At 47.0% G+C, this 220512-nt stretch overlaps 1 protein-coding gene across 1 annotated transcript; it reads right to left on the minus strand.

Annotated features, from left to right (window-relative positions):
• Positions 1–9698: 9698 nt before the first annotated feature.
• On the minus strand, positions 9699–195457 carry TTLL11 (tubulin tyrosine ligase like 11). The gene is made up of 9 exons (XM_070430842.1): positions 194902–195457; positions 160356–160452; positions 153259–153392; positions 124715–125290; positions 115247–115342; positions 114380–114495; positions 47016–47267; positions 37278–37384; positions 9699–14527 (listed from the first exon to the last, which is right to left on the minus strand). The coding sequence occupies exons 1-9, from the start codon at positions 195325–195327 to the stop codon at positions 14244–14246; spliced, it is 2088 nt and encodes a 695-aa protein (XP_070286943.1). The 5' UTR covers positions 195328–195457; the 3' UTR covers positions 9699–14243.
• Positions 195458–220512: the final 25055 nt, after the last annotated feature.

The raw sequence follows: 220512 nt of genomic DNA on the forward strand, positions 1-220512 counted from the left end.
AGGGCGCTGAGCGGCTCTTAAAGTTGCAAAACCAGCGCGGTGGCCGCATCCTCTTCCAGGACGTGCTGAAGCCCCAGATGAGCGGGCAAAACTCAGGGCCATGGAGGCCGCCTGGCCTTGGAGAGGAGCCTGAGCCAGGCCCTTTCGGAGCTGCCGGCCCTGGTTGTACCCCATCCCTGTGACTTCCCGGAGAACCGCTTCCGGGTGAGGAGGTGAAACTCATCAAGAAGATGGGTGACACCTGGCACCTCGGCAGGCTGCCGGCCCCCAGGCTGGGCTGGGCGAGTGTCTCTTCCAAGGCTCCCCCTCCAGCATGACGACGAGGAGCCTCTGGAGCCCGAGGCCTTTGAGGGGCCCTCTGCACCCACTGGTGCCTGGCTGTTACCTGAGCCTCTCCCCAAACTGCTAGCCGTTCTTTAACCACCCTGAAGCCCTCTCCCATGCATGGCACCAAATGAAACACTAAAGCTTTTTGCAGAAAAAAAAAGTCAGTTGTGATACATTCTGGAACATCAACTCAAAGAATTATCTTAGAATATCACAAAAGACAAATGATTGGAAATTTGAAGAATTAAACAATTATCCTAGCAGTGAAACAGGCAAAGATATGAAATAAGTTGCAAAGAAGGAATAGAAATGGACAATAAGTAAATGAGAATACACTCATCTAAACTAATAATTCAAGAAAAGCAAATGAATATAACAATGAAATAGCCATTTTCTGGGCCGGCAGTGTTGGAGGCACAGAAACAGAAAGGAATCAGCCTAAGAGAAAAATAGATGCGATATGCTAAAGAACGTAGCACTGGTCTCCCCTCGGCAGCAGGGGTCGTGTCAGGTTGTCGATGTGGATGTGGGTCCAAGTTTATGCAACTTTGTATGCTCGCCACATAGTAGGTTCAAAAAAGGAAAGGCGATATATATATATATTTACCACCGGTCAATAAAAGTAGCAATTAATAACAAAGTTCATCTGCTGCTTGGAAATTCACAATGTAGAAGTGAACATGGGTGTATATGAGAATGTGTGTGTGTGTGTGAGAATGTGTGTGTGTGTGTGTGTGTGTGTGCATGTGCGTGTGCGTGTGCGTATGTACCAGGTATACTAGCTGTGATGGGTGTGGTGTGTGTCAGCGTCTGCAGGTATAGCCTGCACGCTGGAACAGGTGGGTATCCCTGGGTGCATTTCTGCACGTGGCCTGTCAGGTGTGGCTCGTACAGCTTTGTGGGGTACAGCTGTGGGGTACAGCTGTGGCTGGTGTGCCTGGCCCACCCGTGCTAAAGGCTCCCCAGCGGTGATTGGAGAGACCCAGGGCAGAGAGCAGGGGGCAGAGGGCCGGGCAGGAAGGTAGTGCGATGCCTTGAGTCCGACTCTGCAAACAGCATCCAGGTTCACCCCCAGCCCAGAACCTGCCCCCGACAACTTCCCTTCCTTGTGGTCCCTCTTCCCTTCCAGCCGTAGGCAGGGAGTGAGTGCAAGACCCTTCCACTCCTGTTTCCCGGGCGGAGGTTTGGGAACAGGGTCCTGGCAGGAGGAGGGGCGACGTGTTCATTATGGGAAATAAGCAGCAGGATCGCATTCTAATAAATCAGCACAGACTTCCGAGCCGCATGGGGTCTCGCGGGCTCCGCCGGCCGTGGAATTTAATATGATATGCTTCAGCCTGCCGGCTAATGGGCTGCTGCTGGCTGCCACGTGATCCTACCTTCCTGGGACGTTAAACGATGCTGAAAAGTGGCCCAGATTTATTTATTGGGACAGTGTGTGTTCCTGCCTGTGGGTGTGTGGGGAAATGACAAGTTATGAAAACGGGTATTTGTGAGAGAGGCGGGAGTGGACGGGGTCTGGGCAAGCAGCCTGCGGCCTCCCTCCTGGGTCTGCCCCATCCCAGGGTCGTCACCGGCTCCCCCAGCTGACACCCCACCCCACAACACAGAGCATCAATTTCCCCATCTGTTAAATTCATTAACTCCACACGATTCCCTCTCACCTGTCACTCACTCACTCACTCACTCATCCATTCATTCACTCCCAGAACACTCCACTTATGATGGACTGAGCCTGTGCTGGGCTCTGTGAGTGCTGCCCACAGGACGGACAAGACCCCGCCCTCACACAGGGAGGTAGATGGCATCCAATCACTGTGACGTGAGGGGCCATCAGTTTTCTTCCTGTAAGCCACCCGGTTCCAGCTGCATCCCCTCCCGCCTGGACCCCCACGCCCTGCAGCAGCCTCTCCACACCCATGCGTGCGCCACCAACTCCACGGCCCACCCTCCAAATCCTAAACTCCATTATCTTCCGAAACACAACCTGAGCATATTGTCCTCTAAACTCCCTCCAGCGGAAGGAGGAGGACACCTTCCACTGCCCGCGCTGCCTGCCGGGCCAGCCCCTCAGAGCTGAGCACACACAGGCCCTGCAAAGCCCTCCTCTCTGCTCTCGGCTCTGCCTCTGCACCTGTTCACTGCTGTCTGACCTTCAGCTCCAGGCGGGCAGGGCCAGGTCCGCTCACATTGTCCCCTCGCCAGGGCCTGGCTGGTGCTTGGGAGGTTTTCAGTAGTTCCTGAGTGGGGGTGGAGAGTGGGGGAGGGGTGGTGACACGGAGCCCTGCCGGCTTCGCAGGCTTCGCCAGGTGACACGGTGCCTGGAGGGGCTGGAAAGGCACAGACCCCGTGGGGTGCAGGGCACGGGGAGGCTGTAAGGGCCACAGGGGCCAGGCAGGGACTCACCTTGATCCTCAGAGTGAGGGGAAATCAGGGGGGAAAGAGCAGCTGGGAGAACCATTACCCAACTCACATTTAAATATATATATATATTTTATTGATTTTTTACAGAGAGGAAGGGAAGGGATAGAGAGTTAGAAACATCGATGAGAGAGAAACATCGATCAGCTGCCTCCTGCACACTCCCTACTGGGTATGTGCCCACAACCAAGGTACATGCCCTTGACCGGAATCGAACCTGGGACCCTTGAGTCCGCAGGCCGATGTTCTATCCACTGAGCCAAACCAGTTAGGGCCCAACTCACATTTTTAAGGGTCCCCAGGCTGCAGGGGAAAGGCTGATGGTCAACAGAGGGCTGGAGGTGAGCCACGTAGCAGGAGTTCCCGCAGGTGCCCAGTGGGCGATGACAGCAGAGCAGGAGAGCTATGGGCACATTTCCCATCTGAGGAGGGATGGGCGGTGAGGGCTGACCCAACAGGGGTGGGAGGAGGGCGTTTGGGGAGAAGGAGCTGCATTAGTGCCTGCATCCCATCAACCTTTACAGACCAGGCAGGGCCCTGGGCCCGGGCCCCTGGGCAACCCCCAGGGCAGGTGTCCGTGTAGATGACGATGCGCCTCCAGGGAATTAGGGGAGAGCGGCAACCTGCTCCCTGGAAGGGCTTTGCTTTATCGTCTGAAAAGAGCAACACCTACTAAATACAAAGGCCTTCACTGCAGACTGGAATTCCCCGGAAGAACCAGTCTGCTGCCTCTTTAAGAACTTGCATTCTGCAAGGTTTAATGGACATTTATGCAGAAGAACAGCCTGTTGGGTAAATGCAGCACTTTAGGCTGAGAAGGCGGAGAGGCTGGGCTTCACCCCTCACACCTCATGTGAAGGCAACCGCCAGTCATTCATTCATTCCACACATTCCCTGAGACCTCCTCTGTGCTGGGCTCTGGCTGGGGGTGGGATCCAGACATGAATGAGCACAGTCCTTCCTTAGGGTGAGAATCACCTTGAAGTGGGTTAAAGGAACACACGAGGCCTGTGGGGCCCGAGGCAGGGATGAGCCAGCGCTGGAGGAGGATCAGCTTTGCAGAGGTAGTGACTGTCAGCTGCTGGGCGAGTAGGAAGCTCACCAGCGCACAGGGAAGGCAGGGTGTTAGGGACAGAGGAAGAGCCTGGGTGTGGCCCTGGGGGACTGGAAGAGCATGATGCACGTGGGGAATGGCCAAAAGTGTGGTGAGACCTGAGGTAAGGTTCTGGGAGAGAGGCTTTGGCTGAGTAGCCTGTCCCGTTGTTCACCTCCAGGGGGCGCATCTGAGGTTCTCCGTATGTCATGCCCCCCCTTCCCCACCCTCCACCCCCAGTGCGGTGCACAACCTTCAGGCTGCACATGGTGGCCCTGTTGGCCTGGCTGGGGAAAGACTGGGCCCCAAAAGGAGGACCCCCAAAGCCAAGGGAGGAGTTTCAGCTGGACCCAGGTGGTAGGAAGCTGTTTTATATCTTTAGGTAGGACGGTGACACGATCAGACTGGCATTTTATTTTATTTTCTTAATCCTCATCTGAGGATATGTTTTTATTGATTTTAGAAGAGACAGGGAGCGAGAGAGAAACATTGATATGAGAGAGAAACATCAATCGGTTGCCTCCTGCACGCACCCCAACCAGGGATCGAACCCCCAACCTGGGCATGTGCCCTGACCCAGAATCAAACTAACAACCTTTCAATGTACGGGACAAAGCTCAACCAACTGAGCCATACCGGCCAGGGCCAGGTTGGCATTAGAGAAAGGCCACTCTGGCAGCCTTTGGAGAATGTGTTGGTGGCAGAGAGACAGTTGGCTGCTGAAAAACGGCCCATATAGAACACATATTTTGCAAAAATATGACAAAAGGTGAATTCTTTTCATCTGCAAAGAGATGCTACAAATCCACATGAAAAAGACAAGTAGAAACATAGGCAAAGAACCTGGGCAGCCAGTTCATAGAAAAGGAAATACAAATGGCTTTTCAACACATAAAGGTCTCAACTTCATCATATGAGAGAAACAAACGTTACATTTGTCATCAGGATGTGACATGTTTTTCACCCATCAGTTGGCAAAGGTCACCGTTTTGACAATAGCTATGTTGGGAGGAGGGGGAACTGACCCTCTCACCTTGTTGGCGGGACTAAAAATTGGTCCAGTCTCTTTGGAGGGCAATTTGACATAGTGATTGCAGTTTAATATGCATGTACCCTTTGACCTAGCAATTCGACTTTAGGACACACTCATTCCTGTACACAAAGATGCACGTGCAAGAACATTCCTGAAGGACTGTATGTAGCAACAGAAAACTGGAAACAACCTAAAAGCATCAACTGGGACCAGTTCCGTAAACGAAAGTAAGTAATTGCCGTGATGCCATTAAAACACTGAGCCAGCCTGCACATACACATCATGCAACAATGTCCAAGAAACAGTGTTAAGGGAAAAAAGCAGCCTGCAGCTCAGTGTACAAGAGGAGGAAAAGGGGTATCACTCATGTGTGAGGATTTTTGCACATGTGGTGCTGCTTGGAAAGGACACGCAAAACCCAGAAACTGTATTTGCCTCTGGGAACAGACTGAGGATTGAGGGACAGGTGTGGATGGGAAATGGCTTGTCAATGTATGTCGTTCTGTGCTGTTTTTGTTTTGGTCATATCTATATATCTATATCTATATCTGTGTGTGTGTGTGTGTGTGTGTGTGTGTATTTATTTATTTATAAAAGCCTAAGGGACCATTACGACTGAACATCCAGAACGACCAGTCGACCAGTCACTATGACGTGCACTGACCACCAGGGGGCAGATGCTCAATGCAGGAGCTGCCCCCTGGTGGTCAGTGCATTTCCACAGCCAACCTCTTGTGGACCCTCCCCCTGGCTGGCCAACCTCCTGCAGCCCCTCTTCCCCCACCACCAGCTGGCCAACCTCTCGTGATCCCTCCCCCCGGCTGGCCGGCCTCCTGATAGGCCTCAATCACCAGCCAGGCCGAGGGACCCCACCAGTGCAGGAATTCATGCACTGGGCCTCTAGTATATATATATATATGCATTACCCTCATGTGTGCACTGTGTGTGTGTGTGTGTGTGTGTGTTTGTGTGTGTAGCTATTGCATATTTTAAAAAATGATGAAAGCAACAAGATGCCAAGTGGCTGAGTGTCCTTCCCAGGTGGTGGTTCTCATTTTTACCCAGGATCCTTGAAGAATGAATTTCCATGAAGGTGAATTTTCCAGATATATTACCAGACTCAAAACTCTTTAAAAGCTTTTTTAAAAAAGGAAAGCTATGTAAACTGTATAACAGTCTTCCAGATTTTAGTAAGTGGAGACTGCGGAATGTGCGGGAACACTCCCGGCTGCCCTGAAGCAAGGGGCTCCGAGCCCTGCGCCAAGGCCCCTCTCTGCCGGGACGAGGCTCTTGTCCTTCCCCTCCTAGCAGGTGCCACCAGGTCCCTCGCACAGAGAGAGTGTGGTCCCTGGACCTTGCGTGGGCAGCTCTTTGCAGGCTGCGGAGCCAGGAGCCCTGGCATTGGGGCAGGACGCTCTGGGGGTCGTGGCTCTCTGGGGGCCCTGCGACATTCTGACCTGCAATAATAATGTGGACGGCTGCTTCCCTCTCCATGCTGTCCCACCAGGGCCCCTACGGTGGCCTCGGCTGTAGAAGGGGAGCTAGCCACCCGCCTCACCGCCATTGCCACAGAGCCTCTGACAGGCGTCTAAACTCCAGGGACATGGCACTCCCTCCCTAAGGGTGACTGTCCCCTGCAGATGAAGGGGTGGGGTCTTTCCAAACACCTCCCTCCAGCTGCCCCGGAGTCTCACAGGTTCCTTGAGGCACCCTTTAGCTTCCCAGGCCAACATTAGCCATCAGAGAAGGAAAAACTAAAAGGAGCCCTTTTCTCACCAATTGACCCAAAATGAATAAGCTTTGTCCATCTCGGTGGACTTGCTGTCAAACATTATCACACAGAAAAAAATCATCAATACTTTGCGGCCGTTTATATACAATGAGACTGTTAGCAACACTCAGCTTCATTTTATTATTGCATTTTACAAAGTTACCAAGACAACTGAGGCTGAGTGATGGAACCTCGACTTTATGCGCCATGAAAATTTAATAAAGAATTTTCAAAAGCCGTTAAGAGGCAGGAGCAGCCCAGCAAGCAGCACAGGCCCCCACGGAGGGAGGAGGCTCGAGCACCGGGCCCTCTGGCCAGACCTCAGGGGCCACAAGGTGGGCAGAGGACTCCCTGGCTCCCTTCCTTTCCTCAGCGGACATTTATTAAGATGCTTCCCCGGTGCCAGGTCCCAACCAGGCTCCTCACACTCAGGATGGCACGGTCTCCACCGTAGAGGCCAGGACGAGGGCAAAGAGGTGAAGTCCCTGGTCACTTAGTGAGAGTGTCAGACAGCAACACCCAGTCCCTCGCCCTTCCCACCATCACCCAGGGCCCCTCTGGGATTCTCAGCCCTCGTCTTCCCCACTCAGAAGGGAGAACATCCTGCTGATTTCTTTCACTGTCCAGCTGCTTGCCTGGCCTCTGCAGCCGGGAGGGACCTGGGGAAGCTGGCAGGTCCCGATGGCCTGAGACGAGGGCACTGGTTGAACTTTAGCAAACGCCTCTGCGTGGGAGGAAACATTTCCGCGAGCTCTCGGTGGGCTCATATGTTACCCCCAGGTGCACCGAGCCCCTTGTTCTCTGCTCCCGACATGAGACTCAGAGGCCAATTGTCAGAAACGAGAAAAACATCGGTCATTTTGCCATTTTATACCAAAGCTCAGTGGTGCTCAGCACGTGTGTGCATGCATGTGTGTGCATGTGCATGTGTGTGTGTGTGTGTGTGTACCGTATGCACAAGCATGGGCCTTTCTAGTTACATACAAATCAAGATTTTTGGTCACTAGAGATGGAGGTAATTGAATATGTTGACTGTTCTGCAAAGCTCCTTTGTCCCCGGGAACAGAAAAAAATGTGAACTTATCCCAAGAGGGAGAAATCCATATGCCACACGGGGAACTGTCCCTCACATCCATCAAACCAAGCAGGAGACTGGCAGAAGGCTCCATCAAGGCGGGGCAGGTCTGCGGTGAGTTCGCACCCCGCGGAGAGGACCGGGCTCCCAGAGGGGACAGGGCGTCCTTTCTCAGCTTTCAGGGAAGGCGCTCAGATGCCCAGCATTTCAAGTCCAATTCTCAACTGCAGGGCCGTTAATCAAGACATTAAAACAATTAAGCGATTCTGCTGTGATACTCCGCCAATCACAAGGCAAATGCCAGGTGCCAGGGGAGCAGCAGGGGCCATTTCTCAGCTCGTGGATGTCTTCGTGTGGGAGGATGACGGAAGGCACCGAGGGAGCGGGTGGCTGCCGAGTCTGTCTTGATGGATTACAAAGTTCAAGAAGGAACCTTTCCCTCCCCCTCCTCACGCCTGGCTTACACGAGAGCCTGTCTGAAGACAAGACGGCATTGGGCAGCACTCTGTTTTACAAAACACTTCCACCTGTACCATCCTTTCCATTCTTCATTCCCAGAGATCAAGTGAGAGAGGCCCGTGCCCTCTCATGAGGCTCAGGGACCCGGAGCCCGTAGGATGCACGTGGACCACTGAGCCCTTCTGGGGGCTCAGCAAGAGGAGGTCAGATCAGACAGCCCTGAGCTGAACCCCCAGACTCTCGCAGCCTCTCTGAGACCTGGGTTTCCACATCTGTGAAATGGGCCCAAGCCCTCTCCCCGCTGGGTTGCACAGCTATGGTGCCGAGAAAGGAGCACGGGGTTTGGGGCAGGGAACCTCCCTAGGAGTCCAGGTTCAGGCACGAGGCCTTGCACACTAGTCCCCAAATGTGAAGAGACGGTGATGAGAATCCCCTAACCATTGCTGGGCTGTGGGGGACTGGATGAGAAGGGGCTGTGAAAGTGCTTTGTAAACTGTGCTGTATTGAACTGATATCAAATTCGGTGGGAAGGGAGCTGGTTCTAGAAAAGGCACAGAGCGCCATTCCGAGTGTCTGGGCTCCTCCCCAGCGGGTCCCACCACCCCACTGGCAGCACTCACATGGGAATCATCTGATCTGACCCACCCCACCCCGTGCAATCGCAAGCTGCGGAGCAGGAGAGACAGCTGACACGGACTACCCAGGGACCGGCATGAGCCCTGCACCTGCCTGGCTCTGAAAGAACTTACTGCTTGGTGGGAGCAATGCTGGGATGCCACAGGGCAGGTGTGATAAGAATGAAGGAACTTCCCAGGTTCCCACAGGTACAGGAGGGTGTGGTTCATTCTGTTTAGGGGATTTGCACAGGGGACATTTGAGCTTGACCTTGAAAGAGAAATGTTTCCATGGACAGTGGGAGAGGGGACAGCAAATGCAAGGACAGGAGAGCACAGAGTGGGCCTGCACCCTGTGGCCTTCCCATCGTGGTAAGAACCAGAATGTTCCCTTCCCACATGGTGAAAATAGACACAAAGACAAAAAACAGTAAGATACTTAGGAATAAACCTAACCAAGGAGGTAAAAGACCTGTACTCGGAAAACTACAGGATGTTGAAAAAAGAGATAAAGGAAGATATAAACAAGTGGAAAAATATACCATGTTCATGGATTGGTAGAATTGACATCATTAAAATGTCCATACTACCCAAAGCAATCTATAGATTCAATGCAATCCCCATTAAAATACCAACGGCAAATTCCACAGACATAGAACAAACTACCCAAAAATTTATATGGAATCAAAAAGACCCCGAATAGCTGCAGCAATCTTGAGAAAGAAGAACAAAGTTGGAGGGATCACAATACCAGATATCAAGTTATACTACAAAGCCACTGTACTAAAAACCTGATACTGGCACAAGAACAGGCATATAGATTAATGGAACAGAACAGAGAACCCAGAAATTCACCCAAGCCTTATGCTCAATTAATATTTGACAAAGGAGGCAAGAGCATACAGTGGAGTCAAGACAGTCTCTTTAATAAATGGTGTTGGGAAAATTGGACAGATACATGCAAAAAAATAAAACTAGACCACCAACTTACACCGTACACAAAAATAAAATAAAAATGGATAACAGACTTAAATGTAAGACATGAAACCATAAAAATATTAGAAGAAACCATAGGCAGCAAAATCTCAGGCAGCTATCGCAGCAATATGTTTACGGATACATCTTCTAGGGCAGCGGTTCTCAACCTGTGGGTCGTGACCCCTTTGGCGGTCGAACGACCTTTTCACAGGGATCGCCTAAGACCATCCTGAATATCAGATATTTATATTACGATTCATAACAGTAGCAATATTACAGTTATGAAGTAGCAACGAAAATAATTTTATGGTTAGGTCGCAACATGAGGAACTGTATTTAAAGGGCCAGAAGGTTGAGAACCACTGCTCTAGGGCAAAGGAAACCAAGGAGTAAATAAACGGGACTACATGAAAATAAAAAGCTTCTGCACAGCAAAAAAACCATCAACAAAATAACAAGAGAGCCCAATATTTGCCAATGATACACCCAGTAAGGGGTTAATCTCCAAAATATATAGGGAACTCGTACAACTTAACAAAAGGAAGACAAACAATCCAATTAAAAAATGGGCAAAGGACCTAAATAGACACTTTTTGAAAGAGGACATACAGAAGGTCAAGAGGCATATGAAAACATGTTCAAAGTCACTAATCATCGGAGAGATGCAGACCACAACGACAATATCACCCCACACCTGTCAGAATGGCTATCAACAAATCAACAAACTGCAAGTGTTGGCGAGGTTGTGGAAAAAGGGAACCCCTGCCCTAACTGGTTTGGCTCAGTGCATAGAGCGTCAGCCTGTGGACTGAAAGGTCCCAGGTTCAATTCCGGTCAAGGGCATGCACCTTGGTTGCGGGCAACATCCCCAGTACGGGGTGTGCAGGAGGCAGCTGATCAATGTTTCTCTCTCATCGATGTTTCTAACTCTCTATCCCTCTCCCTTCCTCTCTGTAAAAATCAATAAAATATATTTTTTTTAAAAAAGAAAAGAAAAAGGGAACCCTAGTTCACTGCTGGTGGGAACGCAGACTGTATGGAAAACGGTATGGACTTTCTTCAAAAAATTAAAATTGGAACTGCCATTTGACCCAGTGATCCCACTTCTAGGAATATATCCTAAGAAACCCAAAACACTCATCAGAAAGAATATATGCACTCCTATGTTCACAGCAGCGCTATTTACAATTGCCAAGATTTGGAAACAGCCTAAGTGCCCATCAGCAGATGAGTGAATAAAAAAAACTGGGGTACCTTTACACAATGGATACGCGGCAATAAAAAAAGAAAAAACCTCTTACCATTTGCAACAGCATGGATGAACTTGGAGTATTATGCTGAACAAAGTAAGCCAGTCAGAGAAAGATAAGTATCACATGATCTCACTCATATGTGGAATCTAATAAACCAAATAAAGTGAGGACCAAAAATAGACCCAGAGACATAGAAGCATGAACAGACTGTTGAACCTCAGAGGGAAGGCAGGTGGGTGAGAAGAGATCAACCGATAAACTTATATGCCTATATGCATAACCCGTGGACACAGACAATGGGGTGATGAGGACCTGGGGGGAGGGGAGCGGGGGGCGGGGGGCAGAAGGGAGAGGGCTAGAAGAGATTAATGGGGAAAAAGAAGTACCTATGTAATACTTCCAACAATAAAGATTAAAATAAAAAAACAGATACAAAGAGCAGTGGGAGCACGGGGTCATGGGCGGGGCGCCTGAGGTGTGGATCTAGGGTGTTTCAGGAAGAAAGGGACTAGATTATGAGGGGCCTTGAGTGCTGGTGTCAAGGTCTGGGGCTTCATGGGGAAGGGATGAGGGTTGGTTGGAGTAGGGGTTCCTGTGGTCAGCCTGTGGTTCTCTGAGTTCCTTCCATCTGAGAGGAATGGAGGATGGATTGAGAGGCAGGAGAGAGATGAGAAGGTCTGAGCTAGGGAGAGTGGACAGAGCCTCAGGGAGACACAGGGGAAGGAGGCATGTTTAGAAGATGGAGGTGCTGTCTCCAGAGGCCCTGGTAACAGCTGCACTGGACCCAACTCGCCTTTACAAGCACCTTCTGCTGTCCTGTTCTGGCCAGGCCGAGGTGCCGCGGTGACATCTCCCATGCCCAGTGATGCACGCACCCCAAACAAGGCAGGTGAGCCCCTGCTGGAGGCTGCCCTCCAGGGACTCAGCCAGGGGAACAGTGAGGGCCGGTGGCTGGACAGCCTGGGGGAATCAGCCGGAGGGAGTGGGGAGAGGAGGCCGGTGGAGGCGAGGGCCTTCTTGGGACGGGCTTATCCCACAGGCAAGCACAGGGCTGGGCTCTGGCCTGGGCTCCGGGTCCAGCCTCTCTGCTAGGAGGAAGGAAACGTCTGCTTTGGCTATCGCTTCAGTCACACCCTGCAAAACTGGCGGCCAGTTACCAGAAGGGTGAACACGGTGGGGTTTCCATTAGACACCAAAGAGGTGGAACAGTCTCCCTTCACTCTGGTGATGGAGCGGCCTCTGATCAACAGCTTCGGGAAAACAGGGCCCGTCTGTCAGGCCTCCTGTAAACCAGCAGCCTCATTTCCCTAACACCCTGCGGGGTGTGGGGGGCAGGGCTTACTCTGCTGTGTCTGCAGGGATGGGACTCCTTCCAGCCGTGGGCAAACTACAGCCCGCGGGCCGGATCCGGCCCGTTTGAAATGAATAAAACTAAAAAAAAAAAAAAGACCGTACCCTTTTATGTAATGATGTTTACTTTGAATTTATATTAGTTCACACAAACACTCCATCCATGCTTTTGTTCCGGCCCTCCGGTCCAGTTTAAGAACCCATTGTGGCCCTCGAGTCAAAAAGTTTGCCCACCCCTGTGCTAGACCCTGGCCCTGGCGAAGCAGCCTGCCTCCAGGTGGGAAGGGAGTGGCCTTGGCTCAGCCCTGTGCTCTGAGGAGCAGGAGGGAGGAGGCTGCAGGACAGGGCGTTGCAGGGGAATCAGGTTTTATTGAGAGAATGGGCTGGCTGGAAGGAGGGTCCAGCAAGGATTCAGGTGGGCCCCTGCTGTAAAGTAACTGGCTAAGAGTGGGCAGGATCTTGATTAACAACCTTCTCTTTGGGTTTGGAAACATTCCTGGGAGACTGAGTGCAAGTTGCCCGTGACTGTGCACGGCTCTGTGTGTGCTGCCTCAACTGCTCCAGTGGGCCTGAGTGAAGGGGGCTCAGGAGACAGGAAGGGTGGTGGGAGGGAGAAGGCAGGACGGCAGGGGAGGAGGACAGATGTGCTGGTCCGGGGCACACTCCTGCCCACAGGACCCTCCTTGCCCTTCCTTTGTGAGCATTTCATGAGCCTCCTGTGTGCCAGGCACTGTGCCGATGTCCTCAGACCTGGCATCCTCCTGACTTGGAGTGTGATATCAACTTCCCAGGGCTGCCAGGACGCATTAAAGGGCCACGCTAACCCAAATCCAACATCGTTGTGGGGAGCGTGACTCTGCAAGGGCAGCCTCCGTCCACCTGTTGGTTGGCCCTGGGCCTGCACTTGCCCGCGGCCATACCCATAATGCCCCTGTGGCTGCCTGTGAGGCTTCCCCGCTGAGAGGAGGGGACACAGGTGGAGACAAGAGGGGAGCCTACTCTTATGCAAGGAGCTCCCCTTTTCCTCCCACCACCTCTGGCAGCTGGGTCTGGCCTCATGTTCCTCCTCATCCTAACCCTCACCAGGTCTTGTCTCCACCCCTCAGGAGCCTCCTCCTCACCCAGGATGCCCAGCACACAGGAGCCCTGGGCAGTGCTGGCCACACAGAGAGCACCCCAAATGGGGAGGGCTTCAGTCAGAGGCCATACAACCATGGGACTCCTACCTTGGGGTCAAGGTCAAACAAAATCAGGCAAAATGACCCCGGTGGCTCCTGCCAGCTTCAAGACTTGAGAAGCCGTAGTTAGTGACTTCTTAGTTAATTATTTCTTAATAACAGACCGAACACTGCAGCAGTAGGCAAGCTAATGAAATAAACGAGGCTAATCTGTTAACTACACCCAAGTAGCACATGATCGGAGGGGAGTCGCGGGCATTTCCACTCCATCCCAGAGCGGAGGCAGGAAGTAGGCATGATGCTCCCGGGCTTCAGCCAGCGCTCCCGCTGGGCCCCGCAGACCCAGGACTCGGCTGCGGCACGTCCTTTCCTCACCACAGCGCAGCCTGGGCTGTTGGTTCCCCAAACACAACGGTTTCACCCCCACTGTCGCTTCCCATGAGCTCAGAATAGGAGATGCCATCTGTCACCTTTGGGATGTCATATGTCCACTGTGACTTGCAAACAGGTTTACCACCACGAGGCGCTGGGAGGAAGGCGGGCGCGAGTCAGTTGGCCTCCCGAAGCGCAGGACCCACAGCTCGCAGAGTCCCGGCAGGAATCCCAGCAGCCGGCGTTTCTCCACGTGGGAAGCCCAGGGCCCCTCTCCAGCCCTGAAGGGCTTGCTTGTTCCGGGAGGACAGAGTGGCCCTCAGGACAGAGCGCGTGTGGAATGGGAGAGCTTGCCTGTGCCGGTTGGGAGGTGGCCCTCCACCAGCGGGGCAGCAGGGGTGGCTTCCTGGGGCATGCCGCCGTGAGGGGGCCGGCTCCCAAACCTGCCACTCCGGCCACACACCAGCCGCTTTTCATCCAGCAGGGACAGGTGGTATTCACACAGGTCGATCAGCGAGGCCACCTGCTGGTGCAGGGGCAGCATCTTGAACTTCCTCTGAGCCAGGTAAAAGAAAGCCTCTACGAAGGCCTGCAGGCACATCCCTGTGGGGAAGAGACCAGTGTCAGCAGGTGTACGACAGCTGCCCCGACTCCAGTCACTAGCACTTCCCACCAGAGTTCCCATTCTGGAAACGAAACAGGGCTCAATCACAGGCTCCCACCCACCACACGCCCAGCTGGGAATATACAACCATTGGCAGATTTGATCCTTTAAGCAACCCTATGCATAGGCTTAATTAGCCCCATTTTACAGATGAGAAAACGGAGTCTCAGAGAGGTGGGGAGACCTGGGCCAAGTCCTCTGGGTAGGAAGTGGTGGAGTTGGGATTTAAGCCTAGTCCAAAGCTGTAGCCCTCTGCAGCACCAAAAAATGTTCCTGTTAAAAGCCAGGCCCTGACTTTGATTCCACCGGACGGGAGACAGTTACTCAGGTCAGCCCAATCAGATGGCAATGTATCACATCTGGATAGAGGTGCTGGCTTTGTGGGTGTGTGTATTTGTCGAAAGTCATCAACTTACACATTAAGATGTGTGCACTTGGCTGTATGTAAATTTTACCTCAAAAAGTAAAAATACAACTGACCCCTTCTCTCTACCCAAAACTATATTCTGCATCATATTAATAGTAGTCCCCACTGTGCTCCTGGAATGTCCTTTCTTACTTCTTGGGATCTGAGCTCAAAATCACTTGCTCAGAGACCTTCCCTGGCTCCCAGCTTAGACCCGGCCCACACAGCTGCCTGCACTTCCTTTGGAGCACACACCACGGCTTGGTCAGTGCTCGTCTGTGTGGCTCTTTGACACTCTGTCTTCCTTGCTGGCTGTGAGCCCCAGCTCACCACTGCACCTCCAGTCCCAGGCACCCAAAGGTGCTCCATATCGTCATGCTGAATGAATGAGCGAGTTGGTTCTAGGCACTTTACAGACATTATCACTAATCCTTACAATGCCTTTTCAAGGTCAGTATTATGCTCCCCTTTACAGACGAGGAAACTGACTCAGAAAGGTTGAGCAACTTCTTTAAGGTCACACAGCACAGAACAGTGGCCTGGAAATTCAAACTCTGACTCCCAATTCGTTTAACTAAGTTGTGCTGCATGAAGGGTTCTGAGTCTTCCCAATGTCCAAGTGAAAATGAACCCCATGACCCAAATTCATGGGATTCCCTGGGCTCCTTGGGGAAGGTGAGACGAGGCTGGACCGAATCTGATCTGAGGTGGTGCCCAAGACCCTGCAGTGTTTGAGATGAGGCTGGCGCTGCCTCTGCTGGCCCACACCTTCCCAGTGGCCTTGCTTCTGGCTCAGAGGCATTATTCACCTGCTTCCGCCACCACAGGTGGAGCCAGGTCACAGATGGAGTTTGTAAATACTGGGTTCCATGTGGACCCTGGGATCTGAGAGCTCTTTTCGCTTTGGGAACCTGCGCTGAGCAGTTGTTCTGTCTCTTTCCAAGTCCACAAGGCTCCTTTGCTCGGCTTCTTTCGACTCCCGATGCGCTGCACGCCCCCTGCTCTGCTTGGCCCTGACAGGAGGAGTTGACAATGAGAACAATAACCCGGTGTAAAAGCCTGTAATGTACACAGAGGGCTGGTGGACAGAGGCAGGGAATCAAGAGGCAGACGCTTCCTAATTACCGAGTCTGGGGCCAGGGCTCTCCTAGGAAGTGTGTGCCTGCCTGCGCGCGTGTGTGCCTGCCTGCGCGCGCGTGTGCCTGCCTGCGCGCGTGTCACTGCAGGCAGGAGAGTCAGGCGCATGCAGAGTGGAAGAGGTCGGGTCCAGAGCCAGAGAAGCCCAGTGCCGCCCAGCCCCCAAGTTTCCTGCTTGTGGTCTAAACAGCACTCCCCAAAGTGTGGTCTGCAGCCTGGTGCCACGTCCAGGAACTGCGCGTCCCGGCCCTGACAAGATAAGGAGCGCGGGCCAGAATGTAAACCCCCTTCTCATCCATCACCTTGTTAAGTTCAGCTGGCAGCATCTTGAGGCAAGTTTCCCAACAAAGGCAGCAGCACGTGTTGGCGTGCTGGCTCAGCCTCTTGTTCGGGGCTGTGAGGAGCAGTTCGTGGACGGCGCCTGTGAGCAGCTCGGGTCCACACAGCCCTCCCCAGCTTCAACATGCATGCCGGGCGCCAAAATCCTGTCAAACGCAGATCTGAGGTGGCGCCCGAGACCCTGCATTCCTGACAAGCTCCCATGATGCCCGGCTGCTGGCCCTCGGAGCACGCTCTGAGCAGCAAGGGCTGAGCGCCTGCTACTCAGCAAATATTTGTTTCCTCCCCTTAATTGAAGGCAGACAGTGATTAGAGCTATAATGCACAGAAAAAATACACCGAGGACCTTTCCCAGGGAAAAATGCATGGCTAAATGATTTGGAAGAAATTCTTAAACGAGAAGTAGGATTTAATGTTATACTAGGTTTGCTTGTCTATATTTTCTGATTTGCTGTAGTAAACACATATGCAATTGTAAAATGTGCCATGGAAAACTCTAGAGTTTGTAAAGAGGGGGTGCAAGGGCCGCTGCTTTTAATTATGAGCCCTTTGCTACTATTTAAATTAGAAGTTATGTACTTGTATTACTTTGAAAAAAATACAATGTAAGCTTTCTGCATGTATGTCCTACTTTGACATCTATTAACTAATATATATGTGGAAAACAGACGAGGAAGTAAAGGGGAATGGGACATTACTGAAGTCGGAGGTCAGGTGCCGGCAGAGTTCGGTTCTGGTGGGATCTCTTCCTGGCCTGCAGTCGGCTGCCTCTCACTGTGTCCTCAATGGCAGAGAGTGAGCCAGCTCTCTGGTCTCTCTTCTTATATGGACACAGTCCCCTCAGATCAGAGCCCCGGCCTTATGACCTCATTTCACCTTCATTACTTCCTTAGAGACCGGTCTCCAAATACAGTCACACTGGGGTTAGGGTTTCAACATATGGACTTGGCAGGGACACAGTCAAGCCCACAGCACCCCAGCATGCTCAGCTCTGTTGAGGTGCAACCCAGCTGGGGACACTCTCCTACCACTAGCCAAGTCTCTAAAATGACCTGAGCCATTCAGCAGAAATATAAGTAATCCTACCCTCTTCCCTGCTCCCCTTTCCCCCTGAAGACCCCTCGCAGCTCTGATCAGAGTTGGAAGCATGTCTTTGGTAACATTGCTTTAGTGACCCGTTACAGTAAAAGTAATGAAAGGAGACAATAACAGTGAATATTTATTGAGCCCTCATTAAGTGCACGGCCCTGGGCTAAGTGTGGTTATTTAACGTAATTCCACAGAAACCTTATGAAGCAGGTAGGTGGAAGCATCAAACTCAAACCCGTTTCACATTAGAGGTTCGTCAAAGTCACACATAGCTGATAGGCGGCAGACCCAAGGACCACTATCTTGCCCTCTTTACTCCACGGCTGCGAGGAGTGTTAATTCCAGTTGCGGAGAAGAAAGAGACACCCTCCTTGCAGCGCGTGAGGGATGGCCTCCTCCTCTGTGGGCTGCCAGCAGCAAGGCGCAGTCAGGTCTGCCCGGCTCTGCACAAGGCTGTCCCCACCTGCCTCCCACGCCCCAAGATAAGCTGCTGAGTATTTTTTTGAAACTCCATTTGGGCTGACGGATATCGCTGGAGCAAGCGGCCTTTGAAACGTTCCAGTTGTAGCCGTACGCACGTCTCTCACCCGAGACGGCCACTTGGATATTGGGATGCGGCCCCTGACAGAAGATGGCCTCATTCTGTCAATCCGGCAGGGGAGGGCGGGGGAGGGCGGGCCCACAGGCTCCTCTGGCTCCAGTCCTCCCCTCTCCACTCCCAGGGAGGGGTCCCGCACCTGGCTTAGTGACAGCCCTGGTGGCTGCTCTCTGATAATCCCATCGTCTATTTTGGGGCTTAAGGATGGAAACAAGAATAATACCTACAAGTGCATAGCACTTGCCAATTTATAAAGAATATCCGTTTCCTTATCTGGCCCTCAGAGCAATGCTTGGAAGACGATGTTACTGCAAGTGCTCCCCATTTACAGTTGAGGAACACAGACCCAGACAGGCAAGCGGCTTGTCACGGCCCCCTAAGTGGGCGAGGCAGCACTTACACCCACATCCATCTGACTCCCAGGCCCAGCCATTTGCCTACATCTGACATCCACGAATTATCATATAGTTCACAGGGCACATTTGCATATGTGAGATAATTAAATCATTGTCGGCTGCCGGAGATACTACCCCAGACTGACTAGGAGAGGTTTCTTTTCCTTTCGAACACACTGAGCTCCTTGCTAGGGCTTCTGTTTCACGGCGCTGGTGTGCTGGGCTAGGGCAGCTCTTTCCAGTCCCTTCTCTCTCCCAGCCTTAAATCTCTTTCCCATTCCTCACCCAGAATAGACGTTTCTGTCTCACAGTGTGAGCCTAAACGTGTAAATACACAGCCTTCCATTTGGAAGCGTCGGTAGGAAATAAAGCTGAGCGATCTTGACTAGAATTAGCTCAGTGATTCCTCTCCGTGCGGTGGAATGTTCCCCACAAGAGCGATCTGCGAAGGCGGTGTGACTCCGGGTGGTTAATCACCAGCCTCCCAGTCCGCTCGCCACTCCTGGGCACCCCCAGCCTGGCTCCTGGGCGGCTGCGGGGGGTGTCTCGAGGAACTGCATGGGGACAGCAAACCTGGGCATGCCCTGTGAGGTGGCATTCAGGTCTGTGGAACAGTGACTGGCAGTCTGACGGGCTGGGCTGGATCCCAACTCTGCTACTTACTAGCTGTCTAGTCTCTAGCGAGTCCTTTCACCTCTCAAGGTCTGTTTCTTTGTCTGTAAAGTGGGGACTGTACTGCCTGCCCCTTTTACAAGGCACTTCCCAGAATAGCCCAACACATGCTTCAAAATAGCAGTGGCACCACCGCCCGTCGTCCCCACTCTGACGCTGCACCCTCCCCTCACAGCGACTGCCCGCAGTGCTCTCAGGACACCAGTGTACCCTTCGATGCAGGGAGCTGGCTGCTTGTCTCCACACGTGACGGTGGCGAAGCCAGGGGGCCTTTGCCTCCCTCTCCAGCTCTCACAGAGCGGGCTCTCAGCAAGTGTCCACAGGATGAATGAGCCCACGGACTGGGCCACAGGAGGAAACCCTGCAGGGAGGTCAGATCTTTGCGCCTGTGCACTGCGTGGCTGTGAGCAGTTCCCTCCAGCTCCTGGCCTCACTTCTCCCCTCTAAAATGAGCGGCAGCCTGGGCGATTTCTCTGGATTCCAGAAGCACTGGGAGTGATGGCAGCTACTGAATGTTTTAAAAATGGTAACTAAAATCACACATCACATTTACTGAGGACGCTCTGCCCGCCAGGACTCTCACGGTGCATTTTCTCTGTGCGTGCTCATTTAATCTCACGGCAACCTGAGCAGCCCAGCCACTCGCCCAGGGTCACACTTCCCTCGCCCAAGGTCACACTGTTGGAGAGTGGTGGGGCTGGGACGCCATCACTGCTCCACATGGCCTCTCCCCACACCAGGCGGGAAACCTCCTAACAGCCCATCTTCCAAGAGAAGAAAGGGAGAGCTCGGCACAGAAGTCCCATTCTCACAGTCACAGTGTTTGAGCGTCACCTTTGTCCTTGGCTAGATGGAAAAATTAATAAGGGTCAGGAAGGAATCATAAGCAGACTTTTCAGAAAACCATTACCCCCCAGAGGCCTGCAGCACCAATAACAAACATAATCAAAGACAAAGGCAGCTGCTCCATCATTTCATTGACCACAGGTCACACCATTGCACCAGACTGCCCCAGAGGTCCAGTCCCATCCAGCGTCACCCCTGATTCCACACGGTGTGGACACAAGTCCCTAAGTCGTGATCTGGGAAGACAGTCTAAGGACTGGTCACCACTTCCTGCAACTTCTTCGTGCTATTCCAGATGCTTCTTGTGGGTGGGATTAATGGCTCCAACGGGACCTTCTGAGGCTCAACACTCACTCCTCAGCAAGTGGTCAAAACCTCTGGCTCGAAAAGGACTTTGAAGATCACGCAATCCAGGCCTTACATGATAATAATAACACCAAAAACGACAAGAATGAATAAGAGCAGCTGGCATACAGTGCATGCTTGGTACATACCAGGCACTGCGGCAAGCTCTTTGGTACCCTCTCAGGTAATCCTCTAAATGAAATCTGGGTGGTAGGTGCATTTATGATCCCCACCCCATTTCACCCTTTGGTTGTTCACCTGTGTTTAATGACACATGGAAGCATTGCTTTTGTCTTGGCTGGCCCTGCAGGCTTCGGGGGTGCAGGGAGGTAGAGACATTCTCCCCGAATCCCAGACTGGAGGGATTTGAACCCAGGCTCTGTGAGTCTGCCCTCACAGTGTCAGGTTTACTCAGAGAGGCAGGGAAGAAGCCGTAAATCGTGAGTTGGCAAAACTGACTCTAGCACTTTGTCTAGCTTCCCGTAGTTCCCTGTGAGATTCGCAGCCACAGTTGCCCTCCCTGACACTGCAAACAACGGTCATCTAGCCCACACGTGGCCATCTCCAGTGTGGGGTGCCCAGCATGTCCCCAGGAGGCCCCTTCTCGCTGTGTGCACTCTACCTCGGAGGTGACATGTGCAAAGTCTCCCCACTGGGCTGCTTTCCCATAGAGCAAATCTCACCTTCCCCACAATGGCCTGGCTCTGGAGGATTTGACCTCCCGTCAGGTGGATGTGGGGGTGGGGGTAGGGGGATGCAAGCCCTTGTGTGGAAGGGAAGGGGACACAGGGAGGGGAGAGAGGGCTGTGGAACTGGGGAGCAGAGTGTTAGAATGCAAAGGAGAAGCGTGGAATTTCCTGGGAGAGGCAGGCAAGCATAGAGAGCCCTAAGGAAGGAGAGGTAGGCAATCTGGAGTCAGCGCGTGCTGCCCCATCTCCTCAGTCTCTTCCCTGCTCCTGGATCGTGCCCATCAGCCATCAGATACACCCTGGGTCCTGCATTGTTGAAGCAGCAGCCTTGACAGGGAATCTCACTGGGCATTCAATCACTGCTCCCTGATCAGCCAAATTTCCCAGAAAGATGCTGGCACACAGCTGTCTCCACAGCCTTCCTCCTCTCATGGGGGGTGGGGGGGGGGGGGTGGGGTGGGGGGGCATTCAAGATCCCTCCACCAACTGCTTTTGCCAAAAGACTGGGAACTGTCCCTTCCCTCCCTCTTAGCTCACTCTCTCCGCAGCATTTATTTATTTATTTATTTTTTAAAAAATATATTTTATTGATTTTCCACAGAGAGGAAGGGAGAGAGATAGAGAGTCAGAAACATCGATGAGAGAGAAACATCGATCAGCTGCTTCCTGCACATCCCCCACTGGGGACGTGCCTGCAACCCAGGTACATGCCCTTGACCGGAATCGAACCCAGGACCCCTCAGTCCGCAGGCCGACGCTCTATCCACTGAGCCAAACCGGTTTCGGCACCGCAGCATTTATTAATGTCAGTGGACACCTCCCTTCTTGAAAAATTCTCTCCTCGCTCTCTGACACCCCACTGGCCTGCTCACCTGTCCTCTGCGGGCTTCTCTCTGCTTCACCTGGCCCAGGCCCAGCTTCTCTTCTCTCTTCCTGTCCTTCATTCCCTAGGCTTTAAATAGCCATGCCTCCAGTCCTTATTTCCAGGCCAGACTGATCCTCCTCCCACCCCCCAACTGGGATATCTCATTAGCATCTCAAAAAGCCGCTTAGAAATAAATTTCATGGTCTTCTCTTCCCAACCCTACTTTTTCTTAAATCATACCCATTTCAATAAATAAAATCCTTGCTTAAGCCAGAAATCCAAGAACCATTGTTGAAACTCCTCCCCCAACATCCAGAGTACTTCACACCCTTGCTCTTCATCGACACCATCACCATCACCACCACACCCACCCACAGTGGGAGAGGCCATCCCTCCCCTCAGCTTCCTCCTTCCTCGCAGCTTCCTTGCTGGTGTCCCCGCTCCCACCCTGCCCCATTCCTACCAGCATCCAGAGCACCTTTTAGAAGCAGGAACCAAGCCAGGGATTTTCCTGCTTTAAGCTGCCCCACAACATTCGGAACACAACCCATATTCCTTAGCCTGCTCTGAGCCTGCTTCTGCAGCACCCCAAACCCAGTGCACCCCCTTGTCCTGGGTGCCCCCCTATGTTTAATGTCTGTGCCCCCTCCAGCTGCTGTCTTTCATTTCCTACCTAGAAGCTGCCGCACACTTTCCCAGCGGGGGCTCTGGTCAGGGGCCGTCCCTCTGCCAGACACCCTTTCCCTGGTCTCCACCTGGTTTGCACGTAGATCTCAGCTCCCTGACCCACCTCCTAATATAAATCAGGCCTTCTCTGCTATTCTCCTTAAAAACAGAGTTATTTTATTTCATAGAATTCATTACATGTGCTTCTGTGTTTAATGCCTGTCCATCTCTGCTCCTAGATGTCAGGGGCCTGGGGCCTGGGTACTGGTCACTGCACATCCCATCACTACTAGTGCCTGCCATGTGGTCAGCGCTTGTGAATGTCAGCTGACTAACTGAATGTCAGCTGACTGAATGAAATTGATCTGTGTAGCGCATGGCACGAGGTAGGTGTTTGACGAATGTCAATTCTCTCCTCCCTTCCCTACTTGGGTCACTGACAGATTTTGTGAGCAAGCCTTCAGCATCCATTTAGGATAGGACCCAGGCTTTGTATCACAGAGGCCTAAGGTCAAACCCAGATCTGCTAGGGGACCTTGGCTCATTTTGGGAGCCTCAGCTCTTACCTACCCTGCCTGGCTCTTGCTAAGAGGGGGAAGGTGAGGGAGGTTTCAGTGAGAAAACATAGAGGGAAGGGGCCCCACCTGGTGTCCAGCCCATGGAAGATGCCCTGTAAATGTGACCTTTCTTCACTGTCTAAGCCATCAGAGGGGCTAGGCCTGGCAGAGAAACGTCTGCTGCTGGGGACGGAGGCTCAGAATCTCCATCCACTGCAGCTGTTCTTCGTTTCCCAAATAGTCCAGCTGGGGGCAGTTAGACCACCTTCTCACCCAGCAAAGGCAGCGCTGCCTTCCTCCCTCTGCCTGCCCCAGTGAACTGGCTGGGCCTTCTGGGATTCACAGGAGACCAGCCAGGAGCTCTGGAGGTGGACTGAGCCCTGTCCTCAGGAGAGACCCCTTTGAGGAGCTCTGAGGAACCGGCCTGTCACTTGGAGAGGTGAGGGGAGGCAGATCAGTGTCAAAAATAAGACAGAGAGGTGGGTTTCAACTTGACTCACATTAAGAATGTCACTTTAGAGTACAAATGAGAGAAGAGAAATGCTCTTTTATGCGGGAGTTTATTTTTGTCACTTTGTCAGCGAGAAATTGCAGCCCTGAGGGCATTGGAGCTGCACAGAATTACCCAAAACATTAACATGCAAATTGCCTTCTTTAGAGAAGGTAATTTTATTAGTGCAGGAAAACGTTTCTCTCCCTGTACTCACTTCAGGAGCAGGGCTGTCTGGGACAAGGGGACCGCTGCAAATGGAGAGTTAGGGAGAGTCCTGAGCTTGGTTAGGATTCTATTACCTCCTCTACTTGGGACCATGCGAGAAACACACTACAGTGCCACCGCTGGTTACCAGGGGTGCACCGAGTGTAGTGGGCAAGTGACTTGTTCAAGATCATACAGCATCAATGGCCGAAGAAGCGGTAGAGTTGAGGTTGTGTGCCTGTGTCTCAGTTAACCAGGTGAGCAACAGGGAACCCTTAGGATCCAGGAAATAGCTACTCTGAGAATAAAGGACCCAAAGAGATGCCATCCATCTACTCATTCACTTATTCACTCACTCACTCACTCACTCACTCACTCACCCACTCATGCATTCCTTCAATAAAGCTTTCATGGTGCTAGGTAGGCCCTGGACCCAGACATGAATCAGGCACGAGCATCACCAGCTCAGCAGACCTTGAGGGCAGGTGCAGAGGGGATTCGGACTTCTGCAAACACCTGTGACCCAGCAAGGTAAGATCTATTCTGGGGGCCAGGAACCCACAGAGCACAGAAGAGGGCATGACTGACCGGAAGGAGGGAGAGGGGCCTGGAAGCTTCACAAAGGTCTCACATGTGGACACTGTCCAGGCCATCAAGATAGAGGATGGCATTGCAGGCAGGGCGATGTGCCTGACCAGAGGCACAGACGGAAGCGTGTTGGCCAGGCCAGAGCGGCCTGTGGCTGCTGCACAGGGTGTGTGGGAGGTGAGTGGGGCGAGGCTGGGGGCTGGGGTGGCAGAAGGTGAACAGGAGGCTGGCCAGGCCAGTCTCAAGGCTGAAGAACTCTGATTTTATTCTGTACGGCCTGTTCAGAACAGAACCACGTTCCCTTGAGACTTCAGGAGGGAGGGGGTGTCCCAGGCCCCGGAGTGCCAAAGCGACAGAAGGTTGTATGAGGCTGCGCTTATATAAGCTTGCTCCTCCCTTCACAGAACCAATCTGTGGGGAAGTGTGGGCAGAGATACCCACCTGGTATCGAGAAAAAAGCACCGCAGTCATGTAAGGTCTCATGAACAGTCCAGGTGTGCTCCCTTCCCCAGCAGGCTGCCATCCTGTGCCCTGAGCCGGACGGCAGCTGCATCTTATGACTGTGGTGGGGCACAGGGAACCGCTCCCACAGCTCTGGGGGCTGCCTTTTAGGGAAGCAAAGGGAAACTGAGGCCATTTCAAGTACACATGGAGCTGTTGTGGTATACTCAAGGGGTGTACTCTATCTCAGGGTTTCTCGACCTCAACCCCTTTCAGATTTGAGGCCAGAGGACTCTTTATTGTGGGGTTTGCCCTGTATATTACATAATGTTTTGCAGCATCCCTGGCCTCTACTCACTAGATCCCAGTAGCAACCTCCTTCCCCAGTTGTGACAAACAAAAATGTCTCTAGACATGGCCAAATGTCCCATAGGGAAGGGGCAAAATTGCCCCCAGTTGAGAACCACTGGTTTATCTAGACCCCAGGGAATACATGGAGGTCAAGGACACCCAGTCATGGAAGTCTCCCAAGTCCTCCAGTGGGATGCTGGGCACCCCAAGGGCACGACCTACTTTCTCTCCTCTCCATGGGATGAAGGATGAGCAAAGTGTAGTTTTCATCACAAACTTGTATACTGATTATCTAAAAAAGAAATGTGTGATTTACTTCTTAGAAAGATCTAGGAAACAGAGCAGGGAGGGAAGGTAGAAGGCCAATGAACAGCAGGTGGTTCTCCCATTAACTCGCCAGGGTCTCAGAGTCCCTCATCTGTGAAGTATGGGCATTGTAATAAATGATTTCTAAGGCCTTTCTGGTTTTAAATACTACAATTCTATGGCAGTAAGATGAACACACATTGGAGAATGCTACCAGTGAGTATTGGAGTTGGCCCCATGAGAGAGATGGTGAACTATGGGCCGGGTAAGGCTCTGTCTTGGCTAAATTGACCATCTACTTGACTAGAGACAGCGACCTGATCAGATAGCTCATGAGGTTCTCTCTTCATTCTCAGGTTTAATGACTAAACCCAGATTTCACCAGAAATTCCATGGAAAATCTCTGAAAGGGTTTGTATGTTGAACACTTCTGGAATGCTTGTGGTTTGTGCAGCTTTTCACAGGCCATTAGAATTTAAAGACAAAGAATTGTGGTTCAGAAACATTTCTGAAAGTCACAGTCCAGGAAGAATCTGTGATTTAATTACAAGGTTATAAAGTGTTTTCTCTCCGCAGTACTCTACCACCACATCACCAGGGCTCCAATATAACAACAGTGGATTACAACTGAGTGGGCTGCATGACAAAGACTCTATTTAAAAAGGAGTTTTTGGGAAACCCAAAGGCAAGAGGGAGAGAAAATAAACCAAGGAAACAAAAGCCTCTGGCATCCACAGCTGCAGCAAACATTGAGTTCAGCCCAGCTTCCAGCCAGGTTAACATAAAGCCTCACATTAAAAGCCTGATTGCCTTAGTTTCTAGTTAGTACCAGATATATCAAGTCCAGCTCTCAACAAAAAGTTACAAGGCCTGCTAAAAGGCAAGAATAAGCATGGTCTGAAGAGACACAGTGAGCATCAGAACTGGACTCACATATGATATAGATGTTGGAATATTATCTGATGGGAAATTAAAAATAAAGATAATTAATATGTTAAGGACTCTAATGGAGAAAATAGGCAATGTTCAAGAACAGATGGGGAATGTAGGTAAGAGATGGAAACACTAAGGAAGAATCAAAAGCAAATGCTAGAAATAAAAACACCATAAAAGAAATGAAGAACACCCACAATGGACTTCCAGTAGACTGGACATGGCCAGAGAAAGAATCAGTCAGGCTGGAGATATGTCAATGGAAACATCACACACTGAACTGCAAAGAGAAAAAAGAATGCAAAAAAGGAGAATGTCCAGGAACAGTGGGACAATGACAAAAGGTGTAATATACGTGTAATGGGAATACCAGAAGGAGAAGAAAGGAGAAAGATTATATAAAGGAATAATGGCTGAGAAGTTTCCAAAATGAATGACAGACCCCAGAAAAGGAATAAGTGAAGGCAAGATAAAATCTTTTCATTTTTCTTATTCTTCATTGATCTAATAGGTTACTGTTCAAAGTAATAATAGAAACAATGTATTGGGTGATAATATTTTAGGAATAAATGAAATGAATACTATCAACATTGTGAGGGCAGGAGGGAACAAATGGGAATAGTCTATCATAAGGCACCTGCACTGTCTGTGAAATGGCATAGTGTTATTTGAAAATGGACTTATTAGTTGAAAAAATGCATTGTAAACGCTAGGACAACAAGTGAATTAAAAAAAAAGAAATATAATTGATATGTTAAAAAAGAAAAAAAATGGAATAATATAAAATGCTCAATTAAAACTAGAGATGACAGAAAAGAAGGGAAGATGGAAAAAAAAAGCAATGAACAAATGCAACAAGTAGAGAGCAGTTGTAAACATGGTAGCTGTTAACCCAACTATATCAATAATTACTTTAAATCGAATGCTTTAAATATATCAATTAAAAGACAAAAATTATTTTTTAATTGGGGTGGGTAAAAAACAAAACAAAACTCAACTACAAGTGGCTTATAAAAAACCTACCTTAAACATAGACATAGATTAAAAAGTAAAGAGATGGAGAAAGACAGATCATGCTAACATCAGCCAAAAAGAAAGTTGGAGTCGCTTTATTCATTTCAAAGCGGACTGCAGAACAAGGAAAATTATCTGGGATAAAGGTGGGCATTACATAATAATCAAGGGTCAAAATACATATAAAATTGATAGAACTGCACGGAAAATAGACAAATCCACTATCATAGCTGGAGATTTCAACACTCCTCCATCAGTAATTGACAGATCCAGCAGGCAGAAAATCGGTAAGGAGAGAGTTGAACTGAATGGCACCATCAATCAACTGGATCTAATTGACATTTCTAAAACACTTCATCCAACTAGAGCAGAATGCACATGGAACATTCACAAGACACTACATTCTGGGCCATAAAACACACCTTAACAAATTTAATAGAATAAAAATCTCAAACTTTGTTCTCCTACCACAATGGAATTAAACTAGAGCTCAACAACAGAAAGTGAACGGGACAGTCCCAAAGTATTTGGAGATTAAACAGTACATGTCTAAACGACATATGGGTCAAAAATAAGTCTCAAGAGAAATCTTAAAATATTTTGAACTAAATAAATATAAAAATAGAACTTACTGAATTTTGTGGGATGCAGTGAAAGCAGTGCTTAGAGGGAAATTTATAGCATTGAATGCATATATTTTAGATATTTAAATCAATCATCTGAGCTTCCACCTTAGGAAACTAGAAAAAGAAGAGCAAATTAAATCCAAAGTAGGCAGAAGAAAAGAAATAATAAAAATTAAAGTATAAATCAATGACATTAAAAACAGGAACTCAATAGAGAAAATGAATTAACATAAAAGGTGCGTCTCTGAAAAGATCAATAAAATTGATAACCTGTAGTCAGGCAACCCAAGAAATAAAAAAAAGATGATTTACTAGACTATTAATTAGTAATTTAAAATTACTAACATCAGAAATGAAAGAGAGCATCACTCCTGATTCTGTGAACACTAAAAATAAAAGAATATTATGAATAACTCTATGCCCACAAATTTAGTAACTTAAGATGAAATGGTCCAATTTTTTGAGAGATGCAATTTACTAAAACTCACACAAGGAGAAACAGATAATCTGAATAGGCTTATGTATCCATTAAAGAGATTTAATGAACAATTAATTACTTTCCAAAAAAGAAAGCACTAGGCCCTGATGGCTTCACCGATAAATTCTACCCAATATTTAAGAAAGAAACAGTACAAATTCTCTGCAAACTCTTCCAGAGTACAGAAGCAGAGGGGAACACATCCCAATTCATTTCATGAGGCCAGCATACGCTAATATCAGAACCAGATAATGGCATTTCCAGAAAGGAAAACTACAGATCAATATCTCTTATAAACACAAAGCAAAAACCCTCAACAAAATGTTAGCAAATTGAACCCAACAATGTATAAAAAGAATTCTATACCATGACCAGTGGGGTTTGTTCTAGGCATGCAAGGCTGCCTGAACATTCAAAAGTCAAATGATGTAATCTTTTACAACAGGCTGAAGAAGAAAAGTCATAGGCCCACAATGATGGATGCAGGAAAAGCATTTGACAAAATCCAACACCCAACCATGATTTTAAAGCAGCAACCAGCCAAACAAACAAACAACAAAAATACCTCTCAGCAAACTAGGAATGGGGGGAACTCCTCCAGTTGATAAAGAATATCTACAACATACTACACACTTGTTAGATTGGCCAAATCAAAAAACCTGACAATACTACGCACTGACAGGATGTGGCGCAACAGGAACTCCCAATGATTCCTGGTGGGAATGTGAAATGGTAAGACCACTTTGAAGATGGGCAATTTCTTAAAAAGCTAAACATGGTTTTAACATACAGTCCAGCAATCAATCATGTTTCTAGGTATTTGCCCACAGTTGTTTAAATTTATGTTCACTCAAATCCTGCAAACGAATGTTTATAGTAGCTTTTTTCATAATCACCAAAAATCAGAAGCAACCAGATGTCCTTCAGTAGGTGAATGGATTAAAAAACTGTAGTGCATCCATCCCAGGGACTATGGTTCAGAAATACCACACACAGCTCTGCCCAACACTTAGGGATGCCCCAATCACCGATTGGGCTCTTGGGCCTGGGGACATTTTTTGGATTGACATGGTCCTTCCACGTCAGGAGCTTGTGACTATTGTCACTTCCCCAGGCAGCATAGGATGGAGGTTCCAGACCCAGTGGCTGCTCTGCCCCCAAGCACCTCTTTACCCCCCTGACCCTTGGTTTCCTCCTCCCTAAATGGAGTCCTGTGGATAAGACTGAGCCCACGGGAGTATGAACAAATGGACTGGAAAACTGTTTTGTAATCTGTAAACCATATGCACATGCCAGGACAACAATGGTGGTTCAAACAAAGAGAAAAAGAGCTCCAGCTTCCTTCCTTCCTTACTAAATCCTTACAAGGCAAAGAGGATGTCACCTGTTCTGTTTTAAGAGAAACTGCAGCTCCCAGAGCTGAAGTGCCCCCCCCCCCCCCTGCCCCTTGGGGCTCCCAGAGAGAGATGCGGGGTATTGAACAGCCCGTCTGCCTCTGTTGCTCATGCTTTCCCCACAACACTCCATATTGCTGCCGCTATTCCTGCAAGATCTGGAAAGGGTAAGCAGCAAGTCTGAGAAAAGGGGACTGCTGCATAAAAAGCCATTCCTGTTTTCTTTCTCTCTTTTTCAGCCCTGAGGCCAGACAGTGGGCGGGGCTCCTGGTCCCTGCATCCTGGAGGTGAGGAGAGGATGATGAAGAGCAGGCGCTGGCCTGCCAAAGGGGCTGTGGTGTGAACACAGGGCTCCCGGCGGTCCTCACCAAGGGAAGCGGAATTACAGAAAGCGCAGCCTGCCGCTGACGGCTGAAGAGAAGGGTCTGTGCAAGGGAGAGGGAGCTGGCGTTTCTCTTGGATCACTTGCTTTTATTAAAATAGTTCTGACACCGACTATTTGGTAAGCGTGCAGGGCGCATATCCAGAGAGGCCCATCTGACTCCGAGATGATCTCAAGGCTGAAGAATGTCACTTGTGCCAGACACGTCGTGTGAGGTGCTGCGTGCAACCTGCCTACTTATCCTTGGCCCCCGAATTTCAGAGGGAGGGGGGCATCCGTGTGTGCATAAGCAACGCTGTGCTAAACATTCCAAGTAAAAATAGTTTCAAATATTTCAGTACCTCGTTAACCAAATACATTTCAGTGGGGCTCATTCCAGCTAATGAAAATATAGGAGGCAGGCGATCTGAAGTCCACTGAGGAAATTTGTGGAGAAATAATAACACGACTCAGACACCCACAAGATCAGCTCATTGTCGGGGTCTAACGCCTCCTCCACTGGACTTGGGTTTGCTGCGCACCTACTGTGTGCCAGGCACAGCGTCAGGCTTAAGGCGGGAATAGTTTTTCTTCATGGAGGTTAGTCCAGCTTAAGGGGCAGATACCACACTCTCATTCCAGTGTTGAATTAGTGCCGTGATCTGTGTGGTCAAGGAGCAGGGCTGGATGCTGTTGGAGCCATGGGAAGGGTGACCAGACCAGCTGGAGGGCTGAGGAAGGCTCCTTGAGGCGACAGTGTGCAAGGGGAGGGGTTTCCTGCACAGCCAAGGGCCTGCAGTGGAGGACCTCCAAGGTGGCCGGCCACCTGGCGGGAGAGAGTGTGTGGGGGGCTACCGATGGCCTGTGAGTGGGAAGGGGTCCAGTCTGCCAGGCCCCCACTCACTCAGGTGCTCTCCCTGAGCTGGAGTCATGAGACCAGTGACTGCAGGCAGCTGGTGGTCAGCTCTGAATTGAGAGGTGATGTAGAAGAGGGCTGGTGGCCGACATGGTCATCCCAGGGCAGCCAGCAAGTGCCCACCAGTGTGAGAGCAGACATACTGAGGAATGGTAAAGACTGGTCTTCAGGGACCACGGCAGGGCCAACGAGAGAGAGACTGGTCCTGGCTGTTCAGGCCTGCAGCCCTGAGGCCTCCTCGCTGCATGTCCTGCTGCATCCCAGCCTTCCCGGGCCTCTCAGTCCCCACCGCCCCCACTTGCCTGAGCTGCACCCAGGGGTTCCCGTCCTCAGCCACACAGTGCAGGTCAAAGGGGCAGGCAGGCACTAGGCTGTTACAGCAACAGTCCAGCCACGGCGGGAGGGCAGTCTTGGAGAGAGGCGAGGAGAGCCCAGCACTATGTCGGGCACCAAGGGATGTCTGTTGTCACCTGCCCCCTCCCTCTCCCAGGCTGTAGCATCTCAAGGCAGGCACTTACTCCTGTTTGCTCCCAGCACCTGCAGGCGCCTGGCTTGAGTGGTGTCCAGGATGCACTTCCTGAGAGGGGAGCAGTGAGAGTGACAGGATAGCAACAGCAGCAGCCTCGCTTACTGAACGTTCCCTGCGGCAGACCCTGCTCTGAGTGCTTCCCGTGCCTGTCTCGCTTCATCCATGGCAATGATTTCATGATCAGCTCCACCTCACAGAGGGCGAGCACAAGGCCCAGAGGAAGGCACACAACTTGTAGAGGTTACACAGGGAGCAAGTCATGGGGCCCAGGGTCAAAGGCAGGTATGGCAGCTCCCAGAGCCCTGGGCTTTGGTTATATTGCCAGTCAAACAAGGCAGCCCCAGGAGGGAGGGCATGTAGCTCAGGCGTTCTTCAAGCAGTAGAAGACATGTTTCTTATTTGGTCAGCCTATCAGACATTAAACCATGTCACTCCTAAATTTCTCTCTGTGAACAAGGGATGTGAGTATGTGCTCATGTGTGCTGTGCACGCATACAGGTGTCCCGCACTCATGCTCGCATGGGTGGGGGGCGGGGGGACTCTCCAGTCTACTTTTTCTTGCTTTGTAATCTTGTTCCCTTGGTTACTTGGAGGGACCTTTAGCTTCTATCTTAAAACAGCAAAACATCTGGCTGCAAAGTGGACACAGTTGTTAGGGGTCAGAAGCCCCGAGACACTGGTCCTGTGTTAGATGCCCAGGTGCTGGGCTCACCCGTCCCCTTCGCAAGTGAGATATTTGTTTCTCAACGAGGACACCGCCGACCCCTCCTTTCATTGCCCAATCTGGATGCTGTCCTCGTCTCTCCACAGAGAAGTGAGAGGCCACTCGGAAGATTTGAGAGCAGAGTCTCAATGATGAGGAGCAGCTCGTGAGCACAATTTACATGAAGTAACTTCATCTTCACTAACAGACTCATTTCTTCATTTGATGCTGTGCAACCAGAGGCCACCACACCCCAGGTGTGCTGATAATGCCCTCAGTTGGATTCCTGTGTTCTGCTAGAAATTTTAAAATTGGAAATTGAAATCTTTAATTTTTTTAAATGACAATTACACTGGCCTGTTGGGGAGTGTGAGGTTGCGTATTACTGAATTCCATCAGCTCCTGAACAGTCACTGACAGTCTAACAGGGAGGAAGGCAGCCTGCTGAGGGACCATGAGCACCGGATGCAGGGGAGGGTCCCTTGGGTGGGAGCGGCGGGGAATGGGCTGGTGTCGTGAAGAGCCACCTGTTATATGTGGGTTACTGTCAAGTCTTAGCTCTTGTCTTGGGTGGTGAGTTAGTGAATGCTTATGCCATTATTACAAGTAAGTTAACGAAATAAAAGTAGGCTATGCATGGACCAGGGTGGAAGTATCTCATGAACAAGGATTAGGATTAATCCAATCCTGTGCACCTGGCCCAATGAAACAAAGTCAATAGAAAACAAGCCTATTCAAAGGACGGTCTGAGCTTTAGATTTTATAACATGCATGCTTTTTCTTACTAGTTCTTTCCCCCGCACTACTCTTTTTACACACCCTTTTTCTTCTTCATTTCAAGGGTAGGTTCATAAAGGTTCAGGAATCGGGTTAACCCCCTGAGTGGGCACTGAAATCTCATCAGGGCAGAAGGAAGGTCTGGGCTGCCTTGTAGAAAGGGGACAGGGCATGAGCACTTGGACACAGCTGATGTGGACACTGGGTGATGATCTTGTCCAAACTGGCTGGCGTTTTAGACTGGACAAGAAAGGGAGACCCTGTCAAGCAGATCACTGCTACTCTAAACCATGGTCCTCACACTCACATCTCCCTGCTTCGGGGATACGGGCATTTTTTATTTTGACATTCATCTGCTCATCAGACATTCACTGCGCACCGAGCGAGATCCTCTTGTGTGCTCTGGGCCATGTGCTAGGCCCTCAGGGATACAGGACACATAGTGAGTGCCTTTTCTGGGTCACACATCATGCTAAGTGCTTGATACATGTTCTCTCTCTTAACCCTCACAGCATCTTTCCTCTGCTGCTTTCCTTTGTTTGTGGCTCTGGCCCTGCCTGATCATATGTGTCAACTGTGCGTCCTCTGCACGTGTGAGGCTACAGAACTGGGAATAATGCAAAGGCAATGGGCAGGCTGCTCTTGGTTGAAATCCTAGCCTCCCCTCATTAAGTCTCAGGTTTCTCATTTGCCAAATGGGAATAAGAGCCCTATCTCATAATAAGCATTTATAACAAGTATTTTTTATTTCTGCCACATAGTAAATGTTCAGCAAATGGTCTCTATTATTATTCTTTTTCTTGACAGTGGGATCTGTAAATACAATTTCTCTTGATATATTTCCATAGGGCCCAATACCCGCTAACATGTTCAGTCCCTGCTTGTGAATGAAGGAATGTGTGCCCTTTGAGAATGAGAAACCCCGTTCTACCACTCTTCTGACTTCTTTCTTGTCAGCCCCACAGTGGCTCTGGAACACAGCACCCACCCCTCTGGCCAGCACTTAACAGAAGCCTGGGCCCAGCACCATGGGGGGAAGGAAGGACCCTCTGGTCTCCTTGCTGACTCGCCCAAAGGAGAACCACCACTCAACCACAATGCCTTCCTTTGCCACCCAGTACCTTCCTGGATGGTCCTAAGAACGTGGAGGCATCAGAAGCTCCTTCTCTTTGGGAATCAGGGCGTTGGACCAGCCTTCTCAGGAGGCAAGGACTGGGCACCAGCCAGAGACAGCAGTGACCCTGAGGTCACCACACAGACGGGCTCTCATTCCTGGCTTTCATGCCCAGCCCACACTACCTCTCCCCCAGACCCTGTCATTTCCTTTCAGGAGCGATGGAAACAGGCACAAGCTCCAGCGTGAAGGAAGGGGAGACAGGCACCTGGACTCCACATCACCTCCCATTCCAGTTCCTTCCTGCACAGGTCTTGTGGGCTGGGAGTCGACCTTTCACCTCCCTGCCTCCCAAGCCCCACCCCTCCTCAGTCAATCACAGGATGAAGCACTGCTTGGCATGGCCCTTGGGTGGGCAGCCAAGGGCCATGGGGACTGGGGATGGTGTCCTGGGCCCGAGGCCATGCACTGGCTATGGGTCTTAGACAAGTCGCTTTTGCTCGTGGAGCCTCAGGACCCTCATCTGTAAAATGGGATACGCTCACCCCCTCAAAGGCCTGGTGTGAGGGTTAGCAATGATGTGAGCACCTACGAGATGATCTCAAAACTGCAGCTATTACCATCACTACTCCACACTCTCGGCTGAGGCAGGCGCCAGGCCTGGAGGGTCCCAGCCCGGGATTCTCTTGTCAGAATGCGCTAAAAATAAGTCTTTTCTCATCTCCTTAGCTTGGTCAGCAGACCCCAGAAAGGTGGCAGACCCCAGAAAATCTCTCCATGCCTGTACTGTGGGCACCCCCCATGGATTCCATGTCCAGGGAGCAATTTAAGAGGCAAACAAAACAGGAAAAGCTGCTCAGAATTAACAACGGGCCAGATGGTAATGCTAGTTTGAAGCAATAAAACATGATAAATAGCTTCCTGCGGCAACTCCTGATCAATTTCAATATTTAATAATTCCATTGCCACCCCACCCCCTCAGCTGGCCCCCTCCCCAGGATCCTGCCACCACTCCCCGCATTCAACTCACAGAGCAAACACTTTACTTTCTGAAGGCGTCAGCAAAAGCTGTCTGCTCAACTGTCACACGAGCGCCCTGGCCCCCCGAGATGATAATTAATCTGCCTACCCTCCTGTTGCCAGGGAAGCTGTGAGGGACGCCCACCGCACAGGAGCGCTCACCTTGTGGGTTCAAGGAGTGTTGCTATTCCCCAAGGTCTGCTTCTGAATTAGAGCTAGGCTGGGAGCTGGTGGTCATCTTACTCTAGGACCCAGTAGTAGGACAAAGCAACCGAGAAGGGGACAGTGGCAGTGTGGAGTGAGGGCCTGACCCACCAGTCGTGCCTCTGAGCCTCAGTTTCCCTCTCTGTACAATGGAGATAACCACACCCGTCTCCAGGAGGATTCTAGCCAGTGCTGCACATGTAAAGGGCCCGGCAGAGGGCGTGGCACGTAGGAAACACCCGACAATGGATGGGCAGCTGGGAGCATCATTATCCACTGTGAGGCCAATCAGCAAACGCAGCCTGAGCACCGACTTGCAGGAAGGGCCTGCTGGTCCCTGAGTCAGGAGGCTGCGGCCCAGGGCAGACCACAGGTGTGCGCTGGATCTGGCAGGGAGCACCTGCTGTCAGGCAGCGCACCCCAGATTCTCCCCAAGGGGTGCCTACTAACAAGATTAACTGCCAACAAGGGCTCCAAAGGCTTTCACACCCCTGACACAGGAGGCCTCAGGCACCCGGAGAGCAGGCGTCGGCACCATTTACAGGAGAAGAAACGGGGATTAGGAGGTGAAATGGCTTTTCAAGTTTACATCCTAGAACAGGCAGAGTCAGTTCCAACCTGGATCTCCCAACCCCATTGCATGTCTTCGCCACCAAATCACAGGAGAAAGTTGCTCCCAGGTACCCCCTCCGCTGGGAGTCCCTTTCGGAGGGAAGCCGGTGCCAAGGGACCGGAGCTGCCAGGTGAGCTGAGCTGAGTTTACTCATCTGTGAAATGAGCCTGGTGATCCCTTCTGCACGGGGACACTTACTGAGGGGTCTGCATGAAAGCACTTTGTAACTTTGTGATGAGGGGTACCAATGTCAGGTATGGTTATTATGACTTTGTAGAGAAACACCCTTTATAAGGAAAAAGATCAGAAACTCATCCACCTAAAGGTGGATCCTTCTAACTGAAGCCTCGACGTCATGTAACCTGGAGGCTCAAGTGGAAACATCTGTGTGGCCTTCAAGGCCTCAGCAGCCCCTGCAACCCCACATCCTCCGCTTCCCCCCTCCCTTCTCGCTCCAGCCCACCTAAGCCACTTGGGGTTCCCAGAGCCTTTCACAGGCAGCACCCCTGCTGGAGGGGTTCTGTCCCACCCTGTGCATCGGCTGATGGCATTCATGGCTCTCCCAGACGTCTCCTGTGGGTGTCCCTTACTAGGAGCGCCCCCTGGGTGCCCGAGAGCCTCTCTGTGCTTCCCGCCCACAGCACACATCCCACGGCACTAGTGTTGTGTTCTCATCTGCCTCCCACTCGACAGCAAATTTTTTCAGGGTGAGAACCAAGTGCTCTTCACTCTGGTCCATCCAGGGCCTGGCCCAGCATGTGCTTGGCGAGTGAGTGCAGAGGAAAGAATGAAAAAACAGGCGACAGAGTATTCCCACTATGAATGGAACCAAAGCCTTAAGCAAAAACAAGGGATTCTACTGGGGAATTAGAATTTGGGTGGGCACAGCCTTGTAGCAGACAGTGCCCCTGAACTCAAATTCAGCTCAATCCCTCACACTGATGGAATAACCTTGACCCTGAAAGGAATCAAAATGTACTGAACTCCCACGGGACATGGTGGAGGCCAGTCACCAGGTACCTGAATCCCGCTGGTCCAGGGTCATGGAGTTCCATCTCCTTGTGATGTCGATGTAGAGGATGTCCACGGCGGCCATAGACAAGCTGCTGCTGCTCAGCTTGCAATTCCTGCAAAAGACGAGAAGGGACATGTCACTGCTGGGCCAAACCCGTCTTGTTCTGTCTGGCGTCCAGGCCTCTGCCTGGGCTGTGTCCCTACATGGTTTTCTCTAATGATCATATCAGGTGCCTGGATGAGACTGGTGCTCCTTATATGACAAACCTTCCCTTCCCAGGGCTGGAGCTAAGGAAGGGTGCATGGCAGGGAATGGTGGGAGAGAAGGCTGGACATGTAAGTTGAGGTTAGATCATGTGGGCTCCTGTACTGGCTAATTAGGGTTTTAATGGGCTGCAAAGAGCAGTCATCTGTAATGAAGTGTGCCCACCTGTCCCTACACATCCATGTAGGTTTCTGTCTGCTCTGCAGAGGAAATGGGGACTCCACATTCCAAAACACACCCTACACGTGTCTTCCCCTTCCCCTCCGCTGGTCTCTGCAGAGGGAAGGAAAGCCGGGCCTGCAGTGCCGTGTTCTCCGGCCAGTGCCCCATAGCTGACAGAGGCACGCTCAGTGGCAGTGATAACAGCGCGTCACCAGCACCCGTGCAGGTGTCACTGCTATGCAGAGTGACCCCCCTCCCCCAGGAAACACTCACCAGGAAAGTCCTGGGGCCAAATCTGCAGACAGGGGCTCAAAGCCTCTGCACTTGACCATCTCAGTCTGTCCCCTGGAGATTCTACATGGCCCGAGTCAGCACTGCGAGCCCAGGACTCCCAGAGCAGAATGGCAAGGCTCCCCACACCCCGTGTGTGGGCTGAGGCAGCATCGCTGGGGACCCCTGATGCTCATTTCTGACTTTAGGGGAGTCACCTGAAAACCCAGGAGGAGGGAGAGGGCAGGGCTCTGAGGTCCCCTAGTTTAGGAGCAGAGAGGCCAAGAGAGCCAGGTTTTCAGTCTGATGTCAGCAATGGTGCGCCCTGCTGACAAGTCACAGGGTGTTTGGAATCCTCCTCCTCCCCAATTGTGTCTTATTTGTTGTTGTTTTTTTGGTCTGGAAACGTGGGGAGGCAGTCTGGCACACAAAAAAGAGCACGATTTGGGCATTCGACAGACCAGGATTGAAATCCTGCGACTTACTTAAACCTCCAAGCCTTTATTTGTTGGTCTCTAAATGAAGATAATAATACCCGCCCCATGGCTGATGTGAAGATGAGATGAGGAGCCGGCATGGTGCCTGGCACCGGTTGGTCCATGACAACTCTTGGCTCCCTCTCCATCTCTTTCCCCTTTCTCCTCTCTTCCTCCAGAACTTGAGCCATCTCAGCCCGTGAGAGGTTGCCTGCGGCTGACCTTGTGGTGAGCGGCCCTGTCCAGTCTGGAGAAATGCTGCTGGCCAGTCAATGTGTGGGTGCAGGGCTCGGCTCCCCTGGCCTGGCCTGTGCTGTGAGGAGATCCCAACACTGGCTGGATTTGCCTGACAACCCTGAAAGTGAGACCTCTGGGATAGCTGTCCATTGGCTGAACTACATTCAATGCTGCTTTCAACTTTCCAAACATGTCCACATCCATCGCCCCCCAGCTAATGATAAAATGGTTCTTTGCGTTTCCATTTGTCATCATCCCTTGTGTGAATATCTTCCTTAGGAACCTGACAGGCCAGGGGTTGACTGGCAAGCAGGATTTGGGCATTTCAGAGGCCCCTCTCCAAACCCACGCACATCCCTAACAAGGGTGCCGGAAGTGTGCCGGCAGGAGCATGGACGAGGCTGATGCTCCTTATATGCTAGCACACTCTCTGGCTTCACCCCCCTACCTTCCTTTCTTCCCCGCCAGCCCTGTGCATATTTCTTAAGCCATCAATTCACATCCTGCTTCCTCCTGGGCTGGCTCCATATTTCAATCACCAGTCACGGTGGCAGACTTCAAAGCACATCAGTGCACAGTTATTGAGCCCCAGTAACAACATGTCAGCGGACGCTGAGCTTGTCACATCCCCGGTCACCATGATGACTATCTCTATGGGGCTCCCTGGGGCGGGGCTCGTCTCTCCCCAGGTATTCCAACGCCCTGCACCGCTCCCTCCCAAAGCTTCATCAGGGAGGGAGTGGCCATGGTTTTCTCTAATTATCATATCAGTGTCCTCTGGGCTCCCTGCTCCCCCCAGGACAGGAGCGCTGCTGCTTGCTCTGTGGGTTAATAGAGTATAAAGAGTGAAACCGAACTGACCGCTGGTATGTAGTTATTTTTTTCCCTGACAGGTGGAAAATAGAAGTGTCGAACCTTTAGCAGGAGCCGTAATTTACCAAAAAGAATTCTCCACTTATCCCTTTTCCAAGGAAACTCATTCTCCCGGGTGATGCCGGCAAGTACAGTTGATCGCAACATCTGCTGCGGGGACGGGAGGAATCCATGCTGGCTGCAGCGGGCAGGAAGTGCTTTAAAAGGATTTGGATTCTGTAGGCAGTTTTGGGGGCACCATCTGCATGCGAGGCCTTTTCCTGCCCATTAGCTCTCTGGATCTTTACAACTGCTCTACGAGGGAAGTATTCTTAGTCCCATTTCAGTGATGGGTAAGCTGAGACTCAGCCCGAAATTACACAGCTGGAATTCACATCAAGTCGTCCTCTGGAGAATAGGGTGGCCGACTTGGGAGCTTTGGGGAGATGTGGGGAGGTGGCCCAGACCTGGGCCCCAGGAAGAACCCAGAATGCAAGACACAAAGTCTCCGGAGGCCCCAGGAAATCAGGAGATGGTAGAGAGCCCCTGCTGGGAATCTTTGGGATATAAGGCTGGGACAATGACAGGGTCACTGGAATACAGGCTCTCCCAGATTTGTCTCTGTGGTTATAACATTCTCAATAGACATTCCAAAAGGGAAGGACTCTGGGGCTCAAGACTTTAGAATTAATTTTCATCCATCCATCCACTCAATGCAGAATTTATTTTGTGTCCACTACATCAGGCAGTATTCTGGGCCCAATAAGTGATGCAAAGCAGAATCAGTCTCAGGTACCACTCTCGGAAGTGACAGTGACCTCGGAGCCTGGGGTAAAAATGTGAAGCCTTGGTAGCCCTGAATCTTAAGACAGTTTCCCTTAATGTCCTGGGATGCAGTTGTTCAAATGTCTAAAGGATAAATTCTTCAGTAGAAGAAGAGTCCAAGCAATATGGTACCATGAGAAGCCAGAAAAATTCCTAAGAAAAGATGGGCTAGCAATGTACATGGGAAAAGTGACCTGTGAAGTCAAACGCACAGGATCCTGAACCTTGAACTTGCTGTGTGACCTTGAGCAAGTCACTGACACTCTCTGCATCTAAATTTCCTTATTTGTATAAGAATTAGGCTACTCACCACACGAAACTGTTTTGAGGACTAGCTCAGTGCCTGGAACATGTCGGGAAGTGACAAATACTCCCAGCCTTCCTCCATGATGCAGAACCAGCTTGAAGAAATGTTTTGTTTTTAGAATCAAAGGAATTTGGGCACAGATGATGGGAGAGAATCACAAATCATTCAAGTTCATTAGGATCCCAAATATAGAAGGATTTGAAATGATCATCCCCATTTCCTTTCAACAACTACCGACATCTCATGGGAAATTTAGACGCCAACTTTTTCCACTCCATAAAATCCTATTTATAGAATTTCTTTTGTGTTCATCCTTCTCTGTGCAGAGAGGGAGCTTATTTTTATCTGGAGACGTGCCTATAAGGTGAAAACTAACAAATGATCAATATTGGTTTTAAAAAACACAAGCCACTATCTAAACACCTAGGGGGCGAGGGGAAGCAACTCCGGTTAATAATGCATATAGCATATTAAAGGCTATTGCAACCCCAGGTGTGGACTCTCACAATATTGCCAGAAAGAGGTCATCAGGGAAGGGGGGATTTTCAAAGTCACGGAGGAGTTAATGCCAGAGGAGAGGCAAGACCCCTTACACTTCCCTTCTAGAACATTCTAACACACCATGTTGCCTCTCAAAAAATAACACCCCCCCCCCCCACAGCTACCCATTATGAAGCCTATTAATATCTCCTTTTGAGAGAAGGGGGCAGAATGGGGAAAAAGAGAAAATCATTTTCTAATTTAAAAGGAGACCAGGATCAGAGACCACGGAGGGATGAGCGGGGATCTCCAAGGAGGAGAGTCTGCACGAAGCAAAAATGCTCAGGGTGTGGGGCAGCCGCTTCCATTGTCTAGAAACCAACCCAGTTGCGGCAAACTGTTTAGTTCTCAGGCTCCGGAGATGGCAATGCAGTGTGTGGGAACTGATGTCAAATCCTGATGGAGGACACGCTCGGAAACCGTGTTCTTAGTGAATTACACAGGACGCCCCCAAATTAGCAATCCAGGCGCAGGAAAACAACACAAATGCATTTCTCTCAGAGGAAGCTGTCACACTGAGGAGCCAGATCATTTCTGTTTCTCAGAGAAAGAGAAGTCTCCACACCCCAGCAATTATTATGAAATAATAATAAAGAGGAGACAGAGAAAGAGGCACTTAATTCATGGTAATTTGTGCTACTCTTATGTGCCTCCCAAGGAGATGACAGGAAAAGCTGGTTAGACAGTTAAGTCTAGACAAGAGAACGACAGTTCCTTATTCCTCATTTCCTGGTGGAAGAGAAAAATAGGACATGGCCGGACCGGCATTAGCATAACTCACTCCTGAAACTGCTGATCTGTGCAGCACACTGTGAGCGATGGTCACTGGAAATAAATTCAGCTGGAATGTTGGCTATTTTGTTCCCTCCAGTTCTCTTCAAGGAACGTGGAGAGAGAGAGTGGTGGTAGCGATGAAAGCCAAGGACAGCCTCTGCCCTGTGTGGGCTCTGAACGGAGGCTCCGTCTGTCCGGCCAACGTGTGTGTTTCCCGAGCAGTGCTCCAGAGAAGTCACTTGGTTCAATTTGACATAAGGCATAAATACTATTAATTTATAACGAAGCGAATTTTAAACAAAATGCAAAGGAGAGAGGGAGACTAGTTGTTAGCAAGAGAAAATGCTTGTTGTTAAATTTAGCTGGCAAGGCCGAACATACTCAGATAAACCTGAAAGCAGAGGGTATTGTCTTTTATGATTAAACTGCTGTTGGGATCTCTTGGTACATTTTAAAAAGGAAAAATCTATTAACAGCCATGCAACGTTTTCTCTATTTCTTCCTGTATCTTAATTACTCTGGACATTTGCTGCTGGGTGTGTATGTGTGTGTGTGTGTGTGTGTGTGTTTCTCAGGGGTTTGGGGGGGCTCACTATCTGAGCCCGTCTGCTCTGCTGCCGCCATCCCCCTGCAGACATCGCCATCCCTGCAGACATCGCCATCCCACTGCAGACATCACCACCCCACTGCAGACATCGCCACCCCACCTCAGACAGCGCCATCCCACTGCAGACATCACCACCCCACTGCAGACATCGCCACCCCACTGCAGACATCGCCACCCCACCTCAGACAGCGCCATCCCACTGCAGACATCGCCATCCCACCGCAGACAGCGCCATCCCACCTCAGACATCGCCATCCCACTGCAGACATCGCCATCCCCACCGCAGACATCGCCATCCCCACTGCAGACATCGCCATCCCACCGCAGACATCGCCATCCCACCGCAGACATCGCCACCCCACTGCAGACATCACCATCCCACCGCAGACATCGCCATCCCCACTGCAGACATCGCCACCCCACTGCAGACATCGCCACCCCACTGCAGACATCGCCACCCCACCTCAGACAGCGCCATCCCACCTCAGACATCGCCATCCCACTGCAGACATCGCCACCCCACCGCAGACATCGCCACCCCACCGCAGACATCGCCACCCCACCTCAGACAGCGCCATCCCACCTCAGACATCGCCATCCCACTGCAGACATCGCCACCCCACCTCAGACAGCGCCATCCCACCGCAGACATCGCCATCCCACCTCAGACATCGCCATCCCACTGCAGACATCGCCACCCCACCTCAGACAGCGCCATCCCACCGCAGACATCGCCATCCCACCGCAGACATCGCCGTCCCACCTCAGACAGCGCCATCCCACCGCAGACATCGCCATCCCACTGCAGACATCGCCATCCCACTGCAGACATCGCCATCCCCACCTCAGACAGCGCCATCCCACCTCAGACAGCGCCATCCCACTGCAGACATCGCCATCCCACTGCAGACATCGCCATCCCTGCAGACATCGCCATCCCTGCAGACATCGTGCTCCCTTCTCAAGGTCGCTGTCCTCCCTCTAACACACACTAACACAGATGGGGAATGATGGCTGCGGGACCTAACAGTCTCTAACATCACAAAATCATTTTTTCATGCAAATGCCCTTAATTATAGAGAACAAAGGGATGGAAAAGCAGAAAGCTGATCACGCAGAGACAGATTTGTAGCGATATTTCTGACATCACCCAGTTCCAGTCTGAGCGCATTGTAGGAATCTTCTCGGTGAGAACCATTCCCCATTGCTTTCTTTTCAGGGCGGTGTGTGGACACAGCAGTCCTCTTACTGTGCTCCTGGCTTCTCACACAGAAGCTCACACGCCCGTGCTCTCGATGGCAGCCACGCTTTCACTGAACCCCCATAGGGTTTAAAAGTTATTTTCTGAATGGCCAACACTGATACACGTATATTGGGATTCTACACAGAAACCAGCAGTTCTAGTTTCTCCTGAAAAATCACAAGCTGGGGCTGCTAGCCCAGCTATCCTCCCCGCGGTGCTCTCCAGGCTCCAGGCTGTCCGCCTTCCTTCTCCAGATCAGTCACTGCGTCTGGGTGGCTTCCCGCCTGCTCCTGGGGGCACCGGAGAGTGTGATTCCTATGGTTCACTAGCTTTTCTAACCCCCCTCGCTCTTCTCTTTTAGAATTTTATTAGGAATAAAAAGGAAGCATTCAGTTTCCACCATCAATTTAGCCTGATGATCAACCTTTCCTCGTTTCTGAACATGAGCCACTCACGAACGCCATTCTCAGGCTCTCCCCGCTGCCTGGACGGGGTAGCCCTCCTTCACTCGCAGGCAAACTTGGGCTTATAACAGTCCAAACCTGCCTCCTCTGGGCCTGTCTTGATTCCACCAGGCAGAGGAAGGGTCCCCTCTTCTGTCCCTTCTTCTGTCTGCTATCCCATGGCTCTGCCAAGGATTGCATTTAAATGACTTGTTCCCTGTGTGCTGTCTGTTAGACTGAGAATCCCCTGAGGGTAGGTGGGGCTCCATTATTTATCTCTGATTGCCCTATGGCTACTGGGTGCTCGGGAGAAGTTGTTAGGTCAAACCACACACTGTCCTTTCCCACACGAGGCTGAGATAGAGCAGAGCAGGCCTCCCAGGGCCAGGTCCCCTCAGTACCCAGGCTGTTGTCCACATAAAGCCGAGCCATTCCTCACACTTTTTTTAAAAAAAATATATTTTATTGATTTTTTACAGAGAAGAAGGGAGAGGGATAGAGAGTTAGAAACATTGATGAGAGAGAAACATCGATCAGCTTCCTCCTACACACCTCCTACTGGGGATGTGCCTGCAACCAAGGTACATGCCCTTGACCGGAATCGAACCTGGGACCTTTCAGTCCGCAGGCCGACGCTCTATCCACTGAGCCAAACCAGTTAGGGCCCTCCCTCACTCTTGTGGGTCTTCTGTGCAATGGCACAGGGGCTGGGAAGGGCCCAGGAAGCTCCTGCCTTTGCTCTGGAAGGTCTGAGACCCCGGACGTGTCATGCTGAGAGAAGACTGCGCACCCTCATCACTCCCCTCTGTCCCTGCACATGTCCACGGCACCTCAAGAGCCCTCATGACTCGGGGCCCCTGTCACTGAGCTGTTTCCCTATGTCCCAGGCCACAGCAATCACAAAGGGGCAGAGAATGTTTACCTATTTTTCTCCTCTTCCTCGTTGTCGTCACTGTATTAGGACAGCAATATATACAGAACAATTCTATTTCCCAGCTTCCCATACAGATGGCAGTGGCCAAGAAGATAGATGAAATGGGAGTCATTGAATACAGCTTCTGGAAAGCTTTGGAAAGGGGTCTAATTCATTTGGCAGAGGCCTTCTGCACATCCTCCTTTCTTCCTCCTTCCTGCCTGGAACTTGGCCATGATGGCTGGATTTTGAGCAGCCACCTTATGAACACAAGGCAACTCTGAAGCTAGAAGCTCATGCTGAGGATGGATGAGCCGAAAGACAGAAAGTGGGGTGCTGACCACTTTGTGGAGTCATTAACCAGCCCTAGAACCCCCACTGCCAAACTTCCTGTTATACGACAGAAACGAATCGCACTATCTAAACCATTTAAAGGTGGGTATCCATTACTGCACATCAAATGAAATTCCTAAGTGAGTCAGAGGGTGTTGTTATTTTCTCAGGGAAATAACAACATGTGTCTGTTGACTTTCTTGAAATTTCAACTGCCTACTAGAAATAATAACCAGACTCCCATTTAACAAACAGATCCCCTGAACTAGGCACTGGGCCAGGAGTTTTATGATATATTATATCCCAACCTCATGATAACCTTGCAAGGCAGGAGAGATTGTTCCCATTTTACCGATGAGACTCAGAGGAGACAGCGACTTGCCCAAAGCCACACAGTAATGCACTTGGCTTTGAAGCCAGACCCCAAAGCCTGTGCTCTTCCACTAGCTTTCTTTTTGCCCCTGAAACTAACACAAAGCCCTTCTCAAAATCACCGAGCAAATACTACTTCAGGGTTACTGAAATGGCAAAAATTCCGCTGATACTGCCATTTACCATTCTATCAGAAACATCAGAGTTAGAGTTAGAGTTTGTAAAATTCCGTTAGCGAAAACTGGGACAAAAAATGGTTCCTCAGTCAAAACTTCTAATTATTTGCTTTAGTGAATAAACCATGAAGTGTGTGACTTTGAGGAGCAAGGTAGAGATAGTAAAACCAACAATGAGAAAAACAATGGTAGCATCAATGCTGACAGTTTGTCTGAGGTGTACAACACACTGTGCTGGGGTACAGGAAGCTTCACCCCATTTGATAGGTCCATCGAGGTTCAGAGATGGTCATTAATTTGCCCAAGGGTTACACAGCTAGTACGTGCTCCCGTATTGCCCCCACATGTCCCAGGTAAGAGGCAAATGACGAATAATCTACAGAGATTAAGTGGCAATGGCTTATTTTGTAGGTGTCAGCAAAAATCTAGTTTTATCTTGAAAATCATGCAAAATTTGTATTATACTCTATAATATAACCTTGTTATCTTTATAGTAGAGCAAACGTGTTAAATTATTTATTGACTGAATTATTTAACTTTTCTCTCCTGAAACTGACACTTTGGAAAGATGCGCCTTGTCTCTTGTCTGTGGCTTCATAAACGCTCCCCATGCAGCCACATGCTGCTGGGAGAACATCAGCCCAGTTCCGGAAGCCCAGGTCTGTCTGAGTCCAGGGGGGAATTACTTATTTGTGGTTTAAAGACCTAGTTCAAGGTAGCACAGAATTGTTTTTTAACCACAACATAAGGTTGTGAATGCTGACACACTCATAATATCCATTCATTCATTCAACAAAGAAGACACTGGTCAGATCCAACTGTAGGGGGACCCTGACCCAGCACCACAGCCCCCTGTCCCCAGCAGCAGTAGGGCAGATGGGATTGGCCAGAAGTGGGGCTGGACCCTACCCTGCCCGCAGCCCAGGTCAGAAGGGCCGGTCTCACTGACCTTATGAAGGTACGGAAGCCTGTTGGTCCTAACTTCATTGTCCCCTTGATTCCCAGGAACCGGATAAACAAGTTTGCCATCCTGTCCACCAGGCGCAGGTAGTTGAACTGCTTGGCATACTTGGGGAACACCTGCTTGAGGCAGATGGAGGGCAGGTGGGCTTCAGGTTTGGGGTTGCCTTCCGAGGCGATGGCCAGATCATTGTCGGAAGGATCTTCCTTTCCGGCTGGTGGGTTCTCCAGCTGCTGAGACCTGAAGCACACAAGGGATTAACAATTGAACCAACTGGAGCAGGCTTTACAGCACAGAGAGACTTTCTCTTGCACAATATCCTTTCCTTTAGAGTTACAGCAACCTCGGGAGGTGGGTATTGTCACCATTTTTACTGTACAGACCAGAGAACTGACCTCAGAGAAGCAACCTGCCCACACTCACAGAGCCAGTCCATGCCAAAGCCAGGATTCAGACTCAGGACAGGGCCTGCCCTGGAAACTTACGCTTCCCCCATCCTACCATCCTGGTTTCCCAATAGGACAACTTCCTTTACTATATATACTCAGGATTCAAGAGAATACTCTTTATTATGGAACCGTCTGGATTTTATTTTTAAACTCCTACTTATGGGTAGTAATTGAATAATTAAGAAATATAAAAATCTCATTGAGGGTTGGCAAGAAGCCATAGGCACGGTTAAATGAACAATTTGCAAAGATACATCAGTTATGTTTCTAGGAATAGGCACAATTATATTTTCGGGCTTAACTATTTTCTTATTTGGAACGCATACAAAAAATGGTTATATTGCTGTGATTCCTTAGTCAGGATGTTTTATGAAATTATTCTGATATTCAAGAAAATTCAACAGTGTTCTGGGGACATAAATGCTCCCTCCTGCAAAGGGGAGCCGCCCGGGTTCCCAGGGGGTGCAACTTTCCGGCAGCCAAACTGGCTTCATCCTCATCTCCTTCAACTGGAGGCAGGAAGTAAAAGTCAGGTGGTTCCTTCTCAGATGAAATGAAATGCTCTCCTATTAAGGTTATCGGAAGAAAGATGAGAAAAAGCAAGCAGCATTGCTGATGGAAGTTAGCGCTTAAGTGACTTATCACTAGATAAGTGGTAAGCACCGACTTTATAAGCACTCATTAAGTTGATGTTAAAGGGAAGATTCGGAAATGTACGGTGTGAATACACTTAGTGACCAGGAAAACAGCTCAGAAAATGTGTCAATCGACACAACTGTCCCACCTGCACGATCTCGTGTGCTCTTCACGCAGCCCTGTGAGGTAGTCTGTGATTATTATACCCCTGTTCCAGATGGAGACACTGAGGCCCAGCAGGGTGGGGCACCTCTGCGCCCTGGCTGGCCCCGAGTCATAAACCCGTGCTTCTCACCAGTGCTCACTCCATTTTGCCATCATTACTCTGCAGCACATCATATACACGTCGGGGCTTACAACACCCTAAGTGCTGCTATTTATTGTTTGCTTTAAATCGTTTTTATGGGCTCTAATAGTAATTCATGCCCTTTGTAGACAACTTGAGAAATGTATTACGGAATCAAAACCATTTGTAACCCCACGAGTCAGGGATGAACTGTGTTAACGTTTTGATTTATCTGTAAAGTTAGGATCACATGACACACAGTTAAAATCCTTCTTCTTGCACACTGTAAGTATCTTCCCGTGGCACTGAACATGTTTTCAGGAGCTCAATTTCTCATGGACACGCAACGCTTCATAGTGTGCCTGAACCATCACTGAATTAAGAAGTGAGTGTCTGCAGGGCCTGTCTTTGACTAAACAGTCAGGTGACCTAAGTGATGTGCTCCCTCAGAAACAACACGTGTGACTAGATGCAGCCTTGGTGTCATTCTGTCCAATGACATCATCGATTTCCTTTTATTATGGTCTAATGTACATAACATGCACTCACCATTTTTAAGTATTTGAAGTGTATGACCCTATGGCATCCAGTACCTTCACAATGTTGCAGAACCCTCTCTAGTTCCATAACAGTCTCACAATGATGTCATTTTAGAGAAGAAACCTTAATCCTAGGGAGACATCAATACCCACAGGCCATTTAATCAGCAGGCCCTCCAGCGTGGTGGCCTTAGCTCGGTTGTCCTGGTGATGGGGACCTCTCAGGTCTTCCCGATGGCATGTCAGAGGATGTCTCCCTCCAGGGTCCACAGCCTGCGTCCCACCTGCCCTCAGAGCCTTTCACGTTTCTCTCAAGGGCCGCAGAGCACTCCGGATGGATGACCACCATTCCCTTCCTTCTGCATCCCAATTAACAACCTCAAGATGAAAAGGGCCTTCCAAGCCACAGATGCCATTTTCCTGGACTCAAAACCACAGATCCAGGGGGAAAGGGTTTTACTCGAGAGGAAGAAGGTAGTAAAGATATAGCTGATATATAAGAGGAAATAAAACAATGAGGAATAGTATCTCTGCTGGAGATAATTTCAGTTATCACATTGAGATCCAGGTTATCACAAATACTATAAAATCTTGTTTTTACTTAACAGCACTTTAATGGAAATGTCGGGCTTATGAAATAGAAGTGACTAGTAAAAAATATAAATCAAGCTTACTAGTCCGTTGGGCAGTTTTTTAAAATTGAATTTGGTGTATCCTTGATTCATTAAAATAGGGGAAAGCATCCCAGAATGGTTTATTATCGTTTTTCAATAAAATGGAATTATTTTTATTAAAACTCTTGTGAAAAAACACCTAATCTCTATTTTGCCTGGCAAGCAACTGTCAAAAATCACCAGTATTTACTGGGAACCTGCTACATATATTTCAAGCATTGTGCCAAGCAACATATTATTTCATTTGCCCCTCATAACAATTCTAAGAGGTAGGTAGAAACTGTTCCCATTTCACAGATTAGGAATCTGACGCCCAGAGAACCTGAATACATGCCCAACATCACAAATCAATAGTGGAATCAGAAGTTATACTCAGGACTGTCTCACTAAACACTCTATGTTTAGTTCACTATATAATTCTTATATTAATAATTTGATTGAAATCAAACCAAAGACTTTTCTTCTTCTGTATAAGCTGTGTATATTCCCAGAAATTGACAACAGAGAAAGGCAGACAAAACAAGGTAAAGTTGCCGATTCAGGAAAGGCGCTCGAATTCTCTCAGAGAAATACTTTCCGTTTTTAGTTAAGCATCCCTTCGACAATTTATTCATTCATGAACCACTTCCTAAGCACTTACCTGTCCCTGGGGCCTGGGACACATAGGGGAGGTGCACACAGTCCAGAAGCACTTGACCCAGTGGGGAAAGACAAGCCCCATCCATTGCAATCACTGAGGAGGTGGAGGTGGCCACGTGAGTGTCCTGAGTTGGGGCCCAGAGCATGTGGAAAGAGCAGGTTTGCTGGGTCTCGGCAGGAGGCGGTATGCCTGAAGAGAAACAGGTGGGCATATGACCTGAAAGCCCATGTGGGCCTGGGTCTTATGGGATCTGGAATGTCAGACAAGGGGGCTTGGATTTGGTGGGTTTTAGGGAGAGAAGTGCAGTGAAGACGAAGGAGTCTATCAGCGGGATGGTCCCTGACTGGGGATGGATGATGCCAGGAAGCTATTGGACCATCCAAGCCAATGATTCTGAAAGCATGGTCAGTCCCTGGACCAGCAGCATCAGCACCACCCGAGGGCTTGTTGGAAATGCACATTCTTGGCTCCACCCCAGACCTGTGGACTCAGAACCTGTGAGCGAGCGGGCAATCTGTTTTAGGAAGCCCTGACCTGATGCTGATGCCGGCTGAAGTCTAGCTGAAAGATGACTATAACTGCTTGACCATGGGGGACAGAATGCCCTGACTCCTGTTCCCGGCGATCCTGTGATTCAGCAGGAGAGCCTGGTGGGCAGTGGCGCTGCACTGGCCAAGGGAGGTAAGCGGGCTTCCTCCCCTATAATTTGGCTGAGACCTGTCCCCCCAGTCACTTGGAATTTCAAATGCATGTTGGCATTCTTGAGGAAACTGCTAGCTCTGTGCGGCAGAAGTCCCTTAAATTAGCCCAGCAGCTAATTTAAAGAGTTGGAGGATGAAGGCACTAAAAATAAACATAACTACCATGTCGCCCAGCTCTGTCACTTGATAAATGTCTGCCATCACAGAGGCCCCATTTGCTTGATGGTGATGCTATGCTATTTGAAGAGAAGGCGACAGACTACAGAATGGGTGAAGCATGTGTTTCCAAACTGATGAGGAAAAAGTCTGAATGAGAGCTCTTTGTCTGATGTTCAAGTCCCTAGAAGACCTAGACCAGTGATGGAGAACCTTTTGAGCTTGGCGTGTCAGCATTTTGAAAAACCCTAACTTAACTCTGGTGCCGTGTCACATATAGAAATTTTTTGATATGTGCAACCATAGTAAAACAAAGACTTATATTTTTGATATTTATTTTATATATTTAAATGCCATTTAACAAAGAAAAATCAACCAAAAAAAATGAGTTTGCGTGTCACCTCTGACACGCATGTCATAGGTTCGCCATCACTGACCTAGACTCACACTGGGTCTGTTCCCACCTGATCCCCTTCATCCGCTGGCCTCTGAACACTTGCCTGGCCACTTCCACCTCACTTGTCCACTTTCTTCCATAGCATCGTGTAACACCAACAGCGACACACAGTGTTGACGGTACTGGCAGCACCTACTATGTGCCAGGAACTGTCATTAATCTTACAAAATCCTATGAAGTGGAGTTATCACTCCCATTTTACAGATGAGGAAACCAAGGCACAAAGATACTAAACTAAACAAATTGTGGATCAGGGACAGAAACCCAGGATGCAGACTTTCTTATTTCTAACTACTGCACGATGCTGCTTCCATGCATGGGAGTAACCAGGCACTGAGCACCCGAGCGCCAGGTGGGTTACTTGTCACATCTCCTCTGACCCTGGCAATGAGCTATAGATTAGGTACTATAAATGGCCCCATTGGCCCTATTTCTCCTGATGAGAAAAAAATCAGCTTCAGAGAGGTTAAACCACTTTCTAAAGGCTACTCTGCTATTAAATGGCTGAGAATGAGGATTTGAGCCTGGATCTATTTGAGTTCAAAGCCCAGATGCTTTCCACGCTATCACGCTGCAACTCATCCTGGTTACACAACTTCTCTGAACTCCCCTTCTCCTCCCCTACAGAAGTCTCTGATTTACGGGGTGGTGTGAGGCTTACCAGGGAGAGTGGCTGGGAGGGTGCTGAGCCTAAGCCTGGCACACAACTGTTTAGGATAAAGCACAGCCTTTCTGGAAAGCATCCAGAGGAGTCTGCTCAGAGGCTTGTAACTGACCTCAGTGTGATGACCTGGGAGGGACCCGCACTTGTCTGGGCGGGGCTGTTCCACTGCGATTGCCAAACAAATCAGCTCTGGGCTCACACGAATCACTGACACACAGTGTTTGTTGCGTGTGTGAATTAACGAAGGCCCAGCAGCAGCAGCAGACCAGGTCTCTCTCTGTCCCTGCTCGGGATGAACTCCAGAGCTGCCCGACACGGGTTCTGCAGGAGCATCTTCCTGCCAGGCCAGGCAACGCATGAACACAAGGACACTCACGAGGACGTACTCTCTGGCCCCCAATCCCGTTGACCAGAACTCACTACTGTGGAGCGGGGAGGGCCTTCAGGGCTCATGGGGCCCAGTCCTCTCATTTTCTGGATGAAGGAACTGACAACTCATTTTACAAAGACCTCCCATATGCTGCTTTTCTAACAGGGCTCTGCTTTGCCCCTCTGCCCAGAGCGGTATCTCCACCTTGTCCCTCTTGCTCTTTGTCTCAGAGCTCGGGCAGTTAGTGAACTGTACCGTCTCACAGGCCAGGGAGAGGTGCTGCCAGGTGGTCCGAGTGAGAGGCAGGGGGTGCTCAGGCTCCGTGCAGATCCCAGCTCTGCACTCTCCACCTGGGTGTCCTTGGGCCAGTCAGATAACCTCACAGCTTCAGTTTCCTCTGAATAGACTGGGAATAATAATGGTACTAACCTTTAGAACTGATGTAATTACAGAGCAAAGGAATGCATGGTGCTTAGCACAGCCTCAATACCTGTGAGACATCTTGGTTAGATTCACCACATCTTTATCTCCTGTGTGCCATCATCGAGAGAGGCCCCCGGTCCAGTCACCAGCCTCAAGGGGAGAGGTGGGCATACAGCTCTGGGAACTCAGGAAAGTATGGAGTTTCCTTAACCAATTTCTGACATTACACCTCCCCCCCCCCCCCCCCCCCCCCGCCTGCCGCCCCCCGCCCCCGCCCCAGCTCCTGTAACTGGACACCAGACAGTGGCCCTGTTCCTCTAAGCCAGGTCACCTGGGGAATCTCACTGCAGACTGCCTAAGCTCGGACTGCACCTGCCTCTTGTCCCAAGCTAACTAAAGCCCCACATGAGTCCCATTTTCTCGGGCCTCACTGGACATCTGCCCCTTATCTGATACCATGGCTCTCTACTAAGGATTATTGATGTCACAGAACAATGCCACAAAGTAATTGCCTCTCTCCACATACAGAGCAAGTTGAACTGCGGGCTTAGAGGGGGCACTAGCAGTGACCTCATTTCCTTTATGGGGAAGTCGAAGCAATGCCACTTGCTTGAGGTGGTGGCAAAGGCAGGCCCACTTCTCCTGACTCCCTGTCCAGAGCCTTAAAAAAAGAAAAAGAAAAAAGCAGAAAACGACATCACTATTGGGCTGAAATGCCAGAGAGGCCAGAACTCTGACACTGAGGGAGAAGCTCCAGGCTCTCCCAGCCACTCCGGCAGGCAGGGCCCAGAATTCTTTTGCCCAAAAGGGTTGCCAAGTGCCTCCTCAGCCCTTTGAGTACACCACCCGTCTCTCTGTGGACGATTAGGCTCGTGCTAGCTTCTTACAGAAGCCCGGAGAAAGATGTTTCAAACTGTGAGCCTTGTCTGTGCTGGCTGCCCAGGGCCCCACTGGGCAGGCACGTCTGGTCACTGCCTGCTTACTGCTCTGTCTTTCACATTGCACACCCCTCCCTCCTCTCTTAAATGCTCTTTCCCAATTTCCCCTTGAAAAACACTCATCCTTCCCATCTTAGATTCCATGCCACCTTTTCCAAAAAGCTTCCCAAGGCTATTGGAGATAGAATCAACCATCCCTTTCTAGACAACCTTCCAGACTTTGTACACCATCATTATCATCATCATCATCATCATCATCATCTTTTCTTCGCAGCATTATCACGACTGAAAGGGTGATCTATGCAACTGTTTGATGCCTGTTTCTTTTACTAGATTGAAAGCTGGGAGGGCAGGCAGTGCTCTCATTTATTATGATGGTGTTTATAGCCTCAATACATTTCTGGCACATAGTAGGTGCTCAGAATATCTGGCCGTAATATAGTAACTGTTTCAATGAGTTCTCATGACAATTCAATTAATTAGACACAATAATTGGCTCAGGTTTACGTTGGAGGACACTGAAGCTGGGAGAGGTAAGTGGGCTGCCTAAGTGATAAGCTGGGACTGAAATGGGTGGCTGTCTCCAGAGGCCACATTTTAACCCCGACACCACCACAGCCCTCTGCTTCCGGCTGCCGATTACTGGGAAGACCTGTCTATCTCTGGAGAACAGCAGGGCACTATGTGACAACCATAATCAGCGGTTGTATTAGCCTCTCTTTTACAACCTCCAAAATTAGCAGAGAAGGCCAACTTGGGCTTTCATTGTCTAGTTTTGCTAATGAAGGGATCCTTTTAATTACATATTCAGTGTCTATCTGCAAAACAAAGCGTTTTAGTGTTTAAACACAGTTCTGCACCAAAGTCTAGAGCTGTGTGAATACAGACAATAGGGAGAAAACCATGTGTAGAAGTTATTTTTTGTTGAGACTGTAATTCTTTTTGGCATTCAATTTCTTCTAAACCTAGTTCATTTTCTACAGGGCTCCTAATTCTCCTTTGTATACTGTGTGCCCAGTGAGGAGGATCCAGGCATTCAGTAGGCGTGTCCCACGTCAAATATCCTTCCCCCTCAGATTTCCGATGAAATGGAGGCTTTGTGAATTTCACTTGCCACTGATTTGGCTTGAGGGTGCTCCCCACCAAGGGGGGCCAGTGCATCCTGCCAGTCAACCCTGCGTTCCGAGTGTTGAATGCAAAACCGAAGGTGGACTGTGTCCCAGGGGCTCGTGGCGTTTGCATCCCTGTATGGGATTTGCACTAGTGAGTGAGGTCCATGTCTGAGGCAATGCAGCCCTGACTTTGCATTTGCACTTGGTCAGGGGGAAAGGAGAGTAACTCTTACTGAGCCCCCTCTATGGGCCAGGAACTCTCCAACACATTAATTATCCTGGTTAGGCCACACTGAGACCCTAAGAGGGTAATATTAACCTGCGCTCTGGAGCTAGAATGGCTGGGTTGGAATCCTGTCCCTAACAAGCTGGGGACCTTGGAAAGGGTCTTAACCTACTAGTGTCTTAGTGTCTTTATCTGTGTCATGGGGATAATAATTCTACCCCTGTCACAGCAGTGCTGTGAGAATTAAATGGGTGAATACATGCAGAGCATTTAGATCCATACCTGGCATGCAGTAAGCACTCAATAGGGGGTAGATGTTGTTATAAAAGCTAAAGTCAGGTTAAACAAAGTACTCAAGGTCACACACCTAATGGTATCATGTGATAACCTGGGTCTGTCTGACTTGTGTGACCCTGTTCTTTCTAGGCTTCAATCGAGGTTAGGGGAATCCCAGGGGTTTCTCTGCTGGCCCCCCAATAGGGGACTACAATCACAGCCTACACCCTGGTAGCGTGACACACCCCATTCCCACCTGACCTCAGTGTGAGCACACTGGTTTCTGTCTCTACTGCTCCAAACATACTGCTCTCTCAGAGTTGACCATGGACCTCCTGATTGCCATCGACCTTGATCTTTCTCCAGCTCAGCTCTTCATAGCATCTGATGCAGTTGGCCACTCTTTCTGAATGCATCTGTGCCCATGCATTCTCCTAGAGTTTTCCTGTTCTCTGTTCTTCCTCTGAGAGCCCTTAGTGGGAGGTGGTACCTAAGCCTGTCCTTGACCTGCTTCCTGCCCTGCATAGCTTCCTGGGGCCACCTCATTTACACACAGAGATGACCCCAAGATTCCCTCGTGGCCTGGCTGCCTATGTCCTGCTCGCCCTTTTGCCCACAGCCAGGTCCAAATCCTGCTCGTCCTTGCATGCTCACTTCAAATGCCAGGACAGGCCTCCCCTGGTCCCTCCCACCCAGGAATACTCTCTTCCAATTTCCCACAGAACTTCCTTTCTTGTGGAATCTGTCATTTTCTAAACTTCCATTATGGCCATTGAAGCCCGTGGCTTCTTTCTCCCATAGACTGTGTGTTTGAAGAAAATAAATCCATTTTTGCTCCCCTCACAGTATTCTCCACTTAATAGGTGATGCAAAAGCAGATGTGCTGAGAAACGACTGTGTAAGATACATATTCTTTAGGACAAATAAATGAGGAATTTGGTGTCCTTTTGCCCAAAGGCAAGAAAACAGACAGGGTAATCTCTGGGTGTCATTTTCAGCTTAAGGTTCTATAAAGACATTGCTCAGCGTAATAATACAACAAAAGTAATTTATGGTAATAAGAATAATAGTCATCCTGGGTCCACTCTGTACTAACTGAATGGCCTTGGGGAAGTCGCACTATTGCTCAGCCTGCTTCTCTTCTGTAAAACTGGACGCAATGGGATGACATAAAACAAGAGGCAGGGGTTTGGCTGGAGTGCTAGAGAAATGGTAGTTATCACTCACTTGACACATTTATAGCACACCCCCCTCAAAAATCAGGGACATTGAGCAGCACAAGCCCAACCTCCTCCAGGAAGATTTAACTGCCTCCTCCAGTCCACAACGTTCTTTTCCTTCGAGAACTTTGATCCTAACAAAATTAGGTTTAAAAAAAATGCAGCTAATAAATTAGGCATGCATATTAGCAATCAGGTCCAGAGAGCAAGTCGAACTTTTTTTTTCATGCAATTTGAATTCCCCTAACATAGAGTTGTTGTCAAAATCCATTAAAGTATTTAATTTCACTTGTCATTGCACAATTCCCCAAGCAGACATCCAGACAGTTCACAGAGCTGTTTCTCACATAAGTACTAAATGTTTAGTTATCATGGTACATCTTTTCAGCAATGTCTCCCTGATGGCTCGAGAGACTCTCAGAGATTGCTTAAGTTCAAGAATAAGGTTAGAGAGGGAGGCAGAGTTGTAGGGATTACACATCAAGCAGGCCTGGGTTTTAGCTCCAGTGCTGCCAATTACTAGCTGAGTGTCCTTGGGGAAGGTACTCAACCTCTCTGAGCATCAGTTTCCTCATTTGGAAATTGGTGCACAGGGTTTTGGTGAGCACTAAATAGAACACCACATGTAAAGAAATGTGAAGAATGCTAGACATATCATTGGTCCTCAATACGAGACAATTTAAACATTCCCGAAATCAGGGTCTAGAGACTGCTGCACACTCGCCACCCCCTCAAGGGTAGCCTTAATGAGCAGTGTATTTATTGAGACAACAGTGGCCAGAATCACTCAGTCCTGACTTTCTTCTTTCACAGCAGCTTCTCCAAGCACCATTCAAACACATGAATATCCCACTTGACCAATTCACCTGGGGGGATACAAGGTCTCCATGCCAACGGGCATGTGGTGGGGACTCCCTCTCCCAGAAAGAAAACAAAAGTAAGTCTGTCATCTGGTTTCCCTACTAATGAACAGTGAGCTGAAGTCAGAGCTGGCCTCTTCTTGGTGGTCATGGCAACGCTGACTGACCTACCCTGTCCTGCCAGGGAGCAAGGGGGACATTGGGGAGGTGGTGGTGGGGGGATGAAGGACCAGGTTCATGAGAGAAGTACTCTCATCTGTTAAAAAAAACAAACTACTGGTAAAAGTACACCCCTCGCCAGGGAATGGCGGAATTCCAGTTTTTATCATGTAGTCCTTTGGTGATAACTGGATATAGAGGCTCCCAGAAAGGCCAGTTCAAACCCCGTGAGCAAGCAGATGTTGACTCCTCAGCAGAGAGAGGGAAAGCACCTTTTGTGCCTTGTGTCATGCTCGGCATTTGGAGAACGGCGGCCTTGTGCCTGCATGGGTGTCTCTTGCTACAGTGCAGTGTCCAGTCTATGTTTCCCATCTGTGGTCTAATGCAGCTGGGGAGGAATAAAGCAGTGCGCCCATTTTACAGGCAAGAAAACTGAGTGCTATGACCACAAACTGGTGAGAACTGACCCTTTCCTTTTCTCTTTCCTGATTAGCATCTGCTTCCCCAAAGGCTCCATCCATGACAGTGCTTCAGTTCTTCCCTTCGCTCTTCACTCTGTTTGGCTTTTAAAAGTCACCTTTTAAGTCCATCCAGTCAAATCCACTCAGACATCCCATTTGCATCCAAGTTGAACATGATTTGCTCCCCACCCCCTCTACCCCCCACAAACTGCCTCTTGCCTTTTCCGTGTTGTTATTGGCAAATTCACCCTCCCAGGGAGCCAAGCTCAAAACCCTCAAGTCAGCTTTGGTTCCTCTCTCTTCCTCACCCCAGTTTCTGGGGACCTGTACAGAAGGCTCCCACTGTCCCCTCTACATTCAGAGGCTCTGATTCAAATATTTTGGGGAATCAGAGCAGCGGAAGCAGTAAGTGCTGCGGTTCCACAGTGGCTGTGGGGTCAAGGTGCCTGGGCTCTTGCTGATTTCATGCCTGTGTGCTAAGCACCTGCTCGCCTCTGATCCTCACTACAGCCTTTGAGGTTACCATGATCCTCATCAGGACTCCCATTTTTGTGTGAGACACAAGAGTGGTGACCTAATTTGCCCAAGGTCGTCTGGGTTGGCTCCTGGGAGAGTCCCTCAGGGAGGGCTTACACACCTTGATTTCAGACTTCTGACTTTCAGAACTGTGAGGGATTGCATTTCTGTTTATGGTAACATCTGACGGTAGCCCTAGGAAGTCAATACATACGAGGTTTCAGTTTCCTCATCTCTGAAATGGGTAACCTCAGAGAGCTACTATGAGATCATGCAACTGAAAAGCAACTAGAATGCTATCTGGTGCACTGTAGGTCCTCCATACGAGTTACTTGAACCAAACTAAGAAATTCTGAGTCATTATCTTGGAAACTTCTCCCCAGGGCACCCCTGGCGAACTGCCTCCGTCTACAATATCAGGTTTGTAAAATGTTTAACTTCAGAACCCAAGAGCCAGAAGGAGGAGCCACAGGGAGGATCTGCTCTGAGCCCAGGTGTGGAGGATGAACGGAAGTCGGCTGAGAGGTCTGTGTCCTTGTGAGGCTGGTAACTAAGTGCTGGCCCGGCTCCAGCTCTGATGAGCCTGTCACAGTGGGTTTCACAAAACATCTGTTTCAGGAACAAGCCTGTTGTTTCAGGCAAGCTCTAGAGAAAATGGTATGTTTTTCCTATACTCAGCCATGACATGTTCACTGGAGCTGAATATTTCTAAATGTGACCAATATCTTAAGTGGCAGAAGCCCATCAAACTCCTTGAGAACACAGATTGCTTGTGGGCAGCCCAAGCGGCTTGGCTGCCTTGGTGCCTGCAGACCCACGGCAGCTAGCAGTTGGGGGAGGTGGGGGTGGGGAGTAGCGAGCTCTCTGAAATTGGTCCCGCTAAAGGTGATGCTTAATTCTGCAAGGGAGTCAGGTCCCCGGGCTTCATGCATATGGATGCCCGCAGCGGTCCAGTGATAACCTGCAATTTCTCTCCCCACGTTAATCGGCTGCAGTTGGCCGCTGAGAACTCGAGTGGGAAACGCACTGCCTGTGCACATATCAATGATCCCTGGGACTGAACTTCGCTGGATTTAACTTAATTCCAACTCAGATAAGAAAGCACCTGAGCAGCATCCCATGTGAAGTGAGCGGACCGTGCCTCGGCATGAGATGGAGAGAGGGCCAGAAGGCAGACCAGCAATTAGAATGTGACAGACACTTTCCCTGCAGTCCCGCAGGTGAAGGGGGGGTGTGGGCCAAAGAAGCAAACTCCTCCAGATCCTCCGGGCAGAGGCTCCTTGGGAGCAGACACAGAAAGCTGTCCTCTCCTTTGTCCCTGGGGTAGGGATGTGATCCGAGTACAGTGCTTCCGCCCCTACAGGCAGATCAAGCCCAGAATACGCCTGCCTTCACAGACAGTCTCCTCCGCCCCGGCAGCTGGCAGGTGTGCTCCTAGCGAGTCCAGCCTGAATGGCTCTGGGGTGGGGCGGCAGCGGCCTGGGGTGAGCCATGCCCACTTCCCAGTGAGCCCGGAGCTTCCCCGCTGCAGAGTCTCCACTCTTATCTTTGCAGCCTTGGCCTCCAGTCCCTACCCCACGTCTCTGGGTTCCAGGCTCCTCTTGGTCTCATCATTGACCCCTTCCTCACCAGTCTGCTGCGGGGGTCTCAGCATGCCATGGGGGCAAGGCCATCCTGTGACCTCCACTATTCTGCTTACAGATGCCCCCAGCCCTCCAGAGCCCCTTCCTTGCTCCACTCTTCTCTATAGCACTTGCCACAATTAATCAGAGTATAGGTTTTACTCATTTATATTTTGTTTATTGTCCATCTCCTGCCCTATCACCCTGCAGCCTCAATAAAGAGGGTCAGTTTCACAAAGGCAGCGGGTTTGATGGCTTTGTTTACACTGACTCCTCAGTGCTGGCACACAGTAGGTGCCCATGAGTGTTGGCTGAGTGAGTGAATGCATGAATGGCTGGCTCTTCTCTGTCTGCAGAATGGAGTCTAAACTCTCTGGCCTGGTCAAGTCCTCTCGTGCTCTGGCTGTGCCCCTCAGCCCCGTGCCATACCACATTCCCGTGTAAACTCCGGCCAGACTGCACTGCTCACCAAGTCCTTCTGTGATGTCCCAGCCTCGGCCTTTGCACGTGCTGTTGCCTCTGCCCAGAATGTCATATGTCACCTCGCCCCACCCTTCTGCTGGCATGGATGCCCTCCCCCACTACCCTCCATGGCACCCTATTTTTACTTCTTTTGAAGTCTTACACGCTATCCTGTAATTGCTCATTCACTCAGCAGCTGTTTCTAAACGCCCAGCTCCACGAGGGCAGGATAATCTCACTCACTCTCGACTCTCAAGGCATGCACCAAGCACACTGTAGCTGCACAGCTAATGTCTAGGGGGAAATGAGCCAGCTCTTGAGTCGCCACTGCTTCATGTGTGAGAAAGGGGCCATGCCGCTCCTGTGGGAACCCGAGGATTAGAAACAACGTACAGAATGGGCGGCACCGACCACCGCTCCTGGCACAGGGTGGCCACTTTACACCTAGCAGCTCAGTATCGGCACTCCGATGCAACAGAGGGATCTGCTGTTAGAGCTGCTGTTTCCACTGTTCTAGAAGCCACCAGCTGAAGTCCTGGCATCATTCTCACCTCTGGGGGCCACCCTGAGAAGTGTCGGCTCCAGGGAGAATACCTGTCCTTTGCTGTCTTAGCCGTCACATTCTGGCAGCTTGCCCACTGAGCAGAGAAGACCTCTAAGTGCTCTCCTCAGAACTGACTGTATTTATAAGCAGCATGCCATGGAACTGAAAACTTCCAGTGCCTCAGGGACCAACTGTGCGGATCTGTCGTTTTCCATCTGAGGACACAGGTTCAGAGAGGTTGACCGACCTGCTCACAGGCTCACAGCTGAGTAGGGATTTCACTTTCTCCTTCCTTAATGCAGAATTTTAATTCTTTCTGGTTGAACCTAATGGACCTTAAGGAATTTGATAGATTAGTCTAAAACTCTCCCAGGATATGGCTAAATCCTGACCATATCATCACTATAGTAATCACTTGAGACAGAAGGAAACCTTTTGTATTTCCATAATCTTCCCACAAGCAGCATCAAGTTCACTGTAGATGCTGGGAAACTTTTCCCAGGGACCGTCTCTGCTATGCAAACAGAAGAAATAGATGTGCCTCTCAATCCTCTCAGTCCTACTGGCCCCCTGGGCAAATGGCCTGCCATCGACGGAGAGATGGCAGTGTCCACCAGAGCCACAGCCACAGCCATGGCCACTCTCCCCTTTGTCGTGGGCACAGGGGCGCTGTTCATGGTTGCACTGTGTGGAGGGGGGCAGCGGCGGGAGCCATGCGGGGTCTGGAGCTCAGGATGTTGGTGGAAGGATCAGGAAGGTGAGTGAGGGGTGGCCCCAGTTGGAAGTGAACCCAGAACCCCCTTTCAGTGGGAAGGGAGCTGTGAGTCATCTGCCACCACCACATTAGACTAATGTATAACCTCTGGCCCCGGAGGAAAGCATTACTCCTAATGATTATTATTAGGTGTAATGACTAATTAGTAAAAATAGCTACCATTTACCAAGTGCCAACTGATGCTTGGTACTTAAGGCATATTATTTCTTTTTTCCTATTTTATGCTTCTTATTTATTTTCTATTTTTCTCATTATAAAGTCAATAGATGCTCATGGCAAAAATATTTAAAGATACCGAAAAGCAGAAGAAGGAAACAGAAAGTCAAGCCAGCCTTTGTCTTGCCACCCACACATTGCCACTGCTCCCAGGTTGGTGTCTTCCCCCCAGGATGGCTCTCCGTGCCCCTGCCTTCCCCGAGTGTGTGTCAGTGTGCGCAGCATGTGAGATTTCACATGGTTGTGATCTCCCTTCTACAAAAAACTATTTTTAACTTGGGTAGGGTATTATTATCTCCTTATTACAGATGAGGATCCTAAGGCTCAGAAAGTGCAAGTAATTTGTCCAAAGTCACACAGCAGATAAATGGCTGAACAGGCTGCTTCCCACTCATTAAGGGAGAGCTGGGAATAGGACCATCCCCTACTGAGAGGTGAGAGGTGCACCTACAGGTGTGGGAGATGCAGAGTGTCCCAGTTACGTGACGCGGCTGTGCAGCACCTGACTATGGAAAGCTTCGACAGGTGAAGCTTTGCTGAAGGCATTTTGTCAAAAACTGGAGAGATCTGTGTTTTCTGTCCAGATAGATACATGGGAAGCTGAAATCAGAAAGCATAGAACTATTTTTTACAAGCTGTTTCTCACAAGACAAATACAAGTAACTTCTACAGAGCGGCTGCAGGACGGCTGGCCTGGGGGCTTCCTCCAGCCCCGCCAGCCAAGCTGTGAAAGGGGACACTACACACCCATGGGGAGGGCACGGTGATGGCCTGGGTCCCAAGCTTTCTCAAATGGCCTGACAAAGCTGTAGGTACCAAACGTCTTTAAGTGGGCACCAAGCAGATAAACGGGGCACAGGGCTGACACTTGGCAAGAAGCTTACAGCTGATGCAGGAGCCATCTGAGAGCAGAGAGCTCCAAAGGTGCAGACACAGATCAGATTCCTTTCAGATGAAAGAATTCATGGTTGAGAAGAAAAGTTGGGGGGGGGGGGGGCCTAGGGCAGAAGCAAATGGATGACAGCCCTATGTGCATGGAAATAAAACAGTAAAGACAGAGGACGAAATAGTGTATCTTATTTTTAACCTTACACAGCTCCCATTTAGGAACAGTAAGTTGCCACGCTTTACTCCCCAGACATACTCAGGAGCTTCTCCCTCAGTTTGAATGAGACGACTGGGACAAGTCCTGCTTTGCTGCAGAAAAGGCTCAGGACGAGCCTTGTTCCTATGTGTCTGTGTCTGTGTGTGCTTCTGTGGGTGTGAGTGAGTGTGTGTGTTCCACTTCTACACACTCAGTTACTCTAACTGAACAACCAGCTGTTGAACCCCATCTTCTGGATCCTACCAGAGCCACATGATTGCTGTGAGTGTGAAATGCTTGGTGCTCCCACCTCAGGGCAGTGCTCAGATACCCACCCCTTAGCTCCAGGGGGCTTCAAGCCCCACTTCCTAACTCCAGGCCAAGGAACCGCCCCATGGGCCCACTTCACCCAGGTAACTCCTCTCCTCTTGACCCAAAGCCCAACCACATCTCTTAGCTCCCTTGGCTCACTCCCAGCTTTAGTGGTCAGCCTGCTCTGTGCTGCCTTTCTCTCTCCCTCTTCCCTCCCCAACTCCCAGGTCATCTTTTTCTAATTATTCCCAACAGGAGTGACTCACACTTCTCATTGGTGGGAACAGACATGTTCGTGGTTGCACAGAAAGGTATGTGGAAGGAAAAGTGCAGGTGCCTGGACTTCAGGGAGGAGCCTGGAGGACCTGCAAGGAGTACAGCACAGACCCTAGTGCCGAGGAAGCCCCTCCTGTGCCGTTGGGAGACATCAAGGTGGGGTTCAAGTCCCAACTCTGTCACTTAGATGCTGTGTGACTTTGGGCAAGTCATTTAACTCTTCTGATCCTTTTTCTCATCCTTAAAATGGGGATAGCTCCCTTGCAAGGTTGTTATAAAGACTAAGTTATATATTATATAAATCAGCGGTTCTCAACCTGTGGGTCGCGACCCCTTTGGCGGTCGAACGACCCTTTCACAGGGGTCGCCTAAGACCATCCTGCATATCAGATATTTACATTATGATTCATAACAGTAGCAAGATTACAGTTATGAAGTAGCAACAAAAATAATTTTATGGTTGGGTCAACATGAGGAACTGTATTTAAAGGGCCAGAAGGTTGAGAACCACTGATATAAATACATATAAGATATAAAATACGAGGTTATATATTATTTTGTTAAAATGTTTTAGAACACTCATTTTACACACACACACACACACACACACACACACACACACGTAGGTATAAACAGTGGCTGGCATAGAGCAGTCACCAAGCTCTCTGGGCTGGCCATGTCCACACTTCACAGACCCGTCGAGGAGCAGATGCAGTGATGTGGTTAAAAGGGTTAGGGGGTAGGCAAATGTAAAATATTTAAAGAAGACACTGAGGTGTGTGCTCTTCTGTGCTTGAACGGAACAATATCTAGCCTGTCATTTACAGCTAGGGATCCGCAGGCTTCCCCAGCACGACTCAGGGATACTAAATTCAGCTTGGGTTAAATAAACAGGCCGACTTCGCTTCACACTCCAAGTCTGAAAAGGAAACCTAAACTGCTTGAATTCCCACATTCATGACAAAGCTCTCTGGAAACAGCATTGGAGAAAGTCTAACAACTAAAAATATCTCCATCTTGAATAATGGTCACCAAAGGGACAGTGACAACTGCTTGGTTTTTATGTATGACTAGGGGCCCAGTGCATGAATTCGTGCACCTTGAAAAGAACTGTGGGCCGTGAGACTGTGGTGGGCACAGGGGTGAGTCTTGGCCCATCCTCCATGCCCCCACCCGGCCCCTCCAGCCACAGCCCTTGGTCCTGTCTCCTGACAGCGCTGCTCCCGCCACCGGACGCAGAGCGATTGGAGCCGGTGCCAGCAGTGGATGTGAGCGGGGTTGGCACCTGTGTATGCGTGGCGGCTGCTGCCTGATCACTCCTCAGGAGCAGGGGAAGGTGGAGAAGCCCTGAGGGGCGATCAGGACCGGCAGCCGCTCCCACCTGCTGATGGCGCTGAGCAATCGGGGCCAGCAGCACTGGGCACCAGCAGCAGGTGTGAGCAGCGCCTCCAGCACTGGCAGCAGGTGAAAGTGCCAGGCAGGACTGTGGCACGCAGGAGCAAAGAATTTTCAGTAACCACCAGAGGCTCGTGCGATGACAACAACCTTGGTCTGGCGTTCCCACTCACCTGCTCCACCGTTCCACTGTGGCCAATGCCCACCATGTTCCGCGTGCGCCCCCTGGTGGTCAGCACACGTTGTAGTGACCAGTTTTTTGGTTGTTTCCCCTTTTGGTCTATTTGCATATTAGCCTTTTATTATATAAGACTGAGCCTTTAATATACGCTCACCTAGAGCTCACCAGCCAGCCCTCGCAGCTGGAGTCCCACAGAGTCAGTCCTGGGACCTTGGGCAGCGGCTCAGCCCTGTCCAAACCCTGAGCCAGGCCTTGCCCAGCAGGCGGAACTGCAATTGGCTGAGCCCAGGGTGTTCTTTTAGCTTCAGCTGGGAATCATCCAGCCTGGAGCAAATCTGACTTAGTGGCTACCAACCCCATTCTCATGGAGGTGGTCAACTCCACCCAACGGGGCTTCTGCCTCGGTGCCTGGTTGGCACTCCCTCCAGGAGCTGCCCATTAGGAGGAGGCCCTGACCAAGGTCCCTGCACATTTGACTGGGCTCCTTGCCTGCTTCGTCCACCAAGGAAGCAGGTCCAATTCTCTGTACTCCTGCATGTTAAGGCCTAGGGATAAGGATTCCCTAAGAAAAAGTGTGGAATGGTGGGAAGTTTGGGAGAATGAAGCGAGCTCACGAAACCACGAGGCCACCAGTGCTTGGTTACCAGTGTGGACTAGTGCCTGGCCTTCCACGCTCCTCCTGACGTCACGTGTCCTCAGCTATGGACCCAAACGACCCAAGTTTGGTTGGTCATGCTCTTCCACTTTGAAAAGTTCCCATCTCCTGGTCTCACATTGGCTAGGACCTCAAATACACAGCTGGCCAATGCTGTATATTTCTACCCAAGTCCAAGTTGTGGGGGTTCTCTCTAATATCACTGGTTTTCATATTGTAATATCATGTCTCTTTGTAGAAGACACAGCAAATAAAGAACAATGTAGGTAAGAGAAGAAAACTCTCACTCGTCGGTGTGGCTCAGTTCAATTCTTGGTCAGGGCACATGCCTAGGTTGCGGGCTCCATCCCCAGTAGTGGGTGTGCAGGAGGCAGCCAATCAATGATTCTTTCATCATTGATGTGTCTAGTCCTCTCCTCTCCCTTCCTCTCTCTGAAATAAATAAAAACATATTTTTTAAAAAAAGAGAATAAAACTCTCATACATAATCTCACTATCCAAAAATTATCACTTTTAATATTTGGGCAAATTCCCTTCCAGTCCTCTTCTATGAATATAATTTTTTTCACATAGTTGAAATCATACTATATATACAATTTTGGAGCCAGCTTCTACATTTAACATTTTATTATATGCCTTTTGCCAATCACCACAATTATTTATAAATGTATTTAATGACTGAACAAGTATCTCTCAAACTAGTGGATATTTAGATTGTTCCTGACTTTTCACTATTTGGATGAACATTTTCACACAAGTCTTTCTCAAAAGTTTTTATTATATCTTTTGTATAAAGTCCCAGAAGTGAAATTTCTGAGATAACAGAGATATTAACATTTTTAAGGCCCTTGGTATATAATCTGGCTTTAGTCTGTGACCTTCTAAGTTATCAAGAAATAAATTCATAGTCACCGATTCAAAGTTTTGAAATCTATAATCTTTTGTTTGCCCTGAAGTTAACTACTTACATCACAATAAAATAGGGTGACACGTTTTTCTATTAATTTCAACACAAATATGGGTTTAAAAATATTTCACATAGGAGTGTGTGAAACTAGAGGAACTGAGATTAAGCAATATTTTTCAAGTGACCCACAGTCACTTTCCTAATCATAGGAAACAGTCATTGAGATTTGTATCTCTAATTATTCTTTACTAGAGGCCCAGTGCACAAAAATTTGTGCACTCGGGAGGGTCCCTCAGCCTGGCCTGTGCCCTCTCGCAGTCTGGGACCCCTTGGGGGATGACTACCTGGTGGCTTAGGTCTGCTCCCCGGGGAATTGGGCCTAAGCTGGCAGTCAGACATCCTTCTGGAAGCCTGGAAGCCCTCGGGGGATGTCCACTTGCCAGCGGGGAGCAGGCCTAGCTGCAGTCAGACATCCTTAGCGCTGCTGAGGAAGCGGGAGAGGCTCCCACCACCACCGCTGTACTGGCAGCCATCAGCCTGGCTTGTGGCTGAGCAGAGCTCCCCCTGTGGGAGCACACTGACCACCAGGGGGAAGCTCCTGCATTGAGTGTCTTCGCCCTGGTGGTCAGTGTGTCATAGTGACCAGTGATTCCCAGTCACTCTGCTGTTAGGGTCAATTTGCATATTACCCTTTTATTATATAGGATATCCAGCTCTCAAAGCTATGAATCCAAGTCTGAGTTAGTACCCTAAACAGCCAGCATTGGAAACAGTGAACTCTATTTTTGAGTTTCTTGTGTAGAATGTGAACTTGGGTTGTCAGCTGCTCAGAATGCATTTATATAATAAATTTAAAAACTATATCTGTCTTCTCCATGAACACTCCCCTGATTCCCTCAGGCAGAATTAATCACCCTTCCTCCCACAGCTCGTCGCTGGGCCTCAGTTAATACTTGCTTTGGGTTATTTGAGTTATTTATTCACGTTGCCCACTAGGCTGGGAGCTCCTAGCAGGCACACCTAGTGTGATTCCCAAGTCTGAGCACGAAGATCAACAAATAACAGGCACACCTAAATGGTAGGAGGATTGATTTTCAATTTGCCGGTAAGCACGTGGGTTGTATGCTGCTAGGAATCTGGTGTAATGGATGGGCCCAAAGGGAAAACAGAAGGAGGTGCAATGCCAGCCCTGAGGTTGTCCATACAGCAATGGTCAGAAGACGAGACTTATTCTACTAAAAAGCCTGTGGTTCCAAAACGAAAGAAAAATTCATTCATTTTTTCCCAGATATTTATGGAGCACCTCCCAGGTAGTAGCATTGTGCTAAGTGATGGAACCCAGAGAGGAATACAGCAGTCACCCCTTCTCTGTGGGAAATATGTTCCAAGACCCTCAGGTAGTACCAAACCCTATAGATACTATGTCTTTCCTCTACACACACCTGCAACAAATATTAGAAATTAGACACAGGAGATTAACAACAACTAATAATAAAACAGAACAATAACAATATACGTAATAAAAGCTATGTGAATGTGTTGTGTCTCTCCGATAACTGATCTGATAATGGAGACATCTACCGAGTGAGTAACAGGCAGGGAGCATGCACAGCGTGGATCCGCTGGACAAAGGGGTGATTCATGTCACAGCGGGACAGAGCAGAACAGCATGAGTTACCATCATGCTACTCAGAATGGCACACAATTCAAAAACCTATTAACTGTTTATTTCTGGAATTTTCCATATAATATTTTCAGACCACAGCTGATTGAAGGTAACTGAAATCAGAGAAAGTGAAACCGCAGAGAAGGGGGGTGCCTGTGAGAAATCCTTTCTGCCGTCCCAGACTCGTGAAGAAATGATGACCACACAGAGGGTTCAGTGATCCTACTAAAAGGTTATCCATGGACGAGGGAAAGTACACATGTCAAACAGAGGAGACAGTCTGGTCTCCCGTTAATTGGAGACTACCGCCTTTAGTTGATTATCTACAAATCATTCAAGAGTCTTTGGAGCAGTCACCATGATCCAGCACCTGCCGTGTCTAGGTCACCTGCTCACTCATTTCCATTTGGTAGCCACTTCCCAAAGAAAGGTAAGACCTTCGAAATCTGCTAAATCTTACCACTCGATTCTCCAGGGACTCTCACACATATGTTGGTTTGCCATGAAAAATGTATTACTTTGAATTAAATGGATAGTATTTTAAAATATGTTATACATATCTGGGAAAAAATGTCTGAGGCCTAGGGATAAAGATTTATTAAGAAAAAGCATGGAACGGTGGGAAGTTTGGGAGCAAGACAGCCAGTGATAAAGTCCTTGTTCTGCTGGTTATTAATCCAATGACATTGATCAATATTCTCATCTATAAAAGAGGGATAATGATACATACCTCCTAAAGAAGAAAGGTGGGGGTGGGGGTGGGATAAAGAAGAGGGCTGTCTACAGGTTGGATGTGAATATCTAGTGCCCAAACACAGGGCCTGTGGATGGCTTACGGAAGAAGAAATCTTCTGGTGGGTAGAAGAATGGACAGGAGCCCAGGCATTGGGTGACTCCAATTCATTCCCCTCGAACAGCCTCAGTTCTCCCACCTGTCAAATTCGCAGGCTGGAATAGATGACTCCATGGCCCCTCCCAGTTCTGAAGTTTTATCAGACCCCTTGTTTCTCTCTTCTCAAGTGTGTGGGGCGGGGGACAGTTCTTCAGCCAAGAGCAGTGTCAACACTGCCATCATAACGGCACTCATTCAGGCTTTCACATGTCCAGCAGCCTAGCTCCCTATTATAATTATAAGCAGAATAATTAGCACTTGCCCGAGAAAGTCCTGCCACATGCTGGTGTTTCATGAACTATGCAGAGATCCATCTCCCATTTTGCACTGGGAATCCATAAAATATTGGAGACTAATAAAGTCATCTTTCATTTCAGTGGTGGTTTTCTCCCCTTATCTCTTCACTTGTTTGTCCACACGGTCAGAGATTTCTCCAGCTGGTTGAGCATCTAGTCCGAGGAACACGCATGCAGATGGGGTTTGTCCTCTAGGAGCTGGTGTTCAGGCCTCTCTCCTTGGCTTGTAGAGGGCCGTCTTCTCCCTGGTCCAAATTTCCTCTCCTTATAAGGATGACAGTCATACTGGATTAGGGCCACCCTAACAACCTCGCTTTAACTTGTTACCTTAATAAAGACCCTACTTCCAAATGAGGTCATGCTTTGGTACTGGGGGTTAGGGTTTCAACATACAGATTTTGGGGATGACACAATTCAGCCCATGATAGGTAATCAACTAATTCATTCACTTGTTTGCTTGTTCATTCATTCTTCCAACCCTAGTTGAGTACCTAACACGTGGCAGACACTGCCAGGTACTAGAGATACAAAGTGGAACAGGACCCTCCCCACCATGGGGGACTGCGCTTTTGGCAGAGGCGTCACCCACACAGAGATCACTCTGTGTGGTGTGTCAATCGAGAGGTGGACACAGGGACATGGGGGCTCTGCTCACCGGAGACTTCGGGGCAGGTTTCCTAGGCTTCCACAGGGTAGTGATGCTGGGGCCGCGAGGGTGAAAGACTTGGGTAGAGCCTTCAAGGGGGCAGGTAGGAAGAGAGAAATGCCTGGATTCCATGCAAAGGAAACCACGTGCTTAAACAAACAGGAGCGTGGGCAGAATGGGCCCAGGTCTGGAACTAAGGTAATGGAGGAGGAGCCTCAGGGGTGCGGGTGCAGGAGAGCAATGAGAGAGGAGAGATGAAGGGTAAGGGCTAGTAAAAGCAATCACCACAAGACTCCCGGGTAGCAGGGAAATCTCCCCCCAGAACTCAGGCACCGAACCACTTCCTCTATTTAGAACATGCTGAGTAGTCCTCAGCATCTCAGGAGTGGACGCTGGCTCTTATGACGTTCTGCAGCCTCAGCACTTAGGCTAGAATCTGGCATATAGCAGATGTTCAACAACTATTTCTTAGATGAATAAGTAATAGTAAGCATTCAGTAAGCACCAAGATGGGATGAGTTCCAGGCACTAAGATGATCCCCAGCCCCCACAATGATTCTATGAGGCAGACATGATTTTCCTCGTTACAGATTAGGAAGGCGAGGCTTGGAAAAGTTATGAGAATTGCCCAAGACCAGAGTCAGGAAAAAGAACCAGGATCCGAAGCCAGGTCTGCCTGAGCACCATGGTGACCCTGCTGGAATCCCTCAAGGTCATCTCTCCTGTGACCTTTGATAAGGAATGCAGGGAGCCCTGACCACTGTCTCTGTTCTCCAGTCACCCGCTCCACCCCAGACAAACAGGCCAAACCAAAGCAGTCCATTTAGAGGGCCCCTGGCAAGTCATTATCAACACCTCTTTCTGCTTGTCTTCCCCTAAGAGCACTTTCCACAACACAGATCTCAACAGTGAGCCTTGAAGCCCCTGCTCTTAGTCATCTTGACTCAGAGTTTCATTTTTTTGAATCAGCCTGACGGCCTCTGAAAATGGTCAAAGATGAGACTAATTATTTCTTTAAGACGTACAGATCCATCCGTTGGTGAAAAGAAGTCCAGGAGGCAAAGTTAAATTGCATAGTACATCACTGTCCTCGGCCCGTTCATCTCTGCCACTCAGTTCAGTGTAAAATTTACAGCAGCTATTACCTCTGTGAGGGGGTTCGGGTCCTAGAAAATACAAGCTAAATTTTAAATAGAATATTAATTTTAATGAAAGCTTCGGGGGATGCTGTTTATGTTGCTTATCTTCCGCACCCGGTGATTAAGTTAATTTATGCTTAATGGAAAGGATATTTCTAATCCACAGACAGGCGCAACACCTGTCTTGGACGGTGTTTTTGGAAGCCTTAAGCTGCTTGTGATGGATGTAATAAAACTGAGATGCTACTAAACTGACACCCGAAGGCTGTGTGCACGGAGGACCAAGGACATTATGTCTCTGCCCAGTGCTAATGTTGAAATAGCATCCAAGTCCCAAGCATTTCATTCTGTCAGCCCTTACAAGTCCTGCCTCCTACTCTTTTGTGTTAGTCCCTGGACAGGTCCAGGGAGAGGAAGCTGGGCTGTGGGGCTAGGGGTGAGTTGTTCCCCATCAGTTCTTGAGTTCCCAGCTCCATCCACATGCCAGTGCTCTGCTGGATGCCCAAGAGCCAATTGATGTTTCTTTCTCACATCAATGTTTCTCTCTTTCTCCCTCTTCCTCTCTCTCAAAGCCAATAAAAACATATATTTTTTAAAAGATTCTTATTACAAACCTAGACTAGTTTGACATTTTTAAAATGTCAGTTTCACATGGTTCAAGCTAAAGATAGGTACTTTTTCCCCCATTATCCTTACAGAGAAAAATAAATGTTGGCTACTTTCTTTATGTTATCTCCACAATTTGTTTTTACATTTATTGGTTTATTAAGTCAGAAAGTCTAGAAATTACTTATCTTATACCAGCAGCAGCTGGCCCCAAAACACACTCATAAAATTTGGCAGGAGCTATCAAAATTTTAAATCACCTATTTTTGGACCCTGCAATTTTACTTCTAGGAGTCTATCCTACATAAATATTGGCATATGTAGACAAAGAAACACACACACACACACACACACACACACACACACACACACGCACTGTGGTGGGGGTGGGGGTATTCCTGGTTTGAAATGTGGAAAAGTGGAAATAACAAGTGCCTATCATCTGGGATTATAAGAGGTATGGTAAGGCCCCCAAATGGAATAACACTCAGGCCATAGAAACTATAATCTCTAGAGCTGGCTCTACTGATACGAAAGATGCCCTTACTATCCTGATAAGTAAAAAGAGCAAGTCATAGAATGACACGCGAGCAGTAGAGTGCACAGTGTGATTCCATTTTTCTAAAATTTACAATCGGAAAACAAACTGACATCTCCTTGGAGGTTAAAACACCAGATAAAGCCAATCATTACAGTGGTTATCTCTGGAAAGTGGGCTAGGATTGAGGGAAAGGCTAAATGGGACGATCGGCCTTTCAATTTATATACTTGACACAGTGTCTGAATTATTTACAAGGAAGATATAGTATTACTTCTATAATTTTTATACAAAGAAAAAGGGGGGGGGGGAGGATAAGCCTGGATATACAGTGGTTATGCAAAGGAGAATGAAAGAAAAGACAGAAAAAGGAAAAATTCATTTTGATTCTGGGGTTCAGGGAAGGGTGTCAGAGGAAATTCTTACTGAGTGGGGCTTGAAAAGGTGGCTGGAAGTAAGAACGGAGGAAATGGCACCCCGGCTGAAGGAATCATGAGCTCTGTGAGCCGGAGGATGGCTAACCACATTAGACTTTGATTTGTAGCTGATGACAGTCAGACGGTTAGAAAAATTCTTAGGAAACTTGATCTCTAGTTAAGATTCTTGTGATTTTACTTAGGCAAACCTAATTTCTCACCAGGTAAATGTCTCTTACTCAGAACCCAGGCCGGTTGATTTTAGGGTTGGGAAGCTTTGCAGACATGACTGATGGCCTGTCCAACATCCATTTCCTCCCTTCCCTTTTCCTGGCGGAACTCACAGGCTGTTTAGGAATCCATGCTCCTTCTCAGGCCACGTGCCTCAGGGGAGCCTGACCCCAGCCCAAGATGCAGCCCGGGGTGAGTTCTGATTGGTCTAAATCAATCGTGGGGGGCCCACTCCCACGATGGACAATATTGATGTAGGTTTGGGGCTGTGACCCAATTCTGGCTGTGATGTAACCAGATATCTACAGGGGGCTTTTGAGAATGGTTTCTTGACTCTTTAGAGACATGCGGGGAGGGGTGGTCCCCTTTCCTGTCTGGAGATGCTGCTAATTTGGAATATGATGCCTGAAACTATGCGGCCACCCAGTGACTAGGGGGGAACAAACCTGAGGACAAAGCTCTGGAAGACAAAGGAGGGGAAGCACCTGGATGCTCCCGGATGTCATGGGGCCACCACACTAACCGGCTCCAGAGCTACTCCAGTTTTCGACATCTTTTCATGGAGGCAATTCGCTTCCTCGAACTGAGTTATGCCAAAGTACGTTGGGTTCTCAGTTATCGGTAGCCAAAATATTCCAACAAATTAAAACATATTCTTTCCAGTGACAGGATAAAATCATATATTTTATTCACACATATGCTTTCTGTTTAGTGCCAGAAGTCACTTTAACTTCAATAAATACACTTACCTTTAAAACCCACTGGAATTGATGGCTGCACAACATTGTGAATATACTTAATGATACTGAACAGTACACTTTAAAGTTGCTAAAATGGCCAATTTCAGGTTATGTATATTTTACCACAATAAAAAAAGAAGGGGAAAAGGCAACCCCAGCATCTGGTGAAGTGAGCATGAGTTAGGGACAAGGGGTATAATCTCTAAATCTTAAATTTCTCATTGCTCTATAGGAAATAAATTGCACTTAAAAAAATCCACTAGAATCATGTTCTGCCCATATAATGGAATAATATGGGGCCATTAAAACGACAAGCATACACTTCCTTGGACCGTGACAGAGCGATAGCAAACTTACACTCCTGCCTTAAACAACCATAAAGCTAAGACAGTGTTTGAGGAAAGTGTTTTTATCATTGGACATTAGGCAGTGCAGACCTGTGATCCTTGAACAAAGGGAAGCAGGAGTGAGCCCCATTTACCCAGGCGCCTTGTAGGCCATGGGCCAGAGGGGTGGGGAGCAGCCGATTCTCAGAGCTGCTGAGGCCAAGATCAGCACTGGGAGCTGAGGTGTCTGGACTGAGGTGTCTGGATGTGTGGGGTGGGGAAACTGGGAGCAGCAGTTTGGGTTTGGGGTGGGGGCACTCCTCACATCCTTGATTGAAGGCTGAATGTGCAGGGCCAAGCTCAGTGAGGCCTAACAGGGAAGGGCTGACGCAGGTAAGAGCACTGACCGGAGGTCCCAGAGTGATGGGAAATATTAGAGTGTTGGCGGGGGAACTCCATGCCGTTGGAACTTGTGCTCCCTGAGGATAGCAACTGCCATCTGTTCTCATGCTGGATGTATCCCCAGAGCCCCAAACAATGCATGCACATAGTAGAGGTTTAATATGTATTTGCTGAATGAATGAATAAATGGTGCCACCGAGCTGAGTCTAGGACAGATGGCATTAAGGGCAATACAGGGGCTCTCCGAGAAGTTCCGATGGGGGAGGAACTTGGCCCTAGAGGCTCTATGGCCGAGCCACTGGGAGTGAAGAGGCATTATCTGTGACAATTTAAAAAGTTCCTTCATTCACACATTTAATTTCTTCTCTTACTGATCTTGCTCCCCCAAAGGACATGAAATAATAGCCAAATGATCAATAATTATAGAATGTAGAAAAAATACATTGGGGTACATTTTCAAAATATAATTCCATGCAACAATGAAAATGAATGACTCCCCACTATATGCAACGACGCAGATGACTATCACCAACGTAATGTTGAGTGTGAGAAGCCAGATACAACAAGAACCTATGTAAAAATGCATTTATATGTAAAGTTCAAAAACAGGCAAAGAGAACAGATGGTGTTAGGAATCAGGATGGTGGTTACCTGTGCGGAGGTGGCAGTGGTGGGGGGAGAGGTCTGGAGGGGAGGGCTTTCATCTGGTGATGTTCCATTTTTTTTGTCCCGGATTTCATTACCCCAGTGTGTTCACGTTATAATTCCCTGGGCAGTATGCTATGCACTGAGCAGTATACAATGCAGCATAAATCATGCGCTTTTCTCTGTGAATGGTATTTGTCAATAAAAAAATAAATGTCCATTTAACAGGGATATTTTATAAAGATTAGAAGTTAGACTACATGATGGAGAAAATAGGGACTAATTTAATTGATTATAAATTTAAAGTATCAATTTTTGTGCTTTTTAATAAAATCAATCTTAGGCGACTTTAAAGATGGCAATGTAACTTTAAGAGTTTCATCCCTTTGAAATACTTTAAAATAATGTGTGTTTTTTACTGTGTTAAAATACATATAACATAACATGTACTATCTTAACCATTTTCCCGTGTACAGTTCAGTGGCATGAAATGCATTCACACTGCTCTGCAGCCATCGCCACCATCCATCCCAGAACTCTTTTCCGCTTGTAAATCTAGAACTCCATACCTGTGAAACACTAACTCCCCTACTCTCTCCCCCAGCCCTGGCAACCACCACTATACATTCTGTTTCTATGGGTTTGACTACTCTAAGTAGCTCACATGAGTAGAATCATATAGTATTTGTCCTTTTGTGGTTGACATTTCATTTAGCATAATGTCCTCAAGGTTCATCCATGTTGTAGCATAGGTCAAGATTTCCTTCCTTTTAAGGCTGAGTAATATATGAATATATCACATTTTTGTAATCCATTCATTAGAGATAAACATTTAGGTGGCTTTGGCTTTTGAAATACTTTAAATTTTGATTTTTAAAAAACACATGCATGAAAAAAATAAAATAATAAAAAACACATGCATAAAACAAAATAAAAAGCACATGCATGACCTTTTGGAAAAAAAGGATATGCAATGGCCTGCAGAGATAGATAGATGATAGAAAGATAGATAGATAGATAGATAGATAGATAGATAGATAGATAGGTGGTAGATGGGTAGATAGATAGACAGATGCTTTAAAATGGATCCGCATGTAAATAGGGTTAAAGAAAGAGCATGGGTAGGATAAGAACACAAGGATAAAGGTGAACTAAACACAAAGAAACACATGTTCCAATGGTTGGTACTGTGAATGGTAGGGGCAACGGGTCACAGATTTGGCTCCAAGCTTCCTGATAACCAAGGGAAAGAGGGAAACAACATTTGAAAGATTCACTTTGACAACAAGCTGTTCCAATACAGAAGACATGCCAGTTGCTCAAGGAGAAGCCCAGCTTTTCCTGGAACTGATGCCAGAGAGAAATGTCCCCTGGGGTGAGCCAACGAGTGAGGTAGGCATGACGTCCTCCCTAGCATCCTAACACTAACAGCTAACACTTAATATGGTTTAATTCTGTGCCGCACACTGTTTTTAGTTCTTTACACATACAATGTAAATTTAAAACCAATGCTTCTTATAATGTCTCCCACCGCAAAGCCAGCACCGGAGCAGAGTCAGGAAAGGCAGCGGAACAATGGTCCCCAGAGCAACGCTCTCTGATGGTCTGGCTTGACCCAACGCTGGCTATCCCATGGATCCCATGTCCTTCGGTAAACTCCTGGGTGTCAGTAGGCAGCAAATCACTGGGAAGTAGATAGACTGTCTTCCAAATTTGGAGCCAAGCTATTTTCTTTGGTAGTCAATCAAATCCCTTTTTAAAGTTGATGTGCCTAACGAGACTTATACCTGAGTAGATGACCACCCCATGGTTATAGGAGTGGGCTAAGGGAGGATCTACGGCCAAGGCTAAGATTTCCCTCTCAAAACTGTCTGGTGTCTGCTCTAAACACAAAGACCAGTCACTAAGATTGTAGGCCCGAATTCATGCCACCAAATATGGCCATGGTCATTTCCATCTCAGTGATATAAAGGTAGCAGCCCCATCACAGGAGAGGAGGTGTTCTCTAAGGGGAGGAGCACCTCTACCCACTACCGAGGGCCAAAGACCCCTTTGCCTGGGGAAGGGAAGGAGAAAAAGGATGTGCAATTAATGTGAACAGCGTGGAGGACATCCTTCTGTCTTTTAATTAATTACCTTGACTCCTGCCAACAAATTTCTAATCTTAAAATTAGTTATCACTTTGTTGTTAACAGTAGGGTTTGCATAAAGGATGAATTAAGAGACACTAATTTGTTTTCTGTCGGTTACTCATTCAAATATCTGCTTGAAGAGGGAAATCCTGGTGGAAAACTTGCTGGCGGTGTGCAGAAGAGTTAAATCAGACATACGTCTATTCTTCAGGGAGCAGAGTCTAATTCACTGGTTCCTTCCTTCTTCACTCAGCAAACATTCATTTCACACCTTTTTTGGTGCCAAGATCTATTTATATCACAAGACAGGTTGGATCAGGCTGCTAGGCAGAGGCACCAACCAATGTCCTAAGGGCACTTAGATGAAGGGCTTAATCCAGTCAGGGCAAGGGAGGTGATCAGAGAGAACTTTCCAGAAGAGGTGACTTTAGAGCTGGGCCTCAAAAGATCAGTGAGATTTGTTTTACAAAAGAGCTCACCATAGGATTCCTCTAAGTAACAAATTTTTTTTCTAGTGCCTTCAATTACCCCAGGTCTGATTTACACACCCTTTCAGAAGCACAGCTGTTGTGTAAATTAAACCTCAGTAATCCTTCCCGGGGGCTGAGCCCGTTCAGGAGACATTCTGGCACTGGCTGATTTATTTCTGCGCGCTTTTTCAGCACCTTGAGGATTTCAGCCTAGTGATCGCAGTTAGGAGGCGCTCCAGTTGGAGATGGCTAGACAAAGAGGGAGCACGGGATTGTTGGGGAGAGAGAAAGAAAGCAAAGCAGGCAGCCTCGAAGGGCAGATATAGGGAAGTAATCCTAAATCTTAGAAGAAGGAACGTACAAGGGGCTGTTGGTCTGCCCGGGAGAGCGTCTTCAGCCTGCAGAGGAACCAGGGAAGCATGACAGTCACAGACTAAACCCTTTTCCTCCGAGTTTCCAGGATTAGGAGGTAACATCTCTAAGAAGCTGGGCACGCTACCTGCAAACAGTCAGCACTCCCTCAACATCCGCTGCTGCCACTGCTGTTCTTCACCTTCACCCCCTCCTTCCAGAGGACGTTTCTGAAACCCACCCCACTGGGTTGAGCCATCCAGTCCCTTGAAAACCCACAGAAGTCAAATCGCTTGCAAATTATAACAGAGTATGAAAGGCACACCTGCAGACAGACAGGTCTAGAGAAGCACTCATTTTGTTGGGAGAAGTTGAGGTTGGAGGTTGGGTTTGTTTGTGGGTTTTTATTTCATTTGTTTTTAAAATTTTGTTTTTAGCATTACCATTGGGTTTTTTTTTCTTTTGGTTGTTTGTTTACTAATTTGTTCAAAAACTGCAAAGAGCACCTTTTTGGAACCAGGTGACACCAACACTTATGGAGACACCCTATGGGCCAGGCACTGCCCCAGGTGCTTTAAGAGAGTATTCACATTTGATGCTCCCAAGGACCTGAGATCAGGCACAGAAACGGTCCACTGAGAGCAAGTGGCTTTCCCTGCTCACAGGGCTAACGGGAGCTACTCAGGCTCCACCCCTGAGCTGTTTGGCTCCAGTGTTACCCTGCTTCCCTTTAGCTCTGAGGGAAGGGACACTCTGGTTTTCATCCTCAGGAGAGAGAATGCCTCCCTCCTTGCTGTTTGCTTTCAGATGAGTGTGGTCATGGGTTTTCCACAGTCTTCCCGGACATCACTGCCTGGGTGAGCCACCAGCTCCCTCATGCTCCCAGCACTCAACACAAGGCCTGGCACATAGTAGGTGCTCAGTGCATAGCGGCGCTGTTGAATCGGACTCACAAATGAACGAACATTTCCTTCCCTCCCAGCTCCCTAACGGGGCTGCTGCTTTACAACGAGGGGCAGCAGGAGGGGCTCTGGTTTTCCCAGGTCCCTGAGTTCTCCACACTGCATCGTGCGGTTGGCTGCCTTGTTAGTTTTAACCACAACATAAATTCAGAGTTAGAAGATGCTAAGAAGAAGCCTTTCAGAGGAAAATGGAAAAGGCTTGGCAGAGCGGGGCACGGGGGAAGGGCAGGCGAAGGTTCTGTGGATGAAGACGAGAAGTTTAAGGATGAAACAGAAGACGGCAGGTGGAGAGAAGAGCTTGGCAGAGAGCCCTGATGAAAAGGCAGGGGTCAGCGTGAAATTGGGCTCTTCCAGGAAGAAGAGAGAAAAAACAGACCCAGGCAATTTCCTGCAGAAATACCTGTGGGGATAACAAGCATTTTTTTTATAACCCGAGCAAAATCGTCAAGCCCAGCCACTTTTATCATCTCCAGTGCGTTCCGGAGATTTCCCCCAGCTCCTGAGAGACATTTCTCTCTCCCGGAGACAGTCATTTGTCACGAGGGCTGGAAGCTAACCAACGTGTCTGTAAGCAGGTTTGGGGCTCTAGATCATGAAACAAACGGCAAAATATTGATTTTGTTTCTTTTCAACCTGTTCTAATCCAACGGTATCATCTCATTACAAGAGATTTCTCTCCTCATGGCAAGGAGAACAGGCTCAGCGGACACGGAGGAGAGCGAGTCAGGCACTCGGCGCTCCATTTCTCTCCTGAAAGACGCTTTGTGGATGTCTAACACGCAGATGCTCAGTCCCAATCTTCTACCAGGACATTTCTCAAGGGGAGACAAGGGACCGAAGACCTTGACAAGCAAAGGATGTACAGTTTTGTTCCTAAGGCTGAAGCTAAAACCCACAGAAAGTGACTCCATGTCAGCCCGGTGCTTGTTGGCGGCTCAGAGGCCCAGGCGCCCAGGGTCCCAGGCCTGGTGGGTGAGGCTTCCCACTGCCTGGCCCCCCCACTGCCTGGCCCCCCCACTGCCTGGCCCCCAGCACCTTGCCAGCCTCTGGCCTGCAGCCCACCCCTCCTCTGATGACCTTCCTCCTCTTGTTTTGGACACGCCAGGCCTGTTCATGTCTGGGCCTCTGCTCATGCCCTTCCCTCTGCACAAGACGCCCTCCCTCCTCCTCTCACAAACAGCTAGTCATTCTTCCAATTCATGGGAAGCCCCCAAGACACTCGTAAGCCGAGCGAGCTGCTTCCTCCCTAGGCTCCCATAGCTTCCGATACCAGGACTCTCCTGGCTCCCACGCTGCCTCCTGGGCAGACCACATGCTCCTCCGTGGCCTTTGCAATCTCTCTGTGCACAGAGCCTAGTCCCAAGCCTGGCAAAGCGTCAGCTCAAGGCAGGTCTGTGGGATGAATGAATGGATGGCAGTTCCCGTTCTCCTCCTCCAACACCCTTTGTTGAAGAACATCACCCACTGGGTGAGAGGGGAGCGGCCATCCAGGGCCTCTGATCTCAGGATCAAAGGCACAGGGCGCTCATCCGAAGACAAAGCCTTCATCTTTCCTTCCCACTTTTCTTGTGCCACGGGAGCTCTGGCACATCAATCTCTCCCAGGTTTTGTGTTCCTCAAAGACACCCGTTTACCCACATGAAGGCTCTGAAGCTATTTCGCCTTTTGAGGGGCTTTTCAATCTTTAGAGCTATAAGGGGATCACACACTTTGAAGTCCCCTTCACTGGTGCCTGCCAGGAAGTAGCCACGAGTTTTTAGATGTGCAGAGCCTCTGCTTCACAGAGGGGCCAGGTCTGGGCTCACTGCCAGGATGTGCTGGGCAGGCCAGGCGCTGCCCACGTCCCATTCCTGGCACAAGGCTTTGGGGCCTGGAGCGCCAGGCGCTTCCAAATTCTCCTTGCCACCCACATGCTCTCTCCACCCGGCCTCCGGGCTTCTGCTCACCACGCTTTGTTTAGAATCTAAAAATAACTCCTCTCTTATTCAGTGCCATACAGTTTACTAAGGACTCACTCATATTCGTTCATTCCTTTCATTCTCAGGACAACCCCACGGTGGAACACCGGCCAGCATCTACCATGTGTGGGCCTGGTGCCAGGTGCTGGGCTAAGAATGGCACATACAGGAGGCCCCACCAGCCCTCAGAGGTGGCGCTCTTATCGCGCTGGCGTGGGCCAGGAATCTGAGGCTGGGGAGAAGGTGCAGCTGGTGGCCTGTCTCAGAGCTGGCAGTGGCAGAGTGGGGGGTTCGGGTCCAATCTCCTGTCAGCTAAGAACCTCTCTTCTCTTCCACGTCACCACTGTGTCTCCCTTCAGTCATTCTTTCTCTTCAAGGTTGAAGCAGTGGCTTAGGCATCAGACACACTTGGCTTTGGATCCCACGAATTTAGCTGTATTCCAGCACATCACTGCATGTCTCTGAAACAGTCTCCTCACCCAGCAAATGGAGAGAATAATGCCCCCCGCACCCCAGCACTGCTGTAAAAATTAACTGAAATTGTTTACAAAGCTTGTAGGACAGTGTCTGAAACAGAGCACATGCCTGTAGGTACACCTGTGCACAGAGAGAGATTTTATTATCATCACTGTCTCTGGGTTTTACACTTTCCCCTGGAACTGACCTTCCTGATAACTATTTTTGTCCAACAGATGTCAGCACCATTATCCTCTATAAACTGCCTGTCCTTGAACTCTGATCCAGCTTTTTAGATCAGTAAATCTAAAAAAAAAAAAAAAAAAAAAAAAAAAAGATCCCACAAAAAAACAAAGCACCATGGGTGGAATCTCTACAAAGTGCCAGGCACTGCCAGGTAAAGGAATCTAGAGACTTATGAGGCCCCTTCCTTCCTCCCAGGAAGTTCGCAGTCTAGGGTGAAAAGAAGATGGCTAGTAATTTTGAAATAAAATAGTAAGTCCTACAAGAGCACAGAAAAGGGGCATCTCTTGACGCTCATGAAGCTAAGAGAAGTCAGGGCAGACTTCTGGGGGTTGTGTCCTGAGCAGGGCGTTGGTGGGAGACTGGGAATCAGCCAGTCAAAGAAAGGGTGGAATGAGAGCTCTGCGCAGAAGGACGAGCAGTGAGTGCTGGGCCGTGAGTTATCCTTCATTTGGTCTTACAGTCGGGATCACTGTACTCTTCCCCGATGGTGGAAGATTAGCTTGGCAAGGTGGCAAGACCTGGTCATGGAGGACCTTGTATGTCCCATGGTATTGGGTTGGGATCTTACCACAGAGGCCAATAACCCTTACACGTTGGTGTGCTTACGAAGTCACCCAAGGAGCTTGTTAAAATGTGTGTTTCTCGCCTCAGGCCCAGAGACTTTGATATTATTGAATATGGAGCCAGGAGATTTCAATGGGGGTGCTCCAGGGACCACAATCTTAAAGTGCATGTCAGAGTAGATGATTGAGAACCAGGGAAGAGGGGTGTGGGACACATGGTGTCTGTGATTTAGAAAGATCCAGAATTCTGTTTCAGAACCACCTCTCCATCAGCCCCTCCATGGTAAATTTGATGCTATTTCTTTATAGTCATGGTAGAGTATCTTAAAAACTTTTGTTCAATTTTATGTACATACACAACATACACTTGCCACACTGGTATGAAATGACTTATTTCTTCTTATCTGGACAAAAAAAAATATCTTTCGCCTACTAGAGACAACCCCTGTGATTTTCAGTAGAACAGGCACTTTCCGACAATCTCAGCTATCAAAACATAGCCTCCAACATGAAGTGAGCCCAAAGGCCCAGGACTACAGAGCGTCTCCAGAAAACTCATGCATCTTATTTTAGGAGAGCCAGGGGGCATTCGTAGCTTCTCTCCTGGCGTGGGAGTGTGTCTGAGAAATGTGGGGGGAGGGGTGGACAAAATATCACAATCAGACAACAGTGCTACAAAGCAGAGCCCTGCACAGGGATATGCGCTCGTTCATTTGTTCCTGAAACAGGAATCAGTGCTCGCTCTGTGCTGGCTGAGTGCTGGGAACACAGGCCGGGTCTTCAGGGCAGCAATTCATCAGAGCCCGACAGAAGGAAGCAGAGTGCACAGGCCACTCGGCTCCTTTGAGCATTTGTAGAACAAGGGGTATGTAGGGGGAGGGTGAATCACAGTTCTTTGGAGCAATAAGGTCTTATGGTTTGATATGCAAAATGATGATCCCAAAAAAGTTAATATCAACTGTAGTTAAGAAAATAAATATATGTAAGCTTTTGTAAAGATTTTCAATTTTGAGTGACTAAACTGTTAAATTTTGGTGATAAGTGGAATAAGTGCCTGCCATTTGAAAAGAGTTCACTTACAGGGAACACTTTGTTCCCCAGATGAGAGGCAATGAGAGGTCAATAAACGGAAAACCACAGGATTTGAGCACTAGAAGAGGTCCTTAAAGATGGCCCAGTGTAATTCCATCGTCTAAGAAAACTGAGGTCCAGGGATCTATTCTGACCACGCAGTAAATTCGAGGCAAAAGAGAACTGAGCAGTGATGCTCCTGGCTGGACCAGCTGAAACTCCCAGGGGGACCGTGTGGCTGTGATTTATACGTCATGGGGTAAAGCATGCAATAGCGGTAACTGGGCTCAGGGGGAGAGAGAAAGGCGCTCAGCTCTTCAAGGCACTTGGCCTCCAGGAGCTCTTTTACTCAGTACTTTGAGGGCTAATGAGAGTAACCAGAAGTGATCATTTGGGGAAAATACAGATACAAATTGGTTCATTTTCTCAGTTACACAATTACTAAAACCATGTTCCACATCTTAAGACGCGTCACTCAATAACAAAGCTTAAGGCTGGTGATGAATTAAACTCAACCCCATATCAATCTGCACCAGACAGTGCTAGTCCTGGAGGTCACCTGCTGCAAGAGAGGAAATGGCTCACCCATTTCCTGAGAATCCTGGGCCAAGGGTCAGAAGGACCGGAGCTCCTAACTCCCCGGCTGCTGCTGTCACAAGGGCCTTATGGGCTACAGGGGTGCTGAGATGCTGAAGACTGAGCCATCAGGGCCTCAGGGCGCTTACCCCAGTGTAGACAAGGCCCAGAAGCTTCAGGGAATGGAGAGGACATCTATGTCGGGCAGAAACCGGGCTTTGCCTGCAACTCCCCAAGTGGAGCCAGCAAGCAAGCCACCTCTCTGCCTCAGGTCCCTCTCGGGGAATTCAGAATGCATACTCACTCCCCACCTGGCAGGGTGCAATGGGGATTAAAGGAGACACGTGCATGTGAGCAGCAGCATGGTGTCCGGTGCAGAGTGGGCAGTAGGGAGAGCGCTAGGGCTCGGACTCTGGGGTCGGCAGATATGGGTTTGAATGCCAGTTCTGCCACTCACAGTCAGGCAGTGCTGGCGGTCACGACGCCTCCCTGCACTTTGACCTCTGGGTGTCTGAGATGCAGCTGAGACACCATCCACACCTCAAAGGGCAGTGCTGAGGAAACGTGTTTAAAGGCACATTCCTAGCACAGACTCTGGCCCACAGTAAGCGCTCACTTTATGTTTTCCGTGGACGGCGGCCATCAGCGTTAGAAGCCATATAATCCCACCCTGCCCCTCTTCCCCGTAATTGAATTTGTACTCCTTTACACAGTGCGGAGACGGGAAGCACTCGGGCAGGCAGCACAGCCAGTGGGCTGGAACCCATCTAATTACTCGTTTCACTTTATTCTCCCATTAATTGGTAACATGGCAAGGTTCAAAGACCTAATGATTAGTATTAGCTTTCCCTGCTCGGTGAAGCCAGCTATCTACCCACTCCACCCGGCTCAGCCGTTCACTAGGAAATTGCCTGAGCGGCAGCTGTCACATTTGTCAAGCGCTGAGAGCGCTTGGTAATGATCTAATGCGCTCGGGGCAGAGAGCACGCGCTAATGGTGACGGGCCACCGACATCCTCAGAGCGCCCTGCAGCACGCAGACCTCTCCCAGAGAGAAGCCGGGGAAGCTGAGCGGCTGAGAGGCTGAGAGGCTGAAATCAGCTGCTCTGTTACCAGACTCGGGTGAGGGGAGGAATATGTTCTCCCACACTGCCCCACCCTCGTCTTTCCAGCTTGTTCTATTCAATCTCTCCCCTCCCCCGTGAAAAACTGAAATGCCCACAGACATAAACAATTTGATGAATGTTGGAAATATGCCTCAAGATACTACAGAGGCACTGTCCCACAGGGCACTGTCCCATCAGGCCAGCCACCTCACTCACCCCGTTTTCCTGAGGGTACCACAAGTCCCACTGCATTCTCAGCAAAGAAATGTTGGTGCCAACCCTGGCTCCTCTCTCGCCATCCTCCTTTATGGTTTTTCTCAATGATGTAGCACACTCTGAGGGCCTCTCGGTCTATATTTCTTACAGCATGTGTCCTGCCTGTTGAGCTCTGGGGTCCAGTGGGCTGTACATTCTATTGTCTCCGTTACAAGCCCATGAGTTCTTGAGAGTTGACCTTCATACACTGTGCTCACTTGCCCCCACCGTGCCCAGGATGTAGCAAGGACCCTGGCGCAAGGTGAGCACTATATACACACACACACACACACACACACACACACACACACACATATATACACACACAACACACTCATGCACACACACAGACATACACATGTGTACATATGTATATATTATAAACGAGTATCGGTCTGTATTGCACCTAATTTAGTATCCGATTTCCAAGGACACTGTCCTCTTTGGGAACACAAGCCTGCTTCTCCTACGGTTGCAGCCCAGCTCGGTAGCAAGCGCAGCCTGGGCACATACCAGGCTCTCCGTTTGGATCACAGAGTCTCAGAGCAGGATGAGCTCTGGTGAACGCCCTTCATTTCACAAATGGGGGAAGAGGCCTGTCCGGGTCACTAGCTGCCAGGAGGAGCTCCACTCCCAGACCTCACTGTCGCACAGAGGCCTGAGCTACTACAAAGGCTTTCTCCAACAGTTCAAAAAGAAAATCGCATCAAACCTTTCACAGCAGTATGGCAGACTGATAGATTCTGATAACCTGCCTTTATTTAAAAAAGGAAAATTGAATAATAAGGCTAATTCCCACTGATGCTGAGGATAGGGGAGGTCTGAGTTTATACTTCAAGAGGTTGGGGCTCACAGAAAAGATGCTGTACCATTAAAATGAGCTGTTTGGCAGATACAAAAAATAAGTGCCCACTGCAGGGAATTCTGACTACAAGAGACAGGAAAATCGGCTTCATTAATGACAAAATGCAGATGCTTTTCTTCCTGAGCTGAAAAGAAACCACTGAGTATATTACACTGCAGCCTGTAAAGAGGTATGTGAGGACCCTCTTAAAAATGTATGAAATCTCAAGGAAAAGATTCATCCGCGGCTCCCTTAGCCTTGGAAATGTCGACTAATTATTCCTCTCTCTTGTATGAGACAGGTGGTGATTAATATAATACAACAGACAGCAGAGGAGGTGGTACTTGCAAAAGAGACACAAAGGGGAAATGATAAAGGAGGGACATAACAAGAGTTTAGCCTGGCTGGCATGGCTCAGTGGTTGAGCGTCGACCTATGAACCAGGAGGTCACGGTTCCATCCCCAGTCAGGGCACATGCCCAGGTTGTGGGCTCGATCCAATGTATGGGCTGTGCAGGAGGCAGCCAATCAATGATTCTCTCTCATCATTGATGTTTCTATTTCTCTCTCCTTCTCCTTCCTCTCTGAAATCAATAAAAATATAAAAAAGAGTTTAGATCTGAAGGTAGAGTGGAAGAACACATATATTTAACATGGAGCCTGTGGAAGGGAAGGTTGAGAATGGACATAATGGATACAGGAAGAGAGGCTTTCCTGAGCTGTGATGGGTAAGAGTGAGTAGAGGTAATAAGAGAATCTTGGAGAATGGGGAACAAGTGTGTTTTAGGCAGAAGAAACTGCATGTGCAAAGGCCCAGAAGCGGAAGGGAGACAGAATGGAGGAACATGTCAATGTTAAGAAAAGTCCAAACCTGTAGAAAACTTTTATAAGTTTATTTGAGGCCAAACTGATGACAGCTGCTGGGAAGCAAAACCTCAATGGATTGAGAAAATGCTGCAGAGAATGACCGTTTTGTAGCTTATTTCATGCATTAGAATAAAAGGAGGAGATATAAGGAAGGTTACACAAAATCCATGGGTGGTAGATTAAGGGGGCGGGAGAAAGCAAAGCTGGGGAAGTCTCTGGGATGGGATAAAAAGGCAAAATAGAGCAACACCCACTTGCTTTACATTGGGGGCTGGTACAGGATAGTTAGTAAACACTTGCAGCACATAGAGATGGCATGGGTGGGGGAGACAAGATAACAATGAGGGGTTCTGTGGTCTCGTGCTTTGATGGGAGGTTGTGCCCTGAGAGGTCTGGAAAAGATCACTCTGACATTTCAAAAGTGTGTTATTTTAGATGGAAAATACAATAGACAGGCTCACTTAAGGTAAAGATTGACCTTTGTCAAGGAAACTGTACACCTAGGACATGACTACACACCATGACTCGCTTCTAGTTAGGAATTTTTGTGTTCAGACCATTCTGTGTGGTTACTTTCATTCTGAGTTTGTAAGGCCACTATGCAGGCCTCCTCTGCACTTGTCAGGTTTAGTATGTGGCCTCTTTTTCAGCCACAAACTGATGGAGTGATGGAAAGAAGGCAGTTTGGGGGGAGTCGGGATTATCAGGAGTGATGTAAGGTGAGGCATAGGTCTGCATCTCTAGGTCAAGGGTCTGCATCAGTGCTTCTCAAATGTTTTGGTCTCAAGAGTCCTTTATGCTCTTAGAATCTACCGATTTACCGTAATAGAAATTAAAATGGACAACTTAAAAAAACATTCATTAAAAATAACAATAAAAATGCATTATATGTTAATGTAAATAACATTTTTGTGAGGATATTTTTCCCAAAACAACAACAGATAAAATATTTCTATATTTGTGCAAATTGCTTTAATGTCTGGCTTAATAAAAACCTTGTCAAATGGCGCTTTCTTAAAGGTTAGTCCCAACGTGGAAGCTGAAACCATATTAATAAACTCTCTGCACTCTTTTAGGAAATCTATTGGTCTTTCTTGCACTTTGCATGATTCTTTAACCCCTGAAGAATATTCCAACATCATGCACTGGACATCTGGAAAACACTGGTTTACACAGATCGTCCAAATGTTGTACAATCCATTATACAATACTCAAAGATTACATTCACTAATATTGCCACTGAGCTCATGATAAAAATATTTAAATATTACAAAGCTGTTAAGTTCATGGTGATAGATATAAGATTTCTTAAAATTCAAATTTTTGCTTAAAAGTTCCCATTTTATCATTGGTGGTAAATGCTATTGGTTGTTTTCCTTGAAAAGAAGCTCACTTTTTTTTCAGTTTCAAGGAAATACCTGCCAAATGCCCACATCTGAATAACTGAAAGGGGCTCATGCAGCTTGCAACCCAAACCATCATTCGAGAGCTTTCTGCTAGACAAGCACTGTGTCTCAGGAGGCAGCGGAAGTGCTTCGGCTTATACTTGCCATTTTGTCACGTAGAATATTAAAAAGAAGTGCACTCAAGGGCTGAGATTTAATTAAATTAATAACTTGCACTGTTTCTTCAAGGACTTTCTTATGTGAATCTGGTTTTTTGTTTGTTTTGAACTGGCAGCGAAGAACACAGTGAGTGCTAGTACTGTTTGCATGCAGAGCCGCTCTACACCATCAGTGCAAAAGTCACCACAATGAAGAGGCAAATAACGTCTTAGTATTATTATAACGACAACAGTTTTGACTCTCCAGGGTATCCTGAAAAGAGCTTGGAGAACCTGGGCGTCTGGGGTCGGAGGACCTTGCTTTGAAAACAGCTGGTCGACACTAGGTTGTGCAAACCTCATCAGGCATTTCACATGGTTTTATCTTTAGCCTATCAGGCAGTGAAAAGCCATTGAAGTGTCGTAAGCAGGAACTTACCCCAGTTAGATCTGAGTGAAAAGATCACTCTGGCTGCTGTGAGGAAAAATAAAATGGGTGGAGAAAAGGTAGGTGAGGAGAAAATAAGTTATGAGATTCTTAGAGCCATCCAAACCGGAGAGGATGGTGGCCTAGACAGGGTGGTGACAGTAAAGATGGAGAGAGTGACAGAATCACGAGATCTTATGGAGGTATACACAAGAGGCTCGTCTTCCTTCATAGCTGGAACCTGGCATTGGCTCACTCTCAGGGGTTCCAACAATGGCACAGGTCAAAGTTTATCCAGCCTTTCAAACAACAGTGTACCAGCAAAGGGCTTCAATGGCCACGTTAGATTATTTGAATACGTCTTTGATTGCTGTTCATAAATCCTATTTCTAAATTACATTAAATTGTACACTCATGGTAACCTACAGTCTCTTCTCTTGCCCACCCTTTCGATTTCTCCATCTCTCCCTCCCATGGAGTTCTATGTGAGCTATGACCTCCTCTCTTTTTCTTGATTATCCCTTTCCTTCACGCACCCACACCCCATCACACACCATAGGGAGGTAAAATGTCCCTGGTTTCGGTGCCTGGTTAGATCTCCTCAGACTTCCTGGACCACTGTGACGTTCTCCTATCTGGCCTCCTGTTAGATTGGCATCCTCCCTTGTCTTCCTGGCCTCCCTCAAGGCCCACCTCAAATGTCACCTTCTCTGGAGAGTGCTCCCTGACCACCAGGCCGAGGGAGTCACCTTCTCCCCTGAGCTCTGACAGCACCTGGGCTATCGCCACTTATCATCTGGAGTCTCTCTGGATACCCCACATAACTACAAGGTATAGAGAAGGCTCCATTAAACATTTGCTGATCTCTTCTTTTTCTATTTCATAGACACTGGAAATACAACTTTTTAATTATACTAATGTCTTAAAACATGATTCAACTCTAACTAAACAAAGAGGTCTTTCTTCACCATTGAACCCAGAAATATTGGCTAAAGGTAACAGAAAAAACGGGAAGCTTCTCAGAACTCCAACTGCTCCAGGAGTGGGAGCCAATTAATTTCTCAATGTTGAAAATTAATGCATTTAGATTCTGCCGTTTACATCCATTTTTCCTCATTAAAATATCTTAGCTGTGCTGAGCCTGTCACTATCTTACTCGCGCGTTCAGAAGAGCGCTTGTACAAGGGGGAACCTCAGGGTCACTAGACACATTCAGTGGCTTACTCCGTACCTTCTACAATTACAATTAAGTTTAAGAAACTTTCAAGTCAAGTCACACACATCATGAAAGTGAGCCCTGAACATGAGCACATGCCTTTTGCACTGGCTTCTAAGAGACTCGGAGGTGGAAACCGCGTTCTTCCTCTACCCCTTCTCATGCCCTATCTATACCAATGGCCTCAACTACCACTGATGTATGTACTGGTGGCTATGAAATAAATAATGACAATGACAAAATGATGACACTAGGCAACATTTATTGAGCACTGGCAACATGCCAGGTGTCCTGTGAACTTCTTGTACGTGTATCTCACATATAATTATCTTGACTGGTAGTGTAGGTGCTGCTAATGTCCTCATTTTAAACACAGAGGAAACTGAGGCTACATGAGGGTAAGCACCCTGTCCTGGTCACTTAGCTGACAAGTGGCAGAGCTGGAGTTTGCACCCATGTGGTCTGGCTTCACAGCTCATGTGACAGCCGTTAGACTTCTTCCATCTGGAAGTCCCCCATGTAACTTAACGTCAGCCTGTCCCAAATTGGACGTCATGGCTTCCCCTGAAATCTATTCTTCCTGCTGCATTTCTGACCTGGGTTAACTGTTCCACTCTCAACCTCACCGTAAGTGAGTTCTCCAATTTCTTCCCTCATCAGATCCCAGTGATTCCGGCCCGCTGAGTCAAGCCAAGAATGGTCTCTAGTAGATCCCTCTCTCAGCTCCACCGCCAAATGCCTTGACCCAGAGCATTCATTTTCTATCTGCCAGCTGACCTCTGGTTCTCACTCTTCCAGTCCATCTGTGGGACTGTCCCCCAAGAGACATTTGGGTGGTATAGACACCAACTCTCTCTTCCCAGTTTCTTCCAGTGGCTCAGACCACATTTCCAGGAGTATCCTGATTCCTTTCCCTGCCTTCCTCCAGGGGAGCCACAGGAATCCTGTCAACTCTGCTTCTAAGCACACTCAGGCCTCTCATCGGCTGGATCCAACCTGCCTTTGCCCTACGTGGCCCTCCAAATTTCTGATCTCTTTTTTAACCTGAATATAGCATGTGCTTTCAAAGTTTCATGCCTTGTCCTAGCCAGTTTGGCTCAATGGATAGAGTGCCAGCTCACAGACTGAAGATCCCAGGTTCGATTTCGGTTAAGGGCACGGACCTCGGTTGCAGGCTTGATCCCAGGCCCTGGTTGAGCGTGTGCAGGAGGCAACTAATCGATATGTCTCTCACACTGATGTTTCTCTGTCTCTTCCCCTTTCTTCCATTCTCTAAAAGTCAATGGAAAAAATATCCTCAGGTGAGGATTAACAAAAAAACAAAACAAAGTTTCATGCTTTTGCACATGTGGTTTCCTCTGTCTGATACTGTCCCTTTCTCTGCCTGACGGGCTTCTCTCAGTCTGCAAGACTCCATCTAACAACCCCTCGAAGGTGCATCTTAGTCCCCACAAGCAAGTGGACTGCTCAGTATTATCGTGTCCTTTCACAGCTGTATTACAGAACTTAGGGGTGGTGCCCAGTAAGCCCTTGGCATTGATGATCCTGAAGGTCACGGCTAGCAATAGAGTGAATGAAGATAAAAATCCTCATCACAGATTGCCACCAGGATGAAATGAGATGACATATGTAAAACAACTTGCATGACCTTGATTCACACCTTCCACAAGGCAGGTGTGAATTAGTAAGTCACTTAACTGATGAATGAGTCTAGCTGATCAATAAACAATTGGTTTGTTTCTGCACAACAGTTAGTAGTCAACTTAAAGAGTCACAACAGTCCCTCATGAGTGTCCCTTATGGCTGTCTAGGGCCAACTGTACTCTAATTCTTCGTGCATCTTTTTCTCCCTTCTCCAGCACAGGGATTGGGCAGCCCAGCTTTCCCCTTAGGTATACAGAACATACGGGCACTAAATTAAAGATTTGTTGAAGTAATAAATGAAATAAGACCTATGCAGAATGATTTCTTGGGCACTGGAAAGATTCACCATCCTCCTCCCCCAGACACGTAACTCACCTACTGGTTATATCCAAATTATTTTACCAGGAGGCAAAAATCTTTCCCTTTACAGTGGAAGAAAATGTACAGCTCAGCAAAATGACAAGTTGCTATATTTCGCAGATCTTCATACTGCTCAAGAATAATGAAGACAGTAAGAGTTAAACCGACAAATGCCCAGAAGCCAGCATTTGTATCTATTTGTCGAAGCGTCTGTCTCCCCTGTATATACAGAGAGCAGCTCAGAGGAAGGATCGTGCCTCACTGTCTCCCTCGTTGCCCATCATCATGCTCACAGGCACCAGAGCACCCTTCTCCACGCTTTCTCCTTAATTGTAGTTATTTAACATCCCTCTCTCCTTTGGAATGCAAGCCCCATGAGAGCAGGTGGCACGAGTCTGCTCCACGGCTCTGTCCCCTCTCCTAGAAAAGCAATGACACGCAGCAGGTGCTCAGAAAGTGTCTGCTGAGTCAATGAGTGAGTGATTGGTTCTATAACCTGTCCTCCTCGCTTTTCATGTCTGACCAGAGAATAACAATCTATCCTCATAAAAAGTACACAGCTAACAGTGAGAGAGTTAAAAACAAACAAACAAGGTAAAGTAATGTTTTAAAAATCTCTCAACAGTGATTCTATACAATTATCATTTTCCTGGGAGGAGGAATGAACTATGACCAAATTAACAATGATAAATCCAGCCTAGGAAGGCTGGTTACACCACGAATAATCACCGAAGAACTGAATTCTTGCCCTTGCTGTAATTTTAGAAGTTGGGACTTTACTGCTGTAGTAAGTCAGGGAATATTGAATGTGTTCCTTTCAGTGAACTCAGGTGGGATGACAACAGTCCAAGGGAAGAATTAGTGGTATTTAATCTACATCCCTGCTCTACTCTTTAAGATACATTTAAAAATCACTTTCCAGATGCTATTTAACTAAAACACAAATTTCAAATCATAAAATGTGGCCAATTAACCATAGGCAAGTGGATAAAATGAGCACATTACAGAGAAGAGATTGTAGCACAAAACATGGACTTAAGCCCAGCCTTGGGCTGGGCTTGACCCTTACCGCTGTGTGACCTTGGGTTCTCTGGGATCATATTTCTTCCTCTAAGAGACAGGATTTGCAAAGTTCCTGTGAACATTCAACAAGACAATAATATCTGCAAAGCACCCGCACTGCCCCTAGCACCATACTCAGTAACAATAACATGTAACAGTAACAACAACAATCTCAGAAAAACGTGGCAGGAGTAAAACACCGGATATGCTTGTTTTCAGGGTGAAAAAAAATTACCAGCAGGGATTCTTCATCAAATAAACTAGTAATTTTAGCAACACAATCTGGAGGCCTGTGGTTTAACAAGCAACTAATTAGAAACTGACGCTCCCTGAGCTGTGAGTGACACCAGCTTAAAAATGCACATACATAGAGGGAAGTCAGGCACAAGGACAGTCGTGGGCCATGCTTTCGCCGGAAAATACAGCTGAAAACAAACCCCAGATGATCTCTTTTAATAAAATCTCTGAAAAATACTCAGATTAATAATATGAACAAAGGAGGTCTTCTGAGGTCCCATCAGTTTAATGCCACTTGGCATCAGACCATTCCTGCCAGTTTGGATTGTGAAAATAATGAAGCGATAATTAAAGGTAAATTATGCAAATGGAAGAGCAGGCACACAAGCTGGGGTGGAGGACCGCTCTGGAGGGTGAGTGATCCACTGGTCTGTTCAGTGGACCAGCGGTAGATGATTCTCCCGCCCGACCACAGATCACGTCACTGTTATCCCTCCCCTATAGTGTCTGCCAGGTGCCGCACCCCGCCCACGGGCAAATCTAGAGCTCCTTGGCTTGGCACTTAAGGCCCTTTGTAATCTAACCATGCCTCATCCCTGCTGCTTCCTACATCCATCATCTTCCATCCAAACCAAAGTACTTACAATTCCCCAAACTCACCCTAACCTTAATGTTTCCATTTAGGACAATATTAGAGAGAGAAATTATTTTGAAAGCCAATGTCTAAGTCCTTTAAAGAAAGTAGTCCACAATGAGCCATCACAAACAAATCCTGTGATAAGAACTGCTCTCCCTGAGGAATTTCTGGAAACAACAAAAACATTCCACTTCCTGGGTCCCCCAGACATTCTGGTTTAATTGATCGAGGTGAGGCCCAGGCTTGGGTGAAGTTCCCTGGCCAAGTTCAAGAATCGCTGTTTTAGGTGTTTGCCAAAAGATCCACCCAGCCTGCTGCCTTCGTTATGTCACTTGTTTGGTATCTGTGACACTTGAGTTTGGGACCCCTGACCCATATCACCTTACTGAGTCCTTGCCATCATCCTTGGGGTAGTCATTTTACCTCAGTTTATAGATAAAGAAGTTTGGGTTAATTATCCTGGCCCCGATAACCCAGCTCTCAAGGTGTGTGTGTGGGGTGGGGTGGGGGGGGTGGGGGGGGAAGGGAATGAGGACAAGGCAGGGCTGTCCAAGTCTGATGGCCAGACTGTGTCCTCCCCTCCCTGCTCTGCTGCCCCCTGCAATGGGAGCTCCAGCTGCCCATTGACTCCTTCCAGCTGGTTGTTAAAAATCAATCACAGCTTGAAACTGATCATTGTAGAAATATTTACACCATGGACATAGGCAAACACTACAAATCAGGGCTTTCTGGTTTTGTTTCTAAAAGCCAGTTTACCAGCATACCTCTTAATACCAAGGCACCAAGAAAAGAGAGAAAAAAGGTCAAATTATGTCCCTTCAAATTCAGGAAGCAGGCGTGTAATGCATTTTAGAAGATTTCAACTCCAAACAGTTCAAATTGAAGAAGTTTGGGGGCTTAGAGAAATGCACCTTGAGTCTGTAGAAAATGCACATCTGTAATTTGTATTAAGATGCCCATGGGTACAGTGTGCTTTGTATGCTGCCATTTGCTGGGTGAGCTCGGCTGAGAGACACTTAGCGGCAGTGGAAATGGAAAGTAAGAGTGTGGAACAAGGTGTTTTGAGGTGCTCCCTGTCTCCCACCGGGAGCATAATAGAAAATGTTCACAGAAACCAGCAGCCAGGCAGCCCTGTCGCTGCGTTAGCTGCCCAGATAGGTCGAATTCCAATATTGAACCGCTGGATCGGAGCCTCCTGTTGAGGAAGCATAGGAGAGACTAACAGAAGTGACCCGCCCTCTGTGATCTCGGGTTCCAGCGCTCTGAGCCGCATTCTTCCCTCACAGCATGGCTCCTCACCAGCACGGCTCCATAGCTATAAGCCTAGATATGCTGGCCAGTGCTTTTAGGGGTTGAAGAAAGAAGATTGTAAATGGAAAAGGAATAAAGGAAACCACTGCTTACTGAGTGCCTATTTTTACAACCAGGCATGAGCTAGGCAGATATGAGCTTTCATGTACGGTACCAGCACTGACATTTATTGAACAACTATTACATGTCAAGCCTTATCCCCAGCCCTTAGGTACATTATCTCATTTAATCCTCTAGAGCAGTGGTTATCAACCTTCTGGCCCTTTAAATACAGTTCCTCATGTTGTGACCCAACCATAAAATTATTTTCGTTGCTACTTCATAACTGTAATGTTGCTACTGTTATGAATCGTAATGTAAATATCTGATATGCAGGATGGTCTTAGGTGACCCCTGTGAAAGGGTCGTTCAACCGCCAAAGGGGTCGCGACCCACAGGTTGAGAACCGCTGCTCTAGAGCCTTGTGAAGCAGCTACCATTACCCCCATATTGCAAATGAGAAAATTGAGGCGAGGATATAATAGTTGCCAAGGAAAGGGTTGCTCTGCTGGTTCATGCCGAATGACAGTGACATGGAAGCTGCAATGACACACACGAGCCTCCTCCAGCCTTTGAGAGTTTGTCATCAAGGTTCCTCCCAAGGAAGAGACCAGGGCACTGGAATGATCCAAACCTGCTCCCAAACTGGACTCTGCCCAGGTCAGTGGGCGGACTTTGTAAGAGTGAAATGCAGATAATAAGACCTCCTAGGGCTGTGGTACAAACTAGCCAAGAAAATAGCTGACCGCGGTAACACTGGACAAGGGTGATGTTGCAGATGATGACCGAGGACAAAGAGGAGGCAAAGAGAAAACACAGCCTCACCCCACCCCCATTTCTCTCCCTCTCTCCCTCTCCCTCTCTCATCCTTCATCTCTCCTTCCCTCTCCCTCTCCCTCTCTCTCTTCCTCCCTCTCTCCCCCTTTCAAGGGTGCCTCTGGCAAATGGAGCTGTCCCTTGAAGCCTGACAGCCGAGTATCGGCTTGTGAACATGCCAGGCCTGTGTCAAATTCCCACTAATGATTTTTCAGCATAAATTAAATGGAGTGAATACTTTCTAATGGCCACTACAGAATTACATGACAGCTTTCAGGAGAATCTACAAAAATAGCTGGAATCAGAGGAATGGTCATGCTGATGCATGGAAGTTTCTCATTAATTTAATTTCTTCCTTCCTTCTGGCTTGTGGACCTTCAGTGCAAAAAGCTGATAGAAAAGAGATGCGCACAAGCCACGGGGTACCCCCAGCCTATTTAAATAAGCTACATCGGGGGCACTAACAGTGTTGCATAGCAAGTAGGATGTTACATTATATTACATTAATCCCACCACCAGGCATAGCAATATGTCTTCACAGTTATAGAAATTGTGTAATTTACAAAGGACATTTCTATCGTATCGCATTTGACTTTCTCTGCTTTATTGAGCACTTGTCATGTGCCTGGCATCCTATGGATGATCTTGCTTTGCGTTCCCAACGCCTGATTGTGACCGCTGTTTCACAGGTGAGGCTTAGCCAGTTGGAGGCCTTCATCGGGGATCACTCTCCGTAAGTGGAGACTAGGATTTGAACCCGGGTCTATCAGGCTCCAAAGTTTCTCCTTTTAACCCCTGAGCATCTACTTCCTGCGAGGTGAGTGTGGCTGTTTTGGGGGAAGGCACTGTTTCCTGACCCTTGATTTTTCTTCCAGGGTCAGGACCCACTTAGGAGAATATTTTGGGCTTCTTTTTGCCCCACCCTCGCTCTACCCTTGAGGAAATAAAATGTCTTTTTTTATGAGTTTGGAGGGAGGAAATGGGTGAAAATGCTCAGCCCTTCCTCTCTCCCTCTTCTGCTGTGCACCAGGGCCTGGCTCCCGATCCCACAGTCCTGCTGGAAGTGGGGGCGGCGCTGCTGCCTGCAGGAGTCTCTCTGGATTCAACACCTGGAGACTCATTTGCCCACAGACAGAGGACATTCTCCAGCATCGCCATTTCCACAATGGAGGTATATTTGGGCTCTTCTCCTCTGTAGTCCTGTATCTTATTCCCCAGTTATTCAGAACGTAGGTGGAAGAGAGGGCTGCGGATTGGGCCTCCTTCAGAGAGTCTGTCCATTCCGATCCCCGCTGCACAGATAAACCTCAAGACAGGCGTGGCTCTTTCTTAAAGAAGAGAGAGCTTAAGCATCAGCAAATACGTGATAAATGGCCCCAAACATTCTTACCCTATAGGAACCTAATTCCTTGAGTTCAGATTAGGACACATAGTTTAAGGAAGAGAAAAATGGGAGAGTTCAGGGATAGCGCCAAAACAACTCAAATGTAAAACAAACTAAAAGATAAAGCACAACTTCAAATGACTACATCCTAAATCAAGCCGAGTATAGGGGCATACCCTACTCACCTTGAGATCTTAATCTGAAAGCAATTTTCCCAATTACTAAGCAGGAGCCAAGAACCAGTTTATGCAGATTACTCCCCCTCCTACACCCACACACACAAGCCAACAACAAACCTTATGGGGGTAAAACCAAGCTAAAAGAACTGAGCCATCTATAATTTGGAACTCCTGAGATTTGCCTGCTGCCAGAGTTCTACCAAAATGCCTACTAAATAACAAGCCTGAGATTTATTACTATTCCCACCAATACAGAATGTTAGAACAGAAAGGGCTCTCAGCAGTCAAGACCACGGCCCTCCGTGAAGAGATAGAGCTCAGGTGATGGAGCCGGGCAGAGAAGCCACACGAATTAGCTTCACACCCACAGGTCCCAGCGCAGTGCCTGGCCTATAGCATGTGGGAGTGAAGCAAGTCAGTGACAGAGCCAAGACTAGGACTCAGGTCTACCACACCAGCGTTCCTTCCTTTTTTTATATTGTGTTGCCTGTAATGATACCGATCTGTCTGTTTCTCTGACCTCATGCTTCCAAACTATTACCCTATGACAGGCCAAGCGAACAGGCTTCCAAGACCAGAGGAAAGATTTCCCGCAAATAATTGGTAGAGTAAGTGCTGAGATTCAAACCATGGGAGATGCTGGACCACATGTGCAATAGCTAAGCACAGAGACAAGCACCACTCCACCCCCTGATTACAAGCACCAGTTCACCAATTTCAAAGATGGTAGCAATGAACTTGGGCAGAGAATAAATGCAAAGCCTCATAATGTCACCCTCATGAAGCACTAAGATTATTAAAAAATGGCCTACTGTATCAGAACTATTTTTAGAAGCACAAGCCTGTTTCTCTTCTTCAGACTAATTAACGATCGTGACCAGGACTAGAGTGTTCTGAATGCCGTGGAGAGGCAACTCATTCGGGTGGGAAGCAGGAGGCCGGATGGCGAGAGCTTTCAGAAGCACATCCAGTGTGAACGCGCACACTGCAGATGAAGAACACAACTTCCAATTAAGCCTGCTGCAAATATCTGGCACCTACTACCTGGAGGTTTAAAGCAACTGGCAAAAATGTGCAGAGTCTAAGGGTTTTTAAAGGATAAAATCTTCTTTTAAAAATTTTTCATATCTCTCTTTTTAAAGGGAATAAATCACATGCACTTAGGGGCTCCCAGCATTTCCTGCCATAGCTTACTCTAGAGATGAACAAACCACAGCCTGAAGTGTGGGGGCTTGTCCAAGGTCAAATGCAGAGATGGCTGTGGGGCTGACATTCATCCCAGGACCCTGACTCCCAGCCTAGGGCATCTTCCATGGTCAGAGCTGCCTTTCCATTGGTAGACCATAACCCGTGGTGCAACAGAGGAGTTCTTGAAAATCTACAAAACCCGTTTTTAATTTGAGGCACAAACTGAGCAAATGTTTTGCATGAGGGATTATTTTCATTAAAATATTAATATGAACATCATTCATTTACTTCAACCTTGCTAAACTTTACTAAGCTGTCCATTTACTCATATAAATTCCCATTGGATCAAATATCTTTAAAAATAAAACATATTTTTGCATGGTGGAAACTGCATATCTAATGTGTCCATCAATAAGAATTATGATGATATTGATAATAATAATAATAGTAATTACCACTTATTGAACTCCAGTGTGCTCAGCACTGTGAGAGGCACTTTGTATAATCACAGAAAGAATAATTATAAAGTATCTACTACTTATTAAAAAGTTAGCATGTCTAGTCATTATGCTATGCATTTAAGTACTTTAATTCATGTAATGATCACAACAATCCTAAGTAGTTATTACTATTATCACATTTTATAGATGAAGAAACAGAGACTTAGAGAAGTTAAGTACCTGCCCCGCCCAACACCATGAACAAGAAGAAAAGTCAAGATTCAAACCCATTGAATTCTAGAACCTTTTGTCTTTTCCATTACACAGTGCTCCATGCTCATTTATAAAAAGTACTGGTTCAAGTTTCCATTTCCAGCGAGGGTATTTATAAAGGTGAGGATGAAAGAAAAGGTGCTAAGATGACCTGTTCCTTGAAAATGCCTTGTCTGTGGTTTGGAACAAAGTAACCCCGCTACCAAATTCCCTGAAGAAAAATATTGCTCACAGCATCGGGTAATCAGATGATGCTGAAATGGAAACTGGTTCAGAACTACAGTGAAATTTAGAAGTAAAATACAATTTGCCTGTTGTTCATTTTTAAATATTCATAGCAAGAACGCATTCCCATTTTCAGCAATTAAATGGCTAAAATCTGCAACCTGATGTATTTACTGATCATGAACACTGCATTCCTAGAAGGACCTACGTTCAAATTAGCAACCCCGCAAGCTGTCGTTCCAGCGGAAAACCAAACAAATGAGACAGAAATGTTGCTGTTGCCTAGAGAAAAAATTTTCTCCACCACTTGTTCTGTTGTAGAGAAAGGCTGAGTCAAAATTAAGGATGCGTCAAGGACTTTGCCTGCAAACCAGCTAGAAGAGACGGAAATATCTGCAACATTTCCCCTCATTAGAAGAAGTGTGTTGTAAGGGTTCGGTTGTGCCTTAAAGGTTAGATTTTACAATCACTTAATATTTCACTTGTCTTAAGAAACTCGCACAGAAAGGCAGGAAAAGGAAACAGATTAACAGGAACGTGAGTGTATGAAGCGGCCCTGTGTTTTCAGTTCTGTGGTCATATGCAGCATATGCGACCCCTATGAGTAGAATTATAGAAAACTGGGGCATCTTGTTCTTTGTGTTATTGACAAACCGTCTCCAGTGCCTCCTTCACCAGGGGCATCGGACATCTCTTTCGCATAAGGATGAGTCCTGAGGGGCTGGGTCCTCAAGTGGTTTGGAACAGATAAAGGACCGGGGGCTGCCAGGCAAGTGGTTCTCAGTGTCGTGTTGTGCCTGTACCAGCAGCATCCTTATCATCTGGGACCATGTTAGACATGCAAACAAATTGAAACTGTGGGTGGTACTCAGCAATCTGGGTTTAGCAACGACACCCCCTCCCTCACCCCGGTGATTCTAACCCCCTACTAAAGTTTGGGAGCTGCCCATCTACAGTCTGCACAGCCTCTTCTGTCGGCCCCTCCTTAGCTGCAGGCTCTAAGACCCTGCTAGTATATCCAAGGACTCTGCCTCCATCCAGCCCAGGGCCTGTGCTGGCCTCAGCAGGGGTAAGTTAGCAGATGCCAAAGAACCCGTTGAAGGGGCTCTGCGGTGGTCTTGCTGACTCAGACCCAGAGTGTGATGCCAGCTGTGCCATCCGGCCGCCATGCTGGCTGTGCTTAGAGGACTGCAGTTCCATCTGAAACTCCAGGCTAGACGGCTGAGGCCTGGTCCTTGCCACTTTCTCCCCCACCCCAGCTCCAGCCCCACTCCCAGGGGAGCCACCTGTGCTCTCAGATCTCCCTCCCATTGTCTGGACAGCCCAGAATCAGGAGGCTCCCTGATTCCGCCCACAGACTCTAAAAGCAACACCCTGCCCATGCAGTTCCGCCACTGTCTTGGAAATAAGATCCCTGATCTAGATTACAGTTTGGCTGCTGGCTCTGTCCCGCCCCATCCCAGCTCCCTGCTCTCTCCCCACGTCCTGGCTTTGTCCCTTTCCTCTCAGCCTGCTCATGCCCAGCATACCCAAGATAACTGAGCACCACTTGAGAATCTTGCAGAAAATTCTTGGCTACGTAGACTTGGCTACCAGCCCCTGCCTGGGGCTCTGCACTGAAAGGGTCCTGCTTCAGCCCAAGTCTGGCAGCCCCCTCCCATGGACCAAGCAGTCCTGGAGGCTAAGGAGACATGCCCACACGACGACTGTGTCCCATGCTCTCTGGGCACCCAGCACCCTGTAAGTCCCCTCCTCAATGGCTGGAGTCCATCTTCCTAAGGAGGAATGGTGCTTCAGGTATACCCCCCACCTACCCCCCCTCCGCCCCAATCCCTGAGGAGCAGTGCCCACCGGGCTTAGGTGTGTGAACTGGGGAACCTCCCCACCCTGTGCAGTGGTGGATGGTGTTGGGAGTGGGGAGAGAATGAGTGCTGGCAGGAGGCTGGGACCTCAATGTGTGCTCTTCTCGGGCCCCACAGATGTGAGGGGCAGGCCTGCACATGCAACCTGGTGACAATTAAACCAGATGACAGATGTCATGACACTAAGAGGAACTCAAGAGACACTGTAGAGTTAGTGCACCTGGCGGTCTGCTTTGGTCCCCTGCCGGATGCTCACAGCCCACCCACACCTTTAACCCACTGTGTGGGTGAGGAAACTGGGACTCGGGGAGGTTAGGTGACTGGCCCACCATCTCAGGACCAGGAACTGAACCCGTGTCTGTTTGATCCCAGAGCTGGCGCACCTTCCCTACATGTGGCCATTTAGTTTCGTCTTAAATACTTCCAGCTATGTGAACTCACTACTCCTTTGATCCAATCTGTAATATTTCAGGCAAAGTAACTTGTTTTTTTCTCCTTTCCTTGAGCTTAAATCTCTCTGCAAATTTCAGCCATGTTTCCTTGTTCTGCCCATTGGAGGCTGCAGTTTTATCCCCTCCCCACACAACCACCTTTCAAACTAAAAATGGCAAAAATCCTCTGGGGTCTTTTATTCTCCTCACCTTTTCCTCCTAGTGGAGGATGTCCAGCCCACTTTATAATCGGGCCTCTGAGGACAGATTCCAGTCACTGTCCCTCCCAGCACCTCAGAGAGGTCATGGCAGGCACTAGTACAACCTATCAGAGGCCTCGGCTAGATTTGCACACGTGGGTAAACGTTCCCATCGTTGGCAATGCCCTCTCCTAAAACCCAAGCCTGTGGATGTCACGCGTCCTTGCCTGTAAAATGGGAATAATGACTCGCACCTGCCTCGTGTGCATTGCTGGATGAGTATTATTCTAGGTCACTGGCTTTGAAATGACTCCCTGAGCTGCAGAGCACTGTACAGCTATGGGGTGACCATGGCAATGATGCTAATGCGCAGAAGAGGAGGCTGATCGGGGAAGCCCCCGAAGCAGGTGTGTCAGAGAAACCCTCCCCACCTGCGTCAAGAGCTTAGTTCCTCCATCACTCCTCTTGCCAGGGCACAGGGCCAGGTGCTTGTGAAGGACGCCGAGGCACCCACACAGCTCTGCGAGCCTAAAACTACATTAAAACAGCATGATGACATGCACAAGGTGCCTAGAGGGCGGCATGGTTCTGTGCCCAGCAACGGAGCCAGCAAGCGGGTGAGTCCATGAGCATGCTGCCCAGAGTCAATGCTGAGAAGAGCTGAAGAATCTGCCAGAAAGAGGGGCAGAGTTAGGATCTCCACCTAGACCTCCTCAGCTCACTCCACTTCACCAGTTTCCCCTAGATCCCTGGACGACATAGTGTCTGCTTTGCCCATGTGAATGCCTTGATCTACTTTAGGGAACATTTATTCCCATAATGGGGCCCCCCTCCCCCCTGCCCCCCTGGCTCATATACCCAACTAACTAGTAGACCACGTGGAAGTCTCCAATCCGGCATCGTGCTCTCCCTCCCCCCACAAAGCTGCTCCCTGGCACCAACAGCACCCAGCTGTTAAACCAGTCCCTTTCCTGACTCTTCCTCCACCCTCATCATCAAGTCCTATCACTCATCCTCCTAAATACCTCTTGAAGGTGACGTCTCTCTCCATCCCTGCCATCTAATGCACACAACCACCATCTCTCAAAACTCTTTGCTGCCCCCACACACATCCTCGATTCGCTCCAGGTTGGTTTTCATGCTACAGCCAAAGTGATCTTTTTAAAACACAAATCTCATCATGCCCTGCTATTTAAAATGTGTCCATTGCTTCTAGGATGAAAAAAGCCAAATTCCTGGCCTGACCCTCCCTGCTTACTCTCTATCATCCTACCAGCCTGGACTGCTTTCCTTTACCTGTAAAATTGTGATAGGTCACTCATACCCGAAGTGTAGGAAATAGACTAAGAGTTATGCAGCTGTCCCAGGTAAGCACTAGAGCGGAGCCAGGATCCCAACTGCCCATGTGCTTCTCGCAGGGCACATCTGCCTCTCCCCAGCCCTGCCTAAAAGTCACCGCCGTAAACTCTCTGATCATTCATTGTTCTTGCTTTTCTTGATACTTTCGCCATTACGGTTGCATCTCCATAAAATAAAGTTTAGTGTAGCCTGTTTTGAGTTTTATTTCATTGGCACCATGCTGTAGCTATTCTTCCATGACCTGTCTCTTCTGCTCCACACTAATATCAGCACACGGAGCTACAGTTTGTGCATTTCTATTGACATACAGTATTCCAGTGAGTGAGTACCCTTGATGCATGTATTTTTCTGTGGATGGACAGTTAGACTGTTTCCAGCTCAGAGCTTTTGTGAACCACCCAGCTAGAGTTTTTTCTGTGCCTTGAGGGTCCCATGTCTATCTTGCCTTGTGGCTCTCAGGGGGGACTTGTTTTCCCTGCCTAGCCCCCTCTCACTGTCTCCACCCTGCCCTCGCTGCTGGTGCTGCCACTGCATCCTGACCTCGCCACCAGCACAAGGCCCACAACACTCATTCCTTTGCGCATGCAGGCCGGCACTCAGGCACGTGCTAGCAGCTCCTCCAGGCTGACCCCGGGGCTGCAGAGGCATGGAGTCTGGAGGAAGAAAGCCATCCTCTCTAAGCAAGTGAAGACACCCACCTCGACAGGAAATGCACGCCCTGAAGCCCGTCCCCAGCGGGACAGGGAGTGCTGCTGATTCTCACTGTGATGAGCTCGCAGCTCGGACGAGCTAGGGGTGGACCCTCCCGTGCTGAACTGTGCAGATTGCACCCTCTTCCCCACCCTCACATTAGCCTCTGTGGTGAGAGTTGCCAGCCTCTGTGATGCTGCTTAAAGGGAAGAGGAAAAAAAAAAAAAAAAAAAGGAAACTGTGTAACAAGAAAAGGAAAGAAAGCAGCTGGAGAATAATTTGGTGTGATAACCAAGAGCTTTCAAATGATTACTAAGACTGGCTTTAATTTTTATCTTTCTTTTCTTTTAATCTAGCAGATAATTAGAGGGAAAGCAAACCCGTCCCCACAGCCAAAGATGAACCTGTCACTGTTGGAGCTCCCTTCCCACTGACTTCACTAGCTCTTCCCTCACATTCTTTTTTTCCTTAAAAAAAAAAAAAAAAAGCTGTCAGGTTGTATACATTTTTTCATTTAATTAAATGCATTTAGATGGGACATTTCCCATGGCAAAGGCTCTTAGGAGTAACATTTTCCCCTTCCTCCAATTTAAGAACTCCTCATTGCTCTGCGGGTTTAAAACATCCCACTGCAAACTCCCTTTTATGGATGAAGAAACCAAAGCTCAGAGAAGGGAGCAAACCGTACCATTTACGGCTGTAATGGCAGTGCCAGGATTCACCATGAGGCCTCTGACTCCAGGGCCCTTTCTCTAAGTCACTCTGCTCACCCCTGTGCACTAAAAACCCGGGTGGATCTCCGAGCCTGCTTCCCAGGGGCTCTCTCCATCCTAAGACAACATTCAAATTGCACACAGAGCTTTAAGCACAAGATGCTGGACATAAATGAAGCATCACCAACATGGAGGCAGACTCTGCCCCAGCCACTGATGAAAATGATGTTTAGAGTTGTTAATCAAAAGGGGAAATTACTGTCACACACACACACACACACAAAAATGGAAAGAAACTAAAACAGCATAAAAAATTATATAGCATGGCCCCAACTCTAAAACAATATAGAGAGAAGAAAAATTTACTGTTTTTATGAACTAAAGCATTAATCAAGTTTAAGTCTGGAGGTTGAATTTGCTGGAGACTGTTACTTCATGCTATATACTTTTTAACATTTCTAATTTTCTACAATAAGCACATATGATTTTTCTATGAGAAAAAAAATGTAGTAGGAAGTGTGTAACAGAGAAGCATCTGTCCTCTCTACCCCAAAGCACCCGAAAGGAAGCATGGTTGGTGGTCCCGGCCGGCCATGGACCTCCCCAACCCTGCTAACCCCTTGGCCCAGCTTCCTGCCTCCATCCTTCCTCCCTCACTCAAACTTACACTTTCTCGCCAAACCAAGCTCAAGCGAATGCAACCTCTTACCACCTCCAAGAAGCCTGCCATGATTACTCCAAGCCAGCTATTAGGTTGAACATATGAAAACTGCCATTCTTGTAGATCCAAGGAAAGGTCTAATATTGGTGACATCATATGGTTGGACCTACTTCTTGGCTCACCCTGCCCTCTTCTGAACTTCGGAATGTTGCCAGCCTGGGAGGCACACTGCACACAAAAATAATTTTCTGTCTGGTACTGTTCTCTTTTGTCTCATGCATAGATCCTGCTCAAAGTTGGTGTTCTCTGCACACTAGCTTATGTTTTATTCATTCTGGTTTTGAAGGTTATTGAAAATGAAATGGCCACAGAGCTTCCTCTCACAAGAGATAATCAATCAGGCACAGGCACTTACTCATGTTCAGTGCTTGCAGATAAAGAGATGAGTCCGTGCCCCAAAGTTTACAGGGAAGGCGGGAACCCGACCAGGTAATGATAACACCTCATGGACACACATCTCTCTGATGGGCTAAATACCTTCACAAACATTCTCTCTCAAGGCAAGAGTCAGACAGACCCGGCTGTATATCTCCATCTGTTGCTCGTAAGTGGTGAGGTCTTGGGTGTGTCACTCAGCCTCTCCAAGTCTCAGCGTCCTCACTTCCTAGTATAAACTGAGCAGTGATGGCACCGGCTGCATGCAGCTGTCGTGAGGCCGAACTGGGGGTGAGTGGACACATTATTGTGCTGCGCACGGTAAGCACTCCAGAAACAGCTGATGAGAGAGGCCGAGGAGCAGCCCTCGCCTCCACTGTTTCTCTGATGAGAAAACCAAGCTCAGCGAAGTATAGTGACTAGTCTGAGGTCAAGTAGAATTGGTACCGAAACCTTGGTATCCTGAGCGCAGGCCGCACCGCCTCCTTCCCAACGCCAGCAGCTCCTGGTTGAAAGCACAGACACTTCGGGCTCACTGCAGCAAGGCGTAAGGAAGTCTCCAAGCACATTTGCTATCCCTTTAGTGGCTCTGGAAGGGCCGCCGCAGGATTCCACACTGCACTTCCCCAGAAGGGGACGGACCAGCCATATGCTTGTCCGCTGTCCCATTTGCTCCCTGTGGACAGACGGGCTCGGCTCCTGTCTAATGGTTTCTGAAAAGACGCTCACATCAGCTCAGGAAATTCCACCTTCCCCATAAGCCTCAGAAATAGTTCCCGCTCAACTAACTTCATACAAAAGAGCTCATGCTGGTTACTTCTCACTTAATTCTTCCACATTTTTCAATGGAAGAGAGTTGTCTGGTTTTATGTGTTGCACACAACATAATGCACCTATCAGCAGTCATGTCCTGTCTGCTCTCACTAAAACGTGCACACACATTTTTCTAGTTTGCTGACTACCATTTAAAACATGAGAACTTGCGAGGTTCGGAGGAGGGCACAGCGTATCTGAAGCCAGGACACCCAACCTTGGACAAAGTGCTTCAGCTCCCTGTAGCCTCCGCGATAACAGGACTATTGGGTTCTTAACTTTTTGAAATTATGATTAATTTCTGGCCTTTTCTCCAGGAAAAGCACACATAAACACACAATTTTGTGTAGTTTTGGGGTTCACAGATACCCTTAAATCCTTCCTGTAGTCCTGATTAGAAACAAACTCTGGTTTCCTTAGCTTGACATTCAAGGCATCACCTCTGGCCTCTGGATCTCCATCCTCCTTCCAAGTAGTCCCTCCTCTCTACTAATCCACTTCATACACTATCTCTCCAGCTGACTCAAATTCCCAGTTTCCCCCAGTAGAGCCCTGTGCCTGGTCTCCTTCACCAGGGATGGCCTTCCACCCATTTTCATGCTTCAAAGTCTATGCGTCCTTTAACCCCATCTCTAGTGCCACCTCCTCTTTGTCAGTTTTTTATTGTTTAACTCTTCAGAAAATAATCTTTTCCTACATTTTCCTCCCTTGGCATTTTGTCACACTTTCCACCTCATAGATATTTATGTGTGAGTCTTGCCTCCTCAACTGGCCTGTGAGCTAATTCACTTCTATAGTCTTCTCCCTGGCACACAGTAGGTGCTCAATAAAAACTCTAAATAACCAATACCTGTTTCTCTAATGCACACATGGTATAACTGAAATGCAAGTGGATATGCAAATATTTATCTCCCAGTGTACTAGATTCTTGACTTAGGAGAAATATTCAAAGATGCTTGGGGTCTTGCCACAAAGGAATCCTTAGGAATCAACAAAACCCAAGAATTTCACCAAAATTTCAGCTGTGCACACATGGACAGGCCATTCTCGTGAAAAAAGTGTTTCCAGAAGAACACTCTCTGATAAGAAAGGTAATGTTCTACACGTATGAAGGTATATTTAGTTGAGATAGTTTAGAAACCTCTCTTCTAGTGTGGAGGGGATTTCAGTGGGACGTACTGCCAATTTAAGGGCAGAGGTCTGGGCTTGAAGGACCTCTGATTAATGTGCTCTCAACAATCCTCTCCAGGACAGGACAGAGTTACCATCCTCCTTGGATGAGCTGGATCTGAAACAAGACAATGGATGAAAGGACGTTCCTGGTGGAAGAAATGAGCCACCAGGCATAGAACAGAGCCACCAAGAGATTCCTTGATCTCTGTTCTTTTAGAATGTCTCGCCTCGCCTAGATTCCATGTGGAATGGACCTCAGATGGGGTTTCACCGAATATGTTGGTTCTCAACATGGCATAGGGGCCATCCTTGGAGTCAAAGTAAGAAGTGGAGCCTGAGCTCCCAGTGAAGCTCTCAGAGGACAACCCTCTCTGCATCAGGGCAAAAGCTGCCCTGCAGGCTGAGCCCTGCCTGTGTAATAAGCCTGGTTGCTATGGTGACAGGAGGTAAATGAAACTGGGAGAGGAGGGGGAAACGTTACTGTGGGAAAGGGGCCTCTGCACCTTATATAAGGCAGGTTCCAAAAATACACTTTTGAATAGGAGGCAAGCAGTGTACACCCAGCTCCCAGGCACTGCATGGCATCGTGATAGCAAGAAAATTCCCCCAGAGTCCTCCAAGCCTGTCTCTGGCTTCATTTTTATTACTCTGGGGTCCAAACTTATTATGATTCCTGAAAAAGGAATCTGGTTACCAGAAATATCTACATTCCAGAAAAGGAGCAAAATATGAGTAAAATGGCTCCTTCAGGGGGTAAACTGACCTCCCCAAAATTAATCAATTGATGGCATCATCTTGTTTTTAAAATAATCAGGGAATACAATTTATTCACTTCTACTTCTGGTTGAATTATAAAAAAAAAGTTTTTTTCAAGCTACCCAAATACCTTTTAATAAGGGGGAGGGGGGAAGAAATTTTCTGTTGTTTTTCCTGATTTCCTTCCCTTACCCTATGAGCTTAGCTTTGAATTGAAGTAGAAGCTGAAGGTCAATGGAGCATTGTAGCAAAGCGGAGAGAACCCTGGGGTAGAAGTTAGGGGACCCACAGCTCATCTGCTCTGCCTCTAACCAGCTTTATGATTTGGGGCAAGTACTGACCTCCTTCTTAGTTTCATCTTGTACGATTCAGAACCACTATACACACAATTCTGTTAGGCTGCCCCATAGCTGGTGACGTAGCTGTCACTGTCAGCATAACTATAAAGTCTGACTGGCCACCTGGTGATCTGAAGAACTCGAGTTTGTCTAAGGCTCTCCCCCATGTGTCATTTCATATGATGACCATGACAATCCAGCCCAGGAAATGCCATGATCCCATCTTATAGACAAGATCAGAGAACAAAGCCACTTGGCCAAGCTCCTAGAGCAATGATCGGAGATTGAGGACATCACCCCAGACCTGATGGATGCCATGTCCAGCGACTTGTGGACATTGCTCCTCTGTCAGGGATGCTTAGGAGGAAGATTCCTGAACCAGGAAGTTGACTGGCATGATGGTTTCTAAGGTCCCTTCCAATTCTAATAGTCTGTGCTTCCATCCATAAAATAAGGGGGTTAGATTAAACCAAAGGTTTTAAAAACTTCTTGTAGCAAAAAAGCTTCTTTCCCCTCAAATGAAATCTATGGTAGAATGCCAAAATAGAAGACAGATCATTCTGGTTGAAAAAGAGATGGCTTCCACCAAATGCCCATCAAGTGACAAATAAATATAAAATGTGGTCTATCCAAATAATGGAACATTATCTATTTATATTTTTTATTTATATAAAAGCCCACGTGACCGACCGACCAGCCAGTAGCTATGATGCGCACTGACCACCAGGGGGCAGACACTCAACGCAGGAGCAGAAACCAAGGCATGGAAACATGGAACAGACTGATGAATCTCAGAGGGAAGTGGGGAGGGCAGGAAGAGATAAACCAAATATCTTATATGCATACATGCACGGATTCATCCACTGGTAGGATCCCTCGGCCTGGCCTGTGCCCTCTCGCAGTCCAGGACCCCTTACTCCTTACCACCCTCCTGCTCATTGCTCCTTAGCGCTGCTGTGGAGGCAGGAGAGGCTCTTGCCACCGCCACTACGCTCACCAGCCATGAGCCTGGCTTCTGGCTGAGCGGCACTCCCCCTGTGGGAGCGCACTGACCACCAGGGGGCAGTTCCTGCATTGAGCGTCTGCCCCCTGGTGGTCAGTGCGCATCATAGTGACCGGTCGTTCTGGTAGTTCCACTATAACAGGTCGCTTAGGCTTTTATTATATAGATGTTATCACAGTTCCAAATAGTTCTCATATGACAGCGATTTTATTCCTAACCCAACAAATAAATATGCCTGGGCCTGTTACATCTTGCTATTTGGAAACAGACGTTTCCACTGGCAACCAGCATCAATGTCAAAGTGACCTAATAGCTTCAGTTTTAGGATATATTATTGGTTTTAAACGCAAAATTCTACTTTAAGTATACAGAAAAGATAACAGGAAGTAAGCATTATTTTTTGTGTTTTTTAAGAATGTTTTAGTAGATAACTTTATTGTTGGGTAGTAAACGAAGCATTATTAAGTGCCTACTATATATTACAAATTTTGCACATTGTTTCATTTGAATGTTATTATCCCCATTTTATAGAAAAGTATACTGAGGCTAAAAACTGCTTTGCAACATCCCCACAGTCAGAATTTGAATCTCAGTCTCTCTAGATCAAGAAAAAGCTCTTCCAACCATGCCAAAGGGTATCAGCAAGTTCTCGCCCTGGAGAAGGCATGAGGACTGATTTCAGTGCCTCCACGAACATGACTGCAGCCTACAGGCCCCCGAGGTGTGTGAAGATGCATGATGCACAGACACACGCATCCCAGGCCCTTCTAATGCCCCCTCTGCATCTTCTCAGAGGAATTTAGAGATCTGAGCAGTTCTGGCAACTATCTACCTTTTGCCTTCAGTCTGTGCAGAAAAATGAAGACCCACCTCAGCAGTCTTGCTGACAAAATGTACTTAAGAGGAACGACTGAGGGACAACTTTTGCTAACAAGTTGAAGAGAAAGGCTACCATACCATTTGTTTTCAAGAGTTTAGGTCACATCCTATGCAAACGCAAAAGCTCTGCCCTCTAAAGGTAACTTCCAGCTGAGAAGTCTATGTGACATCATTTCCTACATTTGGATGACATGGTCTCAGATGTGGTCATGGGTAATTCAGTGCAACCCTGTGCCTTTTTTGTGGCCATAAACATGGTGCTTTTCCAAGCTATTCTGAAACATTTCTACACAGAGGAGTGGAGACAAATTTCAGCCTTTTTCTCTGCCTAGTAAAGTTATCAAAATGATCATAATAATCTCTTGTGTAGAAGTGCACCTCACAAATTACAAAGTGCTTTCATGAACAATCATTGCTGTTTTTTAAAGATAAAATTAAGGGAAATATAAATAATCACATTTAGCTATTAACATATACCCTTAATATTGTATGTAAAGAAAGGGTGAGATGAAAGAATTTTTATATTAGAATTGAAGTCAGGTTCTTGAAGTTCAAACTGCTCCTGGTTATCAATTAAAAGAAAAGTCAATGCTTTTTAAATTAAAGATGAAGTGCTGCCACTTATGACTTAATAAGTTATAAATGCCTTTCCCATCTTTCCTAATGGCTCTGTGTCCCACTGCTATTAAAAACCACATCCACAGCTCACGTGAGCTATGCCAAATGCCAGGTGTAGGAGGTAAAGCAAACAACTTAGAACAAGAAAAAGAAAGCAAATCACGTTCAGATCCACTTAATGCAAAAATGATTTTGGTGGCAGAGTTTGAGAGGGCTGGGGCCACACAATGGCTTTTGAACTTGTACTCACCGAAGGAACCAGAATGCTAATGTATCAAGGTCACCTTTAAAAAGCTTGTACCACCATGCCACCAAAATCTCACCACAGTCTTTTAAGACCTAATCTCTACTGGTGAGATCAATAACCATTAGATACTCGTCATAGATTTTCGAGAAATGAGTTATATTGCAATTAATCTGACCAAGCTGCATTAATCTGCCGCTTTTCTTTAAAGATGGCTAAAGAACGCAGCTGCAAGCATGCACACAGGGACATTGTCTGGCTGCCGTAGTGTTTGAGTTGCTCCGAGGACTTGGCAGACCTGCCACGCTGTCACTTTAAATGTCTGATCGGTGAAAGCACATCTGGCAGGCTCGGCCCATGCAAATGAGAGGTGACTGTCCTTGGCTGAGTCTTGCCAACAATGACAGTGTGCACCTCACACGGTGAAGTGCACTACAGAGGGGAACTCAGTCAAGCAGGCACCACCCAGCCTGACTCAGCGTATGTATGACAAACACTCCATCAGAGTGGCATTTCCTGCAGGGCAGTGGTGCCAACCATGGCAGCATGGTAGAGTCGCCTAGGGGACCTCAAAAATGTCTATGGCCAGGCTTCCTGCCCCGGCTAGTGAAAATCAACATCTGTAGAAGTGGGGGGAGGCCTCGCACTGGTGTCTCTGAAAGCTCTCCAGATGATTTGAGAATGCAGCCAAGGGGAGGGCAGTACTGCAGGGTGGTTCTAACAGTATTTGAGCTTGAGCCCAGTTGGTGAGGGGCTGCAGTCCAGAAACCTGCAAAACACCACTTGCTTAGGGAAGTCAGCATTCCTCACAGCCTTGATCCATAGCTGACAAGCGCTTTACTTGTCTGGGAGCATTTGGGTCGATCTCATTTGTCGGGGGTACGGGGAGTGCTATTTGAAATGCCTGTCTTTGATTTTTCTGCCTAAAACCACCACAGTGATATTTACTCAACCCTTATTTTGTGGAAGCCAGGAATTTAGGGAAAGCAAAACAAACAAAATACCCAAGTGAAATGTCATTCATTTCAGGGGTGATTCCATGGGAGGGGGGCATGCTTTCACCAACATCCCAATATGACGTTCACTGGGTAGGTGGGACTGACAGGAACTATAACTGTTGTGAATATTATAGAAGCACCAGAAGTCAATAAACTGGCTCTGCAAATGTTGACATGAAAAGTTTATTCTGCAAAGAGTGCAGCCATCGTGAAGAAAATAAAAAGGAAGCAATCTTTACTCACCACGTCCATGGTACCTATGGCCCTCTTTTGATTTGTTTTACTCTCTCCCTCTGCTTGAGGATTTCAAAGAGAAGCACCACGTGAATAGTGGTGGGCAAGAGGAGACCCCGTCACTAGGGGGAAGTGGGCTTTTAGTGAGACTTTCAGATTCAGATAACAACTAGCTACAAATTCATGGGCAAGTCTCCATCTCCTGAGTCACTATGTTTGGATCCTGATATTCATAAATGAAAAAATGATTCATTCGATTATTTCATATGTAAATCTCACTCATGACGTTAACATGTTCCAAGAACTTAACTTACCTGCTGCATAGGGCATGGGGAGCAGTGCTGATAGAAACAGATGATATAAAAGCACTTACTGGTTCTCTCTTTTCTTCCTCAGTGGGTCCATGAGGCGCAGGGTGTCTCTGATCACGGCCACTTTCACCTCCTCATCGACAAGGCTGGGGACATTTTCAAACACCCCTGGAGAAAGCTTGAATGGTAAGAATTCCATGTTACAGTGGAGAGACTCAGGGATTCAGTATCAAGTGACTGTCAGTACCCAGTGGTCGAGTTTGCTTATGTTAACTAGACAAGAATATTTTAAAGGCTCTCTGTATATGACCTTAAAAATGTCAGTTTCCTCTTACAAATTAACAAAATGCATGAGGAGGAAAAATAGTAGTATATTTTTTTGATTATTACAATTATACATGCTCACTGTAGAAAATTTAGAAATATCGAAAGGAGTTAAGAAAATTAAAAGAATCCACATAAGCCCCTAAAACCTATTACTAGTATTTGGTGTATTTCCTTCCAGTCTTTTTAATGCATTTTTTTCGGGGCGGGGGGGGGGGGGGGATATAACCACTGTTAAATGTACTATTTATCTTAGTGATTCAAGCATGTCGACATGGCTAAATCATATTCATAGAATTTCAATTAGTTCATCTCCCTAGGCTAATTAGTTCATGTCAAAACTGATGAAAAGGCTCAGCTGCTTCTACATTTCCAGATCTTAAAAATTGGAAGAACAGCATGCTGGGAAATTACCACAGGTCGGATAGGTCTTACATTAATAGACTATGTTCAGAGCTCAACAAAACTGGAGTTATTTAGACTCGAACAGGACTTTGCTGTGCATATTTGGGAATGCTGAATCTTGTTTAACCAAGTGAATAATATGAGAGCAGAAACATCCAGCTGTATGGCAATATATTCAATGAGATACTCAAAAGACTTACTTCTTGCTCATGTTCAATTCTCATGCTGGGATTTGCATTAACTTCAAGTAGTATAGGCTTCAGATTTTTCATTAGAAGAATGTCAAAGCCTAAAATCTGCACAGGATAAAAATAATTCAGAATTACTCCCTCTAGCTGCAATTTCTTTTCAGGAATTGGGGTTGGTGTAAAGGTCAGTAAAGTGAAAATAAATTGAAATGTGGCCCCCAACCTGGGCCTTGACCCTGGCTTCTCTTGTCCACAGCCCCTCTTCCTCTGGGCATACTTGTCAAGCCAAATGGACGGCAGAACATTTTATAGGAGCCTTGATAATGGGATGAGTTCCCACAGTGCATTGCAGCACTATCACCATCATCTGAAGTGCTACCGATGATGACCTCGTTCTTCTTTAACAGGTTTTTCATTATGTTAAGGATCAGTAGTAGTCCATCAACTTCTCCCTCTCCTTTTGTTCTCCTCTATTAAGTTGCTTCTTAGCTAGATCTCTGAAAACCCAAGGCTACCTTTCTTAACCTTGGGTGTACATCAGTATCACTTAAGGACACCTTTCACAACCACTGTGCATCCCCAATCCACACCTCTGAGTCAGAATCTTCCAGAGTGGAACGCAGGCAAATGTATTTTGAATAACAAATTCCCCTGATGATTCTGATATACCATCTTAGCTAAGGAGAAGGGAATATTTATTAAGCACCTACTAGGCACCAGTAACTTCATTATCTCATTTAATCCACGTGACAGTGTATTTGAAGTAGAGATTATACTCTCCATAAAGCAGAAACTGAGTCTCAGAAAGGCCAATGGATTTCCCCAAGACCGCCTCCCTAGTAAGTGACAGAGCCGAACTTCACACCCAGCTAGGACAGGCTACGTAATTTGTGGGACCCAATGCAAGATGAAAACACAAAGCTCCTTGTTCAAAAAGTATTAACAATGTCATGATAGTGAGAACAGAGCACAAAACCAGGCACGGAGCCCTTCTGACCATGGGGCCACTGGGTGATTGCGCAGATCACATGCTCATGAATCTGGCCCACACCCAGAGCTAACTCCAAAAGCTAACCATTTGTTGGCCATCTGCCCTTGAACCCAACATGCTGACTTGGTGAGGCTTTCTCCTCTTCTAGCCTCTTTCAATTCCTTACAAGCCCTAAGCCACCCGTGCATCTGCATGAAACAACCCTTCACCTAGATAATTCCTCCTCATCCTTGAGATCACAGGTCCTAATTAGATTCAGACTCAGACAGTGAGGATGTCAGGCTCTTAAGAGACCTCTCATTATCTCTACAGGAGGTGATAAGATAGAAAGCTTATAACATAATTGATGCAATCCCAAAGTTTCAAAAAATAATGTGGAGAATAAAGAAAAGAAAAAGATATAGTTGCACCCTCCTCTGTAGACTCAAGAAGACCGGGGGGGGGGGGGGGGGGGAATTAATTTACTTGTCTAGATAGATAGATAGAATATGTATCAGTTAAATGATAATTATTAAACTGTGGCTTTATCCTTATTAATGAAATCAGAGCCTAAATGACCATTTGGGGGGATAATTCAAGACAAGGTTATTCTTCAAAGAAGGGCAATAAGGATGAGAAGCTGGGAAAAGTCATCCTCACTCTATTTTTCTTTCCCTGGTCATGAAACGAAAAAAAATGGTAATCCAGTAGAAAATGTTACATGTATTATAGATCTGCTTAATAATATATGACAAGTGGATATGAGTGATGAGGCCTTTAAGCGACTCTGGTGACATCATCCGTCTAACTTCAGACCTGGTCTGAGACATGTGATGTGGATGAGGCCACAGGGAATGGCAGGCTGCAGTACCAACGTTTATCATCCTTAGTCATCAACGTTTATTTTTTGCTACATCTTAGAAGTTTGGATTCCCACTTTCTCAGCCTGCTGGGCTCATTCCAGTTCAACACACAGCGGTTTCGTGAATGTAAAGCTATAGAATGTTGGAGAAGGGGTGACAAAACCTCATCAGCCATACTGACCTGAACCTGTCAGTGGCATATTTTCCAGAGCCCAAACTTTGGTGCCAGTAATTGAAGATGTTGGGTGCATGTAGTTGAAAAATGGTTTGGAGTCAGAAAGACCTAGGCTGCAATTCCAGCTCAGTCACTCATTCTAGTTAAACAACTCTGGTATGGTGCTTAGCCTCTTGGAGCTCATTTACCTTGTTTATACTAGTAAATGGAGATAACAGTGGCTACCTTGCCGGGCAGTTGATCATGGAAGGAAAAGGTACCTAGGACTATGTTCATCATACAGGAGGTATGATGACTCAACATATGCTGACTCCCTTTCCAGTTTCCTACTCGTCTCACTGACAGGAAATGGCATCTGTGGCTTTGGAGTCCAGAGGAGCTAATTTCAAATTTTAGTTTTGCCTTTAACTTGTGTATCTACAGGCAAGTTCCTTAGCAGCTCTAAGCTCCAGTTTCCTCACCTGTAAAATGGGAATAAGAACAGTCCTTACCTTAGTTCATTCATATGTAAAATAGCTATTGAAATGCTCCCTATGTCCTAGAACTATTTTAGCTTCTGGAAATACAGTGATGAACTAGACAAAGTCCCTGCCCTCATGAAGCAGGGAAGCAGGACCAAATAAAGATAGACTGTATTTTGCACAGTGCCTGACTGTAAGTATTTAATGAAAGTCAGCTTTAGTATATGTACTTTTTCACAAGTTCAAGGAAATATGAGTTGTTTTCTTTTCAAAAGTTCAATAAAAATGTTGCACCAATGGATCTCAATAAACAGAATCATAGAACGGGAAGGAGCTTAGAGTGGATCTTGTCATAAAATCCAAGAATGATGAGCTGGCAGAAAATTGGGATTTACTTGATCCAGTTTTTCAAAACGGGGTGTTTTTCTTTCTGGGAAAGCACTGGAGAGGCCAGATCAGATCAACTTTTACCTATATTCCATACTGGAATATCAACACTCCTCTGCCTAAAATCCCCACCTACAGAATGAAGTCCACATTCCTCATACAATTTCCTCTATGATCTGGCATCTGTCTCACACTCAGCTTTATTTCCCCCCACTCACTACTGCACATCTCAGGCTCCAACTGTGCCAAACTATGAGTAGTTCTAGAATGCTTTACTCCCCTCTGCCTTTATACTATTTTGCCTGGAAAACAAGTTTACTTATCAAATATTTAATGAGCACCTACTAAATACTAGGTACTGTTCTAGGCACTGGGGATAAAGCAGTGAACAAGGCAAAGGATGTTTTAACATCCTGCCCTTTTGGAGCTTACATTCCAGTGGAGAGAGACACACAACATGGGAATTCTGACCTAATGCAAGATAAGAACATTGAATGTAACAGTGGGGGAAAGGGAGGGTCTGGTGGTTTAGATAGGATGGTCAGGAAGTCCTTTCTAAGGTGACATTGGTCATCCCACTGTCTTCTGACTTGTATAGTTTCTGATGTGAACTTTTTGGTTACATTAAGTGGTTACATTTTAAAGCCCATTTGCAAGAGTTGCTTATGGAATGGATGTAGAAAGGAGGAAAAATAATAACTAAGGATGACTCTGAACACAATGTGTGTTTATTTTCTCTCTAGCTGCTTTTAAATTATCCTATCATCATTGGTGTTCCACAATTTAATTATGATAAGCTTTGAGTGTGCATGTGTGTGTATGTGTATGTATCCTACTTGGAGCTTCTCAAGCTTCTTGAACTGTGGGATTTATATTTTTGTCAAATTTGGAAATCTTTGGCCATTTCTTTAAACCTTTTTCTGTATATTCCCTGTCTCTTCTGCTCAGGGAACTCCAATTATACATGTTAGACCACCTGCTAATTGTACTACAGGTCACTGATGGTCTGTTCATTTATTTTTCCTGCCATTTTCCTATCTCTGTTTCATTTTGGATACATTCCATTGCTATGTCTTCAAGTTCACTGATCATTTTTCCTTCAGTGTCTAATTTGCTGTTAATCCCTTCCAGTGAAATACTCATTTCAGTCATTGTATTCTCCTCTCTAGAAGTTCCATTTTGGTTCTTTTTACTAGTCATAACTTCCATTTTCTCTTCATTAAGCTCATATTTTCTTTAAAAATTTTGTACATAATCATACACCTTAGCTCCCTCCTTTTCAGAATTCTGCTCACAGAATTCCAGCCACCTCAGCCTTCCCAAAATTTGATCTCCATTTCCTCAACTCATTGAGGTCACAGGGGTCTGTTTAGGTTTTTCTCTCCCTGGGCCCATGTTCCAGAAATTGCCCCAAACAGAAAACCAAGGCCACTATAGTTTTATTCTCTTCTTCCTCATGGATCCCAGTGCTGGGCTGTCTATTGTTCAAAGTCTTAAAACAGTTATTTCATGCATTTTGTCTGGTATTATACTTGTTTGCAGGGGGTTAGGTCCAGTCCTTTTTTTTTTTTTTTAATGTATTGGTTTTGTATGTATAGGTCCAGTCTTTGTTACTCCATCATGACCAGAAGCAAAAGTCTCAAGAGGTGATATATGAACAAGGACTGAATGAAGTGAGCAAATAAGTGATTTGGAGAGCTAAGCTAAAGCACTTCAGGCTGAATGAACAGCAAGAATAAAGGCCACTTTTGAAGAACAGCAAGGAGCAAGAGTGAGGGTGAGTAGTAGGAGATGAGGTCAGGTAAAAAGAAAGTGGACAAATCATGCAGCATCTTGGAGGCCATGGTAAGGAGCCAGGATTTTAAATGCAACGAGAACACTATTGGTGAGTTTGCACAAGGGAAGTAATTTGATCTGACACGTTTTAAAAGAATCACTTTGGTTACAGTGAGAAAAGGAGGCTATAGATATAAAAGTGGAAATAGGGGCATCAACTAGGAGGCTACTGCTGTGGTATAAGTGCAAGGTGATGGCTGCCTAGACTGTGATAGTGGCAGTGGAGCTGGTTAGAAGTGGTCACATTTTAAAGCCTATTTGCAAGAGTTGCTTATGGAATGGATGTAGAAAGGAGGAAAAATAATAACTAAGGATGACTCAGATTTTTGTTCTGAGCAACTAATTGAATGCTATTCATGTACTGAAGCAGGAAAGACAATGGAGAGTTGTTTCAAGAGGGAAATCAAGAGTTTCATTTTGGACATGTCAAGTGGGAGATGCCCAATAGAAATCCAAGAAAGAAGATTAAGTGTGCAGTTGGTTATACCAGTTTGGAGCTCAAGGAGAGGTCAAGACTGGAAATACAAATTTAGGAGTCAAGGGCACATAGCTGATCCTTAAAAGCTCTGGGGCTGGATGAGATCAGAGATGATTGTAGATAAGAGGGGAGCTCTCCGAGTATTGAGTCCTGGGAATCTCCAACACTGACAGGTCCAGAGGAAGGGGCTGAGAGGCAGGAGGGAAACCAGGAGAGCGTGGTGTCCCTCACCTTTTTCTGCTTGGTGAATTCTTCATGCTGTAAGCTCCTGCTTAAGCATCTCCTCCTCTGAGCAGCCTTCCCTGATTGAGTTAGGCAGTTAGTGACTCCCTTTTCTGTGCTCTCCCAGCATTCTGCACATACCCTCTTGCAGCATTTATTACAAGGAATTGTAATTCCCACATATTGGTCTTCCCCACTCTGCTGTGTACCAGTTAAGGGCACATCCATACCCATATACCCCACAACTAGCTCGTCTCAGTGAGTACCCAGGGCGTATGTGAGAGTCCAAAGGGGAAAAAAAGCCCAATATCAGAAGTGGTCAAGGAAGGCTTAACAGAGAAGGTGGGATTTGAGCAGTATCTTGTTGTAAAGCATTGGATTTCTTCCAACAAAATTACAAGAATAGGAGAGAGCATGGCAGGCCAAGACAGAAGAGAACAAACACAAATTATGTCCAAGAGACAGGAATTGGCTCTATTTGGTGAGCCTACAAGGTTCAGGAAGGGTATAGGGAAGTGAGGTTGGAGCCAGGCTGGGAGGCAGCCATCACTAGGCTAAGGACTTGGTTCTTAAACTAGGTTCCTAGGAACACTGGTGTTCCATTATGTTTAAAATGTGACAATTTCATGGTTTCATATACAGTGGGGCCTTGACTTACGAGTTTAATTCATTCCGTGACGGAGCTCGTAACTCAAATTACTCGTATGTCAAATCAAAAAGTGAACGAGACACGTGATGCTGGGCTGATGTTGTGGCATTCACTGTGATGTTCGCTGCGCCAACTAGTGGTGGGGTATCTGAAGCTGGCTCGTAACCCGAATTTTAGCTCGCAACTCAAAGCAAAAAATCAGCCGAGAGATGGCTCGTATCTCTAAAAACTCGTTAGTCGGGACACTCATAAGTCAAGGCCCCACTGTAACCTCAAGACGCTTCCTCAGAGACAATTTTGAGAACTGTTGTTATAAATAACAAGTGATATAATAATTAAAACTGTCATTTATTGTTTACTGTGCCAAATGTTCCATGTGGCATTCTCTCATTCAATCTTACAACAGTTCTGTGAGGTAGACACAAATAGTATCTCTACTTGCAGATAAGGAAATTGGGGTAAAGAGAGGTTAACTTGCCAAGCTTGCAGCTAGAAGTGCTGGAAGGAGAAGCTGGGATTAGCTCAAACCCAGGGCATCTGAGAACGAAACCCAAGGCCTTGCAAGACCCCTAGACTGTTTCTTCCCCTCCTTCCCACGGGCTGCCTGGGGCTGAAAGGGGAGGAAGAAGTCACAAGAACAATGAAGAAAGAGGAGAAGCACCTGAGGATCTAGGGAAGGTGTCTCCTCCAGACATGGGGGGGAAGGTCACACAGCCAAGGAGAGAATTAGACACGGAGCTATAGGCAGACAGAGACCGAGCAATGGAATTGGGATAGGGTGTTCTTGAACGCTGAGCTGGAAACTTTCCCTCTGCCTGTGCATTTCTGCCACATGAATCATCTATACCCAGACAGACCTCACTGTTTAAGCCAAGGTCACACTTCTGCCCTCAAGAAGACTGACATGAAGATATGTTGCTGGGGGCGGCCAGGGAAATGACAGGGGGAAAGGCCAGAATGACAGGGCGGCCACGTTCCTAGGCAACACATTACAGGAAACCTGCCCACAGCCCGAGCTATGCCAGCAGCTGCTATGGACCATCACGATTTCCCAAGTAGTTATTGTGGCTATGATTGGAAAGGGGTCGCAGTCACATGTTTAAGATAAATGTAATTTTATTGCCTGGGGTTTATGTCCTGGAATGCTGCAGTTTGGGCCAGGCCCAAGCTGCAAGTAAAAGAGGCTTCATAGCAAAGAAATAATGCATCATACTGTACATGCACAGAACATTATTACAGTTTGCAGAGCCCTGCATAATCTTCATCTCATGTGAGTTGGACAACAAGCCTGTAAGGTAGTTGAGGAAACTGAGGCACAGAGAAATTAAGTGACTTATGCAACATCACACAGCAAGTCGATGGCAGAACCATATGTCGTCCCCAAATCTTGGGGTTCCAAGTTAATTCAGGTGTATGAAACTCAAACTAACAAGTGTTTTAACAAATGATACGAATAAAAAAAGCAAGAGAGGTCTCCAAGGAGAAAAGGATAATATTTTATCAATTGCTGTGAGTCTGAAATGTGTGGTGACCACATTTCAAATACCTAACACTTTCTAGTTGTCAAAGCCTTTTCACCTACATTACTTCACAACGCTCCTAGGGAGGCAGGTAGGGAAGTAAGTGGTCATTCACAAAGAAACAGAGGCCCAAGAGCTCCCCCTGGAGTTTACTTCTGGTACTGTGCTCCTCCCCTGACCCCAGGCCTGGAAGCATTTAGTGTGGTCAAGCAATAGAAAATGGTCACAGGACTGTGGTTCCATTTGCTAGATGTGATCTGTCCCAACCAGTGGCCCTCTCCCTGTTTGCCCTCTAGTTCCCCACAGCTTGGGTCCCTGGTTCCACCCCAGTATCCACAGCAAGACAACCGCCCTGACCCTCCACCCTGCACTCTCACTGTGCCAGGGCTCTGTGGCTTGGCCATGCAGGCCAGGCCCACATGATACTCCTGGAATAGATGTCATGGCCAAACAGATGTGACCACACAGTCCCCCGGGATGACCCCTGGATGCCTCCACGTTGCAACTGTCCCCTTTGCCCTAACGTATTGATGGCTCCGGCCAGGCCCTGTTTTTTCTGGTGCTACCTCTAGGTTCTGCCCACTGGCCCTTACTAATGCCATAAGCTACGTACCTGATGGCTGAGCTGGACATCCTGCCTGGGAACCAAAGCCTGGGAGTCCAAGAGCCTACGGACAGGTCTCTGGATGACAATTAGCCCCTCCTGAAACTGATCATTGCCTGAATTCCCTCCCGCCCCAAAGGGTACCCCCAGCCTGCCTGAAAATCCTGCTGACTGGTGCCCAGCGCCTGCAGTAGCTTCCCTGGAGTGGAGCCTCCCTGCCCCCTCCGGGACTCGCCTCCTCTCCAGCTGTTACTTCCCTGTCACAGTTTTAGACAGAGGACTAGAAACAACCCTAGTGTTCATTGACAGGAGAACTGATGAACAAACTGTGCTCCCTCACAATGGGCTGTGCAGCAGTGGGAATGAAACGGCACCAGCGATTCCCATGAACACGCATGGAAAGAATGTTACTATGTCTACACACCTTACAACAGTTCTTATAAAGCGCAAAAGCAGCAAAGCAAACAATACGTTGTTTAGGGATACATTCAGGGTACTGTAAATATTTTTAAAGCAAGGAAGCGATAAACATAAACTTCAGGATAATGGTTGCTTCGGGGGTCAGAATGGGATGGAGCAGCGTGGTAATTGGAAGTCTGGGGTTGGGAGGTGGGTTGGGGATGATTATTTTGTTGCTCTGCCTCATAGCTTTCATATATGTCCGTGTATTCTTTTTTATATACAACTGCTGCAAGATACTTTAAAAGATGAGATGGAGAGGGTCCCAGACTCCGTCTTATTACCTCCTTCCCATTCTGGTTTATCTGGTGGCAGGAAACTGTGCCTTCTGGGTGCCATGGCCCGCCCCCCCTCCACTCCCCCCACACCCCCTCCCGCCGTCCTCACCTTCACAGCTAAATGACCTGAAAGAATGCTCTACCCTCATCCTCATTTCCTTCCCTACCACACTCTGGCTCAGTCCCCTAAATTCTGACCCCTGTCTCATCACACCACTGTCTCACTAGCAGCTCAGACAGTGCCCAGCCCCCTACTCAGCTGGCGGTAAAAATTGCTGAAAGAAAGAATGCATAAATGAATGACAGGCACTGTGGTTTGCATATGTTGTCTCATTTAATTCTTATAAGATCCTTAATCCTTTAAGGGAGGTACTATTTGTCTCATTTTATAGATGAGAAGAGGGACGTAACTCACCCCAAATCACACAGCTAGCAAATAGAAAACAGAAGTTGGACCCTGGTTTAACACTAAAGACCACACCAGCAACCACCCCTCCCCACCTCAGGCCACACACCCGCTCCTCGTCCCCCACGAGGCCAAGGCTGGGAACTCCCAGCTGGGAACTAGGGTTGGTTACCTGGAAGCATGTGGGCCCTGGCCTCCCTGCAGGGATGTCCGACTGGTAGAAAACTTTGAGCTCTGGAGTCAGGGCAATGACGGTCTTAATCACCAAGGAGATGATATCAGACCAGACCTTCTTGATGTCAACGCCTTTGGAAGACAACCTACAAAGAATGCTAGAAAAAGTCCTTTTGCTGCCTGTGCTAGTGCTGTCCGAGTGGACAAAGTTACCGCTATGGATGTTCAGGGAGTAGTTGGTTAAGTGCATAAAGATGTGGTGCAGGTTTTTGGGAGTGGGCTCCTGGTATGGCTCTGTACAAAATCTGGAGAGTCCATCTTTGGCTATGTAAATCTCTAAGGGGTCTAAGGACTTCAGTAAGACATACAGGCGAATGTCAAACTTGAGCTTGTCGATAAGGAGAGGTTTGCAGATGTACTCCTGGACCACCGCCGGCCTGCGCTGCAGGGTCCCTGCCAGGCGGATGTCACTGGGGTCTTTAATGAGGTAGATTCCGTCACCCTGACAACCACCATCAGGTTTCACAATAAAAGTGGGTTTCCAGGAGGGGTCACCGTCTTTCACCATTTGAACCTGGGGGGAGAAAAGAAAGGTTAGCATGATGTTCTTCTCCTCTCTGGACCCCCAAGACAGAGCAGGATGTTGGCAAATGTTTAGTAAATGAGTGACAAAGTGAGTCCTGCCTATGTGACACTCACTGAGCACCTGCCAGGGAGATAACACTGTGCTAGGTGCCAACACAGTAACCCAAGGCTGCCCCCCAATCTTGTCCTCCAGGAGGGAGATCGAGAGCACAGAGGATTTGCTGTCATAAGACCTGGGTTCGAATCCCAGATCTTTGCCGGTTATTAGCTATAACCCTGAGCAAGTCATGTAATTGATGATGATTACTGTTTAAGAGTACCTACTATGTGCCAGGCACTATATCAGGCACTTTACATACGTTATCTAAGAAAGTATGATGGCTCTCCTCTTATGATACAGAAAACAGGAAATGGTACATCAGTTGTTAAGAGTCTGGGTGTCGAATCAGGCTGCCTGGTCTAGAATCCTGGCCCTGCTACTTACTGTGTGACCTTGGGCAAGTTACTTAAGTTATCTGTGCCTTCCTCATCTGTAAAAGAGGAGAAAGAGTGTTCGGAAGATGAATGAGATAATAAACGCAAAGGGTTAAGCCCACAGGCCCTGACACATCCAAGGCAGCCATCAAGCCTAGCTGAGGCTGTTTTTCAAAGATGGAGTAACTATCAGGCTAACAGAGGGGCAGAACGGGGATTGAAATCCAGATCAAAGACTCTAATATGCTCGAACCTCCCTCTGTACTGCCATGTCTCGAGTTTCTTGTCTTAAAAATGGGAATATAAAACAAACCCTCATGGGTCACTGTAAAGAAGAAATAAACTGAAATGTGCAAAGGGCTAAGCACAATACTAAACACAGAGCCAGTGTACAGAAATGCTAGTTTCATCATTTATATCTCTTATTAGGCTCACCTAGTAGACGCAGCCAATCCTTCAGTCTATTGAGACTTTTATGAAACTAGATTCTGCCATCCGTAATATTTGCTGTCCTACCAGCTCCAGGTCAGCAAGACATTCACATAATTATCCAGGCCACTTGACCAGTCCAGTCAGTCAGTCTGGATCCAGGTCTGCATAATTCATATGCAGCCAATTCCCCGGACCCTTGTCATATCCTTCATGCAGCTATGGGGAATGTATGGGCTGAACGCCACGAGAGGAGGTTTTCACAGGGGGGCGGGGTGGAGGGGCTGGAGGAAATTGAAGGGTGGGCTTTAAAGCCACTCTCGGTGCCACATCTGGTGAGAAAGAGCCCAAGAACAGGCGATCCTTCCATTCTGAAGTGTGTAACTCAGAGTGCAGCGGCATGCCCCAGTGCTGGGCTCGCCTTGGCCTCCACCTTTGCTGTGTAAGCCCAACCCAGGACATGTGCACTCTGGGTTTTACTTATCTCTCTGACCAGCCTATATTTCTAAGTGAAGCTTTTGCCAATTCCTTGGGCACTATCAGTTACTCCAGGCTTGTAAGAGATCTTTAACAATGGAGAAACACTTAAAGCCTTAATAATGGCCCACATCAATTTTTTCCCCTTGTCAGCAGGATTCGAGAATGGAACCTCACCAGAGATCAATGCAAGCCTCCCTGGGCCCTCCACCAAGCCTTTCTTGCAACTGTGACCTTGACGTTGATGTGTAGTTATTTAATATTCATCCAAAGCATTCATACGTTTGGTCCTTTACAGTAAATAGAAGTGTGCTGGAGAAATGGCAGTTATGGATCAGGAAGTGAAAAATGTCAGGTTTGCACCGATGGGTAATTCCTCCCTCTGGAAAGCTTTTGCAATGCTGAAGATGCTAACAGTTTAATATATTATCAGGAGCAATATTTTCTCCTTTGAATCCAGTATATGCCTTAAATAAATTAAACTACATGGTCAATAGTCTCTGCCATTCATTGCATTACTGGATATTTCTTTTGCTCTTTGCCAGAGTAGTACCATACAAATCAGGATTATTAATACTAACAGAATCGCTGAATTTTTAGAACTGGAATGATCCTTGGAGATCAGCACAACCCAGTCCTCTATAATTCAAATGCCGAAGCTGAGGCTCTGAGAGGTGACATGACTTGCTTGGGTCCCACAACTGGCTAGGGCAGTGATGGCGAACCTATGACACGAGTGTCAGAGGTGACACGCGAACTCATTTTTTGGGTTGATTTTTCTTTGTTAAATGGCATTTAAATATATAAAATAAATATAAAAAATATAATTCTTTGTTTTCCTATGATTGCAAATATCAAAAAATTTCTATATGTGACACGGCACCAGAGTTAAGTCAGGGTTTTTCAAAATGCTGACACGCCGAGCTCAAAAGGTTCGCCATCACTGGGCTAGAGGGATAGTTAGGTTGAAAGCTGAGGTCTTCTCACCCCACTGCACATTCCCTGTGCCATTTTTACCTCTGATAAGATAAAATCAAAGGTTCTTTTTTTCCCCTGAATACTATAGGAAAGATTCTCTTAATGTAGCAGACACGATTGCTCTCTGTCCTCACATTAAAGAGGGTAGCCCTGAGCATGGCCTCCTTGGAACTGGAAGCACAGACCCCGAGTTTGCCAGGACCTCTGTCTGGGTTCCTGGCACAGTCAATGGGAAAGCCAGGTAGTTGTGCTGAATGTGGTTCCCTCAGCCCTCAGACCGTTCAGCAACTTCTATTTTAAAAAAGGAGAGAGATTTTCCAAAATTTCAAATCCATTCTCCTCTGAGGTTTTACTCAAGGGTGACCCTTTCCCCCCAGCTATTTAAAGTTATTAATGTTAAGAACTAATGCATTGGTTCTTAGCAAGAAGTCATGGACCAGAATCTAAATATAATCTATATAACTAGGCCCCAACCCTCCAAATTCTGATGTAATAGATGTGGGAAAAGACCTGGGAAGGCGTATTTTGGAAAAAGCATGGTGGGTGATTCTGACGTTCACTCAGTTTGAGAGTCACTGGGCTAATGTGACTTAACTAAAAAGATAATCTGGGATTAACATACTAAATGAAGTTTTCTGCATCGATGTCAGCCTGAACATGAGGAAGACCTGCACTTAGGCTAAAGCTGATGGTATCTCCATTTTTACCCAAACCTGCTGTTGGCTGTGAAATCCATTATCTTGTAACTGTATGCATTGATGGCTGAAAGAGATACCATGAGGATGTGGTGGCCTGATTGCTTGGCAGTCATCGGGCCTGTTAAAAAATTTATGTGTCTTTTACCGCCCCCTAGTGGATATTTAAGAAATATAACTGGGACAACCCCCCATTCCCCCCATTCAAAATTCCGACTCTTAGCATTAAGACACTCTATTAAGATGTTAAAATTGTCTCAAAGAAGCACCACTAAAAAGCTGTGGTACCGTTAGGGTAAGATTACACTTTGGGATGGACTCATCTCTAAAATGCCAGGGATAGCCAAGGTCACATTCATTTTCATACTCGGTCTTAACTATTTTCAGGGGTCCTCCCTGCTACACAGATTGACCGACCTGTTTAAATTCTCTCAGCTTATATAAACTTTTAAAATTTGGGTAACATGAGTATGAAATTCTGGAAATACATGCCATAAAAAATCATTAATTTGTATATTCCTCATTGAGTTTTTTTTGTATTTTCTAAACTTTCCATTAGGAAAAAAAATAGCAATATCAGGCAGCAGTGAGTGCCTCTAAATATAAAGATTTTCACAAGGAGTAGCTTTTGGTGAACAGACAGTTGTACCTCCCTGTTCGTGGCAGCATCGCTCACAATGGCCAGAGGTGGAAACGCCCCAAATGTCCATCAGCAGCAGGAGGATAGAAAGAAATGTGGCGTGTGCACACGGTGGAATGTTATTCAGCCATATAAGGAAGGAGATTCTGACACCTGCTACAACATGGATGAACCCTGAGGACACTATGTTAAGTGAAGTAGTAAGCCAGACATAAGAGGACAAATATGGTATGCTTCCACTTATGAGGTACCCAGTGTAGTCAAATTCATAAAGACAGAAAGTAGAATGATGGTCACCAGAGACTGGGGGAGGGAGTTAGTGTTTGATGGGTAGAGTTTCAGTTCAGGAAGATGAAAAAAGTTCTGGAGATGGGTGTGGTGATGGTTGGACAACAATGTGAATGTACTTAATGTCACTGAACTGGACACTTAAAAATGATTAAGATGGTAGTTTTATGTTATGCATATTTTCCCACAATTTTTATAAAGTTGAAAAATGTTTAAAAATAGAAAAGAAATAGCTTTGGTGTAATAGAAAGACTACTGAAGCGAAAGACAGAAATCTAGCTCCTATTCCCACTTTAGTCGGGTGACCTTGAGAGAGTGACCTTGAAAGAGTCACCTGACCTCCTGGCCTCTGTTGTACTCACCTATAAAATAAAGAGGTCACACTAAGGTCCCTGGCTTCTGCCAGCACACAAGTTCTAACAATGATTTATCTTGACATCACCACAGTTGAAAGCTGTGTTATAAACACGTAAGTGACATTAGTCGGCGGGGAGTTCATACTGAGTTGCTGTGAGCAGCACCTCGGGATAATCTACCAGAGCGGATCTGGATGGGAGATTTACGATGCACTTGAGGAAGTTGGCTGGGCATCGGGGGGAAGCAAGCTAAAATATTTTGAGGGAGAAATTCAGCAACAGGAATACGAAGCCATAAAGCACTATTAGCAGTGAGGGGCAGGTAGGAGGATGATTTCTTAAGAAACTGTATCTGCAATACCCGGGAAGTCAAAGCCAGTTAGAGTAGTCCTCTATCACTCAGATGGATGTATATCCCATCTTAGCAGCCCAGGCCCTTCATGGCACAGGCACAGGCAGAGCTTAAGTAAAAACAAGCCTCTGGGGAGACAAACATGTCACAAAGCACATGCTGGACATGGTGCAGGGACCAGCCCTTTCCCTCTTCCAGCTTCAGCAGACCGAGCCTCACACTCTGCTCCCAGCATCAGGCAATTCCTGAGTCAGTTGAAAATTAGGCTACCCAGGGCCAGACTATGAGGTAGCAGTTGAGGCGAAGAGGAAGAACTGAGCAGGAAGATGCTGCCACATGGGTTTTATGAAGGCAGGAGAGAGTGGCATATGTCTGGGGAACTGCAAAGAGCCCTGATGGCTGGAGAGCAGAGAGTGGGTGGAGCGGGGAGAGCACTAGAAATCTGACTGTGAGACTGCCGGGCAGATCACTGCAACAACAATCACAGCAGCCCATACCCACCGGGCACGCACTCAGGTGCTGTGGGAAGCACTTCACACGAACTAACTCATTCAATCCTCAACAAGCCTATTTACAGATGAGGAAGTGGGGACCCAGGGACATGAAAAAATCTGCCAGAGGCACACAGCCAGCAGGACTGGGTCAATATCCGAGTGCAGGCATCAGGCTCCAGCAACCACGTGTAGAATGAATGAGGGTATGTGAGGAAGGGGAATGGAAGACCAAACCTGGGTATGAGAGGGGGCCTGGCAGGGAACGGCCCTGAATATCATTTTGGAAAGTTTGGACAATGTCCTGAAGTGATGAGGAGTCAGTGAAGGTTTTGAGGAGGAAGCAACATAATTAGCCGTGTACTTAGAAATATCATTCTGGCTGCTGCGTAGAAAATCTGGGGGGTTGGGTATGAGGTCAGGGACAGAGGGGAAATGCCTGAGGGGAAACGCCTGAGTTGAAGCTCGCAGTGGAGTTAGGGAAAGGAGTCTGATTTGAGGAATATTTTGGAGGTAAGATCGACAGGACTGGGTGACTAGGTGAGGGAGACAGGAGCATGTGGGACTACTTCCGAATGTCTAGATGGATATTGTTATATTCACAGGGCATATAAGAGGAGTGACAGGGGTTTAGGGAATGCTGGGAAGAGGATGAGCCAGATAGAGGGACCTACAGGGCACCCAGCTGGGGAGGTTCCATAATTGTATGGAAATATGGGCCTGGAGCTTGGGGGAGAAATCCGGGTCCTCTGGTCCTCGGATGATGGCTAAACGTTCTACAATGGGCCAGGCTACTTGAGGAAAGTATGGGCAGGGAGAAGAGGACACCTGGGAACGAGAGGTGGGGTGGGCAGAAAAGATCACAAAACACCTTGTATTTGTACTTGAACTGTAAGCAATGGGTGGATTTGCAACGGGTGGGTAACATGGCACCCATATCACTCTGGCAGGATGGTTTGGAAAGAATAAGGGAGATTTGGGGCCTAACAAAGTCCCAAAGAGCTGGGCATTGGCTGGGATGGGATATGGCACAGGTAGGCTCAGAGGCACCTGGTGACTGGATGGAGGTGGAGGGTGAGGGAGAGGGATTCAGTAGTGCTAGGGGAGGGTACCATCTACAGATTTAGGGAATACAGGAAAAGGAGCAGTTCTGGGCAGGTGAGGGGTGGGGGTGGGGGCAGGGGCAGGAGTTCACCTCATTGACTGAATATCAATTGAGCACCTACAGCAACGGAGCCAATTTAGGACTTCATAACCTCATTCCTCAAGCACCTTACTGGTCATCAAAACCTGACTGTGTTGCCCAGCATATCTCATAGATGATTAATTTTGATATAGCAACTCTCCCAGTGTTAGCAGAAATAAGAACTGCTGTCTGGCAGCAGTAAGACTCAGATTTTTAAACTCAGACGTGGGATATCTGGAACCTGATGGTTAGAGTAGGGCAGCCACAGGCCCCAGGGCAAACTGTAGGACCTCCCACTGTGTGGCCAAATATTCTCAGCACTCCCTGGCTTTCAGGAATTCCAGTTAAAAAAACAAACCTAAGTTGCAAAACAAAGCCTTTGCTCTTTTAATCACTGATGCATACCCTGGATTTACTTGAACAGTTTAAAGACACTAACGAAAATTGTTCCCAAGGACCAACTCCTTGGCATGGCTGAGAGGGTCCTCCTTCCTGGAAACTAGCTCTCTCTCCACAGCCCATTTCCTGCCTTCCCGCCCCGCCCTCTTCCATGCCTCCCTCTGTGCTGCACATGTGCTTCCCCTCGGCCTCCACTGGCCTCTTTCCCACTTCTTTGCCTGCAGAACTCCTGCTCATCATCCAAGGCCCAGCCCACAGGTTCCCTCTGAGAATCCTTTCCTGGCTCACAACCCTCCAGGCAGAACAGCCACTCTCGTCCTCTGTGCTCCCACGGTGGTGGCATCTAATCTTTCTCAGCACACCTCTATCACACTGTCATGTAACTACATGTGTGACTTTGAATTTAGAGCTATATTATATTATAGCTACATAGTTAAGTACATTATGAAAGCTAAGAATATGGGTGCTGAAGCTAGACTCCCTCCAGTGCTGGAGAGCCCAGCCCTACTGCCACTTAGTAGCTACATAACCCTCAACTACTTCCTTACCTCTCCGGCCTCAGTTTGTTAACCTGGAAAACGGGAGTAATAGTAGTGCCTCTGCCATAGGGTTGGTGTGAGGATTACAAAAGGTAAAGAATGTGAAGTGCCGGGGCTAACAAACGGTGAGCTATTATTGTTATTGATTGTCTCTCCCATTTGAGGATGTGCTCGCTGAGGATGAAGACCAAGTCTTATTTTACTCACGATTCCCAGTATATAGCAGAGTGAGTGCTTAATAAATGTTGTCCAAAATGAAGTGATAAGAAAGCTAGATTGCCATAGCATTTATGAACCCAGGAACATTAGTTAATATATATCTAGTTGACAGATTGCCAGATAAACTAACTTGTTCTATAGAAACAAAAGTATTTTAATGATAAGAAAGCGGAAAGGGAAAACTACCACCCATGGAACACATCTCCTGCGTTATGTGCTATGCGGCCACCATCCAGGGAATCCTCACAACAGCCCTGCTAGGAGGGTGGATCCCAGGGCCAAGGTCACACAGCCAACGAGCAGTAAAGCTATAATGAAACCAAGGTGATCAGAGTCAAAAGTCTGTCATCTTTCCATGACAACTATGTTCTTTGGGAAAACTCAAAGCAGTTGAGATGTAGGAACTCCTGTTTAATACAGTAAGGAGGGAAAGCACTGTGGGAATACAAAGTTATAGCCAAGCCAACCTGCTCATCTTGCCTGAGTTGGGGCCAGCAGGGTAAGAAGAGGGACTCCACACAGCCACAGAGCTAGTTGCCTATATCTTCACATCCGGCCAGGAAGGAATTATCTCACACACACACACACACACACACACACACACTTTATAAACAAAGAAACGGAAGACTTGCCCAAGGCCACACAACTAGTGGCAGAGCTGGAACGAAATCATAAAATTTCCAGATTTCCAACCCCAGGTTCTTTCTACCATAAGTGATGGGTGCACTGAAGTGGTCTTTCAGACAAGACCATAGGAATAAGCACTCTCTCCTCATTCTCAATAACAACATTGAGTGTGTTTGGTATTACAATAAATTTCAGTGCTTTCCAGAGCTGTCGCCTTATTTAATGATCAATTTTCCATTCTAGGGAGAATGAGGACCTTGAGGTCCAGAGAATAAAGTAAGAAGCCTGCAGTCCCCCGGCCAGAAGTCCTGGGGCCAAGGTGCCCTTCCCTTTGAAGGTGCTCTCAAATTTACCTGGGAGGTGACAGAGCATCACGAGGCAGCTTGGGGAAGCTGGCCCTTCTGATCATGACAACCAAATAGCAAAGAGGAGTCACTCTGCGCACTTTCCAAATCCAGTGTTTTCAAGGCAATGTAATGGATCCCACTTTCAGTCAATAGCAACTTTATGTGGCCATAATCCACCCATCATTAGTGAATAATCAAAGAGCCACTCTAGAACACACCTGGGACAATAAATCCTGCTTAACAGGAAGGGACCAGTTGTGAGACTGTCCATGTTCCTTTCAGGTCGCCCCATAACGCCTGAACCCTTATTGTTGGAGACTCATGAGGGGAGTGAGAACCCAAGGACAGCTGGTTCACTGGCCAGGCCAGTCAGCCCTGCCTGGCCTGTCCCACCCTCCTCCTCTCCCCTGAGTTTCCCTAGCACAGGGGCTCAGACCAGGCCTGCTGGGCCTGAGGTTACTTCCTAAGGGCCTTGGGGCATCCCTGAGCATGGGGGCCCTAGGGTGCTGCTCCCCTTCACCTGCACCGGGGCCACATATCTGAGTGCCCGTGGGGAGCAGCAGAGTGCAGGGCACGGGCTTTGGAGACAGACCTGGGTTCAAATTTCAGATCAGCTGCCTCAGAGCGGCAGGGCCCTGGCTGAGCTACCTGACCTGTGTTCAGTATCCTCCCCCGTCACAGGAAGAACAGTGCCCAGCTCCCATGCTGCTGTAAGGATAAAATAATACCTCGCATTTGGACTTAGCACAGCGCTATAGTTGGTATTAGTTTCTGTATCACTCTGCCTTGGTTTCCTGATCATCCTCCAGATTCCCTACTGAGGCTCATCTTGGTTCCCTGGTGACTGGGCCTGTCTCAGCTGTTTCCTGGTCCCCTTGGATGGCAGCTTCACCTTTCCTCTACTCCTTTGGGCCACCCAGCAGAGTCCAGCCCACAGCCTGGTTTGCCGCCCTGGCCTCACAGGCCTCACTCCCTTCCTTTCTTCCCCACAGACTCCTACTGAGGTCTCAGAAGGCATCGCGGCTGATTCCATCCGAACACAACACTCGATTGCTGAGTAAGCTCCCCTTCCAGCTAAAATCGTTTTTCCGATACTGAGGCTTTCCTGCTAATGAACTGGCGAAATAATCTTTAGCTCACCTCCAAATGTATACGACTCCATTATCATCAAAAGCCCTAGCTTTCCTCCTTCCCAGCACCAGAGTCCCTCATATGCCTCTTACATTCTTGCCATACTTTACACAGTGCACTTTACTATGAGACTATCCGTGTCCTATTTGCAACTCTCCCAATGCCCTTCCACCCTCTGAGGGATGACGAGTGCCAGGCACTGGGGCAGGCCTGTCACCATGTACACAGGAGATCTAATCTACAAGATAAGTAACAGCATTTTCATTTTGGGATTTTGTAAGGAGAGGTTTCCCTCTACTACATGGAAACCCGCAAGCCAAGACACCAATCTACTCGAGAACCAGGCTGGGCAGCCAAGTGCCTGCCGGGGACCAGACAATCATCAGCCTGATCGTTGACACCAGGAGAGTAAGGACAGGGTCTCCACAAGAGCTGGATTCCAGCCGCTGGTTTAAATGTCAGGGAGAAGCGGGAAGGTGTTGACATGGAAGGAATTACTTCGACATGCCTTTGATCACCGATGCTCTGTGGTGTTCTAAATGAGTGCGCTGGTTGGAAGCCAAGCGGGGCCGAGTTTTACAAAGAAACTCCTCCGGTGCCATGGAAGGCCAGCTCCGTATGCCACTTTTCCTTAAATAAACACTGCGTTCCCTCCCCCTTCACTTCAATAGGAGCAGGTGACCACGGAACGAGAACGTGGGCTCAGCTCTCCATGGGCTCACAGGGAATGTCAGCCCAGCAGTCCCTTCCTAACCTCTGGCCATCACTTAACTTCAGTCACCTGTGAGAAAACTGCCCTGTTTCCTTAAGGAATCTGAGAGGGAGTGGAGGACCTCTCTCCATGCGGGAACAGGCTCCGCTGTCTCTTCCCCCAAATCCACTTCCCTTGGGGGATATCTCACTAGTCACTGTCCCACAACAACGAACTTGGACAGGAGGGGAGTCTGACGCCCTTTAGTGCTTGGAACCAAGCATGGGCTCCCACACTTTCCTTAGTTCCTCCCAACCCAGGTGCAAAGCTTTAAAGGCTTTACCAATGACCCGAGGGGAGCAGAAGGGAGATACACAGAGGAGAGACTGCAACTACATAGTTTTGTTTAGAGACTCTCATCTCAGCGCCAGGGCTCTTCAGTGTGCCCCCCGGTGGTGGCAGGCAGTGTCTTCCAGGCCCTAGGAGCACATCAGGTCCCCGGAGGCTCGGCTCTGAGACCTCGCCTATGACCCATAAAGACAGGGCAGCTGTGCTACAACCTCAACAGGACAGCATTTCAGGATGTCAGGATACGATCCCATAAACTAACAGTCACAGAGAGATGTGCACAAAAAATAGTAGGGTATTTGTTACCCTACAGCAACACTAACCCATCCATGTAAAAAACGGGATTACGATAAACCTCTCTGGCCCAGCATTTCCAGCCATGCATGCCCAGGAACACTTGTAAAACTGTAATGCACCTGGAGAACACCGACAGGAGCTCACCTACATTCTCATTAATAATGTGGACCGATTATCATTTCAGTGTATAAGACATGGTGACACGGTGACATTAGTCAATGGTGACATTAGTCAATATGTATTATAACACTAAATATACAACAATTAATCTGAGGGACCATTTACTCCTTTGCCTTCACCTTGAATCCAAATAGGATTGATCTCCTTGTTAGTGGTTCGCCCGGATACTTTTTAAAGCATTCCCGGTTATCTAACAAAGGGGGAGTCCACACACAGCAGAGATAAGTCTGAGTGCTTTTACTCTGATAAATCTTTCTACCCCGAGCTGTAAGCGCTTCCTAAATATCTAGAAGTTGCTTTAAACGTGTCACACTGAGGGGAGGAAAGGAGCAAGAGAAAGAAAAGGCCATTCATTGAGCATCATGGTGGGTGGTCTACAGCGATCTTATTTAATACTTATCCCATGAGCATCTGCCAACAGCCCATGAGGCAGAGTCCTTGCTGAGTTTTACAGAGGAGAAACCAGCTATTTTTTAAGATGATCGTGTACAGGCTGGAGCCTGGTCACCTGTCCAGGTGTGGAAGGGATTCCCCTGGGGGAATGGCCTGGATGGTTTCTCAGGTCCTTTCCAATCCCTAACATTTGTTTGTTCTTTGCTCTCTAGGCCTCAGGAGTATCTCGGACTTGCTGTGTGACTGGGCCAAGCCTCTTTCCTTCTCTGGGTCTCAGTTTCCTCATCCATACAATGGAGGCATTTCTCTGCTCAGGATTCTCTCTAGACGCTCTCTGGAGAACAAGGGTTATGACAAGACTGCCTACAGGATAGCATTGTGCTATGAGAGGTCACAACCTTGCTCCCCCGTGGGGATGCCCACCCTGTGTGCAGTGAGACCGAGGCTGCCTCCCTCCCTAGGCAGGGACACAGAGCGGGGTCATCCTTATTCTCAAAGTAAGGTGGAAATCAGGGAAACCTGCAGTGTTGGACACAAATCTGGAAAGTTTAAAAATTAAATGCCTTTAAGCAATATACAGGTATTTGTGTTTCTTAAAGGAAAAGAAAATGCTCTTGCTCCACAGAGATCAATCAGTGCTTCTCAGTGAGACCGATACTGCCACCTAGGGAGGGTTTTGGAAATTTTGGGGAGTGCTTTTTGTTGTCCCAGTGAATGGAGAGTATTACTGGCATTTGATGGGCAGGGGTCTGAATGCCAGACTCCCACGCACTGGGCAGCCCCGCCGCACCTTCATAAAGTGAAAGACCTATTTATGTATGACGTAGAGATAGCCTAGACCAGTGGTCGGCAAACTCATTAGTCAACAGAGCCAAATATCAACAGTACAACGATTGAAATTTATTTTGAGAGCCAAATTTTTTAAACTTAAACTATATAGGTAGGTACATTGTTATTAACTTAATTAGGGTACTCCTAAGGCTTAGGAAGAGCCACACTCAAGGGGCAAAAGAGCCGTATGTGGCTCGAGAGCCGCAGTTTGCCGACCACGGGCCTAGACCCCTACCCACTGTCACGTGTAAACAAAAAGAATTTCCCTCATGACTTAATTTTAGCATCACTATTTTCTAGGAATGCAACAACCATGTAAATACAGGAAAAATTATACTTCACCTCCCACGCCATGGAATTTTATCAAATATTTCAGAAGCACTGTATCGCTGAAGCGCAAACATGGCTTATGGTATCTGAGTTACCCACATAACACAATGTGATTATATGTAAAGAACAGTTTAAAATGCCAAATATTTAGCCCAGCCAGTGATGCTCAGTGGTTGAACGTCAACCTATGAACCAGGAGGTCACAGTTCAATTCCAGGTTGTGGGCTTGATCCCCAGTTGGGGGGGGGGGGTGGGTGCAGGAGGAGGCAGCCAATCATTGTCTCTCTCTCTCATTATTGATGTTTCTATCTCTCTCTCTCCCTCTCCCTTCTTCTCTGAAATCAATAAAAATATATTTTAAAAAAGAAAAAAGCCAAATATTTAAAAATATCATATTTATATCATGTATAATATGTAGACATATGAGAGAGAATATGAATAATGTTAATCAAATTGTCCTACTTTCCTTTTATCCAAACTCATTCATGACAGGTAGGTGCAAGCATCAGGCCACTTCATTACATATTCTTATGTAACTGTGCCCCCAGAGCAGTTACTTATTGAAATTTTGTTATAATTTTGTTAAAAATAAAATTTTGTTATAAAGAACTTTTTCTTATTTTTCTTTTTAAAATAACATTTTGGTGGTGTTGTCTTTTAAAGAACTATGTGTGAAGGTTGATTATATTTCATTCAGGATGGTAAAGAGAATGTCACAAAATATGTTTATAAAAGGGGAGGGCACTGGACTGACACCCCTATAGCCGTGAGCACACTTAGCACCAGCACAAAAACACTAGGGTTTCTTGGAAATTTGGCTGATTCCCAGGTTGGTGCAGGGAAAACACGACAAAGCCTGGGGCCTCTTGTTGTGGCAGAACAGAGCTCTCAGAGAGTAATAGGGGCTGCTGAGAGGACACCAGGCTCCACTAGACAAATCTAGGAGCATCTGAGCTTCAAAATAAATAAAAGAGGATTATAACTCATTGAATGACATAAGAATCCACTAGTCCACACTAATGTGCATGCATATTCACATAGATAAATAAATTAAAAGGCAAAGTTCTTCCTTGCAGTAGAAACTCAACTAACAAATGCAGAAGGAATGGTGGTTAATCACCATTTGGCAAACATCACAATAATAACTGATTTAGGCAAGAATCATTAACTGAGGTTAAAACTAGATGTAAAAAGTTTGAGGAATAACAAGATATTACATAGTCTTAAATACTTAATCATTAGAAAGGGGGAAATGGCAACTCCTCAGTGGAAATCTGGCAGACACCAACTTAACCAAATGATTAAAGGTAACGTCACCAGTAATGAGACATGTTGACATCATGTGCCCCCAGAGATGATACCCCTGAGAAAAACACAACACAGCTTCTGTGCTATTCCTGCCAAAAATGTATTTCCTGAACCTAATGAGGAAACCCCAGAAAAACCCAAATTGAGGGGCAGTCTGCTAAATACCCTGTGCTCATAAAAAATACCTATCGCATGAAAACAAAAAAAGACTGAGAAATTCTTCCAGATTAAAGGAGACTAAAGGGGCAATTGTCAAAATCTGAATAAATTCTGAATATGATTAAATCATAAAATAGTATTGATCGATGTTAATTTCATGATTTCAATAATTACATCGTGGCTATAAAAGAAAATACTCTTTTCTTTAGGAAACTAGAGGCCTGATGCATGAAATTCGTGCAAGGGGCTCGGCCCTCACAGCCCTTGCAGTCCCGGCTTCATTCAGAATGTTATCTGGAAGGATGTCCGGAAGGATGTCTGGTCTAATTAGCATATTACACTTTTATTGTTATAGATATGCACAGTATGCTTAGGAGTAAAAGGGCATCATGTATGCAAATTATTCTCAAAAAGGAGGGGAGGAGCGCAAATGTAGCAAAATATTAACATTTGGGGTTGAGTGAAGGGTGTACAGAAAGTTTTTTATTATTCTTACAAGAGAGCCATTAGTTCCAAAATAATAGAAAAGCACTTATTAGATCTATTCTAACCAAACAAGTCCTTTTATCCTACTCTTCTAAGACTTCTAGAAAATGTATGGGGTTAATTTCAGGAGGCAAGGAGGGAGGCAGTGCAAGTTTGGGTGTGAGGGAAGGACAGAGAATCATTCATTAATGAGGCCAGAGAATTCAATTATAGCATCTTTCTAAATTCAAATCTCGACTTCACGTCGCCTTTCATTAGAACTCCTCCAAGAAGCAATTACACAGAAAAGAAGCTGAACAAGAAACAGAGTAGGAGAGACTTCTTCATTTCTTTGGAGATCAGGAAAGAAGGTACAGGCAGAGCAATTTTCATAATTTCCCTTTGAAATAGGCACTGATCTCAAGATTGGTTCCACTATTTTCTTACAGAAAATTAGGCATCTCTACTCAAGTGACTAAGGCAACATCACGAAGAACTTTTGCAAAATGAAAGGACAAAAATTGAAGGGTGACAGATGACCTTTTCTTCACTTTAGAAAGCGGGGTTTTCTTGACCTTTAAAACAGTCTCCCAGAAAAATGTTTACCTCTCTTTTTCACAGCTTGCCTTTCTTTAGAGGGGAGTGGGGGACACGTTAAAGCAGCAGCCCTCGAATGATAGTACTTACCTCAAAATTCCTCATACAAAATCAGGACTGCAACGCAGCAAGATGATAATAGATGTCATTTAAAGCGCTAACTGCATTTGGGACCAAATTGACGTGTAGAAATTAAACAATAGAGTTTCTACTTTTAAAAGTATTATTGTACTAGGCTGCTTATGGGGGGAGGGGGAACCTTAGTGGGAAAATGTTTAAGCCACGCTTGATGCCATTCGGTCAAAGAGAAGTCTTAGCTCTTTCCCCTCCTAAAGGATCTATCATCAAATAATAAGATGACTAGTCTCAAGATTAGTTTTTTATTAAAAATTAAAATAAAGCCATTTCCAATAAGCCAGAAACACCGATAATACTTTGTGTAAACAGTCTTAGAGCTAGCTTAAATTTCCATCTCAGACCACAAAACTTCTTTCCGTATTCATTCATTTCACACATATATACCTGAGTATCCCCAGATGGAAATGACTCTCTAAGCTCCCTGGGAGCCCCCAGTTTCACAGGGACAGAAGATAAGTAAATGTCCATTCCTGAGGGGATAGAGTATGATTCTCATAACATCCCTGTGGTGTTACAGGTTTTGAGGAAACTGAGGCTCAGGATAATTAAGTAACTTATCCAGGTACACACTTTAAAAGTGATGAAGGAAGGATTTTAACCCAGGTCTCAATGACCCGAGCCCTTGCCTCACTATCTCTCAACCAGAAGCACTGCCACAAAATAGTGTGTTGGGGGCCTTATAATTGAGGGAGAGTCCAGAAGGGGTCCTAGAGGAACTGTCCATGGGTCTGGGAGGCAGGAGAGTAGGAGGTGGAGTGGGAGAGGGGGTATCAGAAAAGGCCTTCATAGATTTGGTGGCATCAACTCTGACACAGAAAGTTTGTCAGGTGGACAAGCACAGAAGAGACAGTCAGAGGTGCAAGAACTTGGGCAGATATGAATCTTTCTGAAAGGGCTTTAGAGGGAACCAACAGGAAGGATGTCTTGGCTTAGCCAATATTTGCTGGCCTCAGCCAACCACTTCACAGGGCTCGGGACGGAATGTGCAGATACAGCTTCAGTGACCCTCCTGGTGGGGTGAGGTGGAGGTGAGGAGCCAGCCAGCCCCCGTGGGGTTCCAGAAGCAGCTGCAGGGCAGCCTTCACCATCAGCGCTTCCCTACGCCCAAGACTGCACTGACCCAGCATTTGCAAGAAGATGATTGATTACATAAGGCCCTTTGTGCTCCAACTAAACCCTTGGCAGCAGAAATTTGTGAAGAATTTTAACTCCAGCAGGGAGTTTTATGGAAGTCCAGGAAAGCCAAACTCACAGAATCAAAAGGTTAGAAGTGGAAGGAACCTTAGTTATGTTCTGCAATCTTTTCTTCTTGCAGAGGAAGCACTGAAGCCTGGGGATGGGGGTGTAGATGACTTGGCCAGCGAAGAGGTGGCAGCAGGGTATGACACCAAAAGCACAAGTAACAAAAGCCAACATCAACAAGTGGGACTACATCAAACTGAAAAGCTTCTGCACAGCAAAGGAAACTATAAACAAAATGAGAAGTCAATCTACAGAATGACAGAAGATATTTGCAAACCATACATCTGGTAAGGGATTAATATCCAAGTTATGTAAGGAACTCATACAATTTAATAGCAAATAACAATAATAATTTCATTTAAAAATGGGCAGTGGGCCCGAACAGAGAAAACATACAAATGGCCAACAGGTACGTGAAAAGATGCTCAGAATCACCAATCATCAGGGAAATGCAAATCAAAACCACAATGAGATGTCACCTCCCACTGACTGGTATGAATGTAAATTGGTAGTCACTATGTAGAACAGTATAGAGCTTCCTCAAAAAATTTAAAACTAGAACTTCCATATGATCCAGAATCCCACTTCTGGGTAAGGAAATGGAATCACTATGTCTAAGAGGTATCTGCATTCTCAGATTCATTGCAGCATTGTTCACCATAACCAACACATGGAAACAACCTAAGTGCCCATTAACAGATGAATGGATAAAGAAAATCTCTCTCCTCTCTCTCTCTCTCTCTCTCTCTCTCTCTCTCTCTCTCTCTCACACACACACACACACACACACACACATACACAGAGAGAGAGAATATTATTGAGCCATAAAAAAGGAAATCCTGCCATTTGCTTTTTTAAAATATAGTTTTTATTGATTTCAGAGAGGAAGAGAGAAAGAGAAAAATCAATGATCAGCTGCCTCCTGCACATCTCCTGCTGGTGATCAAGCCCGAAACCTGGGCATGTGCCCTGATTGGGAATCAAACTCTGACCTCCTGGTTCATATGTCAATGTTCAATCACTGAGCAACAATGGCCAGGCAATCCTGCCATTTGCAACACATGGCAAACTCATAGAAACAGAGAGTAGAATTGTGGTTGTTAGGGATGAGGGATGAGGAATGAGGGAAATGGGGAGATATTGGACAAACTTTCAGTTATAAGATAAATAGTTCTGGGAATCTAATACATAGCATGGTGACTATAGTTCACAATACTTGAAACTTGTTTATATACTTGAAAGTTGCTAAGAAAGTAGATCTTAAATGTTCTTACCATAAAAATATTGTAATTTATGTGAGATGATGAATGTGTTTACTAACCTTATTGTGATGATCATTTTGCTATATGTATGTGCATCCAATCATCACGATGTAAAAATATACAATCTTATGTCTCAATTATATCTCAATAAAACCGGGGGCGGGGGCGGGGGGGAGGAGGTGGAGCCAGAAGTGGAGCAGATCTCCTGACCCTGGGTCAGTGTTTCATTTCACATTAAATGATTGCAGAGGGCAAGGATACACTGAACCTGTACCCCTAGCACTTGGCACTTAGTAGGTCTCAGGAAATGTTTGAACTGTACTGAGTCAGAGGTCTGAGTGCACTAGCTATTGTAGAGTCATGCGTAACCATGAGCAAGAACCCTTGATTATGAACCTCTGGCTTCTCATCTGTAAATTAGAGATAATGATAATTCCCCAAATCGAGGGAGGATAACCGAGGCCATGCATATAAAAAGTACATGGTGAACTGTGGAGCACCATATAGATGCCAGTGTCACTCGGACTAATGAAAAGGATGTCCTAATGAATAGGACCTAAGCATACTTTTCCAGAGATGAGCACCATCTTGAGTTTTGGATGATATTTTTCCAGTAAACAAATTGAGCTGTTTAGCAAGGGACACAAGAACAGCATGATATATCTAAGCAGGCGGTGAAGTTCTATTTTTGGCAACAAAGGCAATAAAACTTGAAGCAGCCAGGGAGGTGAAACCATGGCTCCTACAGCGTCTCTGCCAGCAGCTTTGAATCATCTGCCTGCTTCTGACAGCTGGAACCCCCTCGCTTCTGTCTTGTCTTCTACCGGTTATGCACCAGAACCCTGGCCTCCCGGGCTGCCAGGCTGCAGAAGCAGAAGGCATTCTGGTCTCCCTGACGGCTCCCAAGCTTGCTGCCCATCTGCAGAGCTCTGTGTGGGGTAGCATTTGGGCATCACTGGGAAAGGTCAGCAGCCCAACCACCATCTCACTGGATGGCATTATTTTGGTAAATTCCTCATGGCCCAGGTGTGGCCCACACTCTTTTAAAGTGACAGATTGGGTCAGGCTAATACCCTTGGCCTTGGAGAAGCTAACTTTTGATGGCTAAACTCACAAGAGAAATTATTTTAAACCATACATATCAGTTTGCAACTCAATTTGGCAAATATACTTGACTTCCCACTACAGCCAGGCACTGCGACAAGCACTAGGGATACAATGATGAGTAAGACTGATCCAGTCACTCTCTGTCCTCGTGGAACTTAGAGCAGGAGAGAAAGATAACTAAACATGTAGTCACTAAACAGTGTGATAAACATGAGTACAGTGTACACTGAAGAAAGAAAACCAAAATGCCTCCCAGGGGAGCTGGGCAGAGTAGGCTTTACAGAAAAAGTAAAAGATAAGCAGGGGTCTGAATTATTAGCAAAACTGGTCAGGTGACAGAAGGCTGCTCTGGAGTTGGGAGAGGGGCAGGAAGGATAATGACCAGTGCTCCAGGCAAAAGGAGAGGCATGTGCAGAGGTACAGCTGAGTACTTAAAGCAGTTGAATATGGAAGGATCTCAGAGGAAGAGGTGAGAAACTGGATGCCGAGGCTGCAGAGGTGGGCAGCGGCTCTGCAAGGCATGTGTAGGAGTTTAAACTTCACCCTGTAAGTGAACTTCAACTATCAGGTGCCCCGAGGCCAGTCAGATCAGCATGCTGTCCACATGAAGAACAATGATGCAAATAAGCAACTCACCAGAAGTTAATTTGATAAGCGTGGGATGAGGACAAGGAACATATGCTTCATACTGCAGCTTTTCTTTCTGCCTGGACTCTGACCCACTTATAAGTCAGTCCACATTTTCCTAGTTCTAAAGCCAGTGGAGAACACTGTTCCCTGGGGGTTTTGCAAATAATGTGCTTCATTCAGCCTCGAGGAGCTGAATCAATCAAAGCTAACTAAGGAGGGTAACTGGAGAGGATAGTGGAAGGACCCCATGCTCACTGGTTCCCTCCAAGAAACTTGAAAGCATTATTGCACAGCTTTTTGGCTTTATTCACTGAAAAATTCTTCTGCTGCGAAATACAAACTCCTTCACCATAATAAATACTGTTTTGATAACAAAACTGTACTTTTCTCAAATACCCAGATGGGAGACCATATGCAAAATAAACTCCAAGGAATTTTTTTATTGGCCATCTGCTAAAATTGGAAAGGAAGCCTGCATTCTCCTCTAGTTTTCACAGAAATTTCCACTGAGAATCCTACTTGCTTCCTCCTGGTGCCACCTGCTGATCATATTTGGGAACCAGTTTTGCAAATGGTTATAGCAGAGGAGTGTGGATCTTCCCCTTTCTTTAATCCTAATTAATGTCAGAAATAAAATACCCACAGTGTCAGTTTTGGGGATGTTTCACAGCTACTCAGACCTCTTCCTGTTCCTACCAAGAATCACAAAGCAAAGCCCACATACTGGTCTGAGAGCTCATTGCCATGGCCCTGGCAAGACAACTTACTCTCATAATTAAATACACCATTTCTAATGATGCCTTCGGTTTAGCTTTATCAGTCAAAATGTAAATGCACAACCCTTTAATACAGTAATTTCACTTTGAGATGTCCACCTGAAGGAAATGCTGGCACAGGTGTAGAAAGATATGTATCTGAGAGAATGCCCAACAGCATTACCTAGTAAACCAAGGAATTTGAGAGCTACCTAAATGTCCATCAACAGAGAAGTAATTTTAAAAGTTATGGTGCATTCATATAATTGATTACTAAATAGCACTGACATGGAAAGATGCCTAAAACATATTCAGTGGGGAAAAGAGCTAGAAAAGAGAATGTATGGTAAAATCCCATTTTTAAAGAAAAAAAGCTATGTGTGTTACAGTGCATATTTTTTTATAAATAGGAAACAGCTGGAAAAATATACACTAAAGTGTCCAGTAATTTCTGAGTGGGAATATTTTTTCACTTTTTACATTATACATTCCTATATTTGAATTCTTAAACTGAATGTATAATTTTGTATTAAAACAAAGGTGATATTAAAAATTAGAATGCCACATGTGTTCTTTTTTAATTCAGATTTGCAGCTAGTGAAGCATTGATACCTGGGCAATCTTTTGGTTTGAGTATTTGCATCAAATACTCAATGGATGCTCACAATCACTCCGAGGTTACAATCATTTCCCCATTTAACAGCTGAAGAAATGGGGCTGAGAGGAGAAGAGACTTACTTGAGATCCCATGAGGAATAAGTGATGGAACCAGGGTTTTCCAGTATGATCGGGTTTTCATAGTCTTGTTCTGCATGTGCCAGACCCTGAATTAGCAGATTCTAGATTATTGTCCTTTTAAGAGACAAAGAATTCCTCCTTTATATTAGGGAACTATCCATTCTAAGTACCTGCAGCATTAATCAAATGGACTGTGACACTTAAGAGTTTAGAATGCTACAACAGAAAGAGACGAAGCAATTGCCACTCCCACACCCTCATTTTACCAATGATAAAGAGTCTATCTGAATGGCTAAACTAAAAAGCTGACAGGTAAGCAACAAGCACTTGCTCAGCTTCCCATCTTTCCCACTAAACCTCCTCCTCCTCTGGGGCTTCCCATCTTGGCAACTGCATCCCCACCAGATTCCTGAAAGCATCAACTGTACCTTCCTCTGCATACCCCTCTCTGATCTGTCTCCAAGACCTGTAGATTCCACTTTCGAAATATCCCTCACATCTGTCCTTCCCTACATAAGACATAATGTCTTAATACAACCATCAGCATCTCTTTTGCCTTTATAACAGTGTTGGGGATTCTAGCCAGGACAATAAGACAAGAAAAATAAATAAAGGGCTGATTGGAAAGCAAGAAATAAAACCATCCGATTCTCAGAGAACATGATAGCCTATATAGAAAATCCCATCAAACCTTCAAAATAAGCTACTGGAACTATTAGGAGAGTTTAGCAAGGTTGTAGAATACAAGATTAATAAATAAAAATCAATTGTATTTCTACATACTCACAATGAATAACTAGAAGTTGAAGTTGAAACCCAAAAGATTGCCCATGTATCAAAAATTTGAAATACTTAGGGATAAATTTAACAAAAGATATGAAAGGGCTGTACATTAAAAAAAATCACTGTTCAAAGAGATTAAAGAAGATCTGGGTTCCAGTGAAGGTGGCAGTGTAGGTAAATGTGATACTCAAATCCTCCCACAACTACATCAAAATTACAACTAAACTACAGAAAACTCATCATTCAGAACCACCTGAAATCTAGCTAAACAGAACTCCTATAACTAAGGATATAAAGAAGAAGCCACACCAGACTGGTAGGAGGGGTGGAGACACCAATGTGCTGGTCCTATACCCACAGTGGCGAATAAAAATCAAGAGGTATATCTCTTTGTAATTATTAAGTACTCTTACCAATTAAATACAATGAGGGATCATGGAGTGGATCCTGTACCAGAAAAAGGACATTAGTAGGAAAATAGGAAAAATTCAAATAAGGTGTATAGTTTACTAATATTATACCAATGCTAATTTCCAAGTTTCAGTACTTGTATAATCCTATCTAATAATAGACAAACATGGTAATTAACCATACCTCCGCTACGCTTCCCATTGACTAATCAGCAGGATATGCAAATTAACTGCCAACAAAGACGGCGGCCAGCAGCCACGCAGTTGAAGCGAACATGAGGCTTGGTTGCCCTGGCGATGGAGGAAGCCAAGGTTCCCCACCTGCGCGGCCCTGCTCTGAGCTCCGGATGCAACAATGTTGTAATTATAGAAGCTAAACAAACCCCAGAAATCTGCTTTCAGCCAGCTGGGCTCAGAGCTGGAGCTGCAACAAAGTTTCAATTACAGGAGGTAAATAAATCCCAGAATAAAAAGAAAAAAGAAAAAAAGGAGAGACTGGGAGCTTCAGTTGCAGGCTTGGCCTGCCTGAAAACAGCCCTCAGCCCCTCATCCAGGCTGTCCAGGCACCCCAGTGGGGACCCCCACCCTGAAGGGAGTGCGGGCAGCCTGAAAACAGCCATCAGCCCCTCATCCAGGCTGGCCAGGTACCCCAGTGGGGACCCCCCACCCTGAAGGGGGTGCGGGCAGCCTGAAAACAGCCATCAGACCCTCACTCAGGCTGGCCAGGCACCCAAGCGGGACCCCCACCCTGATCCAGGACATCATTCAGGGCAAACCAGCCGGCCCCCACCCGTGCACCAGGCCTCTATCCTGTATAGTAAAAGGGTAATATGCAAACTGACCCTAACAGCAGAAAGACTGGGAATTACTGGTCACTACGACACACACTGACCACCAGGTGGCAGATGCTCAATGCCAGAGCTGCCCTCTGGTGGTCTGTGAGCTCCCACATGGAGGAGCTCTGCTCAGCCACAAGGCAGGCTGATGGCTGCCAGTACAGCGGTGGTGGTGGGAGCCTCTACTGCCTCCTCAGCAGCGCTAAGGATGTCCAACTACAGCTTAGGCCTGCTCCCCGCTGGCAAGTGGACATCCCCCAAGGGCTGCCGGGCTGCCAGAGGGATGTCTGATTGCCAGCTTAGGCCCAATCCCCCGGGAGCAGGCCTAAGCCAGCAAGTGGTCATCCCCCGAGGGGTCCCAGACTGCGAGAGGGCACAGGCCAGGCTGAGGGACCCCTCCTCCCCCGAGTGCACAAATTTTTGTGCACTGGGCCTCTAGTATATTAATAATAAGGAAAGCTAGATGAAGGGTATATGTGAACTCTCTACTACACATTTGCAACTTTTCTGTAAGTCCAAAATTATTTCAAAACATTTACAAAACTAAAGGCATTTCCAAACAAACAAAAGCTGAGAGAATTTGTCACCAGCAGACCTGCAAGAAAATTCTTTAAGTTGAAAGAAAATACCAGATGGAATCCCAGAGCTACACAAAGGAATGAAGAATTCTGAAAATGTAAATGTATGGGTGAGTATAAAAGACAAATATACTCATTTTTCAATTTCTTTATAAGTAACTAGAGGCCCGGTGCAAGAAATTCGTGCACAGGTGGGGTCCCTAGGCCTAGCTGGTGATCAGGGCCTATTGGGGCCATCTCGCCCAGTCCCAATTGAGGCTGGGCCAGCCGGGGCCTGCCAGCTGTCGGCTGGGGCCTGGGGGCCTGCCGGCCGAGGCCTGTTGGACAGGGCCTGCCGGACAAGGGGAGAGACCGCAGGAGGTTTGCGGCCATGGGAGGTTGGCTATGGGAGCGCACTGACCACCAGGGGGCAGCTCCTGCATTGAGCATCTGCCCCCTGGTGTTCAGTGTACATCATAGCGACTGGTCAACCGGTCGTTCTGGTCATTCCAGTCATTCGGTTGTAACAGTCACTTAGGCTTTTATATATATAGATGGACTTTTCAAAGCAAAAATAATAATGTATTATGAGGTTTATAACACAGAGGTAAAATATATGATAATAGCTCAAAGAAAAAGAGTGGAAGTAGAAATATAATGTTGTAAGGTGTTTATATTTTACTTGAAGTAGGAAATACTTAAAGGTAAATGTGGTAAGTTGAAGATGCATTGTAAACCCTAGATTCTAGGGGCAGGGGAAAAACTAAAAAACACCTTTAAAAGAAGTATAACTGAGAAGCTTAAAGAGAAGATAAAACAAAACACTAAAAATATTCAATTAATCCAAACATATAGTATAAATAGAAAAGAAACAGCAAGAGGGCATACTTGAATCCAACCATATTGGTGATTACATTAAGTATGAATGGGCTAGACACACCAATTAAAGGGCAGGGGTTGTTAACCTGGATAAAAGACCATACCCCAATAACACACTGTCAAAAAGAAGCATTCTTTAAAAAAATGTAGACAGGTTAACAGTAAAACACTGGTAAAAGGATATACCATGAAAGTTCTAAGCCAAAGAAAGCCAGAGGTGTTATATTAATATCGAGTAGACTTCAGGACAAGGAAAGTTACCTTATAAAAGAGTCAAATCATCAAACTAAGAACAGAACTTTAAAATATGTAAAGCAAAAACTGACATAACTAAAATGAGGAGACAGTCCACAATGTGAGTTGGAAATTTCAACATACTCTCTCAATGACTGACAGGACAAGTAGGCAGTAAATAAGTAAGGGATACGTGAACAGTACCAAGTACCAATTTGACCTAATTGACATTTGTAGGATGCTATCCCAACAACTCCAGAGTACATTTTATTTTCAAATGCACATGAAACATTCACCAATATAGACAATGGGTCATAAGACAACTTTGTAAATGGGTGATAAGACAACTTTCAATAAAGTTAAAATGAGCAAGGTAATACTGAATAGATATTCTTATGTCAACAATTAAATTAGAAATCAATAACAAAAGATACTGGTAAAATTCCAAAATTATTTAAAAGTTAAACAACACATTTCTAAATAACCCAGGGGTCAAAGAAATCTCAAGGGAAATTATATAACATTTTGAACTTAATGGTAATGAAAATGTAACATACAAAAATTTCCAAGATCTAAAGCAATGCTTAGAGGAAAACATTGCTTTAATGTTTAAAATCAATGAACTTAGGTTCCCCTTTAAAATAGCTTTTTATTTTAACTTTAAATAATAAAGAATTAACATTTAAAAATAATAATAAATAAAATAGCTTTTTTATATTAGAAAGAAGAGATAAGTAAACCCAAAAGAAGTAGAGAGAAATAATAAAATAATGATATAGAAAATGGACAAACAAGAGAGATAATAATAAAATCATAAATTGGTTCTTTGAAAAGAACAAAAATATTAATAAGCCTTTAGCTAGACTTATCATAAAAAAAAAGCAAACACAAATTACCAATCTTAGCAATGAAGTAGGGGAGGATCACTATATATCTCATAGATGTTAAAAAATAATAAGGAAATACTATTTTTAAAAATGTTATGTCAATTGATTTGACAATTTAGATGAAATGGACTAGTCCCTTGAAATAAAAATTATCTATATGTATTTTTAAAAATAAAGAAACATATTCCCAGAAAGAAAGCTCCATGCCCAAATACCTCCAATAGTGAATTCCATCAAACATATAAGAAATGATACTAGTATTATATAAAATCTTCAAAAAATAGAAGAAACATTTGCCAAATCACTTAATGAAGATTGCCTGATACCAAACCAAACAAAGACATCAAATGCCAGCATTTCTCATGAACAAAGACACAGAAAATCCTAACAAAATGTCAGCAAGTAGAGGTTAGCAATATATAAAAAGAATAATATATTAGAACCAAGTAGGACTTATATCAGGTTAGTTTAACATTTAAAAAACTAATCAGTGTGATTCATAATATTATCAAAATAAAGAAAAAAACCATATCATCTTCATAGATACATAAAGGCATTTGACAAAATTAAGCACCCATTCATGATGAAAAACTTTCTGTAAACTATAAAAGACATCGTCTTCAAGTTAATAAAGGGCATCTATGAACAACCTCTAGTAAACATTAACATCATATGTAACAGTGAAAGGCTGTATGCTTCCCCCAAAGACTGGGAACAAGGCAAGGATGTCCACTCTAATCACTTCTGTTCAACATTGTATAGAGGTCCTAGCCCAGGGCAGTTTAACAAGAAAAAGAAATAAAAGGCACATAGATTACAAAGGAAGAAATAACATTTGTTCACAGATGAATTAATTGTATACATAGAAAATCCTAATAAATCTACAAAAAGGGACTTCTAGAATTAATAAGGGAATCAAGCAAGGTCACAAGATACAAGTTCAAAATTAAAAAGCCACTTGGATGTTTATAACTAGCAACAAACAATTGGGAAATGAAATTCAAAAATATCATTTACAATAGCATAAAAAATAAAAACTTGTAGGGAAAGCTATAAAACACTGCTGAGATAAATTAAGGAAGATATAAATAAAGGAAGGGGGAGTGGGAAGAGAGTAGGCAAAGAACTTGTATGCATATATGTATAACCCATGGACAGACAATAGATTGGTGAAGGCCTGGGGAGGGAGTGGGAAGAGGGTACAGGGGGTCAATGGGTTTGGCTGGTTTGGCTCGCTGGATAGAGTGTTGGCCTGCAGGCTGAAGGGTCCTGGGTTTGATTCCAGTCAAGGGCTCATGCCCAGGTTTCAGGCTCGACCCCCAGCAGGGGGCATGCAGGAGGCAGCAGATCAATAATTCTCTCTCATCATTGATGTTTCTATCTTTCTCTCCCTCTCCCTTCCTCCCTGAAATCAATAAAAATATATTTAAATTTTTAAAAAAATAAAAAGTCATGTATCTAACTCAGCATTGTTAATATGTCCACTGTCTCCAAACGGAGCTGTAGATTCCAAGTCCTAGCAGGCTTCTTTGTAGAAATGGGACAAACTGATTATAAAATTGACCCAGAGATGCAAAAGTAGCCAAAACTATTCTGAAGATAAACCAAGTGGGAAGACTGGCACTACCTGATAAGACAGACTATAAAGCCATAGCTTTCTTAGCTAAGAGTAAACACACAGATGAATGGAACAAAATAGAGTCCAGAAACAGACCAAAACATATATGGCCGATTGGTTTTCAACGAAATATTTCATGCTCAAACATACTGCTTCAATATGGAATGGGTGATTTGAAAACTGATTCTGGAACAAATTGACACGTAAAAGGTTCCCCCGCCCCTCAGTTTGTCAGACCTACTCCCTGGCCTTGAAGCGGAGCCTGACCTCCCACATTTCATACCCTGGGACCACACCTCCAGGATTCACTCAAATAGTCCCAGTCCTCGTATGGGCTCAGCCATCTGCTCCAGCTCTGTTGCTCTGTCTCCCTGGCTCCCCAAACCCTGACCTCCTGATGCAGCTCCAAATACCAGTATCAGGACTGTCTCCTCATGTCAGGACCCACTTCTTCAGTTTACCTACCTGTCACCCTACCTGTTCAACTCTGCAATCTGCCGTGGTCGCTGCCAACACCAACTGTGCACTGTTAGACACTCCCTTGGCCAGTCTCAGCTCCCTGGGGACCTCTGGCCCCAGCTCCCAGCACACAGAACCCAGGACATGGTCGCAACCACAGTATGATTCAAGGCCATGGGACGGAGTGCCATCTACCTGAGCAGTAAAGAGCTGGAACTCGTCAGGCAGAATCCAAGAGCGAGGGTAGAAGTTGTACTCCTCAGGAAAGAGATTCTGCATAATTCTCACTGCTCTGCTCAGAGTAATTTTACGCACCATCTCCGTCATGCCTGGGGAGGAGAGAAGCTGTGAGGTTTTAACAACAGTGGGCCACTAGCTATAAAACAGCCATTGTTTGGGACTTTTAAAACCACCCACCCGACACAGTCACTTTTCAGACTGGATAAAAAAAGGTATGAGTTGTTCCCCACGGCGGTGACTCATGGTTTGTTAAGACCTACCAAATTAATGAAAAATTTGAGGTGATAGGTGAATTTTTTTCCTTATAAAAATGAAACATCAATTCAAAGGAATGAGTTTCCACCTAGCTTATTACTCCATTCTTTGTCAGCCACCTAGATAATGAATAAAGAGAAGCAGTTATAGCTTACATTTAAAACTTAATATCTTTTTAAAATTTGGGGCCACCATACATATTTCTGGGATTCCTTGCATCTTATACCCTAGAGAACAGTGTCTAGTAGACTGTGCTTACATCATGAGAAGCTTAATTAAATTGTTTGTTTTAATCTTTTATGAGTATTAAATGTATAAAATAAAAGTATATATACCTTTCAGCATAAAATCTATCTCCCTAAAATAAGGACAGGGACTGGAGAAGATACCACAGTATAATTATAGTTTAAGGGGAAAATGGAATCCATAGGAGTTCTTCAGTTCTAGGTACTGATGCGGACATTGACCAAATCTCAATAATTTATCCGAGGGAACTGAAATATCTCACTTATAAAACATTTGAAAAGAATGGTGGACTTTTTTTCTCCCCACATCTTTAGTAACACTGACAAGAAAAGTGAGTGTTTATCCTAGCAAATTTTAAGCAAATTATTTTATATTTTGGCATGCTTATTTCTCAAAGCAAATATTGCCCCTAAAAATGGCCTTCACACCCTAGCCTGTTTGGCTCAGTGGATAGAGTGTCGGCCCAAAGGGTCCTGGGTTCGATTCCCGTCAAGGATACATACCTCTGTTGCAGGCTTGATCCTGGCCCTGGTGGGGCACGTGTAGGAGGCAACCAATCGACGTGTCTCTCTGACATTGATGTTTCTCTCCCCCTCCCTTCCACTCTCTTTAAAAATCAATGGGAAAATACCCTCGGGTGAGGATTAACAGCAACAACAAAAAAATGGTCTTCACCCTGAGAGAGCTACATAGTCCCATTGCTGACACTAGAAAATTGCTGAGAGAAGCATTTTTTGTTTTTTTTTAATCCTTGACTGGAATTGAATCTAGGACCCTTCAGTCTGCAGGCCAACACTCTATCCACTGAGCCAAACCAGCTACGGCTGAGCGAAGTTATTTTTAATAGAAAGTACCAAGTTTCATGTTAGCTCGGCCTGTCCGAATTATCATGCCTTCCAAGAGGGCCGAATCAGATTGAACGAGGTTTCTCTAAACTGCCATGTGCAGGAAGCAAAGGGTAAACACTTGAGAATGGAGTTTTTAATAACCTACTTCTTGATTCCCTCAGCATATTAAAAAGAGCGATACACCTAAAAATTGCAGCTTCAACATGTCAATGCCCACGTTCTTAGTTCTTGTTTAGAAGGATATAGAGAAGGATTAAGCAAGAAATAAAGGGGCTTAAAAAGTTCTAATAAACTATGCTCTAATGTAGACTCTTCAATATATATATATATATAAAATAAACAAACTCACTGAGGACACTGTCCTGAGCTTCCCAAGAAATATGCATAAGTTTAGAAAATCAAAGCTCTTCCTCTTTATTCCCCTATGAAATTTTGAGTTATAAACACTGGAACCTCAGAACGCACTGTGGCGCAGCACCTTACATCACACAGATGCTGCCTCCTGACCAGAATGTGGTGATATGCTCCGCATCAGGGCACTGTAAACGGGAAAGGCTCAGAAACCCCTCAGCAGGTCAGAAGGACACACATAACAGACGGAAGTGCTGTGAGAACAGGAACGCCATTTGAATGTTCCAGAAAAGTTTTATGAAAATTGAGGTCCAGCAAGTGAAGTAAATATTCATTTTCAATCTGCAGTAACTCCTTCTGTGCTGAGGATCAGAGGTCCCTACACCAGCTAAGGTTCTGTTTCCGAGTTTACCTTTGTGTCTGTCTCCAGGTAGTTCTTTACTGAAGACAGTCAACTTCAGAGGCAGTCCTGCCAACCAATGGCTACTTTTCCCAGACCCTGCCAGCTGCTGGCTGTAGGCAGCTGAGCCCTAATCCCGCCAGTACACCTGTCTCCAGCAGGCACCTATGTAGACCTCCCTCAGTCCACTGACCACCAAAGCCTTTGTCCCCCTACCATATCTTGGCTGTGATGCCACCCAGTGCTGCCAGGAAGAAGGTCTCCACCCTTCACTTGAGCCCATGAGGATGCTGTTGGCATCCCTACCCTCTGGTAGTGGCTCAGAAACAGATGTGAGGCGTGCCATCTTCTCTCAATAAGACGCTGGCAAGAGTAGCGGCCTTCTAGCTGAGCCAGAGCCCATGTTCCCAGAGTAAATGTGTGAGTAGGGAGGTCACTGCCGGAATCTGCCCCCCTTCTGTAAGCAGCTACAGCGCCTGACCCTATCTGTGACCCCTGCCCTAGGCTTTGGGACCCATTCTGACCTGAGGTGGAGCCTAGGTCTAACCATCAGTTCCCAAGACTAGGAACAAGGCACTCTTTGACCCCAACTTTCTAGTTCAATTAAATAAGGAGAAGTTCAACTGCTTTTCTGGGGTTCCATTGCTTTGTCCCCAATTTTTAGAAACGTGTCTTTTGTTCCTGGTACCTGAGCAATGCCTTTGCCTTGTTCTCTCCAATGTTCTTCCTCTGTCCCCCCTAGCCTACTCTACAAGGGCTGGGGTCCTCCTGTCTGTGTCTTCAGGACCTACTAACAGGTTCTTTTGAGGCTGACTGGGTATCTGGGTTTCTCATCTAGGTCTCTCCCAAGATGTCCCTGTCTCAGCAGTTCCCCTATCGACTAGGAAACCCGCTAACGCAGGTTGAAGCTTCTCACACCAAGATCTTGCCTCCTGCCACTCTCACCCCGCACCCCCCACCCCTGCACCGGGCCTGGGTTCTTCTTTTTGCAGCAAAGTCCCAAGACCTGGTGGATCTCTTCCCATATGGAGTTACCCAAGAGTGTAACAACTTTGCCCAATTTAAAAAACAAAAACAAGAAATAAGAACAAAATAAAATCTGAGCTGCTCTGGAAGCATTATTCAACCCAAATATCATTTATAACAGAAACACAAACCAGCTGTCAAACAATAAACAGTCCATTCAGATCCATCTGCTTCCCTCCATCCCCATCCCCACTGGTAAGTTCACTTTGGATGCCACAGCAGCCTCTTAGCTCTCTCTCCATTTCCTCTCTCAGCTTCCACCCACCTCCAATGCACCTCTTGGGATGATCTTTCTGAAATCCAAAATGCCACTCTGTGGCTTAAAATTCCTCAGCGGCTTCCCATGCCCTTTTGTCCCTGCCTAGCATCACTCCGCTGCCCCTATTACACGTGACCCTTTCTAACCGTCATGGGCCACTTCCCCTGGCTGAGTGAGCAGTGAGTTCTAAGCAGTCTGTCTTTGCACCAGCTCTGCTCCCTTGCTTTACGTGAGGTTCAGGCCCATCCATCCCTGGAGGCTCAGCTCACATGTCAATCCTCCTCTCCGGGATCTCTCACCACACCTATCCCAAGCAAATCTGGGTGAGGGCGAGTGTCCTCGCTCCAAACCCCCACAGCATCCCAAGTTCCCTCCAGCGCAGCACATACTTGGTATCACACTTCCCTCTCCACATGCCTCTCTCCTTGTCCTTGAGTCCCCAGCCCAGCCCAGTGCTTGCCAGACAGCTGCCCCCATGGATTCCTCAGTGGAGCCCCTTTCCTAGTCCCCTCCTCAGAGTGGGCTCTCAGGCACCACCGCCATGTGCTGTCAACATCTCAGACCCTGAAACTCATCAAAAGACTTGTTTGTAAGCTAAGACTTGAGAGTTTCAGGCTTTCTTAAAGCAGATTATTTTTATAGAAAGTCTTAATTCATCAGTTAAGATATAATAACAAACCTTGAGGGAAATTGCCCATAGAAAAGTGGCTAAAATCTAATGTGCTGACACAAAATAAATAAATTACTCCCATATGCGTGTCCAAAAGTTTTGCTTGTTCAGTGTGGGAAGTATTTATACTTGCCAGGCACGTCCACTAGGACTTACTATAAGTAGCATACAAAGTGCATTTGTTAAATGATGGGATATATCGGAGACAGAAGATAAGCTTGGACACAAACTGGAGCCAAAGGACAGACTGCTCAGTGATCACCCATTGCTGAGGACTGCATCTCTCTCAGAGCGGAGGGTGTGGCCATACTGTCACTCTGCCTAGAGGTTCAAGGTCCTACTTTGTCATTAGAGCTAATTAATTGCTGTTGGTAAAGTGGAAAACTATATGTGTTAATCACTGGCAGGTGGAATATAGGATGGGACAAACTTGCTTCTTTGAGATAAATATCCTTTTATCACCTTTAATGAAACCAGGCCTTTGGCGGTATTTTTCTCTGTATTTCTAATTTGTGTTCTGAATGGAGGGTCACAGCTCCTACCTTTTTCCTTCTCTCTAGATAAGGCGTGAGCAGGTCAGAAATGTAAATGAAGCCTAAATTATGATTCAGGTCTTAGGAACTCTGTCCTCATTCAAAGTTGTTCTCTTTCAGATTATACTCTCCTGATATCCCAATAGGTCCTTTAGTAGCACCAAAAGGTCACCTTTTTTGCCCTAGCCAGTTTGGCTCAGTGGATAGAGAGTTGGCCTACAGACTGAAGGTCCTGGGTTTGATTCTGGTCAAGGTCATGTACCTTGGTCCCCGGTCTTGGTCAGGGCTCGTGGGGGAGGCAATCAGTTGATGTGTCTCTCTCATATCCATGTTTCTCTCTCTCTCTCTCTCTCCCTCCCCCTCCCTTCTACTCTCTCTAAAAGATCAATGGAAACATATCCTCGGGTGAAGATTAACAACAACAACAAAAGTCACCTTTTCTGCGCAGTAAGACAGGAAGCAATAACTTCCATTAGACCGTGTGCAAGAACCCTGAATGCAAGCATCATTCTTGTTCTGTAACAGAATCCTCTCTCCTTCTCTAAGGACAAATTTGACCTCAGGTTAATTTTCTAACTCTGTTTCCCTGGAAACCAATAAAAGTGGAGAGTTAGCTGTGTTACTAGACAACAAAGGATATGGTTAAAATGGCCCTGATTGGCAAATTGCATAGATAGCAGGTAGGAAGCCAGGACTCCAGGCTTTCCTGAGAGTGGTGATGCCTGTCACTTAGCATGACGCTGGCAGGAACCCTGGAAGCTATGCTGTGGAGTGGCTACATGAGATCTTGGGTCCTATGAGTCATCTAAGCCAAGACAGATTCCCATCCACCAGTGTAGGTCTTGTCTCCTTGCACCTAAGCTTTCACTCGAGGGACCAGACACTAGCCCCTGGAACCCTTGCAAAGACTCTGCTGGAGAGACATGCTGGGTACTGACCCGCTGGCAAGCTGTGTGTCCTGACCTATATCCTTCTACGTGAATCTGAGCCACCTGTGGCGTGGGGCAGTTTGTATGCTCAGTTGAAAAGCCCCTAGTGGACAAGGCACAACCAGCCAGTATATAATGTATGGATACTAGGTTTTCTGAGAGGTGTTGTCCTACAGATGTGGCATGTACTGCCAAAGGGAAAAAAACAAATTGATTCTCCTTTTCAAAATGAGCATAGCCCAGCCGGTGTGGCTCAGTGGTTAACCAGGATGTCTCGGTTCGATTCCCATCAGGACACATGCCTGGGTTGTGGGCTCGATCCCAGGAGGGGATGTGCAGGAGGCAGCCGAGCAATGATTCTCTCTAATCATTTATGCTTCTCTCTCTCTCTCTCTCCTCTCTCCCCCTCTCCCTTCCTCTCTGAAATCAATTAAAAATATCTTTAAAGCAGACAATTTCTTTAATAAAAAATATGTAAGTAAATAAATAAAATAAGCATAAATAATATAACACTGAGAGAAAACATCTTATATTCAGGCAACTACACTCTGGTGGAAGGACACTCATGTCCTTCCACCAGTGGAATCAGAACAGGAGAGCAATTATGTCAAAATGATACATAAACATGGTTAAGGTTTGGGAGGAAATACAGAAATATCCACATTGTGGTTTTGTTAAAGGAGGTGATGATCTTTTTAAAAACGATTTTTATTATTATATTATAACATGCTTGGAACCATCTGTTAAAATTTCTGAAAATCAGTGGAAGACGCTTTGGCTATGATCAGACCCAGCTCAACAATGTTCCTTTCCCCCAAGCACCTCCACTCACTGTAACTACCCTCTTCACTTAGCTATTAAAAATAATGAATAGCAATCACAGCAGAAGAGGGCGGTAGAGGCACAGAGGGTGGTGGAGAGTGGACTGAGGGGGTACCTTAAAATGTTGGCTAGGCCACTTTCCTGGCACAAGTCCCCTCGCAGGTAAGTCTCACTGGGATAATGGCTCTGGGTAAAAGCAGAGGTTCTGCCACCTATTATTCCCAGACAGGTGCATTTGATTTTTAAAATGGTACCTCCAAATGCGGTACTTAAAGAAAATGAAAATTGCTAACCCCATTTCTGTGACATATTCCTAGAATTTTAGTACTTCTGTTTCCTGCAAATTATTTAAGTAAAATGGTCTATTTTTTTTTTCATTTTGAGAATATAATCCCCTCACCACACCCCCATGTTATATCTATAACTGAAAAAGTGAAAATCATGTCCTTCCACCAGTGGAATCGACCAGGAGAGCCTGTCTTTTGATGTTTTTGAACCTCCAATCTTCAACCCCCTGGTGGGTTAAGTCCATATTCCTCTGCGTTAGCATCCCTCCCAAGTCGATGGCGCCCAGGCAGAGTGCAGGCAGCAATTCCAATGAAGAGATCTCGAGTTTGATCTCAAAGCACTGTCATGTTATTGAGGACAAGTGTACCCTGAGACCCAGCCTGGAAACATTTGTAAATGCCAGCAACAAAAACAACAGTGGATACCTGGAAACTTGTTCACTTGACCGGAGAATATGTTGTTGTCGTGAAATGAAACACCATGCCAGTAGATGTCACAGGGCGAGCGGCGGCCAAAAGGGAACTAGAAGAAAGAGAAAAAAATGTGACTAATCATCACAAGAGCAAGAGGAACAGCGACCACACTGATATCTACTGTGTACAAACTCCAGGCAGCCTGGCACACATCACATGATTCAGTCCTCATAATCAGCATGTGCTGTCGCTGATATTCTTTCCCATTTTACAGGTGAGGAGACAGGTTAAGTAACTTGCTCAGGGTCACAACCAGGAGGGTGGATTTCTGATTCCATGTGGCAGGCACTACACTCATGACTTTACAGGTACCTTTTCATTTTAATCCTCATAACTACCTACGAAGGATTATTCCCATTTTGCCAATGAGAAAATTGGGGCTGAGAATGGGATTCTAATATGCCCAAGGTCACACACAGCTGGTAAGGGGAAGAATCAAGATCTAAAGCCAGGTCTATCTAGATCCCAAGCCATTCTTCTCTTTCTCTGAAAACTACAACTCTTAACCCAGTCCCCAAAGAATGAGCTTTCACAATCTCTCTCTCTCTCTCTCTCTCTCTCTCTCTCTCTCTCTCTCTCTCTCTCACACACACACACACACACACACACACACACACACACACACGGTCCATAGGGCAGGATGCATCCCCAGTGCCTGAAACAGTTCCTGGCATTCAGTGAGAGTTTTTAAATAAATAAATGAACAAACCAGGAGTGGTCATCTGACTCAAGATGAGATAACCAGATTCTCCCAGGAATTTGGAAATCAGAGATGCTGGGCAGCCTCGGCTGGCCCTTGAGCTGGAAGTAATAAAAAGCCAGAGCCAGGTAGCTGTGCTTGGCTGTGTGCACAGAGAAGCCAAGGCAGCCAATCTGCTGAGAGAGAGAGAAAAGGAGCAGGTGCAGAGATAAAAGTAGAGGTGAGACGCTGTGGCCCTGGAGACACATATTGAGGGACCCCAGTTCCTAGGGCTTCCAGGTCCTGGACCCAGAACCTCCTGAGCCTGGCTGTCCTTCCTGTCCTTGGGTCCTATAAGATAGTCTTGTATCCTTAAAACACACCTGCTTTTTGCACAAGCTATAGGGTTCCCTCACTGAGACAAAGGGCCTGCTCTTTCCACCACTGCCTAGGTTATCAAATTTTATCTAATTCTGAATTTACAGAATTGTTATCAAAGTTACCAAATTCTGCATTTACAGAATGTACTTTTAAATCTGTAACTCAGATGATCCTTGTTAAAGGAAAAAGTGAAGATATGTTAGTCCATATTTAGAACCTGCTTATTTAAAGTCCAAATGAGGAGAAATACCAATACATTTAATAAAATCATTTGATTTTCCCATTCTAAGACTACAGTTAATCAGAATTTTTATCTGCTCCAAGTTGAGAGGGCCACATTCCAATGGAAGAACACAGCATTACTAATGAAATGGTGGTGACTCGAAGCTTTCCAACTATTCCCAATTAGAATGAAGGCAAACAGACTCACGCACTTTAAATCATTCACATTATTTCTAAACTGTGCCAAACTGAAGCATATGTTACACACTCTATTAGCATTAACAAGTTCCATCTATAATGTACAGCATTTCACTCATTTTCTTTGCATCCAATGGACTGAAGTTATTAATTCGGTACTCATAAATACAAAGAGATACAACATACGTTATTTTCTTCCAGCTGTTGGGTGCTAATATGGAGAAAGGGAATTAACTTAACCAGGGAGGTATCTCCAAAAGCAGACTCTCCAAGCAAAGTTTCTACGATGCAAAATGATTTTGCTGCTCAAAATGTGGGACCAACACCTGCTCTATGTTGGGGGACAACTGTTGACTCCTTATCACCCATATGGTCACACCTCAATCCTTGCTACCTTCTCCCCAATCAACCCTTCATTCAGAAGTGCCTCTAACTCATTTTGTTTTGAGAAACTGCCTTTTTTAAAAATCCATTAATTCAATAATTACCATGCCAGGCACTGTGCTAGATACTGAGAACACAGAGAAACACAATTTTAAATAGGTCAAAGGCTTCATAATCCCATCTCTTTTAAAGATCTTTTTCAATACTGCCCATTTTCACTACCTCTGGCCAACATGCTGCTGGAAGTTCTAGCCAAAGCAATAGGCAAGAGAAAAAAATACAAGCTATCCAAATTGGGAAGAAATAAGTAATATATCTGTTTGCATATGACATTATTTTATATGTAAGAAACATTAAAGATCACTCATACACACAACTGTTAGAAATAAACAAATTCAGCAAAGTTGCAGATACAAAATCAATACACAAAAATCATTGTTTTTCTATACATTAACCATGAACAATCCCAAAAGGAAATTAAGAAAACAATTACATTTACAGTAGCATCAAAAAGAATACAATACTGCCCTGGCCAGTTTTCTCAATGGTTAGAGCATCAGCCCTGGGAACAAAGGGTTGTTGACTCAATTTCTGGTCAAGGGCAAATTTCTAGGATGCAGGTTCAATTCCCGGCCCCAATTGGAGTACAAGCAGGAGGCAAATAATCGATGTGTCTCTCAAGTCAGTGTTTTTCTCCTCTCTCTTTCTTCCCCCCTCTCCCTCCCTTCCACTCTCTCTAAAAATCAATGGAAAAAATATCCTCACTCCTTGGGTGAGCATAAAAATAATAATAATATAATACATAGGAAATCACCAATGAGGCAAAAAACTTGTACACTGAAAACTACGAAATGTTATGAAAAAAAAAAATAAAGACACACATAAGTAAAAAGACATCCCAAGTTCATGGATTAGATGATTTAATATTGTTGAAATGTCAATTGTTGGTATAAACAATTGATATAAAATCCAAATGAGTTGAAAATTTATTTCCACATAAAAACCTACACACAGATGTTTATAGCAGCTTTATTCATAATTGCCAAAACTTGGAAGCCACCAAGATGCCCTTCAGTGGGTGAATAGATAAATAAGCTGTGATATATCCAGACAAAATTATTCAGCACTAAAAAGAAATGAGCTCTCAAGTCATGAAAAGACATGTTGGTAGGTATTAAGTATGTATTTTTAAGTGAACGAAGCCCATTTGAAAAGGCTACATACTGTATGATTCCAACTATCTGACATTCTGGAAAAGACAAAACTATAAAGACTGTAAAGGGATCAGGGGCTAGGGGAAAGGAAAGGATGATAGGTGGAGCACAGAAGATGTTTAGAGCAGTGAAACTACTCTATAGGATACTGGAATGCTGGATACATGTCATTATACATGTGTTCAAACCCACAGAATGTACCCTACCGAGGGTGAACCCTAATATAAACTATGGACTTTGGGTAATAATGATGTATCAATGTAGGCTCATCAATTGTAATGAATATACTATTCTGGTATGGGATTTTGATAGTGGGAGAGGCTGTGCATATGTGGGGACAGTGAATATAAAGGAAATCTCTGTTCCTTCTACTCAATTTTGCTGTGAACCTATTATAGCCCTAAATAAAAATAACGGAAATAAAATTTTAAAAAACATCATGGTACTAGCACAAAGACAGACATATAGATCAATAGAATAGGATAGAGAACCCAGAAATAAACCCTTGCATTTATGGTCAAATGATTTTTGACAAGGATGACAAAACTATTCAATGGGGATGGGAAAACTGGATGTTCACATGCAAAAAGAATAATGTTGGATCCTTATCTTACACCATACACAAAAATTAACTCAAAATGAGCCAAAGACCTAATCATAAGAGCTAGGAAAAATATGGGGGATAAACTTTATGACATTGGATTTGGCAATGATTTCTTGGATATGACACCAAAGCACAGGGAATGAATAAATAAATAAATAAATCTTCATCAAAATTAAAACTTTTTGCATAAAAGGACACTATCAACAGAATGAAAGAGCAACCCATGGAATGGGAGAAAATATTTTAAAATGATATCTCTGACAAAGAATTAATATTCAGAATCTATTTTAAACTGCCTACAACTCAACAACAAAAAGCAACCCAATTAAAAAATAGGCAAAGGATTTGAATAGACATTTCTCCAAAAAAAGATATGTAGATGGTTAGTATGCACATGAAAAGATGCTCAACAATGCTAGTCATTAGGGAAATGAAAATCGAAATCACAATGAGACACCACTTCACACCCATTAGGAGGGCTATTATAAAAAATAGTAATAAAAATAAGTGTTGATAAGGATGTAGAGAAATTGGAACCCTTGCACATTGGGAATGCAAAAAAAGCTTCTGTGGGGAACATAATTCCACTTCTGGGTATATACCCAAAGAATTCAGGGACTCGAATAAATATTGATACACAAATGTTCATAGCAGCATTATTCACAACCACCAAAAAGCGGAAACAGTCCAAGTGTTCATCAACTGTCCATCAATGAATAAACAAAATGTGGTGCACATATACTATTACTCAGCCTTAAGAAGGAATGAAATTTTGACACCTGCTATAATACAGATGACCCCTGAGGACATTATGCTAAGTGAAATAAAACAGACACAAAAGGACAAATATTGTATGGTTCCACTTATATGAGACAGCTAGAGTAGTCAGATTCCTAGGAAAAGTAAATGGTGGTTTCTAGGGGTAGGGGAGGGAACAACAGGAATTATTTGTTTAATAAATACAGAGTTTCAGTTTGGGAACATGCAATAAGTTCTGGAGATGGATGGTGGTGATGATTGAAAAACAATGTGAATGTATTTAATGCCACTGAATTGTACACCTAATGATGGTTAAGATGGTATGTATATTTTACCATAATAAAACAACATCAAAAACTGTTTGCTTACACCCTCTGACACTAAGGGGCCATTTGAGGCTCTACTCTGAGCTCTCTGTAGCCTGGAATGGTGCATGGATTTTCATAGGGCAACTGAAAATTGACAAATGCTTCCCAGATTCCCCACTCCCCATTTTTCTCAAGGTCACATCATCACATTTACTCCAGGAGATTCAAAGACTCCCTGAAGCCTCTAGCTGTTAAGAGACACCATGTTAGAATGAATATGTGAAGTTATGAATAGTAGCTACACAAATACATCATCATGATCATCATTATCATTAAAGTTAACATTTAGGTAATGCTATGTGTAATTGTTAAACAACTTATCTCATTTAATCCTCACAGCAACCTTATGAGGAAGGTGCTATTAATCCTATTTACAGCTGAAGAAACCAAAGCTTTGAGATATTAAATAACTTTCCCAAGGTAAAAGCTAGTAAGGGCAGAGCCAGGATTAAATCCAGGTCTGCCTGACTCCAAGGCCCATGTACTTAACCAGCTACACACAACTAATCTTGAACTGATCACTGTAGTGGAATTTATCAGTCACACATGAACCATAGTAACTAACCTACCCTCACACTACATGCTACCATCTTTTCCACAAAGGAAGTAGCTCTTTCAGCAAATACACCTGAAGGGACCCAAAATCCCTTTCCCTCTTACCCAGAAGGACTAACACACACTTGCAAAATAGCCAGGCTCAGACAAGAATTGAAGTCAGTAAATGTCCTTTGAGCATATTTGTGCTTAAGAAACTGATATTCAGGTCCCTCTTCTAATGACCCAGAGAGCAAGTTTGAACCCCCCAAGGGCTTTTGCAAAAAGAAATTTCACAGTGCATGCTGATGAAAGCACAATTCACATTTCTGTACTTTGTGAATGATTTTCTTCATGAACAGAAAATCTTTCAAGTGATTGGGCATAAAAGTGGCAAATAAGCTTTGATATGGGCAAGCATATGTGTAATGCATCTACAGAGGGACTGACCCAAATTGCTGCTTTAAAATGAGGGGCCGGAAGCACTCAGGGGAAACACAAAGAAAGTGTAGCAGCCAGAGCACCATGCTTGGACTGGGAAGACCCTGGCTCAAGCCCCGACCCACCACACCCACCCGGAGGCCTTGACATGTGGACCCTGCCCCTCTAAGCCTCAGCAGCTCATCTACAGAAGAGGAAAACAACAGCAATAAAACCTACCTACCTCGCAGGGTTGTTATGTGGACAGAGACAATGCATGGAAAAGCATTTTATAAATAGCAAATTGCTGTTATAAAGGACAGGTTATTGTTTTTAATGTCCAAGGAAATCACCGCATTAGTAACTTCAATGTAAAAAGATGCCATGAAAATATCAAGCACCATTAGGACACCTCTGGAATAAAAACACCGTGGTGACCTACACTTGGGGGCTTTCCATGGTGTCCCCAGGCAGAGTTAATAGAGTCCCCTCCAATGCCCCCTCTGTACTCTGTTGATGTGCGAGATGCAGCCACCACTTTGCGGGGGGGGGGGCGGGGGGGGTTCTGTTTACATGACTGCCTCCCCACCAGACAGAAGGCTACCCTCCCCCACCTACCCATCTGTTGTAGGGAGCTTCCAACCATCCCTGTTTCCTGGAGCTCATACCCTGTGTAGTCTTCACCCACATTGTTACAGACTTGGTCTATGTGACCAATAGCTACAGCACAAGTGACATTCCGATATTAGGAAACTTCCAATATGCTAATATCTTTATAAAAAGACTGAAGCACCTCCCTTCCCTCTCTCTCTCTCTCTCTCTCTCTCTCTCTCTCTCTCTCTCTCTCATCATCATCATCATCACCATCACCCATTTTGGGGAAGCCTAGGAAGAGGTAAGAAATCAAAGCCTCCTGCCCACAGCCATGGGAGTGAAGGACGTGGATCCTTTGGCCCCAGGCAAGTCTTTAGAGACTGTGACCCTGTCCCATAGCTTAACTGCAGCCTTGAGAGGGACCCTGAGCCACAACCCCCAGATCAGCCACGCTCAGACTCCTAACCCGCAGAGATAATAAATGTGTGTTGTTTCAAGGGGCTAAGTTTGGGGAAAATTTGTCACACAGCAATAGATACTGAATACACCATTCCAGTTTCAGAGCTGGGTCATGGAGAAGGAAAGCATTCTGAAAATGAAGGAATCTAAGACTAATATAGCTTTATAATGAATATAATAATAACTATTTATTGAGTACTAATTATGTGCCAGGTATCTTACATACATGCCTTCATTTTGCACATAAAATAATACAATCTTGTCTGGCTGGTGTGGTTCAGTTGGTTGAACATTGTCCCATGTACCAGGAGGTCACGGTTCGATTCCTGGTCAGGACACATGCCCAGGTTGCAGGCTTGATCCCCAGTATGGGGCATGGAGGAGGAAGCCAATCAATGATTCTCTCTCTTCATTGATGTTTCTCTCTCTCTCTCTCCCTCTCCCTCTCCCTTCCTCTCTGAAATCAATAAAAATATTTTTTTAAAAAATGCAATCCCACTGCTAATAAGTGGCAAACCACAACTTGAAGTCATGCTGGTCCATCTCCAAAGACTGTGCTCTTTGGACTGTTCCAAGATAGATGGGTGGATAGATGGATTAGTCTGCGACCAAAAAACTGAACACATATATCTATAAAAAATTGAGTTGTGATTAACACTTCAAGAAAGATTGTGGCATACCATCAGTAGATGAGTGGATAAAAAAGCTGTGGTACATTTATATGATGGAATACTACCCAGCAGTAAAAAAAAAAAAAAAAAAAAAAAAAAAAGAGAATCTCTTACCCTTTGAGACAGCATGGAAGGACCTGGAGAGTATCATGCTAAGTGAAATTAGTCAGTCAGAGAAAGACAAGTATCTCATGATCGCACTCATATGTGGAATCTAAGTAACAAAATAAACTGATGAATGGAGTGGATGACGAGACGTGGAAGCATGAAACAGAGTGCAGAATCTCAGAGGGAAGGTGGGGAGGGTGAATGGGTGGGAAGTAATTAACCAAAGACCTTTTATGCATATAGGCATAACCCATGAACAGACAATAGAGTGCTGAAGGCCTGTGGGAGGAAGAAGGGGGGACATATGTAATACTTTCAACAATAAAGAATTATTTTTTAAAAAAGAAGAAGAAAGAATGTAGCACAGAAATGCCAGAGAAGGCCAGTTAGACAGGGAAAAGACTGAGCAATTGCCCTTCAAGAATGGACTAAAAATTTAACACTTTTCTTCAATCAAGAAAGCAAAGAGACAGACCTAGCCTCTTTGGCTCAATGAATAGAGCGTCGGCCTGCGGACTGAAGGGTCCGGTTCGATTCTGGTCAAAGGCACATGCCCGGGTTGCAGGCTTGATCCCCAGTAGCGGGTGTGCAAGAGGCAGCCAATCAATGATTCTCATCATTGATGTTTCAATCTCTCTCTCCTCCCTTCCTCTTTCTGAAATCAATAAAAATATATTAAATAAAAAGAAAGAAAGAAGACAAAGAAAATACTGGTGGAAATCCATCCAGTCCTGAAGGGTGTGCCCAGATAGGGCTCGGTTCTATAAGCCAAATGTGAGCATATCAAAGGAAGGTGAGCCCCCTTCAAGCCTAAGAGAGGGAGGGCGGCTCACTCCATTACTCAGCTCTCAGCAATGGCATCGCTATCCTCTCAGACAGGTGAGGAACGCCAACCAACCACCCCACTAAGGGGCCAGGCTCCTTCCTGCCTGTGGAAAGTGGGGCTGATGAGAAAAGGCCTCCCCATGTGGTAAGGGACGGGCTGGCTTCATGACCCCAGTGTCTCTGGATGGGGCTGGGGGAAAAGCCCACACATAGGTCAAGCCTGTTACCTCAGAGGGGCAATAATGGCAATGTGATTGGTTATAGATGGATTGATAATGTGTCTGATCACCTAGCACCGTGCCTGGCACACAATACCTGGTGTGCAGGAGGTGTTCAAACAATGCTGCTTACCTTCCTCGCTTCTGCTCCTTCCCAGCACCCTTGACCCAAATCTATTGGCTGGTAAGATGTTACCCAAAGGAGCTGCTGGGCAGGGTGTTTTCTAGGACCGGCCTCAAGAAAAACGTGCACAAGCTACACCAGGGGATTTGCAGCATGTAGTCTCCAAGTGGGTGCCAACCTCTGCAGAAAGCCCGTGCTTGCAGGAAAGCTCCTTGACTTGAGGTCAAGAGCCTGGATTCAAATCTCAGCCCTGCCAGTGACTAAGGCCCTCAGTTTCATCATCTGAGAAAGGGGACTAGCAAAGCCTCCCACACAGGGGGTGCGGTGAAGATTAAAAACAACTATGCAAGTAAAAGAGCATTTGTGACCAGCCTGGCACACTGTAGGAGTCCAATAACAGAATATTGAGAGTGAGCCTCCCAGATTGCTCCTCAGCTAACTGAGTCTCATGGTGAGAAAGGAGAGAAGCAGAGTCCCCAGACATCCCCCTGTAGAGAGCAGAGGCTGGCCCTCAACTAATGCACCTTCTGGAGAACAGCAGTGAATCACAGCCCCAGGGATTGCGGAGCCAGCCTGGGGGAAAGACAGGCGTTTACAGATAGCACGTTCTGTGTGACAAAGTGCTGGGCGAGCCCAGGAGGAGCAATGTTTCCACGCAAGGCGCAAGGCGAGGAAAGTTTAACCAAGGAGGGGCCACTGGAGCTAGTGTGAAGGAGGCATTTGCCAGGCAGAGATGCAGAGAAAGGGATGCCTGCAGGGCAGGGAATCTAGGAGAGCATGAGAGCTTCCGTGTGCCTGGGGCCAAAGTTGGAGCAGTCCTTGGGCCAAGACAGATCACGAAGGGCTCGTGGGCAAGCTGAGGCATTGGAACGGGATTCTGTAGGTGGAAGAGAGCCAAGGGAAGTGCTCAAGCAGGGCAAGGCTGGCCAGGCGAGAGTGGAGGGTGTAGGGGAGACAGAGACTGAGGACAGAGACTGAGGATGAGGAAGCCAGCCAAGGCTGGGAGAAAGGGGATGGGGCGGGCGATGACTGGGCAAAGAGAGAAAGAATGCTCTGGGAAGAAGGGTGGGAAAGCATGGTTCAGTGTATAAGAATTACTCTGCCACTCCATGCACTTCTGTACCCGTGGGCACATGCCTGGCCCATCTCCTCCAGGTTCCTGGTCGTTGGGGATGGAGAGGACCCCACAGGGATAAGTGGCACTGAGGAGCCTTCCAGTTTAATACAGCACGTCTGGCTCCAGTGGGTTTCCCAGGAAGACAATAATTACTCATCCTCTAATAGAGCCAATAAATATAGCAGGAGGATAAGTAATTAACAACCTTTTGCTGGAAAGTACCAATTCTCATGATCTATGAAGTTTCCCTTTCCTGTTCACCACTTCCTCCTTACCGCAAGTATGATACTCTGGGTAACTATGCCATTCCCTGTTCACTGAATTAATACAAAGCAGGTTGTATTTTTTATTAAGTCCATTCATTATAAATGACGCATACGAACTGAAGCTGGAAGAGCTGTGGTAAGGCCTGTCCTCTGCCTTGCTTCTGCTTCTGATCGCAAGACTTTTAATGAGATCAAAATTGTTACCAAACAATTTAACTACAGAAAAAAAAAGCCCATGTTGGAAGCAGAAGAAGATAACGTTGCCCCCTTCATAATTTCAGTGTCCCGCAGCAATCTTCTCCAGTTATTTATTCTGATGTCTAATTTCCTGCCCGTAAAGAATCTGTATTAGTAGTAATTATATTAGGCAAGAGAAAAAGAAATACTTCACAAAATTCTGAAGTGATTTACCTCTCAGCTTGCAGTTTTAATTAAAATTCCAGTTTATTTAGCAAATAGTCTGAAAAGATTAGATACCAATTTAGCACTATGTGCTTTTTCCACTTTCCAATTCATAAGGGTGACACAAACAACAAAATAACCACATTAAATGATTCTCCATTCCATCATAATTCAGCCTATGGAAAAGCACTCCAATATCAATTATAAATTAACTCCATTACGCTCTGCAAAATTATCAACAGTATCTCTCTGCTCTCTACTCCCTTACTGTGGGTAAATTATATCAATCCACCACGAGGCCTCCAATTACTAAGTCTCTTCCCACATCAAAATTTTAAATGTGTTTATTAACTGAAATGGAACAAAGCAAATCAGGTTTCCCATTTCAGCAGCACTTTCCTCCCAGCCAGGATATCAAACAACTTTTCCTGAAGTCACTCCTGACACCTCTTGGGGCAGCTCATCCCCAGCTAACCAGATTCCCATGACATTTCAGTACTTTCCACAGTGGCAACTCCCACTGAAAGCTGGTCTAAAGGCACCCTGGCTCGGCCAGGCCATCAATTAATTCATTCAACACACAAGCAAGTTGTGCCTTGGAGGCAGGCAGCCCTCAGGGAACGCCGCGAGGCTCCACCTATGGGAGCAGAGGGTTAGTGGTAGGATACGGGGCTGGAGAGGTGAAAATAGGATGAATGAAAGAGTCCTGACCTTCCAGGAGCTCAGAGTGCAGCAGCTGAGCCAGACACATAAGCAGATTTTTGTAATGTCTGTAGCCACTATCTTACTGAGCATTACTACACACCTGACTCACCCGCACTGTCACCTTTAATTGCTACACAACCTTATGAATAGCCATCCTATCCCCATTTTATAAAGGAAACAAACGAGGCTCAGAGAGGTAGGGGACAGTTGACCTGACTCTTGATGAGGAGAGAAGTTGCCAGACTAAAGAGGGAAAGGGGTTCCCACAGGAGGAAACAAAAGCATGTGTAAAGACCAAGCAAAGAGCAAGCGAGAGCCTGGAGATCCAGGCCTCCTCTGTCTCTGGCCACGAACACCCAAGTTGCCTTCAGGCCTGTTTCCCCATTTGCCACACACAGGTATTTCCCATTCTGCAAACCTACGAGGGTCTGCTCCTTTTTTCCAACAACTGATTATGATTTGTGCTGACCCTGAAGCATCCAGTGCTGTCTTAATAATGTTCCCCAGGGACAAAAAAAAGTGGTTTCCTGGGGGACTTACTAGATAAACTCCTTTGTGCCTCCTGGCCCTAAAACCAGCCTGTAATCTCCCAGAGACAGGCCACTGACTCATACCAACACAGATTATTAAAAACGTAATTGTACTAATAGTATCTATAATTGTTTAAATTGTGGCTACTATTTATTGAGTTCATATTACATGCTGCATACTTTACATGCACTATCTCAATCAGCCCTCACAACAACACTGTCAGATAGGTAGACATATCACCATTCCACTTTACAGCTGAAGAAACAGGCACAGAGCAATTAGATAACTTGGTCCCTGGTAGTGTAGCCAGTAAGTGGCAGAGCAAGGAACAGAACTCAGGCCATTATGTCCTCAGTCCCCAGAGAACTAATCCTAGGAGAAATGAATGAGGTTCTGTTAACAACCATAAAATTCCAGAGACAAGGAGGTGTATAGTAAGGCTGATGTGTGTGGGGAAGGGAAAGAGGAGAGTCCAGAGTAGGGGACCGGGCCCGCTGGGAGCTCTCCAGAGTGCTGAACTACCTCTGCCAAAGTACTCTGACTCAGAGTGCTTGCTTCTTCCTGGCACCTCTGCCAAAGCTAACCCTCACCTTCCGATTCCCGTGCTCAGCAGAGCCACTAACGGAATAGAGTGAATAGAAATGGGAGTACATCTGGGAGACAAACACTTATCTTTTACAAGTACCGAGCTCAAGGAGACAACAGGACATCTAATTAGAACTAGCTTACAAGGGATTAGAAATACGGGAATGGGAGTGAAGAGAAATCAAAGAAAGAAGTGCAAATTCATGAATCACAGAGAGAACTGGAGAAAGCAAAGGGTGAGCGCATTTTTTTTGAGTGGTTACTGAGAGAGAAAACCAAAGGGCAAGGGTCAGAAGGGGAAGGGGACTCCTTCCTAGCAGTCCTAGACAGTGGGTACCAGGAACAAACAACTAAACTCCAATGTTACGTCCAAACGGTGTTCAGAGTGGACAGAATGTTGTTGTTTATAACTGTGAACCTGTAAATAACCACCACAACTCCTCAACCTCCCCCCCAAAGAAGAACAAGAAATGACAACATATTTAAGGGAAAGATAGAAATTAGCCTGCCATAAGGTGACATGATTCAGGTCAATCAAGGTCATACCTACTTTACTTGAAGTAATCATTATAAATTTGAGATGGCACTCAGAAAGACCCTGTGCCTATCTTGGGCCTTTCAGACCATAGAACCTCAAGGCTTACACCATGGGACATTTATGAATACACTCTCCCCCTGCTGGTAACAGAAATATTAGAAAAGCACCTTTATTCTCCAGCTCCATCCCCACCTCTGCTCTCCTACACTCCTTACATAACAGTTATACTCTTCTATTAATCAATCTTTCACTCAGTAAACGTTATTATGCATCAACTCAACGGCAGGCACTGGGGACTCAGAGAAGAATAAGGCACAGTCCCTGTCTTTAGGACGTGAACTTGTAAATAAGTCACAATGCAAAGTGGCAAATGCTCCAGCACATGAGGGTCAAAGAGCAATGGGGGCATGAAGCAGGATGTGAGTTACTCCTCTCGGGGTGGGGGGGGGGGGGGGAAAGATGTGATTTGGTAGAAACTTGTTGAGCTGGAATTTGCCAAGCCCAGAGCCAGGAAGATAGTCTCTGGTAGAGGATTCAGCCCACGAGTAAAAGCATGGGAGCATGATGGAACATGATTAGAAGTCTCTCCAGGGCAGGAACAACATCTTAATTCTCTTTGTATTCCAGGTACCTTGCCAAGAGCATAGGGGTATGGTGGGTGTTGGCAAGTAAGAGATACTGGAGGAATGAATGACATGTGGTTTGGCGTGGAGGGAATAAAGCAAGACTATGGGGCCTTATAACAGAAAGGAACCGAATGGAACCAGAATCTATAAGCCTCACAACAAATCTTAATGTGAAACTGCTCAGGCATGCAGCAGATATGTGCAGGCTCTGGTCATTCATTTCTCCAGCCCAGGGCTTAATGACTCTGCAGGTGAATGAGGCAGCTCTTATAAAGGAACTGTACACCCCTCAATGTGGGCCAGTTCAAGGGCGATGGGCTAGTTCACAGCTAGAGCTATCCCTTCTGTTCAGAATTTTAAAAGAAATTATTTTAAAAGCAATAACAACCAAATAAGATGGAGCAGGGGTGAGAATATGTGCATCCTTATCAAACTTGGGAGTCTCCTTTTGTTTCCCATGTTGAACTACACTGTCAAGTTCCAAATCTCCTCATTTTTCAAAGCTTAACACAGCCAACAGCTGTGGCAAAAGTCACTGCTTCCCCTTGCTCCTTGTGATGGGGTATGTTATGTCTCTACTAAGTATTTAAATAATACCTTTCAATTTACTTAGTGACCTCAGAACAAACTGATTGATGGCCCAGCTCAGTGGGCAATGACAGCTGGCATTTCCCTGATGGCACATAATTGGGCAATTGCATTAAGTGTATATCACCCTTTAGATCAGCTAATGTGGTCTATTAAGGCAAAGCCATCCCACTCATGGCTTGCAGTCAGCTTCCACAGCCCACACGTTTTTAAGCACTCTGGTACCAGTTTAAAAGCCTTTGTATTTTCACAGTGTTATAAACCTGGTGCTTTCCTGGTGTATCCTGAAGAAATTGAACCAGCAGAGTTAGCCTTGGAAAAACCTGTATCCTATTGCAAATAATGTAAGTACAAATATTATGGAATCAAAAATCAGGAGACCTAAGATTCTAGTCCTAATTAATTAGTTCACCCACTCAACAAACATTAATTGAATGCCTATTATGTGCTGGCTACTGGACTAGGTGCTGAGATATAACAAAACCACCACCATCCCACTTGCCAAGTGCTTACTGTGTGCCAGTCTTGGTTCTAAGCACTTCAAAGGTATACATACAGTCACTTAAAACTGCTAACAACCTTAGGGATAAGTACAATTCTCATACCCATTTTATACAGGAGGAAATAGAGGCATAGAGAAGTAAAGCAACTTGCTTCAGTTTTTAGCCTCAAAAGGGGCACTGGCAGCTCCACTGGCCAGGTGTAGAAGGAAAGACCTCATAAGGGCAAGTCCTCCTATACTTTAAATCTGAATGGCAGTCATACATCCAAAAGTTATTCCTAACTGGGTAGGAAAACAAGATAAAATTCTGAATTTGGTTCAGCTAATATCAGCCTGGATTTCACAGTCAAAAGATTAGAAGAAATCTTCACAAGTCAAGGTTCTTATTCTCTTCTAAAGAATTCTAGGAAAAGAAATACCATAAAGCTACCTTTGAAACCCATTCTACCATGCATGATCTTTTTAAAATACTATGTTCAATCTATAATGATGCCATTTTCATTCCCAGCACCAAACTGAATAAAGAAAAGTTAAAGAAATGCTAGCCAAAGGAAGTCAGGTAAAATTATTGGAGACCTCAAAATGATTCACCAGAATAAAGTTAAAAGACTAGTGGAAGACAGTCTTTGGGCTTGGGAGGAAAAAAGAAGACTAACCTCTAAAACTTTAAAAATATTAGGGACTTTTTAGAATAGTGTGTCAAGGAAACAGCCTTAAAGCCTCAGTTATAACCTATCAGCTATCCAGGACAATAATCATAAGTGGGTTCTCCAAAGGAAGGCAAAAACTAACACTTATTACATGCCTACTGTATGTCAGTGGCTTCCACGCTCACTATTTCATTTAATCTCCTGGTACCCTGTGGATAGATTGTATTCATCCATTTTTACAGGTGAGGAGAACAAAGCCCAGAGTTCATTCACACTGCACTGTGCTAGGTGTTGGGTGTGCAATAACGAACACAAGAGGCATAATACTAAAATAATAAACATTATAGTAGTAAGTCATAAACTACTTCTGCTTTCATGGGACTGCTTTCATGGTTCCTGCTTTCATGGGACTTAGAGTCTAGTTGGGAGTGGCGGACACTTCAAAACTTATTACAAAAATAATCATGAGTGACCCAGCTTGAGGGGCCTTGGGGGATGCACCCCGAGAGCTGAAGAATACGGAGACAGAGGAGGAGAGGGGAGGTGGTGGGAGAAAGGAAGACCGTGTCCTATCTGCAGGCGGGGAGATGCAGCAGAGGCGGAGGGCGTTCGGTTATGTGCCCGAGATAACGCCATTTTAAGTGATCAGGTGGGGGGTTTGGATCCCGTGCTTTCTGAGTGCAGAAGTCGTGTTCTCGTCTCTGCCATATAATGTGACCAGCTGTGCTTCAAATCTAAGGTGGCCACTCCACAAAGAGGGTCTGATTCCCCAGGATGATGCTCAATGTTTCCCAATATCATCTGCTCATAAGAATAGCCCAAGGGAGCTTGTTTAAAAAAAAAAATAAGAGTTTCCAGGTCCCACCACTACTGAGAAATCAAATTTTAGCAAATGCCCTAGGTGACTCTTGTGATCAGGCAAGTTTGGGAGATGCTAAGTTAAGGCTTCAGGAAATGTAAAACCCAATACACAGGAGCTTACTTTTAACTGCCAGCTCCTGGATATTTTTAAGAAATAGGCAGAGCTCCTTGAAGTAACGCAGCCTTCCAAGAAGAAAAGGAATGGGGAGGAGGGAGGCAGATAAAAATCCTCTAGAGATCAATCAGCCAGTCAGTCAAATGAAAATGCTCCCTTCCTTTCTTCCAGATTTCCTATGGATTTTTACTGTCTCTTATTTTGGATTAAGTAATGTCTTCTCAGTATGGATTATGTGACTGCTGTCAAAACAAAACCCATTCCCACACCTGAAGGCTCAGAACATGCTACTGATTTGGAGTCATCGCTAATTAAGGAGCTGAGTAGAGTAACAAAGCAGCAGGATAATAAGAAACTACAAGCCGCGGCTTTCATCTGGGAGAGGTTACGGATTTATTAGAGTCCAAACACTTAGGTTCAAATCCCAGACCTACCACTCACTAGATGAAACATGGACAAGTTAATGAACCTCTCTGAGCCTCGCTTTCCCCAACGGCAAAGGGGACTAATAATACCCCCTCTGCAGAGTTATTTCTGAGCCATAAGTGGGATAACAGAGGTGGTGGCCTGATGCTATCAGGCCTTTAACAAATGTGTGTTAATAAATAAAACAAGAGTGAATTTATAGCCCAACAAGAGGAGTGTGCTAACATGGAACCAACAGCTAATAAGATATATGAAATTAATAAAAAAGATTCACAGGCACAAAGCACTGATTCTACGCCATGTTATGGAAAACTGGCCCTCCCCAGGATATGATGGATGCGGTTCTCTTGATATGATGTTTGAAAATGTAGGAATAGGAGGGAGTTTAATGTGCCAATTTTTGTTCATAGGCAGTAGACCTCCTGGGAGCTAGAAGAACTGAACTCAGGATCCAAAAAGAGAGATTGAGTGTCAAGGTGACATCAGCTCAAAGGCTGGGGAACAGGGGGAGCAGAGTGGTGGTGTGGGGGTGTGGTGAGTCATTAATAATAATAATGGCATACAATTCAGAAAGTGCTTTAAATGGAGAAGTTTGATGAAGGGTGTGAGGAAGACATCAGGGAAGGACACAAATCACCAAGCCAGAGTTCAGGGTCATGCAGAGAGCAATATTGAACTGAGAGGCAGAGGCCATCCAAAGATGCAGATTGGACTAGCCACCTGAGAGTTGCTAGATGAATGAGGTCAGGCCTAAGGGTGTCAGATACCTAGCTTGCAGCCATAACAGGTCCTCCTCTATTACACTCTGAAAGGCCACAAAATCTTTAAGAGGCGCTGCTAATTATCAGATATTCTTACAATAGGTAAACCTTGACAATCAGCGAAGTTCTACTGATTTCCTCATTAAGAATAAGAGAGGCCCACTGAGTAGTATCATCATCAAGACTTGAGTTCAGACCTTGGTTTTGCATGATCCTGAGAAAGTTCCTTTCTTTGTCTGGAAAACAGGAATAATATTTTTCACTTCAAAGGTCTGCAAGGATTCAATGAGATAATGTGTGAAAAATAGCTAATATAGAGAATGCACTGGATGCTGTTTGCATCTGCCTCTCAAAAACAAACAAAAACATAGATTTTTGTTTTTATTGCGGTCAATCCAACTCCTTTGTGTGGTGTAGAACTTAGAAAGTTGGTTGACAATTTTTTTATGTGGGAAAATAAACTCTGAAGCTAAAGGCCAATTTGCCTTTGCATTGGTTTATAAATCTGCCAAATATTCCTGCTGCAGAATCGGGAATCGAGGCATCATGGGAAGAGGCAATAAAGGTTTATGTTAGTAATGGCTTTAAATGTAAAAAAAAACAAGGTATTTTATCCCTCACCTTCTCCTGACAGGCCAAGTCTCTAATTCCCAATCCTTTCTCTCCACAACAGCTCTCAGAGAGAAGCATTCCAAATTTTAAATCCTATTTTTGAAGAGAATTAAATGCACAGTATGAGTCCTAGGTTTTTTATCCTATGGATGTTTTCACACAAGTGAACAGAGAAATATCCAAGGACACGGTCACTGCAGCTTTATAGAGTGGCAAAACACTATAAACAGTTCAATGCTGTCAATGGGTCCCTAGTTAAGTAAGTGATGCTACACACTTACTACGGAATGTTACGCAGCTCTAAAGAAAGGATGCAGTAAGTCACAACACACCGATATAAAACAATAGCTAAGCTACATTGTTAAATGAAATCAAAGGTGCAGAGTAGAGTGTATCACCTGAAAGCATTAGGTAAATAAAAAGGGCTGTGTACACTAGTTCGCTTGTGTAGACGTAGCTCTGGAAACACACCAAGAGACTGCTCATCGTGGTTGCCTCTGAGGAAGTGAAGTGAAGGTGGGATGAGTGAGATACATATTATTCAGTGTTTATACTTTCATTATATAGATTTTTATCATGTGCATGTTAATAAATTTTCAGTCAAGTAAAATTGAAATACATGATAATAATAAAGAGAATAGTGCCTAGAGTAATAATAACAGTCACAATGTATTGGATAACTATTACGTACTACTTATCTCTCCATCATCGTCTAGGGCAGGGGTCACTATCCGCCATTATTCAGCTGAGGAAACTAAGGCTCAAAGTTTGGACGAGTTATTTAATTTAATTTAAATCCACGTAGCTAGCAAGGAGCAGAGCCTGGATTTGAACCCGGTTTTGACAATCTCCAAATCCTTTTTCCACATTTCATTGTGGCAGAACATGAGCTGTTCCCCAAAATCCTTCTCCTCCTCTTCTTGGACACGACACTAGATGACATTTCCCAGTCCCCCTTGCAGTGATAAAGGCTCTTTATTGACCAAATTCCAATCAGGCTCCTCTAAACCCTCTTCCCCTAGGTCTCAACCTTTGCACTTCCATATTGGTCTCTGTATTACCCGGTTTTAGCAAGAATCCTGCTTAAGTTTAGAAAGAACATCTCCCCCTCCCCCCCCCCCCATATCTAATCCCCCTCGATATGTAATCAGACTCCTCATCTCCCACCCTGCTTATCACCTCCCTGGCCTGTCTTCAGCAAGAACCCTATCAAATTGATTTAGCCAGGGCTCCCCTTCACCCCTATGTTTCCTCTAGGAATTTTCCACCCACTGACCGACCCTGCTCCCTGGCTCTAAATCCCCACTTGTTCTTGGAGTGGAGCCCATTTTCATACCCAGGTCTCTCTCTCTCCTATTACAACAGCCCCTGAATAAAATGCTTTTGCCACTCCTTCCACTCTGGTTTCCTCTGTGCCATGTGTCTGGGCTCCCCCCAGTGGAACGTAGGCAGAAGTGCTCTGTGTCGCATGCAGGACGCAGAGAAACCTCCTGTGTGTACTCCTCACTCCTTCCTCGCCTGCTGCCTGGCTGCTGATGCAGAGACTCGGAGGATGGCAGAGCCACAAGTGGAAAGACCCCAAGTCCCCAAATGACATGCCACCAAATTGCGTAACTCCACCCAGGCTGTTCACAAGGGAGAGTAGAAGCCTGCCATTATGTTGAGCCCTCACATGTTGGGTCTCCTTGTCACACAGTTCAGCCTAGTCTAACGAATACACACAGTGAACAAAGAAAACAGATCCTGAGAAGCACAAAATCCCCTGGTGTTCAACAGCATCACTGAGTGCCAGCCCAGGGCTTGGGGATACAGCAAGGACTAAGAGAGTCCCTCTCTGCACCTCAGGAAACTGCCTGAGTATCTAAGCCCTGTCTCTGTGGTCACATCAGACACATTCCAGAGCAAGTCTGTTCACTATTGGTCAGCAAGGGTGTCAGGACAGAAGTCAGGCGGGGCTGGGGTGAGGAGTGTGTGTGGGAGGGTGGTCACTCTCCCAGGTGAGGGCAGGTGAGAGCCTCCTGCTGCAGGTGAGGCCAGCACAGGCACCTATTCTCCATTCTTCCAGGTCCCTGCATGAGCACCTGCTCTAGCCAGGCACTAGACACAGACACAGACACAGACACAGACATACACACACACATACATACACACACACACACACACACGGAACCCCATCACTGTCCTCAAACTTCTCAGGGTTTGGTACCCCTACAAATCAGTGACCCCCATGAAAAGCAATGTGTACAGAGGGATGGACCAAGTGCCATGACGACAAAGAGGGAGAAGCCGCTGCTTCTGTGGGGAGGGCAAGGCTTCATGGTGAGGCTCATAAATGACTGGATATTGAAGTGGGGCTCCAAGTTCAGCACGCAGGGAGTGGAGGGAACAAAAGCTATTCCAGGCTGAGAGATGGGTGTGAGCAAAGGATGGAGGCACCAAACTAGCCTGGCTGTTAGGACAGAGTATAACTGGCGGGTGTGAGGGGGTGAGGAAGCCTGGCAGGAGTGAGGCTAACTGGGGAGAGTCTAAGGGCCTTCAATGCTTTGCTGGGATGCGACCAAGGATTGTGAATGTAAGCCCATAACCCAGTCTGTCCCCCCAGCAGAGGCACCTTGTCCCTTTGGCTCTTGCAGACAAGGCTGTCTTCCAACACCTCCTGCTAGTAAATGTGACACCAAGGAGGAATCACAACTAATTCTCCATCACCTCGCTCATTACTGTCAAGGAGGGCAGACAAGTTCTCTGAGGGGCAGAGAAGCAGAGGAGAGGGGAGGCCGACAAGAGGGAAAGGATTGAGAGGGTGAAGGTCAGCATCACTCGCTGCTCAGAGTAGTAAGGACGTGTCAGCCTCCGCTAAAGACTGCCCTGTAGCGTGTGCAGCACCACGCCAGGACCAGGGGCAGACAGATGAGCTCCTGCCTTCGCGGAGTGTTCACTCTACACTGGCACAGGCTGCTGACTTCCACACCATTCATCCTTTGTACAACAATTAATCATGGTTTGTCTCCTAGAGAGAACAGAGTGCACAGGGGAGGCAGCGTGGTGCAGGGATGGAGCAGGCACTGCGAGGGCGGACCCAGGGTTGAGATGCTAGTTCCACCTTGATGGCCAGTGTCCCGGGCACTCGGCTTCCTCACCTACAGAATGCACAGCACCTTCTCTACAAGCACTAAGTAAGAAAGTAAAAAATGCAAAAGCTCCCAACCTGTGTGCCTGGCTCAGCTGGGACCCCATGACAGTTTGTTCCCGTCCCTCCCCCTTGGAGGAGGGCCATGCATGTGAGTGGCTTCTTTATGCTTTTGTTTCCACACTGTCTGAATATGATTTAACTCTGCATCTTCCTCCTCAATGAAGTTGAAATATATCATTGGTTACATAACGGCCCATCAAGCCATGAGGCCTTTATTAAATAGCAGCGTGATACCCAGGCAATGAGAATGCCAATGGCCCACAAATCTCTCCCCACTGCTTTGGTGAGGACAGCTTTCAGCTGCCCCCTGGGCCTCCATCTCCTTCTGCCTGGAAGGAGGCTAAGGAAAGGGGGCGCCATGACCTGAAGGGACACATTAGGTGGCCCTCCGTGGCTGGAAGACAGAGTCCCCTCCCTCATCAGAAAGTGGGAGAGCGATCCTGGGGAGAAGAGACACCAGGAGCCAATTCTCTCCCCGGCATTGCCAACCTGCCTGGCAGCATGGGACAAGGAGACTGCACTTGACTTGGTATCGCCAAAGTCCTGGGTTTGAGTCCTTCAGTCAGTCCCGGCCCTGGTTACCTCATCTGTACGGTAGAGCTAATGATATAAACACCACTTGCATCAGAGGGGTGCTGGAAGGTTCCCCTGCCAGAAGCTGGAAATTGACCAGGAACCCACTGTCTTTGCCTTCAGAGTTTTCTCCACTTCCAGTTAACCACCCAACCCCTAAACACACCTTCCACACCACAGCCAGAGGGTTCTGTCCAATATACAAATGTATTTTTGTTACACACACCGATTCAAAACCTTCCAATGGCTACCCGACCTATCTGCCTTGGCTCCTGCCTACCTCTCAGGTCCAATCATTCACCACTCTCCCTTCCTCAAATTCTGTATTCCAGCCAAATAAATGTTTGCTGTCCCCCTAATTCCTTGTGCTCTAGCATGCCAACCAGTTACCGTGCATGCTGACCCCTGTCTGAATACTTGTCTTGCTTCCACCCCGGGAAACCTTGCTCGCCCCTCTCTTCCATCCAGACTCAGCTGAGAGGCCCCTGCGATAGGAGGCCCTCACTGAGCCTGAATCTGAGCCAGCTGTTCTCCATCTCTCTTTAACACTGCTCTTCCTCCACTAGAGCGTGATAACTAGCAGTGAGCTCCCTGATTCACTCTTGGGGTCATGCCTTTGTTTGCCCTGTGCTCAGTGGAGTCCATGGCACAAAATAAGAGTTCAGGAAATGTCTGAGGAATGAATAAAAAAATCATTCAGCCAATATCTGTCAAAAGCTTATTATATAAGATGCCAGGCATTGTGCACTGGAGTGTAAGGATTCAATAATAAACAAGACATATGTGGCTCTTTCACTAGTTGAATTTAAAATTTGATGGGAAAGAGACCGGCTGGGGTGGCTCAGTGGTTGAGCGAGGACCTATGAACCAGGATGTCGCAGTTCGATTCCTAGTCAGGGCACAAGCCTGGGTTGTGGGTTCGATCCCCAGTGTGGGGTGTGCAGGAGGCAGCTGATCAATGATTCTCTCTCATCATTGATATTTCTATCTCTCTCTCCCTCTCCCTTCCTGTCTGAAATCAATAAAAAAATTTTTTTAAATAAAGAAAAAAATTTAAACTATAACAGGGAAAGAAAGAAAATTAAACAAGCTATAACAGTAAAGCTGATTCATGCTATGATATCAGAGCCCTAAAGACAGAGGAAGGTGTAGGCAAGAGGAGCGAGCATCACCGTCTTATTAAAAGTATAAATACCTCCCCAATCTGGAACTCAGTTTCCTCACTTACTCAGAGTAGCAGGAATCTAGAAAGAAAGTTTAGAGGCTACTACCTCACTTACTCAGAGTAGCAGGAATCTAGAAAGAAAGTTTGGAGGCTACTTGATAGCCAAATATGTCAAAAGACTATGCTCCTTACTCAGTTCTCTCACACACACAAGCCTTTGACCTTGTCTTGCCTACCTCTGTCTCCCACCACATTGCATACACACTGCTAGTAGAACTCAGCATCTCACATTAGAATCACCAGCTATGTCTACCCCCCTAGCCTGGGGCCTGTAAGGCCACCATGTCTGGCTTTTTAGGTCATGCAGAAGGGTGCCATGATACTGTCCATAGACAGACATCTTTAATGTTTTGAGCACTTTTCATATTTTATAATTATATATTTTTTACTCTACTACAAATGGACTATTCATAACAAATATTAGTAATATGTAACTTTACATAGTATCATAATAAAAGTACTTGTTGATTTAAGCAGGGAATTCAGAAATATTCTGGTTGGGTAAACATACATCAGATGATTTGGGCAATTTTGTATTTATGATGAGAATTTTCTGGCACATGATAGTCAAGCGTCTTATTTTGACAAGACAATATATATTGTTCTCCTTTGACAAACTGGATTATCAAAAGACTTTGTTGGTCTAGTAACATCTAAAATAGACTATGTTTCTAAATAAGATCTGCTTTTACATCTGATGTATAATTGGTGAGTTCTTTTAACTTTTTCTTAAAAATCTTTCATTGGTATTAGTACACTAGATAAATGTGAAGTTTCATATTGGGGTTCAATCATCTGATGTTTACTATGCCAGAATGTTTCTGAATTCCAAGTTTAACATCAATAAGAACTTCATTCTACCACGTAAATATCATTCGATAGGTAATATTCATTTCTCACTAATAATCCATTTGCTATAACAAATTTGTTTTGAGGTATAAATGATATATTGACTAATTTAGTATTTTTCTCCTTAAGGAGCAGGGGCACCTTTTTCTAATCCACACAAGACAGTATGAGACAGAAGTGGCCCTGGTTCAGGACAGTGTCTTTACTAACAGTGCCTTGCACAGGGCTTGGGGCACAGCAGACATTCAGCATATATTTGTTGAATAATAAAGACCTTTCAAGGCCTCAGAACTTACGATCATATCTGCATGCTTTAGTCACCATACTTTCCAGAAATACTTCTGCACATTCGAATGGAATAGTACTGCATAAACTCTTCAAACAACAATCCTTAGTGACCAGCTGACACTTATTAAACTGTCACCCAAGAGGGACCATTTGCCTCCCACTTCGTTCCCTGCACACAGCCCTTTTTCCAAGAAGAATGTCTTAGGAGTAAGAAGTTTTCACAGTTATAAATACCATTAGAGGAACATAGTTGCAACCTACCTAGAGAGTCATAAAGTTTCATAATTTCAAAGAAAATGTCATAAAAATCCAGTAAGAGGAAAGGATGTGTGTAGGTAGTTTCACACAGAGCCTAAGATTCCTTAAGAAAGGAACGAGTGCACAGGCTAAAGAAAGCTATGTTATCATGGAAAGTAAACCCGGCCAAAACCCAAAGATTACAAACAGATGGCTCTCTATTTCTGGCTTGAACTCTGCAATGCCAAAGATAGGATGAATTTGCTGCCTGGAATATATGAAGTAAGTCTAAAGAAGCTTAGGGCCAGATGCTAATAAAAAAAATCCAATCAAGTCTTTATGTACCAGGACTTTACATGATAATATCTTTTTAGGCTGGCAACAAACAACTCCATGAGGTCTGATTATATGATGCCCATTTATATCTACACTAATAAAAGAGAAACATGCAAATTGGTGTCACTCCGCTACACCCACCAGCCAATCAGAGCAACTATGCAAATTAACCCAACAAAGATGGCGGTTAATTTGTGTATGCAGGCACGGAGCAAAGACTGAAGGCTCCAGCCGGAGTGAAGACTGAAGAGGCTTGGCTTCTCCACTGTGGCCGCAGCGGAGAAGCCAAGCCTTCTGTGGCCGGACCAAAGGCCTGGGTCCTGGGTGCCAGAGGAAAACAGGTTCCAGCAGCCAGGGGAAGAAAGGCCTATTGCGCGAATCTTCGTGCAACGGGCTTCTAGTATATATATAAAAGCCTAAGCGACTGTCTGACCATTTGACTGGTAGCTATGACATGCACTGACCACCAAAGGGGCAGATGCTCAATGCACAGGCATAGAAACATGGAACAGACTGATGAATCTCAGAGGGAAGGAGGGAAGGGGGAGGGCGGGAAGAGATTAACCAAAGATCTTATATGCATACTAGAGGCCCAGTGCATGAATTCGTGCACCGGTGGGGTCCCTCGGCCTGGCCTGTGGGGATCAGGCCAAAACCGGCAGTCCAAGATCCCCAAAGGGGTCCCAGATTGTGAGAGGGCGCAGGCCAGGCTGAGAGACCCCTAGTTATATAGATAAAGAAACTGAGGCTCAGAATAAAATTGGCCTAATGTTAAATTGGCTACAAATCCCAAGCTTTTATCTACCATGCTATACTGGATCTCAGGTGGCAGAAAAAATTATATGGAGCCCTCATAAGAAGCATAAACTTTATTCTTTAGGTAAATATTCAAGTTAACCCTCACAAAAACAAAATAAGTAGCTGTTACAGTTGCCACTACTTTATGCCACCAGGACAAGATTCCATTAGACACAGGTAACCAAGGAGCCCATCTATAATAATAAAAGGGTAATATGCTAATTAGACCGGATGTCTTCTGGACATCATTCCAGACATCCTTCCTGACGAAGCCTGGGCATGATGGGGAAGCCAGCCTGGGTCCCGGGTGCCTGCGGGTGGCCGAAGGGAAGCCAGTCCGGCTCCCAGGGTCTAGAGGGAAGCCGGTGCTGGCAGCTGGGGGAAGGAAGGCCTACTCTTGCATGAATTTCGTGCATCGGGCCTCTAGTATACCAATAACAGGCAATATTGTAATGCAGAATTAACAACAGGGTGCACTGGACTAATTTGAGTTTCTAAAGCATATTTCCAATTACAACCAAGGAGACAAGCATTCTTCAATGACGAGAACTGGGTAAGCACGTAGCATTTCTTCAACAGCTTTATTGAAATACTCTAGAGGTCCAGTGCATGAAAATTCATGCACTGGAGGGGGGGGGGGGGTCCCTCAGCCCAGCCTGCCCCCTCTCACAGTCCGGGAGCTCTCAGGGACAGAAGGCGACTCGGCGATCAGGGGAAGGCAATGCCCCATCACACCTATGCTGCTACCACTGCCAGCAGCGCAAACCTCAGCTGGCCCTGGTTACCTAAGCCTCAGGCAGCCCTGGGCGGCTGGGCAGCCACCATCTGAGGCTTGCCTATGCCTCGGGCCAGCCCTGGCATCTTGGGGGCTGAGGGGACTGGGGGACTCTGGAGGCAGGCACCCCGGCAGGGCTGAGGGGACGGGGCGCTGCCATCTTGTTGCTGTGGGCACCGCCATCTTTGAGGGCTGGCAGTCAATTAGCATATTCCCTCCTTATTGGCTGTGGGTGCCACCATCTTTGAGGGCGGGGCAGTCAATTAGCATACTCCCTCCTTATTGGCTGTGGGCGCTGCCATCTTTGCAATGGCGTGAGGGTCAATTAGCATATTCCCTCTTTATTAGATAGGATAATTTATATACCATACAATTCACCTATTGAAAGTGTATAGTTCAATGGAGAAACCAAGATGGCGGCATAGGTAAACACCGGAGATTGCTGCCTCACACAACCACTTCAAAAATACAACTAAAAGACGGAACAGACATCACCCAGAACCACAGGAAGGCGGGCTGAGTGGAAATTCTACAACTAGAAGGAAAGAGAAAAGCGTACCGAGACTCAGAGGAGGTGCGGTAAGTAAAATACTAAGGTGCGGAGGTGCATATGGAGCAGGCTGGCGGCTGAGGGTGCGGTTGTCTTTTTCAATCGGGAGGGAGTCTCAGGCTCTGAGCTCCAGTTCCAGGCGAGTCTCTGGGGACCCAGACTCAAACAGGAGAAGCAGGACTGTCTGGCATCGGTTGGAACTCGAGGGCAGCTTTCTCTCCTTGGTACTTGCAGCAATTGCTGGGACACTGAGAAGTAGAGCCTCTGAAGGCAGGACTGAGAGCAGCCATAAATGCTCGCTCCACCCACCCTGTAGATCCCCTGGGACCCGCCCCACCCAAGTCTTGCATGGAGGCATTTGCTGGATAGCCTCAGGTAGAGGCTAGATTAGCACCTCCCTAGAGATCAGGACAGAAGTTCTCCCACTGCAGACACAGCTGATTCTCACAGCCAATTGGCCTGGAGGTCAAATCCCCCCCAGTGTTACCTACAACAATCAAGGCTTAACTACAACAAGACTGTGCACAAAGACCACAAGGGGGTGCACCAAGAAAGCATAAAAAATGCGGAGACAAAGAAACAAGACACAAATGACAGAAATGGAGGAAAGCAAACTGCTGGATATAGAGTTCAAAACCACACTTTTAAGGTGTTTCAAGAACTGTCTAGAAGCCACCAATAAATTTAGTAAGGCCCTCGAAAAGACTGGTGAGACCGCCAATAAATGTAGTGAGATCCTCAAGAAATCTAGTGAGACCCTCGATGTTGTGATAAAGGACCAACTAGAAATTAAGCATACAATGACTGAAATAAAGAATATTATACAGACTCCCAACAGCAAACCAGAGGATCGCAAGAATCAAGTCAAAGATTTGAAATACGAAGAAGCAAAAAACACCCAACTGGAAAAGCAAAATGAAAAAGGAATCCAAAAATATGAAGATAGTGTAAGGAGCCTCTGGTACAACTTCAAGTGTACCAACATCAGAATTATAGGGGTGCCAGAAGAAGAGAGAGGGCAAGATATTGAAAACCTATTTGAAGAAATAATGACAGAAAACTTCCCCTACCTGGTGAAAGAAATAGACTTCCAAGTCCAGGAAGCGCAGAGAACCCCAAACAAAAGGAATCCAAAGAGGACCACACCAAGACACATCATAATTAAAATGCCAAGAGCAAAAGACAAAGAGAGAATCTTAAAAGCAGCAAGAGAAAGAAACTCAGTTACTTACAAGGGAATACCCATACGACTGTCAGCTGATTTCTCAACAGAAACTTTGCAGGCCAGAAGGGAGTGGCAAGAAATATTCAAAGTGATGAATGCCAAGAACCTACAACCAAGATTACTTTATCCAGCAAAGCTATCATTCAGAATTGAAGGTCAGATAAAGAGCTTCACAGATAAGAAAAAGCTAAAGGAGTTCATCACCACCAAACCAGTATTATATGAAATGCTGAAAGGTATCCTTTAAGAAGAGGAAGAAGAAGAAAAAGGTAAAGATACAAATTATGAACAACAAATACACATCTATCAACAAGTAAATCTAAAAATCAAGGGAATACATAATCTGATGAACAGAATGAACTGGTGATTATAATGAATCAGGGGCATAGAAGGGAATGGACTGACTGTTCTTGGGGGGGAAAGGGATGTGGGGGATGCGGGAAGAGACTGGACAAAAATCGCGCACCTATGGATAAGGACAGTGGGTGGGGAGTGAGGGCGGAGGGTGGGGTGGGAACTGGGTAGAGGGGAGTTGTGGGGGGGAAAAGAGGAACAAATGTAATAATCTGAACAATAAAGATTTAATTAAAAAAATTTAAAAAAAAGAAAAAAAAGAAAGTGTATAGTTCAATGGTTTTTAGTATAACCATAGAGTAGTCCTTGGTACAGATATTCAGATTCTCCTCTTATACCCTCAGGGGAGGACAGCACAGCTCAGCCCCTCTGAAGTTAGCCATGCTTTGGTGAATAAGATATGAGCAGTCACTTCTGGAGAGAAGTCTTAAAAGCCACACTTTCCCATGTTCCCTTCCCTCAGTGACTTATTGTGATGAGCTGGAAGCATGGGTCTCTGAATAACCAAGATGGATGAGAACCCCATCTCCAACCACCACCCCCACCAATCCACACTGAACCCTTAAGTGTGAGCAAGCAATAACTTTTGTTGTTAAGCCACTAATAGTTTGTGGTTGCTTGTTACCCTAGCCCAGTGGTCGGAAAACTGCGGCCCCTTGAGTGTGGCTCTTCCACAAAATACCACATGCGGGCGCGCACGTACAGTGTGATTGAAACTTCGTGGCCACATTCAAGGGGCCAAAGAGCCGCATGTGGCTCGCAAGCCGCAGTTTGCCGACCACTGCCCTAGCCTAATTTAATTATGCTGATGCATACAGGAATTAGAAAAAAAATCTGAAAAGAAACATACCAAACTGTAATCCGGGTGTTGCCTCCAAGGAGAAATGGTGGGGAAAAAGGGAGGGAAATGGAGAGTGGGGAGCAGGGATTTTGTTTTTTATTTTATATACTTGTGAACTGCATATGTTTTTATAAGCACATATTGTTTTGGGAAATTGAACAAAGTAATTTGTAAATAACCTCAGACATCCAGAAAGTTTTCCACTGTTGCTTTCTTAAATTCCAATAATTCATAGTTCCAACACAAAGAGAAATAAAATCTCCCTACCAGCATAAAGAGCAAATATGGAAGCTGGCCTTCATAAGAGTCCAAGGCAGAGGACTAAAGGAATTCCTGGAAAAGTAACACTACACCTGGGGATGATGGCATGGTGCGGGGGCGGGGGTGGGGGGGGGTAGGGGTGGAGGAGAACCGCCCTCTTCTCCCAGCTCCATTAAGGATGAGAAGGCTTTATTCAGATGACACAGAAGCAGATGGGAGAAGAGAAGGCGCCATCAGAAATGCCTGCTAAGGGCTCAAAAGGCATTTATAAAGTTTACTAGACAATGGTTCAAACACACCCAGGGAAACAAATGTGTACACAAACAGCAGCTGAGGCAGCAAGGCAGGAGGTGATGTGATGCAGAAGGAGAAGTATCAGCCCATCTGGAATAGAGAAACACAGTCACTGTCCTCACGGTTTGAAGTCTCTGAAACCAAGAGCTCACACGGTAATAGATCTTGGAACAGGGCTTGTGCAAACTATTACAACAAAGGTCCCACTATCAAATCTCTCATCCACATTAGCCGGTGTCCATGGCACCACTGTGCGCATATACACAACCTACATCTCCAGGGAGGGCAGCTCACGACGACAGTGGCATCTATTCTCTGAGGCGCCTTCTCCCTAAGGTTTTCTTTAATGAGTGTGTGGAAACCACAAAAGAATATACAGGAGATGAAGAGAGAGGCTCACGTGACTGGAAGTGGACCATACAATTTTGTAAATATTTCTTGATCATCTACCATGAGCCAGAAACCATCCCTCTCTTTCATGTTGTAACTTCAGTAGTGACCCTGTAAACATGATTTTCCTATTCTACAATAAACTTACATCTTATCTCCAAGTTCACAGAGCTAACATACGTGATTTTTCTTTTCAAACAAATTTTAAGGCTATGGGCACAGTTGAATTAGACCTGACCAGAGTGGACACAACTGAAATGGAATCATCACTTGGTGTGGTTCATTTGGGACTGAGAGTGGGCAAGGGAAGCCCGGGCTGTATGTGGCAAGAACCTGTGATCACATCCAGGCAGAAGCGCGAGCTTCTTGGTACAGCCTGTCAGCATCCTCTGTGATCCAGCTCCTTCTCCCTCCCTCGCCACTCTCCCACATGCTCCCTAAGCTGCCAGGGTCCCATCCTACATATAAAACCTGATCCGTACTTCTTGCTTTTTTTCCTACTCTGTATGAAATGCTCTTTACCCACTCAGCTCCCAGACTAGATTGTAATAGTCTGTGGGTATGTCTGTCCCTGGACTAGATTGCACTGGGCGCTGCTGGAGGGCAAGGAATGAATCCCAGTCACATCTGTATCTGCAACCCCTAAGCCAGGTCTGCAGACAGAGAGCCAGAAGGGAGCAGGCGGAAAAGACAGAACTGACGGCTGGCTTCAAATGAAATACCTGTTTCAAATGCTGGCTCTGCCACTTACCAGCTATGTGACCTTCGATAAGTTAACCTCTGTGCACTTCAACTTCCTCCTCTGTAAGAGGGAGACGGTCAGGCATTTACTATATTGGGATGCTGGGAGAATGAAATCATTGTATGCATGTAAAACACTCAGAAAAGTGTCTGACAGGGTAAGAGCTATATAAGGATTTGTTATAGTTGTTGGTGTTGTTAAATGAACGTGGAATGAAGAAAAGTAAAGGAGGAAGAGAGATTGTGCCATGTAGCTGAGCAAATGTGGGAATTCCCATGCTGACCGGGTGCTGCCCTGCTAAGGGGACTGTGTCATGTAGCCCCTCACTATGCACTCAAAAGAGGAGACAGAACTTTCACCCTGGTTGGTATTTATGACCTTATTTCTTGCCTGGGCTACCCACCCAACACCTGCCAAAGCCGGCCAGCTGGGCACCCTCAAATCCTGCAGCAGTAGCACAGTATGTCATGCAAGGGACACTGGCTCAATTCCTTGCACAGCAGCCCCCAGTAGATGTTCCTGCTGCTAGAATGTCAGTGCTGAGCGTTAGAGATGATCTTGTCCAACATCACCCTGGAACAGACGGGACACCGAGGCCTGGAGAGCTCGTGTGCTGGCACCTTGTTAGGACCTGGTTTATATATGGGCTACTTGTCATGAAGTCAACTTTGTAGCTGGTACTAAGAATGCCATAATCAAGGATTAAAGCTGTAAGAAACTTTAAAGCTTACCTAGTCTGGCACTTTTCAAACTCTACATTCTAGGTTCAGATGAGATATGGGCTCCTTTGCAAGTATTTCATTCAGTCATTTGGTGAGTATTCACTGAATACCCTCACTGTGCTGGGCACTAGGGACATGAGTCAGATACCACCCGTCCTCAGAATCTCACTGACTAATAGGAGACAATGGCATGACGTAAATAATCATACATCTAATAGTAGTCCTATTGTAAGTGAATTATGGTGTAAAATATACTAGAATGAGCATTCCTATTCACACGAGGGGGACAGGGCGGTTACCAGTAGTGGCCTGGAAACTGCCCACCCCACTAGCTTTGCCAGTGCAAGGGTCTCAGGTAGCGTAACACCACCATTATGTGGTTGCAGTAGTAGAGAGACTAGAAACCACTGAACCAGTGCAACTCGCCTCCATCAGACTGACAGGCAAACTGAGGCCTAAAACATTTAATGCCCTTGCCAAGACATCACAGTCAATTAATGGAAGAAACGTAAAATTCTGTAGTGCTCACATAGCCTTCCAAAAAAAAGACCACATCCCACAGTGTGGCACACTATCTGAGCCTTGCCATTACCAGCCTCATCTCGCACTACTGTGCCACCCACTCAATGATCCAACCATACAGCACCCCAAATACACCTCTGCTTTGCCCAAATACTCCCTCTACCAGGGATCAGAGTCCATAGTCCCTAAATAATGCCTACTCCTTTTCAGCACTCGGAACTCAGCTCCCATCTCTCTCCGCCAGAAAGCCCACCTTGAGTGGCCCTCATCCACCTCCCACAACACATACAACTTTACATAAAGAGAGAGAAACACTCATCACGTGATGTATTCATTCATTCAATAAAGATTTATTGAGCACCTTCTATGTGCCAAGCAGCTGAGGTAAATAAAATAAAACCCCTGCCCTCATGGAGCTTACATTCTAGTGAGGGAAACAGACAATAAACAAACAGTACATAATACAGTGTCAGGTAGAATTTAGTGCTATGGGGGAAAAAAATAAAGAGCATGGGTCAACAGAGGGATCAGCACGCAAGGCCTGTCTGAGGAAGTGGCATTTGATCAGAGATCTGAAGTGACAGTCAGACATACACCTAATTGGGAAAAGAGGGTTGCAGGAAGCAGAAGCAAAGACCCTGTGATTACTGCAGTGTTTCTTCACTTGTGTTTATCCCTTGAACTTTAAGTCCTGGAGGGCAAGAGTATCTTACATCTGAAGCATCTTTGATCTGCAGGGCCCAGCATCCACCATGCACACTTACGGAATGAGTGAACGAACCTGGGCCGGCATGTATGCCTGCTGATTTCTGAGTCCATCTGGCTCTGGCTCTCAAGATCTAGCCAGCTTCACATCTCTCTCTCCCACGGGGCTAAGCTATGCACAGGCCCTGCTTGGGCCAATCAGCTTGCCTGGCGCTGTGGCCTGGTTTCAATCCCTGGATTCTTTCTTCATCAGGACTCTGGCACTGATGAGTTCTCCAATTTTATCTTGTTCTGGTCCTCAGATCTCTAGTGTGAACCTGGGACCCTGTCCAGAACCAGGAGTCCTCCCTCACTTCCTCCAGGTGTCCCAGGCTTGAAATTCCTCCCCTCAATCCCAAGCCCCACGGCTGAGGACCCTGCCACCTGGCGTTATTCCCCAATGGCTAACCTCTACTTACCTCGAAGCCAGCCCTGCGTGATTCTTAACTTCCTCCAAATCACAGGACTCCTTCCTGCTGGGACATCAAACCTGTGACCTCATCCATCCTTTCTGTGGCCATCTCTATGCATGTTCCAACTTCATAACTGCTCCTGGACATCTACCACAGCCACAGCTCAGGGCTAAGTCCCAGAGTCCTCAAGTTGCCTGCGGCAGATCCTGTCCCATCAGCAGACCATGTGGGCCTAAGTCTCCAGACTCGACTACCCTAAATCACAATGCTCACACACATGAAAGCAAGTTAAATATTCTTAGAAGCTGCAAATAAAGTCAGATGACTTTATCCACTAAGCCAACTGCAACAGACATGACTGGATGTCATTGGTGCTTCATCCCAGCCTCCACGGGGTCAAAAACGGGTTCAGGAACAAATAACCCATTCCTTCATTCACCCTTTCATCCACCACTGACTGACACCTGCTGCATGGCAAGCCCTGGGACATAAAATACGGTGCCTACACTGAGGATGACGATGATGGGTGTGTGGGGGGCGGTCATAATGGTGATGGAGGGAGACAGAGTATGATATTTATTGCACACTTGTGCTATGCTACAATAATCGAATACTTACAAAACTGTGAGATAGGTATTATTAGCCTCACTTTACAGAGGACGAAATAGGCTTAAAAGGCAAAGCATCTTGCTCAAGGTCACATGGCTAAGCGGTGGGGCACGGTGAGAACCCGGGTCCGTCTGCCTACAAAGTACAAACTGTTCCACTGCGCAAAAGTCACGCGGGAAGGGCCACACAAATGTAACTTGGATGAAAAAGCGGAAGAGAGGGGGTCCCAGGCCTCCGGGACTCACAAGCTAGTGGAGGAGCCAGACATATAAACAAATGTCTCCAAAGTGGGGGGACCGGTGCTGAGCGCCGGGGACCAGAGCTGTAGGGGAGCCAGCGGCAGGGGCGGCTCACCGGGCGGGGGCTGACAGCCTCTGGGGGTGACTGGAGAGCGCGCCCACCCCTGGCCCCGGGCCGCCGGCTCCCGCGGGCTCGTCCCGCCCACCCACCCAGCGCCCCGGCCCCCGCGCCCCGCCCCCCGCGCCCCGGCCCCCGAGCGCGCGGCCGCCTCACCTCCTTCCACTGCAGCTGGCGGATGCTGATCTTCAGGGCGTCCAGCGAGGTCCTGGCCTTGGAGCTGTCCACGGTGACTGGCCGCACGGAGTAGTACTCGTCCGACCGGCGGCCCGGGCTCCGCTTGCCGCCTCGGCCCTTGCCCCGGGGCTTCCCGAGCGGCCTGAGGCCCCGCGCGGGCGCGGGCTTCAGCACGGACCCGGGCGGCGTGGACGGCGGCCGCCGGAGGAGACGGGCGTCGCCCTCCTCGGCCGCGCGGGGCGGCGCCGGGGCCCGGGCCGCAGCCCCCTCCTCCCTCGCGGTGCGCTCCGGCTCCCCGGACGCGCCAGGGTCCACGCGGACTGGCCCCGCCGCCGCCGCCGCCGCCGCCGCCGCCGCCACCTCCCACCCGGCCGCCAGCTCCCTCTCGGAGCTGCCCCGCTGCATGGCGCTCAGGGCCGGTGCCAGCGCCACTGCCACCGCCGCCGCCGCTGCTCCGCCGCCGCGGGCCGCGACCGAACTGCCGCCGCCGATGCCACGCGCTCCCCGCCCGAGCCCGTTGCCATGATCGCTCAGGCTCCGGTTGACAAGGGCAGTCGACGCCTCTGGACGGCGCGTGGGGAGGGACAATCGCCGCCGTCCAAGCCTCTGCGACCTCACAGGCGGCGGCACCACGTGACCAGGCCGGTCACAGAGGCGGCGGCGGCCATATTGGAAGAGGGCAAAGCGGGGAAAGGGGGACGGGGGTCGGGGGAAGGGAGGAGCGGCGCCCGCAAGCTGGCCCAGGGCACAGAGCTCCGAGCCGCTGGAGGCGACATGCAGCGTAGAAAAGTGTTGGGCACCAGTGCGGCTCCCGAGCCTGGGCCTGGGTAGCAGAGACAAAGCTCTCCACCAAGAGGCCCCACCCCCCACCACGCCCTGGGACGACGGCCAGTCTGAAGGAGGAGGCATAGCCTCTCCCATTGTGAGGAACTGCACCGTCAGCCCGACGAGGGACGTGACAAGTCCAGGCCCTGAGGGAGCAGCTTTCCGGGTGAAGAAGCACCTGCTGCTCCTGGGGGAGCCCCTACCCAGGGCGCGGAGCCCCCTTTCCCGGGGTCGGTGAGCTCCCTATGGGGTGGGGAAGCCATGGAGAAGCCCTGCAGATTCCCTCTCAAGTTGAGGGTATTAATCACTACTTTTTCTATTATGTGGGGTTTTGTGGTAAAATAAACAACAAAAAGGTTATCATTTGAACCGTTTTTAGGTGTACAGTTCAATAGCATTAAGTACATTCTCATCGCTGTGCACCAGCCATCACCAACATCCATTTACAGAACTTTTTCTTCTTAAAAAAAAAATATATTCCTTTATTGATTTCAGAGAGAAAGGGAGGAGAGATAGAAACATCAATGATGAGAAAGAATCATTGATCAGCTGCCTCCTGCTTGCCCCACTGGGGATCGAGGCCACCACCCAGGCATGCGCCCTTGGCCGGAATCGAACCCGGGACCCTTCAGTCTGCAGGCTGACGCTTTATCCACTGAGCCAAGCCGGCTAGGGTGTCCAGAACTTTTTCTTCTTAAATTGAAATCCTATATCCATTAAACCATAACTCCTCATTCTCCACCCCCCACCCCCAGCCCCCAGCCCCTGGCAGCCGCTGCTCTACTCTCTGTCTATGAACTTGACCCCTGGAGGTACTTCATAGAAGTGGAATCATACAGTGTCTGTCCTTCTGTGACCAGCCTATTTCACCCAGCACAATGCCTTCACAGTCCATCCATGCTGTAGCATGTCTCACAGTTTCTTCCCATTTTAAGGTTGAATGATGTCCGTTGTATCTATCCACCACATTGTCTCCGTCCATCGTCAAAGGACATTTGCTTTGTTTCCACCTGTTGGCTATTGTGACTAATGCTGCTATAAACACGGTGCACAAGTACCTTCCCAGGTCCCTGCTTTCAATTCTTTTGGGTTGTCAGGTGTTTTTAAAGCCAATCCAAGGGGAGGGCTTTCTCTCAGTGTTTAAGTACAGTCAGCCCATCACCTACCTGCACCTGGGTTACCGGGAGTGCTTTAGAATGCAGGCCCCTGAACGCCAGGAGCGCCAGAGACGCTGAGGAAGAACATCTGCGCGGGCCGGGAAGCCTGCATGTTAAATTAGCTCCTCTGCTGATTTTAAGGCAGCCAGAGTCCAAAACCACTCCCCTACATGTTGTACTCCAAGGCTTCTGGAGAACCCTGGCGCTGTCCATGGTCCCGAAGAGGAGCTCTCACACTCCCCAATCTCTCTCCACCAAACTACCCCTCAAAATCCTATCTCTCCTCCTAGTATTTCTGGTCTCAGCAAGTGGCACCACCTTCATTCAGTCATCCATGTTTGAAAGTTGCAAAGTTTTAACTCACCCTCTCCCCAGCCTTCCAAAAACCAGTCCATTTCCAAGCCTTACAGATTTTACATGAAAATGTCTTTTGCATCTGTCCTCTCTTATGCATTCTTATCATCATTGTCCCAATTCAAGTGTTTACCCTGGGTCATTGTACCAGACTCCTCATGGGTCTCCCTGACTCCACACTCCTATGCATTCTCCACACTGCAGCCAGACCAGCCACTCTCCTGCTTAGGAACCTCCCCTATCCCACTATCTACAGATGAAGTCCGAGCATGTTCATTTTCCTAACTCTTCCTGGTTGCCACGTTCTGAAATCACTCTTCTCTCCTGCCTCCATCCCTTTGAGCACTCCCTGGACTTCCTCTCCCTTTGTGTCTCTGCCTGGGAAACTCCTATGTCAGACCCCACTTGGATGTTCCCTTGATCAAGCCTCCCTTAGTCCCCAAAGGCAGAAATAGTTACTCTCTCTACCCTTCTACTGACATGCCTCATAACCTCCCACCGTGGTCTGTCTACTGAAATCATCTTAGCCTCCTCCATTAATCTGGAAAGGAATATGTCTGGTTCGATTAATCTCTGTAGCCTCATTTCCAGGGGCTAGATCAAAGGTTGCCTCATAAAGTAGTATGAATTCATAACTTAGTAAGTTGTCTTCCACTTCATTTGTCAAACCTGCATAGGCCATTTCATGTAAAGATATTCGTTTTGGCCTTATATCTAATACATCTTCTGCATCAAGGCCTTTGCACTCACCCTTCCTCTGCCTGGGACACTCTTTCGATAGATCTCTGCCCACTTCTTCAGCATTCAGTGTAAATAACATATCTACAGAGATACCTCTGATTTCTCAATCTAAATCAGACCTTTTCAGATGAAATAATGATACAAGAGGAATCATAAGGCAGTACACAATTAAGTGCCAAATAAAGCAAAGAGTCAAAAATCAGGACTTCAAGGAATGAAGGATTTACTGTGAATTAGAATGCTAGATAAGACTTCATGTAAGAGATAGAACATAAACTGATGGAGTAAGACTCAGGAAGATAGAAGGTAGGTGAGGAGGTCATTCCGGAGGCTGTGGGCAGGGCTGCCCTATAGAGTCATGCAAGTGAACCACAAGGCCTCACAAGAGCGTATATCCAACTTGTGCTCTGCCCGCCAAGACTCACCCATCAAGGCGTTGTCTGCCCAAAGTGGGCACCTTTGCTGATTGGCTCAAAGGATCCTAGGGCTAGTGGTGGCCCTGTGTTGAGGGAAGGTGAGGAAATGGCTCAGTGCACATAGATTTAAGATGATGATAATCATAAACCTTGGGGGTGGGGAATGGGGGATGAGGGATAGGGGATGGGGAGAAGGCTGGACTGTTTGAAACACAAGCCTTGGAGGAAGGAAGAACAGGAAACAAGGCCTATTTGAGTTCAATGTCAGGGGTTTGAAAGCTCTGACTTATCAGGAGGCTCTAATATATGTTAGTGGAAAAATTCAACCCCATATGGGATTCCCCAAAGAGAAGCCTCAGTTATGGCTGCTGAGGAGCAAGAGCAGATTAGAGTTAGGGACTAGGACTACTTCCAAAATATATCCAAATGTCTTAAAAATAGGTCTCACCAGTAGGTGTCTCCTTTTCATTCACAGCACACACCACTGCTGATAGAGTTTTACTTGTCTATTTATATATACACAGGCCTAAGTGACTTGCAGGAGCGGCTTGCAGCTGGCGGATGCTGCAGCTGGCGGATGCTGATCTTCAGGGCGTCCAGCGACTGGATGCTGATCTTCAGGGCGTCCAGTCGACTGGTCGCTATGACACCCACTGATCACCAGGGGGCAGATGCTCAATGCAGGAGCTGCCCCCTGGTGGTCAGTCCGCTCCCACAGCCAACCTCCAGTGGCAGGCCAACTTCCCGTGGTTCCTCCCTCCACCAGCCAACCTCCAGCGGCCCAAATCGGCCCTGATCGCCAGCCAGGCTGAGGACCCCACCTGTGCACAAATTCGTGCACTGAGCCTCTAGTTTACTTATAATGGTTTGTCTCACTGGCCAGAATCCAAGTGCCAAAAGCAAGGCGTGTACTCTTCTTGGTGATCCCATACCCCAATGCCTAGTTCAGTGCCTGGCAAAGAGTAGGCATTCAATAGCAAATGTATGAATGAATGAGTGAATGAATGAATGAAAAATTAAACTGCTCAGATATTCAGCAGTAAGGAAATAGTTAAGCAAATTATGGCAAATGCCAATGACAGCTTTAGCCTCCAGGAAAATGTTGACAATGTAATATTAAGCAAACTGTGCAAGCATTATAATTACAATGCTTAAAAATTGTTCTGCGTAAACAGGGCCTGGAAGAATATAGAGCCACATGAGAACAGCTGTGGTGCTGGGGATCTTGGTGAAATCTTCCTCTCAATTTTGACAGACTGTATCATCGTTGAGGCCCTTGAACCCAGAAACTCATCCTATTTCTAGAGATTTCTGCTACGAATCAGAAAGGCAGACTAAGCTTTACACAGTCATTTATTATCAGTGAGAAATCTCTCTGTCCTGGGGAAATGTATAAAGCATTTTGCATATATTGTGTCATTACCTTCCCAACAGCCTGGGATAAGTCCCATTATTAACCACATTTTACAGATGGTGATGGAAATTGCTACTCAGGGAAGTCACTTGCCCAAGTCACACAGCTAGTAAGGGCAAAGACAGGATTCAAACTCAGGGTGGGCTGACACTAGCACCTGGCTCCCAACACCCACACTAACTCCCACACCAAGACTTTGTTTACAAAAACATACAATGTATGTTTAAATATAATTGAGTCCATATATATGAATGTGTATTTATACATAAACATATGTATACACTAATCCTCAGCTATGTGAAAAGTACGTACAGAAAAAAGCATTGGATTCTAATATGCCAACATACAGTCCGGCTGGCATGGATCAGTGGTTGAACATTGATCTATGAACCAGGAAATCACGGCATATGCCTGGGTTGCAGGCTCCATACTCTAGTGTGGAGCGTGCAGGAGGCAGCCAATCAATGATTCTCTCTCATCATTGATGGCTCTATCTCTCTCTCCTTCTCCCTTCCTCTCTGAAATCAATAAAAATATTGAAACATTTTTCATCAATTGTTGTTCTATCACGTTTACAGCAAGTCCATATCCAAGAAAACAAACAGTTCAGGGGAGAGGGGTGTGGGCAGCTTTACTCCAGCTGGGTTTTTCTGCCATGTTAGAACCAAAGGCTGCCACCAGGTGGCGCCTTAGGTCCGGTTTTGTAAGAGGCTGAAGAAGGATGAGGTGCAGAGAAGTTCCCATCAAGCATCTGAATAAAATGGAACAGTTCCCACCTGGTTTTATATGCAAACATATATGTTTGTTTTTAAAGCTTGACTCGGAAGTGATGCATGACAGTTCTGCTTTCTTAGCATTGACCAGAGCAAGTAGTATAACCTCTGAGTTAGAGAAGCTAGGCAGTCCCACCACGCTCGCGGAAGGAGGAAGCCAGAAGTGGTTAGTGAACTCCCTCGTGACAACCACAATGCATCTCAAATAGGAACCAGGGTAATGGGCCCCAGTCTCGGAACCACACTTTAAAGGAAGGAGAGTAGTGTGGCCCTCAGGGAGCTTAGTGGCTTCTAGCAGCTTCCAGGGTGAGGGCAGGTAAAATGCTTAGAACATGCCTGGGACGTGGCCGGCACTCAATAAATACAGAGTCACCTGGCCCCAACGGATGATGGCAAAGTATCAACATGGGATGTTGGGAGGGATCTTGAAGGTCATTTAGCCGGAGTCCCTGTGTCAGAAATGAGAAAAGAGAAAGGGAAATGAGAGAGGGAGGCTGAATGGGGAAGTGCAGAAAAGATTCTTCTTGCCTGCAGCCTCCAAGCCAAAGCCCCACCACCCAGGGGACCCCCTGCTGCTCTCAATCTTGGCAGGAAGCAGTACCCCCCTCTATTGCCTATAGTAACAGGTGTCCCTTGGGAGGGGACATGTAAGCTGGACCTTAGCAGATGAGCAGGAGTTTATCAGCTGGAGGAGGGCTGTCCATGCAGAAGGAGTAGAGTGTGCAAAGGCTTAGAGATGAAAATATGATCAGCGCTTTGGGGGCCTCACCATGGGGAGGTAAGTGAAGGAATGGGTGTTTCAGGCAGGGGGGGGGGGTGTCCCTTAACCTCTGTGGCTTCATGGAGTTAAGGAAGAAACCTGAAGAGACCTGAGGAAATCAGGCAGGAGGAGGAAAACTGGAATTGAGAAGCAGAGCTAGGAGCAGCGCTGGGGCTGTGGCTGGGGAAGGGGACCAGCTGCCAGAAATTGAGGCCTGTTGTTGGCTCCTCCATTCATTCCCAGTCTCTCTCTTGGAAGCTGATTAGTCATTGTTCCTCCAGCTTCTTAAGAGGCCAGGGGATTGCAGGGAGGGAGGGAGGGAGGTGTGCCTGGAGAAGCTGCCAGGCTTCCGTGGAAGAATCCAGAGGCAATTTGGGAGGCAGAAGAGACCTCTCTGACAGCAACCTCTGCCCTCTCCATGCTCCCTCCTTTTGCAACCAAACCTGGGAGGTGGGGGAGGGAAAAACTCCTAAAAATACTGAGACAAACTGAAACACATTCCAAAGCAGAAACAGTTAAACACCATGGAATTGGAGGATGAATGGGGCAATGGAAAAAAGTCCTTGGATCACCAGACACACAGGCCTGAGTTTGAATTGTATCTCAGTACATACTTGCTGTGTGACCTCGGGCCAGCAGCCTAACCTCTCTGAGCCTCAGGTTCTTCATAAGGTTTGTGGAGAGGGTATTAGGAGGCAATGCTGGCACAGTGGTTGGCAAAAAGTAGGTGCTCAGTAAATGGCGATGGAGGAGACTTGAGGAACTGCATGGCCATCTCCATCTTCAAATCTCAGGGGTGCTGTCCCAGAGCAGAGTCCTGATGGGGAAGTGGCATCTAGAGAGGCAGGGGCTAGCTCAGCGCACACAGAGAGGAGAGGGCAGCCTCCAACACCACCTCCCCGCCCCCAAGTACTCAGATGCAAAGGCCCCGAGACTTGTCCCTACCAGGGTTCACATCCTGGGTGTGATTTACATCTCAGCTGGAGTAGGGACCCGACAGCAGCCAATCCTCTGCCTCTCTCCAGGGTGGCTCCTCCAGCTGGCCCGCTGCACAATCCCAATCCCTCTGGCTTATTTCCTGGCCTGTCTCCCATGAGTTCCTAGTTTCTGGGGCTGCACAGAGGGGCTCAGTGCCTGACAGATGAGCCCACCAGACCCTCTAGCCCCAAAAATACTGAGTAGTGTACTTTAAAATGGTGCATTTATGGTAGGCGAATTATATCTCAATTTTTTTTTAAATTCCAAAGGAATTATCAATGTGACTTGGTATGAGGTTTGATAAGGATTGAATGAGCAAAGCACCAGGCCCCAAGTGGGGGTCCAGAACTCCCTGGAACCCAGCAACAGCTAGCTTGGCTCCCTTCTAAGAGCTGGGGCAGCTTCTGGCCTGCCTGCGTTCCTCCCCTCCTAGCACCCTCTGTGGCCAGGATCTGTCTGACGCCCTTATACCTCAGAGGCCAATGCCACAGCCAGTCCTGGCTCAGTCCAAGGACTATCTGCAGGGCAGGGCTGGATAGCTTTCCTCCAGGGCACAGCTGCCCTGGTGTCCCCAGAAGACTCCAGGCCCATGGCAAGCTCAGGCATCCTTAATTGTTCCTGTCCCCACTGTGCCTGGCCTGGGTCTGTTTGTTGCCTGTATGGGTGGCTGGGGCCCTGTAACCCTTACCCCAGGGCATGATGCGGCTCTTCTCATCTCTCTGCCAAGGCCAAAGCCACCAAAGGATGGGGACTTGGCCTTAATGCTACAGGACTGGGTCCATAGGTCTGGGGGCCCCTCGGCTCAACCTCAGCCCCTGGGTGCTGGAAACGCATGGGGCCTGGTGGCTTCAGCTGTAGGTCATGCCTGGCACCTCACCCTCCGCCAGAATCTCCATGACTCCCTGGACCTAAAGATGTTCCCGACATTACCCAAGACGGGACCCAAGACACCTTCCATGTCTTCCATTCCAAGAAGAAGTTGAAGTTCCCTCCCCCACCTGCCAAGGGGTGGGGCATGTCTGCTCTGGATGCAGGGAGGCCTGGAGGTGTGCTCTAAGGAAGGAACACCCCCCGTTTGTCTGCTTGTTTCTGTAAGTGAGCCCATGAGGATGTGTCAGTGTGTGCCTCAGCTTGTGTGTACATGTGCATATATGCTTATGCATGCTAATGACACAGGACCTATGCACATTTGCAAGTCTGTGTTTCTCCCTGTGAAATGAAGGGGATCCCCAACATGTTCCAGGACATGATGATGTCCAATTGCCACACTTTACAGGGAAAGAAATTGATACCCAGGGAGCCCAAGATCACACAGCAGGATCTGGAAATACAGTCCTTAGAAGATGGAAGAATGCTGGGCCAAGACATGACCTGTTCTTATGCTGCCCTCTTGTGGTAAAAAAAAAAAGGACTGCCCCGCTGCTCCCCTGAAGTACTACTGTAGGTCCATAGATGTTCTGGTTGGTCTGCTTTTCTCCGTCCCAGGCCAGCTTCCCTCAACCCCTGCCCTGGGGTCCCATCCCCTCCAGTTTCTCAGTTTGGAGGACCTCAAGGTCAAGGAACCCAGGTTTCCCCACCTAAGCCTGGTCCCGTTAGGCAGGGACACCTACCGGAGGGGGCACCAGCTTCGCGTTACTGAGCTAGTGTCTGTATCAGGGCCCACCTGGCAGCCCCACTGCCACATCCTCAGTCCTCACCTCTTTATCTTCTCTGGCTTTCCTGTGACTGATCACACTCTTTTTCTTAACATTCTCTCTTTCCTTGGCCCCAACCAAGTGACACTCCCCAACTGTTCCCTGTCAGACTGTGACACTTGCTCCCCTCTGACCCTGGCAGTTGACGTTTCCGGGGCCTCTGACCTCGCTGCTCTTGCCTGGATTGGCAGCTGGATCACGTAGCAGGCAGGCAGCTAGCCTCAGAGCGCCATCAGACCAGGAAGAGGGGGAGGAAAATGTCAGTTTCTATGAACCCACCATTTGGTGATAATGGCGTTTTTATAATACATGAAATGTTATAGTCTACAATTTAGCATCCTTCTTCTTGACTAACAAAGGTAGGGTGAACACCATCAACTTTTCAGTGCTTAGGGCTTCTAAGGGCCCTGCCTGTGTAACCTCACCTATTCATTGCTGTCAACCAATAACCTTCCAACTCCCATGGGAATGCCACCAGACCTGACTTCACCCGCCTACTGGATACCCCCCCCCCCCGCTGCCCCCCCATGATGTGCCCTTGGCTCTCAGGCTCAACAGATCCAAATCGTTCCCATCATCTCTCCCCTAACCCTCATCCAGCACTGACAGCACTGACAGCACTGACATCCCTGGAGGTCACTTCACTGTCATGCGCCCCTCCTCCCACTCCCTCCCACCCAGGCCAATCCCTCACCAAAGCCTGTTGAGTCAATCTCCTTAATAGCTCTGGAATCTGCATCCTTTTCACCACCTATGCCAAACCCCTGCCCTGGCCAGGCCACTGCTGTCACCCAGCTGGCCCTCCTGCCCTCATCCTCTTCTCATTAGCGGGCTTTTACATGCCCATCTGAACATGTCACTTCCCTGGCTGAGCCTGTCCCCAGGTCCCTGTTACCCCCAAATAAAGTCTATGCTTCTAAGACTGGCCTTGAAAGTCCCCTAGATATGGCTGTGCCACCCTTGGCGACTGCATCTCCCACCACCCATCCCACACCGATGCTCCAGGTGCTGAGAAGCTCTCAAATTTGATGGTTAATGAACAAACTGAACCAGAGGGTATCTGGACTGGGTGGGGTATGATGAGGCTGGATATATCATCCAAGCTGGTGATGGCTTCCAAGGTTGTCAGCTCTGCCATTAAAGGCCAACAATCTGCAGGTGGCTCCAGCTCGGCTTGTATACCTCCCAGGATGGGGAGATCCCTCCCTCTCACCATCCCTGGATGGTCCTCCTGTTAGTGAGATCTGCTCCTGGGGTACATGGAAATAGAGGCAGGGAACTGAAACTCATCTTCAGGGACACCTGCATGCCCTTTCCTCCTTGGGGGTACCAGTTCTCTGGGTCTGGGTGCCCCCATTATGGCTTAGCTGTGACTCTAGGAAGCCAGTCCGGGCCTGACAAAGAGAGTACCAGAACAGCCACCAGATGGCAGTGCTGTCCCATACACGGCCCCTGGGACCAGCCTCAAATGGTGTGGGTCTTTCAGGGAGGAGTGTGTGTGTGTGTGTGTGTGTGTGTGTGTGTGTTATTTTGTGTGTCTCTGATAGGGATGTTTGTCTAGAACAGTTGGTGTACATGGCAGTCCATTTTTGTGCACATCTGAGTTCCTCAATTCCACCCCAAGAAGAAGTGTCTTGGTCATTCCAGGAGGCCCCAGGGAGGAAAAGCCCCCACTACCATCAGCATCACCAGGAGATCTGTTGGTCACACCTGGGCCGCAGGCACCTGTTGACTAGGGCAACAACTCCAATGAGAAGAGGCAGACGTGTTTGTTGTGGCTTGAGGCCCAAGGCTTGGAGGCACAGCTGATCCCTGACCTGTGGGGCCCATGTGGGCTGGGAGCCATCAGGCCCACCTCCCAGCCTCTCATCTGCTCCTGCTCACCAACACCCCACAACAAGGATGGGTGACTGTGTCCCCATACCACAGAGGAGGTATTAGTTTGGGCACCGGGTTGACTTGGCCCCAGTCCCCGGCCTCACAGGTCAAGCCCCTGGAGAAAGATGTTTTAACAGAAGGACTCGCCTGGAAACAAGGGTGCTCAGGGGAGGGAGCTGTCCTGCTGCTGCTTAGAAGGGGTCTTGGAGGGCAGGAGGGTTGCCTGCAAGAGAACAACAGCCCTGTGCAAAGGCACCAGGTGGGAGAGAGCATAGCCTGGCCAGGTGCCTGGGCCGCGGGATGTGCTGGGGATGCCTGGGAGACAGGAGATACAGCCACAGGGAAGAACCTTTCTCCCAAGCAGCCTGGCTTGGGGGACTGGCCCAGCCACCTCACCCTCAAGGCCAAGGCGGTGGTGGAATCCACCTCCTATTTCCACGGCCTCCACAGAACAGACAGGCCCCCATCCCGGCTCCCCAAGGACCTAGGAACCCTGAGAATTTCTGCAGCTGGAACGGGGAGGGGAGAAGGGGCTGAAAGTCCCTGTGCTTGAGGCCCCAGACCTGAGAGCTGAACGCAGGGCGATAGAGATCTAGAGAGAGTCCGAGAAAGTGTGTCAGACACACGGATAAACGGGAAAGAAAAGAGGGAGAGACGCGGGCGAGAAATAGAGCCGGAAAGAGAGAAAAGGAGAGAGTCAGAGTTGGGCGACTGAGGAAGGCAGAGAGAGGACAGCGAGAAGGGGCGCAAGGAGAAGGGGGAGGGCGAACTTTCGGGGCCGCCCTCCTTGCGCCTCCGGGCCGCGCCGGTGCCCGCAATCAGGCTGGCAGGAGGCAGGTGGCGGGACAGACAATGGCGCGGAGGACTGCGGAACCTGGGAGTAAATTTGGCGTTGCCTTTGCAGGGCGCGGGGCCGCCCGTTCATCTCGATGCAGAGGAGAGACGAAATGAATATGCAGCGCGGGCTGTAATTGGGCCGCCGCGGCCGCGCCGCCGCCGCCGCACTATAATTTTCCAAACAGGATCTTGCAATCAGGGCCTTATTCATTAGCGCATAAACAATTTTGTTTCTCGGCACTCGAGCCTGTCAATCACGCCGAGAGGGAACATCTTGGCCGGAGGCGCGGGCCCCCGCGCGCGCTCCCACGCGCGCCCCCTCGAGCGCCGCCAAGTGGCTTTGTGTCTGAGGCCCTTGGGTGCTGGGGAGGAGGGGCACGGAGCACGCGGCGGGGCCCCCAGCCCAGCAGTTGGGAAGTGGGGGTGGGGGGCGAGCGCGGGTTTGCGGGCTCACCACCCCACGTTGGAATCCTGCCTCTGCCATCTCCTGCCTGTGTCCTTTGGGCACTCCTCCTCCCTAGCCTGTTGGCCCCTCGGTGAGGCGCTCACTGCATTTCCCCCCAAGAACTAGAGGAAGCACCCGCTGAGAGAAAGGATACCTAGTGCTTTGCATTCTGATGGGGGGGGGCATCTAGCCCCTTTTATTAAAGAGGGGGGTCAGGGTCCCACAGAAGGCTCCTCATGGCCCAGGCCCCACCCAGAGCAGGCCCCTGTGACACTGAATGTCTATGAGGTTTCACCCTGGTTCTCCAAAGAGCTGGGCACAGGGTGGCTGCCCCCAACGGGGGCACACATGCCTGTGTGGGCTTCATGCTTGCTGGCAGCAGGGTCTGTGTGCCCCAGGGCACCTAGGATTCTGCAAGTCATCATGTGACTATACAAAGGGCTTTGTGCCTGTGTGGTTGTGACCATGTGTCCTGTAACTCTGTGTGTGTGTGTGTGTGTGTGTGTGTGTGTGTGAGATAGTGTGTGTGGTTGCTTGGCTCCCTCTCTGGGAGACCATGGAGCTGAGTAGCAGGACTGAGTGTGGCTGTGTGTGTGAGGGAAGGCTGTGTGAGCAGGGTTAGGTGACTGTGTGTGTGTGTGTGTGGGGGGGGGGTGTCCTTTAGAGCCAGGTGACCTGGCAGGACCATGTCTGTGGTTGGCTCAAGCGCTGCTGGGGGGCAGTTTCTTTCAGGACAGATGACAGCTTCTGCCCTCCCCACCTCCTCCCTGGCCGTCCCTCCCTCAGCCCCATTGCCCTGCAGTCACCCAGGATGCCCAGGCTGGACAGAGGAGCTTTGGCCCTACTGACAGGCCCTGTGGGGTCGGGGGATTCACCTCCCCAGTTGTGAGACCCAGCCCTGCTGCTCCCTTCATTGAGAGAACCCCAATTTCAGGGCCAAGTGTTCTAATCAGCTCAGCTTCACATAGGGAACAGCAAATGGGAAAGAGAGCTGCCTGAGGTTCCCCAGCAAGCGTGGAGCAGAGCCAGAATTTGAACTCCTGTCTGTCTGGCCCCCAAACAGGGGTCGGGGGCCTGACTTCCTCAAACACAAACACACATATGTGCACACACACACACATGCATGTACACACACATACACACAACACAGACCAAGCCTAAGGAGTAGCCGAGAGCAGAGACTGCAGGCTATGGAGATAGCCCACTTCCTCTCACTTGACACCCCCCTCTTCTGCAGTGTCCCACCCTCAACCCCCCTGCATAGTCCCTGCTCTGCAGAGACAAAGAATTTGAGGATGTGCTGGCAGCCAACTGACAGGCCATCAGTCTCTGCCCAGACACCCTCTTCACAGCTCGAGCCCCAGCCCGGATGCCACTCCACCCGCTGGTCACCCCCAGCACCGGGCCAGGAAGGGAGGCGGTCAGGGAAGGGGCTGTGGGGGAAGGCACGGAGACCGGAAGCCCAGAGGAACAGTCTTCAACCTGTGAATCCGGCCACGCTCGGCCCCACACAAGTGTCTTGCTGCATGGCCTACCCCAGCCCTCAAGGGACCCAGGCTATCTGTGAGGCAGCTGCTGGGAGCGACTCCTGGGGGACAGTCCTTGGCACCTTGGTGTGCTGGACAGAGGCCAGAGGCAATGGCTTTGGACCAGGAGGCCAAGGCTTAAAGCCCAGCTCCGCTACTTCCTGGCTGGGTGTCCTTGGGCAATTTGCCAAACTTTCCTGTGCCTCAGTTTCCTCATCTGTGAAGAAGAGTTATTTAATTCACTTGGTGTCCACTTGGCACCAGGTTCTTAGTAAATGATAGGATGGAGGAGAGCTCAAAGGAAGGGACCCCTTGAGCCAGATTTATCCCCAGAGCCCAGAGGCCAGGCACATGTTTCAGAGCTTTTCCTCCTAAGGAACCCTCCCTCCAGGCCCCCAGCTGCTGAAGCTCACTGAATCAGGGTATCTAATGGTCTCGTTCCAAGCCCTGTGTGACCCCTCATATGAACACTGTGATTTGGGGGCCATCACGTGGCCTCATCCTGAGGGGCAGGCTACTTTGCTCATGTGGAAGCAGAACCCAACACCTGAGGGTCGAAGTCTCTTCCCCAAGGTCACCAACAGGTAAAGAAGGCATCAGGACCTGAACCCTCACCTTTGAACACTAAGAACAGTGCTCTCAGGTTGGGGACATCCAGGCTGGTGCCAGTCAAGCCCCTGTCACCAGGTCAGCAAAAGTCACCAATCACTGTCCCTTCTGGGGGTTGCTGGACTGAGTGTGATCCAGGACGGAGATGGCTTAAACCCAGGTTAATCAGGAAATATTGGTTCTGAGGCCTGGGCATGAAAGCTAGGCAGTAGGGGTGGGGGAATGTTGAGGAGGGAGGAGAGGAAGCATGTCTCCAGGGAGGTGTAGAGCCTAGAGAGGCATGCATTTCATTGGGAAAGATCTCTGTAGACCCCACCTGTATCCCAGCCTCCTCCTCCCTGGGGGCTTTACTTTCTAGGTGATCCATGTAGCATGGGGCAGGAGAAAGAGTTCAGAGGGTTTACTAGCTGTGTGACCTCCAGAAAGACACTCAACTTCTCTGGGCATTGCTTCCTCATCTAGGTGATAGGAAGAGCTTTGTAATAAGAATTGCTATTCCATGCCCAATGCACTATTCTAGCACCTAGCACAATGCCTCACACATAGTAATTGCTCATTAAAAGTGTGTTGCATGATTGAGTGATGGAGTGAGAAGGGCTGAACCAAAAGAAAGCAGCAGAAAAAGTCTGGGCATTGACCCATGTTGTTCCCCTTCCCCCACCTCATCCCGAATCAGCTGGTGTCCCCCAGCCACCTCTACTGACTCAGCCCCACCCAGGACCTCATTACTGGTATGTCTAATGCAGTAGTCACATGTGGCTATTGAGCACTTGTCATGTGACTAGTCCAAAATGAGGTGTGCTCTAAATGTGGAAGAGATACCTGTTCAATATATCAATAGATATATTGATAACCTATTGAAATGATGATATTGGGTTAAGTAAAATGTGCTATTCAACTAACTTCACCTGTCTCTTTTTAGTTTTATATTGTGTTACTAGAACATTTAAAATGACATGTATGACTCTCATTTGTGCCCAGTGTTGTTTCTGTTGGACAGCATCTAGAAGAGGCTAAAGACTGCAAACCCCAGAGGACTCAGGGGAAGACTCTGGATGTTTGGTGACGGTGACCTTAAGGCTCTTTCCCAGTGCCCGCAGGCCCAGCACACAGCACATGGAGCCTACCTCAGTTTCCCTATCTGGCCTTCCAGTTTATTGTGGCCCCAGTATCCTGCATCCCACAACCTCAACCTGAGTCAAAACAGCACCTGGTAGGGCCACCCCCACCAACTCAGAAGTGCCTTAGGCACACATCTACTAATAACCAACTCAACTTTCACCCAACCAACCATTTTACCTGGTACATCCATCTCTCTCCCTCTCTCTCTCTCTTTCTCTCTCTCTCTCTCTCTCTCTCTCTCTCTCTCTCTCTCTCTCTCTCCTTATACTTCTCTCGATCCCTTCTGCACACCTCTTGTCCAGGCCTCATTCATTCATTCATTCGGCAAATATTTATTGAATACCTATGTGCCAGACACTCTTCTTGGTGCTTGATATGCATCAATGAATGAAGCAGACAGACCCCTCTGCTCTTGTGAGCTGGCATCCAAGTGGGGAAGATAGAAAATAAACAACATACACTATCAGTGGTTCTCAACCTTCTGGCCCTTTAAATACAGTTCCTCATGTTGTGACCCAACCATAAAATTATTTTTGTTGCTACTTCATAGCTTTAATGTTGCTACTGTTATGAATCGTAATGTAAATATCTGATATGCAGGATAGTCTCAGGCGACCCCTGTGAAAGGGTCGTTCGACCACCAAAGGGGTCGCGACCCACAGGTTGAGAACCGCTGCACTATAAATAAGGAAATAGTATGTGTTAGTAAGATAGACGCTAATTAAAAACAAAATAGAGCCAGATAAGGATCAGCCGCCACACTAGTCTACCTGCCTTCATTCTCTCCCCTTTCATTCACCCTCCCTGGGGGGCTTGAGGGATCTTGGGTCCAACCATGCTACCGCCCTGCCTGGAAGCCTCTCGGGTTCCCCATTGCCTCCAGGTGAAGGTCCAAGCTCCTTAGACTGGCATGCAAAGCCCCGCATGATCTGGCCCTGCCAACTTCATCCTCCAGCCAGCCGCTCCCTGTACTGCTCTCTAGCGCCCCCTGCCGCCCCCTCTGCCATGAACATCCTTCCTGGATTCCTCTGTTCCTTCACTTGTTGTCATCCCTAGAGGCTCCGCTCACTGTCAGGGTTTACGCAGGTCATGCATGGATCCCTGTATCCTAGGCCTGAGCGTGTGCTTCAGCCCCACGCCCGCTGCTGCCCCAGCTCACGCACATGTGCACGGACTCTATATGAGTAGGCATGCCACGTTCCCATGCGCCCGCCCCCTCGCAGAGGCCCAGCCAGGCGCAGGGGCTGCCCAGGTTGTCTCGACTTCCCAAAGCCTCAGCGGGAGCAGGCACTGCAATTCAGGAAGTCTCCATGGCAACCGCTGGGCCTTCCTGACATCTTCTGTAATCATCGCTGGGACCTGGCCACCCCGCTGGGCTTCCGGGAGATTTGTTCCCTATGATGGGAGGCTTGGGGGTAGAGGGGTCCTAACCTCCAACCCTCCTCTCTTCTCCTGTACCCCCCTCCCCCACCCTCAGGATGGCACCATTGCCAGGCTGGGACAGTGTAGTGTTGGGGAGGGGGCTCCCCTGGAAGTAGAGACGGAGTTCTGGTCTCAAATAAGCCATAACCAAAATTAAAGGTCTAAAACAACCCCTCATCTTTACAGGGTTTCAAGGTGTCTGTTTAACAGAAGAGGAGCTTGAGGTCAGAGAGGTGGAGAGAAGGGCCAAAGTCACCTACCCCAGCTGGATGGGCCAGGTCAGGAACACAGGGGAGCCCCAGGAAAACGGCTGACTGGGAAGGATGGGGCTCAGGAGCATCCTTTCTCTACCAGCACAGCCGAGCCTGCCTCCCTTCCATTTCCAGCCAAGAATCTGTTCTAGAGCCGAGGAGTTCAGGGAACCTCTCAGACCCCAGGGCCCTCCGCAGTGCTAAGAGCCTGGGACTGGGAGGCTAGAGGCCTGGGTTCCAGTCCTGACTGGCTCTGTGACCTCGGGGGAGGGAGTTTTTGCCATCTCTCGGCCTCACTTAACTGTGTTCTAGATTAGAAGAGGAACCAGATGACCCTCAAGGGCATGTCCCAATCCTACAAGCTATGTTTTCTGTTCTATAGCAAGACAAGCTCAGGGGACATTGCAACCCTGGGCAACAGTGAGCTGTGATCTTGGGAAATGCCAGACGCAGACCTCTCCCATTGACTGATGGGCCATGCTTCACACACACTCTTACAGAGTCAGGAAACAGAACAGTGTCTGTTCTCCTTGTGCCCCCAAGCTTTGAGTTTCTTAATTAGGATATTGCAGTGTCTATTTCTCCATCTCAGTCCAGTTCCTGCCAGAAAAGTCACTGAAGTGAGGAAAAGGGCACCATGTTCTTGCCACATGCCTCATGCCCCGTTTATGCCCAGGGATGGTCCCATTTAATTCCCACAGCCACTCTGCCAAGTAGGTCTTACTGCTTGCATTTTATGATTGAGGACACAAAGGCTCAGAGAGGTGGTGTAACTTGCTCAAGGCCACACAGTCAGTAAATGGTAGAACTGGAATTTGAACCCAGAGCTTATCTGATTCCAGAGCCCAGGAGAAAGACCGTTCCCGATTTCTGCTTTATGCAGTTGCCTCGTCCCACCCGCAATGACAGCTCTGCTCTCTGGAACTCCTCTTTCTTGGGTCCTAGGTGCTGCCCATGACACTTCCTCCTCCTCATCCAGGCAGGAAAGTTCTTAGACTCAGAATTCCAGAGCATCAGAGGTGAAAGAGCCCTTTGAGTTGATCCAGACCAGCCCTACCTGATCGGTTCTGCCTCTGCACATATGGGGAAACTGAGGCCCTGTGAGGAAGAGCCAGAGCTGGAGCCAGAATGAAAGGTGCAGCCATGGAGCATGGTGAAAGGGGAGTTCCACAGAACAGGACTTGAGGGGCTATAGGCCTTCACCAAGAGGGGTGCCAACGGGGCTCTGGTGATGGCTCCTAGGGCAGACAGGTCTGCTGGTCAGGGCTTGAAGGGTTTGGATTTGGACCGGCAGAGAGGAGACACGAGGGTGGGGGATGGCCGGCCTGGCTGAGCTGAGGGGTCAGGCGGCCTTGGCTGGTCTCCCATCTCCAGCCCCAGGACAAGCGCGTGAGGTGGAGCTGAAACATTCAAGCAGCTTCCTCTCCTTTGTTGGGAGTGATGTCGCCTATTTCCTGGATGTCCAAGAACAGGCTTCAAACAATAGCGCTGTCAGGAAGCCAGGAAGGGGCTGCTGCCCTGGGCCTGGGCCTGCCCCATCCCTCCCCACCTCCTGAGACTTGGCCAGGCCATCCTTTTTGCTTATCTCTTGGAGTCTGATGCCTCACTCTGTCCCCAGCCGGCTGTGTTTCTGTGAGCGGGCCACCTAACTTCTCTAGGCCTCAGCTCCCCAACTAAAACTTGGGAGTTTATCCTTACCTAGAGGAACTGGCACATTGATCCAAGTGGGTAATCACAATAGCAGTAGCAGCAGCAGTAATTGGCACCCCAGACATAGATAATGATGTGGGAGTGCTGGGCGCTGAGTAGTCATTTGGAAAACGTGAGTTTGACTGAATCATGGAAATTGTCAACTCACCTTTTTTCAAGCCTACTAAGTGCCCAGCATTTCCACATGCATTATCTATATCTGGGGTGTTAAGACTGGTTAAGAGTTATAGTACAGCCAGTATGGAGGGTCTTTAAAAAAAATTAAGAATAGAACTACCATATGATCCAGCAATTCTTCTTCTGGATATTTATCTGAAATATGTGAAAACACTAATTTGTAAAGATATATGCACACCTCTGTTCATTGCAGCACTATTTACAATAGCCAAGACATGGAAACAACCTAAGTGTCCGTCGACAGATGGATGGATAAAGAAGATGTGGTATATACACAAGGTAATACTACTCAGCCATAAAAAAGATGAAATATTGCCATTGCTACAACATGGATAGATCTTAATAGTATAATGCTAAGTGAAATAAGTCAGACGGAAGAAGAACTAAAGCCATATGATATCACTCATGTGTGGAATATAAAACAAAAAAAGTAACAAGCTAACAAAACAAACTCATAAATACAGATAGCGGAACGGTGGTTCCCAGAGGGCATGGGGAAACACTGGGTAAAGGAGGTCAAATGTATGGAGACTGGTGGAAACTAGATTTTTGGTAATGAGCATGCCATGGTGTTTACAGATATCAAATTCCAATATTGTATACTTGAAAATTATATAATGTTATTAACCACTGTTGCCTCAGCAAATTTAATAAAAATTTTTAGAAAGACTTACAGTTTTGGAGTCAGACGAAATTGGGTTTAAATCCCAGTTCTGCCATTTTCGAGCTGTGTGACCTGGGACAAAGCCATAACTCTCTGAGCTCCAGCTTCTTATGAAACAGAGCAAAATAGGAACAACAAGAATACCTATTTTGTGGCACCATTATGAGGAATAAATGGGCCAATAAATGTCAAGCATTTGGCACAGGGCTCAGCAAAGAGTAGGCCCCAAATGGTAGCTGTGCTTATTACTGTTTCCATGATGGGCCTCCCACTTTCAGACCTCGGCTCACGCTGTTCCCCCTGCAGGCAAGTCCTTCCTGTCTATTGTCCACACATCCAGCTCAGCACAACTTTTTAATTCTGATTGCAGCCCCACAGGCAGTCCAAAGTAGGAAGATGAAGTCAAAGCTCAGTCCTAGTATTGCTGCTATCCGACCCTGTCCCATGTGTGGGCCTTACTTTCCCGATATGTGAAGTAAAAGGAATTTATTGGTCTCTAAGGTCCTCCCCCTTCTGATGCCCTGTGAGGTAGTCCATTCTCCCACGAGATTCCTGGCCCTGGGTTTGCCAACAAGTGGGAGGCCAGACGCAGCACAAGAGGGCCTCTGCATCCCCTGTTCACCCACAGGCTGGAATCCTCCCCAAAGATGAGAGCTATCCACTGAGTCAAGCTGTCTCCAGGCTTGGGGGCTGGGTGGGTGCTTTTGTTGGGGAACATGGCCTTTTCATTAGCATCATTGTCGGCCAATTAGCCCAAAGCTGACTCACAGGGAACGCTGGGGTGGTGGTGGGGGGATGCCTTTTGCGGGTATTGTGTTCCATCAGCCTTCCTCCCCTTGCTCTAGAAAACCTGGGCTCCCCTGCCTGTCCAGCTTGTCAATCAACCGCACTGCTGGGTGCACCTGTCAGCTCGAGGGGGTCACATTTACTGTGCATCGATGTGGTGCCAGGCACTGTACGATCATCTTGTTACCAAATCAACAGAGCCACACTTGTTACCCTCATTTCTCAGAGGAGGAAACTAAACCTCAGAGAAGTGAAGTAGTCTCCAGTCCAGCAGAGGACTGGACCATCTCGTTAGTCACCAGACAGAGCAGCCATTTGGATCCTGCTTGCCAAGTGAGTGGAGAGAGCTGTGTGGCCTGGGGCAAGCCACTTCTCTCCAGTCTCTCCTCCTACCCCCATTTCCAAGCTCTCCCGTTCACCAACTCCAAGCCAACAGCTCAGCCTGGAGTGAAGCAATGACCCCAGGTTTTAGAGGTAATCAGGTCTCAGTTTAAATTCTGCTTCTGTCAGAATTTACATACACACAGTTCCTGTCTTTGAGACGCTCAAGTCAAGAAGGAGAGGTAGACCTGTGGACAAATAATCACTGTGTAATTGGATAACAAGGGAGCCATAGCTCATAGACGTCTCTCATGGGAATAGAAAGTCACTCCTGTTTTTTCACTGGCTGCTCAGGACTCCGTCGCATTGTCTGACTGTTGCAACTCATTCAACTGCTCTGCTACGACCAAAGGACCTTTAGGCTGTTTCCTCCTGTGTGTCCGTTTTTACAAGCAATGTGCAATGAATATCCTTGTACACATCTTAAAATACTTGAATCAGCACTTCCGTAGGATAAGTTTTTACAGGTGTGGAATGGTGTAGAAAATTGGTCTCCAAACATAATGTATCCGTTTATACTCCTCCCAGCAGGGTAAGAGAATACCCATTTCCCCATATCTGGATCAATACTTGATATTATCAACCTTTTACGGTTTTCCTGAACTAATAAAATGGCATCTCGTTGTGGCTTTAGTTTGCATTGTTCTACTCGTGAGGTTAAACATCTTTTCATATGTTTATTGGCCATTCTGATTTTCTCTTCCAAAAACTGCCAGTACACAGCCTTTGCGGATGTTTCCATTGAGATGCTTGTCTCCCAACCACTCCCTGACTCAGTTTACCTCACTCCAGCCTCCTTGGTTCAGCTCCCCTCTGTTATTCCCAGTGCTTGATATCTGATTCCATGGGGGAGGCGAGGCGGAGAGGACCTTCCCATTCCAGCACCACCCTGTGGTCTCAGCCAGCGGAACCTACAAGGGCTGAGGGCTTCAGACTGGACTTGGCCCAATCAGAAGGTGGTTCAATTAGCTATGATCTCCAAAGGGTTTCTGTCCTTTGACTTTTAAGATCAAAGCCTTCATAATAATCCTCTGAACAAACGTAGGCTCAAATAACAAGAAAGTTACACGAAATGATTCCTAATGAGGGAGATGGATGATAAAATCCCTGAACTTCTTCCATGTCATGCCTTTAAATATCAGCGTGGGAGACTTTTAAAAAACAACAAGGGCCCAAAATGCTCTTCTCATTTTAATAAAATTTCCAAAATGAACTGCCCAAGTGATTAGATCTATCTCAAGAAGATCATCAAAACTCTACCATCTCCCCCAATGAGTTGGCCAGTAGAGAAACTGTGTTTCGTGTAACCCTTGGCATGGAAAAGAGCCTAGATACCATCTTGGCTCAATACTTGGTTTTACTGCTAAAGAAAGTGGCTCAGAGGTGAAAGTGTTTGGCCAAGGTCATATAACAAGGTCAGAGATGGAGCCAGAAACAGGAACCCATCTTTCTCCTCCAGCGGTTCCTGCTACCCGTCACGCTGGCATGGAAGAAAGGCTGCTCAAAAATTTTCTTGCAAGTTCTTTGGTTTGAGTTCACCATTGGGAATCTCAGATCCCTGAGAACGACCCCAGCAACACAAAGGTGCTACACGTCCCACAATCTAAACAAACAAACAAATAAATAAATAAATAAAGCCCGTACATCAAACCACGGTCACATCACATGACACCTTAGTTTGCAGGTGAAAGAAACATTCATATCATTTTCTTTTCAGCTCCAACTCCTCCAACAGAGGAGCAGAATTGATTAAAATGAGGCTTCCAGAAAGGGCATATCTGCCTAATTTGCATTCAATCCTCAAATTAAAGGAATACCAGCATGCAATTATATTTCCTATTACCATAGCTGAACCTGACCTTTTCTGCTCCTTCCTTCAGTTCACAGACACCATTTTTATTGAAACTGTGATGGGGACTTGGGAGGCTCTTTCGGAAAAAATGGAAACAAACATTTTAAAAACCCTGAGAGCCCCCCCCCCCCCCCCGTCCCCCCTGCAGATTTTAGGGGAAATCTGAGCCTCTCTTTGAATAGAAAACACCCTCGTGTTTATTCTGCATAGAGGGATACACATTTAATGCTTAACTAGGCTACTCCCTTTTGGGAAGGCCAATGGCTGAGTGACATTCACTCAACAAGTTGAGACCAAGTGCCCACTATCTCCTTGCCGCTGTTCTGTGAAGAGGTAGATGCCACGGAAAACAAAATGTGGTCCTTGCTCATAATGCATCCAACGGCCAGAATGCACAATGCTCATGAACACGGAGGAAGGTGCCATTTACCTTTGGGGGGTGTTGAGGGACTTTAAGCTGCATCTTGAGAGAAGGGTTCACCAAGAAGCAGTGGGAAGACCTTTTGGGCCGAGGACACAGCACAAGGAAAGGGGAGCTGTGTGAAATGGCACAGAGGAGAGCTCATTTGGATCGAGTGTGGGGGAGACACGCAGGAGATGAAGCTGCAGGGCTCTGAGTCAGACTCTGGCAAGATTGTCACACTGAGCAGTGTGGACATTATCCAGAACGTTGTGGCGACACCTGTCAGGAAATGTCCCTGTCAGATTAAAGACAGGGGGAAGTAAGCCACAACTGCACTGGGCTTAAACCCACAAAACCACATGGCAGCCAGACTTTCTGAAGCACCGAGTCCTATGCTGCCTCAGGATTTCGCTTCTGCTGTTCCCTCAGACTGGGACACTCTTCCTTGAGCTGGCTGGCTCCTTTTCACCCTTCGGGAGGAAGGCAAACAGTGCTTCCTCTGAGAGCTTCCATGGCCTCTCTTCCTATACACCCCTCCTGCATCCCTGAGCTCCTGGCTTTTCTATGAACCTGTTTGGTTCCTTCCCAGGACTATCACATCTGAAACCACCGTGTTTCTGTATTTACCTAGTCATTGCCTCCACCACTGGCTGGATGCCCACAAGAGCAGGGCCCTGCCTGTCTTGCTCATCACCCATGTCTGGCACACTAACCAGCACCTAGCAGGCTGTAAAATATTTGCTCAGTGAATTAGAGTTAATCAATGGATTTCCAGGGTTCTAGCTGCAACTATATCTCCTTTTCTCCCACTGAAGAAAGACTATTTGAGTATAAATGAGCAAGAGTCATACTCGTTATTACAAAATCTGTATGTCCAGGCCACACCACAGACCAATTAAACCGGAAAACCTGGGGGTGGGAACCAGACATCAGTATTTGAAGGTCTCCAGATGATCCCAGTGTGCACTGAAGGCTGAGGTCCAATGACTGTGAAGGCCATTGGAAGCAGACAACCTTCATTTGCTTCTCAGACAGACCACTTCTCAGATGTGACACCTGGGGCTTCTTCCTGGCCCTCTCCCTAATCTCTTGAATCTGTTCTAATTTATTTTTGCAAAGTAAATAAATTTGTAAATGTCAGTATCTTATGAAAACAAATAGCACGGGACACACATTACAAATGACACACAAAGACATCACAACCCCCAAATTGAGGCAGCTGGTACTTTTTAAAACCCAAGTATATCATGATCCATTTCAGGGCATAAGAATGTATGTTATTATACCCAAAGCATTTCAGTTAGGATTTGATACTTACAAAATGGCAGTTTAATCTCAAAGAATTACTCCTATGTCTACATAATTAGTTTGTTGTTTCATGGCAAGGAGAGGGTTTGGATGTTCTATGGAAAGATAGCCCTTGCTGGTTTGGCTCAGTGTATAGAGCATCGGCCTGTGGACTGAAGGTTCCCGGGTTCAATTCCGGTCAAGGGCACATGCCTGGGTTGCAAGCTCGATCCCCAGTGGGGGACATGCAGGAGGCAATCGATCAATGATTCTCTCTCATCGTTGATGTTTCTATTTCTCTCTCCCTCTCCTTTCCTCTCTGATATAAATAAAAGCATATTGGAGGAAAAAAAGATAAATTTGGTGTATAGTTGATCATATCCTGCATGCCTGGCATGTGCTGGGCACTAAAATGTAGACATATAAATAAGACCTGGACTGAGACCCAGTGCCATGACCAGTGCTACTCAAATAGGGTGTTATAATAATCGCTGTCATTTATCAACACTATACTATGCATTTCATGTGTATAACTCATTAAATCCTCAAAGGCATCCCAGGAGGTAGGTACTATTATTGTTCCCCATTTTACAGATGAAGAGAATAAAGTACAGAAAGGTTAAGTAACTTGCCTAGGATCACACAGCTATTAAATGACAGAGCCTGCATTCAGATCCAGACAGCCCACTCCAGAGCCCTTGTGCTCACCCCTCAGGCTATACTGTGTCAAGGGAACAAAGGAGCAGGAAAGACCACTCTGGCTGTAGGAAGGGGACGCTTCCTGGGGAAGACAGCACTCGTGTTTGCCTTGAGAGATGGGTAGACTTTCAAGAGGCAGAGATGGGAAAAGAATTGCTTCCTGGCAAGTGGATGGCAGTTTTATTGAAGACGTGGAGTTTGGAAAACACTCTTGAGAAACGACATTTGGGAGACTATAGAGGACATGATAAGGAGAAGGAAGATAACGGTGGGGAAAATGAACTAGGCAAAGGCCAGATTGTGGGGCATCCACGTGCCAGTAAGGATTTGGCTGTAGTTAATAGCCTTTCGGGAGCCACTGAAGGTTTCTGAGCAGCAGAGGCACACGCAGCAAGTAGAGGAGGAACTGGAGGGTGAGATGAAGGCAGG

This window comes from Myotis yumanensis, unplaced genomic scaffold (genome assembly GCF_028538775.1).
Source record: "Myotis yumanensis isolate MYYU_CA2020_CCGP unplaced genomic scaffold, mMyoYum1.0.hap1 SCAF_12, whole genome shotgun sequence".
Classification (NCBI taxonomy): domain Eukaryota; kingdom Metazoa; phylum Chordata; class Mammalia; order Chiroptera; family Vespertilionidae; genus Myotis; species Myotis yumanensis.

Bases quoted from the DNA above. Each gene is read 5' to 3' on its own strand.
- TTLL11 (XM_070430842.1), bottom strand. From the start codon at position 195,327: ATGCAGCGGGGCAGCTCCGAGAGGGAGCTGGCGGCCGGGTGGGAGGTG. The intron at 125,291-153,258 runs GTAGATGGCACT...TTCTCCCCCCAG, and splicing joins TCCAGCTCTTTACTGCTCAG to GTTCAAATGGTGAAAGACGG. The intron at 114,496-115,246 runs GTAAGTCTTTTG...TTACCATTCAAG, and splicing joins GAATTGAACATGAGCAAGAA to CTTTCTCCAGGGGTGTTTGA.